This window comes from Littorina saxatilis, linkage group LG12, assembly GCF_037325665.1.
Source record: "Littorina saxatilis isolate snail1 linkage group LG12, US_GU_Lsax_2.0, whole genome shotgun sequence".
In the NCBI taxonomy this organism is placed as follows: domain Eukaryota; kingdom Metazoa; phylum Mollusca; class Gastropoda; order Littorinimorpha; family Littorinidae; genus Littorina; species Littorina saxatilis.
Genome location: NC_090256.1, coordinates 41293138 through 41537432, shown reverse-complemented (window position 1 = coordinate 41537432; position 244295 = coordinate 41293138). Strand labels below are relative to the sequence as shown.

Here is a 244295-nt window from a genome sequence, read left to right as displayed (position 1 = left end):
AGGAAATTAAATTGGTCATCAGCACATATAGGTCATTAATTAATATTAAACTCGTAAAAACGTAAAAATATGGACCCAGTGCTGACAACAAGAGGAGCAAACAAGGGCAGCTCACTCTGCGCCCCCTAGTTCCGGTTATCAGAGAGAGGCTACCGTGCCCTAAAATCTGATTGGTCGAAACGCTGGGGGCAAAGGTTATACGAAAAAGGTCTATTGGGCGCCCAGGCTCCTAATATGGACCATTTGTGAATTTTTTTGTAATTAATTTTTGCTGAATGTCTATCAGAACTATTTCACTCTAATTAGGCCAAACGGACTACCAAACACAAAATGAAACTTCTTTGCAAGAAAACAAGCTAGTTATCGGCATAAAACAAAAAGTGGTCCATATTAGGACCCCTTCCCCTATGTTGCCTGAATGGCAGGGTAAAAACGGTCATACACGTAAAAGTCCACTCGTGCTAAAAACATGAGTGTACGTTGGAGTCAAAGCCCAAGAACGAAGAAGAAGAAGAAGGTATTTATTGTACACATAGCCCAATCAATTTGCTACCTAATTCTTGCAATATCACAAAAATGCGCTGCCCACGCGATTTACCGCAATGTTTTTCCTCGCCCAAGTGCCGAAAATGATGCTGTACGAACGGAAACATCCGGTGTACGAACGATATAGCCGGAATCAGTTGACACACCGTGGTCAAAACTGGATTGGCGAAACCACAGGCACTCGTCACGAGGTGGGCGGGGCCTATGTCTTGGCTGTCACTTGCGCACAGGCCCCGCCCACTTTGATCCCGACTGGGCGAAACTTTGCTTCATCTCTCCTCACTGCGTCATTAGTTTTGACGTCATGGCATGCGTCATATGTTCATGGTTTCATTGACCAGTCTCTTCACGTTTGTTGGCAAAGAGGTGTCTCGTTTACTGGAGTTTCATGGTGTCAGGGTGGCTTCCTGGTCAGAGAGTGTCAAAGATCTATGTTTTTGTGGAAAATGCTCAGTGGTCCAGTGAACGATACCTTCCGCCTGTGGTCAGAGAAGCGACGATCAACAGAGTTGCCTGTTGTGCGGGCGTTGTTAGTGTGTGCTATGTCGTTGGTCTACGCACACAGGGAAGACGAAGGTGAGATAAGATCGACATGTCTCTCACAAACAGACTTTCAACCAAGCAGCCATGCATTCGTTTACAGCCTCAATAGAACTGAACTATTTAAATAGTGTTAATTTGAAGTAAAGAAGAACCTCCCTTTAAAGACAACCCCTCCCCCATTTGAAAACATCCCTCTCTGTATTATCGTACGTCTGTCAATTTACCATACCTCAATTGTAAGACTATCGATTAAAAGAATAAACCTTCCAATTACAGCGTCTCTTTAATGAACCTCGATCTCTATGGAAATGGAATCTCTAATGTCAAAAACCAAACAAAGTAAAAAAAAAAAAAAAGATAAAAAAAAAAGACGTCATGGCGTGAATAAGGGTGTCACGTCAATATTCTGTCACTTCTTCTGCATGTCTAATGAGGAACTGACAAAGAATTTGCAGAACAATTAAATTTTGTCTTGGTGATTTTAAAGGCTATCAGCAGTAGAAAAGTAATCGCCAGGCTGTGCATCTATATATATATATATATATACGACTTGTGTGTGTGTGTGTGTGTGTGTGTGTGTGGTGTGTGTGTGTGTCCGCGATGCACGCCCAAGGTTCTCGATGGATCTGTTTCAAATTTGGTGGCCATATTCAGCTACACCCCGGACACAACCTGCTCGATGAGATATTTCAACACGTGCTCTCAGCGCGTAGCGCTGAACCGATTTTGGTTTTTCTCAGGATCCATTCCCAGTAACTCTTCCTTATCTTCTCCAGTGTTTTCAGCGTTTATCTCCCTTCCTTCGTGTGGCGTCAATCCATATTCCCGTTTCTATTTTTAGAAGGTCACTGTCGACAACGCTCAATCCATATTCCCGTTATACTATTTTTACTCTTCTCCAGTGTTTTGCGCGTTTATCTCCCTTCCTTCGTGCGGTGCGCCGGCAAAGCCGGCGTACACCCGGCAAAGCCGGGTCCCCGGCGCAGCCGGGTATTCGGCTCGACTTCTTCCCGGCGAAGCCGTACCCGGCGAAGCGGGTATTCATCTAGTATATAATACGTATGGCTTGCTGTGTCGTACCAGGTTTACACGAGTTGTTTTTTTTTTAATATTGAACTGCGAGCGAGACCAAGTGGGCACGGAAAAGATCCTGTAATCCATGTCAGAGTTCGGTGGGTTATAGAAACACAAAAATACCCAGCATGCTTCCTCCGAAAGCGGCGTATGACTGCCTTAATGGTGGGGTAAAAACGGTCATACACATAAAATTCCACTCGTGCAAAAACACGAGTGTACGTGGGAGTTTCAGCCCACGAACGCAGAAGAAGAAGTAAATGTAGAAAAGAGAACATACTCTGGAAAGTGTGGCGTGACGTGTTAGTTCTAAAATTCCTCGAAAGGAAATAGCGAGCGCAATGTTTTTTTCTTTAATGACTTTTGTCTCGGTGACCTTGGCATCATAAGCAGTGAAAAAACAGGTCGCTGCCAGACTTGCTTGACATGACCTCATTAACATGGTATACACACGTGTGATTTTGAGCGATTATTATCTCATGAATATCTCTCTCACGTATGTAGGATAATGTCTGATACAAACGAAGATGATTCATTTGTGTATCATTTCTTTCTTTGTTCAGCTCGGTGTACTCCCCAGCATGTTCACATTGCGTACGGTGATGCTCTGGACCGGATGGTCATCGTGTGGGCAACGAGGGGCAACTGCACAACGCTGCTCGAGTTCGGCATATCCTCATGGCAACTGGACCAGCATTCTGCCGGCAACAGCGTGGCATTTTGGGAGCAAAACTTGAAGGGCTTGCATATCATTCACCGTGTTGAACTGACGGTGAGTGTTCATTTTGACATGCAAGTTGTAGCAAATTCAGGGCATTGCTTGCCTAACTGTGCACTTCATCAAACTGACCGTTAGCGTCTATCAAGAACATTCATAGCTAAATTCAGTGCAGTTGTGCAGAGATGTGATGATTTGTGTATCTTCTATCTATATATACGACTTGTGTCTGTGTGTGTGTGTGTGTGTGTGTGTGTGTGTGTGTGTGTGTGTGTGTGTGTGTGTGTGTGTGTGTGTGTGTGTGTGTGTCCGCGATGCACGCCAAAGGTTCTCGATGGATCTGTTTCAAATTTGGTGGGCATATTCAGGTAGGCCCCGGACACAACCTGCTCGATGAGATATTTCAACACGTGCTCTCAGCGCGCAGCGCTGAACCGATTTTGGTTTTTCTCTGGATCCATTCCCAGTAACTCTTCCTTATCTTCTCCAGTGTTTTCAGCGTTTATCTCCTTTCCTTCGTGTGGCGTCAATCCATATTCCCGTTTCTATTTTTAGAAGGTCACTGTCGACAACGCTCAATCCATATTCCCGTTATACTATTTTTACTCTTCTCCAGTGTTTTGCGCGTTTATCTCTCTTCCTTTGTGCGGTGCGCCGGCAAAGCCGGCATACACCCGGCAAAGCCGGGTCCCCGGCACAGCCGGGTATTCGGCTCGACTTCTTCCCGGCGAAGACGTACCCGGCGAAGTGGGTATTCATCTAGTATATATATATACGACTTGTGTCTGTGTGTGTGTGTGTGTGTGTGTGTGTGTGTGTGTGTGTGTGTGTGTGTGTGTGTGTGTGTGTGTGTGTGTGTGTGTCCGCGATGCACGGCGAAAGTTCTCGATGGATCTCTTCTAAATTTGGTGGCCATATTCAGGTACACCCCGGACACAACCTGGTCGATCAGATATTTCAACACGTGCTCTCAGCGCGCAGCGCTGAACCGATTTTGGTTTTTCTCTGGATCCATTCCCAGTAAAAATGAGTAACTCTTCCTTATCTTCTCCATTTTTTCAGCGTTTATCTCCCTTCCTTCGTGTGGCGTCAATCCATATTCCCGTTTCTATTTTTAGAAGGTCACTGTCGACAACGCTCAATCCATATTCCCGTTATACTATTTTTAGAAGGTCACTGTTACTCTTCTCCAGTGTTTTGCGCGTTTATCTCCCTTCCTTCGTGCGGTTCTCCGGCAAAGCCGGCGTATTCGACTCGACTTCTTCCCGGCGAAGCCGTACCCGGCGAAGCGGGTATTCATCTAGTATATATATATATATATTATGTCTATGTTTTTTCTCCGTTTTTCTTTGACAGTATTATTCCAGCGTCGCGGACGACGCTGGTATCTGTGGTTGGGAAGAACGTGCCTGTGGAGAATTAGTCTCCAAGCCAAAGCGCGCTGACTCTCCAAGCCAAAGCAATTTCAAAGCTGAAAAAAAATGTACAATTTACGCGAAACGATTAAACACAGCTTTCGGGTGTTTTTTTTAATCTAAGATGTACATAAATATACCACTCCGACCATAAGGAAAAGAAAAAAAGACACACAAAAAAAAAAGACCGAGAGGAGCCGAGTCAATCCGAGACCAACTGAGAGGACGTGTTTCGCGCCGTTTCGACGTCGTTTGTTCAGATGCGGCCGGTTGGATCAGTTGCGGTCATACAGGGGCGCCTTGCACAAGAAAAGATCTTCAACAATCCCGATCATCATCATGGTACAATAATGTTTTGTGCGCCCCCATGTATGTGTTCTGTGCTAATAATGCACGGTTGTGAAATGTCCGTACACATTTTGTGGCACTATGTAATTGTTAGTGCATCCTCCTGCGGATGCTTCGTGCTAAAAATGCACTTCCATTAAAATATTGTACGCTCATGTCAGTAATATATTTTCAATTGTTTCTCTGTCAATTTCAAGTGTTTGTTTCCAATTACTTCAGTATCTCCCTGTTGCAATTCCAGGTGATTCATTATGCATGTGCCAATTTGAGGTGTTTAATTCTGATTCCTGTATTTACAGTGTGAATTAAAACTATTGTTTTCAAACATTCCTATGACACCTGGTAATGGTTCTGTGGTTTTGTTTTTAATTTGTATTTTGTTTTTCTGCAATAAATATTTGAAATGGATCTGAGGCCGACTTACTACTTTTAGCACTCTTTTTCACCACATTCCCACGTACAGATATTGCAATATCAACTCTTCCTTTCTACCTGTTTCAAACAAGCTCTATTTTTTAATTAAAAAGTTTTTACTAAATGTCTTAACATAGAGGGGGGAATCGAGACGAGGGTCTTGGTGTATGTGCGCGCGTGTGTGTGTGTGTGTGTGTGTGTGTGTGTGTGTGTGTGTGTGTGTGTGTGTGTGTGTGTGTGTGTGTGTGTGTCTGTCTGTCTGTGTGTGTGTGTGTAGAACGATTCAGACTAAACTACTGGACCGATCTTTATGAAATTTGACATGAGACTTCCTGGGAATGATATTCCAGGACGTTTTTTTTTTTGGTTTTTGTTTTATAAACGTCTTTTATGACGTCATATCCGGCTTTTTTGTACAAGTTGAGGCTGCACTGTCACACCCTCATTTTTCAATCAAATTGATTGAAATTTTGGCCAAGCAATCTTCGACGAAGGCCGGACTTCCGTATTGCATTTCAGTTTGGTGGCTTAAAAATTAATTAATGACTTTGGTCATTAAAAATCTGAAAATTGTAAAAAAATAAATAAATTATAAAACGATCCAAATTTACGTTCATCTTATTCTTCATCCTTTTCTGATTCCAAAAACATATAAATATGTTATATTTGGATTAAAAACAAGCTCTGAAAATTAAAAATATAAAAATTATGATCAAAATTAAATTTCCGAAATCGTTTTAAAAACTATTTCATCTTATTCCTTGTCGGTTCCTGATTCCAAAAACATATAGATATGATATGTTTGGATTAAAAACACGCTCAGAAAGTTAAAACGAAGAGAGGTACAGTAAAGCGTGCTATGAAGCACAGCGCAACCGTTACCGCGCCAAACAGGCTCGTCACTTTCACTGCCTTTTGCACTAGCGGCGGACTACGTTCAGTTTCATTCTGTGAGTTCCACAGCTTGACTAAATGTAGTAATTTCGCCTTACGCGACTTGTTTTTTCTTGTGGCTGTTTGATCAATTCATAGCAAGCATTGACTGAAATAAACAATTTATATATCCAGCACAACATGCAATTCATTGACTTTTGACCCTAACCTTTTAACACTTCCCAAAATAAATCTTTGGTGGACATTGCATCGACGCTGTTCATTTTGAATGAACATTTTTCTTGTCATTAATTAAGCTGGTAGAGCGTTCATAATGTCCCCATTGTTTGCCTGTGTTGTTCTTGTTGGAGAACAAAAATCAGTGCAGTGCCCTCCTGGGAAAGTATCTTTGATTTTTTGGTTTTGCTCTGTGCGTATTTTTTTGTTTTTGTTTTTTGTATCTGTTTTTAGTGTATACTTTTTGCAAAGGGTAGGTAATGAATAAAATTAATCATAGTTGCTGAGTTAGGGTAAAAGGAGGAATACATAATGGTCAGGAACATGATTTTACCACAAGATCTTTTATGATGGGATAGTGTGGTTATACAGTGGTCGCCGCTTAATAAAAAAAACGCTCGCGCTGGACCCGAGTACTCTTCAGACATTCACACACACACACAGTGACACACACACACACACACACACACACACACACACACACAGACACACAAACACTCACACTCTCTCTCTCTCCCTCACTCCCTCCCTCTCTCTCTTTCTTTCTTACACACACACACACACACACACACACACACACACACACACACACACACACACACACACGAGTACAGACTCATGTACGCACACACACACACACACACAAACACACACACACACACACACACACACACACACACACACACACACACACACACACAGTAACACTAACACATGTGCACAAAATGAACACACACACACACACACGCGCGAGAGAAAAAGACTACAGGGCGGCATTGGCGTCAAAGACTTTCGACCGTGACGTAATTACGTCACTATTCTTGATTTACGGTACCATTCGGCGGCTTTGCTACGAGTATGCCATAGTCTTGGTTGGCCGAGACCTTGCACCGTTCTATCAGACTGCCTGGCTGGCTGTTGCACCGCGAATTCCTCCCACCGCCAAGTCGTTTTTGACTCACATGCGAAGCAAAAGTGAGTCTATGTACTCACCCGAGTCGTCCGTCCGTCCGTCCGGACGTCCGTCCGTCCGTCCGTCCGTCCGTCCGGACGTCCGGAAAACTTTAACGTTGGATATTTCTTGGACACTATTCAGTCTATCAGTACCAAATTTGGCAAGATGGTGTATGATGACAAGGCCCCAAAAAACATACATAGCATCTTGACCTTGCTGCAAGGTCAAGGTCGCAGGGGCCATAAATGTTGCCTAAAAAACAGCTATTTTTCACATTTTTCACATTTTCTCTGAAGTTTTTGAGATTCAATACCTCACCTATATATGATATATAGGGCAAAGTAAGCCCCATCTTTTGATACCAGTTTGGTTTACCTTGCTTCAAGGTCAAGGTCACAGGAGCTCTTCAAAGTTGGATTGTATACATATTTTGAAGTGACCTTGACCCTGAACTATGGAAGATAACTGTTTCAAACTTAAAAAATATGTTATGCTTTCATCATGAGACACATTTGGTCACATATGATCAAGGTCAAGGTCACTTTGACCCTTATGAAATGTGACCAAAATAAGGTAGTGAACCACTAAAAGTGACCATATCTCATGGTAGAAAGAGCCAATAAGCACCATTGTACTTCCTATGTCTTGAATTAACAGCTTTGTGTTGCATGACCTTGGATGACCTTGACCTTGGGTCAAGGTCACATGTATTTTGGTAGGAAAAATGTGTAAAGCAGTTCTTAGTGTATGATGTCATTGCTATGTCAAGGTCAAGCATGTGAGTCGTATGGGCTTTGCCCTTCTTGTTTTCTTGTTTATTTCGCATTTAGGTCCCAGGTAACATTATGAAGTTTTAATACGATCAATCGGACCTATTATCAAGTTAGTGTATCAACTTTTGAACGAGCTGCGCCCAGTAGTTTCCCAGCAATAAGCTGTTAAGTCGAGACACACACACACACACACACACACACACACACACACACACAGACAGACAGACAATTAAAGTCTGCTGAGCCCTAGTACTAGCGTACTCGGGGATAAAGCCACTTCTGGACTGACGAAAAATGGCTTTAATAAGCGGCGGATTTATTAACCGGCGGTCCAGGAATACGTCAATTTCGAAAGAAAAAAAATCTTCTCTTTTGTTTACGTCACTCAGTCACTTTCTTTCGTCATTTACACTTGTTTGAATCTAAACAAAACTTCACGAAGGATGTGGAACTTTTGTTTTAATTATGTACATGTACATGTACGTGTACTTTGATCACTTCGGTACATCAATAATTTCACTGTCACCGTCACGAATCATTACTCGGCAGAGAAGAACGATTTTATGAGTGTGTGTTTGTTGGTCGTCTTCCACATCAGAACAAAATAATGTGAGTTTATGTCACAAACTACGTGATTTCTCTGAGAAAACTGGCTTTAATAAGCGGCGGGTTGGTTTTATTAACCGGCTTTTTCTGATACATAAGATATAGTGAAAAATCCGGACCGTCTGAAATCGGCTTTTATAAGCGGCTGGCTCTATTAACCGCGGTTTTATTAAGTGGCGTCCACTGTATACTGTTCCAATGTTTGTGGCATCAGAGTTCGTGACATATAAATATCGGAACCTGATCTGTTTTACTTAACTATCTGGATATTAAAGTGTGTAATCTGTCTTTTTAATCACACTGTGTCTCCCAGATGCGAACTGCCCAGGTTAAAGACAATTAATAAAACTAAAAAGGAAGAACTTTGTCTTACCAGGACCTGGCAGCTTCTGCAACATATTTTTACCGCCCTATGTCCAACAACTATGGGAAGGGACCATTTTACTTCAAGACTCCACGCACTGATCTGGTCAGTATGTCCATGTTTGTGTGTGTGTGTGTGTGTGTGTGTGTGTGTGTGTGTGTGTGTGTGTGTGGTGTGTGTGTGTGTGTGTGTGTGTGTGTGTGTGTGTGTGTGTGTGTGTATGTGTGTGTCCAAGCATGTGTGTGGTTTACATGCACAGATGTGCTCTTGTGCTTTTTTTTCTATTTTTTTTTTAATACATGCAGGTATTCAAAGTGGAAAAAGGGTGTGACACAGGGCATAGAGAGATAATATAATGTGTGAGTTACATGAGTCTGTACTCTGAGTGACATATCCAAAAGGTTTCTGTTTGTCTCTTGGCGTCACATGATTATGTTAATTTATCCTGTCTGTCACTGGGTATAGTTTAGCTGCGGGGCTAGCTGCGGGGCTAGCTGCGGGGCTTTAAAAAAATTATTTAAACAAAAAAGTAAAGCAACTTTTATTTCGTGCTAAAGAAGAAAATTTGTTAAAGACGATTAAATTAGTACTATTTTGTGTTAAAAGGGTCAAGTGCCTTAAATGGGTAAACAGACCTGGGATCCCATACGATTTCGCCGTATTTTGTATGCATGATTGTCTAGAATACGACCAGTGCGGTCACTGGAGAAAAAAATACACCTAGAAATATTCCTAGACTACTTTTCTTCACAAGCGCATCCCGAAGCCGATCCAGTAGTTTGACACATGATTACAGTTTTTGTCAGTAAATATGGATCGAAGCATTTGTTTTAAATGTTTTTGTAAAGTTAATTAACCGTACAACCGACGCGTGTGAAGCATGTTTGAATCATGGATTTTTGAATGCTGTGTGGAGTACGCTCATTTTTTCTGAAAATACACCAAATTTGTATGAGAATACTAGTGCATAACATTAACAGGGGTTCCCAGGTCTGGGTAAAATTTCAACCCCGAACGAGCCTGAGTAACGCACCACACTGACTTCTCTACTGTGCTGGGTGCATGTTTCTTTCCCACCTGTCAAATTCCGTTTCACTGCATTCCTTAGTCGGGTTCTGTCCTATAAGCATGACTGTTTTAAGAAGCATGAGAGTTCAAACGAATATATTAAAATGTTACACATGGAGCGTGGGGTTTGTTTTGGGTATTTATGTGAGTTTTAATTTTTTCTCTTGATTTGTGAAAATGTACCTGTACCGGGCTCCAAGCTGGAAACAAGTTATTTTAACAGAAGATAGTACTAATTGTCCTAAACAACTTTTCTTCTTGCATGATCACGATATATAAAATTCAATATTTTTCAATAATTAAAAACGTCCTCCACCTGCCAATTCGGCCTCACTATATATATAACATATCCAACAAGTTATAGTTTTTCTGTCACATGATTTTAATTTACCTTGAATATGTTCAATTGAGTTTAAGTTGTCTTTTACATGATTTTGTTTACTATATATACCTAGTCTGTTACTGGGTGACATATCCAACACGTTTCAGTTGTCAAATGCCCCATAGTCAACTTATGCTCAGACCTGCTAGTGCCTTATCCTGCTTCGTGTGTACATGCAAGCACAAGACCAAGTACGCACGGAACAGATCCTGTAAACCATGTCAGAGTTTGGTGGGTTATAGAAACACGAAAATACCCAACATGCTTCCCCCGAAAGCGGCGTATGGCTGCCTGAATGGCAATAAACAGTCATACTCGTAAAAACCCACTCGTGCAAAATATGAACATGTGTGAACGTGGGAGTTTCAGCCCATGAACGAAGAAGAAGACGAAATGTCCCATAGCCTTTTTCTCCCAGGCTGAACCTTGACGAGGCAACATATCCAACAAGTTTCAGGTCCTCTGTTTCATAATTATGTGTGTCGAGAGAACTGACCCTTCCATTTGTGTGTGACAGGGCTGGTCTCCAAAATTCTTGGTGTTTGGAGACCTAGGCGTGCACACCAAGACCATTCCAACCCTGGTGGAGGAAGCCCGGAAAGGAGAATATACAGCACTGCTCCACATCGGCGACTTTGCCTACGAGCTGAAGGACGGGGGTGGCGTGGTCAGTTCGCTAATGGACCGAATATACCTGCGCAGTTTCAGCGGCACAGACGACGCACTGCCTATTATTTATGCCGCGATAGGGATTATGACGAGTACTTGGCCTGTTTTCGTTTCATGCAACGTGTAGCGGGCTGAGATAATCTGCAGTGCGTCGTCGGTCCTGCTGAAGTTACATATGTGCACATTGTTTTTTGTTTTTTTCTCGTTTTCAGAAGTAGGCCGGATTATTTCATTGAACCGTAAAATTAGTCTGCACACCAGCAGAAGCGTTTCTATCGCCAAACTTTAGTATGATCTCGCCGAGTAGGCTGAATGATCACAATGTTGTGCTGGGAAACTGACCATTATGTGTGTAGTGGAGGAGTGGAAGGGGTGGTAATAGACACACGAAGCCCAAGTCCAAGCGTCTTGTTTCAACTTTTTATTCAAGAAAACAATGCAAGGAAACGTAGAGGCCGAAGGCGAAACCCGTAGACAGCAAAGCAAGTGTAGTGTCGTGTTCAGCTGCTAGGAGCGAATGCATGCTTATGCGACGAAAATACAGTTTAACGACCTCTCTGCTTAGAGCAATTTGGGTCAAAGATATCAGAGCCGAAGCTCTACGATGTGTGCCTGGACCATGCTTATGCCGGTGTCCGGCCTATACTTATAGCCCCGGCGCGGACTGCACAGAAAGCACCGTCCGGCGGTGATGAAAATCGGACTGAATACGGCCAGAAACACGGAATCTGTGTTTCTTACACTTGCTTTACCCTACGTTATTTAAACAAATACATAACCAATCATAACAAACAATACATCAAATTAAAGCTACGACCTTTAGCTTTCCATTGCAATAGATCACATTTCGTAAAAACTTATATTTATTTAGTAGGATGCAAAAACAATGGTCCTAGTGAAGGCACTGAACCAACTTCAGTGCGGAAAATTACAAAACTCTCTAAACTGGAATAATGGACAAACTCATAAATCATACAGATAAAAAGAAGAACCCTAGACAAACATCATGATATGCGTTACTTGGGGGAAAATTATACATTGACTTAGTACGAAGCGGTAAAGTCCGAAAGTAAATGGAATCGGCTAAATTCCTGCGCGAGTACCTGTCTGCATAAATTAGCAATCTTTGCAGAGGAACCAAGCATCACTCATTACAACCAAATCCTTATAAACAAACTAAAATCATAGGCAACATAGGTACGGGATATGTAATAGTGATACAAAAATGACAAAACAATGATTGAAAAGACAAAGATGAGTTTGTGAGAATCAATTTCTCTCGACGATACATGAAAACCGGTCAAGGTCAGAGTGACGCTTTGGTCAGTTCGAAGCATTATCGTAAATAACACAATAATATGCAGCCATCCAGCCTAATCAGTGACTTCTATGCAAACCTAAATATAATTAGGACCGTATCAAAGATAAAAGGGACTTTGAAAGATAGAAGTTAGGTAGATATATAAAGAAAGGTATTGTATTAGAATTTGCGCCGGCAAGGTGCGCGCGCATCATCGTATCGTCTGCTATGGGATGGGTTATCCCGTTTGTACTGTACACAAGGCTGTTTCGCTATGCGATGATTAGAGTGTTTAGGGTAGCGAAGTGCACTTTGCTACATGTGTATGTTTCAATTTCACATCTTTCTTACCTCAGGGTTTCAAAGAGGCGAGTCTGCAGTTCGTATTAGGTACATGTATCCCAGACAAGCATAGATGTTGAACCATATTTTGTCTTCTGATGTCAAAAGTAGTCTGAAGAATGTATGTTTTTGTGTGCAATATTCAAGAGATGCAAAAATGTAGGCTAATTACAAAAACAAGGTCCATTAACAGCATGCAGAGGTTTTAGACTGGACTTGTCAGAATGCTAAAATTATATTCCGGTGATAATTTTTATTCTGCACAAGACCAGACAGTAGAATTGTAATATGCTTTGAAATGGAAGGTCCATGATTTGAACTTGGACAAATCTGTATGCTTCCCACCACAACGATGTTATCTTTTATGACTCTGAACAAAATGTCCTTTTTTTCATGCAATTTGTTTGCTGTGGTACTGTTTCGTGTTTGTCTCACAGAAACAGTCTTTATTGATGGCCGCAGGAGCGGTCATCTATTGCAACGCACTGGGAGAGTTGACATGTCTCGTTTTGTTACCGTTCTCACGAGATCAGTTACAGTTTTTCACTCTCTCTCTCTCTGTATGTATGTCTTTGTCGGTGTCTCCCTCTGAGTCTCTCCGCTTCTGTTTTTCTATGTCTGTCTCTGTCTATGTGTGAGTGTGTGTGTCTCTCTCTCTCGCTCTCGCTCTCATCCGACTCCTGGCTCACAGGTCAAAGCAGAGGTTAACTTGAGTGCACGTGTACCTAGCAGGAGGGGGGGTGATTTCTTCAATCAGTCTCTCTCTCTCTCTCTCTCTCTCTCTCTCTCTCTCTCTCTCATCCGACTGGCACACAGGTCAAAGCAGAGGTTAACTTGAGTGCACGTGTACCCAGCAGGAGGGGGGTGATTCGGGTTAGAAGTTGGGTAAGCACTTTGGTCTTCAGTCTTTGGGTTATAGCTTTCAGTGGAGAAGATGCCAACATGAAATTGCACTATGCTCTACTATTTATTGTCCTTGTCTATCGGACACGAGGAAGGGAAGCTACAATCGCCCCAGGCCATATATACTCATTGTTTCCTGAGCCTGGACCATTGACACGGTTACCTCATAGATCTGTTCATTCTTCAGTTTGTCGGTGTCAAAAGTTATACCCCCATTCCACACAGCCGTTCTAGGTCCCGTTTCCGTACCAACCAAGGACTGCTGCCACAACAATGGAACGCTGCGCAAACGGCCGTTTTTGGCATCTTTCAGCAGCGTCTATTAGTCTGACCATAGTGGCAGCCGTCCTTGGTCGGTAAGGGAACGGGACCTAGAACGGATGAATGGTATGATAACTCAGTGTGTGAGAGCGCTACCGTTGCGTTACCGTTGTTTTAAGTTCCTTTAACGATCCAAGCGTTCCGTTACCGATGCGGGTTGAGGTTCCATTACCGTTCATTCTGATCGGGAGGGGAACGGCTAAAAATTTGAACATGCAACCCAAGCTCAACCGTCCCTACCGTTCAAAGCAGTTCCGTTAACGATCAGTTACGTTCATTGCGGTTCTCTCCCGATCCATCCGGCGTGCCCGCACCGTTCCTTGGTCGGAACGGGAGCGGGACCTAGAACAGTTGTGTGGAAAGGGGGTATAAGACTCGACCACTTGGCTTATGGTGGAGAAAGATGGAAGATCTCTGGATATAATTTAAGAGGAGTAGTCTTCCTTTTAGAAAATGTGTACTCTGCCTTGCAGATTAGAAATTTGTGCTGTCGGGGCGGCTGGGTAAAGGGAGTGGAGGGTAAGGGGGTGGGGGTGGGTAAGCGAGGGGAAAGAGAGACGAAAGAGAAAACTGGACAGGGAAAAGCCACTGCCTGAAGTATTCAATAAAGCCACACACACACACAAAAATACCACATATGCAGGTTTTCAATTCATATTTTTGGAAAGTATCAGCACAAGCATGTGTGCCTCTGTGAGTATGTTCGTCGCTGCTTTCATGTGGTGCCTGTATCCTCAGGAATTTGAGGATTTCTTTTATCTCTCTTTTTCTGACACTGTTGATATAACGTCATTTTTACAGGACAGTGTTTTTCCTTTCAGTTATAAGTTGTAGTAGTTTGACCTTATTGTTTTAGGACAAGTAGAGCTCGTTCACCAGTAGGGCAGTAGCAAAGACTCGCTCAGTCCGTCAGTGTGCCTGAGTATGTGTGATAGGGAGGGGTAGGGGCTCTCCCGTGACCGGCCACCTGCAATCAATCAATCAATCAATAGAATTTATTTCCAAAATGCAAAAGCACATGATTTTGTTTTGAATGTTGCAGTAAATCATATATCCACGTCCACACTCACATTCACACCCATGGTTAAATACTATTTGCACAACCGACTAGAGTCTCCCCCTTTCTCCCACCCACCCCCCCAAAAGAAGCACAGGACTAGTGTACTGCTCTGCATGAGCGTCCACACAAGCACCAACAACAGATTCAGAGTGCAGACAAGATGGCCTCTGGGAAAAAACTGTTCCTGAAACGACTAGTTCTAGTCTTCAGGGCTCTAAACCGCTTGCCCGAGGGGAGAAGCTCAAACAGAGGGTTGGCTGGGTGAGTGGTGTCGCCGATGATACTATTGGCTCTCCGGATGAGCCGCGTGTTGTACAATGAGGCGATGGATGGTAAGTCGCACCCAACTATCCGTGATGCCTGTCTCACGATCCTATCCAGTTGTGCTTTCTCTTTTTCACTAGCGCCACTATACCACACAGAGATCGAGAAGCACAAGATGCTTTCCACTGTAGCTTTGTAGAATTGCTCAAGGATGCTACCGTTAAGTCTAAATTTTTTCAATTGTCTCAGAAAGTGTAGGCGCTGCTGGCATTTTTTGACAATTGACTCGGTGTTTTGGTTCCACGAGAGGTTGCTTGAAATGATGGTGCCTAAAAATCTGAAAGTCTCAACCTGCTCTACCACGTCCCCATTTATCAACAAAGGATCGAGTGGATCCTTCGACCTTCTGAAATCCATTATCATTTCTTTGGTTTTTGACACATTCAGGTCAAGGTTATTCTCCGAACACCAGCCAACCATCCGTCGAACCTCCTCTCTGTACGCACTCTCGTCGCTGTCAGATATGAGTCCCTCCACAGTGGTGTCATCTGAAAACTTAAGGAGAACAACAGATGGGTCAAATGACACACAATCATTTGTGAATAGGGTGAACAAGAGTGGAGAAAGAACACACCCTTGTGGTGTACCAGTGTTCAGCGTTTCAGAGTGGGAGAATGATCCATTTACTCGAACAACCTGGGGGCGATCTAAAAGAAAATCCAGAAGCCAGTGGCAGATGGATGGATGGACATTCAACATCGACAGCTTTTCAAAAAGCTTATGGGGGACAGGTTTGCACTAAGGGTGTCCGTTCATGAGAGGGACTGCTGTAACAGCAAAACTAGTGTGATACATAAGTAATCAATTTATCCACTTGACTATATTCACAACAGGGACCTATCACTCTTCTTTGCATGTTTTTATGCCTACGAATTTTCAAATACTCTGCAACACATGTAACCCAAATTCAACATGTGCCCGTACAATACCGCTTCTTTTATGAAAACATTGCTTCGGCCATGTTGATTTTAATCAACCAATTTTCTTGTTCTTGTTGTGTTTACATTGTCGTCTCTAATGCATGGCCTTGTCAGCGGCTGTGTGAGCCTGTGGCGTGTTCAGAAAACTTAGGTATATATTTTAAATGGAAAGGACAGTGTTTTGGGGCTATTTTGGTGTGAAAACCTGTGTGTTTGTACATTGTCTCAGGGAGAGGTATACTCACGGAATAAAATAACTTAACATTGTTTAAAATTTAATATCTCAAAATCGGAAAAAGTTACAGGAGTGATTTTTGTACCAACGTAAAGCTTGTTCAATTGCTCATTATGGGCAAAAAACCGGAATAGTCTGGCTTGTTCCGTTTTTTTGCAATTTGAGCTCAAAGACGCATGGTGTCATTTTGGAGTTTACAAACTTAGCACTGTGTGTTTGACAGCGCTGTGCGTGCACTGGTTGATCGCAGCCGCAATTAAATTACACAGGAGCAGTGAAGGTTAGCCTCAATACGTTTATTAACAAAACAAATTTCATTTCACAGTAGCCGGGTGGAATCGATTACGCAGATGCTGCACCCTAATGAAGCGGTCTTGCTGAGGATTGGTGACACGGGGCCGTCCTTGGCGAGGCAGGTCTCGAACGTTACCGTTGTTTTGCTGGTACCTTCTTCGCCACAAGGCAACTGATTGCCTGGTCACTCCGAATCTCCTAGCAACATCAGTATAAGTCATCCCTCCTCTCAACATCCCTATTGCGACGAGTCTATCGTTCACACACGTTCGTGGCATGGTGAAAGAGAAAGACAGAGTGGACAGTTTTGGGCAAAGAGAAAGAAAAATTTTAGTGAGTTGTTCTCACTCACAAACAAACGGACAAACCAAAGGCAGTACTTTCATGCAATATTCGTGGATCAGCAGCAGACTTTTTGCAGGTTTCAAGTACGGGTAGACGTGCCCCGAGAGTCAAAGAGTACAGGCCTACCTGTTTACAGCACACACAGCGTGCACTGGCTGTCTGATGGTTCTATGATCGTACCACCCCGCTCTCCTGCAACTTTTTCCGATTTTGAGATATTACATTTTAAAACATGTTAAGTTATTTTATTCCGTGAGTATATATTGTGTTTCATGTTGGGATTCTTATTGTTCTATGTGTTTGCACAGATTGGGGACCAGTTTATGCAACTGATCGAACCAGTCGCTGCATATTTGCCCTACATGACTGCACCTGGCAATCATGGTAAGTTATTACATATTTCAATATTGATCTATATTCTTATACATTGTTGCGAACATTGATGTAGCTTGTCCTGGCAACACATTTTGTTTACAAGGGAGTAAAGCTTTGTCAGTACACTAGGTACATCACCCTAGACATAACTTGACGCACATTTGTTATTAATACAGCTAATGGTATCTGTCTTGGGCATTTTAACTACTGTTTAATCAATTCTTGACCTTCAGGTTTGCATTTGGAACTTTTTTCGGGCTTAAAGTCACTCTTTTTCTTTATAGACAACGATTTGTAAAGGTACTCAGGGATAAATGGACATACTTTCTATTCAAAACAACAACAAAAAATTAGACTTCAGTGTGCACTTCCCTGACACTGACCCTACTGTACGTGTACCTTTTTGTAAAAAATGATGCGTATACATTTTCAGTTAAAACCGATTATTTTTAGCTTCCTGATTTGATTGTCATGGGCAGAGATTGACAGTGATACGTTCACCCACTACGCCCATCGCTTCTCCATGCCACAGTCACCATGGCCAATGAGTGTAAACAAACTGTGGTACAGCTTTGACGTCGGTCCTGTCCACTTTGTCAGGTGGGTGTCCCTTCATGTTCTGTGCGTGTGTGTGTGTGTGTGTGTGTGTGTGTGCGTGGGCGCGCGCGTGTCTGTGTGTGTGTGTGTGTGTGTGTGTGTGTGTGTGCATGCGTGTGTGATTATGTATATATATTTCTTAACCTGGTCATTGTGTGTGTCTTTACATAAGTGTGCATATGTATAATTTAAACATTTATTACTTTCTAATGTTGACAACAACTAAAGATTTATCAATTTGTCAATGTTTGGCAGTGTGTTTGAGATGACAATAAGCAGTTTCTAATGAACAAAGACATGCAAGTTTCACACCTCCAAACAAAATTTGAAAAAAATAAATTTGTGAGGTTTGAAAATAAACCCAGTTTTAGTTCACAGAGACTTTCTTTCTTTATTTGGTGTTTAACGTCGTTTTCAACCACGAAGGTTATATCGCGACGGGGGAAGGGGGAGATGGGATAGAGCCACTTGTCAATTGTTTCTCGTTCACAAAAGCACTAATCAAAAATTTGCTCCAGGGGCTTGCAACGTAGTACAATATATGACCTTACTGGGAGAATGCGAGTTTCCAGTACAAAGGACTTAACATTTCTTACATACTGCTTGACTAAAATCTTTACAAAAATGGACTATATTCTATACAAGAAACACTTAACAAGGGTAAAAGGAGAAACAGAATCCGTTAGTCGCCTCTTGCGACATGCTGGGGAGCATCGGGTAAATTCTTTCTCGTCCCAACCAATATGGGACTCCCCCTAAACCGCGGGGGGTGTTCACAGAGACAAGAATGTGTGTCGAGTTTCATACCATGGTATTTTAAACATTTGTTTTATTTGTGTTTTAATCTCGTTTGTGGATTTGAATCCACAGCTATTCCTCCGAGGTGTTCTTCACACTTAATGGAAGTTTGGTGCAGAAACAGTTTGACTGGCTCGTGGCAGATCTAAAGAAAGCCAACACACAACGAAACAAACGGCCCTGGGTCATTGCCTTTGGACATCGCCCCATGTATTGTTCCGCTAATGACGGGGATGACTGCACCAAGAATGACTCGCTTGTTAGAGCAGGGTATGGTGAAGTTCTCCTCTTACTAGTTTTTTGACTCACATGCGAAGCAAAAGTGAGTCTATGTACTCACCCGAGTCGTCCGTCCGTCCGTCCGGACGTCCGTCCGTCCGGACGTCCGTCCGTCCGGAAAACTTTAACGTTGGATATTTCTTGGACACTATTCAGTCTATCAGTACCAAATTTGGCAAGATGGTGTATGATGACAAGGCCCCAAAAAACATACATAGCATCTTGACCTTGCTTCAAGGTCAAGGTCGCAGGGGCCATAAATGTTGTCTAAAAAACAGCTATTTTTCACATTTTTCACATTTTCTCTGAAGTTTTTGAGATTCAATACCTCACCTATATATGATATATAGGGCAAAGTAAGCCCCATCTTTTGATACCAGTTTGGTTTACCTTGCTTCAAGGTCAAGGTCACAGGAGCTCTTCAAAGTTGGATTGTATACATATTTTGAAGTGACCTTGACCCTGAACTATGGAAGATAACTGTTTCAAACTTAAAAATTATGTGGGGCACATGTTATGCTTTCATCATGAGACACATTTGGTCACATATGAGCAAGGTCAAGGTCACTTTGACCCTTATGAAATGTGACCAAAATAAGGTAGTGAACCACTAAAAGTGACCATATCTCATGGTAGAAAGAGCCAATAAGCACCATTGTACTTCCTATGTCTTGAATTAACAGCTTTGTGTTGCATGACCTTGGATGACCTTGGCCTTGGGTCAAGGTCACATGTATTTTGGTAGGAAAAATGTGTAAAGCAGTTCTTAGTGTATGATGTCATTGCTAGAAGGTCAAGGTCATGTAAAGCAAAAGGTCAAGGTCAAGCATGTGAGTCGTATGGGCTTTGCCCTTCTTGTTTGTTTGGTTTGCAGTGTGTGTTGGTGTCAGGTGAGAAGTATGCAGCCACTATGGCATTGATTGTTGACTACATTCATAACGTGTACCATTTTTTTTTTTTTAACATTAGAGATATACCCTTCAAAAAAAGTTAAGGACCACTTTTTCAAACGCATGCCACATAAAAATGACAAGGTTAAATTATATATTTTTTTCTGTATTGTTTTATTGAAGAACTGAGGACTGTCTCCAGAAATTGTCACGTCAATCATGCCAGCGAGAACAACGCTAGAGCTTGTTACTCGAGACAACCCTCTGATTTCAAATTTACAACAGTAGTATTTCTTACAACGAAAAATTGCAACATCTTATCCCGGCAGCAATCATTAGTTAATCTCCCACTAATCGGTAGTGAGATATCCTACGACGCAAGGTGATCTCTCCCCGGACCATCACAGAGCCCCCATCAAACGATATCGAACGATATCGTTCTAACAGGGGCGGATCAGTTGCTTTGTAAGGGGGGGTGCACTTTGAATCGAAAGTGAATGTGATGGGCGCGAAGCCCCCCCGGAAATATGTTTTGCCCAAAGAAGCAAAATGGTGCCATCTGGTGCCATTTGAATTTAGAAATGGTCATAAAATCAGCTTTCCAAATTTTTGACTCACATGCGAAGCAAAAGTGAGTCTATGTACTCACCCGAGTCGTCCGTCCGTCCGTCCGTCCGTCCGTCCGTCCGTCCGTCCGTCCGGCCGGCCGGAAAACTTTAACGTTGGATATTTCTTGGACACTATTCAGTCTATCAGTACCAAATTTGGCAAGATGGTGTATGATGACAAGGCCCCAAAAAACATACATAGCATCTTGACCTTGCTTCAAGGTCAAGGTCGCAGGGGCCATAAATGTTGCCTAAAAACAGCTATTTTTCACATTTTTCCCATTTTCTCTAAAGTTTTTGAGATTCAATACCTCACCTATATATGATATATAGGGCAAAGTAAGCCCCATCTTTTGATACCAGTTTGGTTTACCTTGCTTCAAGGTCAAGGTCACAGGAGCTCTTCAAAGTTGGATTGTATACATATTTTGAAGTGACCTTGACCCTGAACTATGGAAGATAACTGTTTCAAACTTAAAAATTATGTGGGGCACATGTTATGCTTTCATCATGAGACACATTTGGTCACATATGATCAAGGTCAAGGTCACTTTGACCCTTATGAAATGTGACCAAAATAAGGTAGTGAACCACTAAAAGTGACCATATCTCATGGTAGAAAGAGCCAATAAGCACCATTGTACTTCCTATGTCTTGAATTAACAGCTTTGTGTTGCATGACCTTGGATGACCTTGACCTTGGGTCAAGGTCACATGTATTTTGGTAGGAAAAATGTGTAAAGCAGTTCTTAGTGTATGATGTCATTGCTAGGTTTAGTTATTTGACCTTGACCCTGAAGGTCAAGGTCAAGCATGTGAGTCGTATGGGCTTTGCCCTTCTTGTTTGTTTTTGTTTTGCTGGAGGGGGGGTGCAGCTGCACCCTGTGCACCCCCCCCCCTCGTCCGCCCCTGTTCTAGAACCGCGCCATCTGCAAAGCTCTCTACGACGACTCCAGACTCTGATGCGTTCACCAGCAGGATCCAAGACGAGGCGGGACCCATCTGTAAACAAGAACTGAGCCCTACGATGACGTAACCACCTCACATGTTGCGTGCACCAGGCTCGTTGGGCAGCTTGGATGGTTGGCAGTCAATTTTGTTTTGCGGACTGGGCGTCTTTCACTGAAGTTAAAAGCGTGTAAGCAGTTTGTAACACTTTGATCACTGACAACAGTGTGTGGTGGCAGCTCATGGTCGATGCCTGCTGCCTTATCAGTAACTTTTTGTTGTTGCATGACCTTCATTTGGATGAGGCGATCCTTCATTGTTATGCATGGTGACTGTAGGCCGACCATAACATTATCGTAACTATACTCTGCCAATTGCTTGAAGCCATTCCTTCAGTCCGATGACGTTGAAGTGAGACACTAAACCACTTGCCTGGCGGACACAACATCTTGTAGCCATCAAACTGCCCTTGCCTTATCCAAGTCGCTCCGTTTTTGTGATAGGGGCATGTTGTTTCATTGCCTTATTTTTGTCAGTGTGTCTTTTTACAAACACAAATTTGCGAGCACATTTCGTGGCTGGAACCCTGTTCCGTAGCACGTGCATTATTGGTTTTTGTCCTGGCATGTCTTGCACCGATTTCATAGGAGTTTGAAAACTGCCCCCTTTTTACAGAAAACCTCCCTTTTTCCGCCTGTTTAGCATGACACAGTAACACTGCCTGCCAAAAATGTTCCTACAGCAAGACTTACCGCCCTTTTGTTAATCAAAAAAGGGACGTTTTAATCAAATTGTCAAACCCTTGGTTTTTGGCGAATATTTCAAAGATTGTGAACATTTTCATGACCGGTCCTTAATTTTTTTTGAAGAGTATACATAGCAGCGGTGGTGGGTCGGCGGTGGTGGTGGGTTCGTGCCGTCAGAATTCGGGCACACCATAATTTTTATAAGAATCAAGCGCTGCACAGGGCTAATAAACGAATTCAACACAGTCCTGCACAGTCTTTGTCGCAAGAATTTCATGGCTAGTACTTGCACGGGAAAACCTGGCAGCTGTAAAGAAGCTACTTGACCAGTTAATTTGCCCTGTGCAGCGATTGGTTCTTTCACCCACACCACCACCGCCGACCGACAAACATTTGCTATGTTTTCCTAATATGTACAATTACAATACTGCTGTCTTCATTGGAAGTAGAAGTTTTGAGTTTCATAGTTTACCACTTTTATATACTGTTCAAAAAAAGAAACGCATAGCTTGTAATATTTGGTTAATTTAGTTATATGGCTACAAGGATATCCACCAAACTGCAGAAAATGTTTATCTGGTCGTCGACCTTTCGTCCATTGCCACAAGTGAGCTCTGCACGTGACGCATGCGTTATCAGTGGCTACAATGTCAAAATTGCTCATTTGGCATGACCACTCGTCCTGCTTCAGTGTAATCTCGTGAAACTCGGGGAATATTGAGCTCTCACCATGTCTTCCAAAACCCATAAAAGCGGATTGTTCGCCACAAAGAAATCAGACGACAATTCAGCGACGAAAGATGGCCCGATTGAGCAGAGAAGACCGCCAAATTGCATTGGGTCGTTTACAAGCAGGCCAAAGTCAAAGTGCAATCGCCAGGCACTTCCACGTGTCCCAGAGCACCATCAGTAGACTGTGGGTCAGGTTTCAAGCCACTGGCTCCGTTGCTGACTTGCCACGAGCGGGAAGACCAAGGGCGACAACTGCTGCTCACGACCGCTTCATACGGCTCCGCCACCTCCGGAATCGTTTCCTGTCGGCCTCATCTTCTGTCCAGGCTCTCCCCGGGCCACACCGATTATCGGACCAGACCGTGCGGAACCGCCTGCATGAAGCTGGTTTGAGAGCTCGCAGACCTCACAGAGGAGCTGTCCTCACCCGCCGCCATCGCCAGAACCGAGTGCAATGGGGCAACCAGCACCTTCGCTGGACCGTCCGGAATCACTGGAGACACGTGTGGTTCAGCGACGAGTCCTACTTCCTGCTCCAGCGACATGATGGTCGGAGGAGGGTCTACCGGAGAGTAAACGAACGTTACGCGCCCAACTGTGTGGATGAGGTACCCGTTCATGGTGGTGGAGGTGTCATGGTGTGGGGGGCGATCAATACCGCTGGAAGGAGCACCCTGGTGCACGTCCAAGGGCGCATAACTGCCCAGCGATACGTGGAGGAAATTCTGCGCCCACACGCCCTTCCTCTTCTGGCTGACCAGGATGCCATATTCCAGCAGGACAACGCTCGCCCGCACACAGCACGACTCACCACCCAGTTCCTCACCGACCACCATGTCCAGGTGCTTCCCTGGCCATCCATGTCGCCAGACATGAACCCGATAGAACACCTCTGGGATGAATTGGACAGACGTGTGCGCAGGCGAGAAGAAGCGCCGGCAAATCACCGCGATCTATTGCAGGCACTTCAGGAGGAGTGGGACACCATCCCACAGCAAGATATCCGGCATCTGATCCAGTCCATGCCCAGAATGTGCCGGGCAGTTGTTGCTGCTCAAGGCAGTCACACCCCCTACTGACTTGACAGCCTCGGCACCCAATCGTATTGATTGACTGATTGATTTGAAGATGCAAATGAACTGTGTGTGCATTCAACTGTGTCCATACCAAATTTCAAACAAATAATCTAAATATTGGATTTTCTGTTAATTTTTTCGAAAAATAAAACAAATTTGGCAAGTAGCAACTATGCGTTTCTTTTTTTGAACAGTATATAATCTGGATGCATATTTTCTTCAACAGATTGTCTTGATTGACATCTTACAATTTTTTTTATTTTTTTTTATATTTTTTTTTATAAATGTGGCACTTTGAATTACCTGTAGCCGTGTGGCAATTTCATATACTGTTGTCCCTCTCTTTTTCTCCCTGTCTATTATCTTCCCCTGACCCAGGTTGTGTCTCCCGCTAGGAGTATTGTGTGTTGTAGCTAATTATAGGTGTGTAGGGAGGCTGGTTTCCTATTGGTTGATTGTTTGAACGAGAGCGCGCGTGAGTCAGAATGATAGCGTGGGCTAGAACAGTACCCGGGGTGATTTCGAAGTGAGAGGACGTGTGTCAGTGTGCGTATCGGCTTGGATTTGTGCAGTTTAACTTTTGATTGAACGATTACTGTGTTAATGTAAGGAGTGTAGCTGAGCCATTATAACGTTTATTTTGGCGAAGGAGTGATTCGAGGATTGTTTAGAGAGACTTTGTGTGTGTGTTCAGTTGAACAAACGTTTTAGAGCTGGTTTTATATCAGCGAGGTGACTTTCGACCGGGATCGTAATTCGAGTTCCGACGAGTTGTGTGCGGCTGTACATTGAGGAGTGAACTGTAAGTAGATATTGTTTATTTGGTATTATTGTATTTGCTATGTTAATCAGTTCTATTATGTGTTCTGAGCGTATGATTGATGCTATGGCGTGTATGTATGTATGTAGGTACGTATGTATGTGTGTCAGCCATTTTGTTTCCCGCGAGTGTCTTTGTTCACGACGTAGCGTGCCTTGTGACGTCATAGCTAGATGAACCTCCCCTTCGTAACTTAGTAGTATGGACCTTGAAATTATCGGCCCTCGTCACGCTTCAATGCGTGCAGACGTGACGTGTCCCCGGAAATCTATTGTGTTGTAAAGGATAATAGGTCCTGTCTCCCAACCGCTCTTTCTTTCCCCCCCCTCCCCCTCTGTTCCCTTGATATAGTAGGTTTTATTGTGGAATGTATGTATAGTTAGGATGCATTGGTATGAATGGTGCGTTTTTACTTGTTATGCCATGTACTTATATTATGTTTTCTTTTCTTTTCATGTGTCATCAGACACTGCTTTCTGGTGTCTGCTTTCTGGTGTACGTTAATTAAAAGTCACGTTATCGCAACCTCTGTCTTGGCGTCTCATTTATGCTTCCTGGCCTATTTTCCCCCTTCCACTCCACCCTATCACATCTGGCGCATGCGAGCAGGATTCAGGAAGTAGAGACGCCGTAGTTTAACACCAGAAAGCAGTCGTAGCAGTGTAGGAGGGATTCCGCACATCCAAGATGGCGGTCGACGTGGCTCCACGACCCCATTGGCAGGTGTTTCCCCCTCCCAGGCTTCCTGTCTTCACAAGCGGTGATGATGGCTGTCACCTGGACCATTTCACCACCGAGGCACGTCGCGTCATTTCCCACTTCAACATGGCGGCACTTGGAGGGGAGGGAGCAGAGTGGTTGATCCAGTCCCTCGCTGGGGCTGCCAGGAAGGAGGTTAACCTGCACCCCCCTCATGCGACCGCTACGGCTGACCTAGTCCTGACCATTCTGCAGGACATGTTTGGAGACCACGCCAGCATTTCTTCACTGCTTTCGTCATTCTTCACGCGTTACCAGGGACAAGAGGAGGGCCTTCTTTCATATGCCCACAGTTTGCAGTCTCTGCATGTCAAGATTAATTCTGTTGTTCCTGATACATTGACAGATGATGCTCTCCGGGATCATTTCAGCCATTATAACGTTTATTTTGGCGAAGGAGTGATTTGAGGATTGTTTAGAGAGACTTTGTGTGTGTGTTCAGTTGAACAAACGTTTTAGAGCTGGTTTTATATCAGCGATGTGACTTTCGACCGGGATCGTAATTCGAGTTCCGACGAGTTGTGTGCGGCTGTACATTGAGGAGTGAACTGTAAGTAGATATTGTTTATTTGGTACTAGAGGAATACCCGCTTCGCCGGGTAGCCGGCTTCGCCGGGATGAAATACTTAGAGCCGTACGCCGGCTTTGCCGGGTCCGAACAATGGACCCGCCAAGCTTAGGTCCCTCCCAGATTCGTGGAATGGGAACAGCACGAAAATGATTCAGTGGCCATAATGCCATTCCTGACCATATCGAGTCCCATCCTTGTCGACGAATGTAACCGTGTTAATCACCTTTGGAGGCAAACTCCACTCAACTGAACAGGATTGAGCAATTTAGAGCTTATCTCTAAGCCCTTTTGATCTGTTATGGCTTCTCAAAGGAAGGCCAGTACATACAAATACGCAAAAGCCGCCAGACCACATCACAAACAGAACTGAACAATCCACAGGTGTTGCCCACATAGAGAGAGAGACACACACACACACACACACACACACACACACACAAACACAGAGAAGCCGTATATATAGAGAGATAGATGACAGTGTATTTTTCGCGTGGCTATAAATTGATTCGACCTTTGCACTTTTACAGTGAGGATAATTTACGGGTCCAATTTACGTTCTGGACACTGCGGTGACCTTCTAAAAATAGTAACAGAACGCCGGGAATATCCGAAGATGCCCCACTCATACTATAGTGCACCATACGAAGGAAGGGAGGTAAACGCTGAAAACCTGGAGAAGATAAGGAAGAGTTACTTATAATGGTGAAATGAACACAAAAACCAAAATCGGTTCAGCGCTGCGCGCTGAGAGCACGTGTTGAAATATCTCATCGATGATATTGTGTCCGGGGTGTAGCTGAATACGGTGTCCAAATTTGAAAAAGATCCACCGAGAACTTTGGCGTTGTGATGTGGTGTAGCGGCTTTGGTGTGTTGGTATGGGGGCCCGGGTAGCTGAGGTGGAACCAAAATCGGTTCAGCGCTGCGCGCTGAGAGCACGTGTTGAAATATCGACCAGGTTGTGTACTGTCCCGGGTCTACCTGAATATGCCCACCAAATTTGAAGCAGATCCACCGAGAACTTTGGCCGTGCATCGCGAACAGACAGACAGACACTAGTCGTATATATATATGAGGCTTTGCCAAAAGGTGCTGGGGGGGTGCTTGGACATTTGTGACAAACTAAACCTTTTCAGTTGATTTTTTTTGGTGTTTTAAGTGATACATTAGTCTTTGATGAACACATTTGTGTAATAAAAGAATGGTTTGTGCATTTGGGAAATGTGTACGGTTTGATAATATGCCATAAAACGCCAATTTTAAGAAAAGCCACATGTGCAACAAAACTGACCACAGAAGCCATTAATATCATTTCATACAACTGGTAATGATTTATTTCTAGTAAACAGACCCTGCAGAAGCATTATCAGTCTTTAAAAGTACATTTGGAGCCAAATCTTGAATGCAGTGTCACGTAATGTCGCAAAACGCTCAAACATCATAAAAGTCAAAACTGATACTTTCTGCTAAGTAACCACAAGAAGTATAAACCCTAAAATAAAATATAACACTTCAACAGAAACACTGACACATGTTAAAAATATCCCTAAAAGTTGTTACAGTTTGCTCAAACTAGTTAAACATGTTGTTGTAGGTGTCACGTGTTACAAAAATATTGATGGACATGAAAATATTCATAATATTTGAAATAACAACCAGAATGTTATATATACACTAACTTTTCATTTACAATCTAAAGATTAGGTTATTTATGGAATATGAAAACAGAAACAATAGCAAAACATGTTAAAAGCAAGTCATAACAGCATTCTACGTGTCACATGTTACACTGTGTGAGTGGACATGAAATTATTCAAAATGTTATAAATGACAACTGTGATATTAAATAGACCTTTAGGATACATTCATATTTTGAAGATTAGGTAATTATGGAACATCAAAGCACCACAAAAAAGTAACATCATGTTCAAAACAGGTCAAATCTGCGTTCTACCTGTCACGTGTTACATGGAGTCAGTGGACATGAAATCAATGAAAATGTCAAAAATAACTACAATATTCAAACAGACATTTAGAATACAGTTTTAACCTAATGTCTATGTACATCTGGAACAAGGTTCTCAATCAAATCGAATTTTTTTAATTAGTTGTACGTAAAATCCTAGCAAAATCCAAATTTAAAAAAAAAAAACTTTGATTTTTTTTTTATGTTGGGGAGGGGGGGGGTGGTGTTAAAACAATCTCATGAAAATATTCCTTCCCCCTGCTAACCCAAAAGCATTTTTTCAGCTTTGGCTACAATATAATTTACAAGGACATAAATGTCTCCTCCTAAATCGTTGCACGGATATGAACGTATCCTCCTGAATCGTAACACGGATATTAACAAAAACAGAGGATCGAATTTTTCTTCAATCAAATTTGCCTCCAAAAGTAGCAAGCAGTTGTATATAGGTTACACAATATGCAAGATAATCAGAACTCGGAGTGTGTAAGCTATTTATCCCATTACTCCGACGTTTTCATTAAAAACACTTACTTTTTCCACTAAAACCTGCCCGTGCCTGTTTTCAGCTTGCCAAAAGCCTCCGCAGTCGAAATTCATGTCAATGAATTCATGCGCATAGCTAGTTCCCATTTGTCAGCATAATGGACGGCGTCATTCGACTTGTATGTAGACATTCAGTCATTCAAATTGCTTATAAAAAGGTCTGCTATCTGCTTTTACATTTTGAAAGTCATTTTAAAATATCCTTGTGTATCATGTATATGACATCGACTTTCGTTATACTCAATTCGGCATACCGGGTTTATATTTTTACCAGAATTGCGCACGATAATGGCAGCGCAACAAATTCAGTTCGGGCCGTGCTGGTTTGATCGTTGACCCAAGTCAGTTTGCATGCAGTGTTACTGTTTGTCAGTCGGGGATAGAAATGTTGGCTGTCATCGCGCTGTTATGTTTTGGTTTTCACACGTGGATCACTTACATATTCAGTCGGTCGGGTTTTGTGTGTGTGTGTGTGTGTGTGTGTGTGTGTGTGTGTGTGTGTGTGTGTGTGTGTGTGTGTGTGTGTGTGTGGCCGCCCTTCGTGGTCGGCTGGGCGTTAAGCAAACAAACAAACAAACAAACTCTCTCTCTCTCTCTCATTCTCTCTCTCTCTCTCTTTCCCTCTCTCTCTCTCTCTCTCTCTCTCTCTCTCTCTCTCTCTCTCTCTCTCTCTCTCTCTCTCTCTCTCTCTCTCTCTCTCTCTCTCTCTCTCTCTCTCTCTCTCTCTCTCTCTCTCTAACACCAAACGACCTTGTGTATGGTGAATTGGGAAGATTCCCAATATATCTAAACTCATATGTAAAGTGCATTACATATTGGCTAAAACTAACAAGAATGGAAAATTCTAAGATTCCATGTAAAGCATACAAAGTTCTCTATAATTTAGATTGTAATGGCAAGATTACATGGGCGACGGATGTTCGAAAGTGTTTGTTCTCTCATGGGTTTGCAGATGTATGGTACAACCAAGGGGTGGACAGTATTGGTGGTTTTCTGAAATGTTTCAGACAGCGATTGATAGATTGCAGATGGCAAGACTGGAACGACCATATGCAAAGCAGTGATCGATTCTCTACATACAGATTGTTTAAGACCACAAGCAGTACTGAAGCGTATATAGATATGGAAATGAACAGCTATGTGAAAAGTGCATTAACTAAATTCAGGTTCGGTGTATCGGATCTTGCTGTACACAGGTGTAGGTATAGTGTACGGAGTGAGGAAGATTTGTTGTGTCGTCTGTGTAAATTGGCTGAAGAAAATGAAATACACTTTATGTTCTGCTGTCCTGCACTACGTGACCTAAGAGTATTATTGATAAAGCCAAAATATTATAATCATCCATGTATGTACCGATATACTTTGCTTATGTCTACTGGAAATGTCAGTCAAATATCCAAATTAGCACAATATATTTATCAGGGAATGAAAAGATTAATCACTGTGACATGATCTATGTACACATGTATTACTGTTTGATGTATACAAATTTGGGACATTTATGAAACACAATATTTTACTATGATTATGTTGTATATGGACGCATACCCTTCAGAAGGGGCTCTGGCCTAAAACTGAATAAACTTTCGTATTCGTATTCGTATTCTCTCTCTCTCTCTCTCTATCTCTCTCTCTCTCTCTCTTCAGGAACCGACAAGGAATAAGATGAAAGTGTTTTTAAATTGATTTCGAAAATTTAATTTTGATAATAATTTTTATATTTTTAATTTTCTGAGCTTGTTTTTAATCCAAATATAACATATTTATATGTTTTTGGAATCAGAAAATAATGGAGAATAAGATGAACGTAAATGTGTATCGTTTTATAAAAACTTTTTTTTTTTTTACAATTTTCAGAGTTTTAATGACCAAAGTCATAAATTAATTTTTAAGCCACCACGCTGAAATGCAATACCGAAGTCCGGGCTTCGTCGAATATTACTTGACCAAAATTTCAACCAATTTGGTTGAAAAATGAGAGCGTGACAGTGCCGCCTCAACTTTCACGAAAAGCCGGATATGACGTCATCAAAGACATTTATAAGAAAAAATGAAGAAAAAAAGTCTGGGGATATCATACCCAGGAACTATCAAGTCAAATTTCATAAAGATCGGTCCAGTAGTTTAGTCTGAATCGCTCTACACACACACACACACACACACACGCACACACCACGACCCTCGTCTCGATTCCCCCCTATACGTTAAAACATTTAGTCAAAACTTGACTAATTGTAAAAAGTAGTCCATCTGTAAACTCTGAATATGCAGATGACCTCCATAAATTATTCAATTGTACTCTGAAATCAAAGACAATGACCAATGACAGTTGAGATCGAAACTCGGTTGTGATGGGATATCCATAGGATATCCATATGGTTGTGATGGAATATTCAGAATAATCACCTCCTCAGCTAACAGAGATAAAGAGGCAGGTCATGGGATAATATAAGCTAATTCAATTCGTCGGGAGAAGAATTATGGGCAAGTGTCAAACATTAGATCTACAAAGTGTCAAACGTTACGTATAGATCTACACCTTACCCTGAACAGACAGTACAATATTTTCTCAACTTTACGGCTCGTCGTCTCCATGATTTCAATCGAATCGGTGACCGGAAACGCCAAAGAAGCAAAGCTAGTGGTTTCCACGCTTTTGTATAAAATACTCGCGAAACTTCTTTGTGAAAATTGCAAAAATAACAAAATGTGTCAAACGTTACTTTCGGACATTAAACTCCATCGATTCTTTTTAGCTGCTAGATACAATAACTTCGCAAATTCTGACTCAAATGCAACACACTGCTTTTATTTCCTCGAACACGAAACTATCGTTTTCATCCAAAATGGCGGCCATTCAAAGCACCAAGACCGGCGAAAATCGAATCTGTAAACAAGTTGGTCTGCGGACATGAGGCCTTCGAAAATAACCGGGTATTTACTGGGCGAGGTTTTCGGTAAATTCTGGTTCTAATTACGATTGTTGCACATTCTACTAAGAGTTGCATGCTTAGACTGTATGAAATACGCTGATTAAAACCGATAAAGTGATGCAGACCATGAAAAATCGAAAATTTCCCGAGGACACCAAAATGTCCAAAATTTTTCGGGGCCGTTTCTGGTGTATGTTTGAAACATTTTATTTTTTATTTAACATTCACAACAACAACAGGCTTCAAAACATTAAAAAAAGCATTCATCAAACTCCCTTTTTCAAAGCACAATACATGTAAACATGTTGGGGTAATCCAGTTAATTACACTTGCTTTCCAAAAATACATGGGTCCGAAATGGCACCTTTTGGCAAAGGCTCATATAGATTATTGTATTTGCTATGTTAATCAGTTCTATTATGTGTTCTGAGCGTATGATTGATGCTATGGCGTGTATGTATGTAGGTACGTATGTTGTGTCAGCCATTTTGTTTCCCGCGAGTGTCTTTGTTCACGACGTAGCGTGCCTTGTGACGTCATAGCTAGATTAACCTCCCCTTCGTAACTTAGTAGTATGGACCTTGAAATTATCGGCCCTCGTCACGCTTCAATGCGTGCAGACGTGACGTGTCCCCGGAAATCTATTGTGTTGTAAAGGATAATAGGTCCTGTCTCCCAATCGCTCTTTCTTCCCCCCCCCCCCCCCCCCCCCCCCCCCCCCCCCTCTGTTCACTTGATATAGTAGGTTTATTGTGGAATGTATGTATAGTTAGGATGCATTGGTATGAATGGTGCGTTTTTACTTGTTATGCCATGTACTTATATTATGTTTTCTTTTCTTTTCATGTGTCATCAGACACTGCTTTCTGGTGTCTGCTTTCTGGTGTACGTTAATTAAAAGTCACGTTATCGCAACCTCTGTCTTGGCGTCTCATGTATGCTTCCTGGCCTATTTTCCCCCTTCCACTCCACCCTATCACATACCCTTCGGTTGTTTATTTCTGCGTGAAGGGTGAATGCTTCCTGCATTCATGTTAAGCGTGTAGATGATTACATTTAACTGTGAATCAGTAGACAGTGGAACCCCTTTTTAATACCTCCCAACAATCTGAGAGAATCAGGTCTTAAAATGGGGGTAAACTTACAGATGTTATGGGGGGGGGGGGGGATAAATAAAAAATCAAGGTCTTAATAAAAACAAAGGTGGTCTTGAACTGGGAGGGTGCTAAAGGAGGGTTCCACTGTGTCCTAAAATGTAGAGAGCATGAATCAACAAACAAGAAAGGTAGGTTGTTAATTGGAACGTTTGTTATTGACAAAACAATACATCTATATATATATACGACTTGTGTCTGTCTGTGTGTCTGTTCCGATGCGCGGCCAAGGTTCTCGATGGCGCAGTTTCAAATTTGCTGGCCATATTCAGGTACATCCGGGACACAAACTGGTCGATGAGATATTTCAACACGTGCTCTCAGCGCGCAGCGCTGAACCGATTTTGGTTTTTTTTCTTGATCCACTACCAGTAACTCTTCCTTATCTTCTCCAGTGTTTTCAGCGTTTACCTCCCTTCCTTCGTATGGCACGCTTCGGATATTCCCGTTCCGTTACTATTTTTAGAAGGTCACTGCAGTGTCCAGAACGCTTTCCGGCCTTGCACCCGAAAGTTGTCCTCACTGTAAAAGTGCAAAGGTCGAATCAATTTATAGCCACGCGAAAAATACACTGTCATCTATCTCTATCATTATATATACAGTATACATATAGATATATATATATATATACGGCTTCTCTGTGTGTGTGTGTGTGTAAGCAACACCTGTGGATTGTTGAGTTCTGTTTGTGATTTGGTCTGGAGGCTTTGGTGTGTTTGAGTGTTCTGGCCTTCCTTTGAAAAGCCATAACAGGTTTTAAAGGGCTTAGAGATAAGCTCTAAATTTCTCAATCCTGTTTGAGTGGACTTCGCCTCCAAAGGTGATTGTGGTGTTTCGGCACTCAGTTACATTCGGCGTCGTCGACAAGGATTGGACTCGACATGATATGATCAGGAATGGCATTATGGCCACTGAATCATTTTCGTGCTGTTCCCATTCCACGAATCTGGGAGGGACCTATAAGCTTGGCGGGTCCATGGTTTGGACCCGGCGAAGCCGGCGTACGGTGCGCCAATCACCCGGCCAAGCCGGGTATTCGGCTCTACTTCTTCCCGGCGAAGCCGGCTACCCGGCGAAGCGGGTATTCATCTAGTTGACAAATATATCGACCCAACGGTCTTTTTAAGTGCACAGGTAAACAATAACGAAAACTTATCTGGCTGATTTTTCCTTCCGCCTGCCACGAAGCCGCAAGCGTTGAAATGAAATATGCATTGACTGCTCCAGGCTGGAGGATGTGTTTTACCAGTTTGGGGTGGACATAGTACTGCAGGCCCATGAGCACAACTACGAGCGACTGTACCCTGTGTACAAAGGAGTGGTGGTCTCCACCAACTATACCGACCCCCCAGCGCCCGTTCAGATCATCTCGGGGGCTGCTGGGTCCATATTTGGTCTTGATTGCTTCCAACCTCCTCCGAAGCGTATGTTTTCTGCTATTTGGATTTTTGGCTAGTGTAGATGGAATGTGTGTCTTTCCTTATTTTCACAAGAATGTAAAGCTTGCTGTCAGTTAAATGTTGTGAAAGACTATGCATACTGATTGTAATCAGCATTTGTTATACATAAGCCAAAGTAAGTAGGGAGCATGCAGTGTGTGTGTGTGTGTGTGTGTGTGTGTGGACATACAAAAGTGTACAGACTGTATGTTAAAATAATTGTTGGTGCTGTCAGCAAATTGTCAGCCATGCTAGAATTGAAGAACAGATTGTATTATGTGTTCTCGTCTTATCATATACTGAACCTTTAAATATGAACAACAGCACAGCTTCCAAGCTAACAACTGTTCAGTCCTGAAAATCTGTACATTTCAAAAGCTTTGTGGAGAGCTACTGGACTCTGTTTTGTTGTCATGATACGGTTAGACAGATGGTTACAGGAGCATGCTGGACTAAATTAACCTTTGTAAAGTAAAATAAAAAGTTCTTTAATGGCTTTCATATTTTTTTCCTTTCCACTGTTGCAGCCGACTGGTCAGCTGTACGAGTAGATGACAAGTCCCTGAACAGTTATGGCCGTTTACACGTCATCAACAGCACCCACGTTTACTGGGAACAGCGCTCCGTGTTTAACGAGGCTGTCTTGGACGAGCTGTGGATTGTTCAGCACCACCATGGTAGGCTGGTCTTTGCTTATCCGTGTGTAGTTGGGGGGGGGGGTCAGTGTGTGTGTTTGTTGGTGTGGGGTGAGGGTTTTTGAGTGTGTGTGTGTTTTTGTGTGTGTGCATGAGAATGTTTTGGCTGGGAGCTCAGAGAAATGCGAGTAAGAGGCGGCAAGCTATAAGTCAGAAAAAAGGTCTTTCATTGAAGAATCTTCAGAACCTGAAAGTAGCCTGAACCATGAATGTGTATTTCACTGTCTTTAATTACCATTGAGTCATTCCTTTAACTGAAATTGCGAATACCCATCAGAAAAGTATTCATGCTGTTGACTGAGAGCGTTATGTTTTGAGGTTCGTTTTGTAACTTACGCATGATTTTACCGTTTCACAGGCCGTTTTTTGGATGAAGAGGACTCGGAACAGAACAAAGAAGAACTGACAAACAGTTTAAACAAATCTCGGCAAATCGCAATCGGTGTGCTCTTCACAATGCTGGTAGTGGTCGCCGTGGTGACAAAAGCATGTCGTCGTAAACAGAACACAATAGTTCGACGCTGAGAAGCTACGGACTTGGATTATGGCAAAAACCAGTTCACAGCAGGAAAAGAAGAAGACGATGATCTGAGGAAAGATTTTGAAATCGATATAGCTGGTGATGTGAACCTGCAAAGCAGAAAACTATTGAATAATAAGTAAACCTTTACTTCTGACTTCTATATATATATACGACTTGTGTCTGTGTGTGTGTCTGTGTATCTGTGTATTTGTGTGTTTGTGTGTTTGTGTATTTGTGTATTCGCCATGCACGGCCAAAGTTCTCGATGGATCTGCTTCAAATTTGGTGGGCATATATTCAGGTAGACCCGGGACACGACACAACCTGGTCGATATTTCAACACGTGCTCTCAGCGCGCAGCGCGGAACCGATTTTGGTTCCACCTCAGCTATTTTGGTTCCACCTCAGCTACCCGGGCCCCCATACCGACACACCATAGCCGCTACACCACATCACAACGCCAAAGTTCTCGGTGGATCTTTTTCAAATTTGGACACCGTATTCAGCTACACCCCGGACACAATATCATCGATGAGATATTTCAACACGTGCTCTCAGCGCGCAGCGCTGAACTGATTTTGGTTTTTGTGTTCATTTCACCATTATAAGTAACTCTTCCTTATCTTCTCCAGTGTTTGGCGTTTATCTCCCTTCCTTCGTGTGGCTTTCCCGTTCAGTTGTAAGTTACTACTATTTTTAGAATGTCACTGCGCTGTCCACTGCGCTGAGCGTCTTCGGATATTCCCGGCGTTCTGTTACTGTTACTATTTTTAGAAGGTCAACGCAGTGTACAGAACGTAAATTGGACCCGTAAATTATCCTCACTGTAAAAGTGCAAAGGTCGAATCAATTTATAGCCACGCGAAAAATACACTGTCATCTATCTCTCTATAGATACGGCTTCTCTGTGTTTTTGTGTGTGTGTGTGTGTGTGTGTGTGTGTCTCTATATGAGCAACACCTGTGCATTGTTCAGTTCTGTTTGTGATGTGGTCTGGCGGCTTTTGTGTAATATTATGTACTGGCCTTCCTTTGAGAAGCCATAACTTGCTCAGTCCTGTTTGAGTGGAGTTCGCCTCCAAAGGTGATTAACACGGTTACATTCGTCGACAAGGATGGGACTCGATATGGTCAGGAATGGCATTATGGCCACTGAATCATTTTCGTGCTGTTCCCATTCCACGAATCTGGGAGGGACCTAAGCTTGGCGGGTCCAATTTTCGGACCCGGCGAAGCCAGCGTACGGCTCTAAGTACTTCTTCCCGGCAAAGCCGGCTACCCGGCGAAGCGGGTATTCATTCTAGTGCCTGACTACATACATTCCTTGTTTTTATATTTAGGTTTTTGAAAGATATGTTGAATATTTCACCCTTGCTGATTTATCTGAAATGTAGGGTTTTTGCTGTAGATATGTCACTGGGACAGGCTGATCTTTCTTAACCCAGTGTGGGATTTTCAGTGGGGCGACCACCCCCAACCCAGCGCGTTCCCGGGTGGCGGATAGGGGAACGGTCTTCAGATATGGAGATCAGCCGCTTGCGGCCGCGGACCAAACTGGCTCCGGGTGGGATCCCGGAAAATCCTCCCCCCTGTGCTCTCAGGGTAGGACGTACGGGCCATGAGCTAAGGGTGAGGTAACCCCGACAGAAAACCCCGAATGCTGAAGACGGAGGACCCGGGCCGCACGGCGCATTCTAACAAACCACGGGTACACGCACTTACGCAAATGATGACACAATCAACCAGCACAGATGGAAATGGCGCTCGCCCATTGAGGACCCCCCAGGGTGGAGCAGCGTCGGGTCCCATGCCTCAAAGGGACCCAGCCTCAACTACTGGAGGTCCCTCCCGTCCGTCTTGTCACGCCAGGGGACGCGGGAGGAAAGTGACTGGCACCACCACAACCAGGAAGAAACCCAGTCAGCAGCGACCTTTCCAGGTCATGCACTGGAACGCAGAAAGTATCCTGAACAAGAAGACAGAGTTGGAGCATATCCTGCATGAGAAGAACATCAACATCTGCTGTATTCAGGAGACGCACCTGACACCCCAAAAGTCCTTCAAAGTGAGAGGCTACCAATGCCTTAGGTCCGACAGAACAGACCGAAGCAAAGGAGGAATCCTGACCCTCATCAGGAACAACATCAATGCCTGTTTGATAGAAACGCACATGGAGGACTCCGAATATCAGGTGATTCGAATCCAGACGAAGACATCAGAATTCCATCTTGTCAACTTCTACTGCCCCAATGATAGACACCTCGCCCTTGACACGATCCCCGCAAAGGCCTCCAACTTCATCGTGGTGGGTGACTTCAACAGTCATTCACAGAGTTGGGGATATGACCACCTGGATCGGAGAGGAGAAGAGGTGGAGAACTGGCAGGACGACAAAGGTCTCATCCTTTTGAACAGTCCCTTTGACTGCCCTACATTCTACTCCAGAAGATGGCACACTACATCAACTCCTGACCTAGCCTTCTGCACGGAAGACATGCACCAGCTAACCAGCAGAGAGGTCGGAGAACAGCTAGGTGGAAGTGACCATCGGCCAGTCTTTTTGACCCTGGGCATGGAGTCCTGCACTGAAGCTTCCTTCCCTCGGTGGAACTACAAAAGAGCGAACTGGTTCCTCTTTAGACACCGCACCAGCGAACTCACCAAAGACATCAGAGTCGAGGGTCGAGACATCAACATGGTGGCGAAGGACTTCAACATGAGCATCCTCAGAGCAGCGCGTGAGTCCATTCCCAGGGGTGCCAGGAGAGACTATAAGCCCTACTGGAGCAATGAATTGCAGGAACTGGATGATGATCTGGCAGACGCCAGAAGGGAAGCAGAAGTCAACCCGTCACAAAACAACAACATCCGCCTCCAGGAAGCCAAAGCCAAATTTCTCAAAAAGAAGCTACAGGCAAGACGGAGAAGCTGGCAAGAGAAAACAAGCTCTCTGAACCTTGAGAAGGATGGCAGAAAGCTCTGGAGGCTCACCAAGCAGTTGAATGATGAGAACACCAGCAGAGGAAAGATCACATTAGAAGAGAACGGGAAGGTGCTAACTGGAAAGCATGCTGCCAACCAATTTGCTGAAAGCTATGCAGCTGAGAGCAACCTCCATGTTAGCCCCGAGAAACAGAGAGAAGCAAGAAGAGAGAAAAGAGAGAGACCTGCCAGACAGTCGACAGTGGACGCCATGAGTCAACCACTCACACTCCACGAGCTGCACTCAGCTCTGAAAAAGTCAAAGGCGAAGAAGTCCCCTGGCCCAGACGGCATCACCAACGAGATGCTAACCCACCTTGGTAGTGCAGCAGAGAACAAGCTACTCGAGGTCTTCAACAGCAGCTGGCAAGAAGGATCGCTACCACAACTCTGGCGAGAAGCGATCATGATCCCCATCTTAAAAAAAGGGAAGGATCCAAAGAAGGCCACCAGCTATCGCCCAATCAGCCTCACCAGCTGTGTTGTGAAGACCCTGGAGAGAATTGTGAACGAGCGCCTCAGGTGGTACCTGGAATCCAGGAACCTCCTCGCCCCTGAACAAGCTGGATTCCGACAGTTCCGCAGCACTGAAGATCAGGTCACTTACCTGGCGCAAGAAGTTGAAGATGCCTTTCAGGAACAGAAGCTGGTCTTCGTCACCTGGATAGATCTTCAGAAGGCCTTTGACAAGGTCTGGAAAGATGGACTCCTTGTAAAACTGCTGAGGAAAGGCGTGTCCAGCAACATGTACCAGTGGATTCGCTCTTACCTCTATAACCGCAGGGCAAGAGTTAACGTCGACCAGACCAAAAGCAAGAAGTTCCTCCTTCGTCATGGCGTCCCTCAGGGCGGAGTCCTCTCCCCCACACTCTTCCTTCTCTTCATCGACGATCTGGTGTCTGAGATGCCCAAGGGGATCAAAGCTGCTCTCTACGCAGACGACCTTGTGATCTGGTGCAAGGAGGAGCACGCAAGTACTGCCACCTACAGAATGCAGCAAGCGGCAGATAGGCTGAACGCATGGGCAGAAGATTGGTGCGTCTCCATCAACAAGGAGAAATCCTCCACCACCCTATTCACACTGTCGCCAAAGCAGAAAGCCGGAACCATTAGGCTTGGTGGAACTCCTCTGAGAGAGGATGAAGAAGCAACGTACCTTGGTGTCACCTTTGATAGACGGCAGACCTGGAAACCACACATTGCACAGGCAGAGACAAAGGCCCGGCGCAAGCTAGCCATACTCAGGAAGCTGGCAGGTACCACCTGGGGAGCGAACGAGAAGATACTGAAGACAGTATACCAGGGAACAATCAGACCCCACCTCGAGTACGGCTCCACAGCGTGGTCAACCTCAGCCAAGACAAACCTGCAGACCCTTGACCGTGTGCAAAACCAGGCCCTCCGACTCATCACCGGTGCAATGAAATCCACGCCCATCAAGGAAATGGAGAAGCTTACCACCATCCAACCCCTCTGTCAGAGAAGAGAAGCCAAGACTATGGTACAGGCCGAGAAGCTCAAGTGCCTACCCGACCACCCCATGAAGCACAGACTGAGCAACCTCACCAAGAACCGGCTTAAACGGAGCAGTTTTGTACACGAGAGCAAGAGACTTTCTCGACAGTACAGGGAAGTCCTTCCACAGAACACTCTACCTCTGACTCAAGAAGAAGAGGAAACCCCCAAGGCAAGAGAGAAACCAGGCATCCAGATCTGCACCAGTGTTCCACATGTTACCTCAGGAGAAGATCAGAATGACACAGCTCGACAGGCACTCACCTTAGCCCTGATCGACGAACAGTACCCAAAAGAGGCATGGATCCATGTATACACCGATGGATCAGCAACTAACGCCGTGCTCAATGGAGGTGCAGGCATTCTCATCCAGTTCCCTGGGGGACATACAGCTACATCCAGCGTTGCCACTGGCAAACACTGCACAAACTATAAAGCAGAAGCAGAAGCTCTCATGCAGGCCGCCTCCTTCGTTCAGGACTCTGCAGACCCTTGCTACCAAGTTGTCTTCCTCTCGGACGCCCTTTCAGTCCTTCAGGCCCTAGAGAACGACAAACTCCCACAGCTGGCCAAAGCATTACAGATGGTCAGACAAACCAGAAGAGTTGTCCTCCAGTGGATACCAGCACACTGTGGGATACCAGGAAATGAAAGGGCAGATGAGCTGGCAAAAGAAGGAGCCGTGGAAGACCAACCTGAAAACAGTGTCAGCTTTAGTGAGCAGAAGACAATCATCAAGGCATTGATGAGGCCAAGGACAAACAGAGATGACTACCACACAATGTCCAGAGAGCAGCAAGTCAACCTCATCAGGCTGCGTACTGGCCACAACAGGCTCAATGCTCACATGAACCGAAAGTTCAAGCTGGCGCCATCACCAACCTGTGCCTGCGGTCAAGAGGACCAAACAGCGGAACACATCTTACAGCGATGTCCCTTACTAGATGAGGAACGAAAAGAAGTGTGGCCGTCACCAACTCCCTTGCAGACCAAACTATACGGCAGTCGACAGGAGTTGGAGAAAACGACAACATTTATCACCAGTGCTGGACTGATTGTGTAACCTCTGCGAACGCCAAGAAGAAGAAGAAGTAGATATGTCATTCATACAATCGTTCTGGAGGCTCGAGGTCTATTGGCAACTGTTCTGTAGTTGTTGCTGTTGTTGATCCCTTTTTAGGCCTGTATAGTCATACGTAAGGTGGAAAGAGCATTAAGTGACAACCTTTCAACATTTCTCTATATCTAGGATCCGGCCCTGTCTAACATGGCAGTATGAAATCATACTGAAACTTTGTCTGTATGAAGAAGAATGAAGAATTATAAGAATGAAAAGCACCATGTGCTGGGTAACATGGAAAGTTCAGGGATAGCATATTCTGCCTTCAAGTTCTGTGCCAGTAACTGTACAGTTCCCTCGTAATAAAATGTAATCATACACTGTTTTGAAAAAAATATTTTGCAGTTTTGCTTGTGTCTTCACAAGACATATTTTGTGCTTCAGAGTACATTTACAAGAAGTGTGCACAGTTAATTGGACAGCTCTTTGTGTGTGCATTTTGTTTGTCCTGTTTTGTGATATTATAGGTGAGGTTTAGAAATAAAAGGACTTAATGTTTATTCTAGGCGTATGTCCCCTTTCAGGCCAGGTAAAGAGGCAGCCATAATGTGTAGTATACTGGTACAGGAACCACTGTCAGGAGCTGTTGTGTTAAAGTGATGGTGCCTTAGTATGACATCGGCAGTATCCAGAGTACAGGGCACCGTCTGCGATGGAATTGTGTTCTCAGCCAATCAAGTGATGGTGCCTCAGTATGACATCGGCCGCTGTGTGTCCAGAGTACAGGGCACCTAGAATAGTGGTCTCAGCCAATCAAGTGATGGTGCCTCAGTATGACATCGGCCGCTGCGTGTCCAGAGTACAGGGCACCTAGAATAGTGGTCTCAGTCAATCAAATGATGGTGGCTCAGTATAATATCGGCCGCTGCGTGTCCAGAGTATAGGGCACCTAGAATAGTGGTCTCAGTCAATCAAATGATGGTGCCTCAGTATGACATCGGCCGCTGCGTGTCCAGAGTACAGGGCACCGTGTGCGGTGGAATAATGGTCTCTGCTGCAGGCCTCTCCTGCCAGTTGTAACACGGGGACCTGCAAATCATGGAAAAGAGAAACATTCTAAACAGGGATGTTTCTAATATTTACTGTCTTTAGAAAATTCGCCGAAACGGTCTCAAAGGTTTCGTCAATTAGGCAGTCCTTGGCAGGCTACAGGGGCCGGTCAGGCGAGGGGTCTTGGGGGCTACTCCCCCAGATACTATTGAAACTTAGCATTTGAAAGGGGTATCTTGGGATTTTCCTTCAGAAAAAAAGTACATTTGCCGCGTGGGGGGCTTCCGGAACCCAGGAACCCCATTTAGATCCAGCCCACAGTGTTTAGTGTCAGGAGAAGGAGATAGAATGAGAAAAAGACAGAGACAGACATGCAGATTCAGAGGCAGCTGCAGACAGTAGCAGGGGCTGACAGAGAAACTTTGCCAACCTTGGCGGAGGGCAGCGGTGAACTGATGACGTCATGCCGGTCAAGATGAACCCCCGTGGCAAGGTAGCTGTAGGCTCCCCGTGTGTAGGGGAGACAGACAGACAGGCAGACAGGCAGGCAGGCAGGCAGAGAGATCAACAGACAGGCAGGCAGGCAGACAGACAGACAGACAGACAGGCAGGCAGGCAGGCAGGCAGACACACAGACAGACAGGCAGTTAGACAGACACACAGACAGACAGACAGGCAGTTAGACAGACACACAGGCGGACAGACAGGCAGGCAGGCAGGCAGGCAGGCAGATAGGCAGACACACAGACAGGCAGGCAGACAGACACACAGACAGGCAGGCAGGCAGGCAGGCAGGTAGGCAGTCAGACAGGCAGGCAGGCAGACAGACAGACAGACAGACAGACAGACTCTTTGACATTGAATCTTCCACATTAACCTGCGAGTTGGGCAGGGGATGACTGATGACGTCATGCAGGTTAAGCGGAACTCCCGTGGCAAGGTAGCTGTAGGCTCCCCGTGTGTAGGGGTTGCTGAACCACTCCGACCTGCCATCAGACACAACCAATAGATGATTAAAAAACATATTAATAAAAACACACCGCTTTGAGGATTTTAGATCAAAACAACCGACCAACACATGTAAAGTCATTCATATGGTCAACAAGTTAAGAGGCAAAGCCATTAAGGTTCATGTATGAAAACATCATTCCATCAACCAAGTTCACCTTAATGTATCAACATTTTGAACTTCGAATACACAAATGTCTGCCACACCATTTTAGAGCACACGCGCATACACATAGCCGGATAGATTTTTATTAAACATCACCGGATCACGCTTTGGACTACACAGTCCGGATGATGTGGGTCGTGTACGACCCATACTTTTCAAAGAAGGATTCAACGTAAAATGTATGGGTCGTACACGACCCACGCCATCCGAATAGGAATAAACGTTTTGCCACGTCTTTGCAGAGTATGGGTCGTACACGACCCACGCCATCCGAATAAGGATAAACAGCGTAACATTCCTTACGTAATTCCATATGGGTCGTCCACGACCCACATCATCCAGACTGTGTAGTTCAAATTACGTCATCGTTTATTTGTTTGTTTACAAAGATAATCTTTCAAACGTTGGGCAATAGGAAGGTCGTATGGTAATTGGAGATTACATGAAGTCTCAATTAAAAACTCCAAATAGTTTCAGAGATAAAGACGATTTTGTGAGGCTCTGGGTCGTCCACGACCCACGAAGCACGGTGAAGGTTTTAAAACTCACACACGTGAGCCGAAATGATCGAGCGCACGCTTCCAAAGCACATTCCACCGCTGGCACTCACAAAGCACGCATTATGCTAGTTCTTACTTACATTCAGCCACAGTGAGGCAGACACAGACACAGTCATTGAAAACTCTGAATCTTTGTGAGCTCACCTTATTATACGAGAAGGGGGCGGCAAATCCGGTTTGCCGAGGAACAGAACAAGCAATTCACTCATAACGTCCTTGACCTCTGCAAGCGGAAGTGACTCCATGATATTGACGGCCTCCCCTTGGACCCAGACGAGAAGAGAGAAGGGGTAGCTGTCAATGAATTCCATCATACAGACGTATTCATACCAGTTTCGACCAGCCTGCAAAATTAAACAGGCAATGGTTGAAAATTTCTGAGATTTTTGTTGGGACGCAAGAGAATGTTAACTCTTCGTCCCTCTTGCTCTCAATCCCTCTCCCCACCTTTGGTGAAGAAGACCCCAAACAGACAGAACACACGTCACCACACGTAACCAAACCATCACTCCCTTTATCTCGTCATCCACAATACTCGATGAAAAGGAAAAACACACCCATAAACCAACAACTGAAAACAACATTTCAGATACTTCAGACTTCCTACTACGTGTATGTAATTTTACACATAGATCAAGGCCATGGAACAATGCAGTGTATGAAATCTTGACACAACTTTGCATGTTTATTTATATGCTGAAATCAGTGCAAGGAGGAATGCCAAAGTGAAATAAGTAATTAAAGTGATAGATCGCCTGATCGTCGATCGTATTCGTAAGTTACTAATTATCAAATGGAATAGCTAGATATATACGTTCGTGCTTCGTTTTATCAATGCGTAAGCCTGCTGCGTAAGCAGTCAAGGTAAACTATTGAAGTGAAATAAGGTCTTTTTTTTCAACATCATAACAAATGCAACTGACATACCGCGGTACGCAGAGAAGATCGTGCAGATTTGATTTCCGGTTGAACCCCTTCCGGCCACAGCAGATTCATGCCTTCCACGTCACTTCCGAGCATGCGCACTCGCCATTCATCCGCAATATCAGCCTCGCTTTTTGTGGAAGAACCGCCGGCCATGTCTTTATCCATGTCCCAGATCAGAAACAGCTTGGCCACATTGCCAAACCCTGTAGACTTAACTGCATTTTGATGCTTCTCCGGCAACTGTGGGATGAAGAACTCTGGGTGTTCTTTAAGGAATCCTACAGAAGACGTCACTACGACGTGGTCAGCGAAGAAGATTTCACCATCGTCACAGCTGACGGCGACCCGAAAATCAGAAAGCGGAGATTTAAAAGAATCAGGCGACATCTCAGCTTCGGGTTTTCCAACGAAGCTTTGTTCAGAAACGTCTTCATTCTCAGTCCTTCCATATTTCAGCTCCTGACTTTCTTGATCAGCAGATGTGCACGCGAGTGTACCGACCTTGCGTGTCAGTTGATTGTTGAGAGGCAGCTGGTGGTTGTTGTTGATGCCGGGAGTCACAATGCCCGCAGCAGATTCCCTGTTCCATTGCACGGTCTTGACGGGCTTGTTATTTTTGATGAAAGGTAGAAAGAAATGGTACAAGTTTGGTCATTTTATTTTAAAATTGGTAAAACGTGTGGTTAAGTTGCAAATAAAGTTGTCTCTGCAAGAATAATTGTTGCAACGCCTTTCTTGTTGTTGTGATCCTTGTTGCTAGTCTGTATGACGCCGATACGGTGTGTGCGCGGGCGTGTGTTTGTCCTGGTGCATTTGTCTGTGAGTGCACCTCGACAATCTTTGTGTTATTTTCGTGTGTGTGGTTATCTTGAGCGCATACGATATTTCTTGCTGTTGAATTTGATAATGGATCAATTACTATGCTGTTCTGTAATTGCTGTATATGTTTATCCTATCCCTCCTCCCCATGCCTTAACCTTGTACTAACTTATAGTGGAACCCCCCATTAAGACCCCCCGATTTAACTCTCCCCACCTTTAAAGTCCTTGTTTTCTCAGCCTTCATGTTCATAACCTCTGTAAAATGACCCCCGTTTTGAGACCTTCGTAAGACCTGATCTTCACAGATTGTTGGAGTTCTTAAAAGGGGGGTTCCACTGTAGAACAGAGACCTTGTTGAGGACGAGGCGGTCCTGAGGCAGGGCGTCGTGCAGCAGACATTGGAAGACGTCCCACAGCCCTGTTCTGGTCTCCCGCACGCCGCTGCCTTGCTCGTACACGTAGCGCGCACACCCTGGCAAGGACTGCTCTTCCCCTCTCGCTGCGCTGTCCAGCACGATCCACTCCTCCAGCCACCTACACATCATAATCATCATCATCATCATCATCATCATCATCATCATCATCATCATTACACTCGCTGCGCTGTCCAGCACGATCCACTCCTCCAGACATATCCACATCATCATCATCATCATCATCATCATCATCATCATCATCATCATCATCATCATCATCATCGACCACGGTAGAGACAGCTCCCCAACTCTTCCTGCGCTGTCCAGCACGTTCCATTTCTCAAGCCACTTCCACACACAGTCAGTTTTTCGTAATTATTATCATCATTGTCGTCTCTGTCATCGACGTCACAATTGTCGTTGTCGTCGACGTCGTCCTCCTCCTCCTCCTTCTGCTCCTCCTCCTCCTCCTCTTCTTCTTCTTCTTCTTCTTCTTCTTCTTCTTCTTCTTCTTCTTCTTCTTCTTCTTCTTCTTCTTCTTCTTCTTCTTCTTCTTCTTCTTCTTCTTCTTCTTCTTCTTCTTCTTCTTCTTCTTCTTCTTCTTCTTCTTCTTCTTCTTCTTCTTCTTCTTCTTCTTCTTCTTCTTCTTCTTCTTCTTCTTCTTCTTCTTCTTCTTCTTCTTCTTCTTCTTCTTCTTCTTCTTCTTCTTCTTCTTCTTCTTCTTCTTCTTCTTCTTCTTCTTCTTCTTCTTCTTCTTCTTCTTCTTCTTCTTCTTCTTCTTCTTCTTCTTCTTCTTCTTCTTCTTCTTCTTCTTCTTCTTCTTCTTCTTCTTCTTCTTCTTCTTCTTCTTCTTCTTCTTCTTCTTCTTCTTCTTCTTCTTCTTCTTCTTCTTCTTCTTCTTCTTCTTCTTCTTCTTCTTCTTCTTCTTCTTCTTCTTCTTCTTCTTCTTCTTCTTCTTCTTCTTCTTCTTCTTCTTCTTCTTCTTCTTCTTCTTCTTCTTCTTCTTCTTCTTCTTCTTCTTCTTCTTCTTCTTCTTCTTCTTCTTCTTCTTCTTCTTCTTCTTCTTCTTCTTCTTCTTCTTCTTCTTCTTCTTCTTCTTCTTCTTCTTCTTCTTCTTCTTCTTCTTCTTCTTCTTCTTCTTCTTCTTCTTCTTCTTCTTCTTCTTCTTCTTCTTCTTCTTCTTCTTCTTCTTCTTCTTCTTCTTCTTCTTCTTCTTCTTCTTCTTCTTCTTCTTCTTCTTCTTCTTCTTCTTCTTCTTCTTCTTCTTCTTCTTCTTCTTCTTCTTCTTCTTCTTCTTCTTCTTCTTCTTCTTCTTCTTCTTCTTCTTCTTCTTCTTCTTCTTCTTCTTCTTCTTCTTCTTCTTCTTCTTCTTCTTCTTCTTCTTCTTCTTCTTCTTCTTCTTCTTCTTCTTCTTCTTCTTCTTCTTCTTCTTCTTCTTCTTCTTCTTCTTCTTCTTCTTCTTCTTCTTCTTCTTCTTCTTCTTCTTCTTCTTCTTCTTCTTCTTCTTCTTCTTCTTCTTCTTCTTCTTCTTCTTCTTCTTCTTCTTCTTCTTCTTCTTCTTCTTCTTCTTCTTCTTCTTCTTCTTCTTCTTCTTCTTCTTCTTCTTCTTCTTCTTCTTCTTCTTCTTCTTCTTCTTCTTCTTCTTCTTCTTCTTCTTCTTCTTCTTCTTCTTCTTCTTCTTCTTCTTCTTCTTCTTCTTCTTCTTCTTCTTCTTCTTCTTCTTCTTCTTCTTCTTCTTCTTCTTCTTCTTCTTCTTCTTCTTCTTCTTCTTCTTCTTCTTCTTCTTCTTCTTCTTCTTCTTCTTCTTCTTCTTCTTCTTCTTCTTCTTCTTCTTCTTCTTCTTCTTCTTCTTCTTCTTCTTCTTCTTCTTCTTCTTCTTCTTCTTCTTCTTCTTCTTCTTCTTCTTCTTCTTCTTCTTCTTCTTCTTCTTCTTCTTCTTCTTCTTCTTCTTCTTCTTCTTCTTCTTCTTCTTCTTCTTCTTCTTCTTCTTCTTCTTCTTCTTCTTCTTCTTCTTCTTCTTCTTCTTCTTCTTCTTCTTCTTCTTCTTCTTCTTCTTCTTCTTCTTCTTCTTCTTCTTCTTCTTCTTCTTCTTCTTCTTCTTCTTCTTCTTCTTCTTCTTCTTCTTCTTCTTCTTCTTCTTCTTCTTCTTCTTCTTCTTCTTCTTCTTCTTCTTCTTCTTCTTCTTCTTCTTCTTCTTCTTCTTCTTCTTCTTCTTCTTCTTCTTCTTCTTCTTCTTCTTCTTCTTCTTCTTCTTCTTCTTCTTCTTCTTCTTCTTCTTCTTCTTCTTCTTCTTCTTCTTCTTCTTCTTCTTCTTCTTCTTCTTCTTCTTCTTCTTCTTCTTCTTCTTCTTCTTCTTCTTCTTCTTCTTCTTCTTCTTCTTCTTCTTCTTCTTCTTCTTCTTCTTCTTCTTCTTCTTCTTCTTCTTCTTCTTCTTCTTCTTCTTCTTCTTCTTCTTCTTCTTCTTCTTCTTCTTCTTCTTCTTCTTCTTCTTCTTCTTCTTCCTTGTCGTCGTCGTGATCGCCGCCATCATTATTGTCGTCTTCGTCAACATCATCATGTGATACCGCCATGGGACGGTTTCAGTACATTCCTTTCGGCTACAAAAATCATTTGTTCACAAGCCAGTCATCAAGTTTACTTTCTAAAATATATTTACTGAATCAAGTCTCGACTGCTTTACAGTGTCCCACTAAACAAGGAAAGTCGCTCGGGATTTCCAATGTGAGACAAAAATAAAACATGGTGTAACCTCCGTTTTAAAAAACTGATACGTACATTTCATACTTCACTACGGACTTTAAGTCACTCGTGGTTAACGTGAACGTAACCGTGAACTATATATCGCATTGCGCAATACAGTGCGGGTCGCTGTCAAATAAGCTTACTACGTACTGCATGCATGCCGTTAACTCGCCTAGTATTACGGCATTCTGTAATGGTCTAGTGACTAGAAAGCCGTATCCATTATAGCAGTCAACTGGTAGCAGTTCCACTCACTTGATCATAAGAGCCTTGGTCTGTTCATCCCCCACCATACGGGACATGTACTCAGGATAGAGCGATGTGAGAAACTCGCCCAGAGATACATTGACGTCTGTGATACCTGTGCCCTTGTTACGCGAGATCAGCTCTTCCAGTACCTGCACGATACATAATACAGAATATCAAACAGTTTATTACCCCCGAAATTCCAATTAATCCTGAAGTGAATGCATAGTCATACTGTAACATAGCGTCAGACACAGACAGACAGACAGACAGATAGAAACACACACACCCACACACACACACACACACATACACACACGAACACACACACTACCAAGCAAGTAAATCTTCCTTGGCATTCATGCATATCTTCCCTCTTTATCTCCGCCACATTCCCCCTTCCACACAAGCAACAGTGCAAGTAGGGCGCGCTTAGGGGCTCCGCTCACATATGTAACTTCAGCAGGACCGACGACGCACTGCAGCTTATCCCAGCCCGCTACACGTTGCATGAAAGGAAAACAGGCCAAGTACTCGTCATAATCCCTATAGCAGCATAAAAAATAGGCCGTGCGTCGTCTGTGCCGCTGAAACTGCGCAGGTATATTCTGCCCATTACCTTGAGATTATGGTTAACCGTCTGTTGGTCCAAAGCGACACCGCCAGGTAAACGAAAGGTGAAGGTCTGGTACTGTATGATGGTGTCTGGAACTTCCTCCTCTTCATCCTCGTCCTCTGACTCTTCTGATAGACACAGAATAACAACACTCAGCGACCATCATCATCATCATCATCATCATATCAGGCACACGACAACAACATTCAGCGACGGAAAAGCAACTGAAGCGCCCGTAGTATGATGTGCCCGCAATCTACATCTGCCTCATTTCGGAAGACCCTCCCTCCTCTAATACACTAGGTCCAGCCTTGGTTTGTTCATCCCAATGCTCGTTATTCTCTCGGGTGCCAGGAGATTGGTTCCGTATAACTCACACTTATTCTTGTTGCACGTGTATGCATTTAGAGCACTTACGTCCCTTTGTTTCTGAGATGTGGACCAGCGAGTACGTAAGACCCTTACCTTTCTTTCTTTCTTTATTTGGTGTTTAACGTCGTTTTCAACCACGAAGGTTATGTCGCGACGAACCCTTACCTCTCAGAAGTCCTTCTCGCTTTGCTGTCTCGTATATCTCGGTCTCTCCATGAAGAAACTGGCCCCCAAGTTCCACAAAGCCCTTATCTGACAAAACAAACAAAATCAATTAATTGCACAACATTTTTTTCTCGTGGCAGTAATATATATGTCTGCACAAACATCTGTCAACCACGCACCTACGTGTACAATATACGTACAGGGTGACCCAAAAAAAGTGCCACTCACTGAAATGCTAAAATCTCTTACATTTGTTTAGCAAAGTACTTCATATTTGGCTTGAGATATGGGATGATAATGTCACAAAATTTCAAGTTTTTAAAGAATATTTTTCAAATTCGGGAATTGACTTAAAAGTACAAGGGGTGGCCCTTAGTGGTTGGTAGCCACACTTGCACGATTTTAGCTCTCCGGATTTGAATTTGATGGTTTTTCAGAATGGCCTTGCATATAAAAACCACCCTCAAACATTTGATGAGTTGAAAGAGCAATCACGGGGAGTCTGGATGGTTCAACACGGATGAGCGTGGCTTCTCCTCGGTGCCAAACCTCCTTCTTTTGAGGCTGTCTTCAAAAATTCTTTAAAATGCATAAAATCAAACCACTTAACATATCACTTTGTGACATTATTATCTCACAACTCAGGCAAATGTACACCAAACATGAAGTATTTCGCTTAACACATGTGGGAGTTATTAGCATTTTAGAGGGTGGCATTGTTTGGGTCACCCCGTACCAGGATAAGCGTAATCATCAGGGTGTTAATATGTCATGGAGGAGTTACTGGTACAGATGCGTGTGATCCGGGAGCTTCCTAGTCAAATTCAAGATTCTTTCCTTTGAGAACGTTTTTTTTTTTAAAGAACGGCGAACAAGAAATCCCTACGTGAAAAGGCGTACTTATAATGACAACGACCAACAAATTGAAAGATATCACCCGTTTACCAAGCTAAAACACGTTTTGCACGGTTTATAAATACATTAAAAAAAAAGTTATACCTCTAGTCCAGTTAAGTCGTCCTCCCTTTTAGTACCCTCCTTTCTCAGATTTTCTGTTCAGAATAAAAAAATAACCTCCATTTTAAGATTTCCTTTTAGTTCAGGGCTGATTTTCTCAGATATTTTGATGGTCTTGAAAGGAGGTTACCGCTGTATGATTTTTTTTTTTTTTACCAAGGACGACGGTTTGCACACGGCCCCCAGGGCGGTCACGTGCCTCCAGAAGCGTGACGTCAGTGATGCCGCCCTGAAGAAGACGCTTGGCGACACCCACAGCCGCGAATCCTGCCCCCACCACCACCACCCTGGGGCTCCTCTCTCCGGCGTCGTTCCCCCCTCTCTGCATGGCTGACCTGAAACATCACATCCTACAATATCAGTGCTCGTCTCGATTTTATTTAAGGGGATAATAACTAAAGAAAACAAGGTCCTCAGAACGCTTCAGAACGCTTCCAAAGTTCTACCAACCAATTATGCATTGCAAATAATGCTACCGCGCAGGAGGACTGCCTTCACTTTGTAAAAGCACGTGTTTAACAAGCTTAATCAAATGTCGTGGAATAGGCAAAGAAAGAGCACTCCTTGTGACGGTTGGGTTAGTTTCCTTCCACTCAAATATCAGCCTTGTTTGTGTACGTGATGCTTGTTTATAGGTGGCCGCAGCATCAGTACGCTAGTCATCTTGCCGCCAGGTGCTGCCGCTCGACTACTTTTCCTTTCCAACGCCGGAAAAAAGTAGCCCCCTGAGGCGCATTCACTCACTTTGATTCATGCTTGTTGTGCGTTTTTAAGTAAATCGTGCTGTGTGCGTCCGTACAATGGCTTCCCCAGACTCTTCAGATTCGTCAAATTCGCAAGACATTCCCCCCTTAACGGTAAGATCAATGATATCCCTTTATTTAGACTTCAGTGATTCATATGACGCGCACTATCACCAAAGCTGATCTCCCTAACTTGCGCCTGTTACCAACTTCAATTCCTTATTGATATCGACAATTTATAATTACTGCCGACGGGACACTGTGCAAGTGAAATTCGAATGTGCATAACCTAAGAATTGTCCATTTTGTGAGTGAAAATTAAAGAGGCGAAGGAGGAAAAAGACAACGAATCACGAAATAATTTCTATCGTTTCTTGACCATGAGCGTAGATGTAGTGCAGTGTTGACTTGTCATAATCTTTTTTCCACAGAAAACTCAGTTATGCACGTTTTGCATACAGTGAAACCCCCCCCCCCCTTTTAAGACCTCCAAAAATCTGAAAAAATCTGGTCTTAAAAAGGAGGGAATCGTTAAATAGGCGTAAATTTACAGATGTTATGAACAGAAAATCTGAAAAATCAAGATCTTTAAAAGGAGGAAGTCTTAACTTGGGGGCCTTAAAGGCGGGGTTCCATTGTATTAGGTTCTGGCTGACCGATTGAAATATGATGTCTTTGCTGTTTCGTCGATCTGTGAGAGAGCACTGACCTCACAGTAAAACGGTCCGTTTCTGCAAAGTAGTCAACTGATACTTACTGCCACTTAAAGGCACAGTAAGCCTCCCGTAAACCATCACAGAGCTCCCCGAGCGTCTACATATAGTACAAGCATACTTCCATTTGAACGCTCACCGAACGGGAACATCCTGGCTGCTTTCTGTCGAGCGTGAGAAATTTTCAAAGAATTTATTTTCGTGGACTTGACCTCAACAGCAATGGCGCCTCGTTTTGGTGCTGGACGGGTGTTATGAATACCGGAATTCACGCCCGGACAGTAATCCTCCCCTAAACCATCACAGATACTGTCAGGCTTTTACACACAGTACAAACACCCTTCCATTTGAACGCTCACCAAACGGGAACATCCTAGGTGCCCTACGTAAAGAGCGAGCAATTTTTAAAGAATTAATTTTGCAGATTGTCTCGAACACTTTTTGGACCCATCCTGAACTCAGGTCAAACATGAGTTACTTCCCTTCGGGTCTCATTCTATCGATGTAAACTGGCGATAGCCGTGAATCCATGATTATCAAAATGTTTTTGGACCGTGGTGCGTTTTTGCGCTAGACCTAACTTTTAAAATCTAAATAATAAATTGACAGCTTGTTACACAAACATTCTTTAATCATAAAATAATTCTTTTTTCATCAAGACAAGATCAGTACAATTCGAAGTTGTGAAAGTTTGAAAAAAGAAAAGCCCGGAAGCAGGGTCACGCAAGGGTCGTAGCAGACGACGCCGGTTTATCAGTGCATATCGCCGTTCCTCTCAACAGTCAAAAGCCATCGCTAGAGTTCTTGTGAACCACAGCCGTTTGTTTCGTGCATAAAAACGTGCTATTGTAAATAGTCGCATTCAAATAACTAACTGACGACTACATTGTGAAAAAGGGAAACTGGATCACACGGGTTCACGATGGCTCAGGGGTAAGATAAACCACGCAAAAATAAATTCTTTGAAAATTGTTCGCTCTTTACGGAGGGCACCTAGGATGTTCTCAATCGGTGAGTGTTTAAATGAAAGGGTGTTTGTACTGTGTGTAAAAGCCTGACCGTATCGGTGATGGTTTACGGGAGGCTTACTGTGCCTTTAAAGATCACGATAGCCCATTCTACTCCTACAGGACAACGGCATGCTCTTACAGTGCTTACAGTCAGAGCAGAGACTGTAGAGTACGGAACGCGGATCGTATCAACTGATGCATCAAATTGATGCATCCAAAACCAAGATTTGATGCATCATTTTCACAATTTGATGCATCATTTTCACAATTTGATGCATCATTTTCAAAAAGGATGCATCATTTTCAAAAACTGATGCATCCGATACGAAAATGATGCATCCTTTTAGAAAATGATGCATCATTTTAATGCATCATTTTGATGCATCACTTTCGGTTTTGTATGCATGCCAAAGATCATTCATTTCCGGTCTTTCCGTAAGAAATGCCTGAGCACGGAAAAACTTGAAATGACATTTTGACGAATATAAACAGATTGGTTAGATAAAACAAAAATAAACGTACAACATACCATTAAATAGGGAACAAGTCAAAGTCACGGCATTATGCATTTTAAGGCATTTTTTGTTTTGTTTGTGGTTTGTGCACACGAAGTTTTGACGCCCTTGACTCAAACTTTCGTTTTCCGACGTTTCGCTTCGTATTCCGGTTCAAATTTTGCTTTTTGCTCGGCACTTTCCGGGAAAACCCGAAAATTCTGATGCATCCAAACGATGCATCAAATTGTGAAAATGATGCATCAAATTCTTGGTTTTGGATGCATCAATTTGATGCATCAGTTGATACGATCCGCGTTCCGTAGTAGAGTACACTACAGCCTCTGTTACAGTCTTAGCTTTCCACTTCAGTCATTACTTTATTTCCGTCAGTCTGTCGGTAAAATAATTCTGATTCTGTTAAAGAAAACTTCCTTCCGGCTGTGGTGGTATGCACGATTATTTTCAAGAAAGAAAGTTCCATTATGTACAGAGTTACCTGTGATGAAAGGACGGCTTCCTCTTCTTCTGCGTTCGTGACTGAAACTCCCTCGTGCATTCGTGTTTTTGCACGAGCGGATTTTTACGTGTATGACCGTTTCTACCCCGCCATTTAGGAAGCTATACACCGCTTTCGGAGGAAGCATGTGTTCTGCGCGAAGTTAGAATCCGGTTCCATTCTAGAATGGACCGGGTCCAAGTTGGAATTCTAACCCTGCGCAAGTACAGGGGTACCATTCTAGAATGGTACCCTTGTTGCTGGTCCATTCTAGAATCGGCCGTGCGCAAGGTTGGAATTTGGGTCCAAGTTGGAATAGTCATTTCAGTTAGACTATCACACAGCCAAAGCCGCAAATGTGGATTTTCTGTTTGTTTTTGTTTTTTGTGTGTTTGGTTGGGTTTTTTTTTCTCGGGTTTTTTACACTTTACTCAAAGACATCGTGAATTGGGATTGTGATGTTCTGAAAGTGATTACGATTTTGAGAGACACTCAGCACTGGTCTTCTGAATTGTGAAGATAAAGTCTTTAGCTTTGTATCGGTATATAATATGACTATATAGTTTGAGCGAGGGAAAGGCTTTTTTTTTATTTTTTTTTTAAACTAGCCGTTTAACGTTCTATCAGGCATGCGCCTCTTAAGAACGGTGCTGCTTTGACCACAAGACTCGCAGCCATAGCAAACCCCTCGTTATGAGCGCCGACCACAACGAAAGCAATTGGCTGCACAGTTATTACGGAAAATCAAGCTTGTCAATCAAGATGCTGTGAATTGGAATGTCATTACTAATCATTAGTTGACCTCTGGCTCAAGTGGTGTCATCTTGCTACACGGTTGAATTGCAATTCGTCAATCTCTGCCGTCACTGGGCACTGAGAACGTCAGGAGCCTGTATTTTTTTCAAGGGCAATTAGAGGTTATTTGAAAGTATGACATGGTATAATGTTGTGATTTTGGAGAGAAAAATTAATTGACTGTCATTGCAATGAGGCTTGGTCAGAAACAAAGGGTATTCACTGATTTTAAGCTACAATTCAGTTGCTTGGAAATGACAGACCTCCAATCCATTTGTAAATCAAGTGAACTCTCTTGAATGATTGGTACTTCCTCTACAAATAAATGTGCACCAGGATATAATTCTTGGAACTTTGTTCTTTTGTGTAGTAGTAATGCAGGGTTGTAGGAGTTTGAAACGTGGGCATATCACAGTTTGGAAGGTAGGGATTCTGATAGATTAAATAAAAACTGTCAAACTTTTAGGCATGGAATTCCCCTTTGAGAGTATTTGTTGTGGTAGTACTACTACTATGAATTGCTTTCAATGTTTTCCCATAATATTATAAAACCAGACAAAAGTTGTTGTTGATTTCTGTTTTTGTTAATGTCAACTTTTTTTTAAACCTGTGACAACAGCTCTATAACTCACTCTGTCCTTCTGTTGGTCTGTCTGTCGGTTAGTCGGTCTGACCGTCTGTCTGTCTGTCTGTCAAAAAAAATTGTCAAAAAACCGGACATTTCCGAGAGGGAGACAGCGCTGACATTGCAAGCGGCCGCAACCGGCTCTCATCACAAAAACAACTGCCCTGCAAACATTACCGCCCTGGTAGTCCCCCTTGCTATGGTCTGCCTTTGTTTATTGCGTACTCAGGAGTGTCAACTTTCTTGACATGACATGACATCGCAAGATCGCCAAAGGATTTTTTTCAGGGGTAGACAAATCAGCCCCATTTTATCAAAGGGAAGGTGCAGGTGTAGATAATTCAAGGGAAGACAACTCTGTCTTACCTACAAACATTACGGCCCCCTTTATTCACTCTCTCACTCTTTATGAAACCGTACCATTCTAGAATGGCACCTCTGTACTTGCGCAGGGTTGGAATTCCAACCTGGACCCGGTCCATTCTAGAATGGTACCGGATTCTAACCTCGCGCAGAACACATGCACGGTATTTTCGTGTTTCTTTAACCCACCGAACTCTGACCATGGATTACAGGATCTTTTCCGTGCACACTTGGTCTTGTGCGCTTGCGTGTACACCGGCACAAAGGCCGGGGGATAAGGCACTAGCAGGTCTGCACATAAGTTGACCTAGGAGGTCGAACAAATCTCCACCTTAACCCACCAGGCGCGGTTGGGATTCGAACCCACGACCTTCCGCTTCGGAGGCCGGCGTCTTACCACTGACCAAGCCATTGCGCCCGTCTGATGAAAGGACAACATTGGGACCAGCTAAAAGTGTCCCTACGTTGCAGGTGGCCTGTCATATTAGGTACATTTTAGTAGAAATAATAGGCAAGGGGATCACAGAAGGTGTCCTTTCAAGGGAGGTGTCCTCTCATTGGAAGGGCCTTACATCACATGTACCACTGGATTTCCACACACTGGACGCATTTCTTCTATATTCTAATGGACAATAAAGTAATAATAAAGAGACCAAAAAGCAATGTACTCACGTTAAAATGACGAACACGGAACGAATAACGGCGACGTTTCGACCTAAGGGTCTTCTTCAGGCACAAAAACACAAAAGTACACACACAAAAAAGAAGAAGAAAGACAATAGAACAAATAAAGAGGAGAACAACTGACAAAACAACTGCACTGCACAAACCGACAAATGACAAAGACAGAGAAGCAAGGGAAGCTACTCGAGGAGAATGAAAAGCGGCAGTTTTGAGGTCTGTAGACCAAACAAAATGTGAGGGGGGGGGGGGGGGTGCGTGAAAGGGAACGAAAGAGGAGACTCGCGTACCCGTGCGGACACACACACACACACACATTATTGTTATTGTTTTCAAAGAAAATGTTTCCCTGCCAAGAATCCTGTTTCTTCAATTCAATGTCGACGACCGGAAAAGTATCTGACGATTCCTATGTATAATTACGTACTGGGTTTAACTGCGGCAAGTTTAGTGCATTTTTTTTCATGTGCCTGTGCGGGGTACACGCACAACTTAATCCCGCCGGCCACTGGAGCGGACACACGAAACAGTCTAGAGACATCCAGACACATCAGACACAGGGTGGATAGAAATCTTAAACACTGACGATCAGCATGCACACCGCCTTCATTGAAACATCCGCCAACAACACACACACACACACACACACACACACACACACCGTGTCTGTCTTTCCGTGAATGGGCAGTCACACTGACTACATCAGTTTCACAAGTCCAGATCGTCTCGCTCCGAGACGGCTGAATAGGCATCACAATTCATCACGTGTCATAAACAATCGAATTTTATTGGTAGATATATTCCGTAACACCTACCTTCCCCTCGCTCTCTGTACTGCTTTTGCTGCTGGGTCTGTCAAAATCGACATGTCACAATCTATTGCAACTGATTGGCACATGTACACGACGAACATGATAGTACGTTCAAGTGCATGTCAAGCACAGCTGTCACCCCCCGCGGGTTAGGGGGAGTCCCATATTGGTTGGGACGAGAAAGAATTTACCCGATGCTACCCAGCATGTCGTAAGAGGCGACTAACGGTTCTGTTTCTCCTTTTACCCTTGTTAAGTGTTTCTTGTATAGAATATAGTCAATGTTTGTAAAGATTTTAGTCAAGCAGTATGTAAGAAATGTTAAGTTCTTTGTACTGGAAACTTGCATTCTCCCAGTAAGGTCATATATTGTACTACGTTGCAAGCCCCTGGAGCAATTTTTTGATTAGTGCTTTTGTGAACAAGAAACAATTAACAAGTGGCTCTATCCCATCTCCCCACTTTCCCCTATCCCATCTCCCCCCTTTCCCCGTCGCGATATAACCTTGAATGGTTGAAAACGACGTTAAACACCAAATAAAGAAAGAAAGAAAGAAAGCACAGCTGTCATTGAAGGCACAGTCACACGCTCTTATCATTCAACTATCTGTATTGATACTCTGCTCTAAGTCTCATTCAGACATGAGAATAGAAAATCGTCAACAACTGATCAGGAAAAAAGGTTTGCAAAATCTTATATCAGTAACACAAAATTTAGAAGGAAAAAAAAATGTTTTCCTGAAACGATTTACACACGAGGTGTGTTGCTTACAGCTTCGAAATCAATCTTCTGTTTTACTTTTTCATATCAGACATTAACACCTAGCGAGGTTCAAAACGGGAGACATTCCTCCAAAAGGAGGAAGAATCTCATGCTTGTTCACTGTATCGCCCATATGAGCTGGTGTATTACATTTTGGGGAAAATCTCGCAGCCATGCCGTAAAGAGTGTCTGTATGGCTAAATATACGTACCTGTGTTATTCAGCTGACTTCAGAACTCACCACTGGAATTATGAACAAACCTAGACTAGGGGGTCCTTAACGTCCTCACAGGAACATTTCCTTTTAGGGATATGAATTGATGATACGCTAAAACTGGAAGTATTCGACCCGTTCCACATTTTATATTTATTTATTTACGAGGATTTATATCGCGCACGTATCTCACCACACAAGGCGACTCAAGGCGCATGTTACCTATTACTGCCGTGTGAGATGGAATTTTTTACACAATATTTCACGCATTCACATCGGCCAGTAGATCGACTGCCTTTAGGCGCTGCATCCACTTTTAACGGCCTATTATTCCAGGACACACGGGTATTTTGGTGGACATTTTTATCTACGCCTATACAATTTTGCCAGGAAAGACCATTTTATCAATCGTGGGATCTTTAACGTGCATACCCCAATGTAGTGTACACGAAGGGACCTCGGTTTATCGTCTCATCCGAAAGACTAGCACTTGAACCCACCACCTAGGTTAGGAAAGGGGGGAGAAAATTGCGGCCTGACCCAGGCCTGAACACGCAACCTCTCGCGAGCGCAAGTGCGTTACCACTCGGCCACCCAGTCCCTAGTGGGGTGTTGACAGGGTGGGTTGTCTACTGTCGCCTTTCCTCTTCCTCCTGGTCATTGACTGGATCATGAAGACCACCACAGCAGGCAGGAACAACGGTATACAGTGGACACTCTGGAGACAGCTGGACGACCTCGACTTCGCTGACGACCTGGCGCTCCTCTGGCACAACTTCAACCAGATGCAAGACAAGACCACTCGCCTGGCAGCAACATCAGCCAAGACAGGGCTCAGGATCAACAAGAGGAAAACAGAACTCCTGAAGATCAACACCACTGCCAACACGCCAGATACAGTAGGTGGAGAGCCAATCCGAGAGGTCGAATCTTTTGTATACCTGGGAAGTGTGATCGATAGGCAAGGGGGCACTGACAGAGACGTCGCCGCCAGGACTGGGAAGGCACGAGCAGCCTACATCATGTTGAAGAACATCTGGGCCTCTAGAGAGATCAGCATAACCACCAAGCTGCGCATCTTCAACTCCAATGTCAAATCGGTTCTACTCTACGGTTCTGAGACATGGAGAATGACCAAGGTGACACAGCAGAAGATTCAGACTTTCATTAACACCTGTCTGAGGCGCATCTTCAAGATCAGATGGACAGACAAGATCTGCAACGAAGAGCTGTGGCAAAGGGCGGGTCAAGAGCCCGTTAACAGCCAGATTCTGAGGAGAAAATGGGGCTGGATTGCCGATTGGACACACCCTTAGGAAACCAACATCCAGCATCACCCGCCAGGCTCTCACTTGGAATCCACAGGGGAAAAGAAAGAGAGGGAGGCCGAGAAACAGCTGGAGGCGGGACACAGAGGCAGAACTGAAGAGGCAAGGCAACAGCTGGGCAGAAGCGGAGAGAACAGCCCAGAACAGGGTGCGATGGAGAAATGTCGTCAATGGCCTATGCTCCGCTGGGTTAAAAACTAAAACAACATAACATTGTTTACAGTGCATTCACACACATATCAATAAAAACAAGAAGAGCAAACGCTCGATCGAGTCACTTTCGCAGTTCTGAATATTATATGAGGCATCAGATGGACAGGAAGAAATTGCTATTCACAACACAATTCACATAAAATTTGAGCCCGGTCACTTTTATAGTTTCCGAGAAAAGCCCAACGTTAAGTTGTGTGTTGCCGAACAGAAAAGGCTAGTTATCTCCCTTGTTTTTCTGATAACGTTCGTAAAAGGCTACAGATGTAAATACTTTGATGTAAAGAATAATCCTACAAAGTTTCAATCACATCCGATGAACTTTGTCAAAGATATAAAATGTCTAATTTTTCCTTTGACGCTGACCTGTGACCTTGAAAAAGGTCAAAGGTCAACGAAACCATCGTTAAAGTGTAGAGGTCATTGGAGGTCACGACTAAACAAAATATGAGCCCGATCGCTTTGATAGTTTCCGAGAAAAGTCCAACGTTAAGGTGGTGTCTACGGACGGCCGGCCGGACGGCCGGCCGGACAGACTAACACTGACCGATTACATAGAGTCACTTTTTCTCAAGTGACTCAATAACACTCAATATCTGCAGCATTCTGACAAATATTGTGATACAACAGATGTCCTAAACCGCAAAGTAATGGGGGGAGTAAATGAAGCGTGGCGGTTATCCATGGCAGGTTCAAGATGAGTCTATGTATGGACTGTTATTGTATTTGTTTGTCTATGGTCTGTGTTATTGTATTTGTTTGCCTATTGTCTGTGTTATTGAATTTGTTTCTGTATGGTCTGTGTTATTGAATTTGTTTCTCTGTTTTCTGGCGAGTACATTATTTCTCATTGTTATTTAGTCAATTCAAATCACTTGCAGAATGCCGTTTTACCACTGTTGCCTGCTGAAAGCTTCCTTGACAGTTCTTTGACACAACTGCTTTGACATCTGAAGCACTGCGCAAGATCACACAAGTGCTTTCGTGCACAAAAAACCCTCATACAGCTCGGTATTGTCACTGTAATAATGGCTGTATATATACAAGATTACAGAGGTCCCACATGGGACTCTGAAAGCTCATTTTTTACTGAAATTACTCAGTCACACACACCTCACACACACACACACACACACACACACACACACACACACACACACACACACACACGAACAAAAAACCACTTAAAAACCAACATGATGTAAATTCATCGAAAATTTAATTGACAATATTGAGACCATCGATCTATCTAGAGCAAAGCTGTGGTTTATACATTCTGTTACCGCTGATTTTGTCTCACAAAACCCCTCACCTGGGGCTTTGAAATTCACAGAAAATCGACCATTTATGTGAGAAAAAACAGCAGAGACGAGACTGTGATAGGGAAACATGCTCAATGACCTATGCTCCGCTGGGGGCAATGGGCCTATGTAAAAGTAAGTACCGTACTTTCCGGGTGACAAGGAGCTTCGTTATACAAGACGCACCCCCTTCTTTTTAAAAAAAATTGTAATCCAGTCACCCATTGGACGCAGGGGGCCCATAGGGCGCACCAAAATGATCCAGTTTTTGCCATGAGAGGTGGTTCCCCTGTCATATCTGAGAGAGGAAACACTTCCTGCACCGGGGTCAGTGACCGACTTTAACTGAGTGAAAATATGTGTGCTCTGTGTGTGCGGCCAGATCAAAGGCATTGTGATAGCTGGGTGGCCTTGTTTATAGACACGACCTTCTTCCCAGGGGTCAATGACCCAGTTTTTGCCATGAGAGGTGGTTCCCCTGTCATATCTGAGAGAGGAAACACTTCCTGCACCGGGGTCAGTGACCGAGTTTAACAGAGTGGAAATCTGTGTGTGCGGCCAGATCAAAGGCAGGGCAGTACCTAGTAGCTGAAACATGCATTATCACAAGTTGTTTGACTGGTACTCAAGCGGTCTCTTTGATTTTTTTCGTATTTCATACACGGATTAGGCGCTTCGTTATACAAGACGCAGGGGTCGAACTCGAGGAAAAAAGTCGCGCCTTATGACCCGGAAAGTACGGTAAGCAATGCATTTATACGAAAATGTCATTCCTGTAATTCAATATGCGACCCATGGAACACAGTCCTACTGTAACATGCATGTAAGTCCATGAAACAATTTATCACACAGGAGAATAATAGATTGTGAGAATTTTACACATAAGTTGCATGATTAAAAAATAAAACATTTTAGCATTAATATGCATATATGATATCAACACTCATTAAAAAATAAAATTAGTACCAGGGCAAAACAGTGGAAAGTTAAATTTAACGAAGCAAAAACGGAATTGTTAGACATAAAACGTGATAATCTACCAACCGAACCAATCATTTTTACATTTAGTCAAGTTTTGACTAAATGTTTTAACATAGAGGTGGGAATCGAGACGAGGGTCGTGGTGTGTGTGTGTGTGTGTGTGTGTGTGTGTGTGTGTGTGTGTGTCTGTGTGTGTAGAGCGATTCAGACTAAACTACTGGGCCGATCTTTATGAAATTTGACATGAGAGTTCCTGGGTATGATATCCCCGGACGTTTTTTTTCTTTTTTTCGATAAATACCTTTGATGACGTCATATCCGGCTTTTTGTAAAAGTTGAGGCGGTACTGTCACACCCTCATTTTTCAATTAAATTGATTGAAATTTTGGCAAAGCAATCTTCGACGAAGGCCGGGGTTTGGTATTGCATTTCAGCTTGGTGGCTTAAAAACTAATGAGTGAGTTTGGTCATTAAAAATCGGAAACTTGTAATTAAAATTATTTTTTTATTAAACGATCCAAAAACAATTTCATCTTATTCTTCGTCATTTTCTGATTCCAAAAACATATACATATGTTATATTTGAATTAAAAACAAGCTCTGAAAATTAAAAATATAAAAATTATGATCAAAATAAAATTTCCGAAATCGTTTTAAAAACTTCATCTTATTCCTTGTCGGTTCCTGATTCCAAAAACATATAGATATGATATGTTTGGATTAAAAACACGCTCAGAAAGTTAAAACGAAGAGAGGTACAGTAAAGCGTGCTATGAAGCACAGCGCAATCGCTACCGCGCCAAACAGGCTCGTAACTTTCACTGCCTTTTGCACTTGCGGCGGACTACGTTCAGTTTCATTCTGTGAGTTCCACAGCTTGACTAAATGTAGTAATTTCGCCTTACGCGACTTGTTAATAATATTGTTTTGGAAAACGTGAACCAACATAAACATCTTGGCGTAATTTTGCAGAATAATTGTAAATGGGACATCCAAGTGAGAAGCATCATAAAAAAGGTCACCCTCTTAATTAAATGTTTAAGATATTATAAATACAGATTAAATCGTAAAAGTCTGGAAACTATGTACAAATCCTTCGTTCTTCCACGGCTACCTGCATGAAACAGCTGACCATTACTTGACACATTGCCCTAGCTCTGTACCTAGACGCTCGCCTATCTACAATAAATGCACTACCTGTACATTACAGACATGTTGAAATATTGTTAAATGGTAGCGAAAACCTTTCTCTTCGCACCAACAAGCTTATTTTTGAAAGTGTCCAATCGTTTATCTGTAAATCTGGTTGTTTTTGTTAATTTGACTCGGTACGCATATCCATGCCAACAACCCTTATTTTATATACATTTTTCAATTATATATTCAGCGAACTACTGCTTATTTGCACTGGATTACAGTTTACAATGTACTACATGTATGTATATTCTTTTTGTATGCGCTAACCACCTTCATCTTTCATATGTACCTACCATTCTTTCGTCCCACCTCCACCCTCCCCCTCTTCCTCCTGCTAGCTTTTTCCTGTTCTTTTTGGTTTGCTTCAACTATGCTGTTGACCTAGATAGTTCCATAGTTTATAAGTAATGTTTGTCCGACATCATATTTTTGTTAATTTGTAACTACGTAGGGCGCGTAATATAAGCGTTCGCTTGAGTTCATGTCCCTATTGTTTATCGTTGTATTGTTGTGCCATGTTTGATTTAATAAAACATTGTTTAAACCATTACAAAAAGAAGTACAGTTTCAATGCCCATAGGGTTACATATTTTACCAAGTGTTGACATCATCACATACATGTACCATCTTTTGTACATGTATTCATGCACACTTACTCCTGGTAAAATTATTTACCACAATATGAATGCACAGGCAAATTAGTTTACAGGCATCAAATCATCCCATTCATATCATCATTAATATACATAAAACAGCAAGACTATTTACTCATTAGACAAATATTTACAACAGTTTCTATGCACAGATCTTCAGGGGTCAAAACTTTATGTGCACATATGGAAGCAACACTTATTCATTAGAAAAATATTTACCAGAGTGTCAATTCTCAGAAATTGACATTATTTCACAGGTGCAAAAAGCTTGTTCACTTCACAACCACAAATGCACACCACACACACACACATGCACTCACACACACACACACACACACACACAAACACACACGCATGCATACATGCACGCAATCATGCACACACACTCTCTTTTTTTCTCTCACTGAGACAAACTAACTATCCTTGCACAACCACATTAATAGAAAAACGGGTAATAAGAAAAAAAGCCTTGTAATATCACCTTCAATATTTACCAGAGTATCAATGCTCAGCAATAAATATTATTCCACAAGCGCAAAACGTTTGTTCACTGAAGAGCTACACAAACAAGCATGCACGCACAAACACAGACAGACACACAGATACTGACACTCACACACACACGCACGCACACATGCACGCACGTACACACATGCACGCACACGCACACACAGGCAAGGAACAAACGGAAACCGTCATTTCATGGAAGATCTCTTCTCACATGACACGTTCCACTGTACAGAAGAAAGTGGAACCATCCACAAATCAGCAGATCATAGTTTGTAATTTAGTTGGTCTTTGCGCTCTCGAATTTCACACAACATTCTGGCGCGTGTTGCATCATCCGCCGTGGCAAAGATGCCGTCTTTGACGATGCCCAGAACGCGCGGCATGGACTCTTCTCGTGTTCGCAGAAATGGGTTGTACTGCTTCTCCTCTTGAACAATAGAGGGACACTGGAAAGGGGGAAACAATCACAATAAAAAACTCCAGGGGAGATAGCTCTGTCAGTACACAGTGAAACCCCCCTTTTAAGACCTCCTTTCTTTCTTTATTTATTTATTTGGTGTTTAACGTCGTTTTCAACCACGAAGGTTATATCGCGACGAGGAAAGGGGGGAGATGGGATAGAGCCACTTGTTAATTGTTTCTTGTTCACAAAAGCACTAATCAAAAAATTGCTCCAGGGGCTTGCAATGTAGTACAATATATTACCTTACTGGGAGAATGCAAGTTTCCAGTACAAAGGACTTAACATTTCTTACATACTGCTTGACTAAAATCTTTACAAACATTGACTATATTCTATACAAGAAACATTTAACAAGGGTAAAAGGAGAAACAGAATCCGTTAGTCGCCTCTTACGACATGCTGGGGAGCATCGGGTAAATTCTTCCCCCTAACCCTCAGGGGGTTGTAAGACCTCCACTAATCTAAAAAAAATCAGGTCTTTAAAAGGAGGGAGTCCTAAAATGGCGGTAAATTAACAGAGGTTATTTACAGAAAATCTGTGATAACAGCGTCTTAAAAGGTAGGTGGTCTTAAATTGGGGGTTTCTCGGTAGTGGTGTGGACCTGAAACCAGTTTTACGCTATCGGTGCGGGTTCAACCCCAACATTCCGCAGAATATTTATTTCCCAGCGTCACCTTCATGCAGATACATTGACTGACAGCATTAGTTGCTATGTACACACCCAGCATTTTCACACAGAGAAAAGGAGAAAGAGGGACAGAGCGGAAGGAATACAAAAGACAGAGGTTGCACGTGCATGCACTCATACACACATTCGCACAACCACCCACCGACACACACAGAAAGAGAGAACACACACACACACACACACACACAGAAAGAGAGAACACACACACACACAGAAAGAGAGACTTTCTGTGAACAGGGACAGAGAGGAAGGAATACAAAAGACAGAGGATGCATATGTGCATGCACTCATACACACCACCACCCACCGACACGCATACAAAACACACGCACAAACACACACATGCAAGAACACACACACACACACACACACACACACACACACACACACACACACACACACACACACACACACACACACACACACACACACACACACACACACAGAAAGAGAGACTTACTGTGCAAAACCTTTTCTCTCTTTGAGATTTCACCCATTTTAGTTTTTCCTGAAACAGAATTATGGATAACGTTACATAAAGGATATGCAACCATGCTAAGGAAGAACAATACTGTAAACGTATTGTCACACATGCATCATGTTTTAACGTTAAACCATTACACAGACAATGCAAAATAACAATGTAAAAATGTTGATTAAATCTAAAATAGCAAGAAATATTTGATAATAAACACATACATAATATATGTCTATAGCCGGTAGCGAATGAGAAAAAAAAAGAACACATACATGTACATATGTATCAACATCATTTTTTATCTCCAAAATGTGTTTATTGAAATTTAGAAAACTTAAAACATCTACCTGCCCAATACTGCTGAATACTATTTGTTTGTTTGCTTAACGCCCAGCCGACCACGAAGAGCCATATCAGGGCGGTGCTGCTTTGACATATAACGTGCGCCACACACAAGACAGAAGTCGCAGCACAGGCTTCATGTCTCACCTAGTCACATTATTCTGACACCGGACCAACCAGTCCTAGCACTAACCCCATAATGCCAGACGCCAGGCGGAGCAGCCACTAGATTGCAATTTTAAAGTCTTAGGTATGACCCGGCCGGGGTTCGAACCCACGACCTCCCGATCACGGGGCGGACGCCTTACCACTAGGCCAACCGTGCCGGTGCAGCTGCTGAATACTATGACTTATTGATTACTCAGGTGAGTCAAAAAGCACAATATACCTTTGCAGTCTGGTTCTCTGGTTCCAAATGACATGAAAATTCCAGATTTTCCCTGGCATATTCATGTCCTGCACACAAACCATGTGTGTAGGATTACATAATAACACCCAATTATGATGTCAGTGATGCAAGAATAAACTAACAACAAGAAGGGCAAAGCCCATACGACTCACATGCTTGACCTTGACATGGTCAAATAACTAAACCTAGCAATGACATCATACACTAAGAACTGCTTTACACATTTTTCCTACCAAAATACATGTGACCTTGACCCAAGGTCAAGGTCATCCAAGGTCATGCAACACAAAGCTGTTAATTCAAGACATAGGAAGTACAATGGTGCTTATTGGCTCTTTCTACCATGAGATATGGTCACTTTTAGTGGTTCACTACCTTATTTTGGTCACATTTCATAAGGGTCAAAGTGACCTTGATCATATGTGACCAAATGTGTCTCATGATGAAAGCATAACATGTGCCCCACATAATTTTTAAGTTTGAAACAGTTATCTTCCATAGTTCAGGGTCAAGGTCACTTCAAAATATGTATACAATCCAACTTTGAAGAGCTCCTGTGACCTTGACCTTGAAGCAAGGTAAACCAAACTGGTATCAAAAGATGGGGCTTACTTTGCCCTATATATCATATATAGGTGAGGTATTGAATCTCAAAAACTTCAGAGAAAATGGGAAAAATGTAAAAAATAGCTGTTTTTTAGGCAACATTTATGGCCCCTGCGACCTTGACCTTGAAACAAGGTCAAGATGCTATGTATGTTTTTTGGGGCCTTGTCATCATACACCATCTTGCCAAATTTGGTACTGATAGACTGAATAGTGTCCAAGAAATATCCAACGTTAAAGTTTTCCGGACGGACGTCCGGACGGACGGACGGACGGACGACTCGGGTGAGTACATAGACTCACTTTTGCTTCGCATGTGAGTCAAAAATGCATCGTATGTGTGCAAAGTTTAAAACAAATACCATTCCTGTATCAAGAAACTTCAGTAACAACAAACCCAACATTTGAAAAACCTTAATTAGTTTGAAATTTAAATTCCCAGTGAAGGAAAGGAAGTGTACCTGGCCATATAAGTGTGTCGTTTGGAAGTGAATAGATCTGATCCAATGAATGCAGCATTGTTTCAGCAGTGCCTTCAAACATGCGCCCTGCAACATGACACAAAACATGAATCAGTCTACCAGAGAAAACCATTATTTGTACATGTATCACTCTGCATAAGACTCAATCAAATTAAATTATTTTCTGTACAATTACACATCAGCCAGATAAAAATAATCTAGTACTTGAGCTGTTATAAAACACACACAAAACATGTTAAACATATTTTTGTTGGTTTTGTGTTTTAAGAAGTGACATCACACACCAAAAATGGTTCTTGTGTTTTGGTTATCCAGGAGTCAGTTGTCAGGGAGAAGTTGTCCTACCATGGGGGTAGGCAGTTGTCCTTTGAGGGGAAAATGTCCAGGAAGCAGTTGTCAGAGGGAAATTGTCTGAGGGCAATATTGTCTGAAGGGCAATTTTCCAAGAGGCAATATACGATGTTCGGAAATATCTGTCAGGTTTGTATGGGTTGTGAAAGAGTGAATGCCCTTGCTTTTGAGAGACAAACAATCCACACGTGCTGGTGTCCGCGTGTTTCAGACACAACCCCTCGCTAGTGACTGTCCTGTGATGTCACGTGGAAAATTGTACATTTTCCCCACTGTATCATAATGAAAGGAGGGCAAATACAAGCATCCTTACCACACCCAGCCAGGAAGAGGAGATCTCCGGAGAAGATGGAATCACCGACGCCATACGGCGACCCATCAAGGATGTAGACCATGTGACCCGTGGTGTGACCTGGTGTGATCATCGTGTTGAACTTCAGGCCTCCAAACTCCAGGGTTTCACCTGCCTGCAGTGGGCTAAAAATAGACATAGAAAACATCACTTCAATGTTTGACCAAGAGTGATCATTGTGCGGAACTTCAGGGCTGAGGTGCACAAAGCAAAACTGGGTGGCACCAAACATGGTGAGAGCCAGCCGTGGGGTCAGATTTGTTGAAATTGAGATTTGTTGTGATTTCAATCAATTAGACAGGGCGGGGATGTAGCTCAGATGGTAGCGCGCTGGATTTGTATCCAGTTGGCCGCTGTCAGCGTGAGTTCGTCCCCACGTTCGGCGAGAGATTTATTTCTCAGAGTCAACTTTGTGTGCAGACTTTCCTCGGTGTCTGAACACCCCCGTGTGTACACGCAAGCACAAGACCAAGTGCGCACGAAAAAGATCCTGTAATCCATGTCAGAGTTCGGTGTGTTATAGAAACAAGAAAATACCCAGCATGCTTCCTCCGAAAACGGCGTATGGCTGGCTAAATGGCGGGGAAAAAAAGTCATACACGTAAAATTCCACTTGTGCAAAAAACACAAGTGTACGTGGGAGTTTCAGCCCACAAACGCAGAAGAAGAAGAAATCAATTAGACCCAGCGGCTGGTTCCCTCAGCTCACCTCAGCCCTGGCCTCCAAACTCTAGGGTTTCACCTGCCTGCAGTGGGCTGAACATAGACATAAAAAAGTTCTTTTAAGGTTTTAACAGATGTGATCGTTGTGTGGAACTTCAGGCCTCCAAACTCTAGGGTTTCACCTGCCTGCAGTGGGCTGAACATAGACATAAAAAAGTTCTTTTAAGGTTTTAACAGATGTGATCGTTGTGTGGAACTTCAGGCCTCCAAACTCTAGGGTTTCACCTGCCAGCAGTGGGCTGAACATAGACACAGAAAAGTCACTTCAAAGTGTGAACAGGTGTGATCATTAGGCTTTCCTGCAGTGGGCTGAGAGTCACAGACATAGAAAAGGTAATTTCAAAGTGTTTCAGTAAAACCATAATACTGTATGTACGCTCCTCACCATACAGATACAAGAGGTTGAAGATTGGAAACTGTGTTTGCAATTAAACTACTATCAGCTGACTCCAAATGTTACGAATGAGTCCAGGTAAAAACCTTGTGCTAAATTTCTCAACTGTAAATACTTATCTAAACAAGAAGGGCAAAGCCCATACGACTCACATGCTTGACCTTGACCTTTGCATGACCTTGACCGTCAGGGTCAAGGTCAAATAACTAAACCTAGCAATGACATACACTAAGAACTGCTTTACACATTTTTCCTACCAAAATACATGTGACCTTGACCCAAGGTCAAGGTTATCCAAGGTCATGCAACACAAAGCTGTTAATTCAAGACATAGGAAGTACAATGGTGCTTATTGGCTCTTTCTACCATGAGATAGGGTCACTTTTAGTGGTTCACTACCTTATTTTGGTCACATTTCATAAGGGTCAAAGTGACCTTGACCTTGATCATATGTGACCAAATGTGTCTCATGATGAAAGCATAACATGTGCCCCACATAATTTTTTAAGTTTGAAACAGTTATCTTCCATAGTTCAGGGTCAAGGTCACTTCAAAATATATATACAATCCAACTTTGAAGAGCTCCTGTGACCTTGACCTTGAAGCAAGGTAAACCAAACTGGTATCAAAAGATGGGGCTTACTTTGCCCTATATATCATATATAGGTGAGGTATTCAATCTCAAAAACCTCAGAGAAAATGTGAAAAATGTGAAAAATAGCTGTTTTTTAGACAACATTTATGGCCCCTGCGACCTTGACCTTGAAGCAAGGTCAAGATGCTATGTATGTTTTTTGGGGCCTTGTCATCATACATCATCTTGCCAAATTTGGTACTGATAGACTGAATAGTGTCCAAGAAATATCCAACGTTAAAAGTTTTCCGGACGGACGTCCGGACGGATGTCCGGACGGACGGGGGGGACGGACGGACAGACGACTCGGGTGAGTACATAGACTCACTTTTGCTTCGCATGTGAGTCAAAAACGGCTTACTGTGTTATATCATGAACGTGATCTGAGCCACTGCCATACACTCTGATGTTAGGATAGTGCTGACGCATCTCCTTGTTGCCGCCGCTGTGGTCCCTGCACAGCAGACAACATAAACACACATCATGCTTCACCAGACAATTTTGTGTGTGTGTGAAGTTTTTAAAAACATACGACAGCGATTAACCCCCCAAAAAAACGACCTTCCAAACACACATAGGCGAAACACATTGTGGGCAGCGATCACTGTAGGCCAACAATCATAATAAAACAGAAACTAGTAATGGCTCCACCATACAAGTGTTTAAGTGCTGGATCACTTGACCAAACAAGATTCAACCAAATGATACATATATCAAACAGATAGCCATTTTGAGGTCTTTCACCCCAACCCAATTCTGCATCAGAGTTGCCAACTGATACGGATTTCCCGTATCGGATACGGATTTTTCGTGATTTTCGAGTGATACGGCGTATCACGGGGATTGATACGGAAAAACTTCATTGATACGGGAAATTTCAAAAATGACATTTGTAAAAAAAAAAGGGGGGAGAAATATTCCGATTGGACGAAAGCGTGAGATCGGTTTCCGATCACAGTTCCGTTCATGTTTTGCTGTTCTTGAATGAGCTTCAATATCCCCCCGGCCTCCGAGTCCATGTCCGATGCTGATATCTTCGCGGCACTTGGTGCAAAACGCGAAATGTATGCCGCGTCTTGTCGATTCGGAGATGAAGTCATACTCTTGTTTGTAACTCTTTTCAAATTTTACAAGAACTTTCGGGCGCTGGACCGTTGTTTTCTTCATTTTGTGGTCGTCTGCTGCTGCTTCTTCTGCTTCTCATCCACATTCGACTGAAGCGCATGCGCTAGCCACAAATCTCGCCTATTCTCGTTTAGTTTCGATTTTGATCACAGCGTTTGTGTGACGAAGCCTCGCGCTAAACGAGATTTCAGAAGTGAAACTACGCCGAGTACAGGCGCTTGAAAATACACTCCAGTCATTATATAACTATACTCGAAAAATGTTTAATCGGGAAACTTTTGCACTATTCGGGAAAATCCGGGACTGGACATAAAATCAGGAATGTGAAGAATGGATTTTGCCTGTGTTCATTATAGTTTATAGATAAATCATGAAATGATAATAAGAAAGCATATTCAATACACATCACTTTTTCATACAATTCAAATCAATACTGATTTTAGTTCATTATCAGAACAGAAGCACTGAAATCAGTATTGATTGGCATTTTATGATGAAATTGATTGATCTTTATACCATGCACCTCACTACCATAAACACAACTTTCAAATTCTGCCTTACGCGGTAATACCGCGGTGCCGCGCGCTATGTACAGTTTTTTGGCCTGATGATACAGTTTTTTGGTAATGTGATACAGGAAAACATTGATAGGGGTTGACATGTATGCTGCATCTACTGAGATAATATTCAAGAAATCAAAAACATTCCCCTGCCATCATTCCAAAACAAAATTAAGTCTCTCCCTTTTCTACATCATCCTCGACATATTTTCCTCACAACCATAGGGATAACATTCCAAGAAACTGAAGAATTTACATCAGACTCTAACAGATGTTCAGGGACCCACATTTAAATATTTTCAATATAGGACAGAAAGTATTAGAATATGAGAAAGATGTAACGGCAAAACCAATCGTTACCAGTGTTTGTGAGTGACCAGGACTGCATCTGGCATTATGTTCCTGCCGCTCAAATAAACCTGGAACACAAACAGACATACCCACATAGACACACACAGTTTTATCGTATACAAGGAACTACAGGTAAAAAGATTAATAGAAAGCTGTAATTAAGCTGAGTGAGTAAGTTGGTCCTTGCAGTCCCTAAATAGCTTTTGGCTGTCAGATGTAACCGAGTGCTGTAACAGTACGATCACCTCGGGAGGCGAAGTGCAATCAAACAGGATTGAAAATGTTTGGGCTAATTTCTTAGCCCTATAAAAACTGTTATGCAAACCCGAAGGTTTCCATGAACATACAGACAATCGGAAACCACCAGACCCCATCACAAACAGAATTCTACAATCCACCGGTGTTGACTTAAAGGCCAACAACTCGGGTGCAGAATCTGCTGTGAAAGGAGCGGTAGCCTCCCCTGTCACAATCACCCCCGTTTGAATTGTGAAGAACCATGATCTATTTTAAATGGGAGAGATTTCTCTTCATACACATGTGCGGAGAGTCTTGTCATACAGTTAAAGCTCAAGAGTACAAATAAAACATTGGCTTTAGAAAGAATGAGGGCACACAATGCAGCTCTGATCCAATTTTGACTACCCAGGATACTGTCCCCTGATGTGTGTGTGTGTCTCCCAACGGTCCTTACCAAGTCTTGAAGGCCTGAGATGTTCATGAGCCACCATGTTCAGCGCGCTATACAGTGCGTTATAGAAGTGACAGGTTGAAGGTTTGCAGTCAGACTGATCATTGTGACAACCACTCAGGCTTTTAATATGGCAAGCAGTGGGAGACTTGGGTAGACCAGTCAGGACACAGACACATGTACATCACGGGAAAGTATCTACGGTACAGTTGAACCCCCTTTAAAAAAAAAACCAATTTCAGACTTCCTCCCTTTTATGGTTAAGGCCCTGTTTTTTCAAACTTTTTGTTTATAACCTTTGTAAATTTACCCCTATTTTAAGACTCCCTCTTTTTTAAGACCTGATTTTCTTAGATTTGTGAAGGTCTTAAAGCGGGGGTTCCACTGTAGTCACAGGTAGATCGGAGCTTTGTCATGCCCCCTATTTTTTTCCCAAACCCAATTTATTAGTTTTATCAGTACTCTTCAGCTTTAAGAGAACTGTTAAAAGTAAAAAGTGCTACAACTTAATTACCCCGGTCTTCTGTCTTTCACATTACCTTTTTCTTTTAAGACAAAAACATTTAGAACCCTGAGGAACATTGCGCCCTGAAGCATAAATCCGGTAACTAGTGTAAGCGTGATACTAAAATTTAGGAGAGTATATAAAATAAGGCTATCCTCCCTTCCAATGGCTGGTCCCACTGCAAGCTGTCGGCAGAGATGTGCCTTTGGCATTACCAGTGATACTACCGTATTTGACGGATTACAAGACGCACCGTTTTATAAGCCGCACCCCCGACTTTTAACAAAAACATTGGGACCAGCCACGTATAGGCCGCGTCACTATATTAGCCGCCGTCGAAAAAAATATAATCAGATCGTGTCAATCAATCAAAACAACCAGGCAAACAAAAGTACGGTATTTGGCGAAATCGGCTCCGAGAATAAACAAGTGAAACAAAGAAGAAAAGTGAAAAAGTTTGAAGAAAAATATCACACACACAATTTGTAACCAACACACACATGTAGTCCCGCCCGGAATAAGCTTTTTTGGGATGATTTACGACTTTTGCGCACATTTCGAGCAGACGAAAACACAACATGGCGGCTCTCGCTCTTCCAACTATCGCAAGACACAAAAAACCGAAATCGCGCGCGTGCGCGCGAGATCCTGATACATCCGGTGTTTCTCTGTACGCTATCTTGTCACGACAACTTGTTGACAAACGAAGATTCGCGAAAGAAAGAGAAAAGCGCCGAGTCTTGAGTAGAGAGCTAATAAAGTACCGGTAATCGCTAATCGAGCGAAATGAAAATCCGCGGCGACTTCCATTAAGTGAATGCTATTCAAGCAGGGTCCCCACTGGTTTTTAGAAACAAAATTCCATGACTTTTCCATGACTTTCCATGAGCCTCAATAACATTTTCCATGACTAGATCCACAGGTCGCCATTTCCGAACACGCAAACGTTTTACGTCTTGTCACTGCCAGTTTTGACACTGGCTTGCTTTGCACTGAATTTGAGTCAGTTTCTACGCAGTGTCTCTTCGACAAGCAAGTCAAGCATTTGCTACGCAGTCAGATTATCGGTAATGTTTGCTGGTCCTGTCATTTCACTAAACTGGACCAGCCACTGTTTGTATCCATCTGCACTTTCGTAAATTCCGTTTCGTAACCGTCACTGTGACTTGACGAACTGTCATTTTTTTCACCGCGATACACAGTTCATTGCGAAGATCTTCCTCGGTAATTCGTTCCAATTCTGCATACTTTTTGTTGTCAAGAAACAACTCGAAAGAAAGTTTCAAACTCATCATCCTCCATCTTGCTTGTCGAAGCGCTAAAGTACTTTATCGATGCAAAAACAAAAGCAGAAAACTTCGATGAAACCGACTCAAATGCAGCGCAGACGACACGAGGAGATAACAGAAGGAAGTGAGCCTTGCTTTGGCTCAAGTGCCGTTAAAAATACCGTTATTCTCGTATGCAAATACGAACGAGAAGTTGGTCATACGAACAAGCCTTGTGCTGGCGATGCAAATCGGGGAATGACTGGGCAACAAAAATCGCCGCTGGCGTGCTAAAGGTTAATTTTTTTTTCTTTCTTATTTTTGGTTAAATTCCATGACTTTCCATGACTTGAAATTCCAGGACTTTCCAGGCCTGGAAAATTAAAAATCAAATTCCATGACTTTCCAGGTTTTCCATGACCTGTACGAACCCTGTTCAAATTTAGGTAACGTTTTAGCCGCATCTTTTTATAAGCCGCAATGCGATTTTTTTTTTTTAAAAGTCGCGGCTTGCAGTCCGTCAAATACGGTATACAACAAACACAAATATCAAAGAAAGCAGTTTATTTAAGTATACCTGAACTGGTTCTGCATGACCTGGATCAATGACCACAGAAGTGTTGGTGCGCCGATCTGTGACCAGGTAGGCATAGTTGTCTAACAGCATAGGTATGGGTACAATCTGAAGGTCTGAAAATAAAAGAAATTACTGTCATGGAAGTGGTTTTGTTGTTGTTTACATTTTATCTCTCTTTTTACACAGTTGTAATATAACTATGGAATACTAAAATTACCAAATGCTTCAATCATTTCTTCACTGTGCATGGCAAACTTCAGGAAGATTACCTATCAACATTTTAACACTTGAGTTCAATGTATTTGAATAATTTTTCTCTAAAAATTGTACACAATGAAAGCTAAAAACAAAGAAAAAAATGAAAAACAGCACTGACAGAAACAAATTAAAATATCTTGAAAAAAAATGTTATTGTTATCATATCATGATTACCCCCATAGTCAAATGGTGTCAAATTTGAGTGATGTCCTCCACAATCCTTCAATTTCTCTTTGGCTTTGGCGATATCACGCTGATGGTAGTAATAGCCAACTCTTGTCCTTGTGTAGAAGAAGTACCTGGAACATAAACATACACATTTGTCAAGTAACTGGAACATAAACATACACATTTGTCAAGTAACTGGAACATAAACATACATGTAACTGGAACATAAACATACACATTTGTCAAGTAACTGGAACATAAACATGTATACACATTTGTCAAGTACCTGGAACATAAACATACACATTTGTTTTGCATGTACCTACATGAACTGCTAAAAAAACAACAGCAACAAGAGGCGAAGCCTTCAAGGCTCACGTAAGAAATCGACAAACAGTAACACAAATTCAATCACTCCGTCACACATACACACACACACACAGGTGAAACTGTGCAAGAAAGCGAGACCCTGGATCTGCCAACTAGTCTCGGCCCGCTCACAATAAGAATGACCGAGACTTTCAGTAATTCCTTTGCGTGACGTCTAACCCTCTTACGTCATAATGTGACGTCTTTAAATAGTTTCTATCACACACGTCAAACACTTTTGACCGAGACGTAATCTTCTTATGCGAGCTTTATCCATAGACTCGGAAATGTTAAAGTTTCTATCACACACACACGCACGCACGCACGCACGCACGCACGCACGCACAGACAGACAAAGTTTATCATCGCATAGGCTACACTTACGTGAGCCAAAAACACAAACAGAATTACACATTAACATGCTTCCATTTGAAACTTCGAGGTCGTCATCGTGGATCGCTCCGTCGGGCTTCAATTAGACTTTGGGAGGGCGTCAATCCACGATGAAGACCGAGAAATTTCAAATGGAAGCATGTTAATGTTATTGTAATTCAATCTGACGACGATCTCTTTCCTGCTTTTATGCGATGATAAACAGACAGAATCGGTTCTGTTCTGTTCACACACTACTCTCAGTCCACCTACCTGCAAGGGTCAAGTCCCAAGACATATGTCTCTGTATTCCTATCTAATTATCACTCTCCTCCTGTTTTGTTTTCTTTCACATACATTTTCCCTTCTTTTTTGACGGGTTTCTGGACAGCAAACTCTAAAACAAATTCTTTTCATCACAAAAGCGATCTTTGGAATTGACTGACGTAGTCCGGAAAAATTCATGCATCAACTTACGTCACGTATTCGACGTCATCACTTCGCATACCTTATGGTCTCGGTATTTATTTCCTACTTGTAAAATGACCCTCAAAGCTAACCGAGACTAGTTGAGGTTGTATCAATGCGCCTCGCCAGCAGGTGGTTAATGGCATTTTTAGCGAGTGGTTATCGACAATTAATGACCGGTAATTTTTAATGAGTTGGGGCATTCTGACCAATCACAGGATCTGTTTCATTAAAACGCCAACTTGATTGAATTACAATTATCATTGACAGGATCATAACATCTGTTTCAATGACTGAGTTGTCAATGAGAAATTGCTCAAAGACATACCTTTTTAATTTTTTTAATTTATAGAACGCATAAATGACTGGGTACTGACCTGAAATTTTAACATAGATATTATGTACTGTATTCTGAATTGCCCTTGTGTCAAAGAATTAGTACAGGCCTGAAAGTGGCCAGTATTTTACTTGTTATGCGAGTACAAACATATGTAACTGGCGAGTAGAAAAATCATCTACTTGCCAAATGCAAATAAAGTTGCTGAAACAAATTGTTTGTTTGGCTAGTAAAGTTTTCTCTCTGGCTAGTACATTTTCAGAATCACTAGCCAAAGGCGAGTACATTATTTGTTGGACTTTCAGGGCTGTAGTACATTATTTCTTGGTACATTGCCTTCAATACTATCATTATAATAATAAAACATGGTGGTTCCATTAAAATCAGCCGTGCTGCATACCATGCAGAATCAGAGATATAGTACCTTTTGATGCAAGAAACTACACACCAGTGTTGTTGCCAGGCCTCAGTCTTCATTCTCTGACGCATTCCTTTCTGATTTGACGCATTGGACTTAGCCTTGTCCGGTCGATGGACCGATAGTTTTTACGTTTTGTTGGTCAACTGACCGATACATATATATTCGTACAAGGCGGACAAGGTCTGCAATGAATGGAATGGGAGTTGCAAAGTCGGAAAACAAACCCCGATCGAAATGCTCATGTTCGCTACGAGTGAAAATGCACTCGGTGCCGAGTCCGTGTTTGTCGTCATTGACACTCGATCGAGGCTGCGTTTACGGAAATACTCGTTCCAGATGGTGTACCTATTTACCGAAAACAGCGCAAACAGCGGAAAGTTACTTACATTTGAAATAATGTTGTAAGTCTAGCAATGTTAACTTCATATTAGGCCTAAAAAAAAATAGCTGTGGTTACGGTAACCCGACCTACCCTATTTTTAGGGGCCGACCCTATAACTTTTTATTACATTTGTCAACAACAACAAAAACCAAGAAAACGAGTGCAGAAAACGCAATGAAAGCGAAAGCGCCCGAGTCGCACACTTATTTCCCTGTCAAGTAGGTTTAATTTATACACATTAGAAAAAAAAGTTTTTAAAAAAAAAGTGATTGCCTACCTTCCTACCCTATTTCTTTTGGCTATGTTACCGTAACCACACCTATTTTTTTTTTGGCCTCATTAAGTTTTTTGTACTTAAAGTTTAAGTTTATATTACATTTAATGTGTACTGCCAAAAATCAGCAAATGAGCGCCATACACTAAATTTCTGTGAGAATCAGATAATAAAGTTAAAGTGTTATCATTGTTCAATGGCTTTATTGTCATTTTTGCGTAAAAAGATAGATTTAACTCCGGACTGTAAGTTATTTTGCATTGCATGTATCAAAGGTATGGCGGTACAATTTGGACCTATTGTTTTTTTAAAGCCAGGACATTGGGACCGATTGGATTTTTTTTAGGGAGGTCCAAATGACCTATTGTCTTCTTAGGCTGGCAACAATAACACTCACACACACAGTCACACACACAGGGTTATTTAGAATATTTTTGAACATGATCGAAATATTCCGTCAGAGGTAATCTTGAACTTTAGCGTGTTAAATTCATAGCTCAGAATCCAGTGACATTCTTTACTTTCTTTTGATACAAGTCCATGTAAGCAAGCCAAAGAATATTTGTCGTGAAATTGACGGATTGAGCTTCAAACTTAAGCATAATTACTTAATTTGGTTGTTCAATCGACGAAAATGCACCGAAAATGGCGTACGTTGTCAACCATGGGACATTATTTACACAAAAGAGTTGTCTCCCTTGTCCGATCATACAGATAATTCCTTCTTTGAGCCATGTAAACAAAATGCATTCGTACAGTTCATCTGAGTTCATTCCGTAACTTCAAAGGGATCTAAAATTACTTGTTATGATTACAAGTGCAGGTTCTACAAATTTGGAGACTTAAATGCCTCTGAATTCTGAGCTATGAATTTAACACGCTAAAGTTCAAGATTACCGTCAACTTTTACCTGATGATGTCAGTTACTTCAGGGCATGTACTGCCAAAAGATCGGGAAAATCGAAAGCAGCTCACTCAGTCACTGTACCGATCTTTGTGACATTTGTGTTGTACGTGCTGCTGATGCGGGTAACTTCGGTAAAATTGCTCGAAAACAAGTGCGCACTGTGGCCATAAAGTCCTTCAACAGGAAATAATTGAAACACCTACCCAATGCGAAACATACATCCTCCAGCTTTGGCCATCGTCGTCGTCGACACGCCCTAAACGAAAACTTGTTGTCAGCAAGGTTGGATATTGACTGTGCAAAAGAAAATTTCTTCTGCTCCACTCACACCGGAAGTAAACAATCAAGAACGCCTACTCTGTAAGAAGCAATCAGTGAGTAACTTCCCTTGTCTTAGTCACTGACTTCGGTCACTGAAAAGAATCCGTGGTCCAATGATCACAAAAGACAGATCATTGCCAAATGTACATTAGCCCATTACGCCCCCACGCCCCCCTCCAACAAATTTGACTTGTGTAAAGTACTACGAGATTGGTTCTGCATAACAGAACTGTTCTCAGCACTATTTTAGAAAAGCAATTAACCTTTCAGCTTTATTTGAAAAAAGACCAAGTATTAAAATGTTGATGTTAGCCCACACACACCTGGACACACAGGGATTCAGTTTGCAATGTAATTAATTTTATTGACAGTGAAACTGCACAAACAATGACAAAATCCTGCAGATGAACTTTTTGGATTTTCACAATATTCACACATAAACATACTGTACATACCCACGCATACTCCACACCAACAAAGACACAATGAAGATGCATGATAGTTTATTCAACTCACTTAAAAAAGACACAATGAAGATTCAACTCAGACAGGTTCTAGATGAAAAGGCCCACAATAGTATCAGATTCAGACCTTCTGCTAGTAAACCTTCAACAATCTGTCAGTTTCTCAATGAATTTTACTTCAGACTCACTATAACCTATTACCTTGATTGCCCATTTAACTTCATACTTTGAATGGTAAGCATGTCTTGAAAGTTCAAGTAAATAAATTATCAAAACCAAATGAAAGCAGCAAGAGTTTATTTGAAGGTGTTAATTTCTGGACACTGTGTGTGTGTGTGTGTGTGTGTGTGTATGTGTGCTTGTCTTCAACAATGTGTGTGTGTGTGTGTGTGTGTGTGTGTGTGTGTGTGTGTGTGTGTGTGTGTGCTTGTCTTCAACAATATGTACAGTTACTGCATTCAAACACCAGTCACATAACCCAAACCCTTCAACAACAAGAGAGCATGCAACACACACATTTTATTAAACATGAGTTATTTGCATGCATGTACAAACTCTTTTCACATTTCATGATCCATAACACATACATATTGCACTTTCTATAGCTACAAACAATGAAAAGAGACAGCTCTGCATCACTTTAAATACACTTCTGTTCACTCTATGCACATAACAGAATTCATGAATCCCTTATAAAATCTCCCGCCATCATTTAATATCTCTCCTTCAGAAAGCACACACTCACACACGTACAAAGCTGCATTCCCAAAACCAACCTCTCTGTCTCTCTCTATGTCTCTCTCTAGGTGTCGCTCGCTCTCACTCACTCACTCACTCACTCACACTCACACTCACACACAGACACACACATGCAAATAACCTAATACCCATCCCAAATATTGGTTGATTGAACTACCCTAATTCCAATTTTTTTTCCCAGCAACCATGAATGAATTTGCAAAGGAAAGCGATGATGAGATGAGGCAAAACGACACTGTGCCGACCATCAGCCGTTGTACCAGTCGAGGAAGAGCAGGGAGAAGGAGCAGACGACCAGAAAGAACAGGATCCACACCCTGAACTCGGCTTTCTTCTTGATAGCCTGTCACAGAGAACATACATGTTCACATCATTTTGAACTTCTTTGTATCACAGAGAACACACATGATTTTCAACTTTTTCGTGTCACAGAGAACACACATGATTTTGAACTTCTTTGTATCACAGAACACACATGATTTTGAATTTCTTTGTGACACAGAAAATGTACATACCCAGATACACATACACAAGAATTTGAATGACTTGACTCTTCCGAAATCGGCATATGGCTGCCTTAATAGTGGGGTAAAAATGGTAATTCTCGTAAACATGCACGCGTGCAAAAAACATGTGTACTAGGGAGTTCACTCCCATGAATGCAGAAGAGGAAGAAGAGGAATTACGTGTACTTTGCAACTGCAAAGTGGATAGTGGATACAGTCATACCTTCCCTAACACATACATATTATATATATATTTAAAGACACACCATTTACACATACATATTATATATGTATATAAAGACCTCTAAAAATTCTGAGAAAATCAGACAGCATAGTATGTGATGCAACAAACAAAAACTACTGTCTTTTACCCCCCTGGATCTTTGAACTTGCATAACCATCTAAGCACACACACACTGACAACCAATATCCTGGCGATAGAAGTAATAGTCTCTTGGCACCTGAGAGAATAACAAGCATTGAAATGAACAAACGACTTCCATCCTGATTGCATGAATTTAGAGTGCTTACCTCCCTTTGTTTCTCAGATCGTAAAATGGGGCCCTGCCTCATTTGGTTTAAAAAAAAAATAATTTCGATTTTTAGATTAAGATTATTAAGATAAAATGTATATATTAAAATTGTCAGTTTGGAAATCACTTCAGCAAAAAATGCATTTTCTCCACAAAAGACAGGCAAGCGTAAAGATGTTCTTTACACCAGGTACAAAGCCTCAGGTGACTTCTACTGACTGACAAGACGGTGCACACAAGCAAGAAAAGCAAACAACTTACTTCTCGAATTTCCTCGTTGGCATCCTTGACGTTGATGGACGCTCCCACAACGGTGGTGGAGATCATGTCGATCTGCTTGTCCTATAAAAAGGAAAACAAAATCATGTAGCAGAAATCAAGATCACAAAAAATACAGTCTGTGTCGTCCAAAAAACTAATACAGTCGAACCTGCCCTTGTGACCACCTCTCAAAAGCAACCACCAGCCCATAACGACCACTACCAAGGATTCTAGACAAGTTTTTCATCTATATAATTCACCTTTCTATTTCTTGGATGGTCGTTATAGACAGGTTCAACTGTACTATGTTTCAATTCCTCTGCTCCATGAATGATATGATACATGTTATTCCAAAGGTCCTAGAAGCAGCATTGTCAGAACAAAATTATTTATTAGATTCTGAAGTAATTTGATCCGCTCTAAAAAAAAAAAAGAATACAAGATCCAGGAACCATCCAAAAAAATACGTTTTTTTTTAAAGAATAGTTTGAATTAGTCTTGAAGCAAAAATTATCAGTTGCATGCACCTTTTAAGTACACGTACATTGTCACTGTAAGTAAAGCTTAACGCTTTTTTGTTCTTTCCTTACTGTTGAATTTGCAACATACAAATGGATGATCGATTGAAACAATGTTTAAACCAATACAAGAACTAAAGTTTTGCAAAGAACACAAAAGCTCAGACCTCAGTTGTTTCCCCTGTATTTGTGGATGCTACTGAATGCGTTGTAGTCTTCTGATCTGTGCATTTGTAAAATGTTTACTTTACCTTTCAAAGGAAAAATATAAAGATAAAACAAACCTGTTCTAAAACCTTTTCTGTGAAAATCTCTTGCAGTTGTGCGATTTCCACAACCTTCCCCTCAATTTGCCTGCAAAGAATTAAATTCATGAACTGAATGAGCACAATATCTAATGTCAGCATGAATACATTTTGTGAATAATGCAACCTTTCTGATAACTGGGTTTACATCCACCTTGCGAAAGGTAAAATAATTCTCTCTCAGTCTTTCCTGGATTTTTAAACAATTAAAAATGTGAGTTTGTTTGTTTGTTCGTTCATGGGCTGAAACTCCCACGGCTTTTACGTGTATGACCGTTTTTACCCCGCCATTTAGGCAGCCATACGCCGCTTTCGAAGGAAGCATGCTGGGTATTTTCGTGTTTCTATAACCCACCGAACTCTGACATGGATTACAGGATCTTTTCCGTGCGCACTTGGTCTTGTGCTTGTGTGTACACACGGGGGGGGGTGTTCGGACACCGAGGAGAGTCTGTACACAAAGTTGACTCTGCGAAATAAATCTCTCGCCGAACGTGGGGACGAACTCACGCTGACAGCGGCCAACTGGATACAAATCCAGCGCGCTACCGACTGAGCTACATCCCCGCCCCCAAAATGTGAGTGACTGATTACTATTTTAGACCTTCATGATCATATCCTTACTTTGTTCAGTAAGCCGCCCCCCCCCCCTTGCAATAGTTGTGGTTAAGGACACACTGCAAAAATCAATAAGGTAGGTAGGCACCCCAAACTTTAATTGTTTGCCTTTGTTTCGTTTTTATGACATTTATAAAACAAAGTCATAGGGTTAGCAGCATAAAACATGGTATACATGTTACTGTTATAAAACAAAATTGTAGGGTTAGCAGCATAAAATATGGGCCACATGTTACAGTTATAAAACAAAGTTATAGGGTTAGCAGCATAAAACATGGGCCACATGTAACAGTTATGAAAGCAGGATTTTCCCCTATGCCTAAGGCAAAAACAAAAAAAAAGTATGTTGGTTTAGGGTAACGTGACAGGGTAGCTAGGTAGGTTTTTTAATTTTTTAATTTTTTTAATTTTTTTTAGTTAACCTCATGATAATATGAAAACATCACAACACCATTTTGAGGATGTTACTTCCCTTAGTCTCGGTATGGTTTGCAAAATGTGCCAAGGTTGTTTATTTTGAGAAATGACTTTTTTTTTTTAGGGTCAGCGGGAAAGAATAGGGTCGGTCGGGTTACCCTAAACCAACATACTTTTTTGGGTGTGCCTACTCAGCAGAAGGAGAAATATCTCACCTGACGTCTTCCACCATGCTGTTCATCTCATCATACAGAGCCTTGTTTTCCTGCTCAAACTGCACACAGGCAACAAACACACATGATCATACTTTTAATTTTTAGTGCACATGTATAAGCAGATAAACGTGGTTGCAAATGTTCATTTAGGCTTATAGATCAGACATGAGAATCTTCTTCTTCTTCTTCTGCGTTCGTGGACTGAAACTCCCACGTACACTCGTGGTTGTTTTTTAGACGAGTGGAATTTTACGTGTATGACCGTTTTTTACCCCGCCATTTAGGCAGCCATACGCCGTTTTCGGAAGAAGCATGCTGGGTATTTTCGTGTTTCTAAAACCCATCGAACTCTGACATGGATTACAGGATCTTTTTCGTGCGCACTTGGTCTTGTGCTTGCGTGTACACACGGGGGGTGTTCGGACACCGAGGAGAGTCTGCACACAAAGTTGACTCTGAGCAATAAATCTCTCGCCGAACGTGGGGACGAACTCACGCTGACAGCGGCCAACTGGATACAAATCCAGCACGCTACTGACTGAGCTACATCCCCGCCCTAGACATGAGAATAAAAATGGTCAACAAAAATAATGATTTGTCAAATTCAAAATAAAACAACATTTAGACGATTTTATGGTTTTTTTTAACCCTTCTACAAAAGAAATTACTCATGAGGAGTGTTGCTTACAGCATCAAAATCAATTTAATGTGTCCATTTTTCATATCCAACAATGACACACAGAGTTTTAAAAGGAGGACTATTTGCATGCCCAACAGATGCAAAATCTCAAATGAACATGACTGGATGCACGTGCACACATTCAAAACATAAAATTAATATTTCTCTGATATTTCTGAACATTTTGTTTTCTTAATAAACATAGCTTTGTTATACACGGATACATAAAATAAATATAGATATTCACACATACCATCTGTGCCTCTTCAGGCGAGATATCTGTGTCTGTGTCTTCATAGCTGGGTTTCTCTGGAGGCAGATCAACTGTCTGTGGACGTGATGCTTTCTCACCTGTTGCTCGAGTATCTGCAACAAAAGCAATCTTAATTTTTTTCTTGAATCGTTTTTGTTTGTTTGTGTTTTTACGTTCATTATTGTTTTGTTCAGTTTCTTGTTCACCATGTTATGTTGTGCAATATTACCTGCTATTCAGACTTGGTCGTGTGACAGACGTTTTCTTCCACACAAGATTACGTTGATTGTATGGCTGAGTAAGACATCAACTAATGAGTCATCGAGTGTGGCAGAAAACTCTGTCACACGACCAAGTCTGTGTAGCATTTATGTCTCACAGCTTCAGCAGAGTAGAGAACAAACACGTTTTGAGTATTCACGCTTTGACAGGCATACCACACCATCCATGATTGTAGAGAGATCTACTTCTTTGATGGAAGAGACCGAACAACTATGAATGACGTCTCGGTATGTGTGAATTATGTCACAGTCACCATCACAGTCTGTATCTTTTAAAGCATCGCATTCATTATGTCTTTCAGTGTCTGAATGCGCGAAATGGTTGTTCTTTTCGGTATTTTTGTCTTCTCTGTACACAACTCTGTCCTTCTAAATTCAGACTCACAGGCCTCATGAGCGAGCCATTTTCCAAGGGCAGCTAAATTTGCGTATGGAAACAGTACTGTCGTATGGGATGCCATTTGCAGTATTCTCAGTGTTGAAGAATTTGTAAAGAGAAGAAACGATAACAGCGGGAGATGAGAAAGCCATGTGTGCGTTTTTTGGCTTTTGGAGGGATAATTGCGAGTTTGATTCTGTTCTTGTCATACTCAGAAACGTGTAACATACAATCTTGCATACGTTTGCTTTAGTAGTGGCAAAGAAGGAAAGCGTGAGACATTTGATTTTTGATTGAGCCACGTAAGATAAGCTCTTGCTTGATTTGTGTCCTTGTTAATTGATCATTAATGCTTTGTGATACTTCATTTGAATAAAATCTTGTATCAACCAACAACAACAAAATAAAAATTCCCAAATCGGCTGTGTCTGATGCAGTTCAAATTCATGATTTTGTTCATCAAGTTTTATATTAAAAAAAAAGAAGGAATACTTCCAGTAGGTTACCTCTTTCATTTAAGGAAAAAAACCTACACAACAAATTAAACGCAGCAGTTTTTATTTACGTCTTCCAGAGCAAACAACGAATGCTGGCATACAGAATATTTATTGCCTAAGATTGGGATTTTGCTTTAACATTGTGGTAAAGATTTTCATTCAATCCAGCCAAGCACACCAAAACACACGCATGAATACACCAAATCCACGATATCAATTAAAATAAACACACAAAAGTTCTCCACCTGATCACTCCATGACTCTATAGCATACAACACAGATAGCATATGTCCGCACCTTTCTTTGCAACACCTGCAGCCTCCTCTGCCTTGTGTCCAGTCTGCAGTCGGGCAACATGGCTGCGTTTCTTGTCTGGTTCAAGTCGAGATCTAAACACAGTCAAAGTAGGCATTCCAACACAGTTCTCTGACAATTCAATTTAAAAAAGAAAAAGAAAAGAAACAACACTCAAAGACATAATTATCGAGTAAAACCAGTCAAACATACAAGTATTACTGTTATCAGTACAGAAAATTTGAACGCAACTTAAACTTCTATTGAGCAAAGCAAATATGTATATTCTCTGTAAATTGTAAGTAAACTTTACATTTTCCAAGAAAAACACCTTCACAATATTATCATGTGTATTTGTTTTAATATCAAATGCAAAAATCCGTATTGTATTGTGCTGTCCTTGTATCGGTGAGTACAGAATTCTTTTGTTTTTTTTAACTTTGTTCATCTCACCACAGTCACTTTGTAGTTTAGAAATGTATTTTGTATGTACACAAAGAGTTCAGCATACTACTCTTGACACTCTTGAAACTACCGGCACGGTTGGCCTAGTGGTAAGGCGTCCGCCCCGTGATCGGGAGGTCGTGGGTTCGAACTCCGGCCGGGTCATACCTAAGACTTAAAAATTGGCAATCTAGTGGCTGCTCCTCCTGGCGTCTGGCATTATGGGGTTAGTGCTAGGACTGGTTGGTCCGGTGTCAGAATAATGTGACTGGGTGAGACATGAAGCCTGTGCTGCGACTTCTGTCTTGTGTGTCGCGCACGTTATATGTCAAAGCAGCACCGCCCTGATATGGCCCTTCGTGGTCGGCTGGGCGTTAAGCAAACAAACAAACAAACTCTTGAAACTTGTGTCTTGATGCATATGGAGAAAGCCCTTAACACTGTGAGTGCAACATACCAACTCTAAAAATCTGTTTGGGTTGTGAAAGAGTGAATTATCTTGCTTTTAGTGAGGCAAGGTTTCTAATATTGCTCCTCGTCCACATATTTCAGACACACCCCTCGCTAGTGACAGGTCTATAATGTTACAAGGAAAAATTTGACTCGAAATGTAAGAGTATTCACTCTTTCACAACCAATACCAACCCAACAGGGTTATTTCCAAACACCGTCTACTTACATCTTTTTCTTGTCCACAACTCGTTTCACACGTACTGCTTTCTGCTCACTGTAAATTCTGCACACAGCTGAAACACAACACAAGGCAATATTTTACCATGTCCTGTTCCCACAGAAACAAAAAATCTGTTGATCAGAGTGATGGGGAAAATAATGGATAGTCCTCAACATCATGGCTTGGCTTCGCGAACGAAGATCTATGAAGAGGTAACTCCATGTGGATAGTAGGAATACAGGGATGTTGCCACAAATTCATACCTATCGGACAAATGCCCTGAGCTCTTCGGCACCAATAGGACATTTGACTGCTTTCAAACATTTCAATAGGACATTATATTCTTTATTTGGTGTTTAACGTCGTTTTCAACCACGAAGGTTATATCGCGACAGGGAAAGGGGGGAGATGGGATAGAGCCACTTGTCAATTGTTTCTTGTTCACAAAAGCACTAATCAAAAATTTGCTCCAGGGGCTTGCAACGTAGTACAATGTATTACCTTACTGGGAGAATGCAAGTTTCCAGTACAAAGGACTTAACATTTCTTACATACTGCTTGACTAAAATCTTTACAAAAATGGACTATATTCTATACAAGAAACACTTAACAAGGGTAAAAAGAGAAACAGAATCCGTTAGTCGCCTCTTACGACATGCTGGGGAGCATCGGGTAAATTCTTCCCCCTAACCCGCGGGGGGTAGGACATTATAATTTTGTGCAAAACACAAAATCATGTGCACACACACATATCAGTATAATTATGCACCAACATTGTGTGCGTATATTGTTTTATTACTTTTGTTTCAAACAGGACACACACAAAAAAGAAACAAAAAACTTCAGCACTCTTACTTTGATTGGCACACAAATTGCATGATTTCCTGACAGAGCTTTTTCTCGACAGATTCGACAAAACAGTTTGCCAAAATAGATGGTATCTTTGCTGTCAAATTCTAACCAACTAGTACGAAACAGGGTCAGCCATAAATAGTTAACCTTATTAAAAGTTTGTGTGAATTTCCTGCTGTACCGACATCATCTAAAAGTGAAGAAACTTTACTTTTCGTGATTGTGGAGGTTTCAGCGGCACTGTCATTTTCCAGAATGATGCGAGCGGTGTTTTCCCATGTTCTTGGCCCTAATGTAGCACACGATGCCATTGAAACGACAAACATGTTCAGCTTTTGCTGTTCTTTGAGAGGCTTTATTTTTTTTCGGTTGCATAATTCAGTGCCGTGCGCTTCATCTCTAACCGAAAGCAAATTAAAGCAGAAGCGAGCCTTGGTTAGTTAGGAGTTGTCTCCCGTACTCCTAACTTTAGAGTGCTCATAGACATATATAGACTATTATATCTATGGTGTGCTGTACGGGTGTACGTAAACGGCTCATACCGAAAACGGTTCGGAAAATGCAAGATCTGTACTGCACAACTTCAGTGCACCTGTACGCGAGAGCGCTCGGTCGATTTTTTTAAATTTCTATCATGAAAGGAAAATTATCAAATAACGCACTGTCCGAAGGAATGGAGTTCTTATCGGACAATGACCGCGCTCAGTTGAAAACGATAGGACATCTGACCGTCATGCGGCTGTGAGAATCGGACATTTGGGCCTTTTAATCGGTCTATGTCTGATGTCCGACGCCTAACGACATCCCTGGGAATATGAGAATTAGATACGCTTGATTAAAAAGCTTTAAAAATGACACCTAAAACGACACATCAAGATTAAAAAGCTTTAAAAATGATTGCCTCGCTGGCATCCTGCAAGTGAGTCACGTTTCGATGATGACTTTGGACTGGGTGGTCGAGTGGTAACGCACTTGCGCTCGGAAGCGAGAGGTTTCGAGTTCGACCCTGGGTCAGGGCGTTAGCAATTTTCTCCCCCCTTTCCTAACCTAGGTGGTGGGTTCAAGTGCTAGTCTTTCGGATGAGACGAAAAACCGAGGTCCCTTCGTGTACACTACATTGGGGTGTGCACGTTAAAGATCCCACGATTGACAAAAGGGTCTTTCCTGGCAAAATTGTATAGGCATAGATAAAAAATGTCCACCCGTGTGACTTGGAATAATAGGCCGTGAAAAGTAGGATATGCGCCGAAATGGCTGCGATCTGCTGGTCGATGTGAATGCGTGATGTATTGTGTAAAAAATTCCATCTCACACGGCATAAATAGATCCCTGCGCCTTGAGTCCGAGTGTGGAGATACGCACGCGATATAAGACTTCATATAATATGATTTTGAGATAAATTAACTATTTGTATCATAAGTGTTTGTTTGTCTGTCCACTTAAAAGACCACTGGGTCGACGTACAGTAAATGTAATGTTTTGTTTTGTCAATAATTAAACGTTCCAATAACCTACCATTCTTGCTTTTTGTACTTAAAAATGACAGTATGATTATCTGCATCAGTCAATGCAAACGTACTGTACAGTACAGTGGTTACAACAGATCTTCTTCTTCTTCTTGGCGTTCGCAGAGGTTACACAATCAGTCCAGCACTGGTGATAAATGTTGTGTTACAACAGATAAAAGCTCATAATTACTCAACATTATCTTCTTTGTTATTCCCTTTCCTTGCAGTTGCAGGAAAACTTGTTATTCACACTTCATTACTAAATAACAAACCTTTTAAATATGCATCGATGACAAAGATGACGATAGCTCGATGCTCCTTGACCTGAGGATGCACCTTCTGTTTCTGGGCTTCTTGGCGGAAGCGGTGAATGGTCTCTCTGCAAGTCTTGATGATGTTCTGAGCGTCGTTGTCAAGCTGGTCTCTCTCTGCATCCGACATTGATGACAAGTGACCAGACAGCAAGCTGAAACAAAAACAAAACCATGAGTGAATAATCAAGCAATAAGGCAAAACAAATTTGGTCAATATTTCTGATTCCCTGACCAACCCCCATTTCTTTCCTCCTGACCCTAGAAACAAAATAAATTAAAAATAAAAAAACTCAATTTTGCAGACTTAACAACAAAATTTACCCTTCTCCGACTTAAATATAAACAAGTCGCGTAAGGCGAAATTACTACATTTAGTCAGGCTGTGGAACTCACAGAATGAAACTGAACGCACTGAATTTTTTTTAAATGACCGTAGTCCCCCGCTAGTGCAAAAGGGACGAGCCTGTTTAGCACGCTTTACTGTACCTCTCTTCGTTTTAACTTTCTGAGCGTGTTTTTAATCCAAACATATCATATCTATATGTTTTTGGAATCAGGAATCGACAAGGAATAAGATGAAAGTGTTTTTAAAACGATTTCGGAAATTTAATTGTAATCATAATTTTTATATTTTTAATTTTCAGAGCTTGTTTTTAACAGACCTGTTTACCCCCATAAGTGTTTTGGAGTAATGCTCAGCCCCAAAAATAGTAATCCTGGCACAAAAATAGTAATCATCCAGCATTCGTCGCCAATTACAACGCACATGACAACTGTGTCTGCGAAACGCAATCATGCACATATATCCATCATTCACAAACAAAACACATCAGTCAATTTTTGTAGTCATCATAAGTTCAAAGAAGATCACATCAAAAGCATATGCATCACTAATTCTTTTTCTTTTTCTTTTGCTCGTAGTAGGCCTTTTTCAGTGTGTCAAGCGCTTCTCTACTGTACTTGCGCTTGCCGAATGAGTGAGGGCGAGACTTCACCACTAGAATAAGGCTCTCCAGCGTCTCATCAGACAGACATGATCTCTGGTCAGTCCTGTGCTTTTTCACCCCATTTTGCCATTGAAAAAAACAATGCCAAACATGTGAATTAATTTTTTTATTATGAAAATCGTAGTCTTGACACGGATAGCGGAATGGCGTATTTTTTGCAGAAAATCGTAATAAATTACGCCAAAATCGTAAGGGTAAACAGGTCTGTTTTAATCCGAATATAACATATTTATATGTTTTTAGAATTAGAACATGATAAAGAATAAAATAAAAGTAATTTTGGATCATTTTATAAAAAAAATAATATTTTTAATGACCAAAGTCATTAATTAATTTTTAAGCCTCAATGCTGAAATGCAATACTGAAGTCTGGCCTTTGTCGAAGATTGCTTGGCCAAAATTTCAATCAATTTGATTGACAAATGAAGGTGTGACAGTGCCGCCTCAACTTTTACAAAATGCCGGATATGACGTTATCAAAGACATGTATCGAAAACAATTGAAGAAAGGCCTGGGGACATCATACCCAGGAACTCTCATGTAAAATTTCATAAAGATCTGTCCAGTAGTTTACTCTGAATCGCTCTACACACACACACGCACAGACAGACAGACACACACACACACACACACACACACACCACGACCCTCGTCTCGATTCCCCCTCTATGTTAAAACATTTAGTCAAAACTTGACTAAATGTAAAAACACAGCTCACACGATTTGGTTTTGGGGGTCTAAAGAGCAAATCACAGCATATCATAAAAACTGACATTTGGCAGATCAGGAGTGGTTTGTAATTTGGGTTATTGTGCTGACAGCAGAGCCCCAAAGTAAAATTTTACATTTCGCTTGAAAAATGTTACTCTATGTTGCTGTAGTGAACACATGTGCGCGGGCAGACACACATACACTCACAGACTTGCACACACACAGTCAGTGAGTCACACACACACAAAAACACATTAAAAATTAACAAAAAGGTCTGTTCCAGAAATAACAACCGACATACAATGATACATGTGTACATGGCAGGGCACTCGGGCAGTGAGGACACACAAGCAGCATTTAAATGTTTTACACACCTTCCTGCATTCACATAGTCCTTCCTGTGTTGCAGTAAAAAATCTCTGAGCTTGGTAATGCTCTTTGTCTGCAACAAACAAAGACAGGTCAGAGGGCGGTATTAGATGCAATTACTTAAAGTACTATGGACACATCAAACATGGCTTCATTCATGTAGGTCTTTTCTTCGTTCATGGGCTGAAACTCCAACGGTTTTTGTGTGTATGACTGTTTTTATTCTGCCATACGCCGCTTTCGGGGGATGTATGCTTCGTATACATATTTGCGTTTCTACAACCCTCCAAACTCTGACATGGATTACAGGATCTTTTCCGTGCACACTTGGTCTTGGACTTGTGCGTACAAACGAAGGGGGATAAGGCATCAGCAGGTCTGCACATAAGTTGACCTGGGAGATCAGAAAAATCTCCACCCTTAACCAACCAGGCACCGCCGGAATTCGAACTAACCACCTTCCGCTAGGCCATTACACCCGTCTGTGTAAGAGGTCATTTGACTTGTCAACTTTGAGGTCATTACTGATCTAGTTATAACAAGTCGGTGTTCTCTCATGGTTCAAGTCCGTTTTGGACTTAGTCACAAATGGTAATAACAATGTGACTGAGGCACAATTTTCAAAACTTCCTACTCTTCCTTCAGGATATGTTTAGAAGTTAGTGTTGGAACGGACATGTATGTTTGTGTACAGCGTCTGTGTATGCAGTGATAACATAATTGCTTAATGGACTTTCAGCAAAAAAAAGTTTTGCTCAATATGCAACATAAAATCTATGCTAAGTGATTGCAACAGATCTACTATTTGTACACATGCAGCTATCGGGAGGACGTCAGCCAGGCGTCAGCCAAAATTAACTTCAGACTGAATGTTTCTCCGCCAATTTCAAGCGGTACAATTATCTTGAGGGAGAAAAGCATGTCAAGATCTTGATACTGAAGCAGATTTGTAATGCAATTCGATCGATTTTATCCCAAATTCGATTTATTCGAAATCGCATCGAGCGGTTACGTCCCTTGAATAAGAAAATAAATATATTGCGTTGAAGCTAATTTCAAAGTCAAAATATCAGGTAATCTTGAACTTTAGTGTGTTAAATTCATAGCTCATAATTCAGTGGCATTCTTTACTTATTTTTAGTTCCTGTAAACAAGTCAAAGAACATTTGTCGTGAAATTAATTGATGGATTGAGCTCCAATCTTAAGCATAATTAATTAATTTGGTTGTTTGATCGACGAAAATGACGCCAAAAAGCTTACGTTTTCAACCAAGGGACATAATTTACACGACAGAGTTACACCCCCTGTCGGAATTCACGGATAATTCAGTCTTTGACGCATGTAAACGAAATACAATCGTACAAAAAGGTACAGAGGGTGACTTCAAAGGGATCTAAAATGACTTGTAATACTTACAAATGCAGGTTCTGCAAGTTTGGAGGCTATTATGAGCTATGAATGTAACACTTGCAGCTATAGGGAGGACGTCAGCCGGCTTTGTTTATCTCACACAAACTTAATACTGACTATTCCCCTCCCCCCAAAGTGCTGCTGATCGAACTTTGGACCATGTTCCCCCCCTTGGATTCTAATTTGTGATGAGAAATGGTATTTGGACTTTGAAATTAGCTTCAACGCAAAATTATTATTTTCTTATTCAAGGGATGTAACCGCTCAGTGTGAAGTTAATTTTGGCTGACGCCTGGCTACATGCAGCTATCGGGAGGACGTAAAAAAATAAATAAATAAAAAATAAAAAATAAAAATAAAAAAAATAAAAATCCCTGCGCTTAGAACTGTAGCCATGGAATAAGCGCGATATAAGCCTCATATTGATTGAAGCCTCATATTGATTGATTGATTGACGTCAGCCAGGCGTCAGCCAAAATTAACTTCAGACTGAATGTTTCTCCGCCAATTTCAAGCGGTACAATTATCTTTAGGCAATTAGGGAGAAAAGCATGTTAAGATCTTGCAACTGAAGTAGATTTTTGATGTAATTTGATCGATTTTACCCCAAATTCGATTTATTCGAAAACGCACCGAGCGGTTCATCCCTTGAATAAGAAAATAAATATTTTGGGTTGAAGCTGATTTCAAAGTCAAAATACCATTTCTCATCACAAATTAGAACCCAACGGCCAAGAGGAGAAAACATGGTCCAAAGTTCGATCAGCAGCACTTTGGAGGGGAGGGGAATAGTCAGTATTACCTTCGTGTGAGATAAACCAGGAACGGTGAAAGTTGCAGATATATATATATAAGTCATGATTTCAAACAAATATGTCACAAAACACGATCTAAGGATGAATTTTTTTAAAGGCACAGTGCAGCTCACAGCCTTCGTTTTGCGTTTTTGTTGCAGCTGAGTGCATATATACAGTTCAAAAATTCTCCTATGGTAGTAAAACAAACCCAAAACTACCCAACGACGACATCTGTGAAGCTCGACAGTTTCTTGTTCACGCGAGTGCATAAATTAACCTAGTTATTACGTGGTGTTTGGTCGGAGTTCGATTCAACTGAGTGATTCCGGCCTCCATTTTGTTTTCACAAACTCATGATGACGTCTGACATAGTTTGCTAGTGACATGTCTTTTTGTGCATGATGTGGTGATCAAGACCAGCCGGGTCCGAGTACGAAATTAATTTGTAAAAAAAACGCAGTTCTTGACTCTTTGGGTGCAAGTCAATGAAACTTGGTAGTTCTTCTAACGGATAGCTGCCTGAGGTATGACTAAAAGCCCCAGGGGCTCCGTGCACCTGGATTTGACAAGTTCAGTATCTTTAAGTTCTGATGAAGTTTTTAGTGGTTTTCGGAGGTTTTCGTTTTTATTTTTGGAGACAAGTAGTACCGTTTCTTTCTTCTCTTCTTCTTCTTCTCTTCTTCCATTAGATCAATTCTGGTCCGAAAGTTCGATCAGCAGCACTTTGGATGGGAGTGGAATAGTCAGTATTAAGTTTGTGTGAGATAAACAAAGCCGGCTGACGTCCTCCCTATCTGCAAGTCTATTGTCTATTAGTAGCTAGTAGATCTACTCCTAGTTTTACTTTCCCTGACATACATTGCCTGTCAGCGTCAGCAAAGCGAGAAATCAAACAGGATACTACTCACCACTTCTCTTGCCTTTGTTTCAAACTCGCCTCTGTGTTTGGCAGTTGGCAAAATGTTCGTCACTGAGTCACCAGCTGCATTTCCTTGCGATTTTAAGCGTGATTTCACTGCTTTAACAGTTGCTTTAAATGCATTCGTAACATCGGCCATGTTGTCAAATTCACAAATGTAGGTAAGGGAAGTAACGCTAGTCGTTGTTGAAGCAAAACAATATGGAGTACAGTCCCTTTAGGTCAGCCATAGGCGCCCGAAAGGATTACCGGAATAAGAGAGCATCATCACATAATCGGATTGAATATGATCTTTACCAATGTTATGCCGTGCATGTAAAAGAATTGTGTCCAGAGTAGAAGATGTGTTCTCAATGACTGAGAACACCCTCTCTCTCTCTCTGCCGCTCCATGTATCTGTCTCTCTGTCTGCCTCTCCCTCTGTTTTGTTTTTGCCTGCCGTTTGAAAAGGAAAAAAACAAACTTGCTGTTACATTTATTTACATTTTATTCTCGTCATGTACTCATTTATTGTTAGTGTGTGTGTGTATGTGTGTGTGCATGTGGTTTTCTGTGTTTATGTGTGTGTGTGTGTGTGTGTGTGCTCTTCTTCTTCTTCCCGTGGGGGACCGGATCCAATTTCTTGGATGTTGAAGGTCCCGCGGTGATGTCCATACACTGTTGGCCCCCATTGCGGTCCGTGCCAGTCGTGTAAGGAAGTTAAAAAGCCAAAGCTGGGGGAGGGGGGGGGGGTATGGGGGGTGCAGGAGGGCAGTGGAGAGGAGCTTGGCTAGGTTTTGGGGTTATTAAAACTTTGTACAATCCATCAACGGCTATGGGAGGGAGGTGGATGGCTGCAGGGCTCTGCTGCCACCGAGTCGTGACATGAACGACTGTTGCTGTGTGTGTGTGGTTGTCTGGAGCTCATTAACCAACCTTTCTTTTGAGATTTATCTGTGACCCTTTTAACATACCCCTTCCTACAGCCTCAATGCAGGAGCAGGCATCAAAATGTGGAATTTAAATCTTCTGTCTGAAGTGTAACCCAGGTTCAATTGTCAACAAGAAAGGCATTTTCTTAAAATTTATCAGGCTTTCACAAATACTTGTTTGAAAAGTTTTTTCTGCACATACACAAACACACATACCACACACACACATATTCACACACACACACAAACACACATACATACACAAAGTATAACAATGGACTCATAAATTGATCTTTGTACTTTTGCATTTATTCAATGCAAACTCCATAACATACTATACTGTACATGTGTTATAAACAATTAATCTTTCATAAAGCATTTCTACATTGACACAAACATTACAAAGAGCGAGGCAAAGGTGCAGGATATTATCATTTTAAAAATGTACAACATCATTTGACTCGTCAAAATGTATTGCTATCTAAAAATCGAGGAATGTGAGAAGATTCCTCTTTCGTCACTAGTATCAGAAGCAAATAATCTTATTTCCAGAAAATGGAACAATCATCAAAGTTAAACGCCACCATAAGTAAAGTTTCTCAAACTGCAGGGACATACTGTATTGATTATTTAAAAATCATTGGCTTGGACACATCGTACAATAAAATACATATTCTTCAAATAAAAATACACCAAACTATCAAATCGTATGAGGACTTAAAATGGCACCATTTAAAAGAAAACCAGAGAAGGAAGACCAAAAAAATAGCAAGGAGGAATAGGTAATCAAGGAAAGACAGAGAGGGAGAGAGAGAGAGAGAGAGAGAGAGAGAGGGAGGAAGGAAGGAACAAGGAAGAGAGAGAGAGACAGACAGAGACAAAGTGGGAAGAAGTAAGTGAGAGTTTTGCATGTTCTTTTGGTCTTCTTTTGAAATTAAAATTGATATACGTTTTTGTGCCTTTCAGTCTAAATCATATCACAGTAACAGAAAGAAAATTCACAGTCATAAAATCTCTGTACATTTACCAAGCCAAGCCAGTATTTTCTCATAATCAACAGAACTGCTAAAAGCAAGTATGCACAAGCTTGCAAGTCCACCAGTATGCCCTTTTTGAATAATGATGGATACCTCAACAAGTGATTTTCACAAATTCAACAAAGACTTCTTCAGTAAGAATTTTTAGGATGTTTAAACCTTAAGCATGTTAAAATAAAAGTACAGCCTCTTTATGTCATTTCTAACACAGTTGATTTTGTTTGTTGTTTTTCACCCATACAATGTCTTTTATTGTTGTTAAAACCTAAGTTTTATGTGCCACTTCATTTACATATCTGAACAATGAAAAGTTAAGAACTTAAAACAAAGGTCAACAATAACCAAATTAGGACAAGAATTACAATCTAAAATTTTACTTCTCTAAAATAAAACATTTTTCAAATGACCACACACTCCAGTGCTAAGTGTGGCTACTTGGTAAAACTTTACACCACTTGAGCACTGTGTGATTTATAACTCTTTCAAGATTTAAAAACAAATTCTTGCTTGTAATTTGTGCTATAGTATCAAGTCTTGCTTTTTTTAAAAAAAATCTGCAGACAGTGACACTAAGTCTTCAAATCAACAAACAAATAAAACTCTTTTCTTTTTCTTCATGTTTTGAAGATTTTTGCTACAGTATAGTATCAAGTCTTGCTTTCTTTTCAAAAAGCTGGAGACAGTGACACTTAGTCTACAAATCAACAAACAAATAAAACTCTTTTTTTCTTCTTTATGTTTTGAAGATTGAAATGTTGGACCAAGACCCCTTAAATCCCATTTAAATTCTTTCTCGATGGCAATTTCAATACAAATAATATAAATGTACAATCAAGTACACAGACATGTATACCTTACTTTCCGGGTCATAAGGCGCGACTTTTTTCCTCGAGTTTGACCCCTGCGTCTTGTATAACGAAGCGCCTAATCCCTGTATTTCCCTGTATGAAATACGAAAAAAATCAAAGAGACCGCCAGAGTACCAGTCAAACAACTTGTGATAATGCATGTTTCAGCTACTAGGTACTACCCTGGCCAAGTTTCCTCTCAAGACATCAAAGAGACCGCCCCATAGGTTAAACTCGGTCACTGACCCCGGTGCAGGAAATGTTTCCTCTCTCAGATCTATGACAGGGGAACCACCTCTCATAGCAAAAACTGGGTCATTGACCCCTGGGAAGAAGGTCAGTGTCTAAACAAGGCAACCCAGCTATCACAATGGACCTGCCTTTGATCTCCCGGCACACACAGAGCACACATATTTCCACTCTGTATTCTTCCTTTGATGTGCGGCTTATTTTCAGGCTTATTTTCATTCTTCACCCTTTGTTACCGGTATACTTTTTTAATTTTGGTGCGCCCTATCGGCCCCCTGCGCCCAATGGGTGACTGGATTACAATTTTGTTTAAAAAGAAGGGGGTGCGCCTTATGCGCTGTAGCGCCTTGTAACCCGGAAAGTACGGTACTTTTGTGCTAGTTAATTCTGACCCAATCTTCAACATCTTTGATCAGGCAGGCACAAAACAAGCTGACGCCATGACCGTTTATCGGTGAAGTGACAATCTGAGTGTTTGAAGCTCTGTGGATACTGATAGGGACACACTGACTCACAGAAAGTGTCACTATAATTCATAAATAATTATGAAAAAAGTGTTCACAAAAATTATACAATTTGCCTTGTGTCCTCCGAACAATCCATTAAGTTACCATTCCCAGGAGTAACACTCCGCCTACCATACTTTATATGGCATATAGATTACTGATCAGCTAGCAATGGAACAGTATGTCAGTTAAACTCAACCTGCAGCTATTTCTCTTACATAACCCGTACACTGTGGTATGAGCTAAACCACTTTATGCAATTTGCATGATAGCAATGACATGGATACGCATGTACACAGGATACCGTACATGTTCATTTATATCTTGAGACATAGATACAATGTATTTCAATGCATGTCTCTGGTATAACACACCATTACATGTACCTCCAAAACCATTTCATGTTACTCACACTCAAACTCATTTTAAAGACAGATATAGCAAAGGTGCGAACATGAACACAATAAGGTAAGTGAGTATTAACAGCTAACATGTTGACTGTCCACACAAATGTTTTGCTGCCTCGGTTTGCAACGTTTTTTGTCTTGTTGTTGTGGCAAATGTTTGCTGTCAATGAATTTGAAGTCCCACACAAAAGCAAATCATGCTTACAGTGCAAAATGCCTCTTATTTACAGATGTGCAAAAAAGTAAACACAGCCTGAGTATTAAAGTGTTCACCACTTGAGAATATATTACATGTACAATTAATAATGTCTTGAATTCAAGTCTCTGTTAAACATAAACTTTCATAAACCTAAACAGTTGTCTGTGAATTCAGTAAAGCCTGCATGATCTGCGCTCGTCAGATTCAAACAGCAATTAACAGATTTTTCCTGCCGCTTTCAATAGGCAGCATAGCCAGGTACATGGAAATGTTGGTTGGACTCTTCCGGCCACTTCACAACGATGTCTCCACGCTGACAGGCGAGTGCAGGACGCCCAAGGGCCGACAGCGATCACGGGAACGACAACGGCGATACTGAAAACAGAAGAGAGATAATATTAAAAACCACTGAAAATACACAAAGAAGACGCACTATTGCAAATGAGATGTAGGTATACCTAATCCTACTGAAGAACTGTGAAAGACTGGTTACTACTACATGTACTAGTACAGTGAAAGACACTTTTTAAAAGGAAACATCCCAAATACTGAAAGTCACATCTTGCTGTATATATATATGGTCAAGGCTCAGGAGGTGGCTCGAGTGCAGAAATCACCAGTTGGCATTTTTGACTGCGATTCTAAGGTTAAAAATAAAGAATTAATGAAATCAAACTGTTGTCACTTGTTCTTATATAATCAAAGCTTCGTGTGATGACATAAAATGAGTTAAACTTGCTTTCTGTCATTAAAAAACAATTTTTTTTAATGAAAAATCGACGATCGTGGTGGAAGAAAAACGTGACAGACATACCTGTGTGTCACTTCAGACAGCATTTTTCACCATAACAAGATCGAATCAAGAGTCAATTTATTGATTTCCGAATTCTTAAAACGTTATCAATTCCTATTGACGTTACGTGCGTGTCAAATATTTGTTCGTTTCTTGTTTATATAGAGCGTCATCAATCGTGCTCAAACACAACGCGTGGTGTCATGTTTGGGTGATAGCGATCGATGTTAACTTGAAAGAAATATCCGCATCCAACACACGTGATTAACCTCTAATCTGAAAGATTTTATGTTTTAGTTCTTGGATTAATCAGCAAGCGAACATTTTAAACTCTGATGCAGCAAGAAATTTACATTGATTTTGCGGAAGCGATATGGTGTCAACAAACCGTTGCGTTTGGACACGAAAAAGGAACAATGTATTTTTTCACTCCATTTTTTGGAGATTAATCCGGCATGGAAGTGAAAACCACTCCAATTTAGAATATTGCGCCATTTGAAGACAAAGCGCGCGATGGACACCGAAAGGTAAGGTTTTTATTTTGGCGTCATTTGTTGAGTTTGTGCAAATCCAGCGAAATTATGGATAGAATATGAAGTAATGACCACATTAGGCTTTCGAGTGCTGAGTTCTGTTTCTCTGATAAAACTAGAGATCCTGTCTGAATAATTGTGCTTTCATCAACACTTTCCTTCGTTCCTACATTTGTCAATTTTTGCTTTGTCATGTGCATTCATGCCGATCATGTGGTGTCACTGTTGCGTTTTTGGTTTGATAGAGCAAAGTACGTTTTCAACCATCAATGATGCATCCCTTCATGAAATCACTTCGTGAAGTACCCCTAAAAGTCATTTACTGCGATTTACAAGATACGTGGTTGATATTATGGGATGCAGGAGATCAAACGCAACTTTACACCAAGTCCGAGGTCGTCAGCGTTATGTTTAAACTCGTTCAACTAAATGTCTTCTAACATACACTAATTTTTGTGGCAGATTGAATACTATGCATTAACATCATCATTGGGTCTGAACTTGTAGACCCTTATTGTGTCTGATCGCCGAGTGCTAGTTTTATGTCCAAACATAACTTGACGCTATGCACAGTCGATCTCTGCTGCCACGGCTGGTGTAATGTTAGGTTTGGGCACTCGGTTTTTTACTTATTTTATTTTTGGTAAAGAAAAACAGATGTAGAATTTAATATTGATATTATCTGTTTCAAATAACTTTCCCCCCCATAGAAACCACGTTTTTGTTGTAGTTAGTGTGATCCATGTCCAAACACAACATAACACATCGGTGTCAGCTTGAACTGTCACAGTGTTGTAGTGTAATATTGAGATTAGTTTTTATAGTTTCTTAGTCTATTTTCATCTAGCTTTCCTTTTTATCTAGCATTTTGTACAGGTAAATGTAGACTATACATTTTTTCCTTTTAATTGGTTTGAACATGGTCTTAAGTTATGTTTGGGCATTTTTTCATGGTACAAAAACTTTTTCTAAGGTTGCCCCTCACCTATTCAGTAAATTTAGCTCTGTAGCAGCCTTTTATGTGCACACAATGGCATCTGAATTGGATGGCTTACTTACACCCATAGTTCCAGAGGATGTAATTTTATCTTTTGTCACGGTGTCATGTTATGTTTCATGGCGTCATGTTATGCTCAAACAGCAAATTTTCTGTGCAAACATAAAAGATTAAGTTTACACATCAGATTATTTGGTGGCTAATAATTACCTACCATCGCTGCATGTAGATAGCTGTCCTCCTGTTCTTTCATTATGTTTGGTTTTGCCACTTTAGCCTGATTAAGACTGTGTCACGGCGTCATGTTATGTTTCATGGCGTCAAGTTATGTTTAAGTGTTTTAATTTCAGAATAACTTTTTCTAAGGTTGTGACTTGGCTATGCAGTTAACTGTGCAATGTAGCTACCAACGATATGCACACAATGGCTTCTGAATTTGATATTTTATTTGCATCTATAGCTCCAGATGATGTAAGTTTATCTTTTGTCACGGCGTCATGTTATGTTCAAGCATGGCTACTTTTTCTTTTTTCCCTCTCATTTAAAGACAAGGTAACACATCCACTTTTTTTGGGGGGGGCAAAGGAAATAATGTATGTAACAATGTTTTATTATTATTTAATGCCAAAATGATTGATTTGGGCGTGTTCTTGGTTTAATTTTTGGCATTTTCGGGTATTACGCAGCATCCAGTGAAGGATGGCTCTATTATTGATTTAATTTGATGACTATAATTAGTATTTTCATTATGATATTTTGGAGACACACAAACATTATCTATGTTTTCTGTTTTGGACTTAGTATTGATAGTATTTTGTCTTTGAACTCCATGCTGCATTTTGACTTTGTGTTTTGGTGTCATGTTATGTTTAAGCAATTTCAAGCTCAGGTATTTGACCCAATTAGAGATTCTTACCTGCTTATCTTGTTTGTATTGATGGATGTGTGGTCTAGCAATAAAGAAACACCACCAACATTTCTTTTTGTTTGTTCTTGGATCATTAAATTGCCTGAATCTGAAATTGTGATGGCGTCATGTTATGTTTGAACATTGATATTATTTTTGTAAATACATCTAAACGATGGCTCAAGTGTGAAAAACATTTTTCGTAGAAGTTTAGCATGACCATACCTAGTAAATTGTCAGGAAATTGTCAGCTTGTAATAACATTGAAATTTGTTCTTGCATGTCACACTCATTGGAGTCACCTCCAGAGCCTTGACCATATGTATATATACCACCCACAAAGATAGACTTGTAGGGACACACACAAAAGGCCATCCCTACTTCAGTGTTTTCAGCATAGCTGCAAAAACTGCTGTAACATTAGCCATGAGATCAAGACATTTTAAACTGGGCTGAAAGCACACAATCCCCCCCTTCAATAAAACCTAAAGCACCCAACCACTAAAAATAATTAATTGATGCAAAATCCATATCTGGGGATCTGATGAAAAATCTCTGAAGCTTTGCCAACGCAAATCAGTCAATATGCAGAAAGATCTCATGCTTGAGCAGTGAGTGTTTGTTATGTGTATTTTTAAGCAGAAAAAAAGAAAAGTCTGTTTAACATCAAAACTCAACCAACCTCAGGTGAAATGGTGCCCTTGGAGGTGATAAGGGCCTGTGGGGGCGAGAACTTGTGCACCTGGGTGAGGATCTGCTTGACCCTCTTGGGGCGGTTGCACGGCTGCAGGATAGAGATCTCGTTCTCCGAGAAGGGCAGGGGGCTGTCGTTGTCGTTGATGTCCTTCAGCGGAGGAGCATAAGAGTGCGGTGAGTTGACTCTGATGGAAGTGGCCGAAAGTGGAGTGGAGGGTTTGACCGAGTCTGGTTTTGAAGGTGCTGTATTCTCTGTGCACTCCACTTTTGGCGGAGTTCCCTCCCCATCACTGTGACGGCGGCGCCGACGGCTGTGAAGGTTTGGAGCGGCTGTCAACACGGGCGATGCGCCTGTTGGCATGGACGACTTTCTACCTTGGCAGTCGATGATGGCTGCTGTACTTGTGGAGTAGTCCTCAAAGTTGATATTCTGCACACACAAAATCAACAACCAATGAGAACATGTATAGCATTATGAGTACACATCTCCTTGTCCTATTTTTCACTTTCTTGAATCGCTACTCTCAACAGCTTCTGTATTTTGTCTTTGGCTCACAGAAAATGTTTCATTTACCATAAGTTTCCTTTATACCCAGTACTATGAACAGGTTTACACAGACAAGAATGTGCACAGGGGTACATTCCAGTAACCAATACATGTAACAAAACAAAACAAAACGAAAACAAACAAAAAAACACTCATACACAATTACAATCACATGAAATAAATACTCACCACTATCGTCACTGGAACTTCATCCTGAGAGTCAGAATCACAAGATAACTGACGTTTGCACTTGCTTCCAAAATGTGGTAGCCGCTTCTGAAAACAGAGCAAATTTCATGTTTAGGTTTTTGCTGCCTAATCATGGTACATGTACAACTTTTAAATTACCATTGTGGAATAAAATCGTTTCTTTACTTTTTGTTTAAATGATACAAATAAAATCATTTTTTTAGTGTCATGGTTGTGTCATACGGAAAATAATGCTGTCTAGGTGTGCATGCTTTTGGAGGATGGTAGGAAAAAATTTGACATGCAAACAAGATCAAAAACTGTCTCACTACACAAGTGAACGATGATCCCATGACTTCTTTACCCTGACAGATAAAAAAAAAACCAGGCAAAACAGTTGTACAGAGGAACATGCCTTTTAAGACCCCAAATTTAAGACTACCCCCCTTTTTAATACCTTGGTTTTTCAGATTTTATGTTCATAATCTTTGTAAATTTACCCCATATTTTAGACTCCCTCTTTTTACATTTAGTCAAATTTTTACTAAATGTTTTAACATAGAGGGGGAATCGAGACGAGGCCGGGTCGTGGTGTATGTGTGTGTGTGTGTGTGTGTGTGTGTGTGTGTGTGTGTGTCTGTGCGTGTGTGTGTGTGTAGAGCGATTCAGACTAAACTACTGGACCGATCTTTATGAAATTTTACATGAGAGTTCCTGGGTATGAAATCCCCAGACGTTTTTTTCATTTTTTCGATAAATGTCTTTTATGACGTCATATCCGGCTTTTTGTAAAAGTTGAGGCGGCACTGTCACACCCTCATTTTTCAATCAAATTGATTGAAATTTTGGCCAAGCAATCTTCGACGAAGGCCGGACTTCGGTATTGCATTTCAGCATGGAGGCTTAAAAATTAATTAATGACTTTGGTCATTAAAAATCTGAAAATTGTAATTAAAATTATTTTTTTATAAAACGATCCAAAATTACTTTTATTTTATTCTTCATCATGTTCTGATTCCAAAAACATATAAATGTTATATTCGGATTAAAAACAAGCTCTGAAAATTAAAAATATAAAAATTATGATTAAAATTAAATTTCCGAAATCGTTTTAAAAATAATTTCATCTTATTCTTTGTCGGTTCCTGATTCCAAAAACATATAGATATGATATGTTTGGATTAAAAACACGCTCAGAAAGTTAAAACGAAGAGAGGTACAGTAAAGCGTGCTATGCAGCACAGCGCAACCGCTACCGCGCTGAACAGGCTCGTCACTTTCACTGCCTTTTGCACTAGCGGCGGACTACGGTCATTGTGAAAAAATTCAGTGCGTTCAATTTCATTCTGAGTTCCACAGCTTGACTAAATGTAGTAATTTCGCCTTACGCGAGTTGTTTTAGACCTGATTTTCTCTGATTTTGTTGTTGGTCTTGAAAAGGGGGGGTTCTGCTGTATTATGAAAAGCACTCCACAAAGACTGCTCACCCTGATGGAGGATCCGATGCTTTTGCTGCGGACATGTTTGCGACAAGGGGTGGTTGTGGTTTCTACCAGCGCTGAGGCGTCACCTAGCTGCTTCTTCCATTTCCGTCTCTCATTCTGTGGGAGCGACTCGATGTGCGCCTGGAGTTTGGCAAGTTCTGCCTTTGTGGTATTGTCTGACTCAAGGTCCAAGGAGCGGGGCCGGAAGGTCAAGGACGTATTGACGGGGCTGACTGCCGTGCTCACCGGGGTGCAGTGTCCTGAAGATTCATCAGAAAGACGCTTCTCAGAGCGGAGGAAGTGCATGACGTCTCTGTTGAGTCCTGCGGGGATCTGGAAGATCTTGGCGCCGAATTTGATCATGAAGGCGGCCGTCTCCTGAGCCACTGGCAGCAGGGAGTGGTAGACGATGGTGTTGGCGTCCTTGGGACACAGGAAGTGGGGGGCGAAGAGCGTTCCCAGAGTCCTGGAGCACATCCTGTTGGAGGCCTCTTCCTGGGCCACCGTGTGCAGGAGGGGGATGAGTCGCTTGCACACCGCCAGGTTGTTCTTGGGCAGGCGCAACATCAGTAGCTGTACCACACGCAAGCAGCGCTGCTCTGCCGTCTCTAGGCCGTTGTCTTTGAAGGCTGAAAGACAGAGTGGTGATATGTTTAATAACACAATCATGTACAAAGGTCAAAATGTATAAAAAAATACAGAAATAAACATTTTTTTTCCTACAAAAAGAAAAAGAAACCTGTAGTAAGTCATATATTCTTGATAACCCTAACCATACCTCAAGATTCAAAACTTAAGGTCAAGAACAGGGCAGCCAGAGACTGCAAAGGCAAATAAAAAATATAGAATAACTCACCAAGAGCTTGTCGAAAAGCCTCATAATGTCGGTTGAGCAGCAGTGGACTAGAACAGTCGCCCAAAAGCTGCTTGATGACGTTGGCCCTGTCGTGCATTGTGTAGGGGGAAAGGTCAAGACTGCAGTCCTTCAGGATCTTTTCTTTCAGTTCTTCCTGGCGGGTCACGCTCCCGTTCACACGAAACAGCCCCTCTTTCCGTAAATCCTCCATGTTTTGCAAGGACAGAACCAGTTTGTTGATGGCATTGACATGATGCGAGTCGATCTGATTGTCTGCGTACACCATGCTGTCTTTGTCCTGCTCATGTTTGCTTTTTCTCTGAAAGGGCGACGCCATTCGCATCAGAGGGGTCTTCTTGCCGGGCTTCCCTCGGCCGTTGAGAAGAACGTCCAGTTTGTCGTCCTCCAGATCCAAGCGTCTGCTGAGGTGGCAGATGATGAGTTCTTCACATTGTTGGGGGGCCATAGACATCATCTGCTGCATGCGGCGCTGCGCAGCGCTGACCTGCAGTGGTGTGGGGTCCATATTGCGCAGGCTCTCTGGAAATCTGTAAAAAAAATAAAAAAAGATTCTGAATTAAGAAAAATGCTCAACAAGTTCAAGCTGAGAAAAAAAGAAACAAGTCGCGAAAGGCGAAAATACAACATTTAGTCAAGCTCAGTCGAACTCACAGAATGAAACTGAACGCATTGCATTTTTTCCGCAAGACCGTACACTCGTAGCATCGTCTGTCCACCGCTCGTGGCAAAAGCAGTGAAATTAACAATTCAGAAAGGCGCGGTAGCGATTGCGCTGAGGATAGCACGCTTTTCTATATCTCTATTCTTTTTAACTTTCTGAACGTGTTTTTAATCCAAACATATCATATCTATATGTTTTTGGAATCAGGAACGGACAAGGAATAAGATGAAATTGTTTTTAAATCGATTTTGGACATTTAATTTTAATCATAATCTTTATATTTTTAAATTTCAGAGCTTGTTTTTAATCCGAATATAACATATTTATATGTTTTTGGAATCAGGAAATGATGAAGAATAAGATAAACGTAGTTTTGGATCGTTTTATAAAAAAATAGTTTTACATGTAATTACAATTTTCAGATTTTTAATGACCAAAGTCATTAATTAATTTTTAAGCCACCAAGCTGAAATGCAATACCGAAGTCCAGCCTTTGTCGAAGATTGCTTTACAAAAATTTCAATCAATTTGATTAAAAAATGAGGGTGTGACAGTGCCTCAACTTTCACAAAAAGCCTGATATGACGTCATCAAAGACATTTGTCGAAAAAATTGAAAAAAACTTCTGGGGATATCATACCCAGGAACTCTCATGTCAAATTTCATAAAGATCGGTCCAGTAGTTTACTCTGAATCGCTCCACACACACACACGCACAGACAGACAGACAGACACACACACACCACGACCCTCGTCTCGATTCCCCCTCTTTGTTAAAACCTTTAGTCAAAACTTGACTAAATGTAAAAAGAAAACATAACAAACACCCCCTGTTGTAAGCTAAAAGTTGTATGGTAAGAAGTAAGTTGTTGCACACGAAAACAGACATACCCTGTTTCTGTCTGAGTATTTATGTCCTTCAAATTGTTAAACCAGTAGCCACAACAAGCGCACGAAGTGGTTCCAGCTAAGTTCGTTGCTCAGAGTAAGACACTGTTGTCACGTTCCCCTCTACAAACGATACTTTGTTTAACTTTTGGCATTCAGGAGCCACAATATTGCATCACCAAAGCATTTATTTATCAACCGCCGATACACTAATTAACTGCATAGCTAATCGCAAGACCGAAAAGCTGTATTTTCTTGTGATTAAATCCAGACAACAAAGCCAAGGTGAAATGCTGACAATGCTGAAGAGATTAAAGTCACATCAGAGACAGATACCGCATCTATGGTTTTTATAACAACGGCCTGATCTTATCACAAAATTTCAGTCAGAGCAAGAATGTTATCAGTACGATGCCTGGACGCTGCGTGACGCTATCTACGATATGATGTCATCATCCACAACCACCCCCTCCTCTCATTTCAGTTTTGTTTGACTTCATCTCCCCATAACTTCATCAAAAGTATAAAAGAGAGAGAGAGAGAGAAAGAGAGACAGAGAGAGAGAGAGAGAGAGAGAGAGAGAGAGAGAGAGAGAAAGATAGGGGGCAGAGAGAGGGGGGGGGGGAGGGAAGAGAGAGCGCAAGTTTACTACACTGTTACGCTTTCCAGCATTCCAAAGAAGCAATTTAAGACTTTGAGAAAGGGATCAAATTTGACCGGACTTCTTTTCATGCAAATGCTTGGTAGTGATATTCAGTTTACATGGGTGAAACTGATCAGAATTGAAAATAAGGAAAATGAGGCCGGGGTCCAGGGGCCGCCCAAGCCCTGGTGAGGTGCGGGGCAGGGGCGGATCAGTTCATTTTATGGGGGGGTTTCCCAAAAGTATATTGTGAAGATATGGGTGTGAAGGCGCGAAGCGCCGAGCCGACGGCGCAAAGCGCCTAGCTTGCTAGGGGGGTCCGGGGGCATGCTCCCCCGGAAAATTTTGAAAAAAAGGATGCAAAATGGTGCAATCTGGTGCATTCTGAGGATGATCATTACCAGTTTCAGGCAGCAGATTTTGTCACTGATTAATACCCCAAAAATTGAAACTCAATGTAAAATAAAGAAATGCACCATAAAAATATTTTTATTTTTTGGCTGTTTTTTTTCCGGAAACCCCAGAAACCCCCTCCCTTGTCCGCCCCTGCAGGGGCAACGCCCTGCTAGGGGGCCCAGGGGGGGGAAAGCCCCCCATGAAGAAAACGAAAAATCAGGCTTTTAAGGGTAAACTGAGTAGGCCTATCCTGGTATCTCAAACAAACAAATGTGCACATTAAACATGGTAACAAATGCCAAGCTGTAGTCCGATAAACAAAGTGAAAGCCCAGTGAAACAAAGACTCAGTGATGTCCGGTCACTGTGTTAGGGGAAATACGGATCGGATCGCCGGCGAATAAAAAAAAAAGATTTTCAAAATATTAGGAATTCCTTATTTGACCAATTTTATTTGGCGGAAGAGTTTCACCCATGACAGTTTATATTCGGCAGTCGGAGGTGGTGATCCGATCATCGTCCTACGCCACTTATATATATGTTTAATCAGACACCACTGATGTATAGTCTGTATTCAGACTCAACACTCCGTGAGTCCCATTACCACACACCCGTATCAAGATCGCAAATTTGTATAAGCTCTCAATCCCCCCCAAAACACAAAGCTGTACTACAGTAAGACTACAGCTAAACATATACAGTAAGTAATCAGTCGAATTGATCGTTTGATCCCAATCAGACCAAATTCATGCGTTGTGTCATCCGCCGCCCAGCAAGCTATCAATGCCCAAGTTACGTTGATTGGCCGTGGCGTGAGTTTTCCCAGACCTCGAGCCATACGGCGACACGCAAGCAAGCTGGCTATCGCTGTGATGGTGGCGTGGATTACTGATACCTTTCCTTTTCCCAACCCCCCGGAGTGAACAGACGGCGGACTTGGGATTCTCAGGCCCGGGGGTACAGCTCGCTTGAATCCATGGACAATCTTCGAGATTAGCTTCAAGCAACACCGGTCATTGCGTGAAAGCTATACCACGGTCAGCGGTCAAATTGGAAGGTACGGATTAAACTGTAAAGACCTTCAATTTTAATCTTGCACACGCTCGGCATTTGAACTTCTCCAAGTCCGAAGTTAAAAAAAACTCTAAGTGCGAAAGTTATCCTACCGCGAAAATGTAGATATTTTCCATAATCTTCGCGATCTGATTGGAAAGAGGAAAAGTAAAAGTAGTGGACTGTGTAACCTTACAATGAACAGATATTTGTTGTAACTGAGCAAGATAAACACGATATTGAACTTTGGCAAAGACGAAACAGATTTACAAACATGAAATGTCCTGTTTTCCCCATACATGTGGAAAGTTGTCCATTTTACAAAACTGGTATCAATTACAAACAACAACAACAAACTTTAAAAAAAAACACCTTTTAAACAAGTCGCGTAAGGCGAAAATACAACATTTAGTCAAGCTGTCGAACTCACAGAATGAAACTGAACGCAATGCAATTTTTCAGCAAGACCGTATACTCGTAGCATCGTCAGTCCACCGTTCGTGGCAAAGGCAGTGAAATTGACAAGAAGAGCGGGGTAGTAGTTGCGCTGAGAAGGATAGCACGCTTTTCTGTACCTCTCTTCGTTTTAACTTTCTGAGCGTGTTTTTAATCCAAACATATCATATCTATATGTTTTTGGAATCAGGAACCGACAAGGAATAAGATGAAAGTGTTTTTAAATTGATTTCGAAAATTTAATTTTGATCATAATTTTTATATCTTTAATTTTCAGAGCTTGTTTTTAATCCAAATATAACATATTTATATGTTTTTTGAATCAGAAAATGATGAAGAATAAGATGAACGTAAATTTTGATCGTTTTATAAAAAAAATATTTTTTTTACAATTTTCAGATTTTTAATGACCAAAGTCATTAATTAATTTTTAAGCCACCAAGCTGAAATGCAATACCGAAGTCCGGCCTTCGTCGAAGATTGCTTGGACAGAATTTCAATCATTGAAAATGTTTTTCTGATTGAAAAATGAGGGTGTGACAGTGCTGCCTCAACTTTTACAAAAAGCCGGATATGACGTCATCAAAGACATTTATCGAAAAAATGAAAAAAACGTCCGGGGATATCATTCCCAGGAACTCTCATGTAAAATTTCATAAAGATCGGTCCAGTAGTTTAGTCTGAATCGCTCTACATACCCACACAGACAGACAGACAGACAGACACACACATACATACACCACGACCCTCGTCTCGATTTCCCCTCTATGTTAAAACATTTAGTCAAAACTTGACTAAATGTAAAAAAGGAAGGAGAAGGAACCCTACAGACTCTCATTCTATCCCTGACCGGATGCCTTGGTTTTCCTTGTCTGGCGAGGAAATCAAAAAATATAAACATATTTAGATCTTTTCGTAATGTGTTATGGATATAAGCAGATTCGCGATCGTCCATAATGATTTTTCATGGTGTTGTGTAATTTTTAAATTACAAAGGAATTGATATGTAAGACAGTTTCAAGCGAGCTATTTTTCGCGGCTGCATTTACTGTGCAAACAACTCTAAATATGGCAAAAGTGTCACGTGATAATCAACCGTTTGGTTTCGGCGCTCGCTGGAGCAGACGATTTTTTCTGACAGTGATGCAACCATATAGACCTATTACGGGAGGCAGCAGTCGCAAAATTTCGACTTGTTTTGACCTTAGAACGATGTCTTTATTATAACTGTGAAGAACAGAACGGAGATCACTGTCGAAGTCGGCCAATCTGCAATCATTTTCGTCTCGCGAACACTGCTCGCGAACAACATATGGGAGATAACTCTGTATTCTTGTTTTGATAGATTCGCGTAGGACTTTAGCGTCCGGTCAGAGAGATAACTGGCGATAGCCGTGGAGCGATGATGATCAGAATGACGGACTCCTACTTCACCTTTCCCATCCCCTACCACCCTCAGAAAAGAGAGAGAGAGAGAGAGAGAGAGAGAGAGAGAGAGAGAGAGAGAGAGAGAGAGAGAGAGAGAGAGAGAGAGAGAGAGAGAGAGAGAGAGAGAGAAATCACATGCACTATTGACAAATTATTACTCAGGACAATCATGTCAAAGCGCAAAAGTGCCATTTTGATAAAAACGAATGGATTCAACTGTTCTGCTAATTTTGAACGTATACTGAAAACAGATAGATAAGTTCGATTCATGTCATTCGTAATTCGTCACAGAGATACACGCTATTCTCTTCAAGTCTTGTATCTAGAACTTTACAATGTTAGAATGATCCACGTGCACTGGCGAAAGCGCACATGAAACAAAAATGAAGGTACAAGTACTATGTAAGTATTATATCACCGCGCAGTAACTCAATGACGACCGGCACGGTGGCCTAGTGGTAAGGCGTCCGCCCTGTGATCGGGAGGTCGTGGGTTCGAACCCCGGCCGGGTCATACCTAAGACTTTAAAATTGGCAATCTAGTGGCTGCTTCGCCTGGCGTCTGGCATTATGGGGTTAGTGCTAGGACTGGTTGGTCCGGTGTCAGAATAATGTGACTGGGTGAGACATGAAGCCTGTGCTGCGACTTCTGTCTTGTGTGTGGCGCACGTTATATGTCAAAGCAGCACCGCCCTGATATGGCCCTTCGTGGTCGGCTGGGCGTTAAGCAAACAAACAAACAAACAAACAAACTCAATGACGGAATTCACCATGCAGAAAATGGGCTACCTCATGACGGGGACAACAATATCAATTTGCAGTTGACATCAAAGTTCGCCAATCCTTTATGTTATATATAAACAATTGGAAAAAAATGACTGAAAAAAACCAACAACTGATGTTCGTTCCACACACGACTTACCCCGTTGGAAGCAACATTTTATAAACCGAGTCGGCTTCGCTATGCACAGCAACTGACTCAGTGACAGTCATCAAAAAGCAGACTAAGAGTTCCCTGCCAATACAATCCTGCGCAACATACACTAACTTGTAGTCTCGTTCGAGTCTGTGCAGTCACAACACTAATTTGGAAAGATACGAACAAAAATGAAGCAGTTTACAGTCCTCAGCCAAACAGCACTGTTCCAGGCAGAAACCTGTTCTACTCGGTCGTGCACGTACAAACCGTCACACTTCTTCCTCACATCTACTACTTCCCGTCACTGTAGGTGCCGATAACGACCTGAGATGCTGGTGAAAAAGACAGCTGGTCACAAATTGTCCACCTCTGCCACTGTCCAGCCACCCTCCTTGCTGCTTGCAAAGTTCACCTCGGGAACGAGAAACCGTTTACGCACCAGAAAATAAAGCTGCTCACAGCAGTTCTTCGCCTCAACCGCTTTTCTGTCACTTTCTTTGCTGCTAACAATTCCACCTCCAGAGAGAGACATCTGGGGTTCTACACACCAGGAGATAAGAAGAGGACTGACTGTCACAGCATTTCTCCACCTTCGGCCACTCAGTCTCCTAGCTGTTACTCGCAAGTCCACCTCAGGAGTGAGAGAGACACTCCTGCACACTGCCAAGGTCGTAAAAAGAGAAAGTCACAGTACGTTTTCACCTCAAGCCACTCTAGCTGTTACTCGCAAGTGCACCTCAGGAGTGAGAGGGAGACCCTTCTGCACGCTACCAAGGTCTTTAAAAAAAAAGGCAGCCACAGCGACGTTCTACCTCAAGCTACTCTAACTGTGACTAACAATTCCAAGCAGCGGGACGACAGACACTTCTGCGGTCCTCGAAGAACACCTTCCATGTGATAAGACGTTTGTCGCACCCTCGCTATCTTCCCCTGCCTCGTAGGCGATAAGAAGAGGCAAAGGCTGGACGGGTCAACATCTTCATACTAATTCGATCATCACTTGAGCACAATGACCGATCCGCTTCACCTAGCGTGACTGTCTGGGGGTAGTCTCGAGGCGGTTGGGTAACACCCGTTTGATGTAGCAGGCCTGCAACCTGGGATCCGTCTAGACGGCGACCAGACGGAACGGTCTCAAAGGACGGCCTGCTCGTCACACGCACAAGCAAACCGTGGCCGGCGAGCAGCATGCACATTACAAGCATCTACAGGATGTCCTCCGAGGGGGCCTTGTTTCAACATACAGCTCGCTTTCTCCCATCTACCAACAGTTCTTTGCTAGCAGCCGATGTTTCTGCTTGCGAGCTTGCACGGTCTAATCCGAGTTTCGTCACAGGGGGCTGAGCAGACAATATCACGTTATTATTGCTTATCAGTTATCTGCATGTGGTTGGTGCAGAAAACAGGCATAGGTCTTGAATTCGGTGGGTAAAATAACAGGACAGACGCCCAGTTGTTCAAATTACATAATACATAACGTTCACTTTGCTTTGAACTGTCGGCTGATACAGTTCTCTTAAAACGACCTATGACTGTATGAGCAAAACAGATTTTTTCTCGCTCGATTTTGTTCCACCAACAATTAAAGAAAGTAAAGAAAGAAAAGAAAAAGAAGAAGAAGAAGAAGAAGAAAAAGTCGCACACCACTAACGTAGGCCATACATTGCAAAAGGGCATTCGATTGGTAACAAGACAGTTGGGATAAGCTTCACTACATGCATCACAATCAGCAAGTAAAAGCAAATACAAATTTCAATCCAATGCTGATGGCATGCGCCCGTACAGGTGACCGTGTGTCTCTAAAATGTTTTGGAAAAACAGCCAAGGGATAACATTAACGAAATCAATCATTACTCTTGGGGCAGTTGCACTGGCGGACAGTGACAGTCATCAAAGGGCCGGCGCGTGTCGCACAGAAAACACACACTTGCGTTTAGTCAACACTTCAACTACACTGCCCTAGGATGTTTTGCAGGAAGATAAAACATGGTCAAGCGATTTGCTGCAGAGACACATCTCAAGGGCTGAGCTAGATTTATCCTGCAGTGCAAGACCACAAAGTTGTTCTTACTGGCCGAGAGCTGGTGTACAAATGACAACAGCTCCGACTGCTGAGTTTCAGCCGACTTCATCCCTTTTGATGTTGAATGACTACCATTAGCGTTCAAGTGTGAAGTTAAGTCATTTCCAACCACTGTCTTCCAAGTCCACGCCCTTTTTTTGTAGTATTTGCGGGAAAATCTTAACAAACACCAGTCTCGTATCTGACTATGGCAGAAGGTAGTCATTAGCGTACATATACCGCAAGAAGGCGTAACCTATGAGATAACTTACAACAACAAAATAAAATACACACATACAAAAAAGGAGACTTGGAGGGGAGGAAATCTTCGATGTTTGCAAAAAGAATGTTGAGCATTCGAAGATTTCTTTTCAGGGTACTGCATCATTCATTAATATGTTACAAACAGAGACAATTTAATTTTCTGTTTGATGTCAACTTTATGACATCTAAAGAAGACCGAACACTTTCCAATTTCTCGTAGAATTACAAGAACAATCCTCGCCTTCGTTTCAGAGAGTGGCCAGTTACGGCGGCCGCCGGCCGATATCGGCAACGGGACAATGAACAAAAGGGTCATCTCTTCAGCCGCTGAAGTGTGTGGAGAGTCTCTGCAGTTCTCAGCGCTACCAATTTAGGCGGCCACTCATCGTCATCGCAGCGTGTCAAAATAAGTACTTCACGGTCCTTGTAATCAGCCGACAGAGAGAGAGAGAGAGAGAGAGAGAGAGAGAGAGAGAGAGAGAGAGAGAGAGAGAGAGAGAGAGAGAGAGAGAGAGAGAGGAGAGAGAGAGAGAGAGAGAAACTGGGTAAGGATGTGTTAATTGGTACAAGTACATTGTTTGCTAACGAGTTAGCAGCGCTTTGCAAAACAGGTAGATGCATGGTTTGTAGTTGAAAACACAATACCTTGCTGTAAACGTGAGTATCTTCGGCGACAACAAAGATATTGCAAAGAAGAAGATGAAGTTGGAAATCAGACATGATCTGTACACGCACGGAAAACAATAGGCCTGTGTGTGTGTGTATGTGTGTGAGAGAGAGAGAGCTCTCTAGAGAGAGAAAGAGAGGGAGAGAGAGAGAGAGAGAGAGAGAGAGAGAGAGAGAGAGAGAGAGAGAGAGAGAGAGAGAGAGAGAGAGAGAGAGAGAGAGAGAGAGAGAGACCTGGGTAAGCATACTAGTGTGAGTCGGTACAAGTACGCCATCGTCTGATACCGAGTTATCAGCGCTTTGCCAGAAAGGTAGATATGCATCGTTTGCTGTTGAAAACACAATAGCTCACTGTAAACGTGGGTAACAAAGATATTTCTTAAGAAGAAGATGCAGTAGAAGTTGAAAATCAGACATGACCGGCGAGTTCACAGAAGACAGAACAGAAACAATGTGCCTCTGTGTGTGTGCATTTATGCACGAACGACCCTTTATTTGATCCGATATATATCTCAACGGGACAATGAACAAAAGGGTCATCTCTTCAGCCGCTGAAGTGTGTGAAGAGTCTCTACAGTTCTCATCGGCGACAACGCTACCATTAGGCGACCACTCATCGTCATCGGAGCGTGTCAAAATTAGTACTTCACGGTCCTTCTAATCGGCCGACCGAGAGAGAGAGAGAGAGAGAGAGAGAGAGAGGGGGGGGAAGGAGAGAAAGAGAGAGAGAGAGAATTGGGTAAGCATGTGTGAATTGGTACAAGTACTCCATCGTCTGATACCGATTTATTAAGGCAGTCCATACTCGGTCGCTTTGCCGAAACAGGTAGATTTATTGTCTGTTGTTGAAAACACAAAAGCCTACCGTACGCGAGTATCTTCGGCGGCAACAAAGATATTTCAGAGGTCTCACCGATGAGTTCAAACACACCAAAGACAGAGCAGAAACAATGGTCAAATGTGCGTGTTTGAGAGAGAGAGAGAGAGGGAGAGAGAGAGAGAGAGAGAGAGAGAGAGAGAGAGAGAGAGAGAGAGAGAGAGAGAGAGAGAGAGAGAGAGAGAGAGAGAGAGAGACAGTGCGTGGGTTTGTGCGCGAACGACCATTCTTTTGGTCGTATTCACAACCGTCATTGCCCAGCACTAAGGCCGTGATAACAAAAAAAATCTAAATAACAAGAAGAGCAAACGCTCGATCGAGTCACTTTCGCAGTTCTGAATATTATATGAGGCATCAGATGGACAGGAAGAAATTGCTATTCACAACACAATGAGTCACGTTCACATAAAATTTGAGCCCGGTCACTTTTATAGTTTCCGAGAAAAGCCCAACGTTAAGTTGTGTGTTGCCGAACAGAAAAGGCTAGTTATCTCCCTTGTTTTTCTGATAACGTTCGTAAAAGGCTACAGATGTAAATACTTTGATGTAAAGAATAATCCTACAAAGTTTCAATCACATCCGATGAACTTTGTCAAAGATATAAAATGTCTAATTTTTCCTTTGACGCTGACCTGTGACCTTGAAAAAGGTCAAAGGTCAACGAAACCATCGTTAAAGTGTAGAGGTCATTGGAGGTCACGACTAAACAAAATATGAGCCCGATCGCTTTGATAGTTTCCGAGAAAAGTCCAACGTTAAGGTGGTGTCTACGGACGGCCGGCCGGACGGCCGGCCGGACAGACTAACACTGACCGATTACATAGAGTCACTTTTTCTCAAGTGACTCAAAAATCAATCCAAACGAACTCAACACAAACCATTCCAACATTTAACAGCTTGCTTCAACCCTCATTACTTTACGACTGTCGTACCCACTCAAGCTTCTGACGCCCACTCAAGCATAAGATTTTGTTCTGGCTGGACGTCAGGAAAATCAATCAATCAATCAATATGAGGCTTATATCGCGCGTATTCCGTGGGTACAGTTCTAAGCGCAGGGATCTTTTTTTAATTTTTTATGCAATTTATATCGGGCACATATTAGCCAGCAGCTGGCGAGCAGGGCCAAGGAGGAGGACAATGGGGTCACACGGGGCCGGGGCGCACAGGCCAGCAGGGGGAATAATTTACCCGATGCTCCCCAGCATGTCGTAAGAGGCGACTAACGGATTCTGTTTCTCTTTTTACCCTTGTTAAGTGTTTCTTGTATAGAATATAGTCAATTTTTGTAAAGATTTTAGTCAAGCAGTATGTAAGAAATGTTAAGTCCTTTGTACTGGAAACTTGCATTCTCCCAGTAAGGTACTACATTGTACTACGTTGCAAGCCCCTGGAGCAAATTTTTGATTAGTGCTTTTGTGAACAAGAAACAATTGACAAGTGGCTCCTCTCCCCCATTTCCCCGTCGCGATATAACCTTCGTGGTTGAAAACGACGTTAAACACCAAATAAAGAAAAGGACGTCCTGCGCAATCAGGTCGTGTCAACAAGAAACAGTCTCAGGCGTGTTCACAAAGCAGCGGATGCCGTCACCTCCTCAAACGATGACGACAATGGCAGGCTGATTGATTCGCCACGTCACCGTAACAACACCAAAAGGGTCCGGGTACCCGTGACGAAACGCAGCAAGCACCATCAGCACCTCCGTGACACACTGACAGAGGGCCTCGGTCCCTTGCTATGTCTTCACTGTAGTTTGCAAATTTGAGGAACTAACCAAAGCTTTTGTCAAGAGTGAACCAGAATCGCCAACTCCAAAGTCCGACCTCCACTACAAAGGTTATCAAACACACGGTTCCTGTCCACTTGTAGGAAATGTTATCCAAATAATGACCATGGTTTCACACCGTTTACATGACTGGAGTTCGCGAATGTGTGAAACTGAACCTTTTGTCTCGAGTGAGTGAGCATCTAAAGTTCCGACCTCCGGTCCAAATACTGTGTCCCTGGTGTATCAAATATTACCGAATTTCCTAAACCGGTCCCCCAAAGTTTTCTGAATTTTTGTGTATTCCGTGGAAGCAGAGTGAGCTAACCACGTCCGAACTGTTAATTTGAAATAAAAACAAAAGACACCGTGCTGCTGTGAATCCAAATCTAGTTGATGGTTCTGAACGAAGGTTTCTTTTCTCCGCACACAACTTTGACTTTTGAGTTCAAAAGTTGTTGGTGCATGCTACACTTGCAGTTGTAACGTAGTGTAATTTAATTGAAGCTATAAACGCAAAAACGTGCCACAACAGATAACGCCAGGCGGTTTTGCTTAAATAAATGCAGCAACTTGCAGAGACATCTTTCCGCAAACAAACGAATTCTTACCAACAAACATTTGTCTAAATATGCCAGAACAGGTAAATCAAATTGATACAATAAGTGTAAAGGGGAAGGGTGAGTAATTTCAAGATACCCTGCAAGTAAAATAAGTAATAATTGTAACAAAAATAAATACATGAATTTTTCTTGAAATTAAAATAATTCAACCACTTTTCTTCACATAGTATAAACAAGTCGCGTAAGGCGAAAATACAACATTTAGTCAAGTAGCTGTCGAACTCACAGAATGAAACTGAACGCAATGCCATTTTTCAGCAAGACAGTATACTCGTAGCATCGTCAGTCCACCGCTCATGGCAAAGGCAGTGAAATTGACAAGAAGAGCGGGGTAGTAGTTGCGCTAAGAAGGATAGCACGCTTTTCTGTACCTCTCTTTGTTTTAACTTTCTGAGCGTGTTTTTAATCCAAACATATCATATCTATATGTTTTTGGAATCAGGAACCGACAAGGAATAAGATGAAAGTGTTTTTAAATTGATTTCGACAATTTAATTTTGATAATAATTTTTATATATTTAATTTTCAGAGCTTGTTTTTAATCCAAATGTAACATATTTATATGTTTTTGGAATCAGAAAATGGTGGAGAATAAGATGAACGTAAATTTGGATCGTTTTATAAATTTTTTTTTTTTTTTAAATTTTAAGATTTTTAATGACCAAAGTCATTAATTAATTTTTAAGCCACCAAGCTGAAATGCAATACCGAAGTCCGGGCTTCGTCGAAGATTACTTGACCAAAATTTCAACCAATTTGATTGAAAAATGAGAGCGTGACAGTGCTGCCTCAACTTTCACGAAAAGCCGGATATGACGTCATCAAAGACATTTATCAAAAAAATGAAAAAAATGTTCGGGGATATCAATCCCAGGAACTCTCATGTAAAATTTCATAAAGATCGGTCCAGTAGTTTGGTCTGAATCGCTCTACACACACACACACACACAGACAGACAGACAGACAGACAGACAGACAGACAGACACACACACATACACCACGACCCTCGTCTCGATTCCCCCCTCTACGTTAAAATATTTAGTCAAAACTTGACTAAATATAATAAAAAGTATGCAGATTTAAAAAAAAATTTTTACCGTCTTTAACATACTAGCGTCATTTGACTTTTTAGTGATCAATCCTATAGGGTGAATCAGATTTCCCGTATAATCAGCTGTCACCACCCAAAGCTCGCAAACACAGTTAATCACTAAAAGTCAAACTTAGAACTGAGCGGCAAAGAATTTATCGTGATCTGATACTGCATGCTGGGGCTATATTCGATGTAATTACCCATGAATATTTTCTTCACTCTAAAGAAAAATACAAATTAAAAAATCTGTTGTTGCTGTTCTTTTTAACATGTTAATTCGATCGGAAAGAAAATTCTTCAATCCGAAGACCTTTTCTCCTCATGCAGGTAATTTCTTCTCGATTCACAAATAACATGCTGCAGCCCGAGTTTCTCCGATAATTACCAACAGCCGTGACATCAGTCAGCGTCAGCGGCGCTAACGAAATAATTAGCACCACCACCAGTGCAAGATTGAAGAAATTCGTTCAATCTTACCGATGCCGTTCAAACATTGGCATTACATGTCAAACATAAAAATCGATTTGTGTTCATCCATCGCACATTAACACGCAAGGGTGTCAAATTATAGCACGATTTAATAGTTTTGGCATTTCGCTTGCTTAGTTTAAGACCTAATATCGGACGAAATTATATTTCCGCAACTACCAACGCAAAAGAAAAATACATTTATTGATGGAGGAAATGATTACATGTATTCCTCCCACCTCTACTTCCACCGTTTGTCACATTTGTTTTAAAGCGAATTATTTGAACACTATACAATCTCGCATACATGTAATTGTAGCAAAACAGCAAAGAAGCTATACGAAACGCGTGTTCTAACCCAGCTGAAACACATGAAGGGAAAATATAATGTGATGTGATGAACATACCTTGAGAATCCTTTGACACAGTTGACGGCACAAGGAGTGATAAAGTCCATGATTTTAAAACTGTCACTGTCACAACTCCCCATCTCAATCCACGAGTGAAACGAACCGGTCAAGAAAAGAAGGCAACACAAGCAGTCAAGTACACGTACCCAAGTCCAAGATAGGAGAAAGAGCTTCTAAGCCAATAGTTTGGCCAAACTTCAGTCCAGTACATCAGACACATCCAACGCGACGATAAGATTGCCAGTGGCAGGAAATAAGCCTCTTCCTGTCTAGTTTCTCTCACGACATCACCCTTTCCGAAGCGTCACACAGCCTCCAGTGCAATCTATAACATCCCTTTCACTCGGCAAACTCAGTACAGCCTCCCCAAAACGTCCAGTGTAGCGAAGGGGCCTGCGAACCCACAGAGATGTGTGCGAACCTAACGAGCGGATGAAGGCAATTTCTCAGAACTAAAAGGGCTGCTTTCAGCGGTCTGACGAGTCCCTTCCCCTGGACCCTCTCCCCCAATAGTCTCGCGGGAACCCACCCGAGGCTTGAGCCCGATTGCCTCGGCGTAACTCCCACTGGGCCGCGGAATAATGAGGGCCCTTATGCAGGGCCAATTACCGGGAAATTAAGAGACCTGGGGCCCTCAAGGGCCGGTGGGTCCACAGGGCCCCTCTCAGGACCATCTGGTAGCCGACCAGAGGGAAACTGAGCCTGGCTTTGTGCGCTGGCTGCAGTACCGTACAACTAGAGAGCTTTTTATTGACCGCGAGAACAACGACCCCGTTCAGCCCTTTGCCTGGGCGACTGACCGCCCGAACAATGCACATAGGTAGTAAACCATCGCGCCCAACGTTTAAGGACGTTAAATATCAATTCCATCGTTCAAGGTGTGATGTAAAACAGGCCGGCGCTACCGAAGACCTTAAAATCGCCAAAATGAGTCCAATTAGCAACTGATTCTCAGGCATTATTTTGCAATGCATTTCATCATCGCCGAAGACTTGGAACTTGAGATGGTGCTTTCCGACCGGTGAAAAAGTCACATACACAAGTGCACAAACAAAAGCATTGTTTACAACACCCGAATTTCGTCGGGTGGTTTTCCCCCTAACCAACCGCCCCCCCCCCCCTCCCCCCCTCTCCCCCCCCCCCCCCCCCCCCCCCCTGAGTTAAAAGGGTAGGTCGTAAAGTGTTCAAACTGAGCACAACATTGACTTCAGAAATTGTACACAACTGACCGAGGCCACGACCGTAGGTGTGTGAACCAGTCGAGTTTTGCCACCTTGTTAAACTGCCAACACCAGCGACAAAGCCTCAGCAGCCACCTCTTCATTCGCTGCCACTGGTTTCGTCTTGCAAGGTGACAATATAAACAAATTCAACTGTTAATTCAGTTATACCTCACTCCACTGCGACAGCCTGCCAAACGCAAAGGACTTCCCGTTCAGTCAGTGTCTATACAGTACAGGAATTGTAAGTCAGTTACTTATTGCAATGAAACCCAGCGACTTTTAGTCTCGCAATTTGTCTAAAAATGAACACATAAACAATTGGATTGTCCTTTCAACGCATCTGTCAAGAAAAAAACGTCAAAGTTGCTCAAAACACCAGAGTGTTGCTCGCAAAGATAAACTCTGAACAAGGAGATGGGGGTGAGGGGTGTCGTGGACCATAACAAACGCAGTAAACCGGTCTAGCCATCCCAACAATGCGAAACCTTACTTTCCCATGGTTTGACAAGAACGTGCCTTTGATTAAAGATCGATCAATATCATACAGACCTGATCGGTTCGAAATATCTACACAACATGGCAACGCCTTCACAACCATCACGGTGAGAATTACAGTGAAACTGACAGTTACTGAAAAGACACAAAAGACAAAAAATTAACAGGGAAGAGCGGGCTAGTAAGTAGAAATCCACGGACTAATAAACAGCGGTTCAAGAAAACTGCCTTGTGTTCCAGGTCATAAAACAAGCAACCAAGAAGACATAGTAACTCACCCTATTGTGTACACTTTATCGTTTATGGCATTTAATGATTTAAGATATGTACATTTTTTGTTAAACAAATTGAACGCTCTTTGTCTTTAAACCCTTATTTTTTGCAAAATGATTTACAACAGGACGTGCTATGTTGTCTAAGTCAGCAAAATGAATGCCTTAAATGTCTGTGAAGTTGTTTCCCCTATCCACAAGGTGCATTATAACATAGTGTGTTTGTGTGGCGTCTGTTCACCCAGTATTAGTGTCATCAGATTAGCGCTTCATGTCTTCGTCTCCCTTTCTACTTGATTACTTGATACGTTATCTTGTTTCTCTATTATTCTTCCTTCTGTTTCTATTTTCTCACTTTGTCCTCAGAAATCTGTAGTCGGGAGTAATCTGAATTGGTTACACCGGCTCAGCTGCTACTGCCAGTTGAGTTGGAGCCACAGCCTCAATTCAGTCAGCGTTCAAAAAGCAAGAAGTAAACAAAGACCAAACCGACAGCATCGATCGTCAGCTCAAATTGAACTGTTTGTGTGTGTGTGTGTGTGTGTGTGTGTGTGTGTGTGTGTGTGTGTGTGTGTGTGTGTGTGTGTGTGTGTGTGTGTGTGTTGCCGTTGGTGTGTGCTGGTGACAGTGAAACACAAATCAAAACAGATGCATACCGCTGGGGTGTACTGCAATGATCAAATGCAAGCCTCAGAATTAGTTAAGAGTCGTCTTGTTGGTTTGGCGAGTAAAATTTTCTATTTGGCTTGTAAATTTAGAGAAGCACTCGCCAAAGGCTAGTGCACCATTCTCTGGACTTTCAGCGCTGCATAGTGAATCGTTCTGAGCCGGGCGGTCGCACTGGTAGATGATACAGCAGCTGCTGGTAGAAAAGCAACATTAAAAAAATCTACAACAGCTAGAAAGAAAACAGCTTTAAGTTTAAACACACACACACAAACACACACAAGGTATCAGAAATGTGCAAACGTACACAGTAAGTTCAAAATATTGATCAGAAAACATTTTATCCATAAAAAGGCCATGGATTGGGTACACTTGATAATTAAAGAGCTGATAGTAAAAGTGTTATAACTGACATTTGATACTGATAGACCTGTACTTGTGAGGATTGGGACAGATGATTATAACTATAACTAAGTAAAATTGTCACATAAAAAAAAGAATGTACAAATAGGAAAATGTAGACAATATTTCAAACTTTCTCAAACTATTTAAGATTTATCATGTTTGCATTTCAAAAAGTCTAATTAATGTACACAGTCCTTTAGTTTTAGTTTTACAAGACAAGTTGATAACAAGAAGGGCAAAGCCCATACGACTCACATGCTTGACCTTGACCTTTACATGACCTTGACCTTCAGGGTCAAGGTCAAATAACTAAACCTAGCATGGAACACAAAGCTGTTAATTCAAGACATAGGAAGTACAATGGTGCTTATTGGCTCTTTCTACCATGAGATATGGTCACTTTTAGTGGTTCACTACCTTATTTTGGTCACATTTCATAAGGGTCAAAGTGACCTTGACCTTGATCATATGTGACCAAATGTGTCTCATGATGAAAGCATAACATGTGCCCCACATAATTTTTAAGTTTGAAACAGTTATCTTCCATAGTTCAGGGTCAAGGTCACTTCAAAATATGTATAGAATCCAACTTTGAAGAGCTCCTGTGACCTTGACCTTGAAGCAAGGTAAACCAAACTGGTATCAAAAGATGGGGTTTACTTTGCCCTATATATCATATATAGGTGAGGTATTCAATCTCAAAAACTTCAGAGAAAATGGGAAAAATGTGAAAAATAGCTGTTTTTTAGACAACATTTATGGCCCCTGCGACCTTGACCTTGAAGCAAGGTCAAGATGCTATGTATGTTTTTTGGGGCCTTGTCATCATACACCATCTTGCCAAATTTGATACTGATAGACTGAATAGTGTCCAAGAAATATCCAACGTTAAAGTTTTCCGGACGGACGGACGGACGACTCGGGTGAGTACATAGACTCACTTTTGCTTCGCATGTGAGTCAAAAAGACAAACAAAATGTTCATAGTGTGACACATTATTTTTGTCTATTCTTTCTTGATGGTCATAGAACTGGTGAATAAACATTTCTAGAGTTCATGTGATTGGGAAACCAGTTTCCAGAACTAAAGAGATATAGTAATACAGTCATTAAAGTATTTATAATTATTTCAACAGAACACAAGATTGCCACTGAATTGTTGTTCAGTTCATAACACAAGACAGCATCTTTGGGGGGAAAAGAATGTCTGAATGAATACAACTATGAAACTGAAAGTAAAATCACAGTAAAATATTGTTTGGCATTGGAACTGGATCATAACTTGGGAACATGACCAAAGTATCACTATAACTTCGCAAAGGTTGAATTTTGACAAACTTATTTTTTGAATTCTGATTTTCAAAGAATGTCAGAAATAAACAAACTTATTTTTGACATTCTGTGAAAATCATCCAAAAAATTCCAACCGACACAGAAATGATAGCTTAGCTGGCAGTTCCAATTATGTAAACCAAACAAGATGAAAATTGCCCACCTACACAAACCATGTCAGAGGAATGATTGCTTGTCAGCGCAACAACAGAAGAGCCCAGGTACTCTTTAGCCAGGGCAGAGTGTCCCTGGACAGCATGCTGTGTGTGTCTGATTGATAAATGACTGCTAACTGAGGTGTCAATGGTAGGGGCTGAACCGTGGCAGGGAGGGGGACCCAAGGGGAAGAGGTTACCTCACCCAGAAACACCCCCACACCATAAATGCCGGACTCTCCCGTTTACTGCTCACTTTAAATGGTGGTTTGGCTGGCCTTATCAAGTTATCCAACTTCCCTTCATTGAACTGGTTGGCAAGGATTGAGGAAACTGATTTTATTTTTAGGAAGAGGGTTGGATATTTTTTTCTTTCCAAATCATGCCTGGTTCAGTTTTGGACTTCACTTGGGGATTGTATCCAATTCTGTTCTTTTCCCCTGTTTTTGTTTGTTTTGTTTTTGTGTGAGTGTGCCTAGTTCAGTTTCTGTTTTGGAAATTGTGTGACACCCAGGATTTCGCCTTGCGCCATTGGCGCATTAAATCTGAAAATGTCCCATCACAATTCCCTTCAGTGCGTCAAAGGGCGCATTGAGAATATGTACCACTGCGCCACCAAATATACACTTTACACACACACTCACACTTAGTGACTTACACACATACAGAGATAACACGATATAGGGGCTAATTTTCACACCGAATTGCACCATTTTGCATCTTTGGTCAAAACGTGTACAGGCCTCTCTGGCGCTTCTTGCCTTCGACTATGTCCCATCAGAATTTGGTTGAGGGGGACAAATGTCCCATTGCCTTTTTCTCCCAGGTTAAACCCTGGACAACTTATCCAATTCAAATCTTTTCCCCTGTTTTTGTTGTTGTTTGTTTGTGTGTGTATGTTTGCACAAGTGCATGTGTTTCTAATAAATAATATATCCATCGCCAACCGTGTACCAGTAACAAGGCTAGACCACCTGCTGCAAACGATATGTCGTGGAAAAAAATGATGTTTGAAGTCGCCACAATAGACACTTGCTTTTAAAATCAGCGTACCAAATTTTCACTTGAATAAATCTGATCCTTGATCCTGAATTATGATGACAGCTTACTTTAAATCCTGAAAAGCTAAGACTGGATTGTGGTAGGAATGGTTCACAATGTTATAAGATGGATCATTTGTGGTTTTACTTTAATTGTTTAAACTCAAAGGAAATAAATTGGATGATACAATATTTTTACAAACAGTCAAGAATTACTTCATCACAGATTTCTGATTACATGTATTGTGCTTCTGTTAGAAAAATAAAAACGAACTAAATAGTAAAAGGGGAACTTATGCATGAACTTTAAAATTAAATGAAGTATTAGGTTTTATTGTATGGCGCAAATTGTAAAACCAACAACTACTAAGTACTATGACAAAATATTTGATTTAGGACAAAATCCTGTGTCCTTAGGCCCGAAATCAGCGCCTAGCTATTTTCGAATTGATATATAACTCAGTCAATCACTCAATGTGTTCTGTAAGGCCTAAAAAAAAAATAGGTGTGGTTACGGTAACCCGACCTACCCTATTTTATTGGGCCGACCCTATAACTTTTTATTTCATTTGTCAAAAAAATACACACACAAAAACAAGTAAACGAGTGCAGAAAACGCAATGAAAGCAAAAGCGCCCGAGTCGCACACTTATTTCCCTGTCAAGTAGGTTTAATTTGTACACAGAAAAAAAGTTTAAAAAAAAAAGTGTTTGCCTACCTTCCTACCCTATTTTTTTTTGGCTATGTTACCGTAACCACACCTATTTTTTTCTGCCTAAGTGGCCAGTGTTACTTTTGTCCGTAAACTTGCGTGACTTGATTATAAAAAGCGTAACAATTAACCATTCATATCCTTTGATCAGCTCTAAAACGAAACATAATTGCACACAACCAGCCTGCTTACGCGGCTACCAAGAACATTCACAGGCAGGGTGCAGAGTTTATGACACCACTCGAGTATCTCAAGCATAACGGGTCGTGCCTCGCTCGCCACTACTGCCGTACTGGCCACTTCACTGGTTGGTGTGAATTTCGCTTCAGTAACAACCGTTTGACAAAGTCGTACGCCAGCACAAAGCCACGTTTAAGTATATGAAAGTTACAGTTAGTAGAAAGACTACGTACACATTTCATATTCGACTAATTAAACATATGATGCTCACCAGATCGTAAGGAATTCACAGGTTTTCCTCGCAAAACGTCACTACGATTTCTCTGTTCTGTCGGCCATTGTAACTCGAATCAGCCGCGTCTGCGGCGTTTGATTTCTCAACGCGTCTCTGATTGGACGAACTTGTGTGGCGTAGAGAAAGAGTGGAAACCATTGGCGAATGGCCTTTACCCTGCCGTTCTCTTCTGCCTGGGATTGTCGAACGTGGCCGCAAGCCTCACAACAAAGCATTGGCCATTGCCATTGTTCTTAGGTCTTTCTTATATATGTCTTTCTTGCCTTTAAAATTTGTTTGTGTAAAGAACGTGACTCTTTGTGTTTTATTCGGACTTAGACGGGCTATCGCAGAGCAATGAACGAAGGGTTTTGACAATATTTCTCAGCAAATAACTGACCAGTCGCGAGCACAGGCACACGGCATTTGACTGAACAATGTATAACACTGATTTCTTTTCCACACTATTCATCTCGTCCCTCGTGTGACTTTAGCCGTCGGTCAGTTGACTGAGTGTCAGTTACTATAGGCCCATATGAAGTTGCACGACTTTCGAACATCATTCTTTGACAGTGTCAGTGTGAGGATGAAAGTCGCTTGTACTCCATTTCAATGCTTGTTACATTTAGTCAAGTTTTGACTTTCTTTCTTTATTTATTTATTTATTTATTTAACGTTTAACGTCGTTTTCAACCACGAAGGTTATATCGCGACGGGGAAAGGGGGGGAGATGGGATAGAGCCACTTGTCAATTGTTTCTTGTTCACAAAAGCACTAATCAAAAATTTGCTCCAGGGGCTTGCAACGTGGGGCTTACTGGGAGAATGCAAGTTTCTTACATACTGCTTGACTCAAGTTTTGACTAAATGTTTTAACATAGAGGGGGGAATCGAGACGAGGGTCGTGGTGTATGTGTGTGTGTGTGTGTGTGTGTGTGTGTGTGTGTGTGTGTGTGTGTATGTGTGTGTGTCTGTGTCTGTGTCTGTGTGTGTCTGTGTGTGTGTGTGTGTAGAGCGATTCAGAGTAAACTACTGGACCGATCTTTCTGAAATATTTCATGAGAGTTCCTGGGTATGATATCCCCAGAACAATTTTTCATTTTTTCGATAAATGTCTTTGATGACGTCATTTCCGGCATTTTGTAAAAGTTGAGGCGGCACTGTCACACCCTCATTTTTCAATCAAATTGATTGAAATTTTGGCCAAGCAATCTTCGACGAAGGCCGAACTTTGGTATTGCATTTCAGCTTGGAGGCTTACAAATTAATTCATGACTTTGGTCATTAAAAATCTAAAAATTGTAATTAAAATTATTTTGTTATAAAACGATCCAAAATTACGTTTATCGTATTCTTCATCATTTTCTGATTCCAAAAACATATAAATTTGTCATCATTTTCACGAGTTTTCATTCACAAGCACCTGGGAAATAAATCTCATGTTCCCCGGGGAATAAATCCCCGGTTACCATAGTTGCAGGAAGCCCTATTACATGGATAATCAAAAGCAAACCCAATAGAAACGCTCGAGGATTCTTCGGCTCTTTTCATTGGCGTTTCCCCAGACCTAAACAGACGACAAGACACTGCTTTGCAAAGTTCCAAAAACCAACTGGCAAACTGGCAAAAGTAAACAAAAAAACAAAACTACTTCAATAAATTCGTCACAAACAAATGAAACCTACCGATATGTTATGTCTTCTTACAAAGTCACGGAGTGCGTGTATCTGTGTTTCGATACACAGACGTTCGGAGAAACACGAACGTCAAGTTCAAGTAAAACGACACCTGACACACACATTTTGACCCGTGCACAAGACGTTGTATCGATAAACGAAGCACAAGTAAGAAACAATAATAAAAGCAAAGAAAATAGCAACACGATATGCAAACATCTAACAAAGCCGAGCAAGCAGAATGACAGGTCTAATGAAAAACAAAGAGGTACCGAGTCGGAAACAAGATCGCGATTCTTTCCTTCGCTGCACGACGCAAATCTTCTGTGACCTTTGACCAAACGTAGCTTCCACATTCGATCACCGTGCTCAGCTTAATATTTACAACAGAAAGCGGAGGGGGTGGAATACCGAGATGAACCCGGCTACAGAAATGTGCATCCTCAAACCTGACATATTCATCCCAACTCATTTAATGAACTCAAAAACACAGAAAGTTGCTTTCACACGCCATCTTTGATTGCCAGTGGTTATCAAACCGGGACCCGTGTGGTTATCAGCACGGGACCCGTGTTTCAAAGCATGGCTCCCTGGGTTGATTGTGCACTTGTTTTCTCACTACCAAAATGATGACAAAAACGATGTTTGATGGTTTGTTGACAGACCAGCTTTTTTGTCGGTCCTCGGGGGGCATATCGACTTTTGTTTCATATTTATTGACCGCGGCCTTCGGCCTTGGTCAATAAATATGAAACACTAAAAGACGATATGCTCCCCCTCGGACAGACAAAAAAGCTGGTCTGTCAACAAACCATCAAACATCTTATAATGTTATATTCGAATTAAAAACAAGCTCTGAAAATTAAAAATATAAATATTATGATTAAAATTAAATTTCCAAAATCGATTTAAAAACAAGTTCATCTTATTCCTTGTCCGTTCCTGATTCCAAAAACATATAGATATGATATGTTTGGATTAAAAACACGTTCAGAGAGTTAAAAAGAATAGAGATATAGAAAAGCGTGCTTTCCTCCTCAGCACAACCGCTACCGCGCTTTTCTGGATTGTTAATTTCACTGCCTTTGCCACGAGCGGTGGACAGACGATGCTACGAGTGTACGTTCTTGCGGAAAAAAACGCAATGCGTTCAGTTTCATTCTGTGAGTTCGACTGAGCTTGACTAAATGTTGTATTTTCGCCTTACGCGACTTGTTATTCTCTCAGGTGCTGGGAGATTGTTTCCGCATAACTCTTACTTCTATTGCATACTTATGTCGTATGCATTTAAAGCGCTTACTTCTTTAATTTGTTTCACTTGTCTGGTTGGTTTGAGTCTCACCACATGCCCGCGACCTGATCCCTTTATTTTACAATGATTAGTTTTCATTGGGGCCGCGGGAGATCGAGAATTACATTATTTTAGCAGTTTGTGTGTGCTTGTGTCTGTTTGTGGAAAGCAGATATCAAAGCCTGAAAAACATATTTGTTTTTTGGCACTGCAAATGATTCACTTTCTTGAGGTTATTTTCTTGTGCCGCCTTTCTCGATTTTTATGGCCCTTTTTCAGTGAAGTCATAATTAAATTTCTAAGTTGTAGGGGAAGGGCTCCTAATATGGACCGGCTCCTAATATGGACCACCTCCAGTTCTGACAAACTAACGGCGCTAGAGCGCTCAAAACAATTTCATTCGCTGTACTGATTTACCCTCTCTGGATAACTTGCACATGCAGAAACACAAACCTCAAAACTGTTAGGCTTTTTCTCTTTTTGTCACTTTTGGCAGCGTTCACTCTAAATTTGCCGCCTAAAACGGACTCGTTTCTGTCCACAGCCAAACCTTTCATCACACAAAACTTGCTATATGACAGCAAAGACCGTATTTGTTACATTTTAGCAGTGTTGATCCCGAGTTTTTACTGCAAACAAAAAATAATAGCAAAATCTCAAAGTATATGTGAGTCCCCTTATATGGACCACCTTCAACAAATCGAAGAAACTAAAAGCTAAAGGCTAGTTTCATTAATTCTTTTGGAAGCGGCTGAAAATAACCTATAACTAGCCCTCCAGATTTCCAAAAAATATAACAAATAGTCTTCTTTTCGTGGAAGTTGATAATTTCACTTATTTTCACTCTCTCATCAACCCAAAACAGATAAATCTAAAGCATATTTTATTTTGTCTGACTTGCACACTAAGTTGTATCATGTTATTTTGAAGTATAGGGGACTTTTTTACAGTGATTCGTGAAGGCCTCTCCACTGGTCCATATTAGGCGCCCAGGCTCCTAATATGGACCATTCGTGATTTTTTTTCTGTATTTAATTTTGGCTGAATGTCTATCAAAGCTATTTACTCTAATTAGGCCTAACGATTAACCTAAGAGAGAAGGAATACCAAACACAAAAGAAACTTCTTGGCAAGAAAACAAGCTAGTTATCAGCATGAAACAAAAAGCGGTCCATATTAGGAGCCCTTCCCCTAATAAGTTGAGGCAGCACTGTGGAAACCGCGTTTTAAAAGCTATTTCTTTTAAATTTTACCAAGTAGCCTTTGACATTCAGATTGAATCATAAGACATAACGGTATTCGAAATAGGTGCATAACAAGAAAAAAATCGGTAACAGTAAGCAACTGACTAGGATTCGAACTCAAGCAAAGGCTTATTGTACATGATACAAAAAAACACAACACTGATTACGCAAATAATCATGATGGCGGACGTGACATGAATAAAGTAATCCAGAAGAACAATGAATTGTGGTCATGGGGAGAGGGTACGAAAGGGACTGCATTTCAACATAACTTTAAAATTCCGTGAAGAACTGATTGTTATTCAAAGGCCCACTCCGCCTCATTCAAATTCAATACTTTTTATGGCTCACATAGGTCCAATATCACTCGTAGGCGTTTTTTTTTGTGCTATCTGACGACCATTGAAAAACACATAACTTGTAGTGGGGGCCTGTTTCTTCCTGATTTAACGAATGTGTATGAACGGAAACACTAATTGTATGAACGGGAAAAGGTTCACTTGTTTGTACTGAATCATGGCGTACGAACGCAATCGGCATGTTGTCAAAAAACAAGTTATTGTACAAAAGCCATGGTTTTTTATAAACTTCTGTTCAAGCGAAATGTCATAGCAGGCAATGCTTTTGGTGCTCATGTGCAAATCAGGGGTCGAGTGGTAACGCACTTGCGCTCGGAAGCGAGAGGTTGCGAGTTCGACCCTGGGTCAGGGCGTTAGCAATTTTCTCCCCCCTTTCCTAACCTAGGTGGTGGGTGCTAGTCTTTCGGATGAGACGAAAAACCGAGGTCCCTTCGTGTACACTACATTGAGGTGTGCACGTTAAAGATCCCACGATTGACAAAAGGGTCTTTCCTGGCAAAATTGTATAGGCATAGATAAAAATGTCCACCAAAATACCCGTGTGACTTGGAATAATAGGCCGTGAAAAAGTAGGATATGCGCCGAAATGGCTGCGATCTGCTGGCCGATGTGAATGCGTGATGTATTGTGTAAAAAATTCCATCTCACACGGCATAAATAAATCCCTGCGCCTTGAATATGTGCGCGATATAAATTGCATAAAAAATATTAAAAAATCCCTGCGCTTAGAACTGTACCCACGGAATACGCGCGATATAAGCCTCATATTGATTGATTGATTGAGTTTAGATTACAGAGCGAGAAAATAAGACAATGTGGAAAAAGCATGCAATGCTGCCACGTTTGACCCGCGTGTGTAATCATCAGGTCGACTAGCACCTTGGTATTGGGGCGGGGATATAGCTCAGTTGGTAGCGCGCTGGATTTGTATTCAGTTGGCCGCTGTCAGCGTGAGTTCGATCCCAGGTTCGGCGGAAATTTATTTCAGAGTCAACTTTGTGTGCAGACTCTCTTCGGTGTCCGAACCCTCCCCCCGTGTAACACTACATTGGGTGTGCACGTTAAAGATCCCACGATTGACAAAAGGGTCTTTCCTGGCAAAATTGCTTAGGCACAGTTAATAATTGTCTACCTATACCCGTGTGACTTGGAATAATAGGCCGTGAAAGGTAAATATGCGCCGAAATGGCTGCAATCTACTGGCCGTATAAAATTTCATCTCACACGGCATCACTGCAGAGCGCCTAGAACTGTACCCACGGAATATGCGCGATATAAGCGTCATTGATTGATTGATTGATTGATTGATTGATATTTATTGTACACACAGCCCAACCAATTTTCTACCTTATTATTGCAATATCGCAAAAGTGCACTTCCCACACGATTTAACGTAATTGTTTTCCTCGACCAAGTGCCGAATATGACGCTGTACTGTATGAACGGAAACATCCGGTGTACGAACGATATAGCCGCAATCAGTTGACACGCCATTGTTCAACATGTGGGTAATGGTACGTTTTGCAGGTTGTTGTCAAAATGTCACGGTCAATTGTTTTGATGTTTTCATATGTGACGGTGGGGAATGTGGTCGGCCTCGTGTGATGGTTAAAATCGATCGGATGCTCCTGGAAATATGTTCAATTGAAAAACTGCTCGAATTTTAGCCTACAAAACGTCACGTAATTAAGCTATTTCCAGCCACAACGGAAAGACACGTTACAATAATTCAAATAAAAACACATCATTACAACAAACGTAGATCAAGGTTAATACCACTTTTAAAATAGGTCCTGTGGTTGTAATGGACCGGTCCGATACCCCATCCAATTACCCAACCCTCGTTTATCTGAATCTTGGCATGCCATGAGTCATATTCAAAATTCTGTATCATAAAATCTGTCCGATTGATTTCTCTCATTTTTTTTCACACTTTTTTCAACACATTCTGAAATGATCACAGACAAAATATTAGCAAATAGCGATGTCGATTGTCAGGGTCTATTGTTGTCGGATATCATAAAAGCCCCAGTCTGTCTCAAATGGTTTACAAACCAATTTTAATCTTAACAAAAAAAAAACAGTTCTAAGCTTATGGAACACGCTTGCAATTAACAGCATAAATGACACAGTTCGTCATGAATGGCTATTTAGCTTGCGTAAATCACACACCAGATTTCATGGTTTATTTTACCCCTGAGGCATCGTGGACCCGTGTCACACACTTTCCTTTTTTCACAATTTCATCGTCAGTTTGTGATTTCAATGCGACTCGCCGTATCTGCAATAGCACGTTATTGTGTACCTCTGAATCTAAAATGCAATAAACGACTGCGAGTCATACAAACTTATCGGCGGAGGTTGGCTTCAAAGAAGCAAGCGATATGCAGAATATTCGTCTGCTTGGGGACACACGACTTTGCGGGACGTGTATCGGGCGCCCTTTTTTCAAACTTTCAAAACTTCGAGTTGTACTGATCTTGTCTTGATGAAAAAAGAAATCTTTTATGATTGAAGAATATTATTTTGTGCTACAAGCTGTCAATTTTCATTTAGATTTTAAAAGTTAGTTCTAGCGCCAAAACGAGGCGTCCGATTGTGGTACTAGACAATCCGGCTGGCCATTCAAAAATAAATTCTTTGACAAATGCTCGCTCTTTACGAAGGGCACTTAAGATGTTCTCAAGTGGTGAGTGTTTAAACGAAAGGGTGTGAAAGCATGGCAGTGTCTGTGACCAGAAACTAATGGTTCACGCGAAGCTGAGTGTGCCTTTAAGTTAATGATTAAGTAGCGTTACACGTCATTTGCCTATGACAGGAGACCTTGGCATTGGCCGACTGACACCGAAAGGAAAAATATAACGGACCGACGAGGAAGCAGCTGGACTTTGGCGTGAGTGTCACAGGGCGCGCAGCACAGGTTTCAAAGAAGGTAACTATACATGAATGTGTTTTCACGTTACTTTCAAACTAAACTATTTACACTTTACTTGCCGTACGATATTATACACTTCTGTCCCCCTGTCGACGTAAAGAAGCAATTAAGCTCTCCGCGTCTTTTAATCTGGTTTACCTACATTGGGCATGCCACAGGCACATGGCGCGATTACCTTCGAATAACAGAAATAGATAGCAACTTGAACCTTGGCCGACTGTTTAAATTTCATAGATGAAAATGATCAACTGTCCAACGGACTTATATTAGTAACTTAAAAAACGAAAAAAACAAATTAATTCCAAAACGTGTTTCATTGCGCTTGGGGGGTGGGGGTAGGGTGATTATTTTTAAATATGTGTAATCATATAGGATAAATATGCTATTGGGCCCAATTGTGTATCTTTACGACTTTTCTTAGCACAACACTGAAATGTACCTTCTTCTTCTTCCTTCATGGGCTTAGACTCCCACGTTCACTCATGTTTTTAGCACGAGTGGGTTTTTACGTGTATGACCGTTTTTACCCCGCCATTCACTCAGCATACGCCGATTTCGGGGGAGGCATGCTGGGCATTTTTGTGCATAACCCACCGAACTCTGACATGATTACAGGATCTTTCCCGTGCGCACTTGGTCTTGTGCTTGCGTGTACAAACGAAGGGGGTTAAGTCACTAGCAGGTCTGCACATCAGTTGACCTGGGAGATCGGAAAAATCTCCACTCTTAACCCAACAGACGGCAGCGACAGGGATTCGAACTCACGACCTCCCGATTAGAAGGCCGACGTCTTACCACCACGCCACTGCGCCCGTCTGAAACATACCGTTTTTGTCATATAAATATAAAGGACCACAAACGGCTCGTACGCAAGTGGGAGAGGTTATGGAGAACGTCAGGCCTGACAGTTCACCGTCAGATTTATCGTCAACAGCTTGACGACATCAAAGCTCTCCACACCAGTGCCAAGCAGGAATACTATACATCCCGCCTCGCTGAGTGCAAAGACACCAAGGCTCTGTTCTCTGTAACAGATGAGCTATTCGCGAAGAAGAAAGCCACTGCCCTCCCTAAATTGATTCCCCCATCAGAACTCCCCGAGACTTTCAGCAATTTCTTTGACCAGAAGATCTCTGACATTCGCAAAGGTCTCGACTCATCCAAAACACAAATGTCCTTCGCCGCATTTTCAGGGACCCCCCTTACACGGTTTAGCCCTGTTTCTGAGAAGTTTGTTTTTGAACTTATCTCAAAATGTGCTTCAAAATCCTGCACACTTGACCCCATTCCCACGTCACTCATGAAAACTTGCCTGGATTTTCTTGTTCCTGTTGTAACGAGAATCTTAAACCTTTCTCTTCAGTCTGGGTCTGTGCCTGCACAGTTTAAAGAGGCAGTCATAACACCACTTCTAAAAAAGCCAGGCCTAGACACGGAGTGCTTAAAGAACTATAGACCCATTTCAAACTTACCCTTTCTGACCAAGCTGTTAGAAAAGTGTGTGCTAGCGCAGCTCCAAGAACATCTGCTGAGTAATGATCTTTTGGACGTCCATCAGTCCGCATACAAGAAAAATCATAGCACAGAAACCGCTCTTCTTTACGTAACTGACAAGCTGCTGACCAGTGCTGACAACAAGGAAGTGTCTGTGCTCGCACTCTTGGACCTCTCGGCGGCATTTGACACCATCGACCACGACGTCCTCCTAAAGAGACTACAGTTCACGTTTGGAATTGCCGACAAAGCCTTCCAGTGGTTCGTATCATATCTCTCTGAACGCTTTCAAAGAGTACAAATAGGTCAAAAAGAATCATCCCCTGTTCCCCTGAAGCACGGAGTACCTCAGGGCTCTGTTCTAGGCCCGGTTCTGTTTACTCTATACACACAGGACCTATCTGACGTCATCTCGAGGCATGGCTGCGAACACCACAAGTATGCCGACGACACCCAAATAGAGGATTCTGCTCCCCCCAGTGATTTTCCAAAAGTGGTTAAAAACACTGAGCGCTGCATTGAGTCAGTTAAAGACTGGATGATAGACAATAAACTCAAGCTGAATGACTCAAAAACTGAGGTGATGCTGTCAGGCTCAAGGCATGCTTTAAATCAGATTGACTGAACTTCCCTGACAATAGGCGTCACTTAGATTGTCTTCCAAACCGCTGTTAAGGACCTAGGCGTGTACCTGGACTCTGCTCTGACAATGCAAAAACACATTAGTTTTGTTTGTAAATGTGCCTTTTTTGAGTTGCGCAAGATTTCCTCTGTCAGATCATTCCTGACACTCCAAGCCACTGTTCAACTTGTCTCCTCTTTGATCCTGAGTCGACTTGACTACTGCAACTCATTGCTTGCCGGCCTCCCCACTGAAGAACTTGATCGCTTACAGAGAGTCCAGAACAGTGCTGCAAGGCTCATTCTGCAGAAGTCTAAGAAAGACCATGTCACTCCCCTACTTACCACCCTTCACTGGCTTCCTATGAAGTATAGAATCGAGTACAAGCTGGCTCTGTTAGGGTACCGCTGTTTTGAGAAATCACTTCCCCCCTATTTGTCCCATTCCCTCAGTATCTACGAGCCATCCCGTTCTCTCAGATCCTCCTCTGAAAAACTCCTTCGCATCCCCAAAACCAGGACCAAGACCTTCGGTGAAAGAACCTTTAGGTACCAGATTCCGACCGTCTGGAACTCGCTTCCAAGTTCTATCCGTGACTCCAGCAGCCTTTCCTCCTTCAAAACACAACTCAAAACATACCTGTTTCGTAAAGCCTTTGCTTATCCTGAGTAGACTCTCCACAACTCTATTCTGTTTTGGAACTCTCTATACCTGCATGTGCTTTATGGTCTATTTGTCAATGGTATCTTTGTGCGCGTGCGTGCGTGTGTGTGTGTGTGTGTGTGTGTGTGTGTGTGTGTGTGTGTGTGTGTGTGTGTGTGTGTGTGTGTGTGTGTGTGTACTTTTAACATTGTACGCTAAGTTTTGCTTAGTGCTTGGGATCTTGGTGTTATGTCTCAGTTAAATGTATGCTTTGTATGCTTGTTGATTTGTGCTAGTTTATTCCATAATGAATTTGTAAAGCGCCTGGAGCCAATTGATGGGACTCGCGCTATAGAAAAGTTATTTATTATTATTATTTTATCATATATAACGACTTCAAAAACCACCTTTTGAGGCTTCTGATAAGAATGACATCAACACCGTTCAGCATGCCATGACTTTTGTCGTCATTGTTAGACAAGATAGATGAACAAAACTGACTGTTTTAAATAAAAATTTGATATAATTGTGCTTTTTAATTACATGCAAAGCTTGTTCCGTTTTAGCTGCCGGTTCTGATTTTTTTTCAACTTTTACGCGGGAATCTTGCTTTTGTGAATTTAAATTTTGGGGGTGTCTGTGTTGTAGGTTCCGCAGTATAGATAATACTTATGTAATACCGGCACGGTGGCCTAGTGGTAAGGCGTCCGCCCCGTGATCGGGAGGTCGTGGGTTCGAACCCCGGCCGGGTCATACCTAAGACTTTAAAATTGGCAATCTAGTGGCTGCTCCGCCTGGCGTCTGGCATTATGGAGTTAGTGCTAGGACTGAATAATGGGACTGGGTGAGACATGAGACATGTCTCACAAACGATATCAGCATTCACCTAAAAGGCTCATGCTTGATATCTTTTTTCTCGACATGTCTTGTTATCATTTGCTAACCGTGAGTCAGCATATTAGAAATAACTCATAATAATTCGAGATGGCCTACGTGACTGCGGCAAACAAACAAAAAACAAACAAAATCTTAGCAGGCGGTAAAGCTCCGTGCCGATAGCAACGTTACTTTTTGTGCAAAGCGGGGTAAGCGAAGGTCGAACTGACCTAATTCACACAACGACACAGTCTGCCACCGGGCCTTTCATTTTTTCATTTTTTCATTTTCATTTCATTTTTTTTTTCATTTCATTTTCATTTCATTTTCATTTCATTTCATTTTCATTTCATTTCATTTCATTTTTTCATTTTCATTTCATTTTCATTTCATTTCATTTCATTTCATTTTCATTTCATTTTCATTTTCATTACTTTATTGTCCCATCGCTGGGAAATTCGGGTCGCTTCCTCCCAGTGGAAAGCTAGCAGCAACGGAGTCGCGCTACCCAGGTGTCTGCGTGTTTAGGTGTATTCAGCCACCTGCACTTATGGCAGAATGACCAAGGTCTTTTACGTGCCATTGTGATGACACGGGGGTGGGACATGGCTTCCGTCTCTGGGTCTGCACATAAAGTTGACCCGTGTCCGTCCCGGCCCGAATTCGAACCTGCGACCTTCCGATCACAAGTCCAGTGCTCTACCAACTGAGCTACCGGAGCACTGCCGTGTGTTTTGCATTTCACAAAATAGACATTTCTGGTTGTAGAGAAAAGATCGAGCGCTGTTGATAAATTAAGAGATATATTTTTTTCATGCAGATTGCGGACACCGCGCTTAAAAAACACACCTTTTGTTGTCACTTTTTATTATTATTTCTTCTAAAACGTGCCTGTCAAGATACCCCGCGTACAATGTTCCATCACTCATGGCTGGTCCAAATGGTATTCGCCTTTTAACACAGGCACCACTGTATATACAATAATACCGGCGTTTGAAATACTTTGCAGATGGGCGCAGTGGCCTAGAGGATAAGATATCGGCCTCCTAATCGGAAGGTCGGTGTCAAATCCCGGCTGCAGCAGCCTGGTGGGTTAAGGGAGGAGATTGTTCCGATTTCCTAGGTCTACTAATGTGTAGACCTGCTATTGCCTTATCCCCCTTTCGTGTGTACACGCAAGCACAAGACCAAGTGCGCACGGAAAAGATCTTGTAATCCATGTCAGAGTTCGGTGGGTTGTAGAAACACGAAAATACCCAGCATGCTTCCCCCGAAAGCGGCGTATGCCGCTGCCTAAATGGCGGGATACACGTAAAAGCCGCGGGAGTTTAAGCCCATGAACGAACAAACAAACAAACAAATATCGTGCAATACTTTTATCCCAAACAAAACATGTTTCCGTACCCCTTCTCTTTTTATTAAAACACAGCTTGGGCCCTTGTTGATTTTAACCATCAACCAATTTTCTTGTGCAACAATTTAAACTGGCTTCGCGTGCGATTATTCACTTGCATAGTTAATTCAATTACAAGCCGTAAATTCTCATTGATTTTACTGTTGAGTTAAGGTAGAGTATTACACACAATGTCAAAGAGGTGTTATGAGAGACATTTTCAAAAAGTGTGTCTGTGCATAGTTTTGGTTTCGTAAACTCCGGGTTTTGCCCACAGCCCTCTTTTGATTGGATTATTCTCAACTCCCTAGCTGTTAATGTTTTCAGTTATAAAACATGCCTTGGCATTATGTCAACTTTTTTGTGTGTTTTAATAACATCTGATGAAATATATCCATCTAGATCAGGCTTAGACTGAGAAAGACTTGTATTTCGGCAACAGCACGATGACTGATGAGCGACTCAATCACGTAACGAGATTTGTGGTTCGTAAGTACAGTGTCACCAGATTTTGTCGAAGTAATTCGATGCTAACCCTGCAAACTTATGTTTTGCAACATCTAAAACACTTTTTTTTCTCCATGTTTTTGTGTACAATTAAACCTCCCTTTTAAGACACCCCACCCCACCCCCAATTTAAGGCCTCTCCCCTTTAAAGGCTTGCTTTTGTAGACTTTCTGTTCATCCCTTCTGTAAACATAACCTCCTTTTAAGGCTCCCTCCTTTTTAAGACCTGAACTTCTCAGATTTTTGGAGGTCTTAAAAATGGGGTTCAGTGTACTAAATGTTGTCAAGTAATGTTGCTTCTGGCCTCGGGTCCAGTGATTCATGTTGCTTCTGTGGTTGGCCGCAACGAATTGCGCAGTGATCAATACCAAATCAGTAGCTGGCGAGCGTTGGTCAGTATTGCAATTGATCACCAATAATGCTTTGGAATAAAAATGAATAAAGTAAAATAAAACAAAACAAAGCAGAGTAAAGAAACAATGAAATAAAATTTAAAAAAAATATAGCGCTGACAGGGATCGAACCTACGACCTGCCGATTGAAAACGCTGTATGCTAACCGTTGAGCTACATAGACATTTTAAGGGTAAAACGAAACAAGAGATCCAAAAAAGGTCAGAGCCACAGGCACCCGATATTGAACTCGGTACATTACAGAAGAGGAATTTGTTTCTTTTTATATTTAGTCAAGTTTTTTTCTTTCTAGAGTATTTTTGCAGCAAGATAACGTAACAAAGCCGACACATACATGTTTGGTTGTCTTTATGGAACCTTTTCTTGAACATTATATGGGGGGTAAAGACACTGGTGATTTGTATTTCTTCAAACCGGTGTCTTGTGCCTTTGCATTGTCCCCAAGCTGTTTTGCAACTTCGAAGGGTCTCGTCAGTGTTGGTTTGCTTCAGTGAATCCACTGAAACACCACCCACTAATCCATCATTGCCATGCCATCTGTTTGCTGAATATGCCTTATGGTAGGATAAAGAATGTTTTGAGTCATGTTACTGGTTTTCCAATAAACGGCCCAATTACAAATATCAGCACTTAATGCCACTGCCTAGTTTTTTTTATGACGGGTAGTATATATAAAGGATGCTGGTCTTAAAATTCGTATCAAAACTGTCGTTTTAAACCAGCCGGTCGTTGGTACATTCAAGGTCAGAGCCAAGGACAACGGACAGATATGTCATCGTACGAAGAGTTGACACGTGACGTGTACACTTGGGGCAGTGTGTCTCTAGCCCTGGCCATGGCCCACGAGACAGGCATCACTCCCATCCTGTGCCAGGCCCAGGGGCCTCTCTCCTCGCACCAGCTGGCACAGCAAGGCAAACTCAAAGAACGGTAAATAGAGCTGCCTCTACACAAACAGGTTTTGACTTGTATCGCTACTGAGACTGACTTACCGATAACAACATCATCATCGTCGTCGTCATGACTCATCATCATCATCATCATCATCATCATCATCATCATCATCATCATCATCATCATCATCATCATCATCATGAGGCCAGGCCTTTACTTGGGATAAGTTTATCTCTCCACTTGGTCACATACCAAAAATCACCACCACCTTGGTGTGGTAATTTAGAATGTTTTATGAATTAATTTTCGAAAAAGACGCCAGTGCCTTTTACAAAATGTATTCAGTCTGAAAAAAACCCACCCACTGTGCACAGAAACCGCCCCTGGCCAAGCTGTTCATGTTTGGTATGTAATCAAGTGGAGGTATGATATTAACCCATGTAAAAGCCTAGCTAGGTCGGAGACAATGAGGCGACCTGTTTTCACGAGGCGGAGTGGGCCTTTAAAAAATGTCCCATACATGTACCCTAGCAACGTGGATGTATAGAACGTATACCTATTAGCGGACTTGACGTGCTCCTTCCAGACTCTGTGCAGACTCAGAGACGATATCCATGTCCCACCCGGCCGTGTCACCACCGTGGCACGTAAAAGACCTCGGTCATTCTGCCAAAAGTGCAGGTGGCTGATTACACCTAAACACGCATTCACTTGTGTCTCTCATCCAAAGTCGGGGTAACAGCCGGGAACATGCCCCTCAAGGCGGACCTTAATTCAGCCCGAAGTCGACTTCGCGAAGTCTTTTTGTACCGAAAACTCAGTGCTGAAGCTCCGTGCGGCCAGTTTCGCGAAGTCTTTTTTGTACCGAAAACTCCGATCAGTGCCGAAGCTCCGTGCGGCCAGCTTCGCGAAGTCTTTTTTGTACCGAAAACTCCGATCAGTGCTGAAGCTCCGTGCGGCCAGCTTCGCGAAGTCTTTTTTGTACCGAAAACTCCGATCAGTGCTGAAGCTCCGTGCGGCCAGCTTCGCGAAGTCTTTTTAATACCGAAAACTCCGATCAGTGCTGAAGCTCCGTGCGGCCAGCTTCGCGAAGTCTTTTTTGTACCGAAAACTCCGATCAGTGCTGAAGCTCCGTGCGGCCAGCTTCGCGAAGTCTTTTTTGTACCGAAAACTCCGATCAGTGCTGAAGCTCCGTGCGGCCAGCTTCGCGAAGTCTTTTTTGTACCGAAAACTCCGATCAGTGCTGAAGCTCCGTGCGGCCAGCTTCGCGAAGTCTTTTTTGTACCGAAAACTCCGATCAGTGCTGAAGCTCCGTGCGGCCAGCTTCGCGAAGTCTTTTTTGTACCGAAAACTCCGATCAGTGCTGAAGCTCCGTGCGGCCAGCTTCGCGAAGTCTTTTTTGTACCGAAAACTCCGATCAGTGCTGAAGCTCCGTGCGGCCAGCTTCGCGAAGTCTTTTTGTACCGAAAACTCAGTGCTGAAGCTCCGTGCGGCCAGTTTCGCGAAGTAGTCGACTTCGCCGCATTAAGGACACTGGCAGGCGAAATGGTTTCACCGGAAGGGCGTAAAACGACATTATGATGCTCCTTCCAGCTATGTGCGCGAAGTGGTGAACGCGCTGGCAGTGGCCGGCCTGGTCCAGCTGGAGGAGTGGACGGGGGGCGAGGACGGGGTGGAGGCTCGCTACCTGGTGCCAGACACACACAGACACGCCCTGAAGGCTGCAGGAACCTTCTGTGGTCTTGTGTCCACGTGTGCCAGACAGTTTTCTGGCGTCAAAGAATGCTTTGATGTTGACGGTCCTAGCTGTACGTATGACTATTTGGATGTGTTTGTTTGTGTGTGTACGTATGACTATTTGGATGTGTTTGTTTGTGTGTGTACGTATGACTATTTGGATGTGTTTGTTTGTGTGTGTGTGTGTGTGTGAGTGTGTGCGTGTGTGTGAGTGTGTGTGTGTGTGTGTATGTGTATGTGTGAGTGTGTGTGTGTGTGTGTGTGTGTTTGTGTGTGTATATATGTGTGTTCGTGTGTGTGTGTTCGTGTGTTCGTGTGTGTGTGTGTGTGAGTGTGTGTGTGCATAATTATGTGTGTGTGTCTGTGTGTGTGTGGGTCTGTGTGTGTGTGTGTGGGGGGTCTGTGTGTGTGTCTGCGTGTATCGAAGTGTGTGTGTCCAAGTGTGTTTGTCTGTGTCAGTGTGTGTTTGTCTGTGTATGTGTGAGTGTCTGCGTGTGTCCAAGTGTGTCCAAGTGTGTGTGTCCAAGTATGTGTGTGTGTGTGTGTGTGTGTGTGTGTGTGTGTGTGTATTAGTCTCGCACTGATATTCCTCATAATTGAAGCAAACTCATGACTGTCTACCTATATCTATCTTAAATTTACAGCAAGACAACATTTCACATTTTTGCTTGAATGTGACTATGAAGGACTGTTTTAGATGCTATGCCATTTCAGGTGTGCGCTACGAAAACAGTATGTTCAATGCCCTGGATGAGCTGGGTGTTTTGCGCGCCAACAACATCACCACGGCTATCCTGAAAACACCTGGAATCAAACAACTCCTCGGTAATGGATTTTTAATGGAATTTCATAGTGTAGGAGCGAGTTTTGGTGGAGAGAACGAACGAACGAACGAACGAACGAATGTTTGTCGAGCTAGGCCTTCTGCCAATGTCACAAAAGAAAAATATCAAAAAGAAAAAAGAAGGGGACAAATAAAAGATGACCAATATTTACAAGCAAGTTAGAAAAATGCATTATATCCGGACATGAATATGTAGCCACGGCATGGGACATCACCAGAGCAGTGTTCACTTCGCGTCTTACTATCTTATATCTTCTGCAGGCACTCTGCTCTCAATGTATACACTTCTATATATAGATATACGACTTGTGTGTGTGTGTGTGTGTGTGTGTGTGTGTGTGTGTGTGTGTGTGTGTGTGTGTGTGTGTGTGTGTGTGTGTGTGTGTGTGTGTGTGTGTGTGTGTGTGTCCGCGATGCACGGCCAAAGTTCTCGATGGATCTCTCTCAAATTTGGTGGCCATATTCAGGTACACCCCGGACAGAACCTGGTCGATGAGATATTTCAACACGTACTCTCAGCGCGCAGCGCTGAACCGATTTTGGTTTTTCTCTGGATCCATTCCCAGTAACTCTTCCTTATCTTCTCCAGTGTTTTCAGCGTTTATCTCCCTTCCTTCGTGTGGCGTCAATCCATATTCCCGTTTCTATTTTTAGAAGGTCACTGTCGACAACGCTCAATCCATATTCCCGTTATACTATTTTTAGAAGGTCACTGTCCCGGCGAAGCCGGGTATTACTCTTCTCCAGTGTTTTGCGCGTTTATCTCCCTTCCTTCGTGCGGTGCGCCGGCGAAGCCGGCGTACACCCGGCAACGCCGGGTACCCGGCGCAGCCGTTTTAGTCGGCTCGACTTCTTCCCGGCGAAGCCGTACCCGGCGAAGCGGGTATTCATCTAGTTTTAGATAAACAGATAGCAAGTGGGTGAGAACTTGGCTTCTTTTTTTTTTAACCAAAAATTCAGTACCAAAGCTCAGTTTGTGCAGCGAGTTTCTTAAAGTAGATTTCGCGATAGTTTGATTGTCTTAGTTTTAGTGCTCGGGTCCTCGTAACGTTGTCCATCGTTTTCACCATCACACATTATCACCAGAATGTCTCATGGAATAAGAGCATCCTTCACCTTATACTGATTCCAAAATCCTACAGCCTGGCTAGATCCTGTGCAACACCTTGGGATATTTGTGTGCTGAATGAGTGTCTTGTGTGGCATCATGGTGTCATTCTGTGAGCTTAATTCAGCAAATGATTCTCACTCAAGAACTCATGCAGAAGCAGCCAGGCTGTAGAGTTTTGCCGTGTGTGTCCAAGTGGAAAATAATGTTGGCCCATGCATACAAAATAAATAAAGGGTAACAACAACAAAAAACTAGCCAGGTCTGTGGTAGTGAAAATGGTGGGTTGCGCGAGAAGACTGGCACCTTCCAGGTCATGACGTCAGATTCTATCATTTCTACAGATGACGGTATCGAGGTAGCAGAAGTTGGCTGCGGAACAGGCAGACTGGCGCACCACCTGGCGGCCATGTTCCCCAAGTCCCACTTCACCGTCACAGACGTGGTGGAACAACCCCTCCAGCTCGCCCGCCAACGAGCAGAGGGTGAAAGACTCACCAACATGACCTTTCACCTCCTCGACGTCTGCAAAGTGCCTTACGCGTGGACGGAGAAATTTGATTGGATGTTTGCATTTGACGTCATCCACGACCTTCCGTATCCTCTAGAAGCCATCAAAGGGGTTTTCAAAGCCTTGAAACCAGGAGGTCACTTCTCCATGGTCGATGAGCTTGTTTCCAGTTTTGTTGCTGAAAATAAAAACAATATGGCCGCTGCACGTCTGTATGCTCTGGGCACGTTCTTGTGCATTCCCGAGAGCTACCAGCAGCCCGACTCGGAAGCTCTGGGCCCGTGCTGGGGAGAGGAGAAGGCTCGTGATCTGTTGGGCAAGGCCGGGTTTCACGTGTTGGGGTTAACTAGGTCAGGGACAGAAGACATGGGACCTATGGCGGTCTGCATGTGCCAAAAAACCTGTTAAAATAGTGACAGAAGAAAGTCGAGTTGCGTTTTTAAAAGGGGGAATCATTGTGTTGCTTTTCCATAAATGCCGGTATTGTTACTGTTCACATGTGTATTGTAACTGTTCATGTAGAATAGTATTTATATGGAAAATAAAGTGAAGGAGAAGAACGCTTTCAAAAGTGTTTTTGTGTCATACTCAAACACACACACACGCACACACACGCACACACACACACACACACACACACACACCCACACACACACACACACACACACACACACACACACTGACACACACCACACACACGCATGCACGCACGCTCACACACCCCCACCACACACACTTTACTTTCAGGTACACTTTATATGGAAATAAAACAAAGTTTAAACTTGTATCTTATATAAAAAAATTTAAAAAAAGTATTCCTATTATGCATTTTTACAATTATTTAAAATACATAAAAATGATCAATACAATGCTAAAATGACATTTAAAAAAATGCTGTCTAACTCTTTATGTCATTGCTTAATTCACAGAGCAATTACTAACATACGCTGACATGGTGATCATTCTATGGAACATACTTTGCACAACAAGTCCTGGCATTAAAAACATATCCAGTTAAAATGAGTACTCTTACATCACCTCGATTCAACTTGTTCATGCTACCAAAGGCATGCATGGCTTTTTTAAAAATTTTCCTAAGTGCCTGTCTCACTTGCACAGCGTTTAAAAATACACGTACACAAACACTTGAGTGTTTTGGCAAGTGTCAATACAATAAAAATGATTATAACATCTTTTATTTTAGGCACTCTGTCAAAACATATATTTTCGACATGTGTACACGTCAACAAACGTCAACAACGAGTTTCAGCACGATGATGATGATGATATAATATTTTAGTTAAATCACTATGTTAAAACATTAATTCATCAATATTTGTACACGTAAACAAACGATTGAAAGTTTCAGCACGATAATGATAGTACAATATTTTAGTTTAATCACTCTGTTTAAACACTAATTCATCAAAAATTTTACACATGAGCAAACGCTTGAGATTTTCAGCACGATAATGATGATGATAAAATATTTCATTGTAGTCACTCTGTTAAAAAAAATGAATTCATCGATATTTGTACTCGTAAAAAAACGCTTGAGATTTTCAGCACGATAATTACGATGATCAAATATTTTATTTTAGGCACCCTGTTAAAACATCAATTCATCGAGTACACGTAAAACAAACGCTTGAGATTTTCAGCACGATAATGGGGATGATAACATTTTTTTTAAGCACTCTGTCAAAACATTAAGTCAGCGACATTTGTCTGACTTTGAACGCCTGCGTTAAACGACCTTGACATCTGGTTGATTTATGAAACCGACAAAAAGGCCGAGGAGACACAGCCAGCAACTCCAACTGCAGAGAAGGTAAACTGTCTTTTTGCGAGTAGTCTTTTCAGTTTCTGTGGGTCATTACAGACACACGTTTAATGCAACAGGCATAACTATTGAGTGTCAGAGTCGTAAAGTGAAATGCACTTGTATATAACAGCTTTGGGATCGTTCCGATCTTATAACTGACGAGATGAGCAATATTATTTTTTGGGTCATGATCACGCGGTGTACTCCATTGTTGTAAATCGTATGCACAGACATAGACCAGACTGCAGTTATAGCGCTCTGCCCACAGGCACACGATATTACTTACTTCAGTTTTACGAAAGTTAAACGAGGGAAGGAAACCTGAAGGAAAAAGAGACTGAGTGAGGGGGGGGGGGGTGTCGGTGGTGGGGGGCAGGCAGCCAGCGAGTTAGTAAACAAGCAAAGGAAGCAAGCAAGAGAAAAACATGTTTGTATTTTTTGTTATGGTTTTTGATGTTGCTTTTATTCATTTATCCTTGTTGTTGTTGTTGTCGATGAGAGCTTAGTAATAAAGGTCGGTGAATTTCCGTTTAAAGAGGATCGCCAGCAGATATGGCATCGTACGAAGATCTGACAACGAACGTGTACACGTGGGGCAGTGTGTCTCTAGCCCTGGCCATGGCCCACGAGACAGGCATCACTCCCATCCTGTGCCAGGCCCAGGGGCCTCTCTCCTCGCACCAGCTGGCACAGCAAGGCAAACTCAAAGAACGGTCAGTACGAAAACCGCACTATGCGAACACTATGTGTGCTCCTCAGTTTTGCCAGTAGAAACGTACATTACTATGTCACAAAGTGTTCAAAATTTGGTACAAATTTTTTCTCTCAGTGGAACACTTCTATTTGGGGTAGTGAGTTGCTGCGGAATCATGTTTTTTTTTAATTGAAATGTGTTGCTGCACGCGTGGATCATCGTACTGTATAATAGATAATGGTCCACTTATGGTTGCACAGTATTGGCGTTAACCGGTAATTATCGGTATTTTACTGGTTGAAATGAGAAAATTCCGTAAAATAATTGGCTGTCGGTATAACCTACCGATTGATTTTTAGAACTACTGTTTTTTTCGCTGGTAAAACAACAAAAGCAGTACTCTGAGTTGGACTCTTACTGGTTCCAATGACCAGCCTACCTTTTTTTCTGGATAGTTTTCATCATAAAAGTTTGTGTACCAGTTTAAAAATAAAATATTAGCGCCATCACTGTTGCAGCTACGTGCGCGAGGTTGTGAACGCTCTGGCAGTGGCGGGGCTGGTCCAGCTGGAGGAGGGGACGGGGGGCAAGGACGGGGTGGAGGCTCGCTACCTGGTGCCGGACACACACAGGCACGCCCTGAAGGCTGCAGGAATCTCCTGTTGCGCCGTCTCTGAATGCGCCAGACAGTTCTCGGCTGTCAAGGAGTGTTTTGACATTGACGGACCCAGTTGTGAGTGCTTTAATGAAACATCATTTTATTCGGGAAATATAGATTGGCATGTAAATATAGTCGAACCAACAGGTGGTCGCTATGCAAAGGTCAATCATATAGGCGAAAAAACAAAGTCGTCGGAGATCCTTTGGTGCGGTCGTAATGGACAGGGGATCGTCATCGAGAGGTGTTGGCCATGGCAGGTTTGAATTTACAATAAAAACTTTGTATCAAACAACAAGCTATGCTTATATCAAGTGTGGTTATATAGTTACCTCTTGGCAGAAAGTGTCTGGTACGGGTGCTGAAAGAATCAAAATACTGCGAATACCTGTATAGAAAGTGTCAGATAAAAATAAGGAACGTAATTATAACAAATAACCTAAACCAAGTTGTGACTGGCCCGAGAGAGTGCAGGGATTATTTTTTTCATTGGACACCATCTCAGATAGTTAAAAATGTATTTATATTTGGGCGATTGAGAAAGGAGAGGGAGGCAGGGGTGGGTGGAAAGGGGGAAATTCGAAAGGGGGAAGGTTTTGGAGTTGTTGGGATGAGGGAACTTGACTGGCCATGGCACAAAGCTCAGCAGGCACTGATAACAGATGTAGCCGTATTTGTTTTCTCCACCTCGTGGACAGCCAAAGGTTTTTATTTTGCTATGTGACGTTTTCGGGCTATTTGCATTTCTTTGCATGCATTTGCTTCAAATTGTGCCAGAAACCACTGCAATGCTTTAATGATGGAACCGGCCCAACATGAACGCTGCCCCTTGACCCCGCCAAGGACCATTGCGGCCCTGGGTTGAGGTGTACGAAGCAAAACTGGGTTCTACCAAACTAGATGGCACACAGCCGCGGGGTCGGGTTGGTTGAAATTGAGATTTGTTAGGATTTCAACCAATCAGACCCCGGGCCTAGTTCCAATCCAGTTGGGTTGGACTGAGTTTTGCTTCGTGCACCTCAGCCAAGCCCCCCACCCCCCCTCCCCCTCTCGGCGTTTGTTTTCCTGCCTGATTTTCTAGTTTACCAACTGTCAACCCTGATTGTGTGATGTGACTGTCACAGGTGTCCGCTACCAATCAGGCGTCTTTAACCTTATGGAGGAATGGGGGACGATGGGTCTTGACAACATGACTACGGCCGTCTTCAAAACTCCAGGCCTGAAAGAGAGCCTTGGTTAGTAGTGTTTCCTTAAGTAGATGTGAACTAGAAACTAAACTATTTTTTTCTTTTTAGCCACAGTGGGTTTGTTTGAATGTTGTTATTGCTGTTGCTGTTGCTGTTGCTGTTTGTTGTTTGTTGTTGTTGTAATACCTCACGGCCAGGTTGCTTCAACCCTTTTTGTTTGTCTGTGGGTTTTTTTGGTCATTGTTTGTTTCGTTTTCTTTTCAAGGCGGAGAGGTTCTTTCTTCGTTCGTTGACTCTGACTGAATGTTACTGATGCTGCTTCTGATAAAGGCACTCAGTTTTTGCAGTGTTCTAATTACAGAGAAAGGAATCCAGGCCGCAGAAGTTGGCTGCGGAACAGGTAGACTGGTACGACACCTGGCGGCCATGTTCCCCAAGTCCCACTTCACCGTCACAGACGTGGTGGAACAACCCCTCCAGCTCGCCCGCCAACGAGCAGAGGGTGAAGGACTCACCAACATGACCTTTCAACTCATCGACGTATGCAAAGTGCCCGACGAGTGGACGGAGAAATTTGATTGGTTGCTTTCTCAGGACGTTATTCACGATCTACCGCATCCACTAGAAGCTATGAAAGGGGTTTTCAAAGCCTTGAAACCAGGAGGTCACTTCTCCATGGTCGATCAGCTCGTTTCCAGTTTTGTAGCCGAAAATATGAAAACCAAAAGCACGGCAGCCCTGTATGCTTTGGGCACGTTCATGTGCATTCCCGAGAGCTACCAGCAGCCCGACTCAGAAGCTCTGGGCCCTTGCTGGGGAGAGGAGAAGGCTCGTGATCTGTTGGGCAAGGCCGGGTTTCACGTGTTGGGTTTAACTAGGTCAGGCACAAAAGATTTGGGAACCTCGGCGATCTGCATGTGCCAAAAGCCGAACTGACAATATGAATAAGAAGTTCGGATATCTGAAGGGAAATAGAAATGGGAGATCGGAAAGTGACGCGTGACGGTGAAATAAAAAGAAGAATAGGAATCGAGCAGAACAAGAATCATTCCTTTTTTTCTTGTTTAATGTTCGGCCATATTTAAGCAGATTGAGAAACATAATAATCACATTCTCTTGTTTCCAGACTTTCTTTCTTTCTTTCTTTATTTGGTGTTTAACGTCGTTTTCAACCTGTTTCCAGACTATCTAATTGCGTAATTGTTTCCTCTCATGTGAATGTCTTTTTCTTTTCGTATTAAACAGTCAGCCAGTGTGTGTGTGTGTGTGCCCCTGACATCCTCCAACCACATCTCTCCTCTGTAATTTCCTTCTGTTCCTAGAGTTTCCCTCCATCTTCTTTTTATATGTAACCGTGTGCCGAAACACTACGATCACCTCGGGAAGCGAAGTGCAATCAAACAGGATTGAAAATGTTAGGGCTAATTTCTTAGCCCTATAAAAACTGTTATGCAAACCCGAAGGTTTCCATGAACATACAGACAATCGGAAACCACCAGACCCCATCACAAACAGAACTCTACAATCCACAGGTGTTGACTTTAAAGGTCAACAACTCGGGTGCAGAGTCTGCTGTGAAAGGAGCGGTAGCCTCCCCTGTCACAATCGCTCCCGTTTGAAATGAACTTCGTCCCGAAGTTCCGAACCGGGGGACCACTGTCCATCCCAAGTTCGCAGAATGGGAACAGCACGAAAATGTTCAGTGGTCATATTATGCCATTACCTGAACATATCATGCCGAGTCCAATCCTGCTCGCAGCGCCAGATGTAACCGTGTGCCGAAACACTACGATCACCTCGGGAAGCGAAGTGCAATCAAACAGGATTGAAAATGTTAGGGCTAATTTCTTAGCCCTATAAAAACTGTTATGCAAACCCGAAGGTTTCCATGAACATACAGACAATCGGAAACCACCAGACCCCATCACAAACAGAACTCTACAATCCACAGGTGTTGACTTTAAAGGCCAACAACTCGGGTGCAGAGTCTGCTGTGAAAGGAGCGGTAGCCTCCCCTGTCACATATACATTTTTCGTTCCGTATTACTTTTGCTTTTTGTTTCCCTTTGTGTTTGTTTGTTTGTTTGTCTTCTTCTTCTGGGTCGCTCAGACAGGGACTCCGGAACTTCTGATGAAGTTTACAGTACAGCGAAGACTCCGCAGGGTGCCGAAGATCTTCTCCTGAACTGGTGTGTCTGCAGGCCATGTTTGTGCTCGTAGTTTCTGATGGATTGGACAGTGTTGGAGGAGGTGTTCCACTGTCATGTCTGCGATGCCACAGTGGCATACAGGCGTGTCCCTGTTTGTTTGTTAGTCCCGAGGAAGCTTTCATAAGAAAACATTCGATTTAGTATTGTATGTGCTGTCCTTGTATTGGTGAGTACAGAATTCTTTTTTTAATTTTTTTTTAACTTACTTATTAAAGTTTAAATTGCCATGGACACAATTGAATGCGGTGCATAATAATTGCCTGACTTATTCAGAAGGTGCGAATAATAGAATAGCTAAATTGACTGAATAAAGAAATGAACAATGAACAAATAAACAAATGTATAAATAAGATGGAAAAAAATTATTACTAGAAAAATCAGACATGTATTGCACGTATAGCAACATCCTTACTGCATACCCAAGGGCTAGACGTGTAGTGTGTAAGACGGGGGGGGGGGGGGGGGCTTCCAAAATGAGGGATGGGTGCAGGGATGGCTTGACCCCAAGACGGTGTTGAAATTAGCATTTGAAAAGGGTAGTTTGGGGGTTCTCCTTGAGAAGAAAAGGTACCTTTGCCGAGTGAGACGGGTTTGGGTTGGGGGATGGGGGGGTGTGGGGAGGGGGAAGCGAGGGCTTCCGTATACCCAGGACCCCTCAGCCCTGAAGCTATATGAATGAATAAATAAAGAGGAAAGAGTGTTTATTGTCAGTTATTCATTATCAGTAATGTGACATTGCACACTGCGTGTTTTCTCTTCTGATCAGACAGTGTCCGCATGTGTGCGTCTCACTGTCTTTTCAAGGTTCTCTCTCTCTCTCTCTCTCTCTCTCTCTCTCTCTCTCTCTCTCTCTCTCTCGCTCTCTCTCTCTTTCTGGGGCGGGGACGTAGCTCAGTTGGTAGCGCGCTGGCTTTGTAGCCAGTTGGTCGCTATCAGCGTGGGTTCGATCCCCACGTTCGGCGAGAGATTTATTTCTCGGAGTCAACTTTGTGCAGACTCTCTTAGGTGTCCGAACACCCCCGTGTGCACCCAAACTTTTTTGCACAAACTTGAAGGTCTACTTTTGACGTACTTGTTATGTTCTTATCCACATTGCAAAATATGTGTGTCAGGAATGAAATACTCAAAATAGTCATAGACAGTCAGAAGTTAATATTCCAAGTTTCTTTCATACGCGTTCGTCTTTCTCCCACACTTCATTCCAAACAATACGAGAACAAATATAGCTTAACTGTTTATATGATTCACAGAACATAACATACAAAATACACATACACTCACAGCAATTCTTCAGTCATCCTTAAACAGAACAACCCAGGGCACTAGATGAGTTAAATTAGGGCCTACCACCATAGCCGTAGACATCTGTTGAGTTGCTCATAAGTGTAGACTCTAAGATATCCTCCGTTCATAGTCTTTTCCGTTTCCTTGCGTCTGCTTCCCTGAGCTCTCGCGAAAATGGCGTCGCATCAAAGATAGTCAGGAATCCTCCGCTCCTTCTGTTTCGGGTCCTGGGTCTGCTTTCCTAAGCTCTCGCGAAGATAGTTCTCGTCTTCCGGCAGCATCCGCTCCGGATAGACAGGCTCCTTTAATTATGGAATAAGGGAGTCAATCAATATTCTGAATATTTATGTGGAACACGTAGTAATTCACTCATCATTCACCCTGTGTCGTAATTATACTTCACATTCAACCACACACACTCGTCCGAACTAATTATCTACAAGTTATCCAACCCTTTAAAGTATCCACAATAACAACCAATACAATGAATACATATTACATAAATGAACACTATTACAGTGCTTATTCACCATCATAATAAAAAAATAGTGCTATGCTAAACCATTCTTGAAAATTAGTTTAGCCTACCTACGCAGTGGAGCGACAGAGCCTTCCATCTTGCCTCTAAGATTTTAGTTTGGCAAGTGCTGTAACAACTTGTTTAACTGGCGACACAGTCGCAGCTCACCCTATACATTTGAACATTCTTTGATGCTTTTCACCTGTTGCACGTGAATATCTGGCGATGTGATTTTGACTCTAAACAGGTAAAATTACAGGCCCCAAAATCATGGTGCCACAGGCCTGTGAATCCATATTGCTATATTTAATGTATACTTATTACAAATTAAGATAACAGTATGATTTCTTCAGTTTATTAACTACTCATTATACATACATGTTCATATATAAAACCCATAAATGTCATGTCTGACAATGTGTAGATTACGAGATAATTTCGAAAAACCAGGTCTCAGGCGTATCGCAAACGGATAATTACGCAATGGCTGCAGCGCCGGGTGTGCCTCTCTTGAGTTTAGTTTTCACTTCGCAAAACGTTCCTGTGTCTAGCGCAAAGCGCAGCGTGCGCATGCGTAAGTTGACATTTTTACTGTTCTACTCACAAACGCGGTTCAAAAACCAGGCTACGCCCGGCGTCCAATAGGTAGGCTTGTGTAGACAGAGAGGGAAGATCCGCCCGACCTGACATTAGTATCACCTTACACAGTCGGCTTGCTGAAAAGGAACATTGCACTAACATGGAGGATTCGAAGGGTAAGCCGGCTACATTTCATTTTTGTGTGAATCACTGAATATAATCTGAGCTGAGTTTGAGTCAGTGACAGAGAGAGAGAGAGAGAGAGTGAGAGAGATAGAGACTAGAGAGAGAGAGAGAGAGAGAGAGAGAGAGAGAGAGAGAGAGAGACTCACAGGCATAACCGGATAACGGTTGGCATCTTGGCTCTGCAGCAGCCGTTCGATAATAAGATAAAATTAGTAAACAACATAAGCGGCACTCTCGAACTACTCGTGACGCAAAATGGATAAGCGTTGGGCTACGAGATGTACACATTAAAACCGGCTTATACATGTATCGGCAAACAAGTACAGTTGGGTTGAATCATTTTATTGACATTTGACATGATTTGACTGGCAGAGCATTGCACTCGCGCACAGACTCCTTCAATGATTTGATGTGCGCTTCACAAGACAGGCGCTTGCTGTTGACACTATTTGGTTTTAAATTATAGGTTTGAAGAAAACGTATACTGTGACAGAGCAGGCTGAAGGGGTCGCAACCAAAATGGTCATTTATGACCGTGGTTGCTAAACGGAAGAAGGGGCCCATGAAGGAGGATGCGTTTGTGGGGGGAAGGCATGGATAAAAGCAATCAGAAAGACTAAGCATAATGAAAGAAACGTAGATACTGGGACAGGAGAGAGGGGAGGGAAGGTGGCTAAGGCATAGAGGGGCTTCCAACTTCGAAGAAACTAAGGGAGATTAATTAATTAAAAACAAACAAACAAAAAACAACGAAAAACAAGAAAACGACACAGACAAAGAGACAATCGAATACTAATAAGATTCTACTGAACACCCAAAGAACATGAACTAAAGAAAATCTCAATTATTTTCTGTTTGCCTTAATAAACTGAGCAAAACAATTATTGCACCCATTTTCGTACCCCAACTGAAACATTCATTGCCGTGTCATTTCATTCAAACTTTATATGCCATTTAAGGCACTTCACTAAGTTATCTGACACACTTATCGGATCAAAGATTTCTGTTATAAGTATCATGTGACCGCCGCCGAAGTAAGCGGTACTCCCAAAATCGACCTGACAAAAACGTATGGTACCAATTAAAAAATCGAGAAAAAAGCCAAATCAGTTATTTATTCTGAACAGACTGTTTGTTTTTTTGCTATCTTGTGTATTTCTTGTGTTATGTCATTTCTACAAATCGTCCTTGTCCGATTGAAACCTCGTAAATCGATTTTGAGCGTTTCGAGAAAAACACAAAAAACGTCTTTAAAAAAATAATTTGTCATCAAAATAAGCCAATTTTTTCTGCACATGATCTACGAACACAAACAAAGTACTGTGTGTAATTAAATAGTGTTGGTCACAATTAAAACTCACGATATTCAACAAAATTGCAAGATACGAGTTTTTCTTTTTTAAAACCCGACCAAACTTGAAGACTTACAAGGTTTTATAACATAGCCAAAGAACAAAAAAGACAAAAACAATGTTTTATACGCAGTAAACACACAATCGTTCTTTTGTCACAGTGTTCATTTGTTTTTTGATTGTACAAACCGATGTATAATCATTCTTGTGTAAAATGTCCTTGCAGTCTCCTTGCAACCTTGTCAATTAACACACAAACAAAACCAAGTGTAAACTGAAGCTTATCAGTACATAACATTCTTTGCTTGCAGGAAAGCGTAAACATCCATACAGGAGCCTTTTTGCATGCACAGAAAACAGAGTATTCCTTGAAAACAATGAGATATCTTAGTTTGAGTGCAATTGTCATCCAAATGTCCTTGAACAGCTAGTAGTTATGCAGGATGACCACTCATGAGAATGCAGAGCTTAACGACCATAGGGTAGACCATGTGTATTGGTATGAATCTACTGGAAAAACCTCCTTGACATGCTGAAGATGCTGCCACTTTATGTCTTTGATGGTCAGCCGTACTCAGTAGAGCTGGGGGATGATATTGGGCTCACCATGTGCTCTTCTTCTTCTTTGTGAAAAAGGCCACCACTCCTCAGAATAGATGAGCTTGTAGCGACAAGTACCGTCAGGCAGGTACTTCGGACTGCGAATATCCACCAATTATGGATCCCAAGAAGTGTCTGAGATCAAGAAAGTCCTTGAAGAATGTGTGGGCTACCTGGACAACTTTGTAAGGTTGCCTTTTTCTTGCAGAGGTGATGACTTCCACGTATTCGGCAGGCCAGACTATCTGCCTTCTCCTTAGTTTGTTTTTGATAGCTGGGTGTACAGAGTCTACTTTCATCCAGGTATGACCTTTCTCAGGAAACTTTTGGAAAACGACTTTTCCTTGACTGACTGCAAAGTAAAGATGGGCGTTTCCCAAGACTATTAAACTGCGGTTCTGGTACCCACAGCCGTCATTGTAGATAATGATTGCCTTGGTTGTTTCGCCAACTGTTGCTTTTGACTTATCTTTTTTGACTCATCCTAAAAGTAGCAAGTAACCTCTGTGTCACTCAAGTTGTACAATGTGAAGACAGTAGTGGCAGCACAGCTTGGCCTTGAAGTATTTGTCATTTGCTTATATACATAGGGCCAACAAGTCGACCTGCAGATACATGGTGAAAACTTGGACATCACCATTCTCTTTAGCAACCCTCTTGTCAATGTTCTGTTATTTGCAAGCTTCGTCTTTGCGTTGAATGTGCATCTGGTACACATGCTATGGGATGTTTCCGTACTTGGATTCACAGCAAACGTTGCATTCATAGTTTTTGGGGTTGGTGAATCACAATGTTTGGTTTGCTTCACTACTTCCATTACTCCTGGAAGATAGTGATTTTGTTTCCAAGCGAAATCTGCACCATCAATTGACTCCTGCTCGCTCATGCGGAGCTTGCACCAGACAGAGCAAACATGACTCCTAATGCAAACAAGTCGAGCAGATACAGTTTTTGTCATGCTTTACAGTTGTTGGGTCAATGCAGTCCACATGAAACTGACCATGATAATGGACACAATACACCCACGAAACACAATCAGAGTCCATACGAACAGTGATGTCATCTATGATAAGTTCCGTTTCGAAATTCCATGGTATAGAACTTTTATTCAGGCACACACAGCACATCAACCTAAGATCTTCAAGCGAAGAGAATTGGCTTTCAGGTGTGAAGGACCCACTGCCAGACATGACGGACTGCATTCAGACACTATAACACAACTTCAGTACGTGACATATGCATACCTGTACATCTTCAGCTAACAAATAAGATCAGAAGTTCAGGACTGAACTGTTACATAGTTAAGAGATATTTCAGAATACTTTAACTGCTTAATCTCTCTTTGTAGTTATGCTTTTGTACTTAGCAAAGGAAAATACTAACAAAAACATCATTTGAACAATAACTGATGTCGTAGAGTGTCATTTTACTACACAATACGTAATGTGGGCACTTCTAGCTTCATTAATGACTCTAATATTTAATTTTACCTAAACTCTGAACGTACGGACATGTTACCGTAACCTCGTATCTAACGGAAACAGTTCATTTACCGCCGTGTTTAGATATTAGAAAACTTGTAAGTCGACATACGAGGTTTGCATCGGCCAAAACTGAAAAACACACGAACAAAAAAAAGCTCGTAACTCAAGTTACGTGTAATTTTGGTTCGCGGTTTTGCCAAAATGATATACGAGGTATTTTTATATCCATTTTTAACTGACTTCCAGCGATCTTAGGCTTTCACCACAATAACCAAAAAATAGAGAAAAAATCGTAGATTATATTGATGTAAAAAAGTAGATTTCGCAAAAAATCGAGTTACGAGGTTTTAATCGGACAAGGACGATATGCAGGTGTGGAGCGCATGAGCAGTAGAAAACGAGAGGTTTTTGCGTCCATTTTTAAGGAGTTTAAACACGATTTTATTCCAAAAATACAGGGTGGCATGTTTAATGCGATATAAGCATTTGTGACCATGCACTCACCAAGCTAAGCTTATACTTCTTTCTTCTCGTATGTAAACCTTGCCAAGCTACGGCTATTCTGAATTTTTGTCGATTTGTTAATTGGTACCTTACGTTATACCAGCACGGTGGCCTAGTGGTAAGGCGTCCGCCCTGTGATCGGGAGGTCGTGGGTTCGAACCCCGGCCGGGTCATACCTAAGACTTTAAAATTGGCAATCTAGTGGCTGCTCCGCCTGGCGTCTGGCATTATGGGGTTAGTGCTAGGACTGGTTGGTCCGGTGTCAGAATAATGTGACTGGGTGAGACATGAAGCCTGTGCTGCGACTTCTGTCTTGTGTGTGGCGCACGTTATATATGTCAAAGCAGCACCGCCCTGATATGGCCCTTCGTGGTCGGCTGGGCGTTAAGCAAACAAACAAACAAACAAACCTTACGTTATCAGGTCGATTTTGGGGGTACCCTTACGTCGGCGGCGGTCACATGATACTTATAACAGAAATCTTTGATCCGATAAGTGTGCCAGGTAGCCAATAAAAAGGCCTGCATATAAAGGTTGAATAAAATGACACGGGAATGAATGTTTTAGTTGGGGTACGAAAATGGGTGCAATAAAGATAAAATCGACAAAAAGACTTGACACTTTCACTTTTTTTCACTGCTTCGATTGAACTGTATATATTTTTAAAACAAGGTCAAAGGCCCTACTCCTTCACGTGTCAACGGTATTACGCACCATCTTAGCCCTAGCCAGGTTTTTACATGGGATAGGAACGTCCCTCCATTTACACACATACCAAACATCAAGAGCATGTGTGCCTTCTGTGCGCGGTGGGATGTTTTTTTCGATGAAATAATGTTTTAATGGACACGGGTTGCAATCTGTGAAATCAAATTATTAAAAACAAATCTCAGCCTGCACAGTAAGCATTCAGGATATTCACGGTTTTTGGTATGCGTCCACCCCCCCCCCCCCCCCCCCCGTGGGTTAGGGGGAAGAATTTACCCGATGCTCCCCAGAGGCGACTAACGGATTTTGTTACTCCTTTTACCCTTGTTAAGTGTTTCTTGTATAGAATATAGTCAATGTTTGTAAAGATTTTAGTCAAGCAGTATGTAAGAAATGTTAAGTCCTTTGTACTGGAAACTTGCATTCTCCCAGTAAGGTCATATATTGTACTACGTTGCAAGCCCCTGGAGCAAATTATTGATTAGTGCTTTTGTGAACAAGAAACAATTGACAAGTGGCTCTATCCCCTCTCCCCCCCTTTCCCCATCGCGATATAACCCTTCGTGGTTGAAAACGACGTTAAACACCAAATAAAGAAAGAAAGAATGGCACGGATAGCCTTAGCCCATGTAACAGCCCGGCCAGATATGAGATGGTGTGTCCGGCCAACTCGGTTTCCCCGGGAAGGGTTGTGCCTTTAAACCACGAATTCCTGTCCCTACAGATGTGTCCGCCGCGTACGAAGAGTTGACGCGTGACGTGTACGCGTGGGGCAGTGTGTCTCTGGCCCTGGCCATGGCCCACGAGACAGGCATCACTCCCATCCTGTGCCAGGCCCAGGGGCCTCTCTCCTCGCATCAGCTGGCACAGCAAGGCAAACTCAAAGAACGGTCAGTATCGGTGGATGCTGAAGATAGTCCTGTGCAGTGTGTGCAGAGTCATCCTATTTATTGTACTGCTCTGCCAAGCTTTTCTGTCTCTTCTAAGGCCTTCATCTCTTTCTCTCTACATCCACCCCCTTCTGCCCAATACACTTTTACATAATTATGTCTCTGTCCCCCCCCCCTCTCTCTGTCTGTTGTTTCTCCCTCTCTCTCTCTCTCTCTGTCTCTCTCTCTCTGTCTCTCTCTGTCTCTCTCTCTCTATCTCTCTGTCTCTCTCTGTCTCTCTCTGTCTGTCTGTCTGTCTGTCTCTCTCTCTCTCTCTCTCTCTCTCTCTCTCTCTCTCTCTCACTTCCTCTGTCACACGTCTTCATCTCTTCGTCTTTATCTTTTTCATTGTCTCTCTCCCAGCCTTTCTCTTTCTTCAAGCTCAGCTCTCTCTCTTTGTCTTCATCTCTGTCTGTCTTGTCTATGCCTCTCTTTCTCAGTCTGTCTGTCTGTCTCTGTCTCTGTCTCGCTCTCTATGTCTCGCTCTCTGTCTCGCTTCTCTGTCTCTCTGTCTCTGTCTCTGTCTCTCTCTGTCTCTCTGTCTCTCTCTCTCTCTCTCTCTCTCTCTCTCTCTCTCTCTCTCTATTCGATGAACAAGTAGATAATGAATGTGTGTGTTCTTGTTCGCCTTGCCAGCTACGTGCGCGAGGTGGTGAACGCCCTGGCAGTGGCAGGCCTTGTCCAGCTGGAGGAGGGGACGGGGGGCAAGGACGGCACTGAACCCCGCTACCTCGTGCCACAGTCCCACCGGAAACAGCTGACCAAGGCAGGGGTCTACAGTCTTATGATCTCGGCCGCCGCCAGCCACTTTGCTAAGGTCAAGGAATGCTTTCCTCTCGATGGACCCAACAGTAAGTGTGCTAGTGCTATGTCTCACCCCCCCACCCCCCAAAAAAAAGAAAAAAAAAAGAAAAAAGAATCACTTCTAGGTGGAGAAAAAACCTAATGATTATCTGCGCAGCTAGCCACTTGTCTGGCGTCAAGGAATGCTTTCCTCTCGATGGACCCAACAGTAAGTGTGCTAGTGTTATGTCTCAACGCCCCCCCCCCCCCCTCCAAAAATTTTTTTTTTTAAATAAAAACAATCACTACTAGGTTGAGGAAAAACCTACTGGTTATCTTCGCACCTACACACTTAAAAAGATCAAGGATTGTTTTCCTCTCGGTGGGCCCAACAGCAAGTGTAATACGAAGTGCTATGTCTCAAAAACAAACGAACAACAAAAATCACAAAACGAAGTTGAAGAAAAACCTAATGGTTATCTTCGCAGCAAGCCGCACTATGCTTGGTTCAAAGACTGCTTTCCCCTCGTTGGTCCCGCAGTAAGTGTAACAGTGCCATATCTCAAAAACAAAAACAAAAAAACAATCACTAAACTAAACTGCCATTCATATGGCAACCGGCACGGTTGGCCTAGTGGTAAGGCGTCCGCCCCGTGATCGGGAGGTCGTGGGTTCGAACCCCGGCCGGGTCATACCTAAGACTTTAAAATTGGTAATCTAGTGGCTGCTCCGCCTGGCGTCTGGCATTATGGGGTTAGTGCTAGGACTGGTTGGTCCGGTGTCAGAATAATGTGACTGGGTGAGACATGAAGCCTGTGCTGCGACTTCTGTCTTGTGTGTGGCGCACGTTATATGTCAAAGCAGCACCGCCCTGATATGGCCCTTCGTGGTCGGCTGGGCGTTAAGCAAACAAACAAACAAACAAACAAACAAAATTCATATGGCAGATTGTCAACCAACTTTCCCCCAAGTTTTGTTAGTTTTGAAGTCGCTCCCGACTGGAGTCGCGTAAAGTCTGCCATGATTGTGATCAGACCCAAAGATTTAGATCCGATTTAGTTTAGATGTTTTGATGTGTCCTAGGCATAAACATCGTTATTCTTTGGTGTGTTCAAGGTATGGGCTATGACCTCACTTTATTGTATTATTATGATTTGGTGTGTCCAAAGTGTGAACTATAGCCTCACTTCATTGGTGTGTTCAAGGTGTGGACTATGACCACGGACATACTATGGACCTGCTTGACCAGTGGTCTCTCTTGACCCTGCACAACCACACAGCGGCTCTGCTCAAAACTCCAGGCCTCAAACAGCGTCTTGGTAAGTCAACCGCGGGGACTTATCTTCACCTATAAGCTTCTCGATGTGTCACACCAATTAGTATTATGTGATCTCACTGCCAGTGTACGGTTCTTCTCCTACACCTGGCGCTCCCTGGACAAAGGTGACGCTACCGGCACGGTGGCCTAGTTGTAAGGCGTCCGCCCCGTGATCGGGAGGTCGTGGGTTCGAACCCCGGCCGGGTCATACCTAAGACTTTAAAATTGGCAATCTAGTGGCTGCTCCGCCTGGCGTCTGGCATTATGGGGTTAGTGCTAGGACTGGTTGGTCCGGTGTCAGAATAATGTGACTGGGTGAGACACGAAGCCTGTGCTGCGACTTCTGTCTTGTGTGTGGCGCACGTTATATGTCAAAGCAGCACCGCCCTGATATGGCCCTTCGTGGTCGGCTGGGCGTTAAGCAAACAAACAAACAAACAAACAAAGGTGACGCTCCCTGGAAAAAGGTGACGCTCCCTGGAAAAAGGGTGACCAAAAGAAAGGTTTTCAGGGATGGCTAAATCTCAACATTTTAACTCGCCAGCCGGTGTAACACGAAATTCTTACTCCGAGTACACTTTTTGTACGAGAAAAGAACTCCCCAAGGCACGAAAAAATGACTCCCTCCACGAAATTTTTACTCCCCATTTTTTTTTTACTTCCAGTAAAAATCTCGTACGCAAAAATGGGATGCGGGCGAAGGGATAATGCCAATAAGTGATCTCGCGCACACGAATGTCGCGCTACCCTCCTTCCACCACCACCAAGACTAACAGGGGACAAGGGAGTAAAAATTTCGTACACCTGGCATGGGAGGTTAAATTGCTCGTGTTGGGGTGAAGTAATTTATTCGTTATTTATTCGTCAGGGGAGTAACATTTTTGTACGAAATGTTGACTCGGAACTCACCTGTCTTGGGGAGTAATTTTCTCGTGCAATGGGGGAGTGCTTTTTTCGTAAAGGGAGTAACTTTTTCTTACGAAATGTTTACTCCGGAGTAAAAATCTCGGAGTAATTTTTCTCGTGTTACACCGGGCGAGTAACTTCAAGAACGTCACTAGCCCACCAAACATTTCGCTGGCCCGGACGCGAATTTGCGATTCCTAAACGCCCCACTGAACGACCGACGTCACAGCCGCTTCGGCCTTTTCCGGAGGAACACCGCGTGCCACTTCGATCGCGTTGCACTTGCAGTCATTCGGCGATGCCACCTTGATTATCAGTTAATAAAGTTATTATTCAGGCAATATGAAAGAAATTAGTTTTTTTTCTTTTGTTACACTTACACATAGTTTTATGAAGATCAATATCAGACTCGGCAAAAGAATGGTTGTATCATGAGCGACTGTCACAAGCGAGAGGTGCGGTTCGGTCAGTAGGTTAGTCACTGTCGAACTGTTCGGTGCGAAGCACGGTTTTGTTTCTGGTAACTATAGGCCTATTGATTTTTTCAAGTTGTACTAATGTTTACGCTTTGCGCTGCGGTTTAATATGTGTGCTTGTTATTGGCTAATACGGTGAGCCCACGCCGTTTAGTTTGCAGACTGTGCACATGTGAGCTTTGTGTAATCGCGTTTTCATTCCATACCACCGTGCTAAACCGCTTTGGGGGAAATGGTTTTAAAAAAAAAATTAAAAAAAAATAAACGGAATGCATCAGGGTTGAAAAGATTGAAGGGTGGAGTTAAGGACACAAAATAGATGACAAAAATAAAGCAAACAAGAAAAAAAACTGTAACCAGGAAGGGAGTCGAACCCGAGTCAGCTGACCTTCAAGCTGGAGCACAAACCACTAGGCTACGACAGCAACTGACAGACAGGGCTACAAAAGTGAAGGCATTTCAGGGTTACTCCGTCGTATGTGGCGTTTCTCGCGCATGAAGGTTCTGTTACCAACTCTACGGCTAAGAAAGGTTGCATTTGAAGTTAAATGTCCACTAAAATATCAAAGGGAACACCATTTCTGAACAACACAACGGTTTGCGCTCGCCTCTCGCAGTCGTCACGTTCAGGTGAAACCAAATCGGCTTCCCTGATACAGCAGATATTTGAACACTTCCACGTCACACTGAAACACTGAGCTACAGTTTAGTAACGTGATATGTTTTCAATTGTTCGTTCACTTATATTGCTTTCAGATTTAACACGCCAAGATGAATGAAACAGTGGCACGGTTTTCGTTGCGAAAATGTGCAATGGCAGTGCTACGCGATCGAAGTGTGTATTATGTACACGCGGTGTTCCTCCGGAAAAGACCGAAGCGACATGTGACGTCAGTCGTTCAGTGGGGCGTTTAGGAATCGCAAATTCGCGGCCCGGTACATACCACACAACAAATTATGAGCGTTAGATTTCTTTTACACAATTAGAACAGCTTTGACACACACAGGAGCCTCGTTGTTGTTTCACTAGAACATGGCGATGATTTTGCAGACGACAGAAGTGCCTTCACCTGCAGTGTTTATATGGCTTTAAAACTCGAAAATGCAACCAAAAGTTTTGCATTGCCATTTGACCAGAATGTTTACTGGCAAGCCGGGCGAGCTGCCAGGTGGTTTTTAATAGCCCGGCTGAATTTTTACTCGCCCCTGGCGATCGGGCGGACGATTTGGCCGTTCCTGGTTTTACTATGAGTGGCAACTTGCACATGGCCCACTACTTTTACAGCATCCGGTTTAGCAGCATAACTGTGTAGGTTGTTTTTTCTTCTAAAGTATTTGCGTTCTGTGTGAGAACGCTGGATTGTAGTGAGAGATCCTAAGGCTGACGCTGTTTAATTCCCAGACGTAGGAATAGTTGACATTTGCCCTACCCGTTGGTTCTAAACTAGTGAACGTTCAAATTGTTCGATCATCAGCATTTAATAGCTGTATCTTCCTGATATCTCTAAGACTTTTTGAATGGTTGCGTTTAATTTGAGAGCTTTGGAAATTGGCCCCATTGCAACAGACAGTGCTTCTAAATGCACAAGCATTGTGATAATTTAAACGTCTGCTTACATTCAACCTTTAAAGCCAAACCAAACAAGAAATTCCTCCGAGGTAGGAAAAACACCCCTGTCAAAGGGAAATAACCTTCTCAGTTGGTGGCAGTGACTGAGTGAGAATGGTTATTTCCCTTTGACCATTAATATCTCCCTCTATAAGTCCTTGTATAATTTTAATCCACCAATAACTCCCTAACCGTGTGTTTGACTGGTCCCAATTTTTGTAAGGACCGTCTCAGGAATGTATAGAACCTGTTCACCAAGTTTGGTGACGATCGGTCCGTTCATTCTTGAGATCTATATGCGAACACAAACAAACAAACAAACAAACACATCGACCGAAACCTATACACACCCCTATACCGGGGGTGTAATGAGTCTAGCTATAAATTCTACGCAAGGCAAGACAACCATCTAGCCATACACAAACCAAACTGAACTTTAGTCATTCAAACCCTTAACCAACCAACCAACCAACCAACCAACCAACCAACCAACCAACCAACAATCAATCAATCAATCAAACAATCAACAAACAAACGAAAGGAGAATGCGTCACGAAGACCTTTTAATGTCGAAGCGCAAACGAACCGCTTGGGTGTTGCTTGTCATTCATTCCTCCTTATCAAACCAAAGTAATATGTTACAGAAAGTGGGATCAACGCAGCGGAAGTGGGTTGCGGTTCCGGCCGACTGGCGCAACACCTGGCGGCCATGTTTCCCAAGACGCACTTCACCGTCACAGACCTGACGACTGAAGCCATCGACAAGGCGCGCACGCTGGCCCAGGAAGCAGGACTCACCAACATGACCTTCAACGTTCTCGACCTCTCAGTCACCCCTGAGGACTGGAAGGTGAGGTCTGTGTGTGTGTGTGTGTATGTGTGTGTGTGTGTGTGTGTGTGTGTGTGTTAGGGTTAATGTAAATGTGGGTGGGTTGGGTTAGGATTTGGGTGTGTATGTGTGCGTGCGTGTATGTGTGTGGGTGTGGGTGTGCGAGTTAGTGCGTGCAAGCGTGCGTGTGTGTGTTTGTGTGTGTGTGTGTGTGTGCCCGGTTGTTTGATTGTTATTATCATTAGTATTACTTTTTAAGGACAAGTTCGACTGGCTGCTGGCCGCGGAGATGATGCACCACGTGCCCAACCCGCTCAACGCCCTGCAGAACGTCTTCAAGGCCCTCAAGCCCGGGGGACAATTCTCCCTCATCGACGAGTTCGTGTCCAGCTACGTGGCTCCCAACGTTGGCAACAAGGACGCCGCATCTATCTATGCTCTCAGCTCCCTCATGTGTGTTCCCGACACCGGCTGTAGCGGGGGAGGTCCCGATCACCCGCGCGAGCACAAGCAAGCGCACGAGCAGGATCACCAGGATCATCCCGCTCTGGGCCCGGCCTGGGGAGAGGAGAAAGCACGAGAACTGCTGGACAAGGCTGGATTCCGCGTGCTGGGAGTCACGCGCTCTGGAACCGAGTCCATGGGCGCCACTGGGGTCTGCATGTGTCAAAAGCCAGAATAAGGATCGTCCTCGTCAAAAGCCAGAGTAAGGATCGTCCTCGTCAAAAGCCAGAATAAGGATCGTCCTTGCCTGTCTGCATGTGTCAAAAGCCAGAATAAGGATCGGGACGTGTGTGGTGTTGTAAGGTTATAGCATCCTTGGCCGAGGTGCACAAGAAAGTTAACAACCGGGTTGGAGCCAGAACACAGAATACACCATAATGAATATTTTATTGCCCAAGTTTTGACAATTGCGGTTCAGCCGCGTTGTGAAATTGAGACTTGTTGTGTTTCAAAAGAATCAGACCCCGCGGTAAGCCTTCTCACCCTTTTCGGTTTCACCCACTTTCGCTTCGTGCACTGAGTCAGTCCTGCGTGCACTCTGAGCTGAAGTGTTCCACTTTTGAACACCCTTTGTTTAACCTGTTTTGAACACCCTTTGTTTAACCTGTTTTGAACACCCTTTGTTTAACCTGTTTTGAACACAGCGTGATATGGCAGAAGCAAAAGGTAGCATATTTGGTAAACAGCACAGTGAGGGTGTGTGTAAAACACCACAGTGAGGGTGTGTGTAAAACACCACAGTGAGGGTGTGTGTAAAACACCACAGTGAGGGTGTGTGTAAAACACCACAGTGAGGGTGTGTGTAAAACACCACAGTGAGGGTGTGTGTAAAACACCACAGTGAGGGTGTGTGTAAAACACGCGCACAAGGATCAAGCAAGTTCAAGTTTTATTAGTCCATAACCCATGGGGGCATTTTGAACAATAAATACAATAATAATAATAATAATAATGCAAACTTTTATAGCGCTATTCTAGAAAAATGTCTACTCTTAGCGCTTTACAATACATACATCGACCAAGCATACTATACACGCACAGGCAAAGAAACCGACCAAACATAACCAACAAACTATACATGCACAGGCAAAGAAAACGACCAAACATACAATACACGCACAGGCAAAAATAACGACCAAACATAAACAAACATACTATGACCAAACATAACCAACATACTATACGCGCGCAGGCAAAGAGAACAATCAGCACATGTAATAATTACTGACAACTAATAATGCAGGCATACAATGACAATCCAATACACAGCCTAAGCACAAGAACCACAATAGGCTTCTATATAAAAACGTGTCAACAATACTATTTTCACACACACAAACAGTGCTGACACAAAGCGCAGAAAATATATATACACGTTATTTTAGGCACTAGGTAGGGGGTGAGGTGGGGCGGGATGGGATGGGTGGGGAGATGCTGGAGGGGAAATCACTTGCGCTGAAAGAGGTGTGTTTTGAGATTTGTCTTGAATGTAGTGAGAGAATATGTGTGTCTGAGAGGCAGAGGTAATCTATTCCAGGTCACAGGGGCTTGATATCGATAGGCGAAGGACCTCTCGCCACATGTCTTTGTTTGCACTGTGGGGAGTCGGAAGAGTCGAGTGTCGGCGGCGGAGCGAAGCTGACGAGAGGGGGTGTAGAGATTGAGGAGTTCTGACAAGTATTCTGGGGCAGAACCAGAAACGACGGCAAAAGAAAGAGAGGAGAGTTTGTATTCGATCCTTTTAGTAATAGGCAGCCAGTGTAGAGAGTGAAGAAGGGGTGGCGTGTTCATACTTGGAAGATTTGAAGACCAGGCGGGCAGCGTTATTTTGGATCCTTTGAAGTCTATCTAAAAGGTACTTAGGGAGACCGGCCAGAAGAGAATTGCAATAATCTATCTTTGAGAGGACTAAAGAACACACTAACGTTTTGGTTGCATCAGTGGTGAGGTAGTGACGGACTGAACTAATCTTGCGCAGCTCTAGATAGGCGGACTTGCAGATGTTAGAGATGTGTTTTTGGAAAGAGAGAGTTGGATCGAGAGTGACGCCAAGGCTGCGGACAGACGGAGAGAAAGAGATAGGTAGTTCGTTGACAGTGAGAGAGGCAGGAAGAGAAGGGTGATTGAGAAATTTCTTGGGACAGGCCAGCATAACTTCGGTTTTGTCACTATTTAACTGGAGTTTGTTTAAAGACATCCAATCACTGAGGTCCGCAATGCAATCCTGTGTCCGAGATACCAGATCGTCAACTTCAGCAAGAGGGGCAGACTGATGAAGCTGTGTATCATCAGCGAAACTCTCGTGCGACAACGCATGGCGACTGATAACATCGGACACAGGGGAGGCATATAGAACGAAAAGTATGGGGCCAAGCACGGACCCTTGCGGGACACCGTACTGGAGAGCTGAAGGTTGAGATTTGATGCCGTTGACACAAACGGTCTGCGTCCGGTTAGTAAGGTACGAACGAACCCAGGAAAGGGCCAGATCATGAACACCAAAGGAGTGCTGAAGCCTGTGGAGCAGAATTTCGTGGTCTATCGTATCAAATGCGCTAGACAAGTCCAGTAGTGTTAGAATGGAGACCTGATTTTCGTCAAAGCCAAGAAGGATGTCGTTTACAATCTTCAGAAGTGCTGTCTCAGTACTATGGTTTTTCCTGTATGCAGACTGATGGGTGTTGAGAAGGTGGTTTTTCTCTAGGTGAGTGAGAAGTTGTGAAAGGACAATTTTTTCAGTGATTTTTGAAATGAATGACAAGTTCGAAACGGGCCTAAAGTTTTTCAAGGAATTCTTGTCAAGTGAAGGTTTTTTGAGTCACTTGAGAAAAAGTGACTCTATGTAATCGGTCAGTGTTAGTCTGTCCGGCCGGCCGGCCGGCCGTCCGGCCGGCCGGCCGTCCGGCCGGCCGTCCGTAGACACCACCTTAACGTTGGACTTTTCTCGGAAACTATCAAAGCGATCGGGCTCATATTTTGTTTAGTCGTGACCTCCAATGACCTCTACACTTTAACGATGGTTTCGTTGACCTTTGACCTTTTTCAAGGTCACAGGTCAGCGTCAAAGGAAAAATTAGACATTTTATATCTTTGACAAAGTTCATCGGATGTGATTGAAACTTTGTAGGATTATTCTTTACATCAAAGTATTTACATCTGTAGCCTTTTACGAACGTTATCAGAAAAACAAGGGAGATAACTAGCCTTTTCTGTTCGGCAACACACAACTTAACGTTGGGCTTTTCTCGGAAACTATAAAAGTGACCGGGCTCAAATTTTATGTGAACGTGACTCCCAGTGACCTCTACACTTTGACGTCTGCTTTGGTGACCTTTGACCTTTTTCAAGGTCACAGGTATGTCTTGAAGGAAAAAAATTGAAATATCATATCTCTGAAACTATTCATCGGATTTGATTCAAACTTTATAGGATTATTCTTTACATCCAATTATTTACATCTGTATTGTGTTGTGAATAGCAATTTCTTCCTGTCCATCTGATGCCTCATATAATATTCAGAACTGCGAAAGTGACTCGATCGAGCGTTTGCTCTTCTTGTTGATGAGGGGCCTAACTATTGCAGGTTTGAATTCATCTGGGAATGAGCCGGAAGTCAGAGAGTCGTTGATGACGTGAGTGAGATATGGAAGAAGGTCATCAATACAATCAATACAATCATGATATAATTATGCTAATATAGTAAATAAAATTAAAAAAAATTAAAAATCATGAAAAACTGTTACAAATTCTATTAATAAAGTCCAAAATATTCTTTAGCGATTTCCTTTTCTTAGTAGCAAACAACTTTTTAAATTTAAAGGCCAACATCCGCGGGAATTTTTCTCCTGGAGCGACCTAAACTTGAACCCGTCGCTATTCTTGCATGTCCGTTTACTTCGTGTTGCACGCAAAAATTGAGCGACTTCCTTGCCGCGTGGATTGACGAAGCTGTTTTATACTCGTGACTGAAAACACTGCAGTGCGTGCAGTTTTATTCTGTGGGTTCGACAGATTGACTAAATGTAATTTCGCTTTCACGAATCAGAAACCGACAAGGAATAAGATGAAAGTGTTTTTAAATTGATTTCGACAATTTAATTTTGATAATAATTTTTATATTTTTAATTTTCAGAGCTTGTTTTTAATCCAAATATAACTTATTTATATGTTTTTGGAATCAGAAAATGATGGAGAATAAGATGAACGTAAATTTGAATCGTTTTATACTTTTTTTGTTTTTTACAATTTTCAGATTTTTAATGACCAAAGTCATTAATTAATTTTTAAGCCACCAAGCTGAAATGCAATACCGAAGTCCGGGCTTCGTCGAAGATTACTTGACCAAAATTTCAACCAATTTGGTTGAAAAATGAGAGCGTGACAGTGCCGCCTCAACTTTCACGAAAAGCCGGATATGACGTCATCAAAGACATTTCTCCAAAAAAAGAAACAAGTCGCGTAAGGCGAAAATACAATATTTAGTCAAGTAGCTGTCGAACTCACAGAATGAAACTGAACGCAATGCCATTTTACTCGTAGCATCGTCAGGCCACCGCTCATGGCAAAGGCAGTGAAATTGACAAGAAAAGCGGGGTAGTAGTTGCGCTAAGAAGGATAGCACGCTTTTCTGTACCTCTCTTTGTTTTAACTTTCTGAGCGTGTTTTTAATCCAAACATATCATATCTATATGTTTTTGGAATCAGGAACCGTCAAGGAATAAGATGAAAGTGTTTTAAAATTGATTTCGACAATTTAATTTTGATAATAATTTTTATATATTTAATTTTCAGAGCTTGTTTTTAATCCGAATATAACATATTTTTATGTTTTTGGAATCAGCAAATGATGGAGAATAAGATTAACGTAAATTTGGATCGTTTTATAAATTGTTATTTTTTTTTACAATTTTCCGATTTTTAATGACCAAAGTCATTAATTAATTTTTAAGCCACCAAGCTGAAATGCAATACCGAACCCCGGGCTTCGTCGAAGATTACTTGACCAAAATTTGAACCAATTTGGTTGAAAAATGAGGGCGTGACAGTGCCGCCTCAACTTTCACGAAAAGCCGGATATGACGTCATCAAAGACATTTATCAAAAAAATGAAAAAAACGTTCGGGGATTTCATACCCAGGAACTCTCATGTCAAATTTCATAAAGATCGGTCCAGTAGTTTAGTCTGAATCGCTCTACACACACACACACACGCACGCACGCACGCACATACACCACGACCCTCGTTTCGATTCCCCCTCGATGTTAAAATATTTAGTCAAAACTTGACTAAATATAAACAAGTCGCGTAAGGCGAAAATACAATATTTAGTCAAGTAGCTGTCGAACTCACAGAATGAAACTGAACGCAATGCCATTTTACTCGTAGCATCGTCAGGCCACCGCTCATGGCAAAGGCAGTGAAATTGACAAGAAGAGCGGGGTAGTAGTTGCGCTAAGAAGGATAGCACGCTTTTCTGTACCTCTCTTTGTTTTAACTTTCTGAGCGTGTTTTTAATCCAAACATATCATATCTATATGTTTTTGGAATCAGGAACCGACAAGGAATAAGATGAAAGTGTTTTTAAATTGATTTCGACAATTTAATTTTGATAATAATTTTTATATATTTAATTTTCAGAGCTTGTTTTTAATCCGAATATAACATATTTATATGTTTTTGGAATCAGCAAATGATTGAGAATAAGTTAAACGTAAATTTGGATCGTTTTATAAATTTTTATTTTTTTTTTACAATTTTCCGATTTTTAATGACCAAAGTCATTGATTAATTTTTAAGCCACCAAGCTGAAATGCAATACCGAACGCCGGGCTTCGTCGAAGATTACTTGACCAAAATTTGAACCAATTTGGTTGAAAAATGAGGGCGTGACAGTGCCGCCTCAACTTTCACGAAAAGCCGGATATGACGTCATCAAAGACATTTATCAAAAAAATGAAAAAAACGTTCGGGGATTTCATACCCAGGAACTCTCATGTCAAATTTCATAAAGATCGGTCCAGTAGTTTAGTCTGAATCGCTCTACACACACACACACACACACACACACACACACGCACGCACATACACCACGACCCTCGTTTCGATTCCCCCTCGATGTTAAAATATTTAGTCAAAACTTGACTAAATATAAAAACGCTGGCGCTGGACCCGAGTACTCTTCAGACTGGCTCGCTCCCCCAGTATAAAAGTTTTTGTCTTGTGCACGTGGATTAAAAAAAAAATTTAAAAAAAAATATTTATTTATTTTACACAATTAAAAAAATTATTAGAGTAAAATAAAACATTAAAACGTTCATAATAAACAATAGCAAACAAGAATTAAAAAAAAAATAAAAAAAACATAGACCACACATGCCGGGAATCGAACCCGGATCACTTTGGCCATAGGCGGACGGTCGTGCTACGACAACTTTACTAGAGTTGTGCGTTTGAATCACTGTGTCCCTGTCGCTCTCTCTCGTGCTCTCTGTCTCTCTTTCAGTCTCACCGAGACAAAACACTGCATTGTAGTTTCTTTGCCGAGACCAAATCCCCACCCGCTGCATGCTTTTCTCGTGATCGGCGGTTCTTTTTGGCGAACTGCCTCGGGTTCAAGTTTAGGTCGCTCCAGGAGAAAAATTCCTGTGGATGTTGGCCTTTAAAGGCCAACATCCAAAAGAATTTTTCTCCTGGAGCGACCTAAACTTGAACCCGTCGCTCTTCTTGCATGTCTGTTTACTTCGTGTTGCACGCAAAAATTGCGCGACTTCCTTGCCGCGTGGATTGACGAAGCTGTTTTATTCTCGTGACTGAAAACACTGCAGTGCGTGCAGTTTTATTCTGTGGGTTCGACAGATCGGTCCAGTAGTTTGGTCTCAATTGCTCTACACACACGCGCACACACACACACACACACACACACACATACACATACACACACTGGCACACACACACACACACTCACACACACACAGGCACACTGACTAGCACACACACACACACGCACACACACACACACACACCCGCTCGGCTTTTTGTCCCCTCTGCCTCACTGATTTGGTTTTGTGTTTATTTCGTAATTATTTTGTTAGTAAATAGTGAACATTGCTTCAATGCCGAAGCAAAAAACATCATTATTGGTTGTAATTTGCTACCAATTTTAAAACCCGAATATCGTATTACATAGTAATTTTGACAGCAGTTCAAATGTGTACATTTACCAGTTCCATTCAGGTCTTTGTGACTGATTTCTGGCCAGGAATTCATCACGCTTTCTGTTGTTCATTCGTTTCCTGTGACATTGATCAGCAAACCAGCAAAGTGTGTGTGTGTGTGTGTGTGTGTGTGTGTGTGTGTGTGTGTGTGTGTGTGTGTGTGTGTGTGTGTGCCTTTGGTTATATCGGTTTTTGTTGTTGTTGATGAGTACGTAACAAAATGTAGTCAGTAGGCCCTATAATTATATACGTTTGCACCATACCTCATCTCCCGTGAAATATCAACAGAGTTCGAAGTTTCAGTTTGTCAATCTGTATAGTATGATTTGTTTTCAAATACGTTTTGTCTTTCTTTCCTTGTCCTGGTTTGTTTACAGATCATCGTCATTTTTTAATCTCGGAAGATCTAACTAGTGTTCTGAGCCGGCATCGCCTAAGTAGACATCAACAAGCATGTACATACTTGAATGATCTTGCCGTTGTCTATCTTTTGCGATATCATGTCCATTTGTGAAAAAAACATGAAAAAGTATCCAAATAATTATTTGACAAACGGAATGCCATACATTTCCACATCGCAACATTATTGAATATTTGTACCAGTTTCAATTTGTCTGATAGATGTTGAATGACACAGAAATAAAACGATTTCTTCGTGAACTTCAATTTAATATATCAGGTGTACGATACATCTACACAGTTGTGTGTGTGTGTGTGTGTGTGTGTGTGTGTGTGTGTGTGTGTGTGTGTGTGTGTGTGTGTGTGTGTGTGTGTGTGTGTGTGTGTGTGTGTGTGTGTGAGTGTGTGTGTGTGTGTTCTTGAACATAACTACACCCATGTGTTTATGAGTTACATAATTATATATATGCGTTCAGTCAGTCTGCATGTTTCCTTTCACAAAATAAGACACAACATCAAAAATGAATACAGATTTGATCTGCAAGGAGGAAATATCAAACCAACCCACACCCCAAACCTAAAGCAGCTCATGACAAACTTTTGGTACACACTTTTCAAAATAATACTCTAATTTCTAACCAGCTGCATTACACGCTGCCAACAGAGAGAGAACAAGTCGCGTAAGGCGAAACTACAACATTTAGTTAATCTGTCGAACCCACAGAATACAAGAAACTAAGTCCATCTCACGATGAACACGAGCCGAAATCATATGCACTCGACTTGTGAAATAGAAAGAAATCAAATACGACGAAGAGAAGAAAAAGTTTGAAAGTACCATTGAACTTCCATGTCGGCGTGTGGCTGAGCTTAAAATAGGAATGTTGTTGCAATCTGTTAGGCACTTTCCCTTTTGACAGGTAGTTTTTGCATGTACAGCAAACACACGGCCTTTTTTACAAATCCTAAAGACTGTCGGAAACTTCGCATGCTCTCTTGTGAACGCCATGTGAAACATTGATTCTGAAACAAAAATCTATGGCATGAATGACAATGGAAAGACGGTCTCTCTCTGATTCCAAGTTCATAATGACAGTTATAAAGTGCTGAATTTAAAAAATCTGTAGATGAAGTAAAATCATTTGAATGTTGGCTTGTTGAAACTTCATAACAAACAGCCACCTCGTCTATATCATTATCTGAAAGAATGCCAACTTCCTTTGAAACACCAACATTTGTATGGAAAACTTCTGTTTCTGTCATCTTTGATTTCATTTGACAACTTGGACTGATGGCATCTTCCAGAGATATATCCATTACTTTCAACTTGCGCCTCTTTGTATTCCTGTAAGCCTGCCACTTATTTATAAAAAGAAACGTTTGATACTTTTACCAAACAGTTAGTATAATGCACGATTTACCTGTATTCGTCTTTAAATTCTGCAAGACTGAAGCGAAAGAGGTCTGTCTCAGTTTTGTCGTCAGTTTGTTGTGTACATTTACACACGCACAACGAACAACACATGCACAGGCCCGGGGGAAGCTCTCCTTTCTTATGTCCGACGATAGACGTATACATGTAGTTTACATGTTTATTAGTCATCTATTTGATAGATTACGTGTATGATATGACGGAGAGTCGCATCGGTTTGATGCCGTGAACCCAACCGTGGCTGTGGCTGTCGTTTGAAGTAGCCTACTTCTTTATAAAGATTCATTTACATTCTACTTCTGACCAAGGCATGTTTGGTACCTACTGAATCCTTGTTGCGTGTAGTTTTACGTGGCACGTTGCCCAAAGTTGTATTCTTGAGGAGCATAAAATAAAACGTGTTACAAAGTTATCTCAAAACTCTGCAGTGACTGCTCGCGCAGCAGGTCAGCTAATTATAGCACGCAGCCTCCACAGACAGCTTTCGAGCCGAGACCATATGAGTCGCCGCCCCTGCGGCTCGTCAAATGCACGCACTGCAGTGTTTTCAGTCACGAGAATAAAATAGCTTCGTCAATCCACGCGGCAAGGAAGTCGCTCGATTTTTGCGTGCAGCACGAAGTAAACAGACATGCAAGAATAGCGACGGGTTCAAGTTTAGGTCGCTCCAGGAGAAAAATTCTTTTGGATGTTGGCCTTTAAGTGCATTAGGTTTTTTCCAATAGTAAGGTGGTAACAACTCGGCTCTTTCTTCTTTGAAAAAAATCACAGACAAATAAATAATGGAATTCATCACCCATGTCTTGTGATACACATTTGATGTTAAGATAACGTTCTTTCTGTACAGGCAAATTGTTGTTTAATGTTCTAAACTTCATCATTGAAACACATTGCGTGAAAAGCGTGAAAAGCTTACATCAAATAAAGCAAGGGAAATCACTCTTTCACAACCAATACAAACCCGACAGTTCATTGCGGAGTTCGTCTATAACACTAGGGTTTGTTTGCGTGTGTTGTCCTTTTGGCTTGTGACGTCCCCTGTAAGCTGGCAGAGTTTGTTTTAGTTTTTTTAAGTAGTGATTTTTGTTGTTGTAATAGTGATGAATTTATTTTTTGTCAAATTTTCATCATGTACATTACTTAGTATATTTTGTTAATGATTATTTTGTTAAGGCGCTTAGAACTATGTTATGATTTACGCTATTTAAATACCCTTATTATTATAATTATTATTATCATTATTATTAAAAGTAGCCTAAAGTTTCAGATCTTCTCAGCGAACACTGAAGCGGCTGGTTAGATATAAGATTAGTGTCTAGTGTGTGCCATAATTTTAAACAACTTGAATCTGCTTGATCTGTGTATTTTCAGCAGCAGGCCATTTGCCATAAAGTACTACTTCTATTCTGATCCTGTTGTCCGTTGCGTTAAATGTGTAACTCGAGAAAAATGTATCAAAATAAATCATTCCATTCTGTATACAGTATCTGCGTGAACAGGTGCTTGAATATTTATGCTGGCTGGAATGTTTCAGGGAAGAGGAAAAGTTTACGTTGGGGATCACTCAACTGTGGATGAACGCGCGCGCACACACACACACTCACACTTTCACTCACACTCACACTCACACTCACACACACTCACACACACTCACACACACTCACACACACTCACACACACTCACACACACACACACACACTCACACACACACACACACTTACTCACACTCACTCACACTCACTCACACACACACACATACACTCACACTCACACACACTCACACTCGGCACACACACACACACACACACACACACACACACACACACACACACACACACATCCAAGCATGCACGCACATTTTTATACACATGCACAAGCAATCACGCCGTGCACACACACAAACACGCACACACACACACACACTGTCAGTCACACACACACCAGGGGCGGATCCAGGGGGGTTTCCGGACCCCCCCCCCCCCCCCAGCCTAAAAAAAAGAGAAATAAATAAATTTGAAAATGAAGAACTGATGCTCAGATTGCACCAGATTGCTCCATTTTTCTTGATTTTTTCAACATTTTCCCGGGGGGCATGCCCCCGGACCCCCCGTGGAACCGGCTTTTGTCTTCTATGTGACGGTTTTGGAAAGTAGTTTGGTAATTTGTTGGCTCAGGTATCCAGATCGGTCAATTGCCGTTATTTTGATCCAAATTTGTTTTTTTTAATTTACTTTTTGGAAGGTGTACGTATTAGCAGTTTCTTGGCTCAGATTGCACCAGATTGCTCCATTTTCCTTGTTTTTATTAACATTTTCCGGGGGAGCATGCCCCCGTACTCCCCTAGGAGGTTTTGAACGCTTCGCGTCCTCAACTAAACGCTTTGCGTCGTCGAATTATCCCTAAAAGAAATTTGGGAAAAAAACACCTTAAAAATGATGTGATCCGCCCCTGCACACACACGTTTTACTCTTCTTTGTGTACAGATGGTGAAAGACCACTTTGCCAAAGTAGTTATAAACATACCAATCTCATGAGAGCAAGAAAAAATTCAACCTAAATTATTTTGAAACCGGCTAACACGATTTTTATTTTCACTGATGGCCAGTTCCAGTTTTGCAACCCTACCCTAAACGCAGGTGAAAAGGGGAGAGAAGTCATGATCTCGATCAACTCAACAGTGTTCTCTCCCTTGGCCCGTGTCGTTGACAAAAAATCGGTGCGACCCAGACAGGTGTCGAGTGATACTGCGATTTGAAGGGAAGCTCCCCATTTTAAAGGCACAGTAAGCCTCCCGTAAACCATCACAGATACGGTCAGGCTTTTACACACAGTACAAACACCCTTTCATTTAAAAACACTCACCGATTGAGAACATCCTAGGTGCCCTCCGTAAAGAGCGAACAATTTTCAAAGAATTTATTTTTGCGTGGTTTATCTTACCCCTGAGCCGTGTGATCCAGTTTCCCTTTTTCACAATGTCGTCGTCAGTTAGTTATTTGAATGCGACTATTTACAATAGCACGTTTTTATGCACGAAACAAACGGCTGTGGTTCACAAGAACTCTAGCGATGGCTTTTGACTGTTGAGAGGAACGGCGATATGCACTGATAAACCGGCGTCGTCTGCTACGACCCTTGCGTGACCCTGCTTCCGGGCTTTTCTTTTTTCAAACTTTCACAACTTCGAATTGTACTGATCTTGTCTTGATGAAAAAAGAATTCTTTTATGATTAAAGAATGTTTGTGTAACAAGCTGTCAATTTATTATTTAGATTTTAAAAGTTAGGTCTAGCGCAAAAACGCACCACGGTTCAAAAACATTTTGATAATCATCGATTCACGGCTATCGCCAGTTTACATCGATAGAATGAGACCCGAAGGGAAGTAACTCATGTTTGACCTGAGTTCAGGATGGGTCCAAAAAGTGTTCGAGACAATCTGCAAAATTAATTCTTTAAAAATTGCTCGCTCTTTACGTAGGGCACCTAGGATGTTCCCGTTTGGTGAGCGTTCAAATGGAAGGGTGTTTGTACTGTGTGTAAAAGCCTGACAGTATCTGTGATGGTTTAGGGGAGGATTACTGTCCGGGCGTGAATTCCGGTATTCATAACAGCCGTCCAGCACCAAAACGAGGCGCCATTGCTGTTGAGGCCAAGTCCACGAAAATAAATTCTTTGAACATTTCTCACGCTCGACAGAAAGCAGCCAGGATGTTCCCGTTCGGTGAGCGTTCAAATGGAAGTATGCTTGTACTATATGTAGACGCTCGGGGAGCTCTGTGATGGTTTACGGGAGGCTTACTGTGCCTTTAAAAAGAAGGAAATAACAAGGGCAGCCGTTTTCTTGGTTTCAAAATAAACGAATTGTTGGCTTTGTCTTGAAATGATAGTCTTTAGTGCCAAGCGGCAGGGAAACACCGAGTCTCTGCACTTGTTCAGCTTCAGTCGATCAAGTCCTGTCTTGGTGTTACCGTGTCAGCCGGTTCCAAGTTCCGAGTAGGCCTAGTCGTCGTGTTGTTCTTCGGCTGAAACTCCAACGTACACTTTGGCTCGTGTTTATTGCACGAGTCTGTGTGTGTGTGTGTGTGTGTGTGTGTGTGTGTGTGTGCCGGTGTGTGTGTGTGTGTGTGTGTGTGTGTAGTGTCTGCCCGGGTGTGTGTATGTATGTGAGTGTGTTTGTGTGTGTGTGTGTGTCCCACGGTGTGTGTGTGTGTGTACTAGTATCGGTGTGTGTGTGTGTGTGACGGTGTGAACGCATGTGTGTGAACGCGTGTGTGCGGCATGTGTGCGTGCATGTCAATTGTGTCAGTGTATCCCCATGCCATGGCCGGGCCGGCGTGCTTGCATGTGTGCGTGTGTATGTGTGTTTATGTCTGTCTCAGTGTCCGTCTGTATGTCTGGTTGTCTTTCTGTTTGCCTTCACGCCGCTCCTTAAAGGTCCTTGTCTACATTTTTATACCGAAATCGCCATTTGACCATTAAAATGCAGTCTATTATCTACAATTATCCCATGACCTGCCTCTTTGTCTCTGTTAGCTGAGGAGGGGATTATTTTGGATTATCCATCACAACCATATGAATTATCCATCACAACCGAGTCTCGATCTCACCTGTCATTGGTCTTTGTCTTTGGTCTCAGAGTACAACTGAATAATTTATAGAGGTCATCTGCATATTTATCGTTAACTCGGGACTACTTTTTTTTCAGCAAAACGATTGAGATATTCTGCAGTATAAAAGTCGAACTGACGTTTGGCTAACGATCTACAAACATTATCATTGAAGAAATAAAGAAAACAACAAAGAATGCACATAATCTGTTTGGGTGAATAGAGCTGAGTGAAGATTATGAGTTGTCCGACGTGGTCAGACCACAGAGATATAGAATAGAGCCACCAAGCGCTGTGCTGGCAGGGGAAACGATTGCAGCTACCGGGCCGCCATTTCGCTGTGCCCATCCCACAGCCTGACCAGTGTACATTTCAGTGGGAATGTGGCACACTGGGCTTCTTATCTCCGTCGGTTGATTAGAATCAGCTGGCATAATGTTATTGAGTAATGAAGAAACTATTCCGAAAATAATATGATCTGCTAGTGGCGGTACCTGGTGGATGGAAGGGGGAGAATGGTATTTCTTACCGCATACTAAATACGTTACACTGATCGAAAGAGAGAAAAAAACGGGCGCACAGTCACACACACGAACGAACGAACACACACACACACACACACACACACACACACACACACACACACACACACACACACACACACACACACACACACACCTGAGACAGAGACTGTCAGACAGATTGAGACAAAAAGGTTATACGAAACCAAGAACATTAATTTTATAACAATTAAAAAAATGATGCAAAACCAGTTAGTGTCACAAGAGAAGCCAATCAGACGAAGCAAACATCAAGATGACAAAGTTAAACAAATTTGTAGATGTTATTCATAAACCTCTCTCTCTCTCTCTCTCTCTCTCTCTCTCTCTCTCTCTCTCTCTCTCTCTCTCTCTCTCTCTCTCTCTCGCATGATGTCTCTCTCTCTCGCATGATGTCTCTCTCTCTCTCTCTCTCTCTCTCTCTCTCTCTCTCTCTCTCTCTCTCTCTCTCTCTCTCTCTCTCTCTCTCTCTCTCTCTCTCGCATGATGTTGAAAAAGTGCAAGCTGCACTATACCACTTAATTCACATCAATTAACTCGCAATTGACCTCAATGCAATGCATTTTGTGTACATATATGTATAATGTGTTTTCACTTTAGTTATCTGTTAAAATGTAGAATTTTAGTTTTTCTATTTTCTATTTTTTTTTATCTTGTATTTTTATTTCATTTTTTGTAGTTAGTCTCTCTTTATTCATCTTTCGGATGAGAAAAACCGAGGTCCCTTCGTGTACACTACATTGGGGTGTGCACGTTAAAGATCCCACGATTGACAAAAGGGTCTAGGAAAGGGTCTTTCCTGGCAAAATTGTATAGGCATAGATAAAAAATGTCCACCAAAATACCCGTGTGACTTGGAATAATAGGCCGTGAAAAGTAGGATATGCGCCGAAATGGCTGCGATCTGCTGGCCGATGTGAATGCGTGATGTATTGTGTAAAAAAAAGTCCATCTCACACGGCATAAATAAATCCCTGCGCCTTGAAAATGTGCGCGATATAAATTGCATAAAATAAAAATAAAAAAATAAAAAAATAAAAAAATCAATCCCTGCGCTTAGAACTGTACCCACGGAATACGCGCGATATAAGCCTCATATTGATTGATTGATTGATTGATCTTTAGGGCGAGGGCTGGATGTACAAAAGCAGACTACTGCTTAATCTACTACCCTCGTTAAATAAAGAATTGTCATTGTCATTGTCTCTCTCTCTCTCTCTTCCTCTCTCTCTCTCTCTCTCTCTGTCTCTCTCTCTCTCTCTCTTTCGCCCCCACCCTTCTCCACCTCTCTGTCTCTCTATGTCTCTCTCTCTCTGTCTGTCTGTCTGTCTCTCTGTCTCTGTCTCTCTCTCTCTCTCTCTCTCTCTCTCTCTCTCTCTCTCTCTCTGTAAATGAAACAAATCTTTGCCGTAATAAGAAATGCAATAGTGAAACTGATCAAAGCTAAATTTGTCAATTTAAGTCAGTATACACGAGTGACACAAAAACGATACAGCCATTTGAGGGTGGGGGTGTCTTTAAAAGGGGGTTTCCATTGTAAAAGAAACAGCAATTTGATAAATGATACATTTGTTTTCGAACCAAACAAGTCGGCTGAAATCATGTCAAAGCTAAATTCTTTAAATCCGAGCATTATACACAGAAGAGTACTCAAAAGAAGAATGTACAGCAAGCTTATTAAAATCTGTGAAACATGTCAGTGTCTGTATCAGTCAAACAAACCTGACATCTTTCAGCCAAAATCTTTAATACATGATTAAGTACAAACACATGAGTGAACTTATTTATGAACGATACATCAATCTCATCATTAAAACATGAGTATTTCAAACGAATCTGAATTGTTGAAGTCGATTGTCCTCCATACAATAAATATACAATATAATTGAAAGTAAAACTAAAGAAAAAGCAGTGCAGGCAAAATGGTCCCACTGAAAACCGACTGAGAGAGAGAAGAGAGAGAGAGAGAGAGAAGAGAGAGAGAGAGAGAGAGAGAGAGAGAGAGAGAGAGAGGGGAAGAGAGAGAGAGGGTGAAAGAGAGAGAGAGAGAGAGAGGAGAGAGAGAGGGAGAGAAAGAGGAGAGAGAGAGGGAGAGAAAGAGAGAGGGAGAGAGAGAAAGAGAGGGTGAGGGAGAGAGAGGGGAAGAGAAAAAGAGAGAATAAAAAAGAGAGAGAGAGAGAGAGAGAGAGAGAGAGAGAGAGAGATGTCTTACTACAAAATCAACAGGTTAGTATTTTCAATAATAATAAAATTTAAAAAAGCAAAATTAAGCAGCATACAGACACACGCATCATTATTCTACAACTTTGCTTTTTTTATTAACATGATTATAAGGTTTAAACAAGGTGGTATTGAGATTGTAGCTCTCAAAAAACAAAGACCGGACAGAGCGAAACAGGGTGTGCCAGCGAAAGAATGGGCACACCGCGATGGCCGGCGCGCGGGTCTCGGTTACTGCACGTGTTGCGGCGCTTGGTGGCTCTATTCTATATCTCTGTGGGTCAGACTGAGAGAGAGACAGAGAGCACGAGAGAGAGCGACAGAGACACACAGTGATTCAAGGCGCACAACTCTAGTAAAGTTGTCGTAACGAGGTACGCTTCATGGGCAACCGCTTAGATCAATCCCAAGAGCATCCTGATTCAAAATCTTGAGCGACAAAATAAAACTTACACTAAAACAGTATGCTTATAGTTTTGTTCATTTGTTATCGCTTTTAGAGCATTGATTGCTAAATATGGTTCAACAAAACAAGGCTGTCTCATCAGTCGTCTGCTACAGATCTATCGTCTGCTGCCGGTGCGTCTCGCTAGCGCTAGCGATACGCACCCTCTGCTGCAGGATCTGTCGTTTGCTATACATGTAGTATCTCTTCGGCTCAAGTTGACCAGCATGGAAATTGCCATTTTCAAAGTTGGTGATACTGTTAGAATAAAAGGTGGCGAAGTAGGTCGGATCTTGGACATACGGAGACCACTAGGCTACATGCGTTGCCGCATAAAAACAACTCGACAGTGGTGCGCCGTTTTCCCCAGACAGATACCTAGTGGCCTAAGACAACGACAGACATCAAAGTTACTAGTTAGGCTCACCTAAATCAGTAAGTGACGATTAAAGAAGAAGTAGGTAATCCAAATTTGAACACTGAATCACAAAGGATCGAAAAGGCACACACTCAGCAATCATCTTCATCGCTTGTAAAATCACACACGCGATCTTTCGAATCCCGCTGAACTCAGGTCCAAAATGAGTTACTTCCCTTCGGGTATCATTCTCTCCCGTCCGCTAGCTGTGAAGCGAAGATTATCAGAATGCGGTCTTCCGCAGTTGTGACGAATGCCAGCTCGGGTAACCGACTGAAACCAGCCGGTAACTGCACAGTATCAAATGCATTCAAATCCTGGAAACAAAAAGACAAAAGGGGACTCGTTTCGCACATGAATATCATGACACGATTTTCGGTGGCAGAAGGTTTGATGAGCAGTAAACAGGCACTCGCAAAGTTTGTGTCAAAAAGTTAGGTTTTTTAATGAAAACGTCGGAGTAATGGGATAAAAAGCTTACACACGAGGCTCGGTAATACCTGAAAATCGACCCTAGGGAAAATATGCACGATATTCAGAACTCGGAGTGTGTAACCTACAATTATCAACAATACACCCCCTTTCGATCAGGAAAGACGAAGCCAGTGTAGCCGTTTGAACTTGAAATTCATTGTAGTATTCCAGCGTAGTACTCATACAGCCGCACTCGGCGCCTAAACGAAACACGCTTAAGCAAAAAACTCGGATATCAGAAACCAAAACCAATTCCCCGCCAGACCCCCCTCTTTGTAAGACTATTTCTAATTCGGATAAGCCAAACTCTGTCAAAAAATAGCTAACTCAAATACGGATATCTCAAACGTGATTTTGACAGATAAGCCAAACTCTAAACACTGTCGGAGAGACTGTTGTTGTTGTTGTTGCTTGAAAAACACGTCAGGAACATAAACATATTTCGTCACGGCTATAATTATCCTACGGAAACGAACACGTCACCTGTTTTTGAGTAGGCCTATGCAGGGAAACTGATGACGTGTAGAAGGAGCAGATCTGTGTGAAGAGCAAATCTACCTGAGGAATGTATGTGCTCATTTTGAGCGAGTGGTGAAGATCAAACCACAATAAACATGCAGCAAAACAAAACATTTGCCAACAATCTATTTATCCTACATACGTGAGAGAGACACTCATGATATATTAATCGTTCAAATCACACGTGTGTATATCATGTAAATGAGGTTATGTCAAGCAGTCTATGTGTCAAGTAAGTCTGGCAGGGACCTGTTTTTTCCCCAGCTTACGATGCCAAAGTCACCAAGACAAACGTCATTATAGAAGAAGAAAAATGCGCTCTAATTTCCCTCGATGAATTCTTTAGAACCAACACGCCACGCCACACTTTCCAGGGTGACGTTTCTTCGCTTTGACGTAATGAATTGCACGATGCTTTAGAAAAGATCGAGGTTCCAAAACAAGCGTCTTCAATTTGGCTGCCTCGACTACAGGACGTTTTGAGTAAAATACACGTAAGTACAGTATGTAGGATAAACAGAATACTACATGGCTTGCTGTGTCGTACCAGATTTACACTCGTTGCTTTTTCAAATAGTGAACAGCTCGCTTTCGCTCGCAGTTCAATATTAAAAAAACAAACTCGTGCAAATCTGGTACGACACAGCAAGCCATGTAGTATTCTCTATGTTTACGGAGATTTGATCTTGATTTATGACCACAGAGATAAATTGTCTAATTGTGTTTCTTCAAGTTCTTTCTTTAAATGGAGAGGGTTTCATTAAACATTACATTTATTATGATTTACTTGAAATCCTTTTAACAAAAGCGTAGTTACTTGTGGAATCTTTGGTTTTGTTTCTGAGATGTGTCACTGTTTCACCATTTATTTTTACAGTTGGCTTTGAGGTATTAATAAAGCCCCACTGTAGAAAGCACTTCTTATAACTTGTCACTGTTTTGAGCTTATTCATTTAAACACACACACACACACACACACACACACACACACACACACACACACACACACACACCACGCAGAGAGAGAGAGAGAGAGAGAGAGAGAGAGAGAGAGAGAGAGAGAGAGAGAGAGAGAGAGAGAGAGAGAGAGAGAGAGAGAGAGAGACATTCGAAGTGATTTTACAACTTATCCTGAAAAAAACTCGCTTAAGCCGAACTGCAGGATAATTTCTCGTGAAAGGTTTGGCTTATCCGAACTCGGATATGCACAAACTCGGATAAGCGAAACGATTTTTCATTCCCCGGGCGAGTTCGGCTTAAGCGTGTTTGACTGTGGTAGGATATCCTTATTTGGAAAATGCCAAGCGCAAAACTCCTCTCAAATCCCGTGCATTTCGTACGTTTAAAAAAAAAAGCGTGGACAGCGCTCCAGTGTCAAACTGTTGCTGCACTTGTTTGGGCGTGGCTATAAGCATAGTGACATGAATTTGATTGGTCAGTATTTTTAAGCAAAGCACATGTTCTCAGCAAACAGAAAACAAAATATTGAAAGCGTGAGTCACGCTACCCAAAAATAAAATCTTTTTTTTCCATATATTTTTTTTCCATAACTTTTCCCCCCATGGTTCATTCATCATCTGACATAACTTTTTAGCGAAATCTAACCATAAGATTATTGAAAAAAAGCAAAAATGTAGACGACCACCTTCAAACCTCCGTGGATTGTGTGTGTGTGTGTGTGAGTTTGTGTGTTCAGATGATGCATGCCGCAGTGCTTTGCACGGTATTTTGGTGTCAGTTTCCGACTATGACCCACCTAACTCTGACAGACTGACTTGTCCGTGCCTACTCAGTCTTGTGTTTGCGTGTACACACGGCGAAGGAGGATCTTGCCGGTCTGCACATCAGTTGACCTGGGAGGTCGGAAAAATGTCCACCACCAGGCGCGACTGGGATTTGAACACTCAACCATCCGCTTCAGTAAGAGGCCGGCTTCTCTGTCTATCCGGCATTGGGCCATTGCACCCGCCGGAAGATACAGTTTGTATGTTAACACTGAGTACAATTTTTGGAGACTGAACAAATCATGTGTCGGTTTGTGTTTTGTGTGTGTGTGTATGTCTGTGTTTTTTTGTGTGTAAGACCGTGGCATGTAACCGCGCGACCCCGAAATGGAAAATAAGTATATTTTTTTTATTAAACCACTGATTTGCATGCTGATTTATTTCTCTCTCTCACGCACACCGTGACACACCGTCACACACACACACACACACACACACACACACACACACACACACACACACACACACACAAAGGGATAGATGACGATTGAGAGAAGCAGAGATTCAAACGCATCAAGTATTGCTGAACTTGTTTATTGACACATCAACACACATTCAATACATTACCGTGCCTCGGAACCAAACAAAATGACTAGAACTAAACAAGTCCGTGCGAAAATACAAAAGACAAGTCAGTCAAACAACACCATCACATTGACATGAATTTACAGTCTGACACTGTAGATGACGTCGTCTTAAAAAACAACTTTTCCTTCAAAAAGAACAACAATACCTTACTTTAACGCAATTGTGCAGGAATAGAGAATCATACCGTGACATGAAAAAAATAAATTCACTTGCATTTTCATAAGTGTTTTCATTTTCCGTTTGTTTTTTTAACCACTTTTTCAAAACAGTTGTTCCCAGATATTCACCCATGTCCTTCAGTAAATTCTAACAAAATATGCTAGCTGCCAAATTTCCAGAAAACTTCTAGTTGCCAACTTATCTGTTCGACGAGATCCATATAACAAAGGGACGTAAGCGGTCTAAATTTATAACGCTTACGTCCCTTTGTTTCTTTGGTCTTTGGCGAATAGCCTCATTTCATTAATGCTATCTGCAAGGCGAACAAGGACACTTGAATCATCCTGCATGATCAATCAAAACATTGTCCAAACAAATCACGTGTAACTGAACATAAATAAGGCATTTGCTCCAAAAATTACAAACATGCGACATGTTTTGCATAGACTAAGTGCAGAACGGTGGACAAATTATGACCAAGCAGACATGTCATACCGGTGCGTCGATTTTTTTTCCAGTAGCACCTCACACACACTTGCATGCACAGACACACATGTGTGCACTCCCCCCCCCCCCACCCCCTTAACAAACATCCCAGGAGCAGGCACCGAAACTCGCGCACTTAGCTGCGAAATTTGCACTGTTGCAAAATGATGTTATTCTCCGCTAAGTGCCAACCGCTCCCCACCCAACCCCTCCCTCGCACAAGAGAATACACATCTTTACAATTATGCTGCTGTTTGGAAGATTTGATTTTTCATGTTTTATATTTTAACACCGACAACACAAAGGGCCACGCACACACACAAGAGTAGTGCTCTCTTCCTCTCCCCCCCCCTCTCTCTCTCTCTCTCTCTCTCTCTCTCTCTCTCTCTCTCTCTCTCTCTCCGAGTCGTTAGCTTTGGTCACGCATGCTTGCTGTCGCGTTTAACGCTAACACGCAAAGTACCCCCATAAAAAAGCTAACTCAAAATAATTATATAGTATGGATAAATCAGTCATGCAAAGACAAATCTGTTCGCCGCCAATATCAGACATTTCAATCAACAAACGGACGCTTGAAAATACACAAAATACATGATCATTTAGAATCGAATCTGTTGTTACACAGACACAGTGGTGGTTAGTCTGCTTTTTACATTTAGTCAAGTTTTGACTAATAGATGTTTTAACGTAGAGGGGGGAATCGAGACGAGGGTCGTGGTGTGTGTGTGTGTGTGTGTGTGTGTGTGTGTGTGTGTGTGTGTGGAGCGATTCAGAGAAAACTACTGGACCGATCTTCATGAAACTTGACATGAGAGATCCTGAGTATGGTATCTCCAGACTTTTTTTCATTTTTTTTTTATAAATGTCTTTGATGACGTCATATCCGGCTTTTCGTGAGAGTTGAGGCGGCACTGTCACGCTCTCATTTTTCAACCAAATTGGTTGACATTTTGGTCAAGTAATCTTCGACGTAGCCCGGACTTTGGTATTGCATTTCAGCTTGGAGGCTTACAATTTAATTAATGAGTTTGCTCATTAAAGTTGTCATTAAAATGGATTTTTCGCCAACAGATTTAAAATTGATTGCATCGTATTCTTCATCACATTCTAAATCTAAAAATATATACATATGTCATGTTTACTCTTAAAATGTGATCACAATTAACGAAAATAGATTAATTAGTCTTACGATTAAAATATAAGAAATCGATCCAAAAATGATTTCATCTTATTTTTTATCATTTCCTGATTCCAAAAACATATAGATATGATAGGTTGTATTCAAAACAAGCTCAGAAAGTTAACAAGAATACAGAAAAGCGCGCTTTCCTGCTTAGCACAATACGCTACCGCGCTAATCTGGCGTCTCAATATCACTACGTTTTGCACGTGGGAGGTGAGCGATTTCCTTCACGCGGGGATTGACGAAGCTGTACTGTCTTGGTAAAAAAAATACAGTGCGTTCAGTTTCATTCCGTGAGTTCGACAGCTTGACTAAATGTAGTAATTTCGCATTACGCGACTTGTTATTCGTTGTGGTTAGCACAAAATTGATGTCACTAGATTTTGTTCAGGCCTGCGCATGTGCGATTGTGCAAGCGAACCAAAGCCATTTGGGATAATGATGGTGACTTTTAGTTAAACCGTTGCAACAACATCAATTATCGCAATGAATGAGAGAGGGACAGGGAAAAAGACCGACATAGACTCGACTGATGGGGTGGAGGGTGGGTGGGGATGGGGTGACACATTTACGGGGAATGACATTTCAACATCTATGAACACATGTAGGTTCTGTTGCCTTTGCAGGCCTGGCCTTTTTTTTTTCTCTCTGTCGCCATTTAGCAACGGGTTTTTACTAACCTACTAAAAGACTAGGCCAACATATATATATGGCTTGGATAGCATCAACCACGCTTCCAAAGCCTGGAATGATAAGTGAGTCTGCGAGAATAGTTCATATCTAGTATGTTTTTCGTTTCGTCAAAGCACACAGAAATGACATTTTTTTATTTACAGTATGCGTGATAATACATTAATTAATACAAAATGCATAACAATATGAAACTTTCGCAGATTTTGATTTCCCACCTTTTATTCATAACTATGCCAAGGTCGCAAAAACAAACGATTTTGAAGCAGCCTGTTTGTGTTACCTTGTTATAAATAACATGAAAATGGAGGGAAACTTAAATTGCTTGACCAAAATTACACCTCTCGACGGGAATCTACAGAGGTTAGAATGGCAAACATTGCCCGATTCAATGTGGAATCAAGAATTAACGGTAAAATTACAGTCCATTACTTTCTCTTGTAGGTTACAGGCATAAGTTGTATTAGAAACTGATTTCAAGCGAGAAAGAGCGTTCATTAGGATCATATGACATCAATGAAATATATATGCATAATTACATACTAAATGATGTGGTGAATTTTGGCAAGTTTACTTGAGCTCATAACCAATGACAACCACGAGACCGATGACAAATACTCATCAGGATTTGCGTACAAAAAACGGCGGCATGGTAATCATTATATAATTAAGGAATACTTTAAGCTTAGGACAATTATTTTACAAAATGGCACCCATCCTCCATCGAACAACGGGACTGTCAGTGCATGGGAAGGACACTGACGTTATACAGGTACTGTACAACGAAAAAATGGCACCACTTATAGTATTAAGATAAAACATAATGAAAATGCTTCGTACCAGTAAATGTTCACGTGCTTGGAAGGGGGTTGGGGGCGGGGGGGGGGGGGGGGGGGTGGTGGCTGTGACAAAAATAAAACAAAACCACACTGATGTACCTGTGTGTGTGTGTGTGCGTATATATATATATATATATATATTATACGCGTGTGCGTGTTTGTGTGCATGAACCGTCAGACACCGAGAGGCAGAAAACATCGCTGAATGTTTTACGAACTCGATTGATGAGTGCAGGGACTTGATGACTTTAAATTCAACAGTTGCATGGAGGATGTAAATCAATCAATTGTGCGCTCTAGCTGACTTTAAACAGTAGGAAAACAATAGTAGCTGACTTTAAACAGTAGGAAAACAATAGTAGCTGCCCATTTTGTCATTTTTTTTCACCATTCCCATCAGAAGACGACATTTTTCACTGTGTGCACCCGGTCTCAAAACTGCTTCCAAGAAGTACTATCTACCATAAATATTAGCTATTGAAGAATTCATTTTGGTCAAAATACAAAGAAAGAAGTCGTAAAACACTGGCTGCAAATGCACTGAAGGCAGTTACTGTTTGAAATCAGTTACACAGCACCTCTCTATCCCCTTTCCCCCTTCCAAAACCAAATGACGTCAGCACAGCCCCACATCATTGCACCAACAGGGTTGAACAACAAAAGTCTGAATTGCACACACTGGTGCATCTTTAGAGTCTGAAACTGACCGACAGTTACATTCCCTTTAAGAGTGGCACACAAAAGCTGGAACAAGTCGATGATAGGCGTCATGTCTGAAGTCTCAGTTACACACGCAGAGTATCACCGACTTCAAAGTCTTACTGAATTGCATAAACACCAATGTGTTGCAGTCTTATGTGTTTTCTCTTAGTTTTGACACAATGGGGGTCATAGGATGACCCGTCTGGACCGAGATGATAGGTCTAGGGAAAAGTGCAGAGCATTCCACGCCCCATTTCCACACCATCTCTCACCTGTCAGTGTGGATTCGGGGGATTAAGCACAACGAACTGCAGTAGAGAGAAGAGTCGTGTCCCTTGTCACTGGCGTACCTTGCCACACTCCATCACTGTAACTTCACTCGCTCTCGTCTCAGCTCCTTTGAAAAGTGTGGGAGTTGTTGTGCCACCACATTAAGTCACTGTCAATGGGGCTTGTAGAAATACGTGTTCGGCAAGTCCGGCTTCCCTTTCTGAGTCAGTTTTGAGCACTTTACACACACAGGTATTCTTCACAGCCCTGTTTTATACCGATTTTAACACTGTAAGCCGATAGTGCATTTATAGGAGTTCAATATTTATTTCAGTGCAAGGAAAAATGGCGACAACGCTACCGTTTTGGGCATGAGTGGTTAAAGCCTACATTGATACACCACTGTAATGGCAACACATGAAGAGTGTAAGGCAAAGATTATTAGCCTAAACTGAGGCACACACCTTGAACAGTGTAACTGTAAGGTTAAGGTGATTAGCCTAAAGGCACACACTGTAAATGTTGAAGAATGTTACTTTGGTCTCTTTCTTCGGTATTGTTAAATGTAGGTACAAGTTTTAGCAGAAAACTATGTACAGTAGCAGAGGAGTCCGCAATGCCTTCTCTTCCGAGGTTTTGGGCTGGGTAGTGTTGTACTGCTCTGTAAGAAACGATCCCGCATATATATGCCCTATATGCCTCTTGCTACATGCATACACAACGATTACTACAACATCTGACCTAAACAATGCTGTGCAGTTGAAGGTCTCTCTCGTCAAAGTTGTTTCTGTCCATACAATTGTTAACGACGCAGCGTTATGACTAGGAAGGCTGTCATTTGAACACCCACGGACTGTTAGCTCAGTTCTTGTAGCTTGTTCTTGGAGAGCATAGCAGATTCTTGCAACAGTCGTCCCATGAAGCAAGGTGCTCAAGTTCCAAACATCTCGGCTTTTGTCAAGTTCATGTCTGGTCATGAGGAGGTACAGGATGGCTGAACTGAAGACAGTGCAGTAATGGCGGAAGATGAACACGGCTGAAGAATGCTTTTGAGTTTGGTTTGCCGGGCATGGTTTGCTTCGTGCTTCATTGTTAGTGACCATCGCCACCATTCTGAGTCTTGCGACGTCTGGATATCCAGACCCAATCAGATAGAACAAAGTAGAACAAAGTAAAGGCCTGCCTTAATTGAGTCCGAAGCTGAAATCGTCAAGACTTAACAGTCTCGAACTTTACTTTGCCCAATTAATATCAGGCTTGAAATGAACACAAGGAAACAAAGGGTGGAGTAGAGTAGAATGCTATGAAGGAAAGCGTTGCGCGTGGTTCTCCCTGCCTTCCGTTCCACTATGACCATCCCTGCCATCATGAGCCAAATGGTGCTTGGCTATGAACTGTCTCTCCCAGTGCTTGTGTCGAAGCTTGGGGTGAGGACGACTGGCCTCTACCACTAAAGGGAGTGAAGACGAGGAGGAGGATGAGGAGGTTCTGTGAGCCCCTCTGGAGGTGTGTCCGGGAGAGCTGCCTCCGGACTGGTCGGCGGTGTGGTGCAGGTAACGGGGCTCACTGTCCATGGTGGAACAGTTGGAATCTGCAACGACAAGAAATGACGCATCGTGAGGTTGGCTGTTTTGTCACGAGGAGGTTTCTATCTTACTTGTAGCGATCTCAGTTGTCTTGCAAGGATTCGCTAACTCTATATGCAGTGCCCACTTTTCCCTTTCCCTGCAGTTCTTTGACAAAGTTTATGGCAAACTTTCCAGTGACAAACACACATGTATGTCTGTTATAAGCAATACTACAATCACTGAATTATTGAAATAACATACTACGAGGCATTTTAAATATGGGTTTGCATCTCCGTGCTCTCTCTGCAGTTTCTTTGCTTTAACTGCGAACGCCGTACGTCCAGGTGTACACTTACAACTGACTTCAGAGTCCTTGGCATTAACACCGGGTGTAAACTGGGTTAGGCCTATTTGCAAGTCTACACTAGTACTGTAATCCTCTTTTCCCGAAATACGATCATAAGTGTTTCGATCGGAAAACATAAGATTTTCAACAAACAGTGCATAGCGCGATGTGTTAATATCATAACACCTTTGAAACCTAAGTCATCTAACAAAACGTCTTTCTGGCGATCGTCAAATAGACACAACACAAAAAGCAAGCACCTTTCAAACAAAAGATAATTCGCATACAACACGGCGGACAAGATAAAGCTGCAAGATCAACACAACAAGATATCGATACACGATAAAAAGACAGGTAGATCAAATACAGCGCCATATCATTCAGGGCGCTTCGAGTTGGCGGTAACGTGAGCCAGTCAACGGGAGACTGTCGCGCCGAGTCGACACTTGATTTAAAGGCACTGTTATTCCTGTACAAGAATATTCTGATCCCTGTCGTAAGATCTGCCCAGACATGTACATCGGATAAAAACATCCCTCAAATGGGGCACACATCAAAAGTCAACTGCCTAGCTGCTTTCTGGGCTTCATTTTTTGATGAATTATTTTCGCAACTGACACTGGTACCAATTAAGATAAATTTCAGAAGAAATACAATCCACACGCTTCACTGGAAGCAGCCAAGCTGTACATTTTCGGTATTAATTTGTGACGTGTCCAAATCGAGACGTGGTCTTTCTCCAAGGAAAACGCATGTTATATAGTTTAAGCCTCAATTTGATTGGGCGAAGTCGACTTGGTGAAATCTATACTTCACGAAGCTGGCTGCACGAAGCTTTGGTACCGAATTCTTGATACAAAGACTTCTCGAAGTCGACTTCGGGCTCAATTAAGGACAACCTTTACGCCACCACGCAGCATTGACACTTTAAGCCATCAAGAAGACAATGGCCTGGGTGTCAGCCTGCGCTGGGAGCACTGAACCCAGGAGATAAGTCCCCGATACGGCGATCGCTGAGCCCGGGGTGGTGATCACACCGCTTCAAGGCGACCCTCGCACACTCCACTGGGTGACAATTGCACACTTCTTGTGCACTAACTGGGGGTCAACGTTAAGGTGGCCAGATTAGCCTCGTATTTCACGGCAGTCTTGGCACCGTTTCAAAAACTAAACTGGGTCTTAAAAGCACAGACTTGTCTGAGAAACAGAGGGAAGCGCTCATAATGCACGCGACATGTGTTAAAGCACAGACTTGTCTTTATTTTTCGTGCTAAGACCTATGAACTAATTATACATTTAACATCATCTTGGTAACACTAAAGAATACTACAACATCAGCCCCTTAGGGAGTTTATGCTGACGTCACTGTTATAGTATTGATATTGAATAACTAGCTAACGTCACAGGTTTTATCTCGTAAGATCAGTTAAATGTCGCGGACTTTATTGTGCAAAACACGAATAGCATGAGATCACTGATTGCGTATACTGATTACTCCGGCAGTACCCGTCAGCAACGCTCACTGTCTTCGCGCATGGCTGTACATTTAGTCTCTCCTACTTAAGACATGATTTCCTCAGATTTTTGTTTGTCAGAAAACATGGGACGGGAGGATCTAGGGGTCCACTATATTAGCTCAAATACTCACCAGGCGACTCCCAAAACTCCACGGTGATAAGACTGTGGCCGGCGATCCAGTCCTTGCTCTCGTGGAAGTGGTTGCAGTCCCACAGCGCCACGTGACCTTTAGGCATGTTCTTGACCTTGGTGTAGGTAATCACGCGCAAGATGCCCTGTCGGCCCCAGAAGTTCTTCTTCGTGCTCACTGGGTCCTGTTCGTGCAGTTTTGACACGCTGGGGTAACCATACTTGTCGGCCAAGAACGGGCCGTAAGCGATAGGGTGGAACATGTATTCCAAGCCGTCAGCGCCAGAAATGCTGTCGTGGCCGAACTTGGAGAGGCGGATGAGCTGACGCCCCAGAGAATGGCGTCCCCCGATACGGTTGAGGGCGTAGGAGAGACGTAGGGCCGACGTATCGTGCAGCAGGAGGGAGGCGTCTTGCGGCTGGGTGCCGATCATGGCCAGGAGGTGGTGGTTGTGGTAGCGTCCCCCGTGGTGCCAGTACCCCGGGTAGAAGCGCGCCAGGTCCTGGAAGTTGGGCAAGGCCATCTGGAACAGACAGAGGAGGGAGTGAGATGTTGAGTGACTTTAGCAGGAATTTATGATAATGGGTTTGAATGCATGGGTGTTTGTGATAAACCAAGTATGGTGCTGCTCCAATCTTATGAGTGCAAATATGTACGACGAACGCGAGAGAGAGAGAGAGAGAGAGAGAGAGAGAGAGAGAGAGAGAGAGAGAGAGAGACACACACAGAGACACAGAGAGAGAGAGACACACACAGACAGAGAGAGAGAGAGAGTGACAGACACAGACAGAGAGAGAGAGAGCGATACAGAAAGAGAAAGAAAGACACAGACAAATAGAGAGAGAGAGAGAGAGAGAGAGAGAGAGAAAGAGAGAAAGAGAGAGAGAGAGATTTTGGTTGCTGTATATTTTTCCATGTTTACATCTATTGAAAAGCTAATTGACCAAAACTCCGATGAGTCCGATAGTCAAAGATACTTCTTCGTGTAATATGCAGGTCTTACCTCCGTTGAATTCGTGCGATGATTTTGTATAAACCAAACAATAAAAAATGGCTTAAAATAAAAAGAAACATCGGCCACATTCGGCTATAAGTATCCTTAAAAATCCGAAACGCCACTAAATGTAACAAAGCACAATTGATTTATATCCTCGGGTCCCTTCTCTTTCGACAATCCATCGTTACATCCCCACAGCTCCTCGATCTCTAGCAACAACAACAAAAAAACAGAAAAAAAGTTCAAAGGCGTTAACAAGCTGCTTTGCATAAAAGGGACGCAATGACTGACACTAATAAGACAGTTTAAGGCAAAAATCACAGACTAGGCGTCTTTAATCAAGTCTGTTATTTCAGACAATGACTTGTTTATATGCGGCGGCTGTCGTAATACCAATGTCCACAGATTCTTTGAGGATGACTTCGTCTGTACGGCAACATAACACCAGCGTGACAGTGACTGTTCATTTGACTGCTCCGTTACTTCATTGGCTGCCCATGGATCAATGCAGCACGGGTTATATCCGAATATATCATCCATCATACTTGTTGCTATTGTCTGAAGAGATCTATCCCGCCTGCCTGCCTAAACGTCCTATTGTTGGATAATGTTACATGCTCATCATAAATCATTCATAATGAGGGGTTGTTGAACCACGTGGCATGGAAGCCTGGGCTCGGGAAGTCAAGGATTTATTGTATGTACTGGTGGCGACCGTCGCCATACTCAGCTGTGCATTTCTTCCTGTCATTTTATTTTTAGATTTAATTTTAAAAAAATCTTTTTTGTTGTTGCTTCTTTGTCTTCTTCTCCTTCCTGTATTGTGTTTTTATATTAAATGTCAACAAACCCAAAAGACTTATCCGTATGAACAAACGATGAAGCGTGAGTCAATGCAAAGAATCATATACTGTAGGCGGCAGCGTGTGGACAAAGCAAACTCAAAAAAATCGCAGAATAAAACAACAACGATGACAATAAAATCATAATGTTTAAAAAGCCATACTATACTATTCGTCGTGTGGTGACAATGAAAGTGTATTTAGCAACGAAGAAAAAAAAGCTCTTGATTTTATTTTATTTTTACTTTGTGGCAGTGTAGACAACAGACAAGTACAAACGAAGCCCCATTGTAAGACCCCCTGATTTAAAGTCTTTTCACTTTTTACCTCAGATTGTTGGAGGGCTTAATAAAAAAAAGGGGGGGTGGGGGGGGGGGGGGGGGGTTCACTGTAAAAACAGCAACGAAGAAAATAAAACAAGCTCATGAAAACTTTTATTATTTTACTTTGTAGGCAGTCGTTACATCAGACACGTATTTTACAGCACGCGCAGTGCCGATAAGTATCAAGTAACCGTTGACATGCGTGCATACATCACTGTCACGTTCTTCCCCCTGTCCTCCATTTAACCCTCAGCCCACTCCCCCCCCCCCCCAGCACCTTCCCTCCCTTTCAGCTCCTCCCAAGCTTATCTGCATTTGTCAACAGCTTTTGTGATATTAAATAGACAATGACAAATAGGTGCGCATATTTAAAGCTACAACTTTCCTTTTGACAGCAACACAGAATGGCGTAATATCCCACTCTTCAGTAAACATGAAAATGACGATGACAGAGAGTGCCGGCAGACACGCTAAGTTGGAGATTAGAATGAAACGCACGCACGCACGCACGCACACACACACACACACACACACACACACGTACGCACGTAAGCCAGCACGCACGCACGCACGCAAGCACCGACACACACACACACACACACACACACACACACACAACCAAGCTTTGACTAAATGAGAGCGAACTAACGAACCATACGGACAGACTGGAACACGCCTAAAATTCACCCGAACTCGTGTCCTTATTATAAATCGACGAGTCTTTCCAAAGATAACTCAACACGAATCCTAAATCTATTATACTCTTTGCATATACCCAACATAACTGAAACATCCAATTTCAACGTAAAAGGTTCTTTGACCAAAAGTATCGAAGCAGTAAATCGAACGAAACGGCTTACGGCAGTGTTTGCTTTGTAGTTCGAGTGCGCAAGACCGCCAATTTATTGCATCTGGAAAGTTAATTTTGAAACATACACCCCGACAGCTTTATCAGAAGGAACGAGACAGCACATTGATTTAGAACTAACAGCAGCTTTTACAAACACACTCGTAGCAACAGCGTTCGGTGCAAACTAATGAAAAATCAACACGCTGCCTAGCCAGCACTGCAGTTTACAAGGGAAAGTTGCTCACTTTTTATGAGCACAATCAAAAAGTGAACAAAAAACAGGACGCGCCAAATTGTGGAAAATGCACCGAACTCATGCATGCATGCAAGTTGTTTCCCACTCCTCCAAATCGAATTTGTTCTTTCTCGATAATTGCTTGCTTGTTAGAGACGGTAGCTGAAGCGATCTCGCCAGCTGAAATGAACCATTGTTTGAATAACACAACGAGCCGCTTTCTGCTCCCTGAGGAGGTGATCAGGTTTCAGAACACCTGAAAGAACACCATCAAGAGTGGAAGAAGAAGGCCGATTCGCCTTGCTCTTTTTTTCTGTTCAGCGTGTGAACAAAAAGAAACGAGCGTTCCTTTTTTCATTTAGTGTTTGAAGGGTGGCTTACAAACCTACTCAAGACTTCCCTTTTCGCTTTGTTCTCATTGTGCGTGAAGGATGAAGAAAAGTTGTCCTCCCCTTCTCCCTGTCTTGACCTTTCTGTCCAGACATCCTTCCTGAAGGGTCAGGGCCACAAAGGGCCGCTACCCCGAGGCTGGTAGTTCATTGTTCTCTCCCCTACTTCTGTTTGCTTTAAATATTGTCAGCAAACTCTCCCAAAAAAGGAACAAGGGTCCTTGCGCTAAAGAACAAAGCTCTGGAGGCAGCTGAAGACGTCTTCCACCCCAAAAAGCCCATCAAACCTACCGCGGTAGGAAAGAAGGAAGTGCGTCTTTGTCTTGAAAGGAGTATAGAATAGACTAGAGTTTTTTTGTCTCCAAAGGTACAGAATAGATTGGAGTTGTTTGTCTTCAGCAAAAGTATCGCTAGCAGCACCCTGGCGGGGAAGGAACCCGAGACACTTCACGAAGCGACTAACAATGGGATAAGGCGGGGATGAAGAACCTAGGGGTAGTATTTTGTGGATGAATTCACTTCTCGGGATACAATATACGCACGGTATCGGTGACAAGAAAATAGACGTCTTTTGGACAAGGGTGGAAGTAAATAGTCGTCTGTAAATGAAGTGAAAACATCTTGACGACAAAGGTATAAGGGGTGTTTTCGGCCTTGACGGAAGTTAAATGGTCGCCAAAGAAAAAAGTTAAAAAAAGACAGCTGCACATTTATATATTCATCTTGCGTTCTGTCATTCCTTCACTACACTGAATTGGTCCCGCATAGCCAAATAGGCTGAAGGGATGCTAATGACTGGTCAACGACCAACAAACCATCCTTCGCTGAATCTATCAACTTAGGATGGCTTTTGAGTTTTCCAGCGAACACAAGAACCAAACTATCAGCTTAGTATGCTGTGATCCATTGCACGCTTGTGCACTGTATTTTGCAGAATATTTGAATGGTTGGTTGGTTATTCTTTTTTTAATTATTATCTCTTCAACTGTAAGGAGAATATTTCTTTCTTTCTTTCTTTCTTTATTTGGTGTTTAACGTCGTTTTCAACCACGAAGGTTAGGAGAATATTTCAATAAATCGTTTAAACCAAAAGTGTCAAAGACCTGAACTGTAACACTGCGTCACGGTTCCGTTGTCTTTGCTGACTGCGGGCTGAACCGCCCCTTTTTCTAGTTACCAGTGTTTAGCTACAGTGGGGGACTTCATACTTGGCATCACGTGCTTTTACATGGTGCACACCGATGTTGTCGTCGCTGCCATTTAAACACACATAATGACTTCATGACTGGCACTTCATCAATGTCTGCACTACTTCATAAACGCGATACACACCAATTAGTCTTTCGTCATACAGCCACATGCAATGCTACACCATGATGTCAGCAGTACCCCGCGCATGAGGTCCTCTCTCGCCTGCAAACACGGCTAATAATATGTGTAGCCCATACACTCAACACCCAAACCCGCCATTTTCCCCAACACAAGGAGCTATCATAACGGGTAGGACCACCGTAGTCTGTTATTAACGGGCCAGATTGCAGTCTTTCTGAGGACACACAACACAGATTCCAATGCATGGCCCAGAAAATGCACTCCAATGGTTTCTAAAGTCCACAAATAGTTCAGAAAACAATCAAACATGCAACATAGTGACTCATATTGATAAACAAGAAAGTGTGAACCATGTTCAAAGTGCAAATAATAGCATAAGTGACATTTAAGCGCAGCGAAGCAGGTAACCCGTGATACAAATACATTAAAGAACATCCCTCGAAGTCAAAACAGCGCCACTAGAAGTGTTTTATGGCATGAAATAATGTGGATAAAATCTGTAACGCGGCATAATTATGCTACACACAATAGAATCTCTTTAAGCCATCTAAGCGGCTTATAGTTTGAAGAGACATGAAAAAACCAACAACGAACCATTTTCCCAACCGATTCCTATTCATTTTATACTTGTAATGTTATTGTAATAAACAGAACATTGCTTTACTGGGCAAAAAAGAATCACACACTTGAGCCAACATTTTGTTTCAGCCACAACTGAACAGTTGAAATAAATACGCGCGTGCAACCGATTGAAATGTCGGAACATGTGACCTAGAGATGTCACACTCAGCACGAGTAATTCACTGCAGTTGCTGGCCCGTAGAGTGCGTTCTTTCACAAGCAAACATGCTGATTACATAGCGACTGCTTTAACGCACCTCGAGCTTACATAGCCAAGTCAGTGCTCAAATAGCGATTTTCTCCCGAATTCCTGAGGGTAAAGGGGGACAATCACATTTTCGTTGTGTCTTAAACACACGACACAGCTCCCTCTGCTCTTGGCGTGGGTCCAGAAAGGGGGCTAGCTGCCCTTGGTGGCGTTCCCACTCGCCCTGCAGGAGTCCTCGTGTTTCTCGGGAGAGAAGTGAAAGTCGCTAGAGGGGTGAGCTTCAGCTCACTCTTTGTCTAGGGACGCTTTTGTTGCCCTGCTTTTATCCTGCCTTTTTAACCCTGAGCTGTTTGGCTTGTTTTTTCTTGGTGACCGTACCGTACCTTGTAAGTGATGAGCCAAGTTGCTAAACACAAACTGCCAAACACCACCTTTGCTGATAGGCGGGAAACGTTCATCTGGGTAGATAACTACCTTCCAACGGACACCACTGCTCTGAGGGAGCAAGATTGGTCCCTTAATATGGACCAAACAGCAAGCGGTTCTGACCGCGCCCCAGATATTCCCATGGAATCACTGAATGAGACTGACCGGGCCAGCCGGACTGGTCAGTCCCCAAAATCCAAACAGCTTAATAAAGCAATCACCAATGAGAAAACCAGCATATCTTCTCCTTTCAAGAGAAAGAGATTGCGGGAGGACGACCCTGAGGGGGGGCAGAGCTCTCCGGAATCTCTTCTCTTCCGGGATAGCCCCCCACGCTCTCAGATTACTGATCATTTTGAGGAAGACTTCACCGAAGTCAATCGTAAGAAGCCCAAAAAGAAAAAGAAGCAAAAGGTCCTCTGCGAGGGTCCCCCTCTTCAGGGAAACACAGGTATTTCCCATGCAACATCTGCCCGGGGGGTCGACACCTCCCAACCCCTAACTGAATCACAAGAAAACCAGACAACTCAACAGCCACTACCACCTGCCAATACACACACACACACAAAACAAAGACCCCGAAGAAAACTTCTTTACCAACCCAAGCAACCTCCTCCCTCCTTCTTAGAGTTCCCCGTGGTGGTGCAGGACCTGAAGGAGGGCCCTGCAACATTGCAGGGACTCGGCCTCAGGAGGAAAAAAACTTTTGACCTTGCCATCGGCGAGGTCAAAGAAATACGCATGCTGGCAGCTGGGAGCGTCCTGGTAGGGTGCTCCTCAGCATCACAACAAAACAAGCTATTGAGGCTGGACTCGATCGGCGGCATCAAAGTGAAATGCCACCGTCCGGAGGTAACAACCGAAGGTGTCATTAAACGCATACCCACAATACATTCAGGAACAGACCTGTCTGAGATGGCAGTGGGCGTGCGCGTCCGGATGGAGGATGGGAGTCTTGTAGAAAAGGGCCCCTCCTCGGTTCGATCTTTTCGCCGTCTTCTCCTTAGGGATGGGAAACCGTCTCAGGCGGTCCGTGTCACGTTTACAACGGCAATTCTTCCAGACAGCGTCGTTCTGGAGAGTGAGGTGTACGGCGTCGAACCCTACACTCCTCCAGTGCGGCGCTGTACGAAGTGCCAGAGACTATCGCACCTAAAACAACAATGCAAATCAAAAGTGCAGATCTGCCCCCGATGTGGCTCCAAGGGCCACGACGGAGCGACGTGCACCAAGGCCAAACATTGCGTAAACTGCAAGGGCGAGCATTCCGCCGCTTATCTTGGATGCCCGGAAATGAGACTGAGGCTGCAGGCCAATAAGATCAGGTCGGCAGCATACATACCATATTCTGAGGCCCTGGATCGGGCGCGGCGCGAGCTCGCCAAACAACAAAATAAAACAGCGACTGCCCCAGCGGAAATGAGGGACTCCTTCTGGCGTCCCCCTCCGCAACCGATCCGGCGGACCTCAACCCCCCGGTCCGGGTACTCTTTGGCTGTCCAGAGACCCCCCCTGGGTGGGCAAGTAAATAAAATACAAGAAATCAAAAACAAAATGACCGAACATGACAATACACTCCTTCCAGTTCATGCGGACAGTTCTGCTGCAACCGCGAAGCACCAAACAACTTCGCAAAATCCAAATCCTGGCCCCCAGGCGCCCTGTAAGTCTCAGACGGCTCGGGCAGAGGCGCCGCTTCATGGGACCCCCGGGTTAAAGGCCTCCCTCCTACGCAAAGCCCAGAACAGGAAGGAGGACTCGAAAGAAGAGCAGCTCTTCGAGAGGTTGATGGGGAGAATGGAGGAGGGATTGGCCCAGAGATTCAGAGAATACAAACTTAAAACTGAACAGGAAATAAAGCAGCAGATGAGGGAGGAGCAGGAGAAGGCAGAGCTTGAGCTAGCCGACGCTGCACTAGATAAGCTAAAAACAGGAGAGCAATATGCAAATTTAAATGAACAACAAAGAGGCCTTCAAGGTTTCATCGAGCAGTGCCTCGGCTTCATGGTTAAGGCCAGACAGATGCAGAGTCCTCTCGACCTGATCGACTCCCTCTCAGCTACATACACACAACTCTCCAACACCAAGGTTGAACGCTTCATTCCGGGCGGCGCCACTCTGGCGCTGGGCGCTCTTGCTGGTGCCAAGCAGTTGTCCGTGACGGATATGAAAGCTGTTAAAACCACTTTTTAACCTATTTTAAATCTGCCCTTTAACTTACCTTCTTTGTGCGTGTTAAAATGGCTGAACAAGGTGAAAGCGGTCACGGATTTATCATATTACAGTGGAACTGTCGCTCTATCAACTCTAACTTCTCTCAGCTATATAATTATATATCAAATCACTCTGCTGACATCTTAGTTATCCAGTCAGTCAAGAGAAAACGCTCCCTACTGCCTTCTATAGATGGTTTTGACTTCCCTCCCACAGTAGAGCAAAAGGGCTCAGGGCAACTCATTCAAACAGCTATTTATCTAAAGTCTTCCTTAAATTACAAACCCTTTGCACCTCTCATCCCTAGTTCAGAAAATCTCAGTACATGTGCTGTTGAAATCGAAATAAAAGGATCCAAAAACCTCAACATAGTTAACATATATTACCCCCACGGGTGTAATAAAAAAGGAACTACCGACTGGCTAAAATCCCTGGATCATGGCAGGGCACACTGGTGCGTGATGGGTGATTTTAATAATCACCACCCTCTGTGGGACTCTGCTAACCCTAGATACAAACATGCCAATAGCAACCTTGCTGACGTCATTTTGGAAACTGACTTTTGTATACTAAACGATGGCTCGGCAACCAGACTTCCAGACAGAGCTGACCATTCCCCGTCAGCAATCGATCTCTCCCTTTGCTCAAATGCCATAGTCACTGACATCGACTGGAACGTTTTCCCGGACGCCCTCGGCTCCGATCACTTACCCATTGTTCTTACCTTCCGCCACTTCGCCCCTAATCGCAATAACTCGGAGGTCAGAAAAAAGTACAATTACAAACAGGCAAATTGGGACAGCTTCCGTGCGGAGCTCGAGGGTGTCAGGGAGGAAACTCTCCTTACGGATGACATCGAAGCCTCTTACAATAACATACGTCAATGTATACTCACTGCTGCCAATAATCACATTCCGCTTAAATCAGTAAATCCTAACTGTAAGGCCAAAAGGAATGAGTGGTGGAATGCAGACTGTGATGAAGCCCTGGCAAACAAGCGATATCACATTAGGACATATCTCAGGCACTGCTCAGACGCTAACTTCACGAATATGAAGTCAGCTGAAATACAATTTAACCAGATCACCGCTGAGGCTAAACTTCAAAACTGGGAAAACTTTGTCCACAAAGAAACTAAAGATTACAAAGACTGTGGCAAAATCTGGAAGAAAATCCGCAGATTTAAATGTAGATACAGAACTAAAGAAAAGCCACTACTATCGGGTGATAAAATGACCACAACTGACTCTGAAAAGGCAAACCTATTAGCAGATACCTTTGCCAAAAATAGTCAATCAAAATCCCTAGATACTGAACGACTCAATTATAGGTTAGATCAGGAGAAGGGTTTCACATACCCCCCAGATGACAACCAGTTGCCTATAAACTGCATGTTTAAGGCAAAAGAAGTCCAAAACGCCATCTCTTCTGTGAAAGACCCAAAAAAATCCACAGGTTTAGACCCAATATCATATCACATGATAAAACATCTACCACCTAACTTTGTTAAGTTGCTCACTCAGTTTTTCAACCTATGCTGGTTAAAGGATACTATCCCCGCAGCGTGGTCAGACTCACAAGTAGTAGCAGTATTGAAGAGCGGAAAACCGGGCAATCTACCTGGCAGTTACCGCCCCATATCACTAACCCCCCACCTCAGCAAGATCTTTGAGCGTGTGGTGAACCAGAGGCTGGAGTTCCACCTCAATAAACACAATATCATTCCTACATGCCAGGCAGGTTTTAGGCAAGGTCGTTCGTGTGCGGACCACATTGTGCACGTCACTGAAAAAATCAAAAAGACCTTGGCACATAGTAATAATTCTCTTCTTGGAACCTTCTTTGATATTAAATCTGCGTACGACAGCGTCTGGCATGCTCGTCTACTCCTAAAACTCGGCAGAATCGGTGTCTCTGGCCACATGTACCAATTCATCAAAAACTTCATCAGCAATCGCAAGATGTCTGTCCGGGTGGGCTCTTCGGTGTCCGAAACCCATGCGCTGGACATGGGGGTTCCCCAGGGCAGTATCATCGCGCCAAACTTATTCAGCATCATGCTCTATGACATTACTTCTGTTAAGGTTGACGGTGCCAGTGTACTTCTGTATGCGGACGACCTCGCCTTAATAGACACTAATAGACCACGCCATAACAGAGTTACCAACACTGTTGACTTATCTTCTTACCAAACTAAAATCGACAACCTCTGTCAATATATGTACACCAACGGCTTCCAACTAGCCTCAAATAAAACAGTCTTTCTTGTTGTCTCCCGTAGACAACTGTACAGGAACTGCAGTATAAAGATAGGTTGTGATATTATCAAACCGAGCTCAGAAGTTAAGTTCCTCGGCGTTATCATCGATACCCGACTTAACTGGACCAGTCATATCGAACATCTGATCAATAAGGCCAACAAGGATCTTTATATCATACGCTACCTGGCGTCCCAATCCTGGGCCAGAGGGCGTAAGTGTGTCACAGAGGTAGTGCGGGCATTAATTCGCTCCCGCCTCCTTTACGGGTGCGAAGCTTATTTCGCGACGCGCCCGGCGCTCATGAAAAAACTGGCTATTATAGAGTGCAGGGCGCTCAAAATAGCTCTGGGACTCTCCCAACAAGCGAGTAAGAGTCGAGTCTACAGCGAGTGTGGGTGGCTGCCCCTTGTGGATGAGATAAAACTCCGTTCAGCTCAGTATGCTGTCAGAGCCCACGCGGTAGAGAACTCTGCCTGCGAGGTCCTGACTGACTTTTTTCCTCAGCACCAAAATTATGAGGCCAACACCAAACATAGCACTCAACTCTTGGCCAAAACGCTACCCTTATCCGACACAGTAAACCGCATTCTAGCCGATAGCGGGGTGAAGGTCAGTGAGCTGGCCAGGGTCCCCCCGCCCTCCTACCCGCCTTGGCTTGAGGAAACCCCTACTATCATATACGACAGTGAAGATAATACTACCAAAAAAGATAACCCCGTCTACCTAGCTACTGTTACAAAAGAAACCCTAAACTACAAATTCTCGGAGCATTTAAAAGTCTTTACTGACGGATCCAAATTTGCAGACGGCAGCGTTGGCTGCGCCTTTGTGATCCCAGATCTCAAAATCTCAAGGAAATATACTCTTAATAAAGACATCTCCATATTCTCAGCCGAGCTATTTGCCTTGCTCATGGCATGCACTTTTATAAATGACCTCCCAGTCACACCGCGTGCGGTAGTTTTCTGCTCTGACTCGCGCTCTTCATTACAAGCTCTGCATCGAAACACATCAAATCGGGCAGAGCTACAAAGAGAAATCCTCTTTATATGTCACCAGTTAATCTCATCCGGCACATCCGTATCATTTCTCTGGGTCCCCTCTCACGTAGGGGTCCGGGGAAATGAACTGGCGGATGTCGCTGCCAAAGAAGCGGCAGAATCTAGCCCAGCTAACACTAACATCGGCTACTCAGTAACCGAGTTCTACAGTAAAATCCGTAAACTCATTCGAAGTCAGTACGTAACATCTCTGTCCTATCAACCCATTGATATGAACGATCTACACCCCGATCTCCCAACAAACCTCCTCACTATCTTCAGACGCCTCCGTGCCGGCGGCTGCCACTTCCATATCTTTAACAAGTCCTGCCATTGTGGAGAACCCTATTCATTTCAACACATTTTCGCTCCATGCGCTACAAATAGAATTACCTTTAAAACCTTATATGACCATATGCAGCTCCATGGTCTGAGTCCCCAGGATTATCTGCGCAGTAGCAGTTCTCTAGGCTGGTCACACAGCTTGCTGCTGTGCCGACTGGTCAGGGACTCGGACATGGGGCTGTGGGTATAACTAAGCCCAGATTATCACATCAGCGTGTTTCAGTTTGAGGTCGAGTGGCTCCCGCCATCCCTCCTGATTCCAGCGACTACCTTCTAGACAACATATCCTCACCCAAGGCCCACTAGTCGCCAAACTGTACATATTGTTTTTATTACCACGGCCTTCGTGGCTTACATCTTAATCCTTTTATTTGTAAAAAGTTTTGAGATTTATTGTTCGTGTTCCTCTTACTTGCTCATCTATTTGGTTTTATTGGTGATCCTGAAAGGTTCCACTTTTTAACTCGATTTGAAAAAAAAAAAAATAATATTACAAGCCCGTTATTCAAGATATAGAATACAGACTTATAATTCTTACCAAGAAACATCTTAACTACTTTTCATTTTAACAAATTCCACAGAGCATTATCAACTCAACCCCACCCCCTGCCCTCCTCTCCTTATTTTTTGTTTCTTTCTTTCCTCTTTTTGAAAGCGGACAAACACTCAAGTCCTTAATGGCTCAAAACCGTAGGACTTTTAATATTAATTTTAACTAGAGATGACCACAAGGCGCCTTGACCAGGTGGCTTGCACTGAGTGCAGGCGGTCAAGTCATTCGAGGTCGGGTCAAGGTGCAGATCAGGTGTGGTCAACAGCTCTCCCACACCAATAGATAGAAACATCATTAAAAGGGAAGGGGTCTTAAATTGGAGAGAGAGAGAGAGAGAGGGGGGGGTGAAAAACGGGGTTCCACTGTACAGGCGGCGGAGCTTGGACGACAGCGGCAGAAAAGGGCAGGTGCCTAACAAAGCGGCAAACAGGTCGCCCCCCCTCCCCCTAAAACACTTATGATCTCCCCCATCTCCGGATCATCATGTCCTCTTCGCTGCCCCCAGACCCGCCCATTATCCCCGCTCTGTCCCTCCCTCCATTTCACCCGTCCCTAGCCACCCCCACTCCCCTAAAAAAACAAGAAGAAAAAAGAAAAGAAAGAAGAGCGTGAGCGCAAGTGGATGAAACATCATGACTGCCAATGAGAGTCTTTTTCTTCTAGCTATCCACACTTTTTTCAGTAAACGATGCTAAAACTAACCATGTGGTTCGTTGTTGATCAATTGATTATTTAATTATTTGTCTATTCATTCATTCTATTATTTACGTACTTGTCTATCTATTCATTTTGTTATTCATCAATCTATCTCAGTATTTGAACTAGAAAACCCGTCGCAACAGTCACATTCTTTCGACAGAGGGGTACAATCGATCAGCTGTGCATCACACACAACAGCTCATTTACACAACAAGGAAACCTCGTCTTTACAAATCACGGACACCCATCACACACAAAATCCTACAGGAAGAACGTTGTGAACCTCAACAACACACGTTCACACGATAGTGCATACGCTCATCGTACGCTCGACGTTGTGAAAACTGACACAGCGTAAAGCAAAGTGGAGTCTATAGCGAAGACATATCAGTCATTCACACGTACGTGAGGTGGACGGAGCGGGGGACAAGGTGTGAGAAATACGAGCTGCCAGCACTGGGACCCAGACGTCTGGGGCCCCTGACCTTATCCTTGTCAATGAGCAGTGTGCACTAGTAAGGATCGAAGAGGTCTGAACTGTCACGGGCACTGCTGAGTATATCGCCCACGTGTGGCTCAGCACATTCTGAATTTATGCTAACAAGACGGTAGATGGTGTGAGCGTTTTAGGCGGACGAGGTCCCTTGCAGTTTGAATCGTTTATTAAAGAGGATGAACGTCGCTTATTGTTAATTTCAATCCTTGTTATTCTCTCAAGTGCCAGGAGATTGGTTCCGCCGCATGCCTTTAGCTTACTCAAATGCACCTGTGATGTCGTATGCATTTATGACGCTTATTTCAGTCTCTTTGTTTCTCAAATTGTTTATTTAATGTCGAATCTATTCAACCCCCACAAGCTGTTTGTCACATATTTACAACTAGATGATTACCCGCTTCGCCGGGTACCGGCTTCGCCGGGAAGAAGTAGAGCCGAATACCAGGCTGCGCCTGGGACCCGGCTTTGCCGGGTGTACGCCGGCTTCGCCAGCGCACGAAGGAAAGGAGATAAACGCGCAAAACACTGGAGACCTTCTAAAAATAGTAACGTGCAGTGACCTTCTAAAAATAGTAACGTAGTAACGGGAATATGGATTGACGCCACACGGAGGAAGGGAGATGATCGCGGCTGAAAACACTGGAGAAGATAAGGAAGAGTTACTGGTAGTGGATCCAGACCAAAAAAACCAAAATCGGTTCAGCGCGCACAGCGCTGCGCGCTGAGAGCACGTGTTGAAATATCTCATCGACCAGGTTGTGTCCAGGGTGTACCTGAATATGATCACCAAATTTGAAACAGATCCATCGAGAACCTTGGCCGCGCATCGCGCACAGACACACAGACAGACACACAGACAGACACACAGACACACAGACACTAGTCGTATATATATATATATAGAAGTTGAAACAGTTTTACCAGTAGAAAACACATAACGGCACATTTTCAATCATCATGATCAATCATAGAAAAAATAAAGTAACATTCAGATCTCACGGTTTCATTTAAAAAACAATCAAATTGGCCCTTGATGGTGTCAAATAACCAAAGGGAAGTAAGCGCTCTTTATGCATACGACATGTGTAATGGAGTAAGCGAGAGTTATACGGAACCTTTCTCCTGGCACCTGAGAGATTTACAAGCATTGAAATGAACAAGCGACTTTCATGCCCGGTCCAAATGCTAATAGGACTACATTTCCTTGATGGTGTGTCAAGTACCGCAACGTTTTTGAGAATGCCTCACATAACAAACATTTGATGAGAACTTAAGAGTTTGAGTCACTGACCTAACTGAAGAAGAATGAATTAGAAGTCCGCCATGCAAGTGTATCTCATTTGCATACATTATAACTGACAAGAGGGCGGACGGAGGTAAAAAGGAAACACTAGTGCACCAGTTGCAGCTGCCTGGTGTAGGTGTGTGTGTGTGTGTGTGTGTGTGTGTGTGTGTGTGTGTGTGTGTGTGTGAGGAAGAGGGGGGGGGGTGTACGGGCCGTGTCGTTCACTTACTTACAACCGATTAAAACGCCAACTTCGTCAGGTATCGAGTTTCACATTTGCAATTCTAATAATGGCCTCAATCCTTGAGGAGTTAATCGCTGATCTACCGTGCACATCTACTCTAACCTGAAACAAGCACAACCACTATTATTAGGATTAACACCCCCACACATCCACACACACACACATAGACTCACATACACACGCACACACACACATAAAATAAACCAAAACTGATAAATTAACCTAAATTGAATTGAATGAATGTCCATATATCCAGCAGAACTGTCATCACAAAGCTATCCCCCCCCCAAAGCCACGTACCTCTCTTTTGGTCATACCTTAGTCTTCTAAAAATGGTTTAGCTGACCACCTTTTCGCAGTGTTCTCTCTATAAAAGCTTAGCCACACACAGGCCATTGTATTGTGCCAAGAGAAATACTACTTTATACCCTCATTCTTTGCGGAAAACTCGCACTTCACCTAAGAAGATCGATTCGACGCGTAACCTTAGTCTTCTTACATCTTTGAACTAATCGTATCCTTCGCTTTTAATCGGCGTTAAAAGCAGTTTATTGTCCGACCATCGAAGCTAAGCCAAGGCAGGTGCACATTAATCGCATCCATTCTTATTCACAAGTTACGTAACGTCATGCATCCTTGCCTCCGTCTTCCTCCTTGATAATATCGGTTCTCGTCCGTTGATCGAAGCCAATCAAAGCCAGGTCCGTCCCGTACACAATCGCGGGTCTGGATTTAAAGGACGGGGGTCCTCGCCGGGTTCCGGAAGCCCCCCCCCCCCCCACCCTTACCCAGCAATTTTATCTTTTTTTCTCAAGGAGACCCAAAATGCCCTATCCAAATGCTAAGTTCCCACAGCCACCCTGTCTGACTAGCCCCCGAAACACCGCCTTACTTTCGGAAGCCCCTCCCTCCCTCCCATACTATCTGTCACGTCAGGTAACCGATCATAATGTCCGTTAACCACCAAAGTACGCAGCGCTAACCCAATTATCTATCTACTGAACGGCCAGCTCTGTCCATCTGTTCTTCAACTCCCTACAGACCCGCGCTACGCGTGTTAAGACCTACGTGTGATGTTTGTATGGCTCGGGCGCGGTGGGATTCCGACGAGCTCGCCATGGGCGTTGACTACAAAAACTGCTGAATTCTGTTAGCACCTCGTTCAACCTCTGGGCCCATGAGGTCCTCCCTGTGAGGAATACACAGTGCGCCAACATCTGCGTCCGACCCTCTATGGACCTCGTGTCATACCGAGGCGAAGAAGCCTGAGGTCTGTTCTGCAATGCGGCGTGAATATCTAGTGTGGAGGCCGCGGTGAATGGAAATTCGTGTCCATTTAGCAAAATGCGTGTAGAGGAGATTTTAAAGAGCACACGTGTGGTGTGAAAAACAGGCCACGAAAAGAACGGAAATGCATACATTCAAGTGAAGCCTTCATTACAACAACAAAAAAACAAAACACCACACACACAAAACACCTGAAGTAAAGGGACATATGCATGGCCATTTTACGATCACTTCGTGTAACAAAGAAAAGGAAGGCAAAACAAGACACTGTGAACTGTAGGGCTAGGATGCACGCATAAACAAAAAGTGCCTCTGAACACACAGCCCCCCTCCCCCTTTTTTTCCCCCATTTGATTTCGTACCAACAACTTCCCCCCAGGCAAAAAATCTGTTGCCCACTGGTAAATACTGAGATACTGAGAGGAGGGAAGGCAGGAATCAAATGCTTGAAGCTGAACTGTCATTACCCTACACCCTGGCTACTTAGCCCCAAACAACCCTCTACTTCCCTTCAACCCTCTATTTTCCTTCTCCTTTCCTGGTCTGTCTCAGCTCTGTCTTTTCCAACGTCTTGCCCTCGGTCATTTTTGTCCGATCTTCTCTAATAACAGGTCAAGACCCGGGTCGCCGGTGGCCGGTCTTTTCTTGAGATCCCACGTCTTGTTTGGCCGCACTTGACGAGAAAGCCGACAAGAGCCCGTAACACGATACCCCCCTCTCAGCACATCCCCGAGTACGTCTTGGCTTTCAAATCTTCACCCACCTATTATTTTCCTTTTTCTCATCGGAGCTTTTTCCCGTTCTCACTTTTCAAACATGAATGTATTTTTGTTCTCTTTTTCTCGAAGGAGCATTGTCTTTTTTCTCTTTCTTTCTCTTTTTTTAAACATGAATGTAGTTTGTTTTTTTCGTTTTTCTCGAAGGATTATCGTCTTTCTTTTCCTTCTCAAGGCGTCAACTAAACCTGCGTCCTCCTCTCATTTTCGCCCTAATTCTTCAAGTGGCGGCAGAACGTACACTAGACTATAGGTGCGCGCGGGGTGTAGGGTTTCCGGCCAAGACACCATCTGCCGAGCAAAAGCGATCAGAAGAGGCACGTGAGCACAATCTGCTCTAAGTACTTGATTATGGACCCTGTAGGTATGGTGTGAGGTGCGAGTGGGACGTGCTCAGTCTGCCACTGTCATTAGGACATTTGTCACCGAGCGCCAACAATGGGAATCCTTATCTTCTGACAGCTGTCCTGCGCCTTTTTCTACCGGGTTTGTTTGCCCCAGATTCACTGTCTGTTATCTAGGGGATGGCTTGAGTCCTTTTGTGTCCCGATTTGGAAAGACATCGTGTTTTTTGTTGTTGTTTTTTGGGCCTTTTTTCTTTGTTGTGCGTGTGTGTGTGTGTGTGTGTGTGTGTGTGTGTGTGTGTGTGTGTGTGTGTGTGTGTGTGTGTGTTTTGTTTGTTTGTTTGTTTTTGATTTTGTTTGTCTGGTCTTGCAAATGCGACAAATGTGTATCTTTCTTTAGCGTTAGTCCTTTGTCTTGGTTTTTTTCTCGGGGGGTGGGGGAGGGGGGGGGGAGGGGGGGGGTCGCTCTTCATTGTCATCAAGTAAGTACTCAAGTTAATCCAAATCCGCCCCCGCTCAACTGTGACACACACACACACACACACACACACACACACATTCACAAAACGAAGAAAATTGTGCATTTGCCAGACAGAATGGGCTTGTGGTCTACGATCAGCTGAAACCTTTGATGCACGTGTCATGTCTCCTCGAGGTAAAAGAGAACGAAAAGAAACTGACACAATGTGCCCTTCTTCCCACTGGAACCTGGACACTGCGAATGGTGTTTGCTGGGCTAGGGGGAGACGTTAAGAGTCAACTGCAACGTTCGTGAAGAATCTCCGCACCCACGACACACTCCATCCCTTTTCCACCCTTTTGCCTCCCTTCCCCCACCCCCTCTCTTACGCCCCCCCCCCCCCCCCTCGACCCCTTCCCAAATCCCTACTCTGACAGACAGACACACGCACGCACACACACACACACATGGGGGAGAGACAAAAGAGAGAGAGAGACACAGACAGAGAAAGAGTCAGACACAGAGAGAGGGATAGACAGAGATGGAGGAAGAGAGAAACAGACAGACAGACAGAGAGAGGGGAAGGAAGCAGTGAAGAGAGAAAGTGAAGCGATCCCTGTCGTCTGCGTTGCATAATGTACTGTCCCCTGTCTCCCTGCTGTTTGAGTGTGAAGCTGATCCCTGTTTGTTTTCTGCATCTCGCCTGACCGCAGTGGACACAGCAAACCCGCCCCAGGGGTTGGAAGGGGGGAGGGGGGGGGACAAGGGGAGAGAGAATAAAAGGACTGGTCCATTGCAGCTCTGTGCATGTCTTTGGGGTCTGTCTGTCTGCTGGTCTGTCTGTCTCTCTCTCGGTCACTCACTCTCCCCTTCTCTCTCTCCTTCTCAGTGCCTCTCTCTCTCTCTCTTCTCTCTTCCCCCCCCCCCTCTCTCGCTCTCTCTTTCTCTTTGGATTAGGAGAAAACGGAGGAGGATGGGTGGGAGGTATGTATTGGGGCACTGCGACATTTTGCGAGGCTGACATCAGCGGTGATTATACTGGTACACATCCCAGCTGTTCAACGCTGGGATCGTGTTGTTGTGCTCTTTGCAACACATTTTATTCTCTCGTACTCCCTGCGTTTAAAAATCGAACGTCGCATTGGGGGAAAAGCACAGGAACTTCACTGTTGTTTAACTTGAGAACCAATGTGGCACGTAAAAGACCTCGGTCATTCTGCCATTAGTGCAGGCGGCTGATTACACCTAAACACGCACACACCTTGGTAGCGCGACTCTGTTGCTGCTAGCTTTCCACTGGGAGGAAGCGACCCAAATTTCCCAGCGATGGGACAATAAAGTTATGAAAATGAAATTGAAAAAAAATCAGTTTTCTTCCCTGCCTCAGCAACGTTGCTTACTTATCAAACTATTCCAAAGGCGAAAGTCCAGAATAGACTCATGAACGTCACGAGTCCCGTTTCATCTTTTAAATTCCGTCGAAGTCTTGGCCTCAGCACTGTTTTACCTACACCGCTGAAACAGCACAGACACGGGCCCTCTGGTATCATGAACACATCACAGACGTTTCAAACGTTCAATCGAGAGCGGGAACGCAAAATTAAGAAGAAGGACATGTGCTGAAATGCTGAAAACCTTTTAAATATTTAACTGGTTCTACCACGGATCTGAACACGATGCCAGCAGCCGGCATCCAAAACCTATAAACCTTGTCTGTACAGCCTCGCATACCATCTGCCCGATCGCGATGGTCGACTGAGCAAAGCTTTAACCCCTTCAATGAACGGATCTAGTCGTTCACATTTCTGACCTAGAGTGGCAACATTTTTAAAACCCGCCTCGCGGATTTACTTCAAGAAATCCCGTCTGAAAGACCGTTCTGGTATGTGAAAATTCACCGCAAAAACCGTACAATTAAAACTAAACCATTGACAGTTATACCCGTCCAATCTCCGTAAGAACACCCCCCCCCCCCCCCCCCCCCCTCTGTCCCGTCCGACTTGCCGGAAAGCACCCGATCGTGAAATATGGCAGAAATACCCCTTTTTAGGCAAAAGCCCGTGGACACCCTTGCTTACATAACGAGGCAAATCCGTCGCAGGCCAGGCGTCAGAACACAGTCGTTAGGGAGGGGTTGATAGCCTTTTGATACCCTTCATCTCTTTCATTCCACGATTTGCGGGCAGGTTTACCTTTCTTTCTTTCTTTCTTGATTTGGTGTTTAACGTCGTTTTCAACCACGAAGGTTATATCGCGACGGGCAGGTTTACCTAACACTGAGCGTTTTATACTGGTTTTATATCATTTCACTTCAGGCAAAGCAGCGTTGACTCATGCATCACCCACAGACTCTGAGAATGAGCAGATCTAAAGAAGCACATCAGTCTTTGTACATTTAAAAAAAAAGAAAGAAAATATGAATAATATTCTAAGGTGAGCAAGCGCTACGATCCTTTGGTTTTGTTTTACCTTTGCCATGCAGGACACGTAGGGCGTTTAATTTCTATCAATATCTTTACACAAGTGCTGTATATATATGTCACAGTGGAAATGAGAATCCAGTGAGATTCCGAATCGCACTAGTGGAGATTGGAATTCCAGTTTGCACTAGGGCAAACTAGAATTCTCATCTCCACTGGATATTTGTTAGTGAAGATTGGAATTCCAGTTTGCCCTAGTGCAAACGGGAATCCAGTTTCAGTGGAGATGGGAATTCCAGTTTTCACTAGGGGAAATAGGAATTGGGAGGAATTGGGGGAAATAATGTGTTCAAAGGTTTATAAGTGTTGTTAAAACCATTTCATCTTGAGTCACTCATGACTTTAAGGCTTACTCATTTCAGGTATTGAAATGCAGACATAATTTTTTGGGGGGAATTGATATAATCGAACAACACAGAGTAATTGCGCACAATAAGGTTTTATTATCAATATCATTAAATCATATCACAAAGTTAAAAGCTTATAAAAGATGAAGCATGAAAGGTAGGCCTATCTATGCTACATGCCTTCACACACACTCCCACACATATGCATGCACTCACGCACACATACAAACATGCCTTTTTTGCTTTTTCTCATTTCACTGGAAATCCATCAACAGTTCTTGAAAAATGTGCTTTCTGGGTGACATTTTGTACAGCAGTCTATGTTTGCTTTTTGGCAATTGCACCGTTTCGTTAGACAGTTGCCCTTGCATTTGCAGACTGTTCTCGAAGAGCAAGCGACAGACTTGGTGCTCCATCTCGTAGAAGACCGTGATGCTTGTATCAGAGTTATTTCTTTTAAATTGCTTGGTTCAACACTGTTAAGTTCCAGAAACTCTACAGAGCGCATGTCCACAAGTTCAACACCATCGAACCAGTTTACAATGATTACAGCAACGCTGAAGACTTTGAATTGTAATCTGTTTCCTGCAGTGGATCTGGATGTTAGTATTTTACAAGGCAGAAGGCGTGCATCAGTGTTTGTTCTGTCGGCTTGGTGGATTTTAATGCCAACTGTATCATCAATTGAGTACACCTTGTGCAGTTTTTGTACCTGCTTTTGATACCGGGAAGCTTGTCTCTTATTGTGCGCAATTACTCTGTGTTGTTCGATTATATTCAATTCAATAATATTTATTTTTATTTCTGCAGTTCAATACCTGCAATGAGTAAGCCTTAAAGTCATGAAATGGTTTTAACAACAATTGTACACCTTTGAACACATTATTTCCCCCAATTCCTATTTCCCCTAGTGAAAACTGGAATTCCCATCTCCACTAAAACTGGATTCCCGTTTGCACTAGGGCAAACTGGAATTCCAATCTCCACTAACAAATATCCAGTGGAGATGAGAATTCTAGCTTGCCCTAGTGCAAACTGGAATTCCAATCTCCACTAGTGCGATTCGGAATCTCACTGGATTCTCATTTCCACTGTGACATATATATATGAGAAATGGTGTGTCCATCGTAGCACTACTACTCTTGAAAACAAAGCAAAACAACAAATCGCCGTTGACCGCGACGACAACCACGGCACACTAACGCTTTCTGTTTTAAGATTCTACTCAACAACAGCTGAACCTAACCCCAGGCTATCAGTCATCTAAACCACAGGGAATGACCATCTACCGTACAACTAAGAAAGCAGCAACAGACCCTAGACAGAAGGAACGCACAAAAGACACGGACGGGGGGAAACATTTAGTCTCCAAGCCCAGGCCATGAAATCAAGCCAGCCAGAGCAACAAAAGCCAGGACTGAATGACGGCTCCACAGGTGGATTCTCTCGGGGATTCCACCAAGGGTCAAGCAAGAGGGGGTCAAGTCATTGTCCATCCAAAAAGGCTTTTCTTTGCAACGGAAAGACTTCCCAGGCCGGAACGGGTCAGGCAGATGACAATAGAAAAATGACCTGGACAATACGAAAGTGACCCGAACACTCGTCAACAGCGCAAAACAGGGTCACGATACGGTTGTAACAGTACTGGACTGGACTTTCCGCACGCAAAAATGATAGGTTATTGGAACGTGTAATTGTTGACAAAACAAAACGTTACATTTACAGTACGTCGACCCTCGCCGGTTTGCAAGCGAGATTCATCGAAGAGATAAGTTCATTATGTGTACCATGTGTTTCTTTCTTTATTTGGTGTTTAACGTCGTTTTCAACCACGAAGGTTATATCGCGACGGGGAAAGGGGGGAGATGGGATAGAGCCACTTGTCAATTGTTTCTTGTTCACAAAAGCACTAATCAAAAATTTGCTCCAGGGGCTTGCAACGTAGTACAATGTATTACCTTACTGGGAGAATGCAAGTTTCCAGTACAAAGGACTTAACATTTCTTACACACTGCTTGACTAAAATCTTTACAAACATTGACTATATTCTATACAAGAAACACTTAACAAGGGTAAAAGGAGAAACAGAATCCGTTAGTCGCCTCTTACGACATGCTGGGGAGCATCGGGTAAATTCTTCCCCCTAACCCGCGGGGGGTACCATGTGTTTGTCTCTCTACTTACAATACAACTGGGTCGACGTGCTGTAAAACTAAATGTCACGTTTTCAATTTATTGTCAATAATTAAACGTTCCAATAACCTACAATTCTTGTTCTTTATATCTGATGTACGTTTCTCAGTATCACAACGACGTTAGTTAATCCCCTTGTAACATAAGAAACAGAAGCAGGTGCAGGCCACTTTTCACAAGCCTTGAACAATGGGGAACAAAAGCTGTTTTAATCAAAACATCCTGGTCACAGTTGACTGATGTTACAACAGCGTGAGGTGATATTTCAACACCAATGAATGAAGCATTGGCAACAGAAACTATAACTGGCTTAGCACTGATACATAATACCTGCTACAACTTAATGGCGAAGCTTCACAGTACAAACCGGATCACTTTTAAAAGCTTGGTTGTCATTCATAAAAGGCGAGTGTTCAGTGTTTTTAAAGGTAGATATTTCTGAGAAAACAAACCTCATCATATTGGCTGTTGGAGATAAGTGAAAGGTTAGGTATGATTATAGCAAAACAGTATGCAGCTAAAATAATCAAGAGAGAGAGAGAGAGAGGGGGAGGGACACGGAGAGAGAAAGGAAATGGAAGAGAAGAGACAGACAAACAGACAGAGAATGAGAGAGAATGAGAGAGAGGGAGAGAGAGAAAAAAAGAAAGAGGGAGAGAGAGGGAGAGAGAGAGAAAAAGAAAGAGGGAGAGAGAGGGATTGAGGGATTGCGAGAGAGAGAGAGAGAGAGAGAGAGAGAGAGAGAGAGAAAGAGAGAGAGAGACAGAGACAGACAGACAGACAGACAGACAGACGGACGGACGGACGGACGGACAGACAGAGAGAGAGAGGGGAGAGAGAGGGGAGAGAGAGACAGAGAGAGACAGACAGACAGACAGACAGACTGACAGACGGGGAGACAGAAAGACAGAGAGAGAGAGAGAAACAGAGAGAGATAGAGAGAGACACGAACAGACAGACAGAAAGAGAGTAGAAACTAAAAAGTTCATCTTCAACGATTGACACAAAAATTATACCCGTCCTATAGCGAGGAGGAAGCGAAATAAGTGAACTAGGGCAAGCAAGCAAGCAAACACACACACACACACACACACACAGATCCCGGCGGGAAAGCCCACTATTTGCATACTGATTACAGGTAGCTGACAGTATGATTGGAGGTAGCTCGGTACAGAAACCCGCCCCTACTATCTCTTCATATCAACTCGGCCTTTTCTCGCGTCAACACACGGCCAAAGCATAATTTAGCAAACGGATCGTAACGTGATGACAAAGGTGTGCCCCCCTCTTATCTAGACTCTGGGTGACAAGTACATTCCAATACTCGGACTGAGCGCAGGGATATACTTATACGTACTGAAAGGATAACCGTATGCTAAAGTAAAAGAAATCATTTTAAAAGAAAATGGATCAACTGTGATATACCACTTGCAACAAAAAAAAGAGGTCAGAACATGGTCTGTTATTTAGTGGGTCATTCCTGTTCAAGTGTCAAAATACAAGGTACATACAAAAATTAACAGATGTAACTGCCCAATGACCCCCAAACCAAGGACACCAACAAGAACGGAATTCAGAACTGAAGTCTTGGTAAGAGCAACAAAGGAAGGGTATGATGGGAAAACAAGCAAGAATTGTGCTACGTATGGATTCCCCCCAAAAGAATTGTGCTGCGTATAGCCGTAATTAAAACAAAACAAACAAATAAAATAAAACAAAAACTAAATGAACTCTTGCAAACAGTTTAAGTGGACTATTCCAGAGACGCCTATACCTCAAAAAGCACGCCCGACTTTGATAGCTAAGCCGTGAAGTTAATGTATGTCTTTGTTCAAGTGAGCACTCGCAAGTGAAAGGTTAATTGATGGCTTTGTTGAAGTAAGCGTTTGCTGGTGAAAGGGGGTTAAAATGTACGCCTCTCAGTTTAATTGGGTCTTGTGTTCAAGTAGGTATAGCATTTACAAGCGTATCCATTCTAGAACAAAAGGGACAGAAACGCCTCCTCATTTTTTTTCCACCTCTGAAATAGTATCCTATTTCAGGTGTCTGAATTAGGCAACTCTTTGATCTCAAAAAAGGCAAAAATGAAGGAAGCTTTGTCTAAGTAAAGCACTGTCGACGTCAATCCGCAAGTTTGTAAAATACATTTTTGGTAGAAGTTTTCCATTTAAAAACACGTGTGTGTGTGTGTGTGTGTGTGTGTGTGTGTGTGTGTGTGTGTGTGTGTGTGTGTGTGTGTGTTTAAAGGCTGCATCGCAGAGGACTTGCAAAAAATATCAAACGAATTCAAAGAATTGTTTTTAAAAATATTTCAAATAGTCAACAGCACTTGCCCGCCTACAAATGCCTTGACGATGTAATCACAGGGATGGGCAGTTGCGTCCCTTATCTAACAGGTTTGCCTCCCTTATCTTTGAAGTTGGAGCGAGTTTCGTCAAAACATGTGCAGACATACTTCTCTGCGACCCTTATTTGCATACAATGCACACACAGACAGAAACACTACGAAAACGATTCACACAAAAACAATGACAAAACAAGCCTACAAGCAAGCAAGCGCCAATACGCACGCACGCACGCACACACACACACACACACACACACACACACACACACACACTGTGACACACACACACACACACACACACACACACACACACACCGACACGGTTTATATTTCCAAAAGACAGCCCTGATCTTTGACATGCTATCTGCCTGAGAAGTGCAAACATCACACTTTTCGTTCTTAACAACAACAAGAAGTAACTTTAAAACAACTTTAAAACAATCCTTTCACAGAAAGCCAAGTTGATACTCTCCAAACACAAAAACGCATATTGTGTTAAACGTCGAAGATAAAACACATCTTATCGGGTGGATTAGAATGTGCGACTTCTCAAATTTGATGTTGCAAAGGTGTGATCGGCAAACAAACACGACGTTTTAGACAGCATTGCACGCAGAGATAAAACAATTCACCGAGCAAATCAAACACCTGAACAAACAGGAGCTACAACGAGCAAACATGATTTTCTGTTTATGTTATTTTTTTTAATAGGATTTGTTTCGTCTTATTCACGTGATATAATAAAAGCACCAAAAACTAATCTGCAATCAAGAAAAAACGAAAAAACAAAACTTCGCTTGTTTGTTTGATTATACCCTCACAAAACGCGCTTGATTCTATTCTTATCTCAAAATCTCAAGCGACACACGACAGGTAGATTTTCAACGAGACGTTTTTTGACGTCTAGTCGTTCGGTCAGATGGTTGTTTGACGAACATTTGCATATCATATTATATTTACCACCAAATTAGTCCATTTGTTTAATTTGTTGAAACGTGTTTGCAATTTGTTTAGGAAAAGAAAAAATGTAATGTTTCCGGTTTCCCGAACGACCCTTTCACGCTAGAACGTTTAAACGACGTCATCGGAACAAACTTTGTGTGTGTGCCTCAATCGAAATTCGTCAGTTCTTTATACTCGTCCAGAATCTCTGCGAACTATGATTTTTTATTTAATTTTCCTGAACCATTTGCACACACAAACAACATACAAGACAAACAAATCCAAGATTACGGGAACCATAAAAAAGACACAAAAAATACGACGGGATAGGTCAGGGGAGGAGGAAGTTGTTTGTGGCGACAATACCTTCCATCGTACCTGTGGCACACCACGCGGGTTTTAGCACCACGCAATAGCACAGCATACAACTTTATTCACTACAACTACGCTGCCCCCCCCCCCCCCCCCCCCACAACACACACACACACCTTTACACACCAACCCCCTGCGTTCCCTCTTCCAATAATCTTCAAGACCGAGAGTAAACAAAGACTCGCGCGCGCGCGCACACACACACGCGCGGCCCAGACTGACGCACGCACGGACGCGCCGGTGCGCGCACACACACACACAAACACACATACACGCACACCCGCATTCCCACTTTTCATTCCTTGCAGGCCAAGCGTTGAGCCACACGCGTCACCCATCAATGGAGCACTGTGCATAAAAACCCTTTAGAATGTGTTTCCTTGCAGGCGAGACGCGGGGAGAAAGAAAGTAAGAAAGTAGGACAAAGCATGAGGGGATATGGCCGCGTGCAGGCTTGGTAAACAGCAGGGCCAATGAAAAACGACGACAGCGGCTGCATAATTATCATATATTCAGCTTTAATGCTGCAAAATCGTGCTGCCTTTACCGCCATTTTATAAGGTGTACGCTTTACTCTCTCTATGGGAACAACACTGTGAGTGTGCGCACGTTTGCGAGTGTGTTTGTGTGTGCGTGTGTGCACGTGTGTGAAGAGAGAGATTTACCTTTGTTAAGATCCAGACGATTTGCAAACTTGTCTAAATACCCAATGTACAACCAATCAAAAAGACGTACATGCATGCACGTGTAAAGCTAACAATCACATACGACACTGATGATCATATTTTAACAAACAAGGTACAACAAGGTTTCCAAGAGATGTAAAGTTGTCTGTTTCTTTAACGTCTCCAATTTGTATACCCTAAAAGTCTCGTCAGTCCTATTTCATTAGTTCAGAAGAAACAAACAGCAACAAAAACAACAAAAGAAAACTCAAGTCCCTCACCAAACGACAGTCATTCGACAGCGTAATTTGACGCTGATTAGCAGCTCTAACACATAAGTAGTCTTGAAAGTAACAAAGGTACTCGAAGAACCGCAAAAAGTAACACTTTAACGTCACTCTGTCACAGTCGCTTTACCGTCACTGCTTGCAACAAGCAAGTGCTCGTCACGTCTCTGCCTAACCAGGCAATAAAACGCTTCCCCCAGTACTCTTTTTACCCGTGCGATCGTGGATTTTAATGGCATTCATTCACATGTCCAATGATGTATTGTGAAGGCGGATTTCCTTTGCTTTATTCCGACTTGCTGGCCTTGGAACTAAGTCTGTCAAGTTCCTAACTAGGCGGCTGGCGAGCTATAAAAATCGAAACAGCGACAACAGAAGGATCGGAAAGGGGACAGTGAATAGAAAGGCTTGCAAATCTCACACGAGTCAAGCCCTTGCTAGTTGTTCAAAGGCAAGCGTAAACTATTTCTCTGATTATGTCTTGCACCGAGCATGGAAAGCCGTCTACTATGTGATCAGGCTGAGCTTGATAAAATGTAATAATACAGTAATGATTTCATCGTGTCATCTACTTTTAATACTGTTCTGAAGATGCGGTCAGAAGAAAACAGATATGTGGTCGAACGTTTTAATCACATAAACAAATACAGTGTAATGTTTTGTTCCCACGCCTATGTCCTTTCCTTTTTGTTCTCCTTCGACCCCATCCCCTCCCCTCTCTTTCTCCCCTCCCCCCCCCCCCCCCCCCCCCGTCTCTCTCTCTCTCTCTCTCTCTTTGCTTTCTCAAGTCATCAAGGTCGTACCTAATGATAATATTGGCATCTCGGGTACAATTCAACAGACCTTGACACCTTTGTGATACGGTTTAGCCTACCCGTAACAGGTTGGAGGAAGTATTGTTCGCGACCAGACGCAAAATTCATTTTTCGTGTATAAGCGCCTTATTAAGACCCCAAGTGGCTGCGAGAACTGAGAAGTGTATTACTTTTGGTACACAAGATTAACACGTTAATTCTGTTTTTCCTCTCCTAGTCACAGTTGCCTGAAGGGAACAGCAGACTGCATTGTTAAAGCAGGACTGACAAAAAACGAGTAGTACCTCTCATAAACTCTCTTGAAGGAGCTAAAAGCTGAATAATACTATAACAGCTAACACAGACGTCTGTATTTGCAGGCTTTAATGATTCGGATCAGTATAGGAGGGTTGCGGTCGGTCGTGAACTGGTAACGGTGGTGGGGGTTATGGTGGTAGTGGTGGTGGTGGTTGTTTGTGATGTCGTTGTTCATGATACAAAAAACTTAGCTATGCCAGCTCTAATACACCTCAAATATTAAACAAAACACAAATACATTCAAAAACAAAGAAGGTCCGTTTACGTAGGCAAGACTGATTGAGTTGTTTTATTTTAACAGCAATCGAATTTTGTACTAACTAGTTAGTTAGCCCCAAACCGTGAATGTTTTTGTTCAGTTACGCACAGAGAAACTCCCCACATCACCCCCTGTTCTAAGACTTTTTTCTCAAGATTTTTTCTTTAGGCCTAAAAATAAATAGGTGTGGTTACGGTAACCCGACCTACCCTATTTTTAGGGGCCGACCCTATAACTTTTTATTACATTTGTCACAAAAAAAAAGAAAAAAAAAGAAAACGAGTGCAGAAAACGCAATGAAAGCGAAATCGCCCGAGTCGCACACTTATTTCCCTGTCAAGTAGGTTTAATTTGTACACATTAGAAAAAAAAGTTTAAAAAAAAAAGTGATTGCCTACCTTCCTACCCTATTTTTTTTGGCTATGTTACCGTAACCACACCTATTTTTTTTGGGGGGCCTTATCAAATATGTATGTTATTGTTCCTGCATTTTAAGACTCCCTCCATTTCAGGACCTGATTTTCACAGATTTTTTTGCCAGACTGAAAAGTGTTGTGTACCACTGTATAATTCATATGTTAAAAATCATGACTAAGATATATATATGATTGACCAAAGCCCATCCCAGCGAGCTATTCCGGTCACAGCCAGAGTAATCACGACGCACAGACATTCTGACGTTCTTTTATCTCAAGTTTAGTTGTATACATTTTTTTTTAACAGCGCTCTTAGTGAGGACACTGTGTCTTAATGTACATGATTATATACTTCAAGATTAAATTTTAGTGTACGACATTATACGCTCGTACGTAGACCCAGCATAAGGCGGCAGATCTTTGATGATAGGACCCCTTGGACACAAGTTGTGATTGTTTTATCTCATTGAGTAAGTTACAACAGGGCAGACTGTCGCTATCAGTAATGACAGAACACATGTAATACGATATCCAATGGCACCAAATGAAGGTTGTCTTGTAAAACCAATACTCGTCTTTTTAAGTGGTTCGTCACAGTGCTAAAAGGAACATATCTCACAATACGCTCCACAAAAGCTATTTAACTATTTTCTGTGATTGTGTGTGTGTGTGTGTGTGTGTGTGTGTGTGTGTGTGTGTGTGTGTGTGTGTGTGTGTGTGTGTGTGTGTGTGTGTGTGTGTGTTGGGGGTGCGTGCGAGCGTTTGTGCGTGTGTGTATATATGCGCGAACAAACGCACGTGTGTACGTGTGGCAGCAACTACTGACGCATCAAACTGTTTAAAAGATATGTTCGGTGTACAGGCTCTCGCTCGACTACCCTATCCGCTCTTCAAGTGTGTGTTTGTCAGCGTGTACCGTGAGTGTATGTATGTGTCAGTCAATACGTGTGTGTTTGTCAGGGTGTACCGTGCGTGTATGTGTGTGTCAGTCAACACTCACCAGGCCAGGCGCAGCGCTGCAGCTCCCCCTCAGGAGCAAACATCCGAGGAGGACAAGCAGACGACACAACCGCTCTCCGCTCATCCTTGTAGACTTTTAGCTTTTAGATGTGTGTGGACACAAGCTCACATTCCGTCCAACATCATAGTGCTTCCTCCTATCTGGTCACTGCTCTGTCGCTCACTCACTCACGGTAAGTGTGAGGACGTCAAGTTATCACACAAATGTCTTGTCATGCCAGGTATGTCACTGCGCTATTTCCCGCCTTTTGGCGACTCACGGGAGTTGTAAAGTGCACTCTATGAACAAACTGCACGTATTGTTTGTCCTTTTCTCTCCCTCTCTCTCGCCTCTCCCCTCTCTGTCCCTTTCCCGGCAGTGACAAGCTGGTTGTGTAACGACAAAACGCAGACAGACGTGGAATTTTATCCGCGCGTCTGCCAACTGGCTTTCACCCGCAACTGGACTAGCACGCTTATCGCGTACACCCTCACTACTTAATTCTGTGTCGACCTAAAACTTCTCATTCCTTCTCGTCTTTTACTTTCGTTCATGAAATCTCTAAGTTCACTGAAAAAAATAGTTCACTTTTTGTCGTGGCAAGCGACGAAAAACAAGTCCAGGTAACCGCCCCTTTGTAGTCACTGACCTCACAAGAGATATGTGTGCACTAAAGCACAGCGGTCTTATGACAGCTTACAGATCAAATATTGCGACTTTACTGACTTCCACAAAGTCTTGAAATTTCTGACCTATCGAAGGTGCCGTTTTTGAACTGACGATTCTCTCAAAGGGACTAAACACGATTTATTGCAGATTATCTCCTCTTCAAGCGGCAAAGCAGCAAAGCATTGGTAGCCCTTGTTTTGTTGAACCTCAGCGGCTAGCTTTGTTGGAAGATGGACGCGGAAGATGAACGCAATATAAACTATAGTCCAGCGTCAGTGATAAACAAAACACTTTAACACTTCACTGTAACTCTTTGTCACCGCTGAAAAGCTTGTCAGTCGTGTAGAACGGCAACAGTCTGTCAGACCTTTCCACGCGACCTAAAACATCGCCGCTTCAGCGGCGTGGCTGATGTCTGATAAGGGTGTCCCCGATTTATGCAAGGCCGAACAGTCGACTTTTTACATCAGTCAAGCGCTTGTCCTCCTCGCCAGGTTAGTGTTCCAAGTTGTGGCGGCTTTCAAACAGGTGTTGCACGATGCGAAGTGAAAACGCGTGCACAACTCGATCTCTCCTTTCCAAAACAGCATGCAAAGAATGATATGCAGAAACGTTAAATGTCACAAGTCAGTTTAGCACACGAAGGGTTGCTGTCGTAGTATAGTCAGTAGTAAAATGGCTCCACAACCGGAGTCTAAAGCAGCCGGCAAGCAAGTCACATTTATGCACACGCCCCTCCACCTCAGCTCACGTTGTGAGAATAATAACACGCGGGGCCAGGGACTGGTTTTATATCTCAGGAGAGAAAAACCCGCGTGGCGAAAGACTGGAAGGCAGTTGCGGCTGGCGGGCCCCTTTACGCCTTCAGTTCTGTCCCCCGAGCCCCTAAAAAAGGGTCCCCACTCTTTTTTCCCGACTCAGTGACCTGCACGCGAAAGCGGTGCGTCGTCCTAGCTTGAATCAATGGGAAGAGCGATACGACAAAGACTTAGCTCTACGGATGTCTTGTGCCACATTGCTCGGTACCTGCCTCCTAGCCAATCACTGCACGAGTGCTGCCACAGGGGGCGTGGCTAGATGAGCAGAGATTTGCGGCATACGTTTTGAATGGCTTGCCGTGTGCCAGATCGGTTGATTGAAGGTTGTTGAAGTGTGAAGCAAGCTCGGCTAAACTGACATACATGTACCAAACAGCATTTAGCCTCCAAGGTAGACCCCTACTACCCGCACCTTCCCGTTTGCCGTCTGTCGCCTATTTGTGGGGCTTTCATAGCACTTTCCACCCTCATACGTCCCAAAATAAGTCAACACTCTGTCCATTTCTCAGTCAAAGAAGTAGAATTATTGCAGTGACAGGCATATTTATTGTTCGAGGTAAATATCAGTATGTATAGTTCTGAGTGCAGAAGTTTTCGCTGATTGTTTTGATTTGAAAAAAAAGAAATAAGATTTAAAAATCAAAACAAAGAGAAATCGGCCCTTTCAATGTAGACAACAACAGTAAATAAGCGTTATGCAGAACCTCTCTCAGTCCTTGCACAAGAGAGAATATTAAGAAGCATTCGAATGAAAGAACGACTTTCATCCTCACCTTTTCTTTGCCTACATAACTTTTTTCTCACGTAAATAACTGACCAAGAGTCACGTTGAAAAAATTACTGCAAATCACTTCAACTGCGTCTATCACTTTTGACACTTGCTTGAAATTGGTTATTTGAACAAACTTCGTGTAATTTGTGCTGTCATGCCTACCCGAGCAGTAATTCCACTCGACTTGGAAGCCATGAGCACCTAAATTTGACACTGACTGAATTGAAAAGTACTTGACAAAAAATCAAACACACTTTAGACTTGAAAATCCAAGTTTCGAAGTGTTTCGCTTGCAAACAAAGCAATGACTGTTGGGGTCTTAAAATCACGAAAAGAGACGAAGAAAGAAAGTTTTAACAAAATAAAAAGAAAGAGAGAGAAGACAGAGACACGCAATAAGTACATTTGTCTAAGGTGAAATCGTCGACTAACAAACAAACAAAGAAAAAATCAAAAGAAACAAACACAAAACACACAAACAAACACACAAACAAACAAGCAAACAAACAAAGAGAAGTTGCCTGCTTACTGTCATCAATTTGACACAAAGACGACAGAATTATCACAACTTCATGGAATCGACTGGTGGGAGTCTATTTGATAAACACTTGATTACTGTCAAGGGGATGCGTCGCGTACAGAGAATTAACCGCGTGGTAAGAGATTATCACAGGTAACGTTGGAGTTGCGTACAGAGAATTAACAGTATGGTAAGAGATTATCACAGGTAACGTTGGAGTTGCGTACAGAGAATTAACAGTATTGTAAGAGATTATCACAGGTAACGTTGGAGTTGCGACGAAGCAGCGTATCGCAGCGAGTGTACGATTGACGCCTCCTCTGGGGCAGGTTTCATGAACTCGCGGTAGTCACACTGACAGTCGGACCAACGCTTCGTTACCCGCCTGCTGTTGGGGCTCGGGGAGGGGGGACAGCGCTGTAATCGGGTAACTCTCCATGCGAAGTGGCACAGTTGCCCGACTGAACTCTTTTTCATGCATGATACTCGATTTCATCGCATTACTTCATCATAGTTTCACTTGTTCTTCTGCAGTTGACCGACTGTGTTGCTTGCCCATGATACCCGCCCCAGTTGGTGTTCTTTCTTTATTTGGTGTTTAACGTCGTTTTCAACCACGAAGGTTATATCGCGACGAGGGAAAGGGGGGAGATGGGATAGGGGAAAGGGGGGAGATGGGATAGAGCCACTTGTTAAGTGTTTCTTGTTCACAAAAGCACTAATCAAAAAATTGCTCCAGGGGCTTGCAACGTAGTACAATATATGACCTTACTGGGAGAATGCAAGTTTCCAGTACAAAGGACTAAACATTTCTTACATACTGCTTGACTAAAATCTTTACAAACATTGACTATATTCTATACAAGAACCACTCAACAAGGGTAAAAGGAGAAACAGAATCCGTTAGTCGCCTCATACGACATGCGGGGTGCAGAGAAATAAGGATGTGGAAAAGAAGACTTTTGGTAAGTGAAATAAAGGTGATGGATCCAGTCAGGTAGAAATAAGACAACAAGAAAAGAATTGGAAAACTGCAGGGAATAGTAGGGAGAGTTTTCTTGGAAGGAAATATAGGTGAAAGGACTGGTAAGGCAGAAATAAGACAAAAGAAGAGAAGAAACAGAACCGTTAGTCGCCTCTTACGACATGCTGGGTAGCATCGGGTAAATTCTTTCTAGTCCCAACCAATATGGGACTCCCCCTAACCCGCGGGGGTCCCAGTTGGTGTACAAGGGAGGTAAGTAAGGGCGATGATATTTGAAGGGAAAGGCGCAAATTGCTCGACCTTTCACATTTTGAACTGGCTACATTGCCGAGCACCGCCTGGTGACAGGAAGTCATGAAACACTGTGCCTACTTACTCTAATCACTGATTCACGTTATGGGTCAGCTTACATTTCAACCGCGTTAGCGACGCACGGAGAGGCTAAGGCAACACTCTGCGAACAATTCGCTTTCGGACGGTGACTGACTCTCAAACCCCAACTGAATTCTATTGCATTAATAACAAAAGCTGAATCAAATGTAAAAGCTCAACTGCTCAGAAATAAATCAGTAGATATGTACAGGGATTTTCCTAATTTTGTTGGCTAGGTACAAGTGGTTCTTGACCTGCCCCCCCCCCCCCCCCTTCCCCCCATCCTCCAATACAAAATAAAATGGCTACACTTTTTGTGCCTCAACCTGAAAAATAAATTACCGTGCCATTTTATTCAAACTTTCTAAGATCTTAAAGGAAATTCTTTGCTTGGACCTGTATATTAACCACGAACTTCGGATTTGATCAGTCCAGCTTCACTGATTTGGTCCTGTTACAGCCACTCCATTGAGGGCAACCCAAATATCGACTGAAACAACCAAAACAACAAAACAATTTAAGTCTGTGTTATGTTGTTTGGCATTATGTTTGCTTCTATATCTGTCTGTCTGTCTGCGTGTCTGTCTTTCTTCGCGATTCTTTAGCAAACATTAAATGTTTTTATTTGTCTAAGGACAGATTGTTAGACAAGGCATTATACTTATCCTTATAAAATAAAATTCAGTCTATCTTTTTCTCCCTTTCGCTCTCTCCTTCTCTCTATCCCTCTCTGCTCTCCCCCTCTCTCTATCTCTCCCTTCTCTCTCTCTTCCTCTCTCTCTCAGTCGCTCTCTCCTCTTCTCTCTCTCTCTCTCCCCTCTCTCTCTTCCTCTCTCAGTCTCTCTTTCTTCCTCTCTCTCTCTATCTCTCTCTCTCACCCACTCTTTCTCTCTCTTCCTCTCTATCTCTCTCGCCCTCTCCCTCCCTCTCTCTCTCTCTCTCTCTCTCTCTCTCATTCTCTCTCATGTGAACGCCTGAATCAAGGCGTCAAGTGTCAGAAATGAAAGTCAGTGACGAGAGGTGTGACAGATGCGAGCGGTCAGAATGATTACCCTCGTCACAGCAGTGTCAGCTCCCTTACATCTCTCTGCCCCCCCCCCCTCCCTCCCTCACTCACCCCAACCTTACTTCACCCAGCCACCTTACTTCGTCATTCTCTCTCTGTGGGATTCGTGCGACATTTGTATTCCCTCTGTCGAAATCACCGCGTTCTCCCTCGGCCCCAATCCTCTCTCTCTTTGCTGACTCTCTGTAGTGCTATTCCACATTATATATACGTGAGAGAGACACCCGTGAGATAATAATCGTTCAAATCACACGTGTGTATATCATGTAAATGAGGTCATGTCAAGCAAGTCTGGCAGGGACCTGTTTTTCCACTGCTTATGATGCCAAAGTCACCGAGACAAACGTCATTATAGAAACAAAAATTGCGCTCGCTAATTACCCTCGATGAATCTTTAGAACTAACACGCCACGCCACACTTTTCAGAGTGACGTTTCTTTGCTTTGACGTAATAGATTGCACAAGGCTTTAGAAGAGATCGAGGTTCCAAAACAAGCGTCTTCAATTTAGCTGCCTCGACTGCAAGACATTTTCAGTAAAATACACGTAAGTACAGTATGTAGGATCTGGATAAACAGAATACTACATGGCTTGCTGTGTCGTACCAGATTTACACTCGTTGCTTTTTCAAATAGTAAACAGCTCGCTTTCGCTCGCAGTTCAATATTTAAAAAAACAAACTCGTGTAAATCTGGTATGACACAGCAAGCCATGTAGTATTCTCTATTTATCTCACATTAGTTTGCGTAGTTGTTTTTTGCTCGATTTGTCCATCCGTCATTAAAAATCAGTTCTCAGCTGGCTTAATTTACATACGACTTATTTCGAACGGAGGTGAAAAGTTCTCTTCCACCGCCGGTATTTTACGCTGAGACTTACGCCAACGTCGTGCTCACCTGTTCGTAATTCTAGGGTTCCGTTTAATGGCACCCCAGTCTCTTCCTCCCTTTATTTTCTCACCTTCCCGGGAGGGGCTGACGTGTGTTCCCTGTGGTCGTTAACAAGACGTTGATTAGCCTAATAACTCTTGACTTCCCTTCTGTCCAAACTTGACGGGGATGAATGGACAGTGGACAGTATCATACGGACAGCTGACCATCAGAAGCAGAGTCCCTGTCTTTCATACTGCTGTGTCGCTGGACTGGTAACGTCCATAGTGTTTGACTGTGCTTAGAACTTCATGCTTTACTTCACAGGAATAGACAATCTATTTATTTTGATTTGAAATTCTTTGTTAGGGGTAATATCACTATACTGGTCTTCAAAGTACCTATATGTTAAGTAATTCTTGTTTGAATGCAATTACAATGCCGCACTTAATAAAACATATGTATATATTAGGCGCCCCGGCTCCTTATATGGACCCGTTGTGAATTGTCTGTATTTAATTTTTGCTCAATCGTAATCAAAGCTAATTCGCTGTAATTAGCTCTGACGATTTACTGAAGAGAGAACAACTACTAGGCACAGAAACGTCTTCGAAAGAAAACAAACTAATTTAGTTATCAGCATGCAACAAAAAGTGGTCCATATTAGGCGACCTTCCTCTACCTTGATACTTTTACGAGTCAAAATTAATGCTGGCATGTCGAAGAAGACAGCTGCAGTGGGCTCGTTCGAGTCAAAATATCACACCATATCCTCAACGTATTACCAATACCTGTCCTAATATAGGCCAACTGGTCTAAGAGGACGTTAAACTTCAATAATAGGTCACGACGACTTGCACAAAATGGAAGAAGAGGAAGATTTCATCCACGAGAAGAAAAGCGAGAAAAGAAAGAAAAAGTTATATGAGCGCTCCCTGCAACGCAGAGGTCCAAATTAAATCACTTTCATCGTTTGTTAATAAGGTGCTTCATTTCAACCAGCAACCGTATCTCGCGCTCGCGGAAACCACCGTGGAAATCACGGTTTAGCCAGGATAGCCATCAGCTATCCCCCCCCCCCCCCCTCCCCAGCAAACTAAGTTTTCGATTCCTCAGTCCATAGTTAAGAGATTTTGCTTTGTTTGAAGGCAATAACCAGAATCACCGGTCATCTTCTATATCTCGTCATTGCCTCCTGTCGGTTGTGCGACAAAGTTGACTCCAGTGTAGTCACGATCCTAATCACGACGTTAGTCCGTGAGCTGGTCCACCGGACACAGCACTGTCATTGTTGTGGCCCGTAATGACCAGGGTCAGATGTCCACTCCGATCTTTAGCCTTCAATTACAGACCGTTCGGCCATCCCAGCACCTCCCATCACTAAGCACTATCTGTAGCCATGTTGGTGGTTTTCTCGGTCACCGGTCGAGTCTCGTTGGTGGCGAGAATTGCTTCGAGATCTCCTTGAGGTCACAATACACCAGTTAACAGTTTCGGCGTTTACATGGAACGAAGAAGGAAAGCGGAAGAGGAAGAAGTACAAACATACTCGCATGAAACGATCTGCGCACGCGTTCAAATCAAAGGAGGGGGAAGGAAAATCGCGTGTTTGTGTGCCCGATGTAATCCTTAGAACCTTTACGTGACACTCTTTCTTCGAACACTCAAAAGTAACTTCAGGGCTGGAAGACTACAAAATTGCACTTTCTGCCGACTGAATCTACGCTTTCTCAAATCAACCGGAACAGGAAGAAGAAGAAAAAACTCTCGAAAAAACGATCTGCGGATGCGCATTTTCTCAAAAACAAGAAACCGGAAGAGGAAGAAGAATCAAAAGTGCTCGTAGAAAAAGATGTGCGCATGTGCGAATCTAAAATGGCCGCGGAACTGTCGGTGTATAATTATCATCTGGAAGATCTAGGTCTTGGCTTTGAGTTTCTGTAGGTCTTGGTTGTCTCGGTCCCCGAATCTCGTTGGTAGCGAGAAACTATTGCTTAGATTTGTCCTTGAGGTACTGATGATATCATCTGGAATATCTGGATCTTGGCTAACTAGACATGATGTTGGTTGTCTCGATCACCAATTCTCGTTTGTGGCGAGAAGCTATTGTCTTGAGTTGTCCTTGAGGTGATGATGGTATCACTTTGAAGATCTTGGTCTTGGCTAGCTCGGTGTGATGTCTGTGAAGGGATGTGTGTCTTCAGTGGCTGTGGGGATTCCCCCTGACACCTCTTTTGTACCTGTGCGATGCTGATGGAGGAATGATATAATCTTTAGGATCGTTAATACCTGTAATTCGCCGACACTGACTGACAGATAAAATACCCGACACTGGGATTCGAACGCGGGTGTTGGTGTCATCCAGAGGTCACCTTATGGTTCCCGAGTTTCACATTCTTCAGTTTGTGACGGTTTCTTCGAATTATTCCCTCTTTATTTGTCTGTTTGCGTGTCGGATGGTCTGTCTGTGTGGGCGTCCGTCTGTGTCATGGTCTGTGTCTGTCTGTCTGTTTTTTTGTCTGTCTGTCTGTCTTTTTGTCTGTCTGTCGGACGGTCGGTCGGTCTGTCTGTCGGTCGGTCGGTCGGTCTGTCGATCGGTCTGTCGAACGATTTATCTGTATGTCTGTATGAGCACGCGCATTTTGTTAATATTGACGATCGTGTTATGTTTGACGACGCGTCTTTAATGAAAGGGTGCTCATAGATTTGATTTTCTTTACCAAGAAATTAATAGCTTCAACTTATCATCGAATAACATTCCGATTAAGATCGTGAAAATGTTTTGTAATGAATTGAGTTCTTCAAAGTTCAGACCATTTCATCCATTACAGCAAAGTCGCACCATCTTCTCTACTTCAACGCGACGACTTGTCTAGTGAGTGCTAGGGATGGCGAGCCGACACCCTGTTGTTAGACGTCACAATGAGCAACAGCGTTGTATTGTCGGCGTAACCATTCCGTTATTAAGGAGAGAGCTCGTCAACTCGCTTTGCAAGCACCCTTCAATTTGTCGACGGAACCATAGCACCCTGTGTTTAGGGGAGGGGCTGTGGAAGGGGTGTTGTAGCATTGTTACAAAACAGACTTCGTTTGGTTTGTATTGCCAACCCCCCTGTTTTACGGGGTGAAATTTTTTCTCCGGCAAGACGGAGCACTTGTTGAGGAGAAATGCATTTACACGCTGTTTGCTTAGAGAGATAATACTATCGAGGATCTAGGACTTTGTTTCGGTGTAAGAGTGTGTTATTCACTTTTGGCTATATACAATCGTTTCACACACACAAAAACATATAGAACGATAACAAGCAAAATGCTTATGGACATGTGCTAAAAAAACAAAAAAACAATACACATTTACAATTACAACATGACGAACAAGTGATAAAATCATCACTTAACTTTCATCATAAAATGTCATTATTATTTACGGGCTATTGCGCTGACCAGCAAGCCAAGCCACTGACCAGCCAATGGACCGAATAAGGTCAGCAGTGGGCAAAGAAACATGAAAAGGACAGTTCTTTTTTCGTCAAACGCTCTTTTCCAGGAAAAACAAAACTCTAAACAAAACAAAAAATCTAAAGCATTTTTTTCTGGAGATACAAAATGTTTGAAATCAATTTGATTTCAGGAACGGTGTACATCAGAAACAGACATTTGAACATGGTTTTTTTCTCAGAATTTTGTATCTCTTCATTTCCCGATTCACCTGCATAAAAATATCAAAATATAACACAGTTCCTTCAACCGAAATACGACAATATGTAACACAAATAAGGGAAGACTCTATTTACGTTAGGAGTGTCTATTTTGTCACAAAATGCCATTTAGACTGTCTGTTATGCCGCCACTTTACTCCAATAAAGTAGCTCATTGTCAAGTGTTGTGGTATTGTTGCAGATCATAATAGACACAGCATGTCATTGGCTCTGTAGAGGATATTCCCGGTCGGTATGTACAATTTGTTACAAAAATGCCCTTTAGTCTGTCTGCAAGCGAAGAAGGTGCCACAAAGTCAAATAGTGTTGTATTGTTGCAAGTCATAATAGTCACAGCTTGTCTTTTGCTCTTCTACGGCAAAAATACTCTTCAGTATGTCTGTAATGCGGCCACTTTATCGTTGAAAGAAGTACTACATAGTCAAATGTTGTAGCATTGTTGCAAATCATAATAGACACAGCATGTCGTTGGCTTTTCCACAGAGTATTCCCGTTAAAGAATGCTTATTTTGTTAAAAAAAAAACAACCACACCACAAAATCCAGTCTTCTCTGTAAGTGGCCCTACTTTACTGGCGAAGAAAGTGCGACAGAGTCAAGTGACTCACGTGTTGTTGTATTGCTGCAGATCATAATAGACACAGCATGTAGTTAGCTCTCTTGTAGTGTGTGGAGGAGAATGGGAGGGACGAGTCTCTCCAGTTGGGATTCTTATGCAGAAGGAGACAACTCGTCAGAGTGCTAATTGTGGACACAAAAGATAACTCGGAGTGGTTGCTGGAAAGCTTGGTTTATAATTTAGGGCTGAGCTAATGTAAGTCTTCTTCTTGTTTTCGTTCGTCAGATGGGACCCCCCTCCCGGCTTGATGAAGGCGGCAGCGCGCCGCAGGTCCTCCAGATTGCTGTAGAGTTTTTGGGCCATGTAATGTGAGTGATATGAAAGTGACGTGACGACTGCTTTTGATTTGGCAGTGATTTAAATATTATCAGAAACGATCCTTACTTTTCAGTTTCTACTGTACTCTATATGACAAACACATGCCTAAGAAAACCAAGCAAGCTGTCAGGCAGAACATGGACAGACGAAGACACTTACAGACAGACAGACAGACGGACAGACGGACGGGCACGTGCACGCACACGCACACACCCAACCGCAAGAATGGACACTCACATCGCAGGCTTGCGTTATTATCCCGACATCTCCCCCTCCCCCCCCCCCCCCCCCCACCCCATAAAAAAATCATCTCAACCTAAAGAAATCCCCTGTTTCTCTGCCCCACCCGACCACACGCCCACCCACCTCCATCCCCTCTCCCCTCTGTCACCAGTGATGTCAGAAACGGCGGCATCCCGGGTGGCCGCGAATCGGCCCTGGTCAAGTTGTTCATTACCAACAAGGGCTGGTCATTGTCACACAGGACTGACCACAGACAGCGACCTCACCCCCATTCATCCCCGCTGCCTTCACAGGCTTCACCCACACGCACTGTTTGTTTGGGGGATTTGAACCCCAGGTCGTATTGCAGGGGGCACGCTTCTCGGTCCAGAGTCTTTTTTTCTCTCTCTCCTTCTAAGAAGTAGTGATGCCCGTCTGTTTCGCTCATTTCGTGTTTGTCAGCTTCGGAGCATTTTAATTTATTGACTGAATTTATCATCATGCGTTCATTGTTGCCCTTTGAAACAGGGTGTTGTGTACGTTTCTTAGCCTACAGCAAAATCGTCCTCCCACCCGGCCCATCTTTGGAATTGCTATGTATAGTATCTATTTCGCTCATTTTCGTGTTTGTCAGCTCCAAAGCATCTATTATGGTTGTATTTGGCATTTTATTTGAACTATGATCGGTGTTTTCTTTACTGGTCTGTGCCAGGATTTTGGAGGGATGTTATTAAGTAAATGTTAAATCATATGTGAACAGGATTACGTTTCAGAAATGTTGCCTCACCTATTTAATTTTAATATCCTTCCAGTGGTCAAAAGTAAATCTTTGGACCTCAAACTCAGTAACAATCAGAACAGGAAATCTCTAAAAGCCTTCAATGACTTCTCGTTAGAACATGTTATCTTTAAAAGACTGGTTAAGGCATGGTTTGCCCCCTGCACATGTCACGTTTATTTACGCACCTCAGTCTTTCCGAGGCTGAGACACATCGGCGTATGGAGGCATCATTCGAGACGGGCTACTGGCACACGTCTGTAATGTCAGCCCCCTTAAAACCAACAGTGCCGGTAATCAGGGCTGTGTTTGCAGAGCCCTGAGCCTGGCCCTTGTATCACACAGGTCGAAAGCTGTCGCATTAGGGGCCAGCCCTATACTGTGGCAGGCGATCACACTGACCCTTGTTTGTCCACAACGCCCCTGCTAATGGATGGGGTAACTATGTAGTTAAAGGAGACAACATCCCGATGTCCATTCTGTTGTCTGAGTCATGGACATGCGTCTCCATTCGCTCTCAGTAACATTGGCCAACGCCATCGATGTCCATTCTACTGAGTGATTCGTCAACATGTGTCTTCTGCATTTAGTTGTCTCAGTCATGGACATGCGTCTCCAGTCGCTCTCAGTAACATTGGCCAACGCCATCGATGTCCATTCTACTGAGTGATTCGTCAACATGTGTCTTCTGCATTTAGTTGTCTCAGTCATGGACATGCGTCTCCATTCGCTCAAAGCGACGAATAAGGTCAACACCGTCGATGTCCATTCTAGTGATTCGTCGACATGTGTCTTCGTCGTTAGCTCTGCGAATCAGACCAATAACCAGATGATTTGTCGACGCGTGTCTCAGTTCGCCCAAAGCAACTTAGATCAAGACCTGCGATCACCATTCGGGTGATCCGTCGACGTGTGTCTCAGTTCACATACTATCGTTAGGAGTGTTAGCCGGGCTTATGCCAAAATAAATTCCAGACTGACTGCTTCCCGGCCAATTTCAAGGGATACAATTATCTACAGGAAGAAAAGCATGTCAAGTTCTTGACGAGTGAAGCAGATATGTGATTTAATTCGAAAGTGACTAGTCAGTATGAGTCTACGAGAAGTAAAGAAGGCTGGCTGACGTCGTACCTATAGCCGCATAGCTGATCTCCACTGATTCAGGTAATTTTTGACGTGTGTCTCCGTTTGAACACCCAAAACAACGTGGATCAATATCCCCACCTCCATTATGGTGACCCTTCGACATGTGTCTCCGTTCGCGCCAAACGATTCGAATTACCGTGGAACGAAAAGAAAGATCTCGACTCAAGGTGATCGGTCCACGGCCACGCGTGTCTCCGACCACCCGAAACAACTGGGATCAACTTCCCGATCTTCGTTCAAAGCGATTGGCTATGTTTCACCCCTCGAGCCCCAGATGTGATTTCAATCTTTGAAACACAAGTTACCCTCGTGCGCTTAAAGGTGCTTTTTTGGTTGTTGTTGTTGTTGTTGTTGAACGTTTTTAGAAAGTTTGAAGAAGGTAGGGGGAGGGGGGAGTTTAAAAGAGGGAAGTAGGACGGGTGTTGTTGGAAGAGGTTTTAAAAGAGGTGTGTGAGTGTGTTGGGGGGCGGGGGTGCGTTTGTGTGTGTGTGTGTGTGTGTGTGTGTGTGTGTGTGTGTGTGTGTTAGTTAAACAATATGAATTGAATAATCAATGAGACCCATTTGTTCATTCCAAATAAGGATAAATTGTCACACTTTGACTCCTCTCTTTAGACCACTTTCCCCTTTTTTGTTAGCCCTCTTTTTATTTTCTGGTATCCTTTTATACAGTATACCTAGGCCTGTGCATGATGCAAAGAGCTGATGACATTTATGCGCGATATGTTTGAGGATAGAACAGGTGATAGCGACGCGAATTCGTTTTCCTGGCTGACACTGGAACGTTTTCAGTGAAGTTTATGTGCTTGTACGTACTGAAAAATGCCCAATCACCTGCCTGTGTGGGTTGGGGGAGGGGGGTGAGTGGTGGAGGGTAGGGGGTAGGGTGGAATGGGGTGTTGTGTTGTGTTGTGTGTGTGTGTGTGTGTGTGTGTGTGTGTGTGTGTGTGTGTGTGTGTGTGTGTTGAATTGTGTGCATGTGTGTGCAACTGGAAGCGATCTGAATCGATATCTTCAATTTCTAACTAACACTCCTTGTTGAACCGTTTAACGGCTTATACAACATAAAACTACAAAGAGCAGTTTTCAAACTGGAAGACATTCCGGTTCAGAATCGACGCTCGTACGATGCAGTATACCCGCTGCAATTGCAGAGTACCTTTTGGGAAGCATTGACAAAAGAAAAACATGACATTCAAATACACATACAAATTGCGAGATTTCTCACACAAGACCTCAATCATTTAGTCTACTCAGCAAGAAGGTACATGTAGCATTATTTTGACGGATGAAAATACTTTCGTAGGCGGGCAATGTCACTCTAAAGATATACATTATGTTGCTTCCATCGTATCGACCACAAAAAACAGATCCGCCAACGCTTCTATATGTGATAAGAGCACATTTTCACTTGCACACCGCACACCAAAAATCGACTTCCTCTAGCTGCTTAATTTCTGTACAGAGCGGAAACTTTTGTCAATGAATTCGTTTCTTGACTGACACTAGTGTAAACTTCAGAAATTATTTCAGAAAAAAATGTTCTCTCTGCACAGGAAGAAACCAAACTGTTGATTTTGGTTATGTGTGCATGCAGCTTCCCAAAGATGCTTGTTACCCATATAAAATCCTTGGCGGCAGATCTGATATGGAGGGGCCCGGTAGCTCAGTTGGTAGAGCACTGGACTTGTGATCGGAAGCTCGCAGGTTTGAATTCGGGCCGGGACGGACACAGGTCAACCTTATGTGCAGACCCAGAGACGAAAGCCATGTCCCACCCCCGTGTCACCACAATTGCACGTAAAATACCTCGGTCATTCTGCCATAAAAGCAGATGGCTCTGCCATAAAAGCAGATGGTTGATACCACCTAAAAACGCATGTGTGTATCTCTCGTCAAAAGCCATGAGGGCGTAAAACTCGAATAATTTAATCCATATCTTGTCCTTAAGAGGCAAAGTATTCTCTCTTTCCTTCCTGATATGGAGCACAAATGATCGCTTTTACAAGAAGGCAAACATCTTAAAGCATCATCGTTATGTGTTTTTAAACCTTTGGGAAAATTAGTATTCAGGCGGGCGTCTGAGATGCAAGAATGAACACATATTTAAGCAACATGTTCTTGTTGATTTAAACGTTAGAGCAAATCACTATTCACTGTAGAGGCGGGCAAGGCTGAGATGAACAGGGCAAGACAGGTTTATGTCTACCTGCCAGGTCCAGGTATCGCAAACAAGACAGGTGAGTGCAAGGTTGCAACCCTTCTCCTAAATCTTGTCTGTAGATACTGAGTTAGCACATTCTGCACATACAAAGACACACACACACGTACACACAAACATACACACACACACACACACATTGGGTTGGGAATAGGTGGCTAGGTTCTTTTGGAGGGACACAGACAGGGCGAGACAGAGACAAAACGACAGATACAGAAGGGGTGAGCAAAAGGGGTAGGAAGGAGGAAGAAGAAGAAGAGAAGGGGGTTCCAAGGGTCAGCAGTTGGTGACCACCTGAAGCCAGCACAGATGTTGCGGACAGCAGTGTCAACACAGATCTCCCCCAGGTCCTCTCAGTGTCCAGCTTGGGACAGCGGTGTTAGGTAAGAGACTGTGTGGTCAGCGATTGGCACTCCAGCACAGAGAGGGGTTAGATCGTCCCGGAGAGGCCAGTGGCTCATCAAGCTAAATCAACAAGCCTTTTGTCGCTGTCTCTTTTCCTGAGACTTCAACCGCTGAACTGAGAAAAGAAACAAACTTGAATTATAGTCCAATCAAATTCTCCGAAAAAAGGCCTCAACCTTAAACTATTAAAATTAAATTTGATCTCAGCTGTTCTGTACTAAGAGAATGTGTGTGCATAACATATCCAAAATCCGCTAAAATCCGCCGGGCGGAACAGTGTTTTTTCGGGGGTCAAAGCGTGCAACCTTTCAGAAAAGTGGAATAAAGACTGAGCATTCTCTGGGAGCCAGTTGGAAAGTCGGAACCCAAAAGAAATAATTGCACTACATACTAGACATCCTTTTGACTATTATTCACCATAATCAAATCATAAATAACAATTCCGGAGTCAACAGGTCGTATTAATTGCATAAATGGTGCCTTTTTTTCAAGAAATTTTCGGCAAGACGCTTGTACACAAATTGGTGTACCTTCCAAGAATAACATAGTAGCAGAATTTATTAAAGTGAATACGTGGTCCAGTCATTCATGATAAATATGGAGCACTGCGCAGCTTAAAACGTGACATTGTGTGTGCATACGATCCTTACCTATCTCCCTACCCCCATAAATTGCCAAACGACGCTATCCCTCAGTTCCACCCACTATTTTGACTGAACAACAGGCAACTTGTTAAAAAAAATGCTTCAACGCATCATTATATGTCACGACCATGTATCAGTAAAAGACAAGACCAACATTATCTAGATATTAAACATTAATATTCTAACTTGTCTTTTCAAGTCCTTTCATCTGTCCCGAAGAATGAACCTTCACCGGGCGTCATGGGTCGTATACGCCCCAGAGCCCCACAAAATCGACTTTATCTCTGAAGCTATTTCCATTTTCTGACAGTTACGGGCCCCAGTCTTCCCCTGTGACGTGCCCCAGGCATTAAAAC

General features: G+C 42.7%; 9 protein-coding genes across 12 annotated transcripts; 4 read left to right on the top strand and 5 right to left on the bottom strand.

Annotated features, from left to right (window-relative positions):
- Positions 1-863: 863 nt before the first annotated feature.
- On the top strand, positions 864-35486 carry LOC138983095 (acid phosphatase type 7-like). The gene is made up of 10 exons (XM_070356503.1): positions 864-1122; positions 2727-2935; positions 8879-8971; positions 10834-10983; positions 17338-17413; positions 17884-18004; positions 18872-19069; positions 34055-34251; positions 34794-34943; positions 35320-35486. Exons 1-10 carry the CDS (start codon positions 978-980, stop codon positions 35484-35486), a joined length of 1506 nt encoding a protein of 501 aa, XP_070212604.1. The 5' UTR covers positions 864-977.
- A 5591-nt stretch (positions 35487-41077) lies between these two features.
- Positions 41078-58012, bottom strand: LOC138981968 (spermine oxidase-like). Its single transcript, XM_070355154.1, has 10 exons — positions 57885-58012; positions 51303-51481; positions 50130-50216; positions 49596-49720; positions 48986-49128; positions 45923-46106; positions 44752-45357; positions 43969-44168; positions 42968-43076; positions 41078-42129 (listed from the first exon to the last, which is right to left on the bottom strand). Exons 1-10 carry the CDS (start codon positions 57980-57982, stop codon positions 42004-42006), a joined length of 1857 nt encoding a protein of 618 aa, XP_070211255.1. The 5' UTR covers positions 57983-58012; the 3' UTR covers positions 41078-42003.
- Positions 58013-61602: 3590 nt separating this feature from the next.
- LOC138981967 (probable hydrolase PNKD) lies at positions 61603-80353 on the bottom strand. Its single transcript, XM_070355153.1, has 10 exons — positions 80198-80353; positions 76471-76595; positions 76039-76151; positions 73007-73065; positions 71323-71415; positions 69172-69335; positions 68487-68573; positions 67399-67466; positions 66651-66698; positions 61603-65484 (listed from the first exon to the last, which is right to left on the bottom strand). The coding sequence occupies exons 1-10, from the start codon at positions 80230-80232 to the stop codon at positions 65302-65304; spliced, it is 975 nt and encodes a 324-aa protein (XP_070211254.1). The 5' UTR covers positions 80233-80353; the 3' UTR covers positions 61603-65301.
- A 450-nt stretch (positions 80354-80803) lies between these two features.
- On the bottom strand, positions 80804-96469 carry LOC138981961 (syntaxin-18-like). Its single transcript, XM_070355145.1, has 10 exons — positions 96289-96469; positions 93178-93245; positions 91044-91237; positions 88418-88484; positions 87298-87389; positions 85844-85956; positions 84912-84970; positions 83641-83710; positions 82839-82919; positions 80804-81881 (listed from the first exon to the last, which is right to left on the bottom strand). Exons 1-10 carry the CDS (start codon positions 96436-96438, stop codon positions 81786-81788), a joined length of 990 nt encoding a protein of 329 aa, XP_070211246.1. The 5' UTR covers positions 96439-96469; the 3' UTR covers positions 80804-81785.
- Positions 96470-97497: 1028 nt separating this feature from the next.
- On the bottom strand, positions 97498-129002 carry LOC138981960 (rho GTPase-activating protein 19-like). Of its 2 annotated transcripts, XR_011460747.1 has the most exons (7): positions 128904-129002; positions 107459-108006; positions 106606-107231; positions 105119-105205; positions 104369-104812; positions 99715-100831; positions 97498-99100 (listed from the first exon to the last, which is right to left on the bottom strand). XR_011460747.1 is itself a non-coding variant. In XM_070355143.1 (6 exons), the coding sequence occupies exons 2-6, from the start codon at positions 107982-107984 to the stop codon at positions 100751-100753; spliced, it is 1764 nt and encodes a 587-aa protein (XP_070211244.1). In that variant the 5' UTR covers positions 107985-108006; positions 128904-129002; the 3' UTR covers positions 99113-100750. The 2 variants fall into 2 exon arrangements, 1 of the variants encoding a protein (XP_070211244.1); XM_070355143.1 differs by lacking the exon at positions 97498-99100 and having other exon boundaries at positions 99113-100831.
- A 7272-nt stretch (positions 129003-136274) lies between these two features.
- LOC138981959 (S-adenosylmethionine-dependent methyltransferase Rv2258c-like) lies at positions 136275-148009 on the top strand. Of its 2 annotated transcripts, XM_070355141.1 has the most exons (6): positions 136301-136407; positions 141840-141926; positions 143101-143287; positions 144845-145059; positions 145703-145813; positions 147285-148009. In XM_070355141.1, exons 2-6 carry the CDS (start codon positions 141884-141886, stop codon positions 147857-147859), a joined length of 1131 nt encoding a protein of 376 aa, XP_070211242.1. In that variant the 5' UTR covers positions 136301-136407; positions 141840-141883; the 3' UTR covers positions 147860-148009. The 2 variants fall into 2 exon arrangements, with proteins under 2 accessions (XP_070211243.1, XP_070211242.1); XM_070355142.1 differs by lacking the exon at positions 141840-141926 and having other exon boundaries at positions 136275-136407.
- Positions 148010-149128: 1119 nt separating this feature from the next.
- LOC138981965 (S-adenosylmethionine-dependent methyltransferase Rv2258c-like) lies at positions 149129-153070 on the top strand. Its single transcript, XM_070355152.1, has 5 exons — positions 149129-149282; positions 149813-149989; positions 150489-150703; positions 151753-151863; positions 152177-153070. The coding sequence occupies exons 1-5, from the start codon at positions 149227-149229 to the stop codon at positions 152749-152751; spliced, it is 1134 nt and encodes a 377-aa protein (XP_070211253.1). The 5' UTR covers positions 149129-149226; the 3' UTR covers positions 152752-153070.
- Positions 153071-156424: 3354 nt separating this feature from the next.
- Positions 156425-169801, top strand: LOC138981964 (S-adenosylmethionine-dependent methyltransferase Rv2258c-like). 2 transcript variants are annotated; one of them, XR_011460748.1, is made up of 7 exons: positions 156425-156584; positions 161967-162132; positions 162808-163022; positions 164160-164273; positions 167908-168113; positions 168352-169682; positions 169719-169801. XR_011460748.1 is itself a non-coding variant. In XM_070355151.1 (6 exons), the coding sequence occupies exons 1-6, from the start codon at positions 156569-156571 to the stop codon at positions 168772-168774; spliced, it is 1140 nt and encodes a 379-aa protein (XP_070211252.1). In that variant the 5' UTR covers positions 156425-156568; the 3' UTR covers positions 168775-169801. The 2 variants fall into 2 exon arrangements, 1 of the variants encoding a protein (XP_070211252.1); XM_070355151.1 differs by having other exon boundaries at positions 168352-169801.
- A 22860-nt stretch (positions 169802-192661) lies between these two features.
- LOC138981957 (uncharacterized) lies at positions 192662-229406 on the bottom strand. Its single transcript, XM_070355140.1, has 3 exons — positions 227799-229406; positions 197152-197674; positions 192662-195180 (listed from the first exon to the last, which is right to left on the bottom strand). The coding sequence occupies exons 1-3, from the start codon at positions 227880-227882 to the stop codon at positions 194891-194893; spliced, it is 897 nt and encodes a 298-aa protein (XP_070211241.1). The 5' UTR covers positions 227883-229406; the 3' UTR covers positions 192662-194890.
- Positions 229407-244295: the final 14889 nt, after the last annotated feature.

Excerpts from the sequence above, each read along its gene's own strand:
- LOC138983095 (XM_070356503.1), top strand. The coding sequence starts at position 978 with ATGTTTTTGTGGAAAATGCTCAGTGGTCCAGTGAACGATACCTTCCGC. Across the intron at positions 8,972-10,833 it reads AGACTCCACGCACTGATCTG|GGCTGGTCTCCAAAATTCTT; the intron begins GTCAGTATGTCC and ends TGTGTGTGACAG. Across the intron at positions 34,944-35,319 it reads GATTGTTCAGCACCACCATG|GCCGTTTTTTGGATGAAGAG; the intron begins GTAGGCTGGTCT and ends ACCGTTTCACAG.
- LOC138981968 (XM_070355154.1), bottom strand. The coding sequence starts at position 57,982 with ATGTTCGTCGTGTACATGTGCCAATCAGTTGCAATAGATTGTGACATG. Across the intron at positions 49,721-50,129 it reads GCGAGAAGGACTTCTGAGAG|AAGAGTCAGAGGACGAGGAT; the intron begins GTAAGGGTTCGT and ends TGTGTCTATCAG. Across the intron at positions 46,107-48,985 it reads ACCAAGGCTCTTATGATCAA|GTGGCTGGAGGAGTGGATCG; the intron begins GTGAGTGGAACT and ends TATGATGTGTAG.
- LOC138981967 (XM_070355153.1), bottom strand. The coding sequence starts at position 80,232 with ATGGCCAAAGCTGGAGGATGTATGTTTCGCATTGG. Across the intron at positions 76,152-76,470 it reads GACACCATTTGACTATGGGG|ACCTTCAGATTGTACCCATA; the intron begins GTAATCATGATA and ends TTTTATTTTCAG. Across the intron at positions 69,336-71,322 it reads CACGTTCATGATATAACACA|CCCACTGCAGGCAGGTGAAA; the intron begins GTAAGCCGTTTT and ends GTCTATTTTTAG.
- LOC138981961 (XM_070355145.1), bottom strand. The coding sequence starts at position 96,438 with ATGGCCGATGTTACGAATGCATTTAAAGCAACTGTTAAAGCAGTGAAA. Across the intron at positions 91,238-93,177 it reads GACTATGTGAATGCAGGAAG|CTTGCTGTCTGGTCACTTGT; the intron begins GTGTGTAAAACA and ends TTTTTGTTTCAG. Across the intron at positions 88,485-91,043 it reads CATCGATGCATATTTAAAAG|CTGTGTGCAGAATTTACAGT; the intron begins GTTTGTTATTTA and ends GTTGTGTTTCAG.
- LOC138981960 (XM_070355143.1), bottom strand. The coding sequence starts at position 107,984 with ATGGACCCCACACCACTGCAGGTCAGCGCTGCGCAGCGCCGCATGCAG. Across the intron at positions 107,232-107,458 it reads GGCTTTTCGACAAGCTCTTG|CCTTCAAAGACAACGGCCTA; the intron begins GTGAGTTATTCT and ends TCTGTCTTTCAG. Across the intron at positions 100,832-104,368 it reads AGGGCACCATTTCACCTGAG|TATCGCCGTTGTCGTTCCCG; the intron begins GTTGGTTGAGTT and ends TTCTGTTTTCAG.
- LOC138981959 (XM_070355141.1), top strand. The coding sequence starts at position 141,884 with ATGACTGATGAGCGACTCAATCACGTAACGAGATTTGTGGTTC. Across the intron at positions 143,288-144,844 it reads CAAGGCAAACTCAAAGAACG|CTATGTGCGCGAAGTGGTGA; the intron begins GTAAATAGAGCT and ends TGCTCCTTCCAG. Across the intron at positions 145,814-147,284 it reads TGGAATCAAACAACTCCTCG|ATGACGGTATCGAGGTAGCA; the intron begins GTAATGGATTTT and ends TCATTTCTACAG.
- LOC138981965 (XM_070355152.1), top strand. The coding sequence starts at position 149,227 with ATGAAACCGACAAAAAGGCCGAGGAGACACAGCCAGCAACTCCAACTG. Across the intron at positions 149,283-149,812 it reads CAACTCCAACTGCAGAGAAG|AGGATCGCCAGCAGATATGG; the intron begins GTAAACTGTCTT and ends TTCCGTTTAAAG. Across the intron at positions 149,990-150,488 it reads CAAGGCAAACTCAAAGAACG|CTACGTGCGCGAGGTTGTGA; the intron begins GTCAGTACGAAA and ends TCACTGTTGCAG.
- LOC138981964 (XM_070355151.1), top strand. Across the intron at positions 163,023-164,159 it reads TCCTCTCGATGGACCCAACA|GTGTGGACTATGACCACGGA; the intron begins GTAAGTGTGCTA and ends GGTGTGTTCAAG. Across the intron at positions 164,274-167,907 it reads AGGCCTCAAACAGCGTCTTG|AAAGTGGGATCAACGCAGCG; the intron begins GTAAGTCAACCG and ends AATATGTTACAG.
- LOC138981957 (XM_070355140.1), bottom strand. The coding sequence starts at position 227,882 with ATGAGCGGAGAGCGGTTGTGTCGTCTGCTTGTCCTCCTCGGATGTTTG. Across the intron at positions 197,675-227,798 it reads GCAGCGCTGCGCCTGGCCTG|ATGGCCTTGCCCAACTTCCA; the intron begins GTGAGTGTTGAC and ends TGTCTGTTCCAG. Across the intron at positions 195,181-197,151 it reads GGAGTTTTGGGAGTCGCCTG|ATTCCAACTGTTCCACCATG; the intron begins GTGAGTATTTGA and ends TTGTCGTTGCAG.